Source organism: Canis lupus, chromosome 34 (assembly GCF_011100685.1).
Source record: "Canis lupus familiaris isolate Mischka breed German Shepherd chromosome 34, alternate assembly UU_Cfam_GSD_1.0, whole genome shotgun sequence".
NCBI classification, from domain to species: Eukaryota; Metazoa; Chordata; class Mammalia; order Carnivora; family Canidae; genus Canis; species Canis lupus.
In genome coordinates, this window is record NC_049255.1 from 15,860,928 (window position 1) to 16,132,063 (window position 271,136).

The 271,136-nt window shown below is 36.3% G+C and overlaps 1 protein-coding gene, 2 long non-coding RNA genes and 1 other non-coding gene across 8 annotated transcripts; 2 read left to right on the forward strand and 2 right to left on the reverse strand.

Annotated features, from left to right (window-relative positions):
• Positions 1 to 74,676: 74,676 nt before the first annotated feature.
• LOC106558227 lies at positions 74,677 to 100,347 on the forward strand. The gene is made up of 3 exons (XR_005383785.1): positions 74,677 to 74,763; positions 92,770 to 92,834; positions 99,105 to 100,347. It is a non-coding gene; the product is annotated as an uncharacterized LOC106558227 (long non-coding RNA).
• Positions 100,348 to 114,893: 14,546 nt separating this feature from the next.
• Positions 114,894 to 229,865, forward strand: ATP11B (ATPase phospholipid transporting 11B (putative)). 5 transcript variants are annotated; one of them, XM_038583475.1, is made up of 31 exons: positions 114,959 to 115,151; positions 141,143 to 141,259; positions 146,978 to 147,067; positions 148,708 to 148,788; positions 153,269 to 153,376; positions 153,568 to 153,696; positions 154,300 to 154,403; positions 157,759 to 157,806; positions 159,837 to 159,901; positions 162,739 to 162,820; positions 170,051 to 170,201; positions 171,296 to 171,493; positions 177,155 to 177,394; positions 177,979 to 178,154; positions 179,567 to 179,635; positions 180,967 to 181,040; positions 181,170 to 181,273; positions 183,655 to 183,836; positions 184,984 to 185,187; positions 189,028 to 189,181; positions 190,473 to 190,575; positions 194,076 to 194,221; positions 195,393 to 195,452; positions 196,720 to 196,847; positions 198,002 to 198,140; positions 207,609 to 207,674; positions 208,219 to 208,322; positions 208,526 to 208,691; positions 211,115 to 211,200; positions 214,087 to 214,212; positions 221,952 to 222,088. In XM_038583475.1, the coding sequence occupies exons 1-30, from the start codon at positions 115,125 to 115,127 to the stop codon at positions 214,169 to 214,171; spliced, it is 3,486 nt and encodes a 1,161-aa protein (XP_038439403.1). In that variant the 5' UTR covers positions 114,959 to 115,124; the 3' UTR covers positions 214,172 to 214,212; positions 221,952 to 222,088. The 5 variants fall into 5 exon arrangements, 4 of the variants coding, with proteins under 4 accessions (XP_038439405.1, XP_038439403.1, XP_038439402.1 ...); XM_038583474.1 differs by lacking the exon at positions 214,087 to 214,212 and adding an exon at positions 226,219 to 229,865 and having other exon boundaries at positions 114,960 to 115,151; positions 221,952 to 222,085; XM_038583477.1 differs by lacking the exons at positions 211,115 to 211,200; positions 214,087 to 214,212 and adding an exon at positions 226,219 to 229,865 and having other exon boundaries at positions 114,894 to 115,151; positions 221,952 to 222,085.
• LOC119867496 lies at positions 168,451 to 186,527 on the reverse strand. The gene is made up of 3 exons (XR_005383787.1): positions 186,466 to 186,527; positions 168,717 to 168,828; positions 168,451 to 168,603 (listed from the first exon to the last, which is right to left on the reverse strand). It is a non-coding gene; the product is annotated as an uncharacterized LOC119867496 (long non-coding RNA).
• Positions 229,866 to 242,702: 12,837 nt separating the features above from the next.
• LOC119867550 lies at positions 242,703 to 242,808 on the reverse strand. Its single transcript, XR_005384068.1, has one exon. It is a non-coding gene; the product is annotated as a U6 spliceosomal RNA (small nuclear RNA).
• Positions 242,809 to 271,136: the final 28,328 nt, after the last annotated feature.

A 271,136-nucleotide genomic window follows, 5' to 3' on the forward strand; every position in this document is an offset into this window, starting at 1 on the left:
ATTAGAGAAAGGAAAAAAAATACCTATAATCCATCTATAATACACAACCATCATTACTGTATGGGTATTTTATTCCCACTCTTTTTCTAATTCACACACTACACACACACATGAAGCAACATAGCTCCTTCTCAGGGGTCCATGCCCCACTCACACAGATGTTCCCAGATGCTCTTCAGCATCCCACTTCAGTCTTTGCTCTTTCCTTTCTGTCTGAGATGTCCTATCCTTGTCCCATTTCATTGTGACTGCATTCCTCCTACTTGTCAAGGGTCAGCTTGACTGTTGCATGGGGATAAGTTAAATTGTCTCATGTTCTTTTAGGAGAGATGCTTCTCTTTGTGAGTGGGAATCAGCTGCACCCTCAGAAAGAGTCAGTGAGGTATAATGTCTCTGTTCTAGGCTTTGGAGTCTGAAATTTCAGGGTTCAAACTGGCAAAAATCATATGGCTACAATATCAGGTGCACCATCCATTCAGTTTCTTTCCTGGCATTAACTCAGAGATCAAATAAATTGTCACATTTGATTGGAGGTAAGTTTGAGTTCTTCAAAGGTAAGAGGTAGGTTTCTGTGACACTGCTCTTGGTTACCATCTTCTAGTGGACTGGATATAGCAGCTGGTTCTTTTACAATTGTAAGTTCAGCATTTTCTATACAACACTCCTCATACCCTATGCAAGGTTGCCGAGACAGATCACCAGGACACAGGTGGAAATCTGGTCTTGCTGGTTCAAACAATGCTCCATTTGAAGGCAACAAAAGTTGAGAACAAATTCTAGTGGTCACCGTCTACCTGAAAGGCCCCAAATTTGTCCTCCAGCTTCTTTGTATATATACACTAGGGGAGGAGTCAGGCATACTTCTGTTCTCAGACGGTGTTCTGAAGCTCCCAGGGCTAGAGAGCATGCCTCAGGGCTTGGCTTTGGCAGGCCAGTAAGCATCCTGAAGGTCCATAAAATATATCAGAAACTGGCTAACTGTGGGGCCCTGATGACACTGCAGGAATAGTGTGGAGGTGCCCAGAGGGAGCATAGGTAGATGCCATAATTATCCCAGACTAAGATGTTCTAAAAGTTCAGTTCTTATTTGGTGAGAATTTCCTTATGTATGACTTGCCCTGTGGCAAGGTAGGTCTGCAGAGGTATATCAGGGTGGATTCTCTTAGAACTCCTAGTGAAAGTTTTATTCAATTGTCAGTGTCAATTATACAAAATAGAAAGATTGTGAGGGTCTGGACCAATGAAAGTCATGTCACACGTTAGGATTCTGGGTGATCCATGAAGCAGACTTGTCATGATAACAATGATGATAGCATGATAGCAATATCTAATATTTCTAGGCTCTCCATATTTCACATACTGCTTTATCCCTTTTAGTACCTGATGTTATTGCTACTGTTTTATAGATGTAGAAACTGGGGAGGTAGGACTTGAATCTATTCAGCCTGAATCTAGAACCTGCTGTCTAAACTAGGCTGGACAAAGATGGGAACTGGGCCTGGGCCACATAGGGAATTGAAAGCAATCTTGGAGAGAAGATCCCCTACCTCACAGAGTTCAGTCAACATGGAGGGTTGGTCAGAGATTAGAATAAGGGAAGAAGGACTCATTACAGATTATATTTAAAAAAAAAAAAAATTCCCCTTAGTTCTTCCTACAACTAAGTCCTAAGACTTGATCATTCCATTCTGAAACAACTCAGTATAGCAGACATTTTCAAACTTATTATTTTTTAAAAATAATTTTATTTATTCATTAAAGACAGAGAGAGAGAGAGTGGCAGAGACACAGGCAGAGAGAGAAGCAGGCTCCATGCAAGAAACCTGATGTGGGACTCGATCCCAGGACTCCAGGATCAGGCCCTGGGCCAAAGGCAGGCGCTAAACCGTTGAGCCACCCAGGCTGCCCCCATTTTCCCATCTCTAGGCAAAACCATCATAGTGTTAAGGCCAACTTACACCAAGTACAGCCCCAAATTTATGCTTTAATGATGCTACAAGGTTCAAGAAGTCCTTTAATGGAGGCTTACTCATCTGGAAGAAAAGTTCTATATAACTTTCAGCTTTTTTCACCAAATACAAGGCAAACCATATAACCTCCATGGGACCATATGGGACCACATACGTCTATATGTTCCATTTGTCCTGATATAATTGCACCTGCAAGATGAAGCAGTGTCTTTAAGCTGCAGATAAATTGCTTCCAGTGCAGCTGTTAGAGGACAGGGGCAGTAGGAATGCCAATATGGCCAAGCGTCTCAGACTATAGAATATGAACTTTCTTGGTTCATCATGATTAAGAGGCATAGGACCCACTGCCAGCATGGTATGTCCCCCTGTGGCTTTTAGAGGGTTCTGAGCCCTAGAGCTGAGATACTTGGTCTTGAGAACCCAGGCACTGAGCCTCAGGTATACCTTCTGGAGCCACCCAAGAAGGGATCCTTGATCCCTCCAAATCTGCTGGCAGTAGAGGACAGAGTAGGTCCTTGGAAATATCAGGGTTTCTGGAAATGACTGCCTGACATTGTTCTGTGGCTGCAGCCCAGGAGAAGACAGATCTGGAAGGCAAAGCAGATACAAAGAGCCAGGTCCAGGTAAATGGGTTCAGAACAGAATAGAATCTGCAGTGCAAAATTAACAATAAACAACAAGACTGCAGAGGAAAAGTTTCCAAAGGTGGAGCCCAGGTAGAGCCCAAGAGCTGATACAAGAATCCAAGCTGTTGATAGAGTGACTTTGGCTGAGCCCATGGGCAGGGAAGCCCAGGTAAGAGCATTGAGTCTATTTGGACAAGCATTTATAAACTCCAATTCATCCTCATACTATTTCTGATAAAACTAGTATTGTCTTCTATAAAAGGTAGATAAAGTGGGCAGCCCGGGTGGCTCAGTGGTTTAGCGCCACCTTCAGCCCAGGGCGTGTGTGGTCCTGGAGACCAGGGATGGAGTCCAACCTCGGGCTCCCTGCATGGAGCCTGCTTCTCTCTCTGCCTGTGTCTCTGCCTCTCTCCTTCTGTGTCCCTCATGAATAAGTAAATAAAATCTAAAAAAAAAAAAAAAAAAAGAGTTGGGAGCCTATAAACCCGGCTTAAAAAAAAAAAGGTAGAGAAAGTAATTTATGTTTGCCCATTCAATGACAGATTAAGTTGAAAGTTTCCTTTTTACTTGGGCATTGTAAGTATTTAGAATATATATATATCCCCTACATTCTACATGTCTTAGGTATATTACATAGTCCACTGTACATTATGAGGAACGTACATACAATATCTAGGAAATATATACATAACACATCTGTAAGTTTAAATATTTAACTGATGGAAACACAAGAAGAGACAAAGACAAAGAGACTGACAGCAACAAGGTCAGAAAAAGCATTAGAGATTGAGAAAGAGAGAGACATAGATCTAGAGTTCTTTGCAGGAAGAAACCAGTCTTGTTTGTTTTCCGAGAGGACTGGTGCACTTTGGAATCGTAACACTATGTCACAGGAACAATGTCCACATGTCTGGATTATGTTTGGGTTATCTGCAGCCTCCGATCTTAGTGCAACAGGATTTGCCAGTGGACCATATCCATTGGAACAAAGACGTAAAAAGGATGTACATTCCTTCACACACACCATCACACAGTGACCTCCAGGGTCTGAGGGCCACTTCTGTCTACAACGTGTCCATCTCCTGTCATTAGGCCTTCATGCCTTCAACCATGAAGAGTTTACTAACAAGGAGAAGGAAAAGAAGCTTGACACCTTTAGCAATTTAGTAAAAGCCCCCTTTACAGGTATGTTTTCTTTAGCATTGCTGTTTTCCATCTTTATTACCCAAGGCTACACTTGACTACAGGTGAGGTGGGGGCTACCATGGTCATAGTCATTATGCTTCAGGATGTTATTGTTTGTTGATGGGTATGGAGTACTGGTAACTATCTCCTTTGCTATATGCAATGCATTTGAGTAAAGGGTCCTAACTGCTAGCTGATATCCCCATTGAGTGTCAGAGTACAAGGGTATGCATGCTGCTCTTTAGCGTGGGTCACTTGAAATGATAAATGTTGGAGGATGTTAGAATAGATTTTCCTGAAATTCTAGCTTTCATTTCTATAAGTAAATGTCATCTGATGCTTAGCAAAAGCATGTAACTGAAATGAATAAGAATCTTGGGTTTCAGACAAAAATGATCAGTGGAGATAACTCATGTCAGTGGATAAAGGTTGCTAGAGTTCTTCCATTTTAATTCCTTTCAGAAGTCTAAAGCATGGCAAATAGTACCTATATACCAATGTAAAAGTGACTAGTCAAAGAAAGGCCAGTGCACTGCAAGAAAACTGAATTTTCATTTTAATAATTTTAAGGAAATTAATTCATGAGGAAATTAGTTTAAACTACAAATGAGTTGATTTCCACAAGCTGTCCCAAATCATAAAAATCCATCACTTTTTAATTCATGAGAGTATGCAAAAGTAATCCGATAAAAAGTGTCTATCCTTTATCCCTACAGATATTTCTCTCTGCCCTGATTTTCTCCTCCTATTTATCTTTTCTAACTCACAAAAGTATATAATTATTCATATAGAGAGAGGCTTTGTGACCCAAAGCTGTCTTCTGAGAAACCCCACAGGAATACATAGTGGAACCGAATGCTTTTACTTATTAAAGCTACTTCTTTGATCCAGGATCAATCTATTTATTCTTTCACTCATTCAGAAAATATTTATTGACCAACTACTATGTGCCAGACATTGTCTGTGCTGAGAATACAGTGAAGAGTAATATAAACAGGGTTTCCAATCTTCATGAAACATGTAATCTGCTGGTGGAGGAGGTAACTAATCAAAAATCACACAAATAAATATGGAGTTACAATTATGGTGCTATGAGTGAGAGAATTACACAAGCCAATGAAAGCTTATAGTCAACAGATTTGATCTAGAGATATTAAAGAATACTTCTTTAAGTTAACAATAATTACTATCAGTATAAAGAGAGCAGAAGGTAGAGCCAAATAAAAGATGAAGGATTAGGGGAAAGAGAATCATACATGCAAAGATGCTGTGGCAATAAGAAATATGATGCATTTCAAAAATTAAAAGTAAACTAGAAACTGCATTAATCACTAGGGAAATGCAAATCAAACCTACAACGAGATACTACTTCATAACTATTAATATGGCTTTAATAAAAAAAGATGGACAATAGCAAGTTAGCAAAGGTAACTTGAACCTTCCAAGTGAAGAAACTAGAACCTTCATACCTTGCTGGGGGGAGGATGTAAAATGGTACAGCCACTTTGAAAAACAATTTGGCAGATCCTAAAATATTAAACATAGAATTACCACATGACCAAGCTATTGGTGACCTAGGTGTATGCCCAAAAGAATATGTTCACACAAATCTTTGTACATAAGTGTTCATGGAAGCATTATTCCTAATAGCCAAAAAGTGGGAACAACCCAAATGTCCACCAACTGATGAATGAATAAACAAAATGTGCTATATCCTTGCAATTTGGCAATAAAAGGGAATAAAGTACTAATACTAGCTACAACATGCATGAACCCTGAAAACAGTATGCCAAGTTAAAGAAAACCAGACACAAAAGACCACATTCCATTTGCATGATTCCACTTATACAAAATGTCCAGAGTAGGCAAAGTCATAGAGGAAGAATATGATTAGTGGTTGCCAGGGACTGGGGGATCAGGAAATGAACAGTGACCACTAATGGATTTCTTTAGGGGTGATAAAAATAGTCTGGAACTAGATAGTGGTGATGGTTGCACAACCTTGAAAATATACTAAAATGACTAAACTCTACACTTTAAAAGAGCAAATTTTATTGTATAACATACCATAAAAAGTAAATATCAAAAAGAGTGAATGATATCTCAGTTTTTTTAAGTAATTCAGAACCACAGAAACAAAGAGAGTTACAGGTAGTATAGTGCAAAATGAGGCTGAAACAAGAGACAGGAGCCTGATCTCATAGCCTTTTTGACTTGAGGATTTGATCTTTATTTTAAGAGTAATGGGGCTGTATTGTGGAAAATAGATTAGAGAAGGTAAGAATGGATGATGCTACAAGCCTACATAAGCCTTTGTAGGATCCCAGGTGTGAAAAGTTCATAACATGGACCAAAATGGAGATGGAGGGAAGTAGATGGATTTAAGGTTCTTAGGAAATAACATCTATACAACTCAACCAGTGTGATATAGTATAGTGTCAAAGATGACTCCAGCTTCCTGATTTGCATAACAGAATGTATTGCAATGCCATTTGCTGAAAAAAAGGAATAGAGCTAGAAAATGGGACAAAGGCAGGAAGATAATGATCTGGATTTAATAAGAGTTGGACATCCAAATAGAGATGTCAGTCTCTTCAATAAATGGTGCTGGGAAAATTGGACATCCACATGCAGAAGAATGAATCTAGACCTCTCTCTTTCACCATACACAAAGATAAACTCAAAATGGATGAAAGATCTAAATGTGAGACAAGATTCCATCAAAATCCTAGAGAAGAACACAGGCAACACCCTTTTTGAACTCGGCCATAGTAACTTCTTGCAAGATACATCCACGAAGGCAAAAGAAACAAAAGCAAAAATGAACTATTGGGACTTCATCAAGATAAGAAGCTTTTGCACAGCAAAGGATACAGTCAACAAAACTAAAAGACAACCTACAGAATGCGAGAAGATATTTGCAAATGACATATCATATAAAGGGCTAGTTTCCAAGATCTACAAAGAACTTATTAAACTCAACACCAAAGAAACAAACAATCCAATCATGAAATGGGCAAAAGACATGAAGAGAAATCTCACAGAGGAAGACATAGACATGGCCAACATGCATATGAGAAAATGCTCTGCATCACTTGCCATCAGGGAAATACAAATCAAAACCACAATGAGATACCACCTCACACCAGCGAGAATGGGGCAAATTAACAAGGCAGGAAACAACAAATGTTGGAGAGGATGCGGAGAAAAGGGAACCCTCTTACACTGTTGGTGGGAATGTGAACTGGTACAGCTACTCTGGAAAACTGTGTGGAGGTTCCTCAAAGAGCTAAAAATAGACCTGCCCTACGACCCAGCAATTGCACTGTTGGGGATTTACCCCAAAGATACAAATGCAATGAAACGCCGGGACACCTGCACCCCGATGTTTCTAGCAGCAATGGCCACGATAGCCAAACTGTGGAAGGAGCCTCGGTGTCCAACGAAAGATGAATGGATAAAGAAGATGTGGTTTATGTACACAATGGAATATTACTCAGCTATTAGAAATGACAAATACCCACCATTTGCTTCAACGTGGATGGAACTGGAGGGTATTATGCTGAGTGAAGTAAGTCAATCGGAGAAGGACAAACAGTGTATGTTCTCATTCATTTGGGGAATATAAATAATAGTGAAAGGGAATATAAGGGAAGGGAGAAGAAATGTGTGGGAATTATCAGAAAGGGAGACAGAACGTAAAGACTGCTAACTCTGGGAAACGAACTAGGGGTGGTAGAAGGGGAGAAGAGTGGGGGGTGGAAGTGAATGGGTGACGGGCACTGGGGGTTATTCTGTATGTTAGTAAATTGAACACCAATAAAAAATAAATTAAAAAAAATAGAGATGTCAAATAAACTGGTGGATATACAGGGCTGAGGCCCAGAGAAGAGGTCTGGATTGGAGCTACACATCTGTAGACATCTCCATGAAACTCACTAAGGCTATGGGTATGGTGAGAGAAAAGGATAAGGAGTGAAAAAAGAAGAAAGCTTAGGGCCAAACCTTGAGGAAATCTAATATCTAATGACCAAGCAGAAAACAATGAGCCAGCAAAGGAGGCAGAAAGTGCTCAATAAGATATGAGGAAAATCAAGAGTATGATGTCATATGAGTAAAGGAAGAAATCGTTTCAAGAAAGAAGACATAATACTGTTGTCCGTATGTCAATCTCATTTTATTAAAAAGTATGTTCTGTGAAAAAAAATGTGTCTATTGTCCAGTCCATTGCAAAATACTGGATTAAACAAAGTTAAATAATTGTCTTTACTATAGGACTCCTCAGACTTTCTTAACCTGTTAATGTATCTTGTGGATTTCCGTGGTATACAACATATCTCAAATTTATGTGGCCATAAAACACTTCGTTGGGGTAGAACAAGTATTAATATGGTTTGAGACACTGTTTGAGGAACACTGTAGGAAGCAAAGTGTAGATGAAGCTCAACTGTCATCCATCCTCCTTGAAGTAAACATCCTCCTCCTCCACAACTAATAGACTTGAAATGAAGATCATTCGTCCTTTTGCTTTACCTTTCTTTGTCCCTCATAACACCAACACACAACCCTATTCAAATACGTCAAACTTAACTAAATGGTTGAGATAACTTAATAAAACATAGAGGAGTGGAGTGGGCAGAAGGTTGATTGATGGACACAAAATTTTGTATGACTTTTCTCACATTTATGGGTAGACCATTCAAGAAAACACTTTAGGGTGGAAGGAAGACTCTCATAGTTACATGTATCCTAGCTCCTAACCCTGCTCCTGTATACTTACAACCATGCCTCTGTCATAGAACATCTCTGTAATGTGAACCTCCTCCCATCCTTGGCAAATCCTTTCTTGCATACTTTTTACCTTCGAGAGAGGATCTCACCTCAAGTATCTTTTCTCTTTTCCCCAGCAATACCATTCCCTGAACCAGAGGTCTTCAATCTAGTGAAGAACATTCCGAGGACTCCAGGAAGCAGACTGGGGAGCATTTGACATATCTGGCCCTAAAAGAACACTGTGGAGTTGGAGTGGGGGTGCACATACAGCTTTCATGCTCAAAATTCACAAAGCAGTTCAGAGTGGGCCTAAGCATTCTAAGCAGCTCTCTTTTGATATCACATATCCAATCCATTGAGTAGGTAGCTGTTGGAACACACACACACACACACACACACTTCCCAGAGACCAAACATTAATTCTCAGAAGCAGTATAACTTGTAAGGAGGGACACCTGAGTGGCTCAGTGGTGACTCAGGGCATGATCTTGGGGTCCTGGGATCGAGTCCTACATCCGGTTCCCTGCAAGGAGCCTGCTTCTCCCTCAGCCTGTTTCTGCCTCTCTCTGTGTCTCTCATGAATAAATAAAATCTTTAAAAAAACTTGTAAGGAGAAAAACATATTTTCCTAACTTCCTCCACATCTTGCAATATCAACCACATCACAATGCAACCGGTAGTTCACATTTTTATGAAGAACACTTCTTTTTAGTTAGTTTCTTTTGCTCCTTGCACCCCAGCCTATTTTAAATTGTGCTCCCTCGGGTCTGCCAAGAATAATAAATGGTACCACTATTGAGCCATACATCTTTTGATAATTACCAAAAGACTCAGCTCATAAGGAAATCATCAAATTTTTCTTGCAATGGAAGAGAGGATTTTCTTGCTTCTGCTAAGAAAATATAGCCTTGTTCTTCACATTCTCAGAAAAGCATTTGGAACAAGGAGTTGCAATAAAAACGTCTTCAACTTTAAGTTCATCAAAGACAACTAAATTCACATATATAACTTTTATGCATCATTGAATTTCCTCATAATAGATCTCTGAAACTCTAGAACTTCCTAAAAAGCAGCAATGGGTTTCATGTGCCATTCTCAAGATCTTTAATTGTCTAAAGGAAATCACATGCTTGGTCATTATAAGGGAGTCTGAGATATCTCTAAGAAATTGGTTTGGTTTGGGTGGAAATGATAGCAATTCGGTGTTGAATATCCATTATTTAACATTTGTCACAATAATTAACTGGTGGCTCTACTTGTCTCTGCTTTTTAAAATAGAAACATTTGTAATTAATAAAAACAATTGGATAAGGAAAAAATCTTCCAAAATTTGCAGACATGGGGCAAGTGGATAATAAGACTTTACTACTAACACCATTGGAAACCACTACTTCTGTGGTTTCACTTCAGTCCTATGTCCCCTGGTACAATGCATTAAATAAAACAGCTGTTTTTTTGGCTTAGTAGTCATATAAGCAGGTGGTCTTTTGCTGACAAATTTGTATTTTTTTTTCTGTGTTTGTGTTTACACTTGAAAACATGTCTTCCCTTGCATCTACAAAGTTGTAATTATTAGGTGCTCCGATTAAAGCCATGTAAGAGCTCATCTATTGTTGCATGATTTTGAAAACACGCTATCTCTTTTGATGACTATATTATTAATGAGCTAATTATCATCATTGGAAAAAATAAGGGTTTCTAAAACACCTTCTGAAAACTAAGTTCTTTAAACTTTTAAAATGTGTATGTTATTTGAAGATAAGATGCATTTGTGTGTGTAATTGCTCAGCTCCAAGCAATGGGAAAAATAAGTATAGGACCCCACAAGAGACCATGTCACCTTGTTGACTTCTGATGTTTTTGTGACATTCCCTCCAAGCTCAGCACAAGGTATTTGTCTGTCAGCAATGGTCAACTAAATGATTAGCTGACACAGCTCTTCACTCTATGGGTCACTGGCAGAACAGACAGGTTCAAATATACAAGATGTTGGCTCTAGCTCTTCCTGAATGCCTTTCCTACTTCATTAAGCTTTAAGCATAGCTGTTTGTTTAAGCATAGGAAAATAACACACATTGGCACTCAAAAATATAAACCCATTCCTAAATGCAATAGATCTCTCTACATAAGAACAATCTAACAAACTGATTCTAAAGAAAAGTTTTTTCAACCATTTTATTTTGAGCAACATTTTATCCATACAACCTTATAAGTATGACACAGCAGTAAAACCCCAAAGTGGTCATAGTTATCTGTCCTCCCTCCCTAAATCCCATGAATGCAGGTGGTATCAACCACAGTTCAGCAAAACAAATTCTGACCAATAAAATATATTTGACATTTTCTCAATACATCTTATAAGACAAGTGTTTTATTTAGTGCCATGGAATTGTATTTCTCCAGGAATGATTGAGGAAGACCAACAAGTAAAAAAAGGACAAAAGAAGCACAAATTGAAATAAGACTGGACAACCCAATAGCTAATATTAAGCTGAAATCCTTATTAAATATAACTGGCAATCTTCCTTCCATAGACAGTCTATTAAATATGAAACTACCCCTGAGTTCTGGAATACTGGAGACTCCATCTCTCTGGTTCATCACTTCATCCCTAGTGCCTGGAACTTAGTGGGTGCTCACAAATACTTGTTGACAAATAAGTGGAGCTTGAAAGAATCTTAGAAAATTTCTACACAAACACTTCATTTCACTTAGTGGGAAACTGAAAGCCAGAGGAGCGAAACGATTTCCCAAAGTCACAAATATCTGGCAATCTAACCACAGGGCTTCCACAATATCTTGCTGGTGTTTCTTGGAGGATGGCCTGATTCTCCACCCTTATAGGAAGATCCTTACCCTTTATTCCAGGATTCTATTCCCATAGAAATTAAAAGAATTAACTTATATGGAGTTAAAAGTGGCTACTCCTAATCTGAGACATGCTTTAATCTTATTCCACATTCCTGTGGCACCAGGATAGCTTCTCGGAGAGACTCCTTTGTATTCAGATTGCCCCAATTTATGCTCCTCTTGAAGTGATAATACTTGCTGATGAAAGCTGAAGGATGGGCTCAAGGTGATCCTGCCAATCCAAAATAAAGGAAAATGGTGCGAACATGGAGGAATTTTAAAAGCCATTTTGGTGAAATAGAAAATATAATTGAAAGCCAAGGATATATTTAGACAGAAAAGATCCTATCATAGTGTCTAGTTTCCATGGTGTTGAAATGTAAGCTAAAATCCTTATTTTATAAAGAGAAACATTTCCTTTCTCATTTTGAATATGCTTGAGTGGCAATGGTGGCAGATTTTGTCATCAGAAAGAACAGAAGAATATTACCATTTGCACAAGGTTTTATAGTGGAATGATACCATTTTACAAACCCAAAATTGAATGTTAGATACATAAGCCAATGTATAAATTCTATAGACTGTAGAAAGGGATTTGATAACCAGCTATTGTGTTGGACCAAAATAGATTTGTCCACAAATCTATGGGGCTGGACTCCAGCCTTTTAGGACAATGCAAGTCAGATCCAAAGGCAAAATATTCTTCCTCCCATCATTATAAAGCACCCAGCTGCTTATAGCCCTAGATGAGCAATATTCAGGCCAAGTAGAACACACATCCTGAACTCCATGCCCTTACGGTCAAAGACAACTCTGACATAATTAAACCAAGTGACACAGAAACAATTAAACACACATAAACCAAAGAAATTAACACCTATGTCCCCATTAATTTAATTTACACACAACATAAGTATATTTCACCACGAAGTGGTGGAAAATGGAGAAAAGTCATGGGTTTATTTATACAGACAAGCTGGAGCCTCTAAGACCCTGTGACTTGTTGATGGTATATTTGGGATGATACTGTGACAGTACTGGGCATTCCAGAAGACCCTGATTAGGATGATTTGATGAGTAGTATAAACAGGAAACTGCAGCTAGGAGATCTCTCAAGGATGAGATTGAGATGATTTGACAGGTTACTGGATAAATTTGCTGTAGAGGCCTGAGGGTATGAGGCTATGAGGAAGCAAGGGGAGCTAGGGAAAAACAGAGCACACCATACATGGAAAGGAGGAGACTCCAATGTGAAGAGATTAGTCCTGACCTTACAGAGAACATATACTAGACTCCTACTTTACCTATTTGAGGATTTAAGGATATTTCTTACTTTGATAGGTTTCATCCACACTGAAGTTTTAAGGACTTTCAAGTAAGAACAGTAATTTCTCATTTCACTTGTATTCATACATATTGGAGGAAAATGGAAAATAAGAAACTTTGTCACCTGACTAGACTAGCTTCCTGAGAACCTAGGAAAATTAAGCCACCAGGTTCAGGGAGTTAAAATATCTGAATTGGAAGATCAGATCTAAGGAAGCTCTAGTAGTCAGATTATTTTTTTCTTTTCTTTAAAGTTTTTATTTAAATTCCATTTAGTTAACATACTGCATAACATTAGTTTCAATTGAGTGATTCAACACTTACATACAATACCTAGCACTCATCACAGGAGTCCCTAGTCCCTTAACCTACTATTTAGTTACAGAGTTGTAATCAAATATATATCTAAAGAAATCTTTACTTTCCCCAATAATATTTGCAAAATACTCACCACAAAGATACTTGTCATCCCTGAAATGGCCAGTATGCATGCTCTGAAAATGCCTGTTTGGGCTCACATGGCTCTCATGATTTCCCCAGTGTGTGCCCTGCCATACTGTTGCAGAAGAGGGTATCACAGATCTCCCTCCCCAACTCCCATCCTTACCCACCCTCCATCACCCTATGGCTATAGAGTCCATGGTACTTCCTCCACATGACCTGCAGTTCCACCACTAACAACCCAAGTGCTCTGTTAAGGCTCATTAGTTTGTAAGTACATTTTTCCTTAAGTGTGATAATACATGTTTATACATATGAGAACTAGATTTTGATGAAAAAAATTCAATGGTTGAATTATCTTCTTTCCCCTCAGTTTACCACTAGTGAAAGAATATGTTTCCATTAAAAGCCATCTGGATAGCTTAAGGTTACTCTACCTTAAGCAAAGGAAAATTAATTCAGAAACTAATAAACAGGACAAAAATGAATTTTTTAAATAAATTCAGAAATAAAACTAGTATAGGATATTTAAGATTCTAGATGTAAAACTCTATTTTTTCCAGCCTCAAATTTATTTTCTAGAACCAAATTTTACAAAAGGAAGGATTGACTGTGCATCTTTTCTTCATTGGGGCCTATTTATTTCACAGCACTCTGTGTACTGGTGTATTTGAGTCCATATTAAATTTTTAAAAATCATGATAATTATTTCTGCACAGGAAGGTTAGATGTGAATAATCTGGTACCAGTCCACATTCCACTTAGATAATTTACTCACAATTTTTGCCTTGACCCTCTCACTTGACTTAATATACATACTAACTTTTAATTTCAAGAAAAACAAATTAACATGAAGATTAGCCTAAATACTGGGGTAATGTTCAATGTAGATTAAAATATAAAATTATGAAATATAGTACTACCCATTGAATAGTTTATTTTCTTTTTGAGTTTTGCCATTCTTGATGTCCTAGTTAATTAACTGGTTGCCACTACAAAGAAAATTTTCCTATCTTCTTAATTAAATTGAATATTGAAAAATCTCTTGAATTAGGGCTATGGCTCTCAAACTTGACTAAGCAGCAGAATAAGCTGGCCGATTTGTTAAAAACACAGATTTCTGGGCCCTGCCACCCAGCATATCTAATTGAAGAGGTCTAGGGTAGGACCAGACAATTTGTATTTCTAACAAGTTCTCAGTTGATGTTGATGCTGCTGGTCCAGGAATGATACTTTGGAAGCCACTAGATTAGAGGACATTACTGTTGACTATTAGCCAAAAGACCAGATCTGAACTATACCTAACTCTTAATAACCTGAAATGCCTGACTCTGTCAAGATACAGATTGGAAGTACAGGGTACAATGAGACAGTGGAGAATGAAAATCAAGTTACAGAGATATTTCCTAGAGAACAAGGTGGAAATAGTGTGACTACCAATCCCAGGCCAGATTGTTCCAAGAATTCCACTAGAATGAGCAAAGAAAGGCAGCTTCTCCATGTATTGTAGGTGGCTATGATGTGATGTTAGAAGGAGATGGGAAATTCTGAATTACAAATGTATCTATACTATATTTACTGGGCCACTTTTCAAAAATACCACTATCCAGGACCCATCTAGACCTTAAATAGAATCCCTAGGGGTGGAGACTGGATATTAATATTTTTTAAAATCTCCCAAGTGATTCTAATTGATAGAGGTTTTGGATAGAATAACATTGGATAAAATAACAATATTGCATACATAGGAGAGCACAAAGGACCAAAACAGGAAAACAGAAGCAAAAGAAAGACAGAAACAAATCCAAATATATCAATAATTTTTTAAAAATCAGTAGACCAAACTTACCAACTTAAAGATTTTTTTTTTTAATTCATGAGAGACAGAGAGAGAGAGAGAGAGAGAGGCAGAGACACAGACAGAGGGAGAAGCGGGCTCCATGCAGGGAGCCCAACGCAGGACTCGATCCCGGGTCTCCAGGATCACGCCCTGGGCTGAAGGCGGCGCTAAACCATTGAGCCACCCGGGCTGCCCCAACTTATAAACAAGAAACAGACATTGACACATTGGATGAAAATACAAAGATCCAGATATATTCTGTTCACAAAGAGTCACAACTAAAAACAAAGTAGAAATCTATTCTCCCTTGAAAATAGAAACCTGGGGTTGCTATATGATTAACCACAATAGAATTTAAGAAGAATGGTTAGATATTAGAGCTTGCTAAGTAATATTAAAATGCTCAAGTATTCAGAAGAATAAAATAATTTAAAACTTATACACACCCAATAAAATAGCCTCAAAATATATAGAACAAATATTAATAGAACTACATGGAGAAATTAGCAAACCCATGGAATATTCAGAAGTACAACGACTCTTGAACAACACATATTTGAGCTGCACAGGTCCATATATATGTGGATTTTTTTTATAGTGCAATCCTATAAATATATTTTCCCTATGACTTTCTTAATAACATTTTCTTTTCTCTCCTTTCTTCTCTCCTTTTCTTTCTTTATTGTAAGAATGCAATATATAATACATATAACATATAAAATATGTGTTAGTCAACTGTTCATGCTATTGGTAAGGCTTTCAGGCAACAGTAGGAAATTAGTAGTTAAATTTGGGGTAAGTCGAGTTTATACATGGATTTTTGACTAAGCAGAGTACCTCAACCTTCATGTTGTTCAAGGGTCAACTATAATTGCCAATTCAAGAGATTCTGTTTTTAAAAACTGCCCTATACAAAGAGTCAATACAATTAGTTACTCTGGAGAGGGCAAACACACTGGCTCATTATTATACAGTGGCATAATATGTCAGAGAAGTGGTACACATTTTTCCAATATGGATACAGACTTCCAAAAATATCCAAAATTGAAAATGAATGGGGATCCCTGGGTGGTTCAATGATTTGGCCCCTGCCTTCGGCCCAGGGAGTGATCCTGGAATCCCGGAATCAAGTCCCACATCATGCTCCCTGCATGGAGCCTGCTTCTCCCTCTCCCTGTCTCTGCCTCTCTCTATGTCTCTCATGAATAAATAAAGTCTTAAAAAAAATTGAAAATGGAAATAACCTACTCCATCTTGTATACAAATACTTTGTATGAAAGATAATTTTCAACAGCAGTTAAAACTAGTAACCTAGAATGCTGCCATCCCATCTTAACTGTATTCCCTATGTCTCTTACTCTTGAGCTGACCATCATTTAGGGCATCAGATAGCACCCTATTTTCTTTCATAACACTATTTATAATTGCATGTTGGTTTCTATACTCCTTCTTTTACCTTCTCTCTGTCCCATAAATTATAAGCTCTATGAAGACCAGGACCAAATCTGGTTTGTTTTTGTTTTTGTTTTTGTTTTTTCAATGCCACATGCCTAGCACTTAACAGAGTGTCTGGCACGTGGAAGGCATCCAATAAATGTTTCTTAATGGATACATTAGAGCATTCAGAGCAAGTGAGAGACAAGAAGCTCAGCCCCTGATAGCTACCAAAATTTAGCACCGCACCAGAAAACAATCACCATTTCAAACAATGTTGTTTCAAATCCATGAAGAAAAATGACTGTACCATCAATTCAGTAATGGACAAAGGAAACAAATTCATTTTTAAAACAATTCTCTGCCAGATTAAATACACTTTTGAAACACATTAGAATGAAAACACTAAGACATCTTCAATTGGCACAGCAGGTGAAAGCTCTGGAGAGGATAGAGATCATGTATTTTAGCAAAGCTATCATCCACTCTTTGACAAACTTAGTCCTTCAAAAGGAACAGGTCTTAGTGAGTAGGCAAATCTATTTATAAGCTTTGTCGTGGCAACCAAACAATCATAGTAACAACACCACTGTGATTCAGAAAGGTGATTCTATATGCTATAAGATACCACTGGGAACATTTTAAATTTTTCTTCTTTCTTTCTTCTGGAGAAAACATTTATTTTCTATTTTAAAAAAAAGTACAAGGGGTAAAAAGAAAGAAAAAGTCAGACAGTCTTACATAAGATGGAGTCAGCTGAGTTACATAAAGACAGAGTAAGCTGAAGTTTGCCTCAGTTCACTGGGGAATCTTTGGAACACATGGACCAGTTTCATAAATCTTTTCTTGGTTGGGAAAAGTTTTCCTAACTGGATACATCATATGGAAAAAGATAGTTATGGGGCACCTGAGTGGGTCAGTTGGTCGGGCACCTGACACTTAACCTTGACAGGGGTCTTCATCTAGGGGTTGTGAATTCGAGCCCGGAGTTGGGCTCCATGCTGGGCCCATTTTTATATATAAAAATATATAAATAAATAAATACAAAGAAGAATATAGTTATTCTTCCATTCATAAACAAAAATGGATCACACTGATATATGTTCCTTAAGTAATGATTAAGTAATGATTGCATATAAAGAGGGCTAAACAATAAGATGAGCATAAAATTGTAAGGGAGTTGAAATCTCAACTTGATATTTCTTCGATTTTTCTGCTGAGAGCTATTTACAAAAATACTATTTTAGTGTGGAAATATCTAAATACCTGGATATCTCTATATTGTTCTTATAATTTTGGTTAATATACTATAAAAAGATATAAAATGTCAATAATGACTATATGAACTTCTTGAAACAACTTCTATCCTCATTTTCACTTTCATTTATATATGTTTATTTATTCAGTGAGGTGGCAAAGAACTGACAAGTGGAGCAAAAAGTGGGAGAGAGTTTATTCACTCTTCAAGGGAGTAGAGAGACCAGACATCTAGAGAAATGTCGCCCCAAGTTTCTCTCAGGCTGCGCTTTTTAAGGAGTTTTAAAGGAGAGGGATGCCTGGGTGGCTCAGCGTTTTAGTGCCTGCCTTCGGCCCACGGCATGATCCTGGAGTTCTGGGATCGAGTCCCAGGACGTGATTTCAGGGTCCAGGATGGAGTCCCACATCAGGCTCCTGCAGGGAGCCTTCTGCCTCTCTCTCTCTCTCTTTGTCTCTCATGAATAAATAAATAAAATCCTTTTTTAAAAAGGGGGGGTTTAAAAGTATGTGAGAGGGTTGCAGTTACACCCATGGCAGGGGGAGTCAAAAGGGGGTGGTCCCTTGGCCAGGTAAAGCAGAAGGTGGCAGAGCTCATCTGAATCAGGTGAGAGAGAGAAGAGTATGTTTTGTGGTTGAGGTCTACTTTCCGAGAATGGAGGGCACCGTGACCTAAAAAAACAAAGAGTTAGGGCCAATTGCAGACACCTATGAATGTCTGTAAAGGAGGCTGGGTGAGGGGCTTTGAATAGATTCCTTTCATTCAATTTGTGTTCAAAACTGAACTTGTCAACTATCATCCAAAATCAGCTATTTGGAATTTCTATGTCAGGAGTTCATTCTTGAAATTTAGAAACATAAGGACCATTTTGTATATATATCCTAGTTGTGTGTGTGTGTGTGTGTGTGTGTGTGTAATGAATCTTGTTAGTGATGCTTGAAAATGCTTGTTTATCTAAAATGTATCTACACAATTTACTCAATAATTCCTTTCTGCTAGAGGAAAATCAGATATAAAGCCAACAATATGGAAAAAGATATTTATAGCAGCATTATACATAATAACAAAAATTCATAGAAAATCTCTGGCCCATATATATCCATCAATAGCAAATAAATAAGTAGATCATTATATATATGAAAGGAAGGGCTTAAAAAAAGAAAGGAAGGGCTTTTGTTTTTACAAAGAATATTTAATATGTGAAAATGCTTCTTAAGTATATTGATTGACATATTGAAAAAGATATAAAATATACATTTCTACATTTGACAAATATTCTATGATATATATTTTTAATAAATGGAGAAAACACATTTTAGGAAGGAAAGAAATGAGGAAGAGAAGGAAGGAAAGAAGAGAAAAAAAGGAGGGAGAGTAACTTGGATTGATTTCTTGCTCTATTCTCGCTTGGATGACTGAAGTGTGGTAGCTACTCATGGCACCTCTGAGTTGATTCAGGGCTCCAGCATCCCCTCCTCCCATCCCACCACCTACTGCTGCCAGATTGCTCTTCCTCTGATTAAGAACCAACTGAGTCCAAATTTCTCTGCCAAGAATAGAATAAAATCCACGCTCTCATACTCTACCAGTGAAAATATATATTGGCATAAGCTTTCATTAAAGTAATTTAACAAAATATATCAATAACATTAAAATATTCATATATGTTTTACCAAGATATGTCCCTTGTAGTAATTCCTCCTATGGAAAAGAAATCAGAGTATTTTTTAAAGATTTATTTATTTTTTTTTAGAAAGAGAGAGAGCAGGAGAAGGGTCAGAGGTAGACAATCTTTCAAGTAGTTGCCCTGCTGAGCAGACTCAACCCCATGACCCATGAGATCATGACCTGTGCCAAAACCAAAAGCCAGAGCCCCAACAGACTGAGGCACCCCAGGGAATTTTTTTAAGTCATGTTAGGTACTATTATGTATTAGAAGAGAACTAAATACTCCAAACTACAAGTCTAACAATAAAAGACTAACTTACAGCAAGATCACAAAATGTGATATTATTTGGCCATCAGAAATCGTGCTTCAGGGATCCCTGGGTGGCGCAGCAGTTTGGTGCCTGCCTTTGGCCCAGGGCGCGATCCTGGAGACCCGGGATCGAATCCCACGTCGGGCTCCCAGTGTATGGAGCCTGCTTCTCCCTCTGCCTATGTCTCTGCCTCTCTCTCTCTCTGTGTGACTATCATAAATAAATAAAAAATTAAAAAAAAAAAGAAATCGTGCTTCAAAGAATATGTAATGGCATGCAAAAATGCAGAAAATGTAATGTTAAAACTGAGTTACACCACCCCAAGATTGCTAGAACTCATACAGCAATTCAGCAATGTGGCAGGATAGAAAATCAATGCCCAGAAATCAGTGGCATTTCTATACACTAACAATGAGACTGAAGAAAGAGAAATTAAGGAGTCAATCCCATTTACAATTGCACCCAAAAGCATAAGATACCTAGGAATAAACCTAACCAAAGAGGTAAAGGATCTATACCCTAAAAACTACAGAACACTTCTGAAAGAAATTGAGGAAGACACAAAGAAATGGAAAAACATTCCATGCTCCTGGATTGGAATAATTAATATTGTGAAAATGTCTATGCTACCCAGTGCAGTTTACATGTTCAATGCAATCCCCACCAAAATACCATGGACTTTCTTCAGAGAGTTGGAACAAATAATATTAAGATTTGTATGGAATCAGAAAAGACTCTGAATAGCCAGAGAAATGTTGAAAAAGAAAACCAATGCTGGGGCATCACAATGTTGGATTTCAAGATGTATTACAGAGCTGTGATCATCAACACCGTATGGTACTGGCACAAAAACAGACACATAGATCAATGGAACAGAGTGGAGAATCCAGAAATGGGCCCTCAACTCTATGGTCAACTAATACTTGACTAAGCAGGAAAGACTATCCACTGGAAAAAGGACAATCTCTTCAACAAATGGTGCTGGGAATATTGGACAGCCATGTGCAGAAGAATGAAACTAGACCATTCTCTTACACCAGACACAAAGATAAACTCAAAATGGATGAAAGATCTAAATGTGAGACAAGAATCCATCAAAATCCTAGAGGAGAACACAGGCTACACCTTTTTTGAACTTGGCCACAGCAACTTCTTGCAAGATACATCTATTAAGGCAAGGGAAACAAAAGCAAAAATGAACTATTAGGACTTAATGAGGATAAAAAGCTTCTGCACAGCAAAAAAAAAAAGTCAACAAAAATAAAAGACAACTTAGAAAATGGGAGAAGATATTTGCAAATGACGTATCAGATAAAGGACTAGTAGCCAAGATCTATAAAGAACTTAATAAACTCAATGCCCGGGATCCCTGGGTGGCGCAGCAGTTTAGCGCCTGCCTTTGTCCCAGGGCGCGATCCTGGAGACCCGGGATCAAATCCCACGTCGGGCTCCCGGTGCATGGAGCCTGCTTCTTCCTCTGCCTATGTCTCTGCCTCTCTCTCTCTCTCTCTCTGTGACTATCATAAATAAACAAAAATTGAAAAAAAAATTGAAAAAATAAAAAAATAAACTCAATGCCCAAGAAACAAACAATCCAATCATGAAATGGGCAGAAGACATGAACAGAAATTTCTCCATACACACAGCCAATAGGCACATGAGAAAATGCTCTGCGTCACTTGCCATCAGGGAAATACAAATCAAAACCACAATGAGATACCACCTCACACCAGTGAGAATGGGGAAAATTAACAAGACAGGAAACAACAAATGTTGGAGACGATATGGAGAAAGGGGAACCCTCTTGCACTGTTGGTGGGAATGTGAACTGGTGCAGCCACTCTGGAAAACTATGTGGAGGTTCCTCAAAAAATTAAAAATAGAGCTGCCCTACAACCCAGCAATGGCACTACTGGGGATTTACCCCAAAGATACTGATGTGGTGAAATGCCGGGACACCTGCACCCCAAAGTTTATAGCAGGAATAATGTCCACAATAGCCAAACTGTGGAAGGAGCCTCAATGTCCCTCTACAGATGAATGGATAAAGAAGATGTGGTCTATATATACAATGGAATATTACTCAGCCATCAGAAAGGATGAATACCCACCATTTGCTTTGACATGGTGGACCTGGAGGGTATTATGCTAAGTGAAGTAAGTCAATCGGAATATAAGAAATAGTAGAAGGGAGTATAAGGGAAAGGAGGGGAACTGAGTGGGAAAAATTAGGGAGACGAACCATGAGAGACTTCTAACTCTGACAAACAAACAAAGGGTTGTGGAAGGGGAGTTGGGCGGGGGGTTGGGGTAACTGGGTGATGGGCACTGAGGGGGGCACTTGACGGGATCAGTACTGGGTGTTATATGTTGGCAAATCAAACCACAATAAAAACAAGTGAAAATAAATAAAGTTACAAAAGTGTATCTATAGCTTTAAATGTTTTAATTGTAAAAGGAAATTTTTGCATAGGGAATACAATTAGAAGGGAGTGTTGCAAGGTAGTTATACTTGAGAGTAGAATCATAAGGAATATTGTTACTTTCCTCTGTATATGCCTATTTTTCTTTTTGAAGAAGCATATATACCTAGATAACCTTGCCTTTTATGACCCATATCTTCAGTCAGATGGTCTCTTCATTGTCCCTCCAAAATACCATGATCTTTCCCTCCTCCACATCCTTGCTGATGCTGATCCTCCTGTTTAGAATTCTCATCTCCTTTTCCTCCAAGAGCAAACCCCAATCTCTCCATCTCTATTAAGGCTTCCCTGACAGTGTTGATCTTTAGCCATCACATCTTGCTGTGGTCAGTCCTCAGTGAGTGGCATTCTATGCCACTTATCAAGGGTGTGAATTATCTCCTTTAATCTTCAAACCTCCCTGGGAGACTTACATTATTATATCCACTTCATTGATGAGTATACTGTGTGATCCAGAGAGATTATATAACTTGTACAAGAGCTCTGTTTCATTACTCTTTAATTATTTCCTGTCTCTACATGCTTTGTCTCTTCACCAAGATTATAAGCATTCTATGTTCAAGGATTTCATTTTATGCAATAGTAACAGGAATTAGCTTTTGCCATAATTGCATTTTCCAAACAATTGTTTGCTTTAATTATCAAACAGTATTTTGTGTTAACTGTGTTTAGTTATTTTAACAATTCCCTGCCTTTTAAATTGAGTATTACAAGCATAATTAACTTTTGCTCTAATATGTATTGTCAGTCTGTCTGAATATCAGGTATGATGCAGGTATGATGCAGGGCCGTAACATAGTCATGTTCTCAGAGAACATTGTTCTCAGAGAATGTGCCTTTAAACCAAATGTCAGCCACAGAATCTTAGTGTGTCTTACATGAAGTATTACCAGTGAGACTCATGTATGTAATTTTTCGCTCCTCCCCCATATTAAAATAGACAGGTGAGCTCATTTTAGTAAGTATGAGTATCATGTCTATGCACTTCCAGCTGTATCTGTTGATGACAGGAACTGAGTACTGAAACACTACCACTGGGCTAACTGTAGTCAAAACTGTAATGAAAAATGAGTAATTTAAAGAATGGGCCAGATAACAAAAATGTGTTCTATTTCAAGAATCCTTATATAGGATTTATACTGATAATTTCCGGTTAACTTTCAGGTAGGGATGGATAGATGATAGATAGATAGATAGATAGATAGATAGATAGATAGATAGATACATACATACATACATACATACATAATGCATTGTATTTTATATACTCTCAGACACATATACTGCAAAGTTTACTGCTACTAAAAGTCTTTTCACATTCATTTGTTGTAATATAAGACTCCCTGAGTTTTCCAAATTTTCCTATGATAATAATTACATTAAGCCCTTCAGAAATATTTTATTTATTAGTTTGAAATATTCAGATTCTAGATCTTTCCCCCAGGATATCATGATTCTGTTGATGTGGGTTGGGGCCTGAGAACCTACTCTTTTTTAACAAGCATTCTGGATAATTTCAAGGTCTCTCTCAAGAATTGGTGTTCGCTGATAATCTTGTCTGAGTTCTTGCATATCAACAAATGTCTTTTTTTTCTTCATGAAGGAGAATATCTTGGCGGGGTACAGGACCCTTTGCCTTCATTGGACAAATGGAGAGAGTTTATAAAGGCCTAGTCTAGGTGATAACAAAGGCATACAAATCCTCTCTCCTCATGGTGCTCATATTCTACTGGGAGAAAAGATACAATAAACAAATACATAGAAAGCAGATAATGAATGAATGCTAAGTAGGAAGCAAAGCAGAGTAAGGAAGACAAAGAAAAATGGGGGAAGGGTTCTATTTTATTAAAATATAAGAATTAGGGCAGCCTGGGTGGCTCAGCGGTTAAGCACTGCCTTCAGCCCAGGGTGTGATCCTGGATACCCGGGATCGAGTCCCACATCAGGCTCCCTGCATTGCGCCTGCTTCTCCCTCTGCCTGTGTCTATGCCTCTGTGTGTGTGTGTGTGTCTCATGAATAAATAAATAAAATCTTTATATATATATATATATATATGTAAATTAGAAACAGTGTCCTCTATAAGACAATAATTGAACAAAGACCTGAAGGAAGAGAGGGAGACATGTGGGAGTCCAGGAAAGTGAATCCCAGGCCAACTGCAAGAAAGTCATTGTGACTGGGGAGGTGTGGGCAAAGGGCAGGGGTCACAGATGAAGTGAGAAGAAAAGAGAGGGCTGCAGAAATGGGAACCGTAAGGAGTTCGAACACAGAAGTGATGCAATCTGACAAATCTTTTTAAAAGGATCATTCTGGCCATTGTGTGGAGAACAGACTCTTTGGTAGACTGTCAGCAATAATTCAGGTGAGAGACCTGGGTGACTCCAACCAGCTGCTTGGAACAAAGATTCACAGGTTTGTTTCTTTTTTCTCTCATATCAATTAGATTATAATAATTTTGTCTACATCTTCTGTAAATGCTATATTCCACTGTCTTTTAGCTTTCATGTTTCAAAGGGAAAGAATGAAGCCAGAAGGAGTGTTTACTTTTTTACATAAATTGTTCTGTTTGGAAGTTCATTGGACTTTTCTGTTTATTCTTGAACTAAGATTTCCAATCAAGCAGACAAAAGACATTAAGTGGTTGATCAAAAGATAGAGTTGGATTTTCAAATCAAGGTTAGAAAAACACAAAGCTGGGAATCAGGAAACTGTTGGAAGCCCTGGGTCTTGGCACATAGGCAAATGGGTTAAGGGCAGAAAGTCAGCTTTCCAAAAAAGCCCTTCCTGGGTCCTTCCTTACCTGGCTGCAGGGTGACAGCTCTTCTCCCACTGGCCTCAGACCAATTAACCTTACATTACAGGGGGCCAAGCTGAACTGACTTCCATTCCCAAGCTTTTACTATCACTTTCCTTTGCCAAAAGAAAAAACATGGTCAGAATTAAATTTGGAAATATTTCATTGGCCACATATGTTACCAACATTTAATTTCTGTATGTCTACTTTCATCTCTATTCATAAGCATCTGTTCTAGATACTTACTTCGTACTTAGATAGATCTAAGTATCTATTCACACATATCTGTGGCCTTAAAAGAACTGGGATATTTATTCAAATGTATAAGTAGAAATTCTGCTTTATTTAGATGCATTTCTTGATTTTTTTTAATTTCATATTTGGCTAAAAGCTGAGTTCATAGCTATAAAAAGCTAGTCTCATTTTGGATGTAGGCAGGGAAGAGCCTTGAAGAAAGTATTTATGCCTTCGGCTATTTGGTGGGAGGAGTGGAGCGGATGAGCAGGGAAACCTGATTGAATACAGGGTGAGACAAGGCTCCTCCATCTATTGTGCATGATGAGTTAGAGCACTGGTTTTAGGAATGCTGTCAAGAAATGAGCAAGCACCTGATGGGAGATCACTGCAGAGAAACAAATAACATTTGATAATCATTTATAGAAAAATAAAAAGTGTCTACAGAGACAGATAACTTCTGAATTTACTTTTTTTTTTTTTGTTTACTTAAAGATATATTTAAGACTTGATTTTTTTAGAGCACTTTTAGATTCACAGCCAAATACACAAAGATAGAGCAATTTCCCATATACCTTCTGCTCCACTATACGCAGTTTGGGGGGAGCTCCCCATTTCAACTTCTGAATTTACTTCTGTGTGTACTTCCCTCCTCTGTTTCCTCAGCTATCAAGCTCTGTCTTGCTCCCACTCCTCCCATCACCCACAATCACCACATGTTCCCTCTCATTCGTTTGATGAACATCTTCGTCTGCTATTCCTGTGTTTTTCAGTTGAAGAAACACTTCAGTGCATGTAATGTGTAGCCTAGAAGATGTGTGTGCAATCGTGGGTGAAGCTAACTGACCGAGAGTCACCAGGAGGGACACGAAGACCTAGAAACCTAAGTGGGCAGGATGCCCAGGCAGCGGACAGAAGATGAACATGAACAAAATCCAAAAAGCCACCTGGAGAACAGATGGGGACTGGGGACCGGAATGCTCTTCCCATATCAAACGGAAAACAGTGCTCGCTTCGGCAGCACATATACAAACGGAAAACAGGAAGGCTGTCCAAGGATTTCGGGGGCAGGGAGAGCAAACAATGCAAAGGGAATCAGGACCAATGAGCTCCTTTCCTAGAGAATGTATCTAAAGCAAGTTCAAGTACAAAGGGGTGGGGGTGGGGGTTCCCATTAAATGGCTATGGTAGGCTCAACCAGCTCCAGTGGGGAAATCTCAAAGGAAGCCACAATTTTCAACCTAAAAATGCCCCTTTTTCTTCAATGGGTGTATTTGTTTTAAGAAGCCAAGTACAATAAAATATTCATTGTGGAGAGTTTTTCATGGTAAAAGGGTATCCCAGGGGATATCTTCTGGTGCTGCGTTGTCACTTTGTGTCAAACTTTCTCTCTCTCACTTCATTCTTCATTAGGTTGGAATTGGGATAAAAGAGCAGAATGGGTCATAAGGTCCTGTTCCAAGTAATTAGAGAGTTTCTTCTTTTATCTAAATGTGCCTTGTTAAAGTATATCAGTGTCAGCCAGGTTAATTGGAACTTTAATACATAATTGATGTTAATTTATGGCCCTTTTTGTTCCAGGATGCTACTGCAGACCTTAAAGTCAGGATACAGTTTTCTTGTTATTAATTATATACAGAAAGCCAATATCCCCTTTGAGAAGAGACCCATGTCATCTGTAGCTTATTAAAGATACAGTGTGTCAGCCATAGGTCACCTTTACTGTGGAAGTCCTCCCTGAATTCCATATTACTCCATAATAACATCATGCACTAAGCACAGGAAGTGAAAATTAAAATTTTAAGCAAAGGCTCATGCATACTGTATGCTAAACCATCTAACATACAATGTTAAGATGTATTCTATTTCTATGGAGTCACTGTATTCCACAGGGCCAGTTTCATTTTGAAATCAGTGCACCATCTTGGAACCAGAAATGTCTCCAAAATATAAAGTGCTAATATTGCCATGACTGAGGCTGCCATGAATAAAGAATGCCAAGTGAGGATTATGAAATTTTGATTTTCCTGCAGTTTCCATTTCAATTCTAATTCATGTTAATCAGTTTCTTCAAGAAAGAGGAGGAAAAATAATGTGTCCCAAATCAAATCAAAAGTTCTGTGTTCTACATGTCTTCCTTTGTGAAAACTAATTCTGACTTAAGAATTTGGGAGACAAAAGTACAAGGATTATGCAAGAACTGTAAACTACATAAGCCCACATGTTGTCCAAAATGCCTTAAACCAAAATCTCAAGGCAAAATTGAGGGAAGGGCTAAGTCCAATGTATGAACTTACTTAATGAATAGAATCCTAAATTTGTTGATGGTTAAAATATGCTGTATTTGCCAGCTTTGCCCAGTGACTATACCATTTTGAAAGAGTGAAGATTGTATGGCTTTATATAAATCTAATGTACTGGATCTTTTTCCTGATTTGTCAACATGTTTTGTTCAACTTATTACCACCATGTGATCAGATATGACATAATGTGATAAACAGCAGTGGAGTCTCACAATGGAACATGACACAACATGATGTGTCGAATTTCTTTTGAACCTTTCTTGGGATCCAATATCAGCCAAAAGGAGGTCATTTTAATTATCAGATGATTAATTAATTAGATAGTTAATTGTCAGAGGTAGATGAATCCAAAGACAATGTGCTTCTATACATGCATGTTTGTACAGAGGCAAATGTGATATTTAAAAATGTACCTACTAAATGAGAAGAAACTAAAGTTCAAGAATTTCAATTATTTTTTTTATTCAAGTAACATTCATGAATAGCTACTATGTATTATATTGTGTGAAGCATGTTCAAAAGTAGAGAATCTATCTTGCCCTCAAAGGGCTGACACTCGTTGCAAACACAAAGCCTTCCTAGAAACAATCTGGACATTTAGAAAGTGTTTAATTTGAAGTTAACAATGAAAGAACAAGCGCTAAGACAATGAATACAAAAATAGGAACTATACTATACCATAGTACTTTGCTACCATTTGAGTTTTAAGGGAAACTACTATATTTCAGAACGATGGTGATTGGCATAGCAAAAAAAAAAAAATTTAAGCATCATAATGAAACTCCCATATTAAATACACTTACACATAAGCCAAAAAACAAAAACAAAAATAAAATCCTATGTAAAACTTTAATAAATCAAGGTTTTAAAGTTCTTGCCTACTTTTTCTTTTTCTGATAAAGGTGGAGATTCAGGACATGACAAATATTCAGTTTCACATTTTAATCTAATGAAGAATATTTTACCCATACGACCTAAATTCTCTTGCTTCCAGAAGAGCTAGAGTATCATAACCCTAATGTAAGAGGCTGCCGATATTATGAGTTCCTTTATACATATTTAGAAGGGTTTTTTAGGCAATTGATAGCAATTAATGCATTCTGCAGAATCATTGTCAAATACATATTTTAAGCATTTATTTGCATGAGATTCTGTCCAAGGCATTATACAAAACTAAACAAGCATGTTGTTAATGATCTGCAATCTAAGATGTAAAGTACTTCTCATTATTCTAAATTAATAAAGAGGTTTTTGTTTGGTTTCCCCCCTAATATTTGTAATTACCTCCATTGACCTTTCTGGGCCTTGGTTTCTTCATCTGCAAAATAAAGATATACGACCCACCCACAGACAGAGCCCAGTGATTGCCAAAAACTTCTCTAAATCATGTGTGCTGTTTTTTAACCATACTTTGTTAAAAACCAAAGATTGCCAGAATGTTAGGACCAGTTTTTAGCAGGAAAAGAGTTCTGTTGTACTCCAGTTGTGTGAACCAAAATAGTAAGAGCTCTCAGGCCTTCATTTCCATATAGCTGAAGCCATCATAATTTATTGCCTTTTCGGGACCTTTTCAAAGCAATAGTATGTTTGGTCCCTCCTCGTTTTCCCTCACACCTACTCCCAATCAATGTTTGGTCCCTCCTCGTTTTCCCTCACACCTACTCCCAATCAACAGCAAATTCTGAATGCCCTATCTCCGAAACATATGTGATATTTATGCGTTCTCTCCATATTTAGTACCACCGCCCTATCTAGGTGCCCAGTAGCTTTTGCTGAGAATGACTGCAGTGGTCCTCTTCAAGTAAACCTTGCCCCATCCAGCCCATCCCCCACATTGCCACAAGAATGATTTCATTAAATACACTACAGTAAGTCTATCCAAGACCCTTCATTCTAAGTTGATAAACTCACTTCTTATTTCACTGAGAAAAGAGAAGCAAATTAAAGAGAACCTCTTCAAAGTTCTGTCACCACATCTAGCCACATACCTGTGCCCACACTCACCCATTCTGGCTTTTTATTGTTGTTCCAGATGAATTGTTTCTGTGCCTATCTAAAGGCAACCCTCCCACTTGTCTTCTAGATCCCATTCCTTCTTACCTCATTGATGACATTGTTCATATGATTCTTTCCTCTCCAGCATCACCAGTTTTTCCTTCTCTACTCACCTACTCATCCTCACCAACAAATACACTACAATCTATTATACAATAAAAAGAAAACTCTCTTTAAACCTCACCCACCCACCATTCCCTCCAGGACTCTTTCCACACTGAACTTCTCCCTAAACTTCAAATTCATGTATTCAACAGCCCATGTAACACTTCTACATAGATGTCTGAAAGCCATCTCAACCTGAGCTCCTAATCTTCCCCAAACCAGTCCTTTGTGAAGTCTTCCTCATCTTGGTGAATGACAACTCCATCCTTCCAGCTCCTCAGATCAAAAACCTTGATTCCTCCTTTTTTTCTCATCAGCAAATTCTGTTATTTCACTGCACCTACTTTTGGACTTCTTTTCATCAACTGTACTGCTGGTTTAAGCTACCATCCCCCATCTTCCAAATTATTGCAATAGCCTCCCAATCAGCCTCCCTACTCTTTCTGCCCTTGCCTCCCTTCAATCTATTCTCAACACAGCAGCTGGAGCAATCCTTTTAAATGTGAGTTAGATGATGCCTCTCCTCTGCTCAAAACCTTGCATGACTCCCCATCTCATGCAGAGTGAGTGTCGAAATCCTTAGAATAGTGTAATATTCCCTACATGATCTGAGCCCATTTATCTCTTGGACCTCATTGCCCTCTGTACTTCTCTATATGTATCTCACTCCAGTTGTACTGGTCTCCTTGCTATTTCTTAAAAATATCAGGAATGCTTCTGCCTCAGGATCTTTGCACTTGCAAAGTGCATGGAAATTTTACCCCTAGACATCTTCAAGGATCACTTTCTCACTTCTTAAGGTCTTTGCCAAAATGTACCCTCTCAATGGGACCTCCCCTGATACCCTATATGAAATTGCAACTTCTCCCAACCCTGCAAACCAGACACCCTGTATTTTCCTGTCCTGTTTCATTTTCCTCTGTAGCAACTGCATCATCTAACATACAGCATTTTAGCTTTATGAGCAGGGAAATTTTTATCTGTTTTGTTCAGGGTTATACCCTTATGCCTAGAATAGTGCCTGATCTACAGGGTGCACTCAAAACGTTTTAGGGGAATGAGTAAAAAAAAAAAAATTCAAAACCTTCTGTCTGGTGTCAGTGAGGGTAAAGGGAAAAAGTTACTGTCATATTCTGCTGATTAAAATACAAATGTTAACAACTTTCTGGTTGCTAATTGGGCAGTAAGGATCCAAAACGCTAAAAATGTTGCTATTACTCAACCCAGTAACTATAGTTTTATACTGGGCCAAAGAAAACATTTGCATAAAAATGTTTATTGCAGCACTCACTGCAGTAACAAAAATATTGGAAACAATAATAAATGTAAAACAAGAAAGATAAGAAAGGAGGATAAACTATAGAACAGTATACCTATATAATGGAATTTTATTCATCCAGTCATGATAATATTTTAGAAGCATATATAATGACATACAAAGCTGTTAATAGACATTATATAATAAAATTAAGTTTTGTAAGATTATAATATATGCAGAGAAAATGATTAGAAGTAGATATCTCTGTCTCTGGGTGAAGGAATTATGCATGATTTTATTTCCTTTTGCTTGACCATATTTTCTTAATTAGCTATAATGAAAAGGTATCACTACTATAGTAAGAAAGTGTTGCCAATGATAATAGTTAACATCTACTGAGCATTTACACTATGCCAAACACTTCACATGCACCATCTCATTCAGTTCTCAAAGAGGCACTGTAAGTTATTGTTTTAGTTAGTTTGGGTTGCTACAACAAAAATACATAGACGGGATGGCTTATAAACAACAGAAATTTATTTCTCACAGGTCTGCTGGCTGGAAAGTCTAAGATTAAGGTGAGAACAGATCTGATGTCTGATGAGAGCCATCACATTGGAGGTCAGGTTTCAACACATGTTTTTGGAGGGAACACAAACATTCAGTCCATGGTAGGTATGATCTATGATTATTCCCATATTGCTGCTTTGGACTTTGAGGCTTAATGAGCTTAAGAATTTGTTCAAGGTTCCACAATAAATGGCAAAGCCCTAACTGGAACCCAGTTATCTCTGAGAACAAAATCTGTGCTCTTAGTTATTCTAACAGTAGGATAGATAAGAAGTGAAATATTCTCCTTTCTTTTATGACCCAAAGCAGACACACCTTCAAAGCCAACCAGAAAAGGGATCAGAAATTTCTAATTCTGATTTCCATGCAACTGCTCCCCCTTCAACTCTTTTAGTAGCTACTACAAGCCCTTAAACTCCCTCTTTCCTCACCTTCCAAAGAAGCAGCTTCTTCCAACACTCCAGGCCTTCATTTAGAGTTAGCTAGAGTCAATATCATAAGCAATTACTGTGAACATCTCAGGATCTACCAAGCACCTCTGTGTTAAGGATAATGAATTAGGAGACTGCAGAATTACAACCATATAAATAGAATATTCCAAAAATTAAGGTTATTTATAGTGTACCAACTAAAGATACACTTTCTTTATGGAGACCTCTGTCATCACTCAGTAGAAACTTAGCAAAAGTGGGTAATTGGTTTGAGTAAGCAAACCTACTGAAGAGTGAAGAAAAGTTCACAAGATGAAATGACTAATCTGTTTTTATATAACTACAAAAGGTCTCCAACATTTCAATTACTATATTAAGTAAGCAACAATGACTAGTTTCAAAAAGGACAAAATATTCATTGTAGTGAATTCATGTTAAGAAAACACCACTTTGAGGGAGGAACCAAGATAGTGACATAGGAAGCTTCTGAACTTCCCTCTTCCCACAGACACTCTTAATGTACAGTTATACACAGACCACTTCTCTCTGAGAGTATTCCAGAAACTGACTTCTACACACCATGTGAATAAAAGAATGGCTACCTCAAAATAAGTAAGAGGGGCACCTGGGTGGCTCAGTGGTTGAGCATCTTCCTTTGGCTTGGGTCATGATTCCAGGCTCCTGGGACCAGTCCCACATCAGGGTCCCTACAGGGAGCCTGCTTCTCCCTCTGCCTATGTCTCTGCCTCTCTCTGTGTGTCTCATGAATAAAAAAAAAAATCTAAAAACAAAAACCAGAGAGACTGAGATAAACTCTTATCATCAATCCCACCCCTAGCATGGTACCATACACTCAGGAAGGAACCCCCAACTCCCAGCTTGTCCCTGAGGAGCAAAGGGATTGGGCTGCACATCTAGCACCCTATCTTTTAAGGATTCCATCTGAGATATGGGCTGTCAAATGTCTAGCTCTGAAAGCTAACAGGGCTTAGCTCCCCAAGATCTACAGGACTATGGCAAACAAATAAATAGTTCTTAACAAGATCACAAGCACTCACCATATGTACACCACCTACATACAGAGAGAGAGAGAGAGAGAGAGAGAGATATCCCAGGCCTCAGTGCACAGGGAGCAGGTAAAAATGCTTTTTTCCAGTTTTTCCTGGAAGTTTTCCCCTGGCTTAAATACATTTTACCAGCTACTATTTGAGAGTCTGGCTCTAATCAGACTGCTTCTAATCCTCTCCTTTGGGACACTGATAGATCTTGGCACACTCTCAAATATTGGGTGTCACGAAGAACAGAGATGGTGGCTAAGCAATCACAAAAGTTTGAGAAACAATGAGGAGCTCAGGCTGGGCTAATTGACAAGGCTTATCTTCTGCATGACACCAGTCTGATAAGAATGGGAGAAGTGAGAGGCACCCACATGGTGTAGTCTGTTAAGCATAGGACTCTTGGTTTCAGCTCAGGTCGTGACCTCAGGGTACTACCTCAGGGTAGTGAGATCGAGCCCACATCAGGCTCTGTGCTTGGTGTAGAGACTACCTGAGATTCTCTCCCTCTTCCTTTGCCCTTCCCTCTGCTCATAACTCTTTCTCTCTTTCTGAAATAAATAAATCTTTAAAAAAAAAAAAAAGGAATGGGAGAGGTAACTATTTTATATAATACAGAGAAACCAAGACAGAGAGCCAAGGAAAATAAAGAAACATAGGAATGTGTTTCAAACAGAGGAACAAGATAAATCTTTAGAACTGGTCTTAATGAAATGAAGGTAAGTGACTTACCCAATACAGACTTCAAATAATGGTCATAAAGATGTTCACCAAGATCAGAAGAGCAATGCATGAACAAGGCAAGAATTTCAACAAATAGATAGAAAATACTCTAAAGTACCAAACAGAAATCACAGAGCTAAAGAAAATAATAACTAAATTATAAAATTCAATCAAGGGGTTCAATAGCAGACTAGATCGGTTGGAAGAAATCTGTGATCAGCGAACTCAAAGACAGGGCAATGGAATTCATCAAATCAGAAAAACAAGAAAAATAATGAAAAAGAGTGGAGACAGTATAAAGGACCTATAAGAAAACATCAAGCAGACCTGTAGATTCATTATAGAGGTCCCAGAAAAAGAAAAGAGAGAGAGAAAGGGACAGAAAGTTTATCTGAAACAATAATACCCTAAAAAAAATTCCCTAATGTGAGCAAAGAAACAGACAGCCAGATTCAGGAAGCATACTTTTCTCTACTGAAAATCTGCTCAAAGAGCAGTAGAGACTTTGCAGACAAGAAGGGGGTGGGATGATATATTTAAAGTAATGAAATAAAACAAGCTACCAACCAAGAAAACCTTACCTGGTAAAGTTGTTCTTCACTTCAGAATTGAAGGAGAGAGAAAGAATTTTTCAGAAAGCAAAACTTGAAGGAGTTCATCAACACTAGATCATCTTTACAGGAAATGTAAAAGGGAGTTATCTCTTCAAGCTGAAATGAAAGCACGTTAATTAGTAGAATGAAAAGATGTGAAAGTATAAAACTAATTGGTGAAAGTAAATACAAACTAAATCCACAATAGACTCATATTATAATGGTGGTAGGTAAGTTACCTATAATTCTAGTATAAACTTTAAAAGACAAAAGCATTAAAAATAACTATAACTACAATAATTGGTTAATGGATACATAGTATTAAAAGATGCAAATTATAACACCAAAAACAAAATAGTGGGATGCCTGGATGGCTCAGTGGTTGAGCATCTTTGGCTCAGGGCGTGATCCCAGCGAGTCCCACATCAGTCTCCGTGCATGGAGCCTGCTTCCCCTATGTCTGCCTCTCTCTCTGCCTCTCTCTGTGTCTCTTATGAATAAATAAATAAAATATTTTTTTAAAAATACATAAAATAGGGATCCACGGGAGGGTGTAAAAATCTAGAGCTTTCATATGCACTTGAAGTTAAGTTGTTATTAGTTTAAGATAGACTGTTTACAACTATAAAATGCTTTGTGTGGGGATCCCTGGGTGGCTCAGTGTTTTAGTGCCTGCCTTTGGTCCAGTATGTGATCTTGGAGTCCCGGGATCAAGTCCCACATTAGGTTCTCTGCATGGACCCTGCTTCTCCCTCTGGCTATGTCTCTGCCTGTCTCTCTCTGTATCTCTCATGAATAAATAATAAAATCTTTTAAAAAAATGTTTTGTGTAAGCCTTATGATAACCACAAAGCAAAAAACTATAGCCAAAATACAAAATAAAGAGAAGGAATAAAAACATACCACTACAAAAATACACTAAATCACAAAGGAAGAGAGCAAGAGAAGGAAAAAAAAAAAAACAAAGGAATTACAAACAACTAGGAAACAATTTACTTATTTGAACATAGTATTGGAAGTCCTAACCAGAGCAGTCAGGTAAGAAAAAGAAATAAAAAGTATCCAAAACAGAAAGGAATAAGTAAAATTATCTCATGTTTGTAATATCAAGGAGACATGATATTACATGCAGAAAATTCTGAAGATTCCACCAGAAAACTGTTAGAACTAATAAACAAATTGAGCAAAGTTACAGGATACACACCCAATATGCAAAAATCAGTTATATTTTTATACACTAACAACAAACTATCTGAAAGAGAAATTAAGAAAATAATTTCATTAATTATTGCATCAAAAGGAATAAAACACTTGGGAATAAATTTAACCAAGGAGATGAAAGACACTGAAATCTATAAGACATGAAAGTCATTAATGAAATAATTTGAAGACAATGCAAATAAATGGATATACCCTGATAATAGACAGGAAGAATTAATATTGCTAAAATGTCAATGCTACCTGAAGTAATCTACATATTTGATACAATCTCTATCAAAACTCCAATGACATTTTTCACCGAAATAGAACAAATAATCCTAACATTTGCATGGAACCAACCACAAAAGCCCACAAATAGCTAAAGCAATCTTAAGAAGAACAAAGTTGGACACATCACATTTCCCATTTTCAAATGATATTACGAAGCTATAGTGATTAAAATAGTATGGTATTGGCTTAAAAACAGGCACATAGATCAATGTAATAGAGAACCAGATATAAATTCATGCATATATGGCCAATTAGTTTTTTATAAAGGAAACATGAGTACACAATGGGGGAAAGATAGTCTCTTCAATAAATTATGCTGAGAAAACTGGATATCTTCATACAAAAGAATAAAACCGGATCCTATCTTATACCACACACACAAGAAAATCAACTGAAAATATATTAAATACTTGAACATAAGACCTGAAACCATAAAACTCCTAAAAGGAAATATAGGGAATAATATCCTTAACATCAGCCTTAGCAATGATTTTTTGGATTTGACACCAAAAACAAAGGCAATAATAAACAAGTGGGTCTACCTCAGACTAAAAAGCTTCTGTGCAGTGAAGGAAACGATCAACAAAACGAAAAGGCAACCTATGGAGTGGGAGACAATATTTTTAAACTATGTACCCTACATGACTACATATTCTACAATATTTTCATTACTACTATAGATTTCATATTTTATTAATTTACAAAATACAGAAGGAACTGATACAACTCAATAGCAAAAAAACAAATGACTCAATTTAAAAATGGTCAAAGACCTGAATAGGCATTTTTCCACAGAAGAGTCACAAATGGCCGACAGATACAGGATTCAGCACTTCCCTACAATACACATGTTCAACACCACTAATGATCAGAGAAATGTAAATCAAAACCACAATGAGATATCATCTCACACTTCTTAGGATATCTGTTATCCAAAAGACAAGGTAACAAATGCTGGTGAGGATGTGCAGAAAAGAAAACTTTTGTACACTGCTGGTAATGTAAACTGGTTCAGCCACTATCTAAAGCAAATGGAGTTTCCTCAGGAAGCTAAAAATACAACTGCTGTATGATCCAGGAATCCTATATCTGGGTATATAGCCAAAGGAAATAAAATTATTAGCTGGAAAAGATGTCTGTTCATTGCAGCATTATTGGCAATAGCCAAGATATGGAAACAACTTAAGTGTTCATCGACAAATGAATGGATAAAGAAAACATCATACACACACACACACACACACAAACGGTGTTTTGTTCAGCCTTAAAAAAAAAGAAGAAAATTGTACTATCTGTGACAACACAGATGAACTTGGGGGCATTATGCTAAGTCAAGGAAGCCAGACAGAGAAAGACAAATAGTGAATGATATCACTTATATGTGGTATTAAAAATAAGTTGAAGGGCAGCCCAGGTGGCCCAGCAGTTTAGCACCACCTTCAGTCCAAGGCATGATCCTGGAGACCTGGGATCGACTCCCATGTCAGGCTCCCTGCATGGAGCCTGCTTCTCCCTCTGCCTGTGTCTCTGCCTCTCTCTCTCTCTCTCTCTGTGTGTGTCTCTCATGAATAAATAAATAAAATATTTTTAAAAAATAAAAATAAAAATAAGTTGAATTCATAGAAACAGAGAGTAGAATGGTGGTTGCCAGGAGTTGGGAAGTGGGAAATAGGGAGAGACTGGTAAAAGGGTACAAACTTTCAGTTATAAGATGAAAAGTTCTAAGAATCTAATGTATTACATGATAACTATAGTTGTTAATATTGTATCATATAATGGAAATCTGCAAAGAGAGTAGAATTTAAGTGTTTTCACCAAAAAAAAAAAAAGTAATATGTGAGGTAGATATCCTTTTACAGTGCATGCCTATAACAAATCAGCATGTCATATACTTCTAAAATATTACAATTTGGTCAGTTATACCTCTATAAAACTGAAGAAAAATAATAAAAGACCACTTCTTCATTATGCAGTAACCTTCCAAGGAGCTGAAATCACTAAAGGAATTTGATTCCACACATTCAAAGCAAATGGCAAATATCCTGACTAATTCTACATCCAAAAATTGGCAGAGTCCTCGAAGTCGCCATAAGTTGTGATTGAGCCCATTATGATGCTAACACTGTGAGAGCCTATAGGAGTATAAAAGAAAAAAAGAAAGAGAGGAAAGAGAGTAGAAAATAGAGGAGAAGACAGCATGTTCCTGTCCTACAGGTGCTTGTAACCGGTCCTGGGGAACCCTCAGAGCCTTAGTCTAGAAATGAGCAAGTGTTAAGGTCTCAACTGGTCCCTGTGCCTCCAGCCCTCACTATTCTCTGTCCATTCTTCATACAACTATCTGAGTGATTGCTTATAAACACAATTCAGAGCCCGTGCTGAGAAACGTGAAATCTTTCCATGACTTCTTGTTTCACTTACCAAGGGGCGGGGGGAGGGGGTCCACACTCCTCATCAAAATGCCACAGAGGCTTACATGTCCTGGGCCCTGCTGACTTCTGAGACCCCATCTCCTAGCACACATCTCCACCCTCAGCAGCATCAGATGCACTGTCAAGCTCTGACTTCTGTCCTGGCCAGTCCTTCTTCTGATACAGCTATTTGCTTTCAGTAAGATCTTGGGCCCTGTGTTAACCCCTGAGAAAGGTCTTTTTCTAACTGTCCAGCATCAGCCAGCACCTCACCCCACCTGCAACACTCTCTGGCCTGCATGCATTTTCTTCACAGCACTTTTCACCACCTGAAATTGCCATACTGACTTATGCCCTTACTTATTATCCGTTTCCTCCTACTAGAAAGTCAATTCCACGAAAGCACAGCCTATACCTGTGTTGTCCACTACATGTACGTGGCTTCAATAAATAGTTATGGAATAAGTGAATGAACGAAAGGTAGGCAGAGGGAGCATATCAGTGTTGACTAGAGTTATCTAAGAAGACTCCAGAAAGTCAATGGGCCTTGAAAGACAGAGTGGGAATCTACTCAAAATCTGAATGGGCTAACTCTCCTTCACTCTTTTTCTCACTGGTAATGCCCACCTCCCTCAGCATCTGCAAAAGTCAAGCAATTAATGCAGAAAACAATGCTACATGTTTATTGAACTGAATGGCTTTATTTTTAAACAATTCCACGTGATGTGTTTTACTTCTGGGCAGAAGCAATAAGGGTCAGAGTAGGGTTCACAGAGGCTTTTCTAGTGTAGACCAGGAGTGCCTCAGATAGAGGCTACTCTATGTCTAGAGTAAAGACAAAATGAAGCAGGGCTACAGGTAAACCAAACTGTGTGGAGGTAAGAAGAAGAAAATAATCTCCTCCACACGAGCGACTTTCCCGTCTCTGAGCCTCAAGCCTAACCCAACAAAAATATATGGAATGTGTGATTTTAGCTTTTGTGACTTAAATGCTGTAGTGTTTGCCCCAGACAAGTTTTTGGCTTCTGTATCATGCTTTTGTTTCTGGGAATACTTACACAAAGAAAAGAAATTTAAGGCTTAATCTCTCTCTCCATTAGATATCCAGACTCCCAAAGTTTGAAACCATTACTACTTCAAATAATGGCACTCCGTTTCCATCCCATGGTCCCTAACACTATGTCATTTCAACCACAACCAGGTGGGATACCAAAAGGGATTATGTGTGCAGTAAGGATGAGATATGTGCAGAAAACCCCTTAAGAAGCAAAGATCCTCTTTCTATTCATTTCCTTAATAATAATGAACAAGACAAGAAAAAGGCAAATGGAAGAGCGGCAAGAAGCATTTGCTGGATAGTTTGGGAACTAAGGTGTTGACAGATCCCTAGTATAACAACAGGTCTTGATCCTGGTGTTTGTCAGTCTAACACTAAGGTTGTGATACATTTTTACCTGACATACTATGTCCTGAAAAAAAAAAAAAAAAACTTCAAGGCCAAGGAAAACCTTGGTAAATAAGAAGGAAAAAGAGCTGTCTAAAAATAGTAAAACTGGGGTGCCTGGATGGCTCAGTCAGATAAGCCTCTGTCTTCAGCTCAGGTCATGATCCAGGGGTCCTGGGATCGAGCCCCACAGCTGGGTCTCTGCTCAGCGGGGAGCCTGCTTCTCTCTCCCTCTGCTGCTCTTCTCCCTCTCCATCTGCCTGCTTGTGCTCTCTCTCTCTGTCAAATAAATAAAATCTTTTAAAAAATAAAAGTAAAACTGCCTCAACTCTTAGATTACAGAGTATTCACTATAACAAATTTGTGTGTGTGCTAGAGACACAAATGCATTCAAAGTATGCATTTTTTTTAACTTCTGAAAATCAAAAAGTACTCACACACACACACATAAACACACGCATTTGCACTTCATAAAGGGAAAGGAGATTTGCCACACATGTGAAAAAAGTTTTATTTTTTAAAAATATTTTTTATTTATTTATTCATGAGAGTCACAGAGAGAGAGAGAGGCAGAGACACAGGCAGAGGGAGAAGCAGGCTCCAGGCAGGGAGCCCGATGTGGGACTTGATCCTAGGACCTTGGGATCATGACCTGAGCCAAAGGCAGACGCTCAACCGCTGAGCCACCCAGGCATCCCCTTTTTTTATTTTTTAATACTTTTTATTATGAAAAAAGTTTAAACCCTGATTGTATAAAGCAGTTGATGAAATAATAGGAAAGACAACCGTCACAATAATAGATAAATGAACAACACCAAAAAGCAATCGACAAAACAAGAAATTCAACTATCTTACATTTATTCACTCAATCAGCAAATATATTTATTGAGTGCCAAGCATGTGCCTGGCGTTACACAAGACACCAGGTCTATATGGTGATGAGCAAAAAAAACCGCCCTACTCTGAAAGAGCTCTTAGTATAACATTAAACCTGACTCATAATCAGAGAAATTCAAAATAAAATAATGTTTTATCTATTGAATGTCTTCGATTTACATCCTATAAATTTGGCAAGATGCACTACGAAGCTTAAAATTTTTCGTGCGCTTTGTGCTGGTAATTCCATACCTGGGTATTTTGCATCAGAAAGATGCAAAAAGATTTTTGAACAAGTATGTTAATTGTGCTGTTTACAATGGTGGAAGCTGAAAATCACCTCAACGCTCCACAACTGAGAATTCTTTCTGAAATATTTAATATCATTGGAAAATCCTCAGCAAAAAAAAAAAAAAAAATGTGGTTGAAAAAAATCATGCTACAGAACTGGAGACAGAGCAGGATATGGATGCGTGGGTGGACATCTATACACACACACACACACATATATATGTATGTATGTTTTCTACATTTCCTACAGTTAAACTATCTAATAATTAAGAATAAAAAGCTTTTAAAATAACCAACATGAATGCTTCTGACAGCCGTGCCATCAACGTAATTTAATTGCCAAACAAGCCGTCTGAATAGGCTCCTTTGAATGCTCACAGTCTGGATACATTTTGGAGCGCACTTGGCCCAAGAAAATCTGCCGAAAGTTGGAAGCAGCGCACCCCCGTCTCCACTACTTGAGCAATAAAATGCCTTTTCAAAGGGAGGCTCCCAGTTGAGCTTGACATTCACCTCGGCCTTTATAAGGTGACACGGGCCGTGAACTCACTTAAGACTCCGGCCGGGGACCTCCTGGGGGGCCGGGACTCGCCCCCCCGCCCCCCGCGGCCCGCAGACGGCAGCGCCCGGGAGAAGCCCCGCAGCTCGGCGTCCTGCCTGCGGGCGGCCCCGCGGCCCCGGGCTCTCGGCACCCGCGAGGCGGGCCTGTGCCGGCCGAGGGTCCCGACCACGTAAGCGCTCGGCGGTCGCTGGGGCTCGGGGCGAACCACTGGCCCTCGCCGAGGGCCGTCCGCGGCGCCTCCACGTGCGGCGCGAGGCAGCCCGCGGCTCCCGCCCGGCCCGCCGCCCCCAGGGAGCCGGAGCCCAGCGGGAAGGCCGCCCCGCCGCCCCGGCCCCTCCCGCGCCCGGCCCCCTCCCCGCCGCGCTCCCTTGGGCTTCGGCGCTCGGCCGCGAAGCCACCTTCCTCCCGCGCCGCCCGGCGAGCGGCGGACAGAGGCCGGGCCCGGGCGCGCATCGGCCGCGGGGCGCGGGGGCTCCTGGCCTGGGCCTGGGCCTGGGCCTGGGCCTGGGCCTGGGCTGGCGGGTCGGGGCCCGCGCTGGGAGCCGTCTGCGCGGCGTTCCCGGCTCGGCTCGGCTCGGCTCGGCTCGGTCTCCTTCTCTTCTCTTTTCTTTTTTTCCCCTTTCCTTTCCTTTCCTTTCCTTTCCTTTCCTTTCTTTTCTTTTCTTTCTTTTTCTTTCTTTCTGCTCTTCAGTGTTTTTTCTTTTTTCTTTTCTTTTCTTTCTTTCCTTTTCTTTTTCTTTTCTTTTTCTTTCTGCTCTTCAGTGTTTTTTCTTTTTTCTTTCTTTTCTTTCTTTTTCTTTTTTCCTTTTCTTTTCTTTCCTTTTTCTTTTCTTTCTTTTCTTTTTCTTTCTGTTCTTCAGTGTTTTTTCTTTTTTCTTTTCTTTCTTTGCTTTCCTTTTTCTTTTCTTTCTTTTTCTTTCTTTCTGCTCTTCAGTGTTTTTTTTTTCTTTTCTTTCTTTTTCTTTCCTTCTTTTCTTTTCTTTCCTTTTTCCTTTCTTTCTTTTCTTTTTCTTTCTTTCTTCAGTGTTTTTCTTTTTTCTTTTCTTTTTTTTTGCGAACTTAAGTTACTTTAATTCATTTTCTTTTCTTTTCTTTCCTTTTCTTTCTGCTCTTCAGTTTCTTCTCTTCTTTTCTTTTTCTTTCTTTCTGCTCCTCCGTGTTTCTTTCTTTTCTTTCTTTTTTCTTTTTCTTTCTGCTTGTCAGTGTTTATTTTCTTTTTCTTTCTTTCTGCTCTTCAGTGTCTTTCTTTTCTTTCTTTCTTTCTTTCTTTCTTTCTTTCTCTTTCTTTCTTTCACTAGAAAAGGTGAGCGTGGCCCCTTTGAAGGTTTCCTTTAAGAAGGTGAAAAACAAATTCTAACCCCCCCCCCCCCCCCCCCCCCCGCCCCCCATCCTTGTATCTGCGGCCCCGCGGCACTGCTGATTTGGAAACAGCTCCCGGGCTTTCGGGAACGTTCAAAGATTTCCGTCCCGACCCAGGGATAAAGAGTGCCTACGTGTTGGGACTTAACGTTATACCTGAAATTCTGTTTATCCAAGAAGCAATGCGAATTCTGTGTCGCCCATTCCGACGAAGGCCTGGGCGTTTGCGGTAGAGCTGCCTACAGGTCCCCGAACCCCCGACGCTGGAGCTCTAACTGCGAACCCTGTTGCCCCCAACTTAGCCCATCTTTTGTTTAATTACTTCATTTTGTAGCTTGGAGACCAGAACGAGATCTTAAGTGAAACTCAGCACATTTCTGTTCCGTTTTTAAGTGTGGGTTAATCTCGAGTGGGTTGCAGCCACCGTAGGGACGGGCGGACGGCTTCGGCCCTGCGCGCCCTTGGGCCCGCGACCCCCGTCCCCGTCCCCGTCCCCGTCCCCGTCCCGGTCCCCAGGGCCGAGGGCAGCGTGCCCGCGCTGCTTCGCCGCTCTCCGCCGCCACAGCGCCGCGGGCCTTTCAGCGACGAGCTTGGAGCGCCCCCGCGTGGGACACGGTGAGCACTGCAGTGGCCGTCGCACAGGTGAGCCCGCCCTGCGGCGGGATCTGGGGCGCCCCGTGGCTCTCGGCCTCCGCACGCCAGGAGGTCGGATGTTACTTTTCCGTTAACAAACACCTGTGCGTGGAATCTCGCTCCTTTTCCTCCATGGAGACAAATATTGGTTGGGAAGAGTGAATGCATGAATCCTTTTGTTTCCTCACAAAGCCTTCCAGCTGGTAAAACGCGAGAACATTGGTTTTCTCACCAAACCCTTAGCTGTGTTAGTCCCCTTTCTGACACTTTGGAACAGATAGACCGAAGTGACAAGCACGCACAGGTGTTATCTCACGGACCAGCCCTCAGCGGTTGGCAGTGGCTGAAGGAAGAGTTGATGTGATGAGTGAGCAAGCTGCAGAAAGGAATTTAATTACTCAGTGCCCGAGGAGCAGAAGGCTTCTTAGTGACCTATAATAGTGCTGGGCCCTGGCGAGTTGTCACTGAGTTTGTGGAATTTATTTCAGCCTTTGTTTTCATCTCAAAAGTCGAAACGGTGTGTACTCATCATATTTCTTTCACTGTCCCTAACAATAAATCCCACTCTTATTTATGTGATAATACATTATTGCTGCAGCCTCTACCCTGTTTCTCTAAATGCTGACCCAGTCCATCCTTATGCTATCCTATTCCTCAAACTTACTTTTGATCTGTGCACCTCTGCATGCTAGTGCTCCCCCCAATCATGCAGCTTCTAAGTAAGAACGAACAGAAGGGGGTAATTAAGAATTATGGTGGCATAAACTGGAGCTCTCCTGGGCCAACTGGGACATGTGGTCGCCCTACTTGTAAACCCTAAAGTTTAAGGTCACTGTGCGCTCCTGGAATATAGTGAGCCGCTGAGTAACTGCAAACCTACTAATCTCACATCTTCATGAATTCCCCTCGATAAATGTTCTTTACAAACAGTGTGTGTTCAATTCACTCTTGTTTGCTCAACCGCCACTGATATGTCTAACTACAAATCCCAGATTCTTCAAGCTTCCCACTAACTCCTGGAGGAAACTTAGGTAACAGCCATAGAAGGTTGCCCACTGCTATACCCTCTGAAGTTGAGCCCAGAGAAGACATTTAAATACCAAGGAGCCCAGAACAGGTGTGCCTCCTTTTATGCAAATGGTATGTCCCTGAAAAAGTATACATCCGCAGAACCACATTTTTTATACACTGTAGAAACTGGGCTAAGTAATGAAACCTTGTAGTAAAGTTGCATAAAATTGTTTAAAGTCCTTTTAAAATGCAAATAATGTATTATTTCCAAATCTGGATTTTTTTACTTTTTTTTTTTTGTAGAATTGATTCTCTTTAAATTTTTTTATTATTATTATTCATGATAGTCACACACACAGAGAGAGAGAGAGAGAGGCAGAGACACAGGCAGAGGGAGAAGCAGGCTCCATGCACCGGGAGCCCGACGTGGGATTCGATCCCGGGTCTCCAGGATCGCACCCTGGGCCAAAGGCAGGCGCTAAACCTCTGCACCACCCAGGGATCCCCAGAATTGATTCTCTTAAAGCAGAAAGTGTAACCTAGAACTTTGCTTTCCCTCAAGTTATACTGTAGATGGAGATATTTTCATTAGGATGCTTTTAACTGCAAGGAACCAAACTATCATATCTGTCTTATATAGATAGTCTCCAACTTATGATGGTTCGATTTATGACTTTCTGACTTTACAATGGTGTGAATGCAATTCACATTCAATAGAAACCACACTTCAGATTTTGAATTTTGATCTTTTCCTGGGCTAGTAATATGTGGTACAGTACTCTCTCATGATGCTGGGCAATGGCAGCGAGCCACAGCTCTCAGCCACACAGTTATGAAGATGAACAGCTGATACACTGACAACCACTCTGTACCCATACAACTTTCTGTTTTTCACTCTCAGTACAGTATATTTATTGAGTATAAATTGCATGAGATATTCAACCCTTTATTATAAAATAGTTAGATGATTTTGCCCAACTGTTGGCTAGTGTAACTGTTCTGGGCACATTCTAGACAGTTGAGGCCAAGTTATAATGTTTGGTAGGTTGGGTGTATTAAATGCATTTTCAAGTTATGATATTTTCAACTTTCAGCGGTTTATCAGGATGTAACACCACTGTAAATCAAGGAAGGTCTTTACAATGAAGATAATGCATTGCCTTTTATAAATGAAGATTCCAGCTAGTTTCAAGCAAGGTTTGATCTAGAGGCTCCAATAGTGTCACCAAAAGTGTTAGATTCTTCCTATTTCCCATTTCTCTACTCCATCTTTCCAGGTTTGGCTTCACCCTTAGGGTGAATGAATTAAATCATCAAGTTTATCATAGCTGTATGAAGGTGGTAACTGAATGTTCTCTAGGAAGGAATAAAAGATGAAAATGGCTGAGTCATTCGAATTAAGATATTTTTTCATGAAATAATCTGTAGATTAAACAATATTTAAAGAAAAAAAATTGTCTTTGTTGTGAGCCTGTTGAGGATCACAGTAGAGGAAGCTGTTCTCTCTTTGGGTATGTTACAATATTTAGTGTGGTAGGAAGAGGAAGCTGTGGTGAATGCCAACACATCCCCCAGGCCTCACACATTACAGGAGACCAATGTGCTAGGAGAACCCTTAAAGAACAATCGGTCCTGCCTCTGTGATGTACTGGGAAATAACTAAGACCCAGAGATGGGAGTGAACATGAACTTCGTAAAGACTAAAAAGACACTTCAAAATGTAAATGAGGATCAAGCCTATGCATGCCCAGTCTTGTTTATTTGTCAAAAAACAGCACTTGCAAATCAGTCTTACACAGAACTTCAACCATTCCAGACCAACTAGGCCACCCAATAAAGACTCTGTGGTGCAATTTCAGAAAGCTCACTTTGTTCTGTTACTCACAGCTTCTGAATATGGTGTTTTCTGAACTGAGATACACCTATGGCAAAGGACACATTGTATATTGTAGGAAAATATAACTGGTATATCAAGCTCATGATTTTACAAGGATTATTGTTTAGGATGAGATTGCAGTTGATGTATTGGTGGTATTTCTCCTTACACTGTTTTTAACTTTAAGTATAGGATTCAGAAAGGCCTATTAATCTTTACACAGTCAGCCTTACCCTTAAAAGCGAATCTATACACTGTTACATTCACGAAAAATCTTTGAATACACTGGACATGTATCATGGGCAAAGAGAAAATTTTTATGAATTTTTAAAGACTGTCAACCTTTATTAATGTCAAGCCATTGAATTGTTAAAAAAAAAAAAAAAGAAAAGTTTTATTTAACTTTTTAAAGAGATGGAGCTCATTGGCTTTCACTCAGTAATGTTCTCACTCCTCTATTTGTTTTGCAAGAAACTTCAAGTCTCTTCTGTATGTAATCTTCAATCTGCCAAATTGTATGCATGACTTGTGTTGGTGTTAAAAGATAATTGCTCATTTGAACATTCTAAATCTAGCCTTCCATGGCAAGTTTACATTCCACATGCAAGATAAAGTAAATGGGAAGATCATAAAACTGGAGCTATAAGGAACACTGCTTGATCATGATGATTAAGATAGGTTTTGTTGTCTGAATTACCTTTTTAAAACCCAGCCGAAGGACTAGTTGTAAATATTTCAAGCCTTATTAAAGAGGCACTTGAACAAAAAAGGCCTCAGATTTCCACATCCGGCAGTAAAAAGAACTAAATATTCTGAAAAGTCTTCTGACCATAAAGCAAGTAGATCCTGGATAAACCATCCTTTATTGCATTTCTGAATTTGTAAGAAAGAGGAAGAATCTTCAGGATACTCTTTCCAAAAGTAAATTTTTAAAATGCACGTAAGCAGTAATGGAAAGAGAAAGGTGGACTGTCCTGAAGGCAAAAGCCAGTATCAGAGTTGTGAAAGCTGGATTAAGTCTTGGGCTAGAAGCAACCACAAGGGTTGAACTTGAGAGCCCACATGAAGCTGATATTCTTAAACAGAACTAAAATGTTGCAGGTCAGTAGTCTCCCTGTTTTCTAGACAAAGCAAAAATAAATATTTCCTGGAGAAAGCCCCACTGCATTCCCAATCCCTACAGATTCAGAGCAAGCAAATACAAGTTTAAAACCAAGATCGGAAAATACGCATAGAAGACAGCACTATTGCAAATCATCAGTAATGATAAACAGATTTAACCAAGGAAGTCACACTCTGGATTTGTCAGATACAGAATATAAAATTGCTATATATAAACTGTTTAAATAAAGATATTCAAAAAATGAGTAATTGTTAAGAGACTGTCAAAACTATCTGCAGATTTGAAAAATATAAAAGAAAAAACTTTTAGAAATAAAAAATATGATTGTTGAAAACTTAAACGGATGGGTTAGATTGCAGATTAGATGTTAATAAAGGAAGAATTCGTAAATTGGACAATATATCTGAAAGAAATAGCCAGGGTCCGGTGTAAAGAAAAAAAGATGATAAACATTAAAATAGATATGGAAAGATTCAGAGGATAAAATAAAAGATTTTACTATACATCCAGTCAGAGTCCTAGAAAAGAGAATAGAGAGAATGGAGGAGCTATAGTATCTGAGGAGAAAATGACCAAGATCTTTCCAGAATTGATGAGATACATTAAATCACAAATAAAGGAAGTCAATACATAATAAGCAAGATAAATTTTAAAAATCCACAAAGATACACATTCCAGTGAAATTACAAGCCACAAAAGACAAAAAAAAAAAAATTTAAAGCAACATGAGAGAAAAGGAATGACGTTTAGACTCTCAACACTGAAAACAGAGCAAAAGGGAATATTAACTTCAAAATGTCAAGAGAAATTAACCATCAATTTAAAATTATATATTCATCAAAACTATCTTTTCAGAAATAATGAGAATATAAAGACATTTTTAGTTGAGCAAAAACCTAGAGAGTTTGCCACCAACAGATCTTCACCATAGGAACTTCTAAAGAATATGCTTCAGTAAAAAAGAAAATTATTGCTAAGGGAAAGTCTGAAATGCAAAAAGAATAGTGAATAAATTGGTTAAGATGTGGATACATTTAAAATGATATCATATGTGTGAAAAAGAAAGAAAAGGACAAAAGAGAAAGAGGAGAAAGGGGGAAAGGAGGAGGAGAAGTAATTTACCATATTTAGAAAATAGAGTATATGGGGCTTCTGGGTGACTCAGTTGATTAAGTGTCTGCCTCTTGATTTTGGCTCAGGTCATGCATGATCTCAGGGTCATGGGGTTCCTCACTCAGCAGGGAGTCTGCTGGAGATTCTCTCTTTCTCCCTCTGCACTTCCCCCCTGCTCACTTGCTTGCTCTTTCTCTCTTTCTCTCTCTCAAATAAATCTTAAAAAAAAAAAAATTGACCATAGAACTAAAATTCTAGCCTCTAGTAACATCTAAATCAAAAGTGAGTAGCTAATGGAAAGTGTTCTAAGATCTTTGTATTTTTCAGGAGCACCTGTATTATCTTAATTGAAACTTAATTAAATTGAATACATTTGATAAAATTTCAGTGTTAGTTACTAAAATAAAATAATGTATTATTTAACTAGTAGGGAGAGTAAATTTGTTTTAAAAAATTAACTAAAAAACTGAATTAATTTTAAAAAGGCAAGGGGACGATAGAAGCAAGAGTGAAACAGGAAAATTTACATTGATAGAAACAAGTAGTCCAAATGTAACAATAATAACAGTAAATGTAAATGAATTAAGCACAAGGTAAAAGAAAAATATTGTTATACTGTTTATGATAGTCATACCTAGAATATAAAGATATAGAAAGTAAAGAAAGTAATATAGAGAATAATATGTAAAGATTAAAAAATAAGTACCAAACAAATACCAATATAATGCAGAGATCGCTACATTAATATTAGTTAAAGCAGAATGTAAGACAAAGAGCATTACTGGGAATAGAGAAGGTCACTATGTAACAAGAAAAGTTTTCCTTTTTTTTTTAAGATTTTATTTATTCATGAGAGACACACACAGAGAGAGAGAGGCAGAGACACAGGCAGAGGGAGAAGCAGGCTCTATGCAGGGAGCCCGACGTGGGACTCGATCCCGGGTCTCCAGGATCACTCCCTGGACCAAAGGCACATGCTAAACTGCTGAGTCACCCAGAGATCCCTAAAATCTTTTAAAAACAAATTATCATAGGATATTATAGCACACCTCTAGTAATTATTGGTGGTCTAGAAAAAAATTAATACAGATAAAGAATATTTAAAGAATATATATCACAAAATTGTTATAATTAACATATTTTAAATTATGAGTCTGACAACTAGAGAATACACGCTCTTCTCAAGTCACAAGCAATATTTCCAAAACACAACTACTTAGCCATAAATCAAGTATCAATACATCTCAAAAAATCAGTATCATTAAGACCATATTCTGTGACAATATAGTTGAAAGTCAAAGAACAATAATATAAACTTGATGGAAGACGTCAAGCCATACATTCAGGAAGTCCCATGACTCTTAATCAGAATAACTACAAAGAAAATATAACCAGCATATCAGAGTAAAAGAGCTGAAAACCAAAGACAAAGAGCAAATCTTAAAAGTTGCTGAAAAGAAAAAACATTACCTTCAAAGGGACAACAGTAATATGAATAGCCATCTTCTCAACAGAAATTATGAAAGTCAAAAGATAACATGCTAAAAGAGAATAACAGAAACGTAGAGTTTCATATTCACCAAAAATAGTCCTCAAAGATAAAAGTAAAATAAAGATAGATTCAGATACAAAAATTGGGTGAATTTATCCCTAGCAGACATTCATTAAAGGAAATGCTGAAGGGTGTTCTGTAGGCAGAAAGCTAGATAATCCCAAATAGAAGATCAAAGATGGGAAAAAAAAAAAAAAAAGAAAGGAAGAACAATAGAGAGGATAATATATGGGTAAATATAAACGAATATTTATTATATAAAACAGGAAGACTATTGCATCATGGAGTATTAATTACATATATTATAGTGATAACACAGAAATCAAAAGAGATGTAAGTAGAGTCAGTGTCCTAAAGGCTTTGTATCTAACACAGTCGCTGCTCTCAAAGTGTAGTCTCCATCACGTAATAAATTGTTAGAAATGCAGATTCTCAGGCCTCACCCCCAAACTCCTAAATCAGAAACCCAGGGCCTAGCAATCTGTGTTTCAACAAATTTAAACCCTAAAGGCAATTGCATACTTAAGTTTGAGAATCACGAGCCTAGGAAATAGCAAAAATCCTCATTTACATAGAAATTTAATGATTCAAGTAACACACTGTTACCGCTTGGGCAAGCACTGTAAGCTTGGTACTTACATCCTCTTTTTCATGCCTGACAGTTGTTAACTTATGTCATCTCTTTTCTTCTCAGTTTAACTGGAGATTTATACATTTTACTAATCTCTTCAAATAACGAGTTTTTCATTTCAATAGTTTTTCTCTATTGCTTTCTGTTTCCTATTTCATTGATTTCTGCTATCTTTATTTTTTCCCCTTATTCTGTTTATTTGGGGCTTGATTTTTTTCTTCTTTTTCTAGTTTCTTAAGTTAAAAATCAATAAAGGGCATCTACAAAAATAATGTTATATTTAATATCATACTTCATGATAAAAGACTGATTGCTGGGGATCCCTGGGTGGCGCAGCGGTTTGGCGCCTGCCTTTGGCCCAGGGCGCGATCCTGGAGTCCCGGGACCGAGTCCCACGTCGGGCTCCCGGCATGGAGCCTGCTTCTCCCTCTGCCTGTGTCTCTGCCTCTCTCTCTCTTTCTCTCTCTATCATAAATAAATAAATAAATAAATAAATAAATAAATAAATAAATATTTAAATTTTTTGTTTTTAATTTATGATAGTCACACAGAGAGAGAGAGAGAGAGGCAGAGACACAGGCAGAGGGAGAAGCAGGCTCCATGCACCGGGAGCCCGACGTGGGACTCGATCCCGGGTCTCCAGGATCGTGCCCTGGGCCAAAGGCAGGCGCCAAACCGCTGCGCCACCCAGGGATCCCCAATAAATAAATCCTAAAAAAAAAAAAAAAAAGACTGATTGCTTTCCCTCTAAGATTAGGAACAAGATAAGGATGTCCACCTCAGTGCCATTCTCCATCATAATGAGATCCAATGGAATAAAATAAAGAGGGGCACGTTGGTGGCTTAGTTGGTTAAGCGGCTTCCTTCAGCCCAGGTCATGATCCCAGGGCCCTGGTATAGAGCCACATGTCACACTCCCTGCTGAGCAGGGAGCCTGCTTCTTCCTCTCCCTCTGCCTGCCACTCTGCCTACTGTGCTCTCTCTCTTGCTCACTCTCGCTCTCTCTCGCTCTTGCTCTCGCTCTCTGTCAAATAAATAAAATTGTTAAAAATAAATAAAATAAAATAAAATAAGAAAAATGTATTTATGTTGACCATTGCTCTTAATAACATGTGATTATACATGGTTTAAAGAATGTATGGCTGTTCAGTGTGCAACAGATATAGCAATGAGTGTATAGGACAAACATGTAGTTAGGGAAAACTCTAAACCATAAGATAGTATGAAACTTGGGTATAGGGATTCTGTTGGTAGAAATAGGTTGATGATATCTTCACAATATTGAGTATTCTGATTCTGTGAAATTCAGTACATTTTCTTAGTTCTTTAATTTTTCTTAACATTGCTTTTTACTTTTCAGTGTACAGCGTTTGCACTATTTTGCTAGATTTATCACTGAGCATTTCATTTTTTTGATGCTATTGTAAATAATTCCACTTTTAAATTTTGATGTCTAATTATTCACTAATAGTATATAGAATTATAATTGATTTTTTATATTGACTGTATATCCTGCAATCTTTTAAACTTATAGTTTAGTCTTTTTAAAAATATATTCTTTGGGGGACACCTGGGTGGCTCAGTGGTTGAGCATCTGCCTTCAGCTCAGGTCATGATCCTGGGGCCCTGGGATTGAGTACCACCACATCAGGCTCCCTCTGCCTATGTCTCTGCCTTTTTCTCTGTGTCTCTCATGAATAAATAAATAAAATCTTTAAAAAAATATTCTTCGGGATTTTCTACATAGAAAATTAGGCCTACTACAAATAGAGGCAGGCTTATTTATTTCTAATATGTATGCCTTTTATTGGTTTATAAAAATTTTCCCATCTTGATTGATTTGTTGGAAGGAGTCAAGAAATTCACATATCAATGTGCGAATTTACCATATAACCCTTTTTCTAGAAAATGAAAACATGAATCTATACTTTCTCACTCATAAGCAATGGAAGTATATTCTTTTCCATACTTTTCACAAGAGCTTCTATCACTAACATCTTCTGCTTTTCATATGATGTTTATGTAAAGATATATACATCAGTTATTGTATATATATATTGTATTCTTACTATCAGAAAGTAAGATAGGGGGACACCTGGGTGGCTCAGCGGTTGAGCATCTGCCTTTGGTTCAGGGCATGATCCTGGGGTCCCTGGATCGAGTCCGCATCAGGTTCCCCATAGGAAACCTGCTTCTCCCTCTGCCTGTGTCTCTGCCCCTCTCTCCATGTTTCTCATGAATAAATAAATAAATTTTTATTTTTAAAAAAGGGAAGATAGGTAGAGCATGTGTAAACAAAAACCTTAAAATGTGAATAGTGAGACCTTATTTTTAAAGCACTACCTATGTCATTTTCTGTTATGGACTTAACTGTATTCCCCCAAAATTCATATGTGGAAACCTTAGCCTCAGTTTGACTATATTTGGAAATAGGTGGTTAAGGTTAAATTTAAGTGTTTTCATAAAGTGGGTTCCAAATGTAATGTGACTCATGTCATAAGAAGAAAAAACATCAGAGGGTCTAGTGAGGAAAGTCCATGTAAGAACTGAGTGAGAAAGTGTCCATCTGTGAACCAAGCAGAGAGGCCTCAGGAGAAACCAGACTTGATGACACCTTGATCTTGGACTTCAAACCTCCAGAACTGTGGGGAAATAAACTTCTGTTGCTTACACCCATCTAGTCTGTGCTATTTTGTTATGGCAGCCTTGACGGAGTGAGACATTGCCTGTCACGCATTTGCCTCTAGTTCCTGCTTCCTCTATTTCTATGGATGTTTCTGTAAAATAATTAGCCAAAATTCATGCCGTTTGGCCTCTTGGCCCCTTACATTCTACCACCATTTGTTTGACAAAGTCATGTCTCCACCTCCTGTGTATGGCATGTCTCCAAAGCATCCTAGAAACTCAAGGTTGGTTTCTGCTGCACCTATTCGATTAGCTCGTTTTACAAGTTTCTGGGTCGATGCAGACTATCACAAAGCCTGCTTGGCCAAGGGACAGAAATCAGTAAGGAAGGAGACAGCAGGAACAACAGGGGTTGGGTTCAGAAACCTTGCCACACAGTGCGCTGGCTTTGTTGAGCTTCATGGCACAGGCCCATGTTCTGTAAACTTTCCATCTGCACACAAATTGCATTTCACAGCAATACTAAAAGGGTGGGTTACTGATGCTGCATGTGGGAGGTATGTGCACAAATCCTGTTATCAGATAATAGGATTACCATGCATGCCTCCTGAGCATGCTTTGAAAATTTACTCCTAACTGTACATATATAGCCACAGGCCAGCCATTTTATTGTACAACAAATAAAATTGCTGCCAAATCATTTTTAAAGCTGCTATTATTTTCCTCATTATTTCTACCATCATTTCTGAGTTGAGCTACAGCAACAGCCATATCAAGGTGGGCGTTTTCTTCTTCACCCTCACATCTATGCCATCCACCACCATCCACCCACCCAAGTAACACTTGTTTTGAAGCCCACAGGAAATTATGGGCCTTGAGGAATCTAAGGAGAAAAATCAACAGGGAAAAAATGCCAGTTATTTTAGCAATAACAGATGAGATATCTTCTACAAAACATACAACCAAAAAGTTCTTTGAAATAGTCATTTACCATATGGGTTGTCACTGGCTTCAGTTTAACTCTTCCACTTTGTCTTAAGTTATAAACAGCACAGTTGCACTTCCCAAAATTCCACATGCATGAACTTCTAACCCCTTGTGACTGGAAGACCCCCTGCTGTACCCCAACTTCACCACTCAAGCTGAGGTGTATGAGGAGACCAGAGTCTCGATTCTCAGCACTATGGTGACAGTTGGTCAAAGTCCCTGAACCAACAATCAGAATGCCTGCTTTCTTAAAAAATTTCCTCTCAAGTGTGAATTGATTTATTTGGAAATTATTTAAGGGTTTTATGGATACATTTAATGAATCGTTTTTACTATAAATTATATGAAGAGAAATACAAAATATATAAAAAGAAATAATAGTTGAAATTTGAATAACAAGAGCATTAGGGGTGCCAAGGCACCCCCTGCAGGGCAGTTAAAATTCCTTTATAACTTTTGACTGCTCCAAAAAACCTAACTACTAATAGCCTACTGTTGACCAGAAGCCTTACCAATCAATAACACATACAGTTGATGTGAAATAACACATACTTTGTGTGCTGTATGTTTTATATACTGTATTCTTACAGTGAAGTAAGCTAGAGACAATTAAATGCAATTAAGAAAATCTTCAGAGAAAATATATTTACAGCACTGTACTGTATTTATAAAAAAGAAAATCCATGCATAAGTGGATCCATTCAGTGCAAACTCAAGTTGTCAAGGGTCAGAGTTGTCAAGGATCAACTGTGCATAATTCAGTGAACAATAGATCTGTTTCAGGTAACATATGATCACTTGGAATCTAGAGTATCCTGGAATATCTAGGTTGTACAATTAATTCCTATGCAAGATAAGTCTAAGGACAAATTGTGAAATGTGTAATGTATTCAGTACCAACACTGTGACTCCTATTCTTGTATCCACTCAAGACCTTCATGAGACTCTTTGACTGGACAGAGCCTCTTCTCCAGCTGCCCTCTGCCCTTCCAAAAGGGATCCTGTCTGTTCCAGATTATTCCCACTCATCCTTCTTGCCTCAGGGTTTTATTTCAAATCTGCATAGTAAAAGAGAATTCCATCCCATACCCTTCAGAGTGTTATATTGTTTAAATTCACTTAAACTTTGCAGCTCACTACCCTCCTGACCCTGGGAAAATCCTAAGAAAGCCCTGACCCAGACAATTCTCTTGAATTTTTTTTTAGATTTTATTTATTTATTCATGAGTGACACAGACAGAGGCAGAGACACAGGCAGAGGGAGAAGCAGGTTCCTCACAGGGAGCCAAATGTGGAACTCAATGCCAGGACCCCAGGATCACGACATGAGCCAAAGGCAGATGCTCATGAGCCACGTAGGTGCCCCAATTCTCTTGAATTTTATAGTGATTATCTCTTTGCATTACTTTATAGTTTACTATCCAAGTACAAGTTCCTAACTAATATAATCTAGTTTGGGCCATTTTTGAAATCTGTTTAAACATAATATTTATAAAGTATGTACTTTTTTGCATCCAGTTTTGTTTTGTTTTTTTTTTTAGTTTTTCTTTACTCAAAATTAGGTACATAAAACTCATCCATGCACTTGTATGTCATTGTTCCTTCATGTTTTTCTTACTGTATAGTATTTCATTTCATGATACTATAATTTATTTAACCCCTCTGTTGTTAATGGGTTTTGAGTTGTTTCTAGTTCAGGGCTATTTTGATTAATGCTTTATAAACACTCCTATGTACATATCCTGAAAACCATTATCACACATTTCTTTAGAGTATATCCTAAGGAGAGGAATCTCTAAGTTATAGGCTATGCATATCTACAACTTTATAGGATGCTGTCAGTTTTCTGGAATGGTTAAATCAGTGTACTACCCTCCACAACACCAACACTGTCTGAAAGTAGCTATTGTTCCACATTTTTGCCAACACTTCTCAGGGTTAGAATTTTAATTTCACACAATCTGATGGGCATGTAATTGTACCTCACTATAGTTTTAACTTCCATGACCTCATTTATGAGTCTAAATGCCCTTACATATATTTACTGGCCATTTGGACATCCTCTTTTGTGAATTGTCTGTTTAAATCTGTTACATTTTTCTGTTGAGTTATTTGGTATTTTCCTTAAAGGAAATTGAAGGAATTACAGATGATTTTTATATATAGACGTGAGCCCTCTGTTAGATGTGTTGCAAGTGTTTTCTCCATTTGGTGACTTTCCTTTTCCTTCCCTTAATGCGTCTTAAATGTGTCTTCTGACACATGTAGTAAAATTTAGCAATCTTTTTCCATGCCTTATTTAAAAATATCTTTTCCTAGCCCATAAGCATGAAGATATCATCCTAGATTATCCTCAAAATACTGTGTTTTGCATTTGACATTGAGATCTACTTTCCACCTAAAATTTACTTTCCTCATGATGTTAATTGTGAATCCAATTTCTTTCTTTTCTCTTTCTCCTTTTTGCATTTATGGCTCATGAGTACCAACACTTTTTACTGAAAATATAGTCCTTTCGCTACTATTCTGTATTGCCTTCCTTGAAATAAATAATATAACCAACCCATAAATATATGTATGGGTTTTAAACTATTATGTTCGTTTATAGTTATTTGTCTATTTGTCTATCCTTGAACCAAAATGACGCTTAATTACTAATAGTTTTAAGTCTTAATATCAAGTAAAGCAAGTCTTCCCGTGTTTGTCTTCTTCCTCTAGATTACCCTGGCTATTTTTGACCCTATGCATTTCCATATCAGTTTTGGAATTAGCTTGTCAAGTTTTACACACACACACACACACACACACATGCACGCACACACACGCACAGAGAGGAAGAGAAGGAGAAACAGAAAACAATGTTGCTATTTTGGTTGGGAGTACATTCAATCTGTAGATTAATTTGAAAAAATTAACTTTTTTAAATGTTGAGTCATCAAATTCATAAATATGGTACATTTGTGGTACATTTATTTAAGTTGCTTTTATTTCATTAAGTTTTGTAGTTTTCTTCACAAAAGTCTTGCACATTTTTTTTTCAGAGTTACACCTAGGCACCTGACTTCTTATGCAATTTTGAAGACTATCTTTTATTTCCTTTCTAAATGTTGATTACTGGTATATAGAAATGCAACTAATGTTTATATTGATTTTGTCCACACCACTCAATTTGGTAATAATTTTAATAATGTGTAATTGTCTTTAACAATAATTTATAGCTTTAAATAATTATAATTTTAGTAATGTATTAATAGGTCCTTTATATGATATAACTTTCTATGTTATAATCATATCATCTTTGAAAAATGACAATTTGTTTCTCCCTTTCCAATCTATATAATTCTTATTTTATTTTCTTACCTACCTGCTCTGATTGGGTCTGACCTAAAATTCTAGATAGAAATACTAATAGTTGGGCAGCCAGGGTGGCTCAGCGGTTTAGCGCCGCCTACAGCCCAGGGCCTGATCCTGGAGTCCTGGGATCGAGTCCCGCATCGGGCTTCCTGCATGGAGCCTGCTTCTCCCTCTGCCTGTGTCTCTGCCTGTGTCTCTGCCTCTCTGTGTGTCTCTCATGAATAAATAAATAAAATCTTTTTAAAAATACTTAGAGTGGGCATCTTTGTACTTTTCCTAATTCTCTCATTTGTACCTACAGGATATTAATTTATGGAGGTGACCAGGTGATGACACAGAGAAGTTAATGCCATCAAAGAAGAACTTAGTACTTATATTTCCAAAAAGAAAAGGCCGTACAACATCATATAGGACCACATGGGGACCTGGTGTGGTCCAGAGGCATATAGAAGGGAGGGAAAAGCCTAGGCCCTGAACTTTTATTGGAGTTTCCATGAAAAAGGACAGAATAAGCAGTTTAGGATTGGCTAGTTTGAACAGTAAAAGATGGACCTTGGAATACAGGGGTGGTCTCTAGCTTCCTGGTATTTTCCCAGGGATGATTTCAGCCAGGAGAAATATTGGTTAAGTGTGTGAGAGTTAGATAAAGGAGGTGGTTAGCTTGCACGTGAGTGGCTGGCTCCCAAGTAAATTATTTACTAATTTGAGGAATTAGCTGGCCTTGGGAGGTCACTCACTCTTTCATGAGCAAAATATTTAAGATGTCAAAACATCATAAGATAGAGAAAATTTTGAACATGATCAATACACTGATTTTAAAGAGAAAGAGAAAGATTCCAACATTCAATTAGTTCTCTGTTTTTGTTTTAGATATTCTTTATCCTTTATATTTAAAAATTTCTTTTCTATTCCTAGTTTACCAACACTATTTTTTTCCAAATTATGAATAGATGTTGAATTTTTCAAATGTGTTTCCTGAATCAGTTGAGATGGTTATATAACTTTCCTCATATAATCTGTCAATGTAAACATTTACATTTATTGAACTTTTTTGTATATTTTTTATTGGAGCTCGATTCGCCAACATATAGTATAACACCCAGTGCTCATCCCATCAAGTGTCCCTCTCAGTACCTGTCACCCAGTCACCCCATTCCCCTGCCCACCTCCCCTTCCACTACCCCTTGTTCGTTTCCCAGAGTTAGGGGTCTCTCATATTCTGTCTCCCTCTCTGATATTTCTCACTCATTTTCTCTCCTTTCCCCTATAATTCCTTTCACTATTTTTTATATTCCCCATATGAATAAAACCATAAAATGATTGTCCTTCTCCGATTGACTTACTTCACTCAGCATAATACCCTCCAGTTCTATCCACGTTGAAGCAAATGGTGGGTATTCATTGTTTCTAATGGCTGAATAATATTCCATTGTATATATAGACCATGTCTTCTTTATCCATTCATCTGTTGAAGGACACCGAGGCTCCTTCCACAGTTTGGCTATTGTGGACATTCCTGCTATAAATTTCAGGGTGCAGGTGTCTCGGTCTTCCACTGCATCTGTATCTTTGGAGTAAAACCCCAGTAGTGCAATTGCTGAGTTGTAGGGCAGATCTATTTTTAACTCTTTGAGGAACCTCCACAAAGTTTTCCAGAGTGGCTGCTCCAGTTCACATTCCCACCAACAGTGTAAGAGGGTTCCCCTTTCTCCACATCCTCTCCAACATTTGTTGTTTCCTGTCTTGTTAATTTTCCCCATTCTCACTGGTGGGAGGTGGTATCTCATTGTGGTTTTGATTTGTATTTCCCTGATGGCAAGTGATGGGGAGCATTTTGTCATGTGCTTGTTGGCCATGTCTATGTCTTCCTCTGTGAGATTTCTGTTCATGTCTTCTGCCCATTCCATGATTAGATTGTTTGTTTCTTGGGTATTGAGTTTAATAAGTTCTTTATAGATCTTGGCTATTAGTCCTTTAACTGATATGTCATTTGCAAATATCTTCTCCCATTCTGTATGTTGTCTTTTAGTTTTGTTGACTGTTTCTTTTGCTGTGCAAAAGCTTTTTATCCTCATTAAGTCCCAATAGTTCATTTTTGCTTTTCTTTCCCTTGCCTTCATAGATGTATCTTGCAAGAAATTGCTGTGGCCAAGTTCAAAAAGGGTGTTGCCTGTGCTCTCCTCTAGGATTTTGATGGACTCTTGTCTCACATTTAGATCATTCATCCATTTTGAGTTTATCTTTGTGTATCGTGTAAGACAACAGTCTAGTTTTATTCTTCTGCACGTGGCTGTCCAATTTTCCCAGCACCATTTATTGAAGAGGCTGTCCTTTTTCCAGTGGATAGTCTTTCCTGCTTTGTCAAATATTAGTTGACCACAGAGTTGAGGGCCCATTTCTGGATTCTCCATTCTGTTCCATTGATCTGTGTGTCTGTTTTTGTGCCAGTACCACACTGTCTTGATGATCACAGCTTTGTAATACAGCTTGAAATCCAGCATTGTGATGCCCCCATCTCTGGTTTTCTTTTTCAATATTCCCCTGGCTATTCAGGGTCTTTTCTGATTCCACACAAATCTTTAGATTATTTGTTCCAACTCTCTTGAAGAAAGTCCATGGTTTTTGATAGGGACTGCATTTTGATAGGGATTGCAATATATAAATCGCCCTGGGTAGCATTGACATTTTCACAATATGTATTCTTCCAATCCATGAGCATGGAATATTTTTCCATCTCTTTGTGTCTTCCTCAATTTCTTTCAGAAGTGTTCTGTAGTTTTTAGGGTATAGATCCTTTACCTCTTTGGTTAGGTTTATTCCTAGGTATCTTCTGCTTTTGGGTGCAATTGTAAATGGGATTGACTCCTTAATTTCTTTTTCTTCAGTCTCATTGTTAGTGTATAGAAATTCCACTGATTTCTTGACATTGATTTTGTATCCTGCCACACTGCCTAATTACTGTATGAGTTCTAGCAATCTTGGGGTGGAGTCTTTTGGGTTTTCTATGTACAGTATCACATCATCTGCGAAGAGGGCGAGTTTGACTTCTTCTTTGCCAATTTGAATGCCTTTTATTTCTTTTTGTCGTCTGATTGCTGAGGCTAGGACTTCTAGTACTATGTTGAATAGCAGTGGTGAGAGTGGACATCCCTGTCGTGTTCCTGATCTTAGGGGAAAGGCGCTCAGCGTTTCCCCTCTGAGAATGATATTTGCTGTGGGCTTTTCATAGATGGCTTTTAAGATGCTGAGGAATGTTCCCTCTATCACTACACTCTGAAGAGTTTTGATCAGGAATGGATGCTGTATTTTGTCAAATGCTTTCTCTGCATCTATTGAGAGGATCATATGGTTCTTGTTTTTTCTCTTGATGATATGATCTATCACGTTGATTGCTTTATGAGTGTTGAACCAGCCTTGCATCCCAGGGATAAATCCCACTTGGTCAAGGTGAATAATCTTCTTAATGTACTGTCGGATCCTATTGGCTAGTATCTTGTTGAGAATTTTTGCATCAGGGATATTGGTCTATAATTCTTCTTTTTGGTGGGGTCTTTGTCTGGTTTTGGAATTAAGGTGATGCTGGCCTCATAGAACGAGTTTGGAAGTATTCCATCCCATTCTATTTTTTGGAACAGCTTTAGTAGAATAGGTATTGTTTCTTCTTTAAACATTTGATAGAATTCCCCTGGGAAACCATCTGGCCCTGGACATTTGTGTCTTGGGAGTTTTTTGATGACTGCTTCAATTTCCTCCCTGGTTATTGGCCTGTTCATGTTTTCTATTTCTTCCGGTTCCAGTTTTGGTAATTTCTGGTTTTCCAGAAATGCATCCATTTCTTCTAGATTGCCTAATTTATTGGCATATAGCTGTTCATAATACATTTTTAAAATAATTTGTATTTGCTTGGTATTGGTTGCGAACTCTCCTCTTTCATTCATGATTTTATTAATTAGAGTCTTTTCTCTTTTGTTTTTAATAAGGCTGGCTAATGGTTTATCTATCCTATTAATTCTTTCAAAGAACCAACTCCTAGTTTTGTTGATCTGTTCTACAGTTCTTACGGTCTTTATTTTATTGAGTTCTGCCTGGATCTTTATTAACTCTCTTCTTCTGCTGGGTGTAGGTTTTATTTGCTGTTCTTTCTCCAGTTCCTTTAGGTGCAAGGTTAGCTTGTATATTTGAGTTTTTTCCAGTTTTTTGAGGGATGCTTGTATTGCGATGTATTTCCCTCTCAGGACTGCTTTTGCTGTATCCCAAAGATTTTGAACGGTTGTATCTTCATTCCCATTAGTTTCCATGAATCTTTTTAATTCTTCTCTAATTTCCTGGTTGACCCTTTCATCTTTTAGCAGGATGGTCTTTAACCTCCATGTGTTTGAGTTTTTTCCAAATTTCTTCTTGTGATTGAGTTCTAGTTTCAAAGCATTTTAGTATGAAAATATGCAGGGGACAATCCCAATCTTTTGGTATCGGTTGAGACCTGATTTGTGACCCAGTATGTGGTCTATTCTGGAGAAAGTTTCATGTGCACTTGAGAAGAATGTGTATTCAGTTGTGTCCAGATAGAAACTTCTGTATATATCTGTGAAATCCATGTGGTCCAATGTATCATTTAAAGCTCTTGTTTCTTTGGTGATGTTGTGCTTAGAATATCTGTCATTTGCAGAAAGTGCCATGTTGAAGTCTCCTCTTATTAGTGTATTATTGTCTGTCTTTACTTTGGTTATTAATTGATTGATATACTTGGCAGCTCCCACATTAGGGACATAAATATTCACGATTGTTAGGTCTTCTTGTTGGATAGACCCTTTAAGTATGATATAGTGTCCCTCTTCATCTCTTACTAGTCTTTGGGATAAACTTTTATTTATCTGATATGAGGATTGCTACCCCAGCTTTCTTTTGAGGACCATTTGAATGGTAAATGGTTCTCCAACCTTTCATTTTCAGGCTGGCGGTGTCCTTAGGTCTAAAATGAGTCTCTTGTAGACAGCAAATGGATGGGTCTTGCTTTCTTATCCAATCCGAAACCCTGCGTCTTTTGATGGGATCATTTAGCCCATTCATGTCCAGAGTAACTATTGAAAGATATGAATTTAGTGTCATTACAATACCTATTCACTCCTTGTTTTTGTGGATTATTTCTTTGGGCTTCCTCTTTCTTTTACAGGGTCCCTCTTAATATTTCTTGCAGAGCTGGTTTGGTGGTCACATATTCTTTCAGTTTCTGCCTATCTTGGAAGCTCTTTATCTCTCCTTCTTTTCTTTTTGAATGAGAGCCTTACTGGATAAAGTATTCTTGGCTGCATTTTCTTCTCATTTAAGACCCTGAATATATCCTGCCAGCCCTTTCTGGCCTGCCAGGTCTCTACGGAGAGGTCTGCTATTAATTTAATATTTCTCCCCATATAAGTTAGGGATCTCTTGTCTCTTGCTGCTTTAAGGATTTTCTCTTTATCTTTGGAATTTGCAAGTTTCACTATTAAATGTCAAGGTGTTGAACAGTTTTTATATGACTTTGATAGGGAGGGGAACCTCTCTATCTCCTGGATCTGAATGCCTGTTTCCCTCCCCAAATTAGGGAAGTTCTCAGCTATGATTTGTTCAAATATGCTTTCTGGCCCTCTGTCCATCTTGGCGCCCTCTGGAGCCTCAAGTATACATAGATTTTTCTTTCTGAGGCTATCATTTATTTCCCTTAACCTCTCCTCATGGTCTTTTAGTTGTTTTTCTCTTTTTTCCTCAGTTTCCTTCCTTGCCATCAACTTGTCTTCTATGTTGCTCACTCATTCTTCTACCTCATTAACCCTCGTTGTTAGGACCTCCAGTTTGGATTGCATCTCATTTAATTGGTTTTTAATTTCGGCCTGATTAGATCTAAATTCTGCAGTCTTGAAGTCTCTTGATTCCTTTATGCTTTTTTCCAGAGCCACCAGTAGCTTTATAATTGTGCTTCTGAATTGGCTTTCTGACATCAAATTGTAATCAAAATTCTGTAACTCTGTGGCAGAGAGTTCTGTTTCTGATACTTTCTTTTGTGGTGAGTTATTCCTTCTAGTCATTTTGCTCAGTGCAGAGTGGCTGTATGAGTGGGCTGAGTCAAGAATATCAACCACTACCTAAGTACATTTCACCCTAGATGATTCTGATGAGGTCAGATACCAGAAATTCAAAAAAGAATTTCATCAGAATGAAATAAAACAAAAGGGCCACTAAAGTGAAAAACAAATTTTAAAACAAAGTAGTAAAAAATAAAAGGCCAAGAATCCCAAAGAAGAAGAAAAAAAAGAAAAGAGGAAAAAAGCGAAAGTAAAGAGGAAAAAAAAAGGAGAAGAAAAAGGGGGTGCTGGGAGATGGTGGTGGTGACAAAGTTGTAGTAAAGGGAGAATGTAGTCTATCTGAGGGGTCCTAGAGGGCGATCCTCTTGGTCCTGAGTGTATTAAGTTCTGTATGTTAGAAGATGCTCAGTCCCAAATTTATATAAACCAGAAATGCTTGTAGAGAGCGCCCCCCCTTGACCACCAAAACATAAATGAGATAAAAGAAGGGGGCAGAATGGGAAGGAAGAGAGAATAAAATCTTACAGAATGAACCAGCACAGTATACTACTTGGTTTTGGGTGCATGCTGGTCATGTTTTAGAAGGTATTAATTTCCATCATTGTAGAGCAAACTGAGGCAGAGGAAACAAAAAACAAACCATATCTTGTATATCTCCCAAAAATAAGTTGAGTATGTTGAAGGGAATCTAGAAGTGGAAAATATATCTGTAATTGTAGAAGTATGCAAATCAAAAAGGAAGAAACTTAAAAATGAAGAGGTGGTAAAATACTGTAGTTAAGGTGGAAAAAGAGAAAAAATATTGGAAATTTATAGTCTGATATAAAAACGAGTTGTACTGGAAAAAGAAAAGAAAAGGAGGGGTATCCTCTGGTTCTATATAGTGTAAGTCCCTCGACTTCCCCTGGAGCTCTCCAGCGCTGCTCCGCTAAGAACTTGCTTTCCCCTGTCCTTCCAGCTGGTCTGGGGCGGGGCGGGGCGGGGGGCGGGCAGAGAGGGCGGTGCTGACTCTCGGGTGTGTGCACCTGGGGGAGCTGCCCCGCCCTTGCCAGGTGCACGGCTCAGTGGGAGCTGTTGATCCTGTGAGGCCCCTGCTCCCTTGGCGCCCCGCTCCATCCCAGGCACGGGGTGACACAGGAACAACCCCACTGGCGGCGGCCAGCTCTCCAGCCCTGGAGTCAGCTCCCCGCGTAACTCCCGGCTCCCAGTCCGCAGGGGCCTGGATGCTCGGGGGGCGGGGGCGCCGATCTGCACAGCTCAGGGCCGCCCGGGCCTCCGCCTGTCCCGGGGGAGCGCAGGATCCCGGCTGTGTCCCCCGCGCCCTGGGCTCCGGGGCCTGCGCCACTGGGATCGCTCCGGGGCCGCAGCCCCCTCCCGCGGAGCCGCCGCCTGAGCCGCCCCCGAGCTGCTCCCGGGCCCCACCAGGCGCGCTCCAGCCCTTTACCCGCTCAGCCCCGGGTGTGGGCGCTCTCCCCCGGGCGCCCCTCCTCTGTTAGTGACCCCGGGACCCTGGGGGCTCCACCGCCCCCCCTGGGATCCTGCCCGAGTTCCCTGCCAGCGCCTTTCCCTCGGGGAAGAACCTGGTGCGGATTTTTAAAGTTCCAGCTTCTCGGGGGGGGGGGGGGGGCTCTCCTGTCCCGAGGCTCCCGCCGCCCCCTTAGCCCGGCTCCTCGCGGGCCCCTCCCCCACTGGATGCTTTTTTATCTTTCCCGCCTTCCTATCTTGTTAGAGGTGAAAACCCTTCTCTGTAGCGATCCGGCTGTTCTCTCTTGACATCTCAGGTCAAGGGGATCCCCGGGGTGGTTCAGTGGTTTGGCACTGCCTTCAGCCCAGGGCGGGATCTTGGAGTCCTGGGTTCGAGTCCCACATTGGGCTCCCTGCAGGGAGCCTGCTTCTCCCTCTGCCTGTGTCTCTGCCTCTCTCTATGTGTGTCTCTCATGAATAAATAAATTAAATCTTTAAAAAAAAAAATCTCAGGTCGAATTCAGGACGGTTCAGGATGGTTTGAACGTTACCTAGGTAGGTTGGTGGGGCCGCGTGAGCTGAGGACCCTACTCCTCCACCTTCCCCTGCCTCTCATTTATTGAACTTTTGATGTTAAGCTACATTTTATTTCCTAGAATAAACTCAATTTGGTCGTGATGTATTCTTTTTCATGTATTTTTGTATTCGGTTTGTTAACAACTTTGCCAAAATTTTTGCAACTATATTCGTAAGTGAAATTGGTCTTTATTGGCTACCAGTACAGGATCATGCTAGCTAGCTTCCTGAAATTAACTGGACACTGTATCTTTTTCTTCCAAGAAACCATCCATGGAATGTTGGCATTTTTTCCCATTAGGTAGAACTCTCCAGTTAAGCCAATCAGGCATAGGATCTTCTATTCAGGATGAGCTTTAACTAGGGGCTTTTTTTCTGTATAGTTCCTTCTATAGTTATAGAAGTATTTAGGTTTTCTATGTTTTCTTGTGTCAGTTTTAGTAAGTTGGTAAGCTTGTGTCAGTTTTGTTAAATTTGCTATTTTTCTAGGAATCTGATGATTTTATTTAAATTTTCAACTTTTTTGGCATAAGGTTGTTCACATCCTCTTATAATCTTTTTATATATTAATAATTATTGATTATTTGTTCCTTCTTTCCTTCTCTCTTTCTTTTTTGATAAGTCCCACCAGAAGTTAATAGATTTTATTAGACTTTTCAAATGACTGCTTTTTGACCTTGTTTATTTTTTTCTATTGAATGTTTATTTTTTATTTCCTTAGTTCATGTTCTCAACTGTTTTATTTTCTGCCTTCTAATTTCTGTGGATTCACTTTTCTGTTATTTTCTAACTTTGAGATTGATGTATGGCTAAGTAGTTTTCAGCCTTTTTTTACTTCTTAATATATACAATTTTTAAAAAGATTTACTTATTTATTTGATAGAGAAGGAGCGTGTGCATGCAAGTTGGGGGTGGGGGGACAGAAGAAGGAGAGTGAGAATCTCAAGCAGACTTCCCACTGAGTACAGAGCCCACAGTGGGGCACCATCCCAGGACCTTGAGATAATGACCTGAGCCAAAATCAAGAGTTGGCTACTCAACTGACTGAGCCACCTAGGTGCCCCTTAATACACATTTAAGGCAATTTTCTGCTAAGTACTGATCTAACCCTATCTTAAAATACTGAATTTGTAGCACTTTCACTATTGTTCAGGTAAAAATATGCTCTAATCTCCATTGTGATTTCTTTTTAGACCTATGGATGGTTTAGGTACATAATGATGAAATTCTAAGCATATGGGTATTTTTATTTGTTTGTTATTTCTAGAATAAATACACTGTATTCAAGAATATGTTTTGTATGATTTCAGTTATTTTAAATTTGTTAAGATTTTCTTTACAACTCAGTATAGTGTCAATTTTTTTTTTAAGAGAGAGAGAGAGGACAGGCAGTGGGGAGGGGAGAGGAAGAGGAAGAGAGAGAAATTTAAGCAGGCTCCATCCCCAGCATAGAGCCTAACATGGGGCTCAATCTCATGACCCTGAGATCATGACCTGAGCTGAAATTAAGAGTCAGACGCTTAACCAACTGAGCCACCCAGGTACTCTAGTGTCAATTTTTGTAAATATTCTGTATGACTTTGGAAAATGTACAGTATTCAGCTAACTGTATATGTTTGGTCAAGTGTGAATCATATTGTTCAGGTCATTTTATTCGTTCCTAATTTTTAAAAATCTCCTTGCTTTATCAATGAGTAAAAACAAGATGCATTCAAATCTTTGCTGTGATGGTGAATTTGTTTCTCCTTATCCCTGAGTTTGTTCTGTATATGTTGATGTTGTTTTATTCAGAGCATGCAAATATAGAATTGCCATATCTCCCTGGTGAATTGGACCTTTCATCATTATGAAGTAAAGCCCCTTAATTCTAGTAATGTTTTTTCCCTAAATTCTGTTTTGTCTGATACTAATGTAGCTGTTCTAGTTTTTATTTAAATAAACTTGGCAAGGGGATTTGATATTTGACTTCCTGTCTTTCTTTATCTTTATTATCTTTATCATTCAGTTATATTGCTTGAAAAAATGTATATGTATCCAGTCATACACATAATTCTTTAACTGGAGCATATAATCAATTTAAATTCAATGTAATTATTGTTGTCTTTGAGGTTATATTTACTATTTCACTGTGTGCATTCCATTTGTCTACCAACTCTATGTTCCTTTTCTCGGTTCTCTTGTCTTCTTGTGCAGTGATTTTTTTTCTGTGTGTTCTATTCCCTATTAGTTTGAAATATCTACACTCATTTTGCTTTTGTTTTTTAGTGATTCCCCTAGAAGTTATAAAATGGATTAAACTTATAAAGTCAGATGTATGAAAAATCATCTGTAGGAGCTCCTCAGTGGCTCAGCTGGTTAGGTGTCTGCCTTCAGCTCAGCTTATGATCTCCAGGTCCTGGGATTGAACCCCACATCAGGTTCCCAATTCAGCAGGGAATCTGCTTCTCCCTCTGCTTCTCCCCTTGCTTTTTGCTCTCTTTCTCTTTCTCTCTCTCAAATGAATAAATTAAAAAATCTTAAAAAAAAAAAAGAAAAATTATCTGTAGAAATAATTTAAGGCCAAGAGTAGGATTATAATCTCCCAGGTGTTGTTATTATTTGATACATTCAGGTACCTGAAGGTGTTAGGGTCACCTTGCCCAGGATCATCTGAGCTGCCTATGTGACTGGAAGGTAGACTGCACAAGATCTGACTTTCTTCCAGCTCATTTTTACTACTATCTTTCCAGTCCAAAGAGTGGGGGTAGGATGTTGTTTATCAGGGCACACACTCTTTGCATACCCCGGGTTATAGTTCTACCATCCATAGCTCAGTAATGCCTTAGCTCAGCCTCATGACAGCAAAAGTGATCAAGTAATGTATTCACATTCTGAGCTCCCATCCTCTACCAAATCTCAGTCCAGTAATAGTTCATTATATTGTTTGCTCTTCCATACTTTTTAGAAAAAAAGTTTAGTGTATTCCATTCAGCTCTTTCTTTCCTGTGCCTTAGAAATTACCCCTCAGCTCCTGCCACTGAGGTTCCTGGAGCTACTTATAGCCTGGTTACCCATTTAACCAGTACTTATTGAGAGCCTACTATGTGCCTGGATCAGAAGTAAAGCCTTGTTCCCATAAAGTTGACATTCTAGTTGAAGAAAGAAATGATAAACAAGTAAACATAATTGAATGTAGCAAAGGAGTATCTATATAAAATCCTGGGGGAGTTTCTTCAGCAGTTGAAACAAGTCCAAAGGCTCTGAAACAGGAGAGAGCTTGGTACTTAGAATAACAGCAGCAGGGAGGGCTGGGTACCTGCGGCAGATTGAGTAAAATGAGGCTAGCAGAGATGATGTCATGGTAGCCAAAGCAAGACGGCCAAAGGGCCTGGTAAAGTTTTATTCTAGGTGTAATGAAAAGCTCTTGGTATGTTTTGAGCAAGAGAGAAACTTGAAATGACTTGTATTTGCATTAAATTGCTCTGGTAGCATTATGGAAAATAGCCTGTAGATCTTTTCTCTGATTCTGATTTAACACATTCCAATAAATCCCTTTTCCCTATGAAATTTGCTACATTTGTAAAACAAAACAAATCCTAGGTAACATAACTAGACAAGTGACTGCAGAGTAATGTGAGCTATTTCATTAGACTTGGTGAAAGACCGTGAAGACCCTTGTTCAGTTCCAGGCTGCAAAACTAGGTACCCTTGGCATGTAGGACTCAAGCCTCGCTCTCCTGGGTCTGGCTTCCCATGGGGGCTGCTTCTTATTTGATATAGCAAGAGAGCTGAGGAAAGTACTGCAGCCCCAGCCCCACGCTGTTCTAGGAACCAGCCACTCCCCTGAAACAATCAAAGGCCTGTTTTCAGATCTCCAGTCCTGATTTCTTCCTCCTTCATCCCCAGATGAGACTGCCACCCACTGCTTCAGTTGAGGTCACCTCTGTCACTCGAGGTGTTCTCAGAATGGAAAGAGATCAAGCAAAGATAAAACAGTTACAGAATGCACAAAGTAGATAACTACCGAGTAGGAACTGGACATCCATCAATCCTACTGCCAAGGAGACAGCAAACTAATAGATGGCACAAACTTCACGGAGTAGTTTTCTGACCACTCTTGGAAAATGAAGTAGCAGTAAAGCAATTATTGCACAAGTAAGAAAGCAAATGCTCATGGCAAAAACTCTAAAGAAAATGGTGTCAAAAAAAAAAAAGAAAAGAAAGAAAGAAAATGGTGTCCCATTCCTAGATTATGTGTGTGAACAGGCCTTAACTATGGCATAGCCAAGATGGGCTGTGAAGTCAAAATAGCCATTTTATTATCATGTATGGTAACATTTCATCTCTTCAGAATCTAGCTATCTAGATAAGTCAGCTACCCAGCATGCAGAGGAGAAAGGTAGTAGACAAAAATGACCCAAAGAACTCAAATCGATTTAACATGGTTTATTCATACAGACACATATCTTTTCTTCATGGGTGAGCCCCAGGACTCTCTATTAGTGTTTCTTCTCTCCTAGTTTGTTCACGTTTTTCTTGGTTCTCTTTTCTCTTTATTCTTTTTATCTCACAGCACATTGATATTAAAGATGAGAAATAGGCTACTGTAGGAAATACATAGGAAATAACCAGAAACAACAGTTTGACATCATGAGACTAGAGTAAAAATTTGAAAATTCAGATGTAAATCTCAAAAAAATATGGAGGTTTTGTTTCATTGTGTTTATGGGAAAATGGGGCTACAATTTTGAATTATGGCTTTACAGCATCATACCACCGCTGAAGTGCATAATGACTTCCCTTACAGATGAAGAAAAGTTCTGTTGTTTTCTTAAAAAGGGTAAGAAATGTGTATTACACTATAAAAAGAGTCCCACTAAAACATAGTCAAGATTTAGTTTGAAAACCAAGGGCACAAGGGAGTGTAATCACCTATTCCAAACCACTATTTTACTGTAGTAATTTTTTCACTTCCTCTCTGCACACAGTGATTAGGTATCACTCTCAAAAGCCATATGGCTGTGCAGTTAAGAGCTGGAGCTCTAAAATCACATGGGTCTGGACTCAGCCATTAAAGAGCTGGATGATTTTAGGCAAGTTACACAACTACCTAAGCCTAGGTCCCCTATCTCTAAAGGAGATCAGTAATAGCTCATGGGATTAGCACTAGGATGAAATAAGATCAAGCATGTGAGGCACTTAGCCACCGTAATTGTTCAGGAAATGGAAACTATTACTTCTATTATCTTAATGCTGGAGACAGTTTTACCTAATGACTATGGCCTCTGCAGCCAAAATGTGTATGTTCAAACTTCAAATCTTGGTTTGGCTACTTACTGTGGGTGAGTTAACTTGAATCTCCCTGTGCTCCCATTTCCTGGTCCTTAAGATTTTATTTACTTATTTGAGAAAGGAGGGGGAGCAGAGAAGGGAGAGGAAGGGAAGGGAGGGGGAGGAATCTCAAGCAGACTCCACATACTGAGCCCTATCCCTTCACCCAAGATCGTGATCTGAGCCAAAACCAAGAGTCAGATGCTAAACCAACTGAGCCACCTAGGTGCACCCCCTCTATTTCCTAGTCTTTAAAATGGAGATAATGGGGTGCCTGGGTGGCACAATGAGTTAAGCAATTGATGCTTGGTTTTGGCCCAGGTCTGATCTCAGGGTTCTTAGATGGAGCCCCGCATCAGGCTCCACACTCCAGGCATGCAGTCTGCTTAAAACTCTCCCTCTGTCCCCCCTCACCCCTCCCCATACTCATGCATGCTTTCTCTCTCTCAAATAAATAAATCTTTTTAAAAAATAAAAAATAAAATGGAAATAGTGATTTTACCTCCCTCACTCACAGGTGTTGAGGGATTAAATGAGTTAATGCATAAAAAATGCTTATATCAGGCCTGGCACATAGCACCATATAAGTGTCAACTCTCATTATTATTGATTAGTCATATCATTATTATTAAGCACTTTCCTCCTTCAATTTATCCATGACTCCCTCACTCTGTCCTCTCCTAGCAATCATGTCATATATAAAGTGTTTTCATTGGGTCATCCTAAGCAAGCCTTAGGACATCCTTATGATACAAAAAGAAGAACCTGATACAAATGTATATAAATTCCACACAAATATTTGTCAAAAAAATTTACATATCACATTATGTAATAGAAAATTTTTTAAAAGGAAAGAAATTAACAGCATATTATTAAAAAAATAGTTTATTTATCTCTCTAATTCATGGAGAATTAGAACTACGGAATCTAGTATAGTGAAACTGCTCTAAGTGGGTGCAATCCATTCAATTAGCATAAGGTGGCGCCAAAGAATGTTTTAATCTGTGGTTCTATGCACAGAACAAGGTGTTCAGCCTAGCTAGAAAGTATAGGCAAACAAAATGCTTCCAAGTTAATTTGGGCATCTCTCAAGGAGCCTCAGCTGTCAGCGGCATCCTTGAACCATCTGTGCCCAAACTTTTGAAATTGCTTCATCTTGGGTAAAACCAGGAAAGTTCCTCTACAAAAGTTTGCCTAAAAAGCAATCTTTGGGCATGCATGTTTGGCACCTGCTAGGAAGCTGTACTATTTTCCCTTTTTTCGTTTCATTTCTAGTAAACAAAAGTAACACATACACAGTGTAGGAAAGTTATCAAATTTTAAATAACTAAAAGATGATAATCATGCATGGTACCACAACCCAGAGATAACCACTAACCCCTCTCCAATATGTCAACCTCCTAACTCCCTCTTTCTGTCAGAAGTACCAATATTATCTAGTTGGCTAAATTCACACTTAAGATATTTTATTCTCTCCTAACAAAAACAATGATAACCACCTGGAGCTTTATTTGTTTAAACAGTGTTTAAATATTGGAGATCTGTTGCACAATTTGTCAATATGCGTAGCACTACTAAACTGTACATTTAAAAAATGGTTAAGATGGTAAATCTTATGTGTATTTTTATTACAATTCAATTTTTTTAATTTGTAAAAAGGAAAAGAAAATAAACCAAAAACGCATTTACCCATTAACATTTTGGTGCATTTAGTTCAAGTTAATTTAAGCAGTCTTGTCCATTCTATAGAGGGGTGGTGCAAAATGGACCAATAAGGGATGCCTGGGTGGCTCAGCAGTTGAGCATCTGCCTTTGCCTCCAGGGATGCTGGATTGGATCCTGCATCGGGCTCCTTCATGGAGGCCTGCTTCTTCTCCCTCTGCCTGTGTCTCTGCCTCTCTCTGTGTCTCTCATGAATAAATAAATAAAATCTTTTTTAAAAAGGGCCAATAAGCAAGCTCATGTTAAGAAAATAAATAAAAGACTTGTGACTTGAGAACTCACTGGGCATGTGTTCCAAGGAACATATACTGTGCCTAACACTATGCATAACAAGAGGACAAGATAGATGTAGAGGTTAAGAGTAGACCTTCAACTTCAATGTCAACCTCTCCAATGACTCGGCCACAAAGTCCAAGTGACCCTTAATACTTCTTTTGGAAGTCAGATGGTGAGCAAAAAAAATATATATATATCCCCAATTTGTCTTTGGACCTACATGAATTATTGGATATCTAAGACGTAGATAAGTAATGAGAGAAAAACTGAGCTTTTTGTGATTCCTCTGGATTTTAGGCTAGAGCAAAGGTGATGGAGGATGTTGTATGATGGGCTTTAACATTTAACAGGTAGAAGTCATACCAAGGTGAGGTTATGGAACCTGCAAAGTACTAGAGGCAGACTTCATGGGTTCAAACCCTGGCTCTGCCACTCACTAGGTATGTGGCTAGCTGTGCAAATTACTTTATGTCCCCTCCATCCCTTTTGTAAGGTGGGAATGATCATAGTAATAGCAGTATGTATAAAATTGTTAAGTATATTAAATGAATATGTATAAAGCTTTTGCTATGACACTTGGCATACAGAGAACAGCTGCTAAATGATAGCTTATTAGTACAGATTTTGGAGGGTTTGAAAGTAAGTCCCAAAAGCTTGAATAGTAAGCAGCAAGGAGACATTGTCTGGAAGGGAGGATAAAGACAAAAGCATGATAGAAGACCAATGTATGGGGACTCTGGGTGACTCAGTGGTTAAGCCTCTGCCTTTGGCTCATGGTGTAATCCTGGGGTCCTAGGATCTAGTCCCTCATTGGGCTCCAGGTGGAGAGCCTGCTTCTCTCTCTGCCTATGCCTCTGTCTCTCTCTGTCTCTCATGAATAAATAAATAAAACTCTTTAAAAAAATAAAAAAAATCAATCTGTGGACTGGGGTAAAACGGGAGAAATAGACTCTCTCAGTAACTTGGGCTTAAGGTTTCAAGGGTCTGGCCTGCAGTAGTGCAGCAGGGAATAATGTGTATGAGAAATTAATTCATTATCATGAGGAACAGATGTCAGGGGGCTTAGAAGTGGAAAGAGCACCCTACTAGGAGCTGTGGTGCTCTAAAAGGAATTTTAATGTTTTCTTTACATATTCAAATAGGTCAGCTTGCATCATTTCTGTAGGAACTCAAGTCCACCTAGAAAACTGTTATGCACAATTACTATGGAGATACAAACCCACTACTATAGGCCAAGACTTATTCATTGACTTCTAAGAAACCACAGCAATGGTTAAAAAAGCCTTAAGGTAGTAAAAGACTACTACTTCTGTAGCCGGAAATCTCAGGTGACTCTATGGCATCTTCCACGTGGCTACATAGAAGCCATATCCCTTCACGCTCAAGCCACTCTCTGTTCCTGGGGCACATTTGCCTAGATCCTCCCTAAATGTTCTGATTTCCATGGTTAATATATGCAAAAAAAGATCCTGAAATGAGGAATGAACCATAGAAATTCAGACTTTTGTTTAAACTTTGGTCATGAAGAATGCGCCCTGAAGTTGGAGAGGGGAGTAGATCAAATCTTAATTTCTATATTGTAGAAAATGATTCAGTCACGGAAGAACATCTACCCTCTACCCTCATTGAGTCTAATTTCTGTTTTCTGTCAGGAACAAGCAACTCCTGGGTTTGTGTGGCCTTTGGGACGTCCAAAGCCCTCCTCCCTGAGTGAGAAGGCTCTCTGTGATGTCTCTGTAAGTAACCCCTTTTCCACGGCTTGTCTGAGCTAAGGAGAGAGGCTGACCGGGCAGCGTGGCCCCACTAATAGGGATTTCTTTCTCCTGGACCACAGAGGAGTCTGAGGTTGCAACAACCAAGAAACTTATAAAGACTTGGAAACAAAAGAGAAGCAATGAGTTAATAGTGAACACACTGTTGTGAACTGATTTAACTGCCCACATGACTATGATATTGGCATTCCTACTAATGCAATAATTTGCTTCCATACTTTGTGCTAGCTTTTGCTGAAATATTTGTTTGACTATATGTGCTGTGACTCCCTATATAGAAATTCATTCAAGTGTATGTTATGATGTTACTTGCTTTGTGTCCATTTTTATTTTTTATTTTTTTATTTTTTAAAGATTTTATTTATTTATTCATAGAGACACAGAGAGAGAGAGAGAGAGAGGCAGAGACACAGGCAGAGGGAGAAGCAGGCCCCACGCAGGGACCCCAACATGGGATTCAACCCCGGGTCTCCAGGATCATGCCCTGGGCCGAAGGCAGCACTAAACCGCTGAGCCAGGGCTGCCCTGTGTCCATTTTTATTGATATATGTATAGACTATGAAGAAATTTATGTAGACTATAGACTATGCATAAATTTATTCTAATGTATTTTGTATTATAACTCGCTTTTTAGTACTAGGACTTAATAAAATATAATCTTATTATCTGCTTTTACAATATGACATGTAGGGTAGGGGACTTAATTTACCAGTCAATTTGTGATGTTTTATTCTCTTCCAAGTACCAATATTCAATGGTAATTAATATATTTCTTTAGAACTATTTATTTTCTGTTTTTGCAAGGTTCGTAGAATATTATATATTGTATATTGTTATATTTAAACAAACTATTTCCCCTATATTTTATATTTACAGAAGCCACTTTTAAATCACTTTCTTTTTAATTTTGTGTATACTTCCACACAATATTACATTAGTTTCAGGTCTACAACATAGTGATTTGACAAATTTATACATTGTGCTCACCACATGTGTAGCTACCATTTGTCACCATACAAAGTTATTACAGTATCATTGACCACATTCCTTATGCTGTGCCTTTTATTCCTATGACTTAGTCATTTTATCACAGGAATCCTGTATCTATAACTCCCATTCACCCATTTTGCCCATCCTCCCATCTCATTCCCCTCTGGCAACTCAGAGTTTGTTCTCTGTATTTACAGATCTGGTTCTGATTTTTGTTTATTCATTTTTTTTTAGATTCCACATATGAGTAGAATTATATATTTGCCTTTCTTAGTCTTACTTATTTCATTTAGCATTAGATCCTCCATCAATATTGTCACAAATGATGACCTCATTTTTATGGCTATATAATATTCCAGTGTGTGTACACTTCCTTATCCATTCATCTATTAATGGATATTCGGGTCACCTCCAAACCTTGGCTATTATAAATAAAGGTGCAACAAACATAGGGGTGTATATATTCAAATCACTTTTAATATAAATTTGGAAATCTTTTATTTCCTATGTTGCAGACTATTTTATGTGGGTTATTTTATTTAATTTTTATGGCAACTTAAAAGGTAAGTACTATTATCATCCCCACATTCTAGGTGTTAGAACTAAGATTCAGTGAGAAGAAGTGACTAGCCTAAGTTATAAAGCCAGTAATGGACTGTGGAGGCCACCAGAATGCCTCAGGCTCTGTCCCTATTTGCCACGAGGGAACCTCCTGACTTCTGTTGTGTGCTTTGGCCCAAGAAAGGAGCACGTGGAAATCTGAGATTTACATGCCTGGTGATGTCAGCAGTGACTAGAAAGAGTCACAAACTAAAGTCAGTCCATTTAGGTTCCATTTCCATCTCTAATCCCACCTCTACTGGCCAACGGAACCCAGGCAAGTCATCACTTTCTCTGGTCTTGAGTTCCTGGAAGTACAAATTAAATAGTTTAACTGAATGATCATTGAGAGCTTATCAGTTTTAAGCAGTAGGGATTAACATCTTCTCCATGTCTATAGGTGGAGGAAAGAGGTGTTGGAAAGCTAAATTGCTTGTAAGCCTGTTCAATCCTATCTTCATAACATCCTCACACCATACCCTTTATTCAGTACTTACTACATAACAAACATCAGACATTCTCTCATTTAAAACCCTAAAGCATTTTAAAAGATCAGTGGTGTTAGTCCCACTTCCCAAGAAAGGAGATGAAGTCTCAGAAGGGATAACTGATTTGTCTAAAGACACAGCTGATATGTGATAGAAACAGGAGTGGAACTCAAGTTTACCTCCCTCCAAAGCTGCTGCTGTGAACCACCATGCTCTCCTGCCTCCTCCAGCCAGGTTATGCATGGGTTCAGTATGGGGATGGGAGAGATGGAACATGCTCGCAGGGAGTCCTCTCACTTTTTTACCTGTGGTTATAAGTTTATAATTAGGAATATACATTTAGTATGACCTATAATCTCTCCAAGTGCCCACTTCCTCCCTCTTCTACCCTCTAAAATGACTAGGATTAACTGTTCATAGACTACCAGAATGAATACAGCATAGAGGACTCAGAAGACCTGGGCTCTACCCTAGCTCCACCACTGATGCGACCTTGGCAAGGGCAGATACTCTGTAGAATACACTCATGAAATAAGAGAGTAATTTCTTCTGCCTGCCTTATAAGACTGTTATGAAAATTTATTCAGCCATTTATTCATCCACTGAACAAATATTTGTGGAATGTCTAACATGTGAAAGGTAGTGTTCTGAATGCTAGTAATGAAATGGTGAATAGCAGAGGTAAGACTTTATTCGGTACTTACTACATAACAAACATCAGACATTCTCTCATCTAATCTCATTTAACCTAAAAAGCTTACATTCTAATAGAGGAAAACAAACAATAAAATGTGAACAAATAAACAGGATAATTTCAGACTGAGGTAAGTGTTGAAAGTGCAATAAACAGAGTGACTAGAAGGAGGGAGGTTATTTTAGATGAGGATGGGGAGGAGAACCAGGAAGGAATCTGGAAAAGGCAACATTCAATTAGAGACCAGAAGTATGAGAAACAGCCATTTAAGCCTTTCAGGCAAAAGGGAACAGTAAGTATAAAGGTCCCAAGGTAGAAATGACCTGAGCATGTCCAAGGAAGTGAAGGCAGACCAATGCAGCTGGAGCACAGTGGGCAAATGTTAAGAGGTAGAAAGGAGGAAGGACAGAGGCGTGTAAAGTGGTTTTTACTTTGAATGCAAAGGAGAGGGAGATTAGAGGGTCTCAAGCCAAGGAGTGATGTGATCTGAGTAACTGTTAAAAGAGATCTTTATGGCTGGTTTGTAGAGAATGGATGAGGGTAGAGGAAAGAGGCAGCAGGGATCCAGGAAACTAGATTGAAGGTTATTGTTGAAGTCAACAGACAGATGATGATGGCTTAACCTTGGGTGAGCCTTGATGACAGAGGGGACGTGATGCACAAAGGGAAGGAAGGAATCAAGGATGGCAAATGAGACAATGTAAGTGCAAAGGATTGCTCAACTATAACGCACTGTACGAAGCTAAGGAATCATGGCTAAGGAGTTACAGCAGAGAAGATTCCTGATGGGAAAGACGTAGATGCTCAGGACCCTAACAGCAAACTTCTACTCCTTGACTTGCCTATGTTTCACCCTGCTTTATGGAAGTTCTGTTTCAAAGGTTTAAAATGAGGAGTCTGATCAATTTCCAAGCCATTTTTGTCTTTTTTCCCAATTAGTTTGCTGATGTTCTTTCTTGTGGTTAAAAAGAAACCAAAACATTGAGTTTACCATCTTAACTTTTTTTAAGTGTATAGTTCAACAGTGTTGAGTATGTTCACACACCGTTATGCCACAGATCTCTAGAACTTTTTCATATTGCAAAATTGAACTATATACCCATGAAACACTAATTTCCTCCCTCTCTTTCCTTTTATATCTTATTTCAAACATCCAAATGACTTTATTCATTCTCCTAAGGGGCCGTCCCTTGGTACCATTCTTTCATATTTGAAAATGGCACTGAAATTAATCAGTGTCTGAAACACCCAACTTACTTGGATTCCATTTTCAAAAAATCTGATTCATTAAATTAAAAGCCATGAAGTCTAATGCCATGATTGAGCATTCCCTGGTATCTATGACTCAGTGTTTCAACAAGGTGATATTGGCTTGTTTGGTGAGATCATTCTTTGTGCCGTCTGCACAGTCAGTGCAGGACATTCAGCATCCCTGCCCCTCATGCTCACTAAACACCCGTGACCCACCCAATCATTGTGACAACCAAAAACCCTCTTTCACATTTCCAAACACCCATTTGGGAATGTTATATCATCCCACCAGAGATCCACAAGTTGTACATTTATTAGGTTCCCTTGACTTTGGGGAATCTCGTCTATCATAGTCCTATGATCCAACTCCATTACATCATCAATAGTCCGTGATACTGATGCAGTTCTAGCTACTTATTTTGCAATAAAAAATTATGTTTTCCCACACTCTTGCCCTACAAGCATCAGCTTAGACTTTGCAGCAAATTTCCTGGAGTTCACACTTCTTTGAAGTAACTGTCATTAAGTAAGCAAGTCTTAAATAAGAGAGCCCTGCCCTGCTTTGCTCACCTGCCCGCCCAGTCCTGCCACCACTTGTGCTCTCTCTTTTTCTTACATAGATGCAAGGAGGGGTGTGTCCAGGAGCACAGCAGGTGCCAGGAAGGGACAGTGTTAGAGGGGCTTGCGTGACAAATGACTGCCTCTAAAAAGGAGGACTTGGGTATGGGCTATCACCACCATCACTTGATTGGCACAGGTACCTTTTCAGGGCAGAAGGCAATGCCTTGAAGAATAACCTGATTTTGTCAGAGGGAGATGAGGGGAGGGGCTGGGAGGGATGGGAGCATGGCAACTTTTATCAGACAAGACACAATGACTGGCTCCTGCCCAGCAGGTTTTACCGGTTCTTCTGGTATTAAGTAGTTTGATCTGATAGTAAGAGTCAAGGATAGACCTCCTGGCTCTGCCTCTGATTCATAGCAGGTCTTCTCGATGTCAAGGATTATTATTCACCAAATTAAACAACAGCCACCAAACATGAAAATTGACTTCTCTGGGATCCTCCCAGAGAAAGGAGATATTCCACAGCACACAGTTGTGAAATGTATGTCACCTCCAATTACATCTGTACTTTTACTTCGTATAAGTGATGACAAATGGTATGTATGTCATGATGAGATTGCATCATCTATCTCTTGTCATGACAAGACAGACAATTGTCCCATTTTCACTGAAAGCTTGTGGCAGACTGTGTGTCCTTTTACTTATTTTTTTCCTAGCTCAAACATCAGCTTACAGTTACATAATATTTTGTGAAGTCTCGTGAGGAGAGAAACAATTTGGATATTCCCACTGTAACTGGATTCCCAGACCCTGTTGAATGCAGCAGACACCTCATGTTACTGTCTTATCGATCCTGGAAACACATGATAGAGGCCTCACCTCCTCTCCATTCTGTCTGCAATCATCTCTCTTTACACCCTTTCTCTCATCCTCTCCACCTGTGTCAGACAGGGAATGTATTGCTTCCTTTCCCATCTGCTCTCTGTGTCACTGTCGATCTTACCTTCTCCTTCATTCAGTTGAACCCTCTCTCTCTCTGGCATCTTCACTCCCTTCTCATTCCCTGGCCCTTCTCTTCTGTCTACCCTCTGAAATAAGCCTCCTCTGTCCTAGTCCTAAAACAAAGTAAACAAAAAGCCTTGGCTAAGCTACTCCATTCGTAAACTACCCTGCTCCTGACCTTCTTTTCCCTGCCAGATTTCTGGTCTCCAGCCACTGCTTCCACTTTTGTATCACCTACTCACTTTAATCTAGTTCTGCCTCCAGAGCTCCCGCGAATCTACATTCTCCAGTGATGATCACCTTGTCTCTGCAGTTCTCCACTGCTGACTATCCCCTTTTACAGAGGTTCTCTTTGAATCCAAAGACTGTTTTCTAATCAGTCCTCTTGTCTCTATTTCCCTTGTTCTTTCCCACTTTCATCCCTTGAACCACACCCCCAGAAATCTCACCCATACCCTCCAGTCTTCAACTGCTCAATTCTGGCTTTGCAGGGCACTTGTAAACCTAAGTGGCATGCCCCCCCTTCACAAACTTCACTTCCTGAACTGCCACAGGTGGAGACAAGATGTCTGGCAGGGGAGAAAGGCCTGATTTGTTCCTAGCCCTGTTCCTCTCGACATCGCTGTCTGCCAGCCCATTGTTCATTCTTAGACTTACCTCCCTCCTGCAGCTTATCCATTTGGGCAGCACATTTACTTCTTAAATCTTGGATCCTGAGTTTTCTCCTGAGGTTTAATTTAATCCTACATTTTAACTACCTCCTAAATATTTCCACTTGATTTTCCTATCATCAGCTCAAACTCAAAGCCTAGGAATAAATGTATTTACCCCTAAGGGAGTTGAGGGAATATGGTCTTCTTTCTGACTCACAAATTTCTGGCTATGGTATCATCATTCACTTCATCTCAAATGTCCAGTCATTTTTGCTTCCTCTTCCTGTTCTAGTTACCAAACCCTCTTAATTATTCCTCCATACCTCTCTTTCCTTTCCTTTCTAATTCCACTGCCAGCACCTTTGATTTCTGCAACCCATCTGCTACTAGACAAATCTTCATACCCTGTTCACAAACATTTGTTACCTTTCAGTTGCAAGTAACAAACCAAGTTCAAACTGACAAATTAAAAGAGAAATGTATTGGCGCACATCTAACCAAAAAGGCTGAGGGTCTCTACTTTTAAGTATGGTTAAATCTAGGTAGTCAAGCATTGTCATTAGGAATCTTTCTACCTTCATCTCTTGGCTATGGGTTGGCTGCACACTCTTTCTAAGTGTGACAAAACAGCCACCACCTCCTGCAGGCTTCTACTGAAGTAATGTAGCATCATAATCAGAAAGGGAGTACACCTTCTCAATTCTCTGACAGAAGTCCTAACATTGACCACAGCCTCAGATTAGAGCCCAGGGTGATGTCAAGCCACCTACCCTACATAGATTCAGTGGGGGGAAAGCATGGTTCTTGTAGAATATAAGGATGCTAATGGGGTACCTGGGTGACTCAGTCAGTTGAGCATCCAACTCTTGATTTTGACTCAGGTCATGATCTCAGAGTTATGAGATTGAGCCTGGCATCAGGTTCTGGGCTGAGCTGGAGATATCTGTCTGCTTGGGATTCTTTCTTTCCCTCTCCTTTTGCTCCTCCCCCCACTCTCTAAAAGTTTTTTTAAAAGAAAGAAAAAGAAGGGTGCTATTGCAAGATGAGGGGATGGGTTTTCAGTTGGCAAAGGCATCAGTTGTCCAATACACTCTCATGACTATATAATAAAGTAAAATTCCCTTAATCTGACATTTTAGATTCTTATCCCTTAATGTGGCCTAAAATTTCCAATTTCTTCAATCCTTATTCACAAGCCTTTCCCTTGAGCCAATCTTCTTTTCCAGATTTGTTGAGATATAATTGACATATCACACTACATAATTTTAAGGTAAACAACATAGCGATTTTATACACATATATATTGCAAAATGATTACCACACTAAGGTTAGTTAACATATCCATTACTTCACATAGTTACAATTTTTTTGAACCGATCTTAACTATTTGTTAATCTCTGTATCTCCATAGTCTTCCTATCTCTACATTTTTTTAAATTTATTTTTTATTGGTGTTCAATTTACCAACATACAGAATAACCCCCAGTGCCCGTCTCCCATTCACTCCCGCCCCCCGCCCTCCTCCCCTTCCACCACCCCTAGTTCGTTTCCCAGATTTAGCAGTCTTTACGTTCTGTCTCCCTTTCTGATATTTCCCACACATTTCTTCTCCCTTCCCTTATATTCCCTTTCACTATTATTTATATTCCCCAAATGAATGAGAACATATAATGTTTGTCCTTCTCCGACTGACTTACTTCACTCAGCATAATACCCTCCAGTTCCATCCACGTTGAAGCAAATGGTGGGTATTTGTCATTTCTAATGGCTGAGTAATATTCCATTGTATACATAGACCACATCTTCTTTATCCATTCATCTTTCGATGGACACCGAGGCTCCTTCCACAGTTTGGCTATTGTGGCCATTGCTGCTACAAACATCTCTACATTTTTGCTAATGCCACTACCCCATCATCTCTTCAAATTCTACCCAAGATTAGGCCTCCCGTTTTTTGATTCACCTAACCATCCAGATTGCAGTGATTTATTATTTTACTCAACATCCACTGGCTACCAGCCTGACCAAATCAAGTATCATTAAAAAATCAGAAGTAGAAGTCAATGTCTATTGTCAGATTATGGACATTTAACCAAAAGATTGGTAAAGATGGAAAAAAAAAACAGGTATAAATATAAATATTTATTTAGAATGTGAAGATAAATTATAACTAATTACAAATTTTGAAGAGTTGACATGTAACAAAATCACAAGATCCAAAAAGCAACAATATATTAATTAATGAGCTGCCTGGCACTGCTCTATAATACTAACTTGTATGATACATTTTTGGCTATGTACTCTTCAATCAGCTCTTCATTTAATAATTATTTTGTGATATTTCCTATTTAAAAAAATAGAATGACAATTCAGTATTTCCTCTAGCCTTGCTGAGTCTTTTTGCTTTTAATCATTGATACATTGTAACACTTATTTCAGCGTTGCAGCTCCTATTTGGTAATGTCATGTAAATATTTCAGATGCTGTTAAATTTGGAGAAAGTCAGATCATAAAATATTTTTCTATTTATGATGTATAATATTTGGGAAATTGCTTTCACAGACTCGCTTCTGGCTCTTCATATTTTAAAACTTGTTGCTCCTCCACAACACACTACCTATGGTATTGGTGCCTGTGGAGCACACACATCTCATGACAAGAATCTGGCCCTGTACTTTCAGGTGGAGAGTTCTTTTGGGTGTGAGTCAGCACAGACGTTGAAAGGAATATGCTTAGAAGCTTCTTCATTTCCTACACTGGAAGGGCTAGCAGTAAATTTACTCATGGAAGTGACAGTGAACCACTTAAATATATCTTAAAATCTTCACGACATATATTTCCAGCTCTGTTTCTGGCTCTGACATTTTGTGAATAGGAGTGAACTTGTGTGCTTTAGAAAGTCGCTTAACCCACTCTATGTCAGGCTGAAGTTATAAGGTAGAAGCCAAAGAGAAAAACAGGAGTTGGGAAAATGATCCACTCATGTTCGGGGTAACAAAAACTTCCAACTCCACCTGAGATTGCAGGGGGTGGGGCATTTAGCACCCAGAAATCAAATCCCAGCTCTCCTTCCAGCAGATTTCTTCTCATACTCCCTAAATCTGACAGGCACTCTTCATTGCAGAGCACCTCCTTTCCCAAAGGGGAGAATTCTAAATCAACCACCACAAGTGTCCCATTGCCAAGGCTTGTCTAACCACCTAGACTTGTTCTGTGAGCCCTCTTCAGTTCAAAGAAGTGTGAGCCCAAAGAGATTTCCAGATATCTGAGCTGTTGCTTGTAGGGACAAAAGGGTAACGCTGTGTTAAATATGCCTACATCAACCAGTTCTCAGGCTGCAGTGGCAGCTGACACCAGCCACCCTACACCTGATCACCAAAGGCATCAACTCTCCTTCCCTTTCACTGAGCTGAATGAAAAAGTGTGGGCTTCTTTCCAAAATGAATTTTAATGTATGAAAAGCAAAGTAGAGCTGTGTTTTTAGTGTTCTCCTATTAGAGGTGAAACTCAACTTTTAGGTGCCATTCTCTTTGTGTGGGATAATGCTTCTTCCACAAAATAGACCTCAAAACTGTGCAAAGGAAGGCCTAGCCTACAATAACCTGAAGTTTTTGAAAACTGCAGGCTTCCATCCTTGATCCCTGATCATCCTTTTGAATGACTTTAAGGACCAAAATATGTTGCTAATACAAAGCTGGGAGAAATAGTGAACTAATAAAAGGAGCCAAATGTTGCCTCTTTCATTCTTTTAGGTTTAAATGCAAAAAAACCAACCAAACAAAAACAAAACAAAACAACAACAACAAAAAAAAACCCAACAACAGAAAAATGTGGAATACTGTAGGTGAGCCAAAAATTCTCCAGGTGCCTACAGAAGTACAAGAAGATAGAAACAGATAACATTTATTGAATGTTACTATGTGTCAACCACTATGATAAAGATTGTACTTGGGTCCACCATATCTAGATGAGTTGATGGTAAAGCCTGTGCGCATATTAGCTATCATTAACTCACCTGACAAGGTTGTAAGGATTAGAAATACATTGTACCTGGCACATAATAGGCACTCAATAAATTTTAGCTAATACTGGTTTCTAAAGAATGCTTGAATGGATCTATCCACTTTAATATAAAGTGATTCTTTAATCATCAGTGGAGGGATGTGAATAAAGGTAATAATTGTCTCTAGTTAGTTGTAAGACTATCAGTCTGAAGAGGAGATGGATTTGTTTTGTGCGGCCTGAAGGAAGGATAAAAAACAATGAGTGAATGTCATAGGCTCTGGTGAAAAGAGGGAAGAAGTGAGGAGGAAAGGGAGAAAGGGAAGAACAGAGGAAGGAGTTAGGGGCTGCCTTGAAAAATAATGAGCACTCACATGTCTGTGGGGCTATTCTAGAAAGGAAGGATAGCCATATAGACCTCTGACAAGGATAATTACAAAGGAAACTCAAGCACCAAATCGATGTTTTTACCATCTCGAATTTATACAGATGGCCTGAGATACCAAAGTGAGCCCATGGAGACTTTTCATCAGGCTTCAGCTTCACAGAACAAAGTTTCCACCAAAAAGAGTTCTAATTAATGAAGCATTGGATAAGACTCAATCCTATATAAATCAATAAGTAACATCCACACCATTTGTTTTTAAAAAGCTCCTTGAAATTAACAGAATAGGGCAGCCCCGGTGGTGCAGCGGTTTGGCGCCGCCTGCAGCCAGGGGTGTGATCCTGGAGACTCGGGATCGAGTCCCGTATCAGGCTTCCTGCAGGGAGCCTGCTTCTCCCTCTGCCTGTGTCTCTGCCTCTCTCTTTGCTCTCTCTGAATGAATAAATAAATAAATCTTTTTAAAAAAAATTAACAGAATAAACTTATCCCTATCGATCCAACATTCCTGAGGGCAGTAACTCAGGGACATATTTTTTTTCCCTTTCTGCTGCCTAAGGAGAGTGGATAATTTTTGCAAAACTTTAGGGAATTCATTAGTTAAATGAATGTGATAATGTAATTCTTAAAAAATGCTGGATCTTTTTTGCAAAGTAAAAAATTGCTCCTCCTGTAAGAGCAAATTCAACACTTGTAAACATTTTTAAAATAAACACTAGACAAATATAAGGTGCCATTTTTATTATTTTCACAGTCTCATTCAACACCTTCCTTGACAAAGTGAACTTCCTTATAGAACTTTTTTTTCATTTTAAAGAACCAACTTAGAGCTTAAAGAACAAAATCTATGTTAACTGGATAAAGTACACTGCTATATAAAATATTTTATAAAAATGTTATAAAAGTTCATTGTAACATAGTCTCAGAGTCACACTTCAGATTTTTACTTGATTTAAAATCAACTCCATGGCAAATACAAATCCTATTCTGGCATTTTGTAGAATGTTATACATTTAACTCACAGATACATATCTTAGTGTATAATATGGTACAATAGTAAAATAAGTGCTAGAGCCAACTGTCTGGTTCAAATCCTGGATCCACCACTCACTAGCTATTAAACTTTATGCAAATTACTCAAACTTTTGTGCCTTACCTCTAAAACGGGAATGATGAGTATCCAGCTCATAGGGTTGTTGCCAGTTAAAACCAAGAAAGCACAGGCATGTGATAGTAGGTTAAATAGTACTTAATTAGTAATTAGGTACCACTGTTACTAGTACAAATATCAAAGAAGGAAGAAAATTCATCACAAAGATTAACTGACAATGAATTAAAATACAGTACTTCCAGAAACCAATTGTAAAATTCTAATGCCTCCCTACCAAACAATGTTCCTCCCCAAACTAAATAACCTATGTTGGCATGAAAAGTTGACATTCTATTTCAGAGACATAGATTTCTTGTTTGTTCTTGCATGTAAACATTGAGGCAAGCAATACCTTTTGCTAGATATATGTGAGTGTGTAGGTGTTTAGGGGGTGGATGTGTATTGGAGAGTCTCCTAGAAGAGTTCCATGTGGTTCTATAGTAAGGCTTTTCCATTCTGATGATGGAGATCACACTTAATAGCTCTTCAAGGCAATCACACTGGATAACACATGGTGAATTTTCTGCAGCTTCAGTATTATAAGAAGCAAATATGTCAAAAATGTCATATACAGTACTTTTTAACAAAAGAATAAGTAATAGTTATCCATAAATAATTGGTAGGATGGATTACATGCCATAATCATTTACAGTGGTACCACTTTCTATAAAAAATAGTAATAGCTAATGTTTACTGAGTACTAAATATGTCAGGCATAGTTCTAAGTACTTTACATGTATTTTTTCATTCTATGCCTGCAAAAACCCTGTGAAGTTGATTATTATTATTATTATTATTATTATCCTCATTTTATGGAGGTTCTGAGAGATTAAGTTCAAAATCCCACAGAAGTTGTAAAGGCAGGTTTCAAACACCATGGTATGATTTCTAAGCCCATTTTATTAAGCATCTCATCACAGAGTAAAGAGAGAAATTCTCAGCCAACTCTTCACTTTCCAATACAAGTTTCCAAGAATGGCTTTACCAGCATATCCTAATAATTTAAAAATATAATTTATAAAATTCTGTATGACACATCTTAGGAGCACATTATTTGCATAAAATTGTTTTTCATTAGTTCACTCTGGAAAAATAACATATTATTCCCCTTTTAAAATGATTTTTCACCAGGGCACCTGGCTGGCCTCAGTTGGTTAAATATCTGCCTTCATCTCAGGTCATGATCCTAGGGGCCTGAGTTCAAGCCCAGCATAGGGCTCCCTGCTAAACAGAGAGCCTCCTTTTCCCTCTACCTCTCCCTCTCCCATTCCCCCTGCTTGTGCTCTCTGGCTCTATCTCTCTGTCAAATAAATAAATAAAATCTTTTTAAAAGATGATTTCTTACCTTCAAGTTATCTAGTTAAATACCTTTAAATCAATCTATACATTGATATTTATTTAACATGCTTAAAATACAAACCTAAAATAAAATGTAAAATACAAACCCCAAAATTTAATCATCTATTTGGATATGCATATATTTTAAACACAGTTTCCTATGCTAGAGAATACTGCAGGGTAGAAACAAATTTCAAAAATACTATGATCAGTACCTTTAAAGTCAAGAGATAAAATATTGAATCATGAAACAAAAACAAGATGACATATGTATGTATATGTGTGTGCGTGAAATTTGAAATGCCTCCATGAGCTGAAGTGAAAGAGAAAATGCCACAAAGGAACACAGAGCAGACTTAAACCTGGTCTACAAGTTCTTCCCAACTCCACAATTTATACCACAATTGTATATTTATCATTTATGTAGTTTAAGGTAAAGTATTTAGAACTTTCATTCCAGAGTAGATTTAATAAAACATAAATGCCTTTTTTGTCTTCATGAAATTCCCAAGGCAAAAATGTCTTTGAGGGACTGGTATAGATCTGTGTCATGATAATTTTTTTTTAATATAATTTCCCCACTGCTCCTATTCTCTCCTCTTTCAGTTTCAAGTAGGATGGAAAGTTCTCTGTAACTTACTGCTTCAGAAATTTTTACCAAGCTGAAAACACGTACAAAGAAAGATAGAAGCTATTCTGGTCTTTTGAAAAACCTAAGTCCATAGAAAACATAACCCTGGATGTCTTGAAGGGGAAGGAGAGAAAGAAAAGCATTTTTCTTTAATTTTTATTTTTTTAAGATTTTATTTATTTATTCATGAGAGACCCAGAGAGAGGGGCAGAGACATGGGCAGAGGGAGAAGCAGGCTCTATGAAGGGAGCCTGATGCAGGACTAGATCCCGGGACCCCAGGATCATGACCTGAGCCAAAGGCAGGCACTCAACCACTGAGGCACTGAGCTCCAAGAAAAGCTTTTTTTTTTTTTTTTTTTTTAATCAGAAAAGAGAGAGCAAGCTGAGATCTCAGTCAGGAGACAAAAGTCAGTGGGTTCTGTGGAGTTCCTGAGACCTGTCACACAGCCAAGCAATAGAGTGAAGGACAAGGCAAGACCTCCAAGAGAAAGATTTATAGTGCTCCTAAGGAGGATAGACCCCATGCACAGGGGCCTGAAGAGTCCCCCAAGATTCTGCTTCCCCAGGCATGGTCCAGAAGCAGGTAAGCCCTCCGACTATGCTTGATGAGACACAGGCATGCCAGCAGCAACCAGGATGGGCCACCAGTCACAGATCAGACCAGAATCTTAGCACAGTCCTGTGGCCTGAGCCAAACAAGACAGTGAGCGAATTCTGTGCCTGTTCTGCGGGACATGGGCAAAGAGTTATATATCAGTTGGTTTAGGGGAAAATAAAGAAATATGAAAAAAAAAAAGAAATATATTTCCTGCACAGCTATTTGTGACCTGAAATTCACTCCTATAACAGACAGGTATCTGGAATGGACAGATAGCATCACCTGACTTTCACAGACACAGTTTTGGTGACCAGAAGAAATAAATTCAGGGGCAGCTGGGTGTCTCAGTCAGTTAAGCGTCTGCCTTCCGCTCAGGTCATGATCTCAGGGTCCTGGGATGGAGCCCCTCGTTGGGCTCCCTGCTCAGCGGGGAGTCTGCTTCTCCCTTTGCCTCTGCCCCTCCCCAGGTTCCTACTCTCTCTCTCTTTCTCTCAAAATAAAAAAATAAAATCTTTTTTTAAAAAGAAAAAAATTGGGATCCCTGGGTGGCGCAGCGGTTTGGCGCCTGCCTTTGGCCCAGGGCGCGATCCTGGAGACCCGGGATCGAATCCCACATCAGGCTCCCGGTGCATGGAGCCTGCTTCTCCCTCTGCCTATGTCTCTGCCTCTCTCTCTCTCTGTGACTATCATAAATAAATAAAAAAAAAATTAAAAAAAAAATAAAAAAAAAATAAAAAGAAAAAAATTCAGATAATCATCCCCTCTTACAGAATTAAATCTTAACAAGTTTATTTATTTAAAGATTTTATTTATTTATTCATGAGATAACAGAGAGAGAGAGAGAGAGAGGCTGAGACACAGGCAGAGGGAGAAGCAGGCTCCATGCAGGGAGCCCAGCGTGGGACTCGATCCCGGGACTGCGGAATCACGCCCTGGGCGAAGGCAGCGCTAAACCTCTGAGCCACCCAGGCTGTCCCAACAAGTTTAAATAAATAAGTGGAGTAGAGAGGATTTTAAAAATTATTGGGAGCAGTTATCATTCCACTTCTGACTGGTTGGGGAATATTAGCTAGTGAATTAAACTTCAAAGATAGAAAAATTGTTAAATTGATACAGTTTATTAACTTTGATAGCTCAAATATTGAATACATTTATATTTATAGTATATATTATGGGCTTTTCAAGAGACTTATTTAAGAATGTTATAAAGGTAAAATACTGGCTTATAATAAGATCCTTCCAAAAGAGTAAAAATCCAGTTTCTGTTTCCAACATACCCCTTATTGCTTAATAACACTACAGAAGAATGTAAGGTATATTCTACATGGGCCAATTTTTACATTTTATTTATTTTGACCCATTTGGAATCATTGGTGTAATTATTAAAATCCACATTGGAAAATCAAACATTTCAGTTAGTTAATGTTTTCATGCCTTTTTAGATTTCATAAGTCATAGTTATGGAGTTTATTAACATAACAAGAAATTTAAGACATCGAGATTAGCAAAGACCAGATATGAGATACTATCTCTTGATCTAAAATGGTATTGATCAGCACGGATTCCTTGCTCAAATCAAAAGAAGCATTAATAATCATAATAATGATTATTATGCACAATAAGCATAATAATTAATAATCTGTTAATTGCAGATAAACTAAAATTATTAAATGACCTGATATTAAATTTCATCTCTCATCCCAGAAACATAAATACTATGGTATTGTTGCCATTAAGAAGGAAGAAAGGAAAGAAGGACAGATGGAAGAAAGAGAGGGAGGAAGGGAAGGAGGAAGGAAGGTGCAGGTTGTTTTACCCTAACAATCTTATAATCTAGTCAAGAGAAAAATTAAAACTCACGAACACAATTACATGCTGGGTTTGATGCCACAATCAGCTGATATATTATTTCATTAAACAGGCTGAAACCTGTTCATGTTTGTGGAATATTTTATCAGCTTTTATCAGATGCCAAAATGTATGCCAATATCAAACCAAGGGCAAGGAACCTGGAAAAGAATTGAGGACAGCTGGAATGGGTCATTAAGGAAGTGGTTCTCTACCAATCGCATCAAAACTCAAAGTTACCTTTAATGTTTTCATGTCTCTTGTTTTGTATTGTTTTCATTTCTACTTTTTTCCCCTCACTTTTGTCTTCTCCAGCAATAAAAGTCAGTAGGCTTGTGTGGTTTTGAAGTAGTGCAAAATGGGCAAAGAGACTTGAGTTTGAGTCTCACCTGTGCCATTCCTCATTGCTCTTGGGCTGGGCATTTAACTTCCCTTCATCTTTATTTCCTCACAGTTCAGGGGACTCTGTGCCAACCTCACAGAGTGACGATAAGGGAAATAGTAAAAAAAACCCAGCACCTGACACAGGGTAGACATGAAACTAGTCGTGCCCATTATTCTTTCCCCCTTGGAAAAAGGACAAAAAGAGAAGTCTTTGTTTTACAGCAGTGCTTCTCAAACTTTAACATGTATATGAAACATCTAAGGATGTCAAAATGCAGTCTGATTCAGTAGGTCGGGGGTGCGGCTTAAGATTTGGCATTTCTAATATTGCTGGTTCACATTTTGAGAAGTAAATTTTAGAGATAAAAAGAACATGGCAAGGGTCAAAGGAGAAATATTAATATGTAGGGAAATAAACCAGCTTTTACAAAAATCCTACTATGTGCTTCGAAATGTATGCAGTAGATGCATCTTTTTTTAACCCTCAAAATAACTCTGAGAAGCAAGTTTTATTACCATTTGACAGAGCAGGAAATTGAGAATCAGGTACACTGGTTCATAAGAGATCTTTGTAATTCCAAAGCTCATATTGACCATACCCCTTGAAAGACAGATCAACAGAAGGAAGTAAGGACACATGAGTCTAAGTAGCAGAGTACATCCAAACAGGTGGGCGCCAGGGACCTGTAGAGGGAAAAGTGAATCCGCTGGGATTTGGAAGTGCACTTAAAGGGGAGAGCAGAGATAAGAGTGCAGGTACAGTAAGCACTTCACTTCCCTTCTGTCTCCCTTCCTCCTCCCAAAGCCAGAAGAGCTGCTGTCCAAGATTCAACCCTTCACTTTTTCTGTCAAATCATCATTGACCAAGCACTGTGCAACTATTGCCTTCTATGCAAAACAGGCGTGGATCTGGACCAACTTTATCTCTCCTAATTATTTCTATGGTTACTAAGATATGAAAGAAAATGCAAAGAGAAGGTCAAAAGAAGGACAATCAAATACTGCATTTCTGAAGGGACTTTTTCAACCACCCACTTTAATGAAGAGTTCGTATCTAATCTAAAGTTCAACATTGCCCTAGCAAACAAGAGCTGGAGCCAAAGAATAAATCTAAGATTATAATGAGATCTAACAGGTGACAGTCATATGACCAGAAAAACATGCTGCCATAAATGTCTTATCAGAAGGCAGCAAGTATTGAAGTGTTTAGGTTCCATAAACTGTGGACCTCATTTAGTACAGACACAAAAAGTTGGAACTTTTTTTATAAACTCTAACCCAAATAGACTGAAATTGGTAAATTTCTTTAAAAGTTTTAATGAAACCTATATCTGTTAAATGCCAAGAATTTAAATGATGTGTTTTATTATAGTACCAACTCTCTTTCTTGAAGGTATAGGACCTGAGAAGAACTGCATTGGATGAGTCTGTTTCCTTGTCTTCATGGATAAGATCTGGGTAAGAAAATCCCCCAGGCCAATCTTGATCAAGGAACCAAAATAATACCAGGAAAGTGGTAAAGGGAGATGGTCAAGAGAAAAGCAAAATCAGCTTTATGACAAGGGAAATGGACATGTATTTAGTACCATCTATATATGTTAATTTTATTTTATTGTCACAAATTCATGAACAAGGTAGTGATATGCCCATTTTATAGATACCAGGACTGAGATTTAGATAAATTCATTAACTTATTTTTTTTTTAATTTTTATTTATTTATGATAATCACACAGAGAGAGAGAGAGAGAGGCAGAGACACAGGCAGAGGGAGAAGCAGGCTCCATGCACCGGGAGTCCGACATGGGACTCGATCCCGGGTCTCCAGGATTGCGCCCTGGGCCAAAGGCAGGCGCTAAACCGCTGCGCCACCCAGGGATCCCTCATTAACTTATTATTGCTCATACCACTGGCAAGTGGCAGAGTCTAGATTTTAAAAGAAAAAGACAATGATTCTTACAGAGGATGTGGGGATTATTGTAGAAAGTGGTGATTGCCTCCTTGTATCAATTCTCTTCTTCCTTAACAGAATCTCAATTTTTACCGGGGAGCACTGTTACTCCCCGATAAAAATGGAATAAAAGATTGTTTCCCAACCTTTTGCAGCTAATTGTGGCCATGTGCCTAAATTCTGGACAATGAGAGGTAAGTGGAAAGGTTATGTGGGACTTTGGGAAGCATTAATGGCCATCTCTCCAGTGTGGTCATCCCGACTCATTGGCCTTCCTTCTGAGTTCCTGGTTCTTAGTTGTCAGGCTACCCCCAGAAGGGCTGGACTCCAGCTGTAAACTCCATCACAACTAGCTGAAACATTTGCCTTTCCCCAGCCCCATCTAAACTCCTACCTATTCCTTCCCTGGTGATAATGCTCATCTGCTCCTCTGAGCTCCCCTCAATGAAAGTGAATCCTGGACACCACGTGAGCACCAAGGTCCCTCTATTCCTATCTAGCTTCCCCAAAGCCAACCAGGTTCATGGCTGTTCCTTGGTGGCTGATCACACTTCCCTCCTGAACCTCTGTGGGACTGGAGGCCTGTCCTTGACCTCAGCAAGCTGTCTGGGGAGTTCACTATCTCCTGGCTGCTGCAGGCTTTGCTTCCAGGCCTAGCCTATGGTATGCCTCCCCTCATCACAAACATACCTCTCTGCTTTACAGTCTGAGGCCCCAGGACATCTAGAACTACTGCTTCAAGTTCTTTCCCTTCAAATCAGATCCCCTTCGGCCACTGGTGCCTGCATGAAACAAACTGAACTTTGTTTCATGTCACCACTCCACCCTTAACAAGATATTATCAAGTCCTTAGCCTTCCACTGAGCAAAATACCACATATGCGTCCTAGTTGGTATTTTCCTGGCCAGGAAGTCACAAATCTGCCTCAGCTCAAAATGTTTCCTCCTTTCTTAGTGTTATCATTCAGAATGCCATTCTATGAGGGAAGGAGAGGGAGCAAGGGGGCAGAAACCCTTCCATGATAATGAAATATACCTAACCTAACCTCTCTAGATATATATATATATATATACACATATAAAATTAGGTCAGTTTTAAATCAGAAGTATGCCTAAAATCTGACCATTATTTTCCACTCTCTTGTCATTAGATGTGAAAATGTATTCTAATATAAAGATTCTAATTAGATAAGAAAGGCACTAGGAGACACAAGTTGGCAAAGGGTCTAATTTAAGAGCATTGTCTAAGTTGCAGCATGCAATGCCATAATTAAATTTATTTTTGATTGAATAAGCATAAAGGGCTGCTTATAAAGTAATATTTGTCTCATTAATGTCAACGAAGATCTAGCTCTTAAGTATGAATTCCCAGGAATGGCTCACAAGGAAAACTAATCCAGCGAAGGAAGAAAAGTAAGAGAGTTTATTGTTAATTATTTTAAACAATTTCAAAATCCTTAATTGCATCTGAGAGTAGAAAAACCAATGGGGAAATGAATCATTCTTTCTGCTAGTGAAGTCAGAGAATCACATTATTGACCTGAAATATGTGAGAGAAAAAGTGTTGCAACTCCATTTTGGACATGCATAATTTCATTTAGCATAATGTTGCTCTGAAACCCACCTTCCAGGATTCTCTAGAAGACAGAAAGAAGGAAAAATGAAATTGAGTAGGAAGACATGACTTGCTTGGGGGTATTAAGGTAGATTCCTTAATAATTGTAGAATTAGGTGCAGAAGGACATTTAGCAAGAAAAAAGTTGATAAGGAGTCCTTTTATGTTGATATTATGTGAATCTTCCCTTAAATGAAGACCTGAAAAGAGGATCAGTCTGCAATGACCTAACAAAACACATTTTTAATTATTAAAATATCATTCTGGGATGTTTTCTTGAATCTCTTCAATATTTAGGTACTGCTTAGCCACTGCTGTTGGGACATACCTCCAACATAGCAGGTATCATCATAGTGTAATGATTTAGTTTACTAAAACTGGCTCCTTACTAAGATTATAAACAACTTGAGATGAGGGACTATTTTATCTGTGGTTTTCAGTGCCTGGCATGGGGGCTGCCAATGTGTATTGAATTACTTAATAACCTTATTCCATAAATCAGCAGTATAAGATCAATATAAGGTCAACATTTCTACCAATAAAGTGATTTGGGAAAAAATGGTGATGACAAAACTAAAACTTGTTTCCTTTAGTCTTTTCTACAAGAAGGAATCAAATATAGCAAGTGGGATCACCTGTTCATAACTTTTAGAAGCACATTTTCAGGAACATAATTCACTGGAAGAAAAGACGAGTTTCATATAAAATCATGGTGTCAGTGTCACAAAATCTGGTGGTAACTTGAACACTGCTTCTTTCTATTTGGGTTTTCTCTTTGGGTTTTTTTGTATTCATCAGGATTCTCCAGAGGGAAAGATACTTACTAGGAATTGGCTCATATGCTTACTGAGACTGGTGAGTCTAAATCTACAATGTGGGCTGACAGGCTGAGACCCAGGAGAGCTGATTGTGAAGATGAGGTCCGAAGGCAGTCTACCAAAGAATTCCCTCTATTTGGGGAGGGGTAGTCTTTTTGTTCTATTCAGGCCTTCAACAAATTGGATGAGGCCCACTCACATTATAGAGAACAGTCTTCTTTACTGATTAAAAATGTTAATCTTATCTAAAAGCACCCTCCTTTAAACATCCAAAATAATCTTTGACCAAATATCTGGTCATCCCATGACTCGGTCAAGTTGTACATAATATTAACCATCATACCATTAAAGTGGCAGTGTCTATAAGGGCACTGTTCACTATACATTACTCTGCACAGTGAAGGTTCAGAGTAAATTTCATGGAATAGACTACTGCTAGTTTTGTGTAACTGTGTATAATATGGGCTTCTACTTCACAGGGAACTGGGTTTCAGGTTTCTTTATGCTAATCTGTCTGGGTGACACTGAGTATGTTATCTTGAGTTTGCACACTTCAGTTTCCTCATTTGTATTTTAGAAATAAAAGAAGAAAGAAAGAATAATAATAGTATCTACTTTGTAAAATCATTATAAGGATTAAAATTAAATGCATGTAAAGCACTTAGCTCAGTACTGGGCACAGAGTAAGAAGTTAATAAATGTTCATGATTATTTTAGAGGTTTCCACATGATGCTCTCCCCTAATTGAATGATCAACTTCTCAAGACAGAGAATTCATTTTTAATCTCTCTCAATCACATTCCATGCTTAATCCATTCATATACATCTGATAAGTATTAATGGGTTTAATGGGTCTCAGATTCTATGACAATAATGCCAAGGGCAGGACTACATTTTAGTAACAGAATTTGTGCTCACGGTTTTGTTTTGTTTTGTTTTGTTTTGTTTTGTTTTGTTTTAAGAAACAAATGTGGAAAATAGTTCATGTGCTATTAAAGTAGTAGGGGAAGCTAGACAAAATCCCTGAAGCAGAAATAAGCTCTCTATAGGCTCTGGTGAGAAAAGATAAGGTTCTTCAAAGGAATAAATATATTTATAAATGGAAAGGTCTGGAGCACATGTGCAGCATTCCATAGGCTTCAGGCACATAACTAAATTGATGTGAGTTCTATTTGAAGAAACTGCAGATTATTTTGAAGCAAATCCAAGATATCCTATCATTTCTTCTATATATATTTCACTATGCATCTTTAACAAAAAGGGGGCTTCCCTTTTAAAACACCCTCAGTATTATCAGTCCCTCCCAAAGCAGAAAAAAAATTCCTTAATATTATTAATATCCAGTGTTCACATTTTCCTTCTTTCAAAAAAGATTATTTATTTAGTTAGTTATTTTAAAAGTTTGTTCATTTGACAGAGCACAAAAGCAGGGGGAGCAGCAGGCATAAGGAGAAGCAGGCTCCCCACTGAGCAGGGAGCCTGATTTGGGGCTTGATTCCCAGGACCCCAGGATCATTACTTGAGCCAAAGGCAGATGCTTATCTGATTGAACCACCCATGCGCCCCGCATATTTTCCTTTTTAAAGCTTTTTTTAAAAACAATTTGTTCAAATCCAGATACAAACAAGTTGATAAGTTGTTGTTATCAACTGATATATATTTTGAGGACTTTTTCTTTCATCTATAAATTTCTTCCTGGATCTTTTATTTTCTTGCATTTTATTGTTGAAGATAAGTCACAGTCCCACAAATGGCCTCATTGTCTAGATTTTACTGATTGAATATCCATGGATTCATTAAACACATTCCTCTAGCCTGTGTAGTTTCTATAAATTAAAATCTATGGCAATCATTTTTTAGATTTTTTTACTTTATTTATTTGTTTCTATTTGGCAGAGGACAAAACTACCTCCTAGGTATTTGTATAGTTCCATCAGAAAGTACATGTCTGATTGTCTCCCTCAGATGCAAGTAGCCATTATTAAGCAATGCCTCTATAGTAATTTTCTAATTCTACCATTTCTTCCTAGTTTATTGGCTACAATATTATAAAGAGAAACCTTCCCTCATTACTATTGGTCATTCTGAGGTATACAGGTCATAATAGGACCACCGGTTAAGGAAACTATACTTTCATTAAAATTTTAATAATTAAATTTTGTTTGACATTATATTGCAGAATTAGTGATTTCTTACCACTGTCAGCTGTGGATTGTGTCTGTAATCTGTGTACTACAGAAAATATCATGAAATAGATGTTTGTTTTCAATTAAGGTTGATGAAAAACTGTGGTACCTAGTTTTTAAAGATTATCATCAGAATTTTAACCTCTGCCCCTAATATTGATTATTTACTTTGTAACAGTGTCTTTTTGTGAATAAAGAGATAATGAATGTACTCATCTTTTTATTTCCTTTATTTTCCTGGGATAAATTCCTCAATGGAACAAAGGGCTTAATTATGTCAGTTGTTCCTTATAGCCACATTCCTTTACTAAAAGGATTGTAGTCACATACAGTGCCATCAAGAATCAGTACATAATTTCACTTCAACATTAATAATTGTTATAAGAAAAAGCTATACTTTTCGGCTACTTTAGTAGATGTAAAATACTATTTTAAAGTTGTTCTCACTGGCATTTTTTAAATTACTATCAAGCATAATATTATTTCCTATGTATTTGTTCACTAACTATAGTTCCTCGGGTTGAAGAGATAGTTTTCTTGAACTATTAAAAGGCATGTCTGAACAATATAACTATACAATAGGAGCAAGGAGTTTTAGAATCTGGTGAATTCTCACTTTTCACAGTTTGGCTTGCTAGGAGTAGATAAAAATATTTCTGATTTTAACTTACTTTTTGTAAAGTTAGGCTGATTATACTTTAACCACAACAGAAGATTGTTCAGAAAATTCAGTGAGCTTACATACCTTAAATCATATGAAAAAAAAAGAGTATCCAATCATTATTTTAAGTATTTTTAAAAGTATGACTTTAAAATATGAATTTAACACTACAAAAAGAAATGTTAATCCAAGAATAGTTCTGAATCTTATTACACTTAATTCTATCCCTGAACTTGGGATCAGGAATTTGCTTTGAATAACGAAACTATTTGCCTCTATACATTCTTACTTAGGAAAAAAAAATAGAGTAGATATAAGTTAAAAGTTCTTTGAAAACCAGTTCTCCTAAAAAAAATCTATTTAGTTAGCCAATAGTATTTAATACACTGGGTTTTCTTGAGTATGGGAATAAAGAGTACTGTTTTGAGAAAAAGTTTCCCTGAGGGTTTGAATATATGATGACATCCCCCCTGGTTTTTTGTTTTTGTTTTTTCCATCAGAAAACCTGAAGGATTTAACAACCAATCATGTGGACATCCAGAAACAAGTCAGGATAGGGCCTGCTTTCCTGAGAAACCGACTTTTCAAGCTAAATTGTGGTTCTGGCCTGGTCCAGAAACGCAAGAAGAGGAGGAGGCTCTGAAGAAGGCATTCACAGAGTAGCTGGCTGGATCTGGTGCTAGACCTCATGTACTCAACAGGATTCTCGGTTTTAAGCAACCAAATTGACTAGAGTTGATTTAAAACTGACAGGGATTTTGCTTATGCATTTTGAGTGCTTTAGCAATCTTCTTGTACCAGAGACACACAGTGAGAGAATGCCTGGGTGACAATGGTTTTACAAAATATTTTGTATCTCCCATGGATTTTACTTCTAAGAAATTTACATCAATTGTTTTCCCTACTTTATGATAGACTTTTCTTCTTTTAATTGGCACCTCAGTGCCCAATTAAATAAGCATACTAATTAGAATAGCAATAACATATAATTAACTTTTGAAAACTCTTGAATTTATCAGCATTAGGAAATCCTAATTTTAAACCTAGTTTGTTAATGATATGCTCTACCTCCATGCTTTCTATTTCTTCCATTTCTGAAACTAATGGAAAACTGGAAATGATGTCAAAATAAATAATAACTGGAAGTTCCATAATCATTCTTATTAGCACATGTGTAAGGAGATATTCTCGAAGAATAGGAAATAAGATTGCCCTCCAGGTGTTAAGCCAAAAATCAACACTGAGATGCACCTTGCAGAAATGAAATAGCCTGCCACCTAATTAAATACTGAAGATGAGAAAAGTAGAGAGACACGATCTGCCACAAAATATAGGAAAACGAGATTCACAGTGTAGTATTTGCAGAGCCCAGTTGTGTCTTAAGGAAAGTAGAACCAAGCTTCTACTAAGTATCTTCTTTGCCTAATAGGTATTTCCTTAGAGCAGAAATGCATGTTTGGGCTCTCTTAAAATAATGTCATTAAATATAAATCTTTCTTAAGTACCTCCTCTTCTAAGCTTACACCCCTCAAGATATGAGCTATTAGTTTAGATTCTTCTGGGGTTTCAGTTCAGAGAATGAGTGGAAGATAAATTGAACAGGAGGTTCCCTGATCCCTAAAGATTTTCTCATTGTAAATTAATAAAATAGCTGTCTGGTTTCATATGTCAGTCCTTTGGGGGGTTTGCTAAATTGAACATCCCGTTTGATCAATTTCAAAATCTTGATGAAACATTTTCTAATCTGTGATATTTGGACTAGACTCTATGGAACAGTCATTTCTCCAAGTCTTCCCAGGTAATCCCTTTCTCATCAATGAATGTCAAGCAAACCTTTTCTATTTCAAAATGTCTACACCCCTCTAGTGGAGCATGGTCCCTCGAAGCCATACTTCAGCCACAGAATGTTAACATAATATTGGATACACAGGAATGATATCCAGAGGTTAACTTTTCTGTTTCTTTCAGGTGAAACAGACCTCAATTGCCCCATCTCCTTTGAACTATATAGTGGCAAGTATAGCTCCTAGCACATAGTAGGGCCTCAATAACATGTGCTGAAACGATGGCTGCTCTTGTACATGTTTGATGCTCTCACAAAAAGATAAGGAAGCTTGCCATTCTTGGAGTGTTTTCACTACTATGTATGAATGGAACATTTAGTCTCAGAGTGTGACCTTAAAGAGAATGGAAGTGACCACAACCTGGGTGATTTTTTTTTTTTTTTTTTTTTTTAATAAACACTCCTCAGGTTCCAGGAGAAAAAAAAAAAAAAAAACAGTTGAAAGAAATGAAGATAACACCATCATCACCAGTTCAGGTCCTCTCCAGAGTACTCCCTAAAGATTAGGCCCTCCCTTTCCAGGTCCCCTCTCTCTTTCATCAGCATCCCAGGGGATTCCCATACCCTCTTTGCTCCAGTGCTTCTCAATCACAATAGCTTCCCTCAACTGCTCACAGGCCTTGGCTGCTTCCCACTGATCCCAATCTTCCTGAGTGCTGAAGAATAGCCCCAGCTTCAGGTATGTTCTTACAACTCTCTGAGCTCAGATCCTGGCTGTGGCCATCTTGATCCTGTGAAAAGGTGACCATGTGGCAGGCTGCATCCTTTCCTAAATGCTATCGAAAGTCCCAGAATTAACCATTGCCAGAGAGCTGTGTGGTCATAGCCTTAGGGTCCCAGGTGTTGCTCAGGGCCCAGGAGAGAAAACAGGTATCTCATTTCTGCTGCTGCTTTGGGGTGAGGTTGCCTGGTGCAGCTGCAGGCTACTTCTCCAGTGGTCCCAGGGGGTTCAAATAGAGCCAAAAGCCTGACTGTAAATGGGAACAGGAAAGAAAGGATAGGCCCAGGCTACTGTCTTGGAAAAAAAGCCAGACTGAGGCCTCCATTAAGGAAACTTCTGGGTTCTGCCCCTGATACCACACATACCTGCCAAAGTTTTTCTTGTTTATTCCCTCTCCAAATGCTGCATATGGACAAAACATACTACTTCTCCAACAACGTCCAGAGTATTTCCGCTTTCTGCTAGTCAAATTTTCATTTTGGTGTGTGGATGTGGTATATCCAAATCTGGAAGGCTTATCACATTCTGTTAAATGAAAGTAAACTTTGTAATTGACAGATTTATTGCTTAATGTGCAGGTGCTGAGTAACTGCCTTTAAAAGACACATAGCAGTGTAACAATAGCATTCAAATTTCCTCTAATACTAAGGATGGGGTTGTATAAGTGATGTAGACATTTATGTATGCTAAATTGGAGGCTAACTTTTTATCAGAAATGGAGAAATATGATAGATGAGACACGAAGTAGAAAAGCAAAGTAAAATGTCAAAGATTTTCAGCCTTTAGTATTAGGACTTTGGACACTAATATAAAAGTACATAGTTTGAAAAGCATATTCAAATATCATTTTTGTAACTTTTAGTTCTTGGTTAGGCTGAATGCCAAGGTCGCTGTTTTGGGGAACCAGTAATAAAATAAATCAAAGAATTTCCACCTACAGAGAGATTATTGCCAACACAACATTGGCTAAATCAGTGAATATGGGCTTGTGGGCAGAATGATGCAAAGTAATACCCATCATCCTATACTTACATTCTCATTATTATGGCTGGGAATCAGGAGAACAACATTCTCACACCTTTAAAGTAAATATTTTTAAAATTATGAGATTTAAAATTCACTATACCAGTAGTTAGACACAGAGTACAGAGTTCTAAAGCTATTCACACTGGAAAGTCAATATCAAAAGTCAGCTGGATTTATCCATCTTTCAGTACACTGTAGTAAATAAGGGCTTTTAGCTTGAGGAGGATCTGGGTTTGAATTCCGACTCTGTTACTCCCTAGATGGGTGATCTTGGCCAGTTGCTTAACTTTTATGGATTTATGTTAATTTTCCACCCTGCAAAATGGGAATGATATGTACATCCCTGCTAACAGTCAAAATATTTAACAACTGGTATAGCTTGGGCACCAACCGGTCAGAAGACACTCTGACCTTGGCACTGGAGCAAGGTCCTGAAGGGTTCCTGTGCCCAGTGTTACCTCTTCAGTTTCTAGATTTGAGAAGGAGAAAGTTGAGTGGCCCAGAAGAGCTGGGCAACCAAAGAACCAGAACTGAGAGGGTACTCAGGGGATTGAGGGCAGCAACTCTTCACTGCCCACTATGAAAGTATTTCAGGGTTTTAACAACAGGGTTTGGCCATATAGCTGTGTGACTTCATTATGCAGTTAATGTGAGGATTAAATGATATAATACAGGCAAAGTACTCAGCACATATTCAATAAATGGTAGCTATAATAATAGTAATAATAATAGTGTGATAATAGGAATAAAGTAATATCAAACTCAGGAGCACATGAAGATTAAATAAGAAAACATATTATTTAGTCCAAGGCATGGCTCCTAGTCAGTGCTTAACACATAGTAGGCATTATTATTGTTATTCTTACTATTACTATTATTATTATGTAATGCCTGGTGTGAGGATTAAATTGGATGCAGTGGGTTAAAAGACCAATTAAATATTACCCACATAAAAGCTCTTCTAGCTAGTAAATAGATGACTACACTCATATTGTAAGATTGTGGGAAATAATATGAAAAACTGGTGAATAATTTTAAGAAAAAAAGAGTAACTCCTACAAAATATCTTAGGAGAATATGCCTAGTTTGTCAAATAAGGCAAAGGAAAATTAAATTCATAAACATAAACATTGATTCATTGCATCTGACAAATTATTGACCCAGAGAAGGCACCATATAAAGAAAGTGACAAAATGACCAAATCAATTTTAGCATACTTGAAGCAACTTGAATCTTGATTGTTATCAATAATTTTTTTAAAGACTTTATTTATTTATTCATAAGAGACACAGAGAGAAAGAGGCAGAGACATAAGCAGAAGGAGAAGAAGGCTCTCCCTGGGAAGCCTGATGCGGAACTTGATCCCAGGACCCCAGGATCATGCCTTGAGCCAAATGCAGACACTCAACCACTGAGCCATATGGGTGCCCCATGTTATTGATAATTTAAAATTCAATGCTATATTGTTTTTATTTCTGGAAGTTTATATTAGAAATAAATCATATTTTTAGCTAAATTGGCAAGCAGGTAATGATTTTTCCTTAATGAAATACATCAGCTCAAATCTTGAGAGCCTTCTGAAAGCTTTCTCAGACTATGTGATTTAACAGTTCCTCAGACTGCAGTTATGCAAAAATGAAATAGCTACTTTAAAATTATCTGCTTCTTCTTCCTAAATAGACATTGAAAACAGGATAATTTAATAGATTTGGGGTTTGTGGGTTTTGAGCCTCAATTGTGTCTTGGCACTCAATATTAAATCAATTAATTACCAAATTGCTATCTCATTTTACAATGACCTTAGAGACTCCAGTGAACAGTTAGTGGTCTAGCGGTTTGAAAACTGTGGGTGAGAGGAAGTGAAACTCTATTGAACCCACCTACAAGTGAAATGAGCAGTATTTTCTCCTTAGTGACTTTATTTCAGTATGATATAAAGGTCAACAAATTATTTTTTTACTCCATAAAGTAACAATCTTTACTGCTGTTCTGAAGGAGCTTTGAGAATGTCAATGACCTAAAGAAACCCAGAGTCACAACTGAGGGTCTTAACTCTCAATTTTGATTCAAATTAACTTTTTCACATTTTGATGGTAAGTTCAAAGCTAATTCACACTACTGATTATTCAATATTGTATCACGAGTTCTGCTATAACCTTAAAGGGATTTTTCCATTCAAGTAATCCTAAGAGAACAGAGGTTGCCATCACATAAACTCTGTTTAAGCAGAAAATTCTTTTTTAAATTGTACTCAGAGTAATCAGATTGCGCACCATTATTAAACATACATGGGGATCCCTGGGTGGCGCAGCGGTTTGGTGCCCGCCTTTGGCCCAGGGCACGATCCTGGAGACCCGGGATCGAATCCCACGTCGGGCTCCCGGTGCATGGAGCCTGCTTCTCCCTCTGCCTGTGTCTCTGCCTCTTTCTCTCTCTCTCTCTGTGTGACTATCATAAATAAATAAAAATTAAAAAAAATAAACATACATGGTGCATGTATAATTTTTGGGCTTCTGTTGATTCACTAGCTTTCAAAAAGCTCCCTCTATGTGAATGATGAAATAAAGACAATTGCTTGCAGAGCAGGATGCTGAAACCAATTGGGGATACAGAGAAAAACGATAGGTAAAAGCAAGATATTGAAGATCTAATATTATCCACAGAGATGATATCATTGGAGAGAAAAGTATAGAGAAGTAACACTGACTTTGAATCTCTCTGCATTGTATATCCACAAAAGATATCTTTCATTCCGCAATTATTTTCTCTGAGCACCATATTGGAGAGATTCCCCCTTTTCATTAATAATCAAATTGGTTCTGAAGAAACCTTGTGTATTAGTTACAAGATTGTATAGCGTTTAATAGTGTGATTATGGCATCACAGTTAAATTGCAAATTTCTGGAAGTAGCCAAATGTAATTTAATTCAATGTACTTTTATTCTAACATTCAATCAATAAATTGAAGCTGAATAAAGAGGAATTAAAGAACAGGTTACATTTGCTCACCTCTGAACATTATTATTAATAATATTAAATAAAATATTAATATTTAAAAATCATCAAAGTTCCATTAAGACAGGTGATTAACAGCAGCAAATGCCCCCCTTTGAAGAATGCTAATACTTTCCATCATTCTCCCACATTGGATTCAGTGATGCATCTTCTCGGACTCTGATTCAAGAGCCAGGGAGCAGCTGGGAACTAGGATTCTGAGGAAAGTCTGAAGGGACAAGAGGAAGACAGGAAATCCAGGAAGAAGAGAATTTCAGGTTTTAACTGGAGACAAATTCCATCTATGGGTTTTACAAAGAGCCACAGTGAGACACTTGTGTGTCCTTGATCTGGTGTCAAATAACGATGGGTTCTTGCTGGTCCTGGATCAGCACACCCGCTCTGCTGCTGAGAAGCAGAAGAGCATGGTCAGGGGTGAGTAATGAAGTAATCATTTTAGGGAAGCTATGGGACAGTATTAAAACTACACACTAAGTACTGTATCAGAGTTTTAATCAGCAACTTGATAAAACATAACACACATAACTAAAAAAAATTAAAATAAAATAAAAATTAAAAAATAAAAAATAAAAACACACAGAACTAAACTGATGGATACAACCTAAAAACTGGAATCTTTCCTGACACACTAATTACTTAACACGGAAAAAAGATTGCATTTTCTGGTCTGACACACCAAAACAATTCAATAAAGTACAAATAAGATGCCATTCAGAATTCTAATGTACCCTTCAGGAGCTCTTCCATTCATTGACGTCGTCATTAATTACTGAGTTGGACTAAGGACTCTTAGAATTCACACTCATGTTTTTTAAGATCAAGTTATATTTGCATCTTTCTGTACAGGTACATAAATAAAAGCAACATGTAAAATAATACTGAGTGAAATATGCATATATATGTGTGTTTGAAAAGTTATCATTCCTATTACGATTGTGAGGGGTTTTTTTCCTCTTTTTTTCCCCACAGAACAGTGGAAAGTTAGAGTGATGCATCTAACAGTAATCTCCTCCTCTTTAATTGCAATGATAATATTGATCCACCATTATATGTTTGAACTGAATTTCTGGGCATGTCATGCTCATGATTCCACTGAGTTACCTGCTCTTTCTTGTCCTATTTTGGAGCTGGAAGTGCAAGCTATGATCATGGGATGAGTTTTCCTCTGTGTAAAGCTAACAATTTTGCATTCATTAATAATTCTGGATTAAAATCATACACACATCACCTCTCCATGTCTTCATATCCATGCATAAATACACACATACACACTGACAACACCATCACTCCTGCTTCGTGTAGATGAGATACAATCTCCTCTTCTACAGACAGGATGTTTCTTCATGAAAGTCACACTGAGTGTGAATATGCTGATTGGCAAGAAATGTTATCAGGTCTCAGAGAATTATTGAGGATCTATCTGGTCAGTGAATAAGCAGGTCTTAAGCTGCAGGTGACAGAATAAGAAATTTCTAAACTTTATCTTCCTATGGAGCTTCTTTACTTTATGTACCTGTAATTTCCTAGACAGGTACAGTTTGTACATTTCGGAACACTTCCACGTATATGATCATTATATTCAAGATGACAAACATAAAATTGTGCTTTTAATAACTTAATTCTAGGACAGTACCCCAGGTAATAAACTATGAACACCTTGAGAACAATGTCTGTGGAACTGTAAGCCCAGGCACCTGGCACAATGGCTGGTATTTGCTGAATAACTGAGTGATGACAGAAGAGGTGAGAATGGAGGAGGAGAGCCAGGATCCAGCATCTGGATCCTAGATAGGAAAGCCCTTAGTATAATTCTGTGAATGGGTCTTATAAAACTGTCAGCAAGAGACTGCTTGTAATGACAGATTTATATTTGTCTAGGAATTATCAAGAGGAAATCAATCTACTTCACTAGAATAGCAATAATAGTCTGTGAAGTCATTGATTAAATCAATATTGTGCAGAATACCTCTTATTTCATTTGTCCTTCTCATCTCGTATTTTATCCTCCTTCTACTCATACAAGTCCAAATGACCATTCTAGAAGATTCTAGAAGAGTCCCTGATTTCTTCACTGGTCACTTAAAAGTTGTTAACATTTTACCAACTAAGTGGTCAAGCAAGTTTATATTTGAATTCTTGAACTTCACCAACTGAGTCCCTGCCCTCCAGAAGAATACAGTGTCATAGGGAAGACAGAATTAAGCAGTCTGCAGCAAAACACTACACAATGACCAGTGTGCAAAGTGTTTGCAGAGGTATGGGACACCATGGGAGTACTTAACGGGAAGTGTGCAGAATTACCTGGACAGCTGACTCAGTCCTTGTTTGAAGCACCAGCAAAAGCTCAAGAAAGAGTGAAAGAGAGGGAGAAAAAGAGTGAGAGCATGAGTACATATAGGACAGCATCTGTGAGAGAAAGAGGGAGATAATTTGAATCAGAAGAAAATCTAGAAAGAAGTTCTTCTGAATATGCATGCATTTTTTGTATATCATTTCCAAAAAAAAGTAAATGTTTCACATTTGTTTGTGTTTGGATTCATATTTAGGTGTATGGTGGGAGGAGCCAACAAAATCTTATATGTGTTTAGAGTTTATGTAAATGTTCCTAGCTCTACAAGGGGATATAACCTCTGAAGGGTAACTTGTACATTAAGATTTAAATGATGAAGAAGAATTAGCTGAATAAGAAGAAAGTAGAGGATATCAGAAGAAATTTCCAGAAGGTATATGCAGCATGTGAAATGACCCACAGTGGCTGAGACCACAGTCTTGACCTCATTCATTTATTTCCTCTTCTGTCTAGGGAGTCATTTCTTAAGGCAGACTTATCCAGATGCTGTCATATGTGCACAAGGGAAGGCCTTCTTGCCGTGAGAGCCATGTTGGGACATTAACCACAGACAAATGGTCAATCACAATGACATAGATGCAGCACTCAATTTGGTTCAGGTTTATTTATACGACAAAAAAATTTTGAATACATACTATGTGCCAGGCCTTAGGTTCAGCACTGGAGATACCCAAGGACTTCTTTTGCTCTAGATTATTGTGGATCACTGCCAGATCTCAGCTCTCTCCAGCTCAGATCTTCCTCTCATCTGACTCTTCGAGAAGTGTGGCTTCTTCAGGTAACATTTTGTTTCTGCTCCCATATCCATCTCCCATAATCGCAAACCACCAACCCAGCCCGTTTTCAGTCCATCCCCAGAGCCCTTCTGCTCAGGCAACCTGAGTACTAAGAAACAACAGGATTTTTGCCATTACGTGAATATCTCTTATAACCTTCCTTAGTGGTGAGCTATTGCCAAAGTCAGATGTTCAAGCCAGTCCTTTCGGCAAGTAGCCACCTTCATCCTGTCTCCTATACAGAAGTCTCTTTGAATTACCATTTCTCAATGTTCAATTTCCAACCCATTCTACTCGGTGCAATCTTAACGAACATCGTTCTTGATTTCACTTTGACTCAGCATGTTTTCTTCTCGCTCACATTCTTTTTCTCCTTTCCATACTGCCTTACCTAGCTGCAGCTTCTACTCATTGAATGTTTACTCATTTTTTCCAGTCAATCTGCTACTCACACAAATTAGCATTTATAGTCACTATAAAGTAGTGAAAATACATATGTAATTGTTGTGGAGGTAAAGGAAATCACATAATCTTCAGATTAAATTATTTGAGATTCATTGTTGTCTCATTTAAAACTTATCTTTATGGGGAAAACAAACAAACAGGAGTGTTTGGGTGGTGCAGTCAATTGAGTCAGTCAGTTGTGGTATCAAGGTCATGAGATGAAACCTGCACTGCACTGCCCTGGGCTCTGTGCTCAGCTCAGAATCCACTTAGGACTCTCTCTCCCTCTCTACCCCTACCCACCCCTCCAAAATAAACAAGTAAAAACAAACAAACAAAAATCTAATCTTTATGACTTACAGTAATGAGTACTTTTCCTTTATTCCCTTTATTTAGGAAAGATTGAAGATGTCTTACAAAATACATACAGTCCAATAAGATGTTAAGGAAGTATAGTAACTAACCAAAGGGAAACTAAGAGTAAACAAGTAAGAACTCAGGGTAAAAGTAATTCACAAAATGTACAGTGTAGAGTCTGGGGACTGGCCATGAGCAAGCCTCCAAATTTTTAAAGTACCAACACATGCTGGAAGGAAGTACATTTCAATCTGTAATTCAAAATGCTCAGATTATAAAACTAGTTGCTCAAGAGAAGCACAGTCATCTGTGGTAATCAGTTTCTGCAGTCTCTTGTTAAGAGAACACGATGAGCAGCCTTCTTATCGGCACCTCTGCAGTAAAAATAGTTGTGGGATTCCCAGGCTGCTTCCCTATGGTCCCTAGACTCCAGCTGTTCTTATGGCCCTAAACTGCAGTTCAAACAGTAAAAGCAAGCACGGGAAGATCCAAAACGAGACTTTCCAAAGACAGATTTCTGATCACTTTCCAAGACTAAATTTAGATCACCCAAAAAGAGTGAATGGTCTTCAGGAAATCCTTCATTAACACTACTTCTCTCAACTGAGCATTTCTGATAATATCTGCAAAGCAGACAGACACGTTGGCAATTTAGGGCATACTCATTTCCACTAGCACTCAGCAGAATTGGGGATAGGGCTAATGATGTTTTATACAAGTTCAAGGAAAGAGAGAGGAACTGAGGAAATATTTGTGGACTAAGCCAAGATTTTCCTCAGAAAACAAATGCGGATCTATTCTAAGCCTCATGTCAAGAGTCTGCCATTAAACACAACTGTGATGGGTTAGCCTCTAAAATCTGTGAAGCGGCGGTTAGCAAACACCTACCACCTATGCAGTCCATTTTCCCCATTTTTTTTACGGTGGTAAAATAAACATATAAAATGTATCATCTTAACCATTTTAAGTGTATAGTTAGGTGGTATTAAATATATTCATAATATAATATTCATAATGTTGTGCAACCATCACCAACAGCCACCTTCATAACTCTTTTCATCTTAAAATTTTTTTTACTATTTTCATCTTGTAACAGTAAACCTCTGCACCCATTAAATGAGACCTCCCCTTGCCCCGATCTCCCCAGCCCCTGAACTGCCATCCTACCCTCTCTGAATTTGACTTAGAGCAATCATTTTACTCACAAAGAAAAACACTCGTAAAATACCTAATATCAAGCAGTGAAACTTCCTTGTGATGTCCACAAGTTAAAACACTACAAAACTAATGCCTCTAGATGGCTAAGTAATTTGATCTATTGTGTAGCACAAGTGACCAAAAGTTGGTTAGGTTTGGAGACTGTCAGTTAACAGCAGCAGCTTTGGTTTTGCGGCAGCTGATCTGAGGCCATCACTTTTCCTGTCAGTAATTCAGTTACAGGCACTTGTCTATCTGAGCGCCTCCCCTTTTATGACAAGTAAAAGTCAAAAAAGTACACAAGTTCAGTTTTTATTTCTTTTTACAAGAGAAGCGATAGAACACTGCATCTAGTTCACACAAAAGTAGTATTGAGTCGTTAAATGGGAAACTTAAAATAAGGAAGAAAGGGGGTGCCTGGGTGGCTCTGAAGGTTATGTGGCTGCTCCTGAATTTGGGTCAGGTCATGATCTCAGGGTCCTAGGATCTAGCCCCATGCTCAGCTGGGTGTCTGCTCCAGAATCCCTCTCTCCCTCTCCCTCTGCCCCACTCGCGCACCTGCCCTCTCTCTCTCTCAAAATAAAAAAAAAATTTTAATAAGGAAGATGGAAGGTGCAGAACATATTTCTGTTCTGCATACTTGAGCTTTTCATGAAAGACGTCATTTTTATGGATCCTAACTCTCACCATGGTTTTGAGTTTCAGTTCTAGATAAGCATATATAGCCAGAAATAAAAACTGTCTTTATGTAACTTAGTCTACAGCCAATACCTGTTTGGAGGAATTTTCAAAAAAAAGTTGCAAATATGTAATGTGATATGGTTCCTAATGAATTTCTTCATAAGGTGATAAATATACAATCGTATTCAGTACTGGAAAAGCTTGCCAGAAGTCTGTTTTCTTTCTGCCTGAAGCCTAGTCTAGAAATTCTTGAATGATAATTAATCAGATAATTATCAGAAGTGATAACCACCTTTTAAGTGGAATGATACATAATCTACTAGACTAATGATTTTGAGAAAAGTAGAAATTTGCTTTTTAAAAAATGAGATAGAGCAGATTCCAGGGCCCATTGGATGGCTCCCACTGCCAATGAAACCATTAAGGCAAAGGACGGGCAAGGCTCAGTGTCCTCCAGTCAGACTGACTTTTGAAGAGTTCTGAGAGGCACGCTACAGAGTACCCTGAGACCAAGGGATGGTGACCACTGGACTTACAGCATAGCCTGAGATCTACTGAAATCATTCATTATACTCTGCTTTACATTACTTTGATATACCTGAAGTAGGTATTTTTTCCTTAACTAGTCACTTGCTGATATTACTTACTTATTTAACAAATATTTGAGTACCAAACACCACAGGTACCAAAATGAATGAGCCAGGAATTTTTACCTTAACAAGCTCATAGCCTGGGCTTTCTACTGATAGTCCAAGATGTTCTAATCAAGAAAAATACCCTCCTTTGTTTTGTCTCTGTTATACCTATTACATCAAACCAGGAGATGTATTTTTTTTCCCCTGGGATTAAACACACCTCGCAAGTGTAACTAGCACAGAATTATATTAAGTTTACTCAAGAAAAGGAATCATACTTACCATTAATTCAGTGGCTGGTAAACTTACTCTCTGGACGGTCTGTCACCTCAGTTGGAATGGCTTAAATCTCAGGTTTCCTTGTCTGTCACCAGAGCACAACTTCCTACAACGTGCTTTATTTACTTTTGGCTCTTTGCCAGCCCAACACTTTTGCTCTCAATGCTTCACGCAGGCAATGATTTCCTATCTGACCTTTCTTCTCTCTCCTACCTACCACATAGAGTATCTATGGAATAGCATTCTGATTTCACCCTATCATTTCCTTGTTCAAAAAATTCCAGGAATTGCCAATCTCCTGTAAACTCCTGTGACTAATCGGAAACTCTCCCAGTGCTATGCCTGCCCTTACTCACCCAACCCACCTCTTATTACTCCCTATTACTCTTATTAGTTGTACCTCAAACACCTTGAGCTTTCTCCACTCTTGAAGTATTTGCTCCTGCAATTACTTAACTGATTGCTCTCTGTAACTCCTCTTTCCAGCTAGGTTGTAAACTCCATCCAGAGAGAAAAGGTCACCCTAAATTTCCATTTGTGTCTTCTCCTACTTTTAGGCAGTTGTTATGCATACATTTGGTGCTCAATACTTAAGAAATGCATACGTTTGGTGCTCAATACTTAAGAAATGAATAAATTCTGAAATGAATAAATTACCACTGACTCCAAACACATTTTCTTTTCTTTTCTTTTTTTTCTTTTTCTTTCTTTTTTTTTTTTTTTTACAGCTGGTACCTGCCTTAAATCCTGTGTATTCCCATGTCAATGCTTTTTAAACCTTTCCGACTGCATGCAACCAATAGGAAGAAATTCTTCTTATACTGTGACCTGGTATGCATGTGTGTGTGTGTGTCTGTACAAAAGTTTCACCAAACAATACATATTACACTGTGCAATACATTCTGATGTTTTCTGTTCTATTTTTAAAATATTGATTATGACATCCTAAATTGATTTCATTACTACTAATGGGTTATAATCTATAGTATAAAAATACTCTATGCTCCTTGGATTAATTAACATGAGGTATATCATATTGCTCTTGACAGGTGCTTTGAGAACAAAACACTGTTTTGAGTGTTCATTCTGTTCCTGACAGCCTCAGCTACAATTATGACCTTTACAATTATCTTGGGATCACTTCTTACCACATCCTACCATAGCATTTAGAATCAAGTTCTCTTCCCACTTCTATCTTTTGCAATTTAGGACACAGTTAAATAATAATGCACAAAGTATCCTCTAGATTTCTACTTCCTATGTTGTCTTGATAAATGTTGGTGGCATATAAATAACAATTTTGAGGCCTAATTTTAACCAGGCCACTTGCACATAAAAAGTAGTCATGCTACGTAGATATGGTCGTATTTTTTTTCTTTATATATCTTAAGAGCATGAGCTTTATTGCTTGACCATCTAGAATTCAAATCCCAGCGTTGCCACATTACTTGGGCTGAGCAAGTTATTTAACCTGAGCCTCCATTTCTGCATCCATACATTGGAAATAGTAATTTCAACTTCAGATGGTTGAGGGGGGTTAAATTAGACCATGCAAGTAGAGATTAGTACAGAGCCTGGGACACACAAGTGCTCCATGAATCATAGTAATATTTTATTACTATTAACAGTAAGTATACGTATCACAAACTTCCTTTTAGGGTCATAAAGCAAGGTTCAATCACAAGAGCAAAAGTGACACCACTTTGTTCTTTAAATATCTAGCTAATTTCTATAGTTGGGATTATTCATAATACAAATTCCAGTGCTGGTTTTACAGATCATAAATATCCCTAAGGAAAGGCCCTACTTGTGACACTAGATAATCATTAAATAATATGTAATGTTTATCGAAACTAAAAGATTATGTATATATGCAATAACTAGCCTGGTCATTTCCTCTCATTTGTTTTCTCTTAATTAAAAAAAAAATTGTTTTAACCACAAACACCTGTATGTCGGTGAAGTGTTCTTTAATTCAGCAAACATACTGCTGCACCCTATATATATATATTTATATATATCACTCAAGATGTATGTGGAGTTGCTTTTGATCAAATTAAGATCTGGCGCTTCATTTCAGCCTTCCAAGTCAAAGACTTGTTCTAGTTGCTTTTAGATTCCTCCTTTATTTATCCGCACCCTTATCTTACCTAGGTCTTGCTACTTCTAGGGTGTTTTTGATTGCAGGAGTTTGACAGTTAACCGTAAACAATTACCCTTCCATACAAAATATTGCCCCCCGCTTCTCTCCAGCCCCTCGCAACCTGTTCGATTTAACGCAGCAAACAGAGCATCTCGTGCATTCTCCTGGAAACGGAGGTCCAGACTGCACCAGGCACAGGGCAGTTGCAACCCTTCTCAAAATTAAAGGCAATGATTACGATTCCCCTAGTTCCAGCTCAGTGGTTTGCTTAAGAAGAGGGCTGCGTTATGCATCGAGAAAAAAAAAAAAAAAAAAAAAAAAAGACTTTGACAATCTAATTGAACCCGAACTGGAGACCTCTGGAAATTAACTTTCTATCACTACGGGCTCGAGGTTGTGCGTTTGGCGTATGCGTGTTGGAGGAAGCGGATACCAAAGAAGGCAGACAGCCACAGACCTGCAACAGGAGGTGGAAACGGAGGAGCCGGCCAGAAGCTGCAGACTCCGGCGACGCCCGATGTCACCCCTACCCCTAGAAGGAGGGGCCGGGGGAACCGCAGGCGGCAGCCGCTTCCCAGAAGCCGCACCTGGCCCAGCTCGCTGCCGGCCCCGCCCCCCCCTCCCTCCGGCTGCGCCCAGCCCCCGACCGCTGCCGCGCGCGCCAGGCCCCTCGGCCCGCGCCGCCCCCTTTCGTCACGTCCGGGGGCGGGGCCGGGCGCCGGGGGGCGGGCCCGGGTGGGGCCGGGGGCCGGCCCGGGCGGGGGGTGGGGTGGTGGCGGTGCTCCGGGTGACAACGGTCAATAATGAAGGTGGTTGCGGCGCGGCGGCAGGCTCAGCTGCGCCGGGCGGGGGCGGCGCCGGGGCCGCGCCTGTAGGACCTCGGGGCCGGCGCGGCGAGATGGGGACCCGGCGCGGGGAGTGAGGCGACGGCGGCGGCGGCGAGCGGAACTTCAGCCAGAGGGGCATTCCGGCTTCCCCCTCTGGCTCGTCGGCCTCCACCTGCAGCCCGTCGGCCCCCGCGTCCCGCGGGACCGGGACGGCGCCGGCGGGGGCATGTGGCGCTGGGTCCGGCAGCAGCTGGTAAGTGCCTCCTCTCCTCCCGGCCGTCCGCCGCCGCGCGGCCTCTCAGGCCCGGGCTGCGGGGAAGGGCCGGCGGCGCGGAGCCGCGAGGCCGGGGCGCGGGGAAGGGCGCGGGCGCCGGCTAGGCCGCGGCGGAGGCGGGCGCGGCGCCCGAGCCGGAGCCCGAGCGCCCCGCGCGCTCCCTCACGAGTCTCGGCGGCAGGCGGCTGCTTCCCGGCCCGCGCTTCTGCCTCTCGCGGCTCTCGCGGCTCTCGCGGCTCCTGGGCGCCGCGGCCGCCAGCGGGGTTCCGGAGCGGGCTCCGCGTCAGCCCTGAGGGAGCGGCGAGACCGGAGGCTCCTGCTTCCTGCCCCCAACAATTTGGGACACGTTGAGGGGAGGGGAGCGGAGGGGAGCGGAGGGGAGGGAGAGGACTTATCTCAGCTCCCACTTGTCACTGTTTTCTGTTAGGACGTCACGATTCGGTGTTGCGTTAGCTATCGAGGAGGGAGGAGACCGTATCGAGGGTACCTACTGGCCTCGAAAGAAATCTTACTCAAGACCTAGGTGAGGGGGGAGAGAAAATATTCCAACACCCCGTCTGCTTTCGGAAAAGCCGTGTACGAAAGTTATGAAAGACTTTGTATTTTTTTTTTTTCATACCTCGTCCTTACCCCACCCCCAAGTCAAACTTTAGGATCGTGAACCTCATTCCCACCACCACCAACCACCCCCCGCCGATCTCTCAAAGCAGTTTGAACCACACAGGTTTGGAACCGGTGGTTAACTTCTCAGTTTTCCTGGGACGTCTGGGAGAAAAAAAAAAAAAAACTTAGATTGACTGAAGGCATATTTAAAAAGCTCCACCTTTCTCAGAATTAATTCAGAGAGAGGAAAAAAAAAAATCTTTCCTGCCTCCTGGCAACTACAGCCCAGAAAATACAGCACCCAGGCGACAGTGACAGTAAGGACAGAAATTGTTCCTAGCTGAAGAAGCCTAACCTTATCTCTGTGATGAGGTCTTTTGCTGGTTGCTGCTTAATTTCTAAATTGCATCAACGCTTCTACAATTCAGTGTTTTCATGTGCTGCTTTAAAAGGCAATGCAGCAAAAAACGATTTTCGTGACACTGTGAAGATTTTGTGGCACTAAAGCAGATACCTCTTTTTTCCTGCTCTAGAACAGCACTTTAATGTTAAATCTGTTTCAGAGCCTTCTGTTAATTCATTTTTGCAAAGGGCACCACTCAAATAAAATAAAACAAATAAAACTGGAATTGTCTGCCACTCAAACCAGTTAGCTTCCTGTTTTTAGCTAATTGTAAATTCAGGTATCCCTTATATATGCCTTATTAGGAAACTAAGCTAATGATGTCATTATAACACCATGGCCTTGTTGCAATAAGCCATAGCACAACTTGGCTCTGGAAGTTAATCATTACAGGCCTGATCTCACGCCAGTCTTCATGTATAGAAGATTTATTCATCTGACGCTGTTTTTGTGTGGTAGGAACATCATTCTAAAGTGGTTTTCCTAAAGCTTTTCCTAGTAGATCAAGATACTGCTTCTGAGTGTTAGGTGTTTGTATTTCTGTTAACCTGAATAAAATCTCAGTTGTATAACCACTCTCATCTTCAAGACAGGCAACCTGGTAATGTTTTTAAAAATGGCTTCGAATGAACACAACTAAAAGCAAGGGCAGGAAGTTGTATGGTTAATTTACAAGACAACTGCCTTACTGTGTGATTAACAAGTTGAACAAGTTGCTGTGCATAAAAAATGCTATCTCTCACCTCACTGGTTTTACTTTTAAGTTATCAGATCTTCTAAGTATGTAATCAGATCTGTGCCAATGTAGGACTTTGTATCTCTGTTTAAGTTTGTACAGTCACTTAAATTATACATTATGGATACTGGATACACAGAGTGATGAAAGTATATTTTATTATCCCAGGCATAAACATCTATTTTAGTTACTACACCAGGAATTATTCAACTCAAAAGTCTAGTTTAGATTATACTTCCATTGGCTCAATGGATTGAATCACCATGTCTTTTAGCAATAAGTTCATTTTTAAAATTCAGGTAAGTGGGACAAATTTTGGGAAATTGTGAGGACAGGTTTGTTTTTTTTTTTTTTTAATTATAAACACTTTATTCATTATATGAATCCTGATTTTCAACAACTTAGGTTGTCTTGCCAGAAAGGTTTCTTGTCATTTTATTACAAAAATTATTCCTATGCTTTAGTAATTTCTAATTTAGGAAATCTTGGACTCCTTATCTCCACAAAGTATTTTCACTTCCTGACACACCGAGAAAACTCAGAAGGTTGATGTTTTCCCTTGGGGAAGTAGAGTGAATAGATTAGCATATCTTTTTCTTTCTTTCTTTCTTTTTTTTTTTGGTTCATCCTTTCTTTGTTTCGCTCATAGTGCTGGAGTTATTTTACACTAAAAAAATCCTAAGCAAAATTTCTTATGGTATTTTTCTGGTACAATTAGTATTTATAGTGTACTCATTTCTGACAGCATATTATGTATTAATCTCTTAGAGATGACAGCACCTTGATTATAATAGTGGTAATGCTATTAGCTACTCAGTGTATTCTAATATTTGGATTTGTAGGGTAACCGTTAACCACATTAGCTATTAAAATTAAAATTCAATTAATTAAAAATTTATGTTTATTATTAGCTACCATATTGGAAAGTTCGGAATAGAACATTTTCATTATCACAGAAAATTCTATTGGATAGTACTTCTTTAGATTTTTTTTTTTTTTTTTTTTTTTTACATTAGGCTCTGTAGTAGTTATGGGCTTGAACTCATGACCTGGAGATCAAGACCTGAGCTGACATCGAGTCGAATGTTTGGGATCCCTGGGTGGCTCAGCAGTTTAGCTCTTGCCTTTGTCCCAGGGCGTGATCCTGGAGTCCCTGGATCGATTCCCACATCAGGCTCCCAGCATGGAGCCTGCTTCTCCCTCCTCCTGTGTCTCTGCCTCTCTCTCTCTGTGTCTATCTCTATCATAAATAAATAAATAAATCTTTAAAAAAAAAAAAAAAGAGTCGGATGTTTAACCAACTAAGTCACCCAGGCACCATACTTCGTTAGACTTTTATTTATTTATTTTTTTAAAGATTTTATTTATTTATTCATGAGAGACACAGAGAGAGAGAGAGAGAGAGAGGTAGAGACAGAGGCAGAGAGAGAAGCAGGCTCCAGGCAGGGAGCCCGATGTGGGACTTGATCCTGGGACTCCAGGATCATGCCCTGGGCCAAAGGCAGGGGCCAAACCACTGAGCCCCCGGGATCCCTTCTTTAGAATTTTATTTTATTTTATTTTATTTTATTTTATTTTATTTTATTTTATTTTATTTTATTTTATTTTATTTTTAAAGATTTTATTTATTCACGATATACATCTATATAGAGAGAGAAAAAGAGAGGTAGAGACACAGGCAGAGGGAGAAGCAGGCTTCATGCAGGGAGCCTGATGTGGGACTCGATCCTAGGTCTTCAGGATCAGGCCCTGGGCCAAAGGCAGGCACTGAACCACTGAGCCACCCAGGGATCCCCTTCTTTAGACTTTTATTTTTATTTTATTTTTTTTTTCTTTAGACTTTTAAATGAAAGTTTTCACTGATACATATTTTAGTTGATGTGTAATATTTCCTTACAGGACAATGTAATGCTGTGCTTTTAAAGCACTGTGTGCAGACATTATAATGCTAAACACTGGGGATACAAATGTAAACCTTATTCATCTCTGTATGTTCAGTGTCTCACTGTGCTTGACATGGAGTAGACATTGAGTACACGTATGCTGAATAAATGAATAGGTAAGGAAAGAAAGAATGAATCTGTATTATTGCTTCTGTGTTTAGAGATAAAATAACAAAATTCAAGATTGACCACTCCAGATGAAAGCTACACAAGTACTGTGATTGTACAAAAATACAACTTGATCTTGTCGTACCAGGGTATTTCTTAAATTGTTTCGTAAAGTAATGCCTTCAGATTTGTATTGGCAGTAGAGAAAGGGCCGGTGAGATTGTCTTCTGATTCACTGAGAAAAATGGCAAGCTCTTAAACTAAACTTATTCAACTTTCTGTTCTCTCACACTTTTAATTCTTCCCTTTCTCCCTGTCACAAAGAAAGGTGTGACTGTCCTCTTTTCCAAACTAACCAGTCCACTTGTGCTCTTAACCCTGTTCTTTCATCCTGCTCTCCACATTCTCTTTAATTATCTATAGTGTGTTTACTTTTTCCTTCAACATGTGAACATGTTCATGCCTTCCTCTACTATTTTACTTTGTCCTGTACTTGTAACTTTCAAATTCTTTTCAGTTTTCTAGAAAATAGATCTGTCCTGTCTAGTACACTTGAAATGTGGCTAGTTTGAATCAAGATATTCACACAGGACTTCAACAATACAAAAAATAGTAAAATATCTCAATTTTTAATATTGATTACATGTTAAAATAATATTTAGGATATATTGGGTCAAGTAAAAGATTGCAATTAATTTTTCCTGTTTCTTTTTACTTTTTTTCTGTTTTTTAAAGATTTTATTTATTTGTTCATAAGAGACACAGCAAGAGAGAGGCAGGGACACAGGCAGAGGGAGAAGCAGGCTCCCTAAAAGCAGCCTGATGTGGGACTCGATCCCGGATCCCAGGATCATACCCTGAGCCGAAGGCAGAAGCTCAACCACTGAGCCACCCAGGCGACCCTCTTTTTACTTTTCTAATGTGATTACTAGAAATTTTAAGATTGTATATGTGGCTTGCATTTGTGACACATTATATATATTAGTACTGCTGTATAATATTAAAAGTGTGTTCGTGTTTCTGTATAGCATACAATATAAGCCTAGGTATCTCACTCGCTAGACTGTGAATATTCTAGGGCAGAGACATATCTTGTTCATCTTTATATCCCTTTTACTCAAGACAGCAGCTGACCCATTCATTGTATGTACCCACCCACCAAATGTTGGTTGAATAAATGAATGAGTATCCTATTTATTTCAGTGTCAGTTTAGAAGTACCTGTATTCTTTGTCTTTCTCTCAAGAGTAGGAAAAGGAGGCACAGGCCTGTGGTATTCTTATTTTGGTATAGCTAAGTAAGTTTTAATATCAGGAATTCATGTTTAAGAACCTAGATCTTTGCTTCTTTTATCTCTATCTTTAGATAAATATTTTTAGATACCCAGTTTTTCTTTTAATAGGGAAGTCAAGCATTAGAGGAACCCAAGTTTCACAGCAGCACAGAAGTAGGGAGGGACCTTGCTTCTTAGATTTTCCAAAAGAACCTTATGATTGCTATTATTGTCATTAAATATCCCTTCAATTCCTGCAGTCTGTTTTCAACATATCAGCCACAGTGATCTTGTTAAAAACACAAGTTAGATCATGTAATTCTTGCACTTAAAACCTTCTAAGGATTTGCATTCTTGCTCAGAGTAAAAACGTCTGTGCTTGAGCTGTATGGCTCTGTGCACCTTCCCCTCCTCCCCCCAAAACCACTTCTAATCTCCCATCACTCTTCTCTCACTTCACTTTATCCACCCTGGCAGCCTTGCAATTCATCAGAAGTGTTAGGGATACTTCAGTCTAAGGATCTTTGCCCTGGCTGTTACATCTGCGTGGAATGCCACTCTCCCCAACTCTCCCCATTCCCTTACCTGCTGGTTCCTTTACTCCCTTCAAGTCTTTATTCAATTGTTACTTATCCATGCATGAGGCCTTTTCTGGACATTTAGTGTAAAACAGTAACTTTTTCTCAGTACTTCCCTATCCACCTCCCCTGCTTTTTATTTCTCTAAAAGCACTTACTACTATTTAACATATTCTGTAATTTACTTGTGTCCTTTATCTCATGAAGGCAAAGATTTTTGTCTAGTTTTAGTTCCCCATATAACAAATTTTCTCTAAATTTTTCATTTATTTATTCATTCACTCGAATATTTTCTGAACATCTAATCTGTGATAACATGTTCCTAGGCTCTCAAACTACAAAATAAAGCAACCTTGCCCTACTCGGTCTTCTAGGAGTCTCTTCCTAAATGGATATTTGGATTGTTGTCATTTTTTCCTCTTACAAAAACTGTTGCAGTGGCCATTCTTATTTATAGTTTTTTTTTTTTTTTTTTTTTTAGGATTTTATTTATTTATTCATGAGAGACACAGAAAGGCAGAGACACAGGCAGAGGGAGATGCAGGCTTCATGCAGGGAGCCCGACGTGGGACTTGATCCCTGGTCTCCAGGATCAGGCCCTGGGCCAAAGACGGCGCTAAACTGCTGAGCCCCCCAGGCTGCCCAGTTTTTTTAATTGAAATACTTAGAAGTGGAATTGCTGGGTAATGGGGTGTGTACTTTACGATGATTACATGTATTGCCAAATTAGTTTCCAAAACGTGAGAGTTCCCCTTTCCCTACCTCCTTGGTCAACACTTTGTACTGTCAGACTTGAAGAAATTTACCAATCTGATGGATGTGAATTGTATTTTATTTTGTTCTAATTTAGTTTCCTGATTGCTAGTGAGAGTCAAGTGTCCTGTATTTCATTCATATGATTAGATTGCTCATTTTTCTTTGGATAGTTTGTCTTTTCCCTGTTAGTTCTTTCAGTAGTCTGTATTCTAATTCTTTGTTGTGGTTGTTGTAAATATTTTCTTCCAGTTTGTCCCTTGTATATATTTAAATTTGTTGATAGTATCTTTTTTGATAGAGAAATTTTAAATTTGTAGGTAAATTTGTTAGGACTAATGATTTTGTTTTTTATTAGTTATTTAGATATTCTTTTCATATACCAGGATCATAGAGCTTTTTTCCTAGTGTTTTCTTCAAATTGTCTTAAAACTTAGTTTTTTAACATTTAGGACTTTAGTATATCTGGAATTGATTTTTTTTCTATAGAATAAGGAATTTACTATATTCTCTCCCATATGGAAAGTTATTTGTCCTAGTGCTTTTTATTGAATGAGCTATCTTTTCACCACTAATGGATATTGTTTACTTTCTCTGTGATATTACCAGCATTCTCTCTCACATAGCGTGTTCTTTTCCTAGGTTCTGTATTCAGTTTCATTCACCTGTTGATCTGGTGCACCAATAATGCACTTTTTTATTAAGTTTTTAATTTTAATTTCCATTGTAGTTAACATACAGTGTTATTACTAGTTTCAGGTGTACAATATAGGGATTCAGCAATTTTATACATACTCAGTGCTCATCATGATAAGTATACTCTTAATCCCCTTCACTTATTTTACCCATCCTCCTACTCCACTCCCTCTGGTAACCATCAGTGTATTCTCTATAGTTAAGACTGTTTCTTAGTTAGGCTCTTTCTCATTATTTTCCCTTTGTTCATTTGTTTTGTTTCTTAAGTGAGATCATATGGTATTTGTCTTTCTATGACTGGCTTACTTTGCTTAACTTTATACTTGCTGATATTATACTTGCATTATACTTGTTGCAAATGCCAAGATTGCATTCTTTGTTAATGGTTGAGTGATTATTTTCCATTGTCTATATATAACACATCATCTTTTTAAAAATTTTTTAATTGGAGTTCAATTATAACACATCATCTTTACCCATTTATTTATCAACAGACACTTGGGCTGCTCCCATAATTTGCCTATTGTAAATAATGCTACTATAAACATAAGGGTGCATGTATCCCTATGAATTAGAGTTTTTGTATTTTTGGTGTGAATACCCAATAGTACAATTACTGGATCATAGGATAGTTCTATTTTTAATTTTTTGAGGAACCTCCATAATGTTTTCCATAGTGGGTGCACCAGTTGGCACTCCCACCAACAGTGCACAAGGGTTCCCATTTCTCCACATCCTCTGCAACACCTTTTGTTTCTTGTGTTTTTTATTTTAGTCATTCTGATAGGTGTGAGTTGATATCGCATTGTAGTTTTGATTTGCATTACCCTGACGACGAGTGATGTTAAGCATCTTTTCATGTATCTATTGACCATCTGTATTTCTTCTTTGGAGAAATATCTATTCATGTCTTCTGCCCATTTTTAATTGGATCATTAGTTTTATGGATGTTGAGTTATATAAGTTCTTTATATACTATAACCCTTTACCAGATAAGTCATTTGCAAATATCTTCTTCCATTCAGTAGGTGTCTTATTTTTGTTGATTGTTTCCTTCGCTGTGCAGAAGCTTTTCATTTTGATGTCTCAATGTTTATTTTTACTTTTATTTCCTCTACCTTTGGAGACATACCTAGAAAAAAGTTGTTACATCCCATGTTGGAGAAATTACTGCCTTTTCTGTCTTCTAGAATGTTTATAGTTTCAGGTGTCACAGTTAGGTCCTTAATCCATTTTGAACTTATCTCTGTATATGTTATAAGCCAGTGGTCCAGTTTCATTCTTTTGCACGTAGCCATCCAGTTTTCCCAACACCATTTGTTGAAGATGCTGTCTTTTCTCCATTGCAAATTTTTACTCCTTTGTTAAAAATTAATTGATCATATAAACATGGGTTTATTTCTGAGCTTTCTATTCCATTGATCTATGAGCCTATTTTTGTGCCAGTACAATATTTTTTTGATTACTACAGCTTTGTAGTGTAACTTGAAATCTGGAATTCAGATACCTCCAGCTTTGTTTTTCTTTTTTAAGATCGTTTTGGCTGTTGGAGTCTTCTGTGGATCCATACAAATTTTAGGATTATTTGTTCTAGTTTTGTGAAAAATGTTGTTGGTATTTTGATGGGAGTGTATTAAATCTGTAGATTGCTTTGGGTAGTATGGACATTTTGAGAATATTTGTCAAGTCCATTTGTCTTCCAGTCCTTGAGCATGGAGTATTTTTCTACTTCTTTGTGTTGTCTTAATATCTTTTATCAGTCTTTTACAGTTTTCAAAGTAGACTTTCACCTCTTTCCAAGGTAATTTATTATCTTCAACACAGTTGTGAATGGGATTACTTCCTTAATTTCTCTTCATTATTAGTGCATAAAAATGCCACGAATTTCTATACGTTGATTTTGTGTCCTGTGACCTTAGTTAAGAATTCATTTATCAGTTCTAGTACTCTTTTGGTGGACTCTTTAGGGTTTTCCTTATATAATATAATGTCTTCTGCAAATAGTGAAAGTTTTACTTTCTCTTTACCAATTTGGATGCCTTTTATTCCTTCCTCTTGTCTGATTGCTGTGGCTTGGACTTCCAGTACTATCTGAAATTCAATACTATGTTAAATAACAGGGCTGAGTGTAGACATCCTGTCTTGTTCCTGATTCTAGGGAAAACATTCTCATTTTTTCCCCACTGAATATGATGTTAGCTGTGGGGTTTATATATATATACTTTGTCGTGTTCAAGTATGTTCCCTTTAATCTTACTTTGTTACGGGTTTTTACCGGGAATGGATGTTGTACTTTGTCAAATGCTTTTTCTGTATCTCTTGAAATGATCATATGATTTTTTTCCCTTCTTTGATTGATGTGATATAGCACATTGATTTTTGAATTTTGGATCACACTTGCATCCCAGGGATAAGTTCCACTGATTTTGATGAATAATTTTTTAATGTATCATCGGATTTGGTTTGCTAATAGTTTGTTGAGGATTTTTGCATCTATGTTCATCAGAGATATTGGCCTGTAGTTCTCTCTTTCTGTACTGTCTTTATCTGGTTTTGGTATCAGAGTAATGCTGGCTTCATAGAATGAATTAGGAACTTTTTCTTCTTCTGTTTTTTGGACTAGTTTGAGAATAGGTGTTATCTCCTCCTTAAATATTTGTTGGAATTCACCTGTGAAACCATCTGCTCCATCTGTTTATTGGGAGTTTTTTTTATTATTGATTCAATTTCACTGCTGGTAATAGGTCTGTTCAAATTTTCTCTCTCTTCCTGATTCAATTTTATGAGGTTATATGTTTCTAGGGGATTTATCCATTTCTTCTATGTTGTCCAATTTGTTGGCATATAATTTTTTAAAATATTCTGTTATAAAATCTTGTATTTGTATTTCTATGGTGTCAGTTGTTATTTCTCCCCTTTCCTTTCTATGTATTGTGTTCTCTCTCTCTCTCTCTCTCCTCTCTCTCTTTTTGATGAGTCTGGTTAAAGGTTTATCAATGTTTTGATCCTTTCAGAGAACTAGCTCCTGATTTTGTTGATCTGTTTTATTTTTATTATTATTTTTTTTAAGTTTTAATTTCATTTATTTCTGCTTTAATCTTTATTATTTCTTTCCTTCTGGTAGTTTTGGGTTTTGTTTGTTTTGGAATCTTTAGGTGTAAAGTTAGGTTATATATTTGGGATTTTTCTTGCTTCTTTATGTAGGCCTGTTATTGCTAGAAACTTCTCTCTTAGATAGCTTTTGCTGCATCCCAAAGATTTTGGGCCATTGTGTTTTTATTTTCATTTGTCTCCATGTATTTTTTTATTTCCTCTGACTTCTTGGTTGACCCATTCATTGTTTAGTAGCATGTTATTTAACCTCCATTTATTTGTGTGCTTTCTAGGTTTTTTCTTCTGGTTGATTTCTAGTTTCATAGCATTATGGTCAGAAAAGATGTATGGTATGGCTTTGATCTTTTTAAATTTGTTTAGACTTGTTCTGTGGCCTAATATGTGATCTATTCTGGAGAATGTTCCATGTGCACTTGAAAAGAATGTGTATTCAGAACAACATATTGTTCTGAATATATCTGTTAGATCCATCTGATATAATGTGTCATTCAAAGCCAACAAGTTTCCTGGTTGATTTTGTTTTGATCATCTATCCATTTATGTAAGTGGGGTGTTACGCAGTGTCTTAATTATAATATTTTTATAAGTCTTGACATCTGGCTGAGCAGTCCTTTTTTTTCTTTCAGAATTGCATTAATCTTTACTCTTCCATATGCTATTTATAATCAGATTGTCCAATTCTGTGGAGAATCTGTCTAGGATTTTGACTGGCTTTGTATTGAATTTGATAAATTCCTTTTCATATTTTTCTTCTAGATGAAGTAGAAGCTATGGATTGTATTTTATTATTTTCTACCTATGCCTGTATATTGAGTATCTCTATCCACCTACAAATAATATAGGGATTTGAGTTTTAACTCCAGTATTTCTTCTCTCACCTTCCACAATACTATTATGTAATAGTTTAATTCTCTTTTTTTCCCTTTTACCAGCTTTGTTAAAACTTAACTCACATACCATACAGTTTACCCATTTAAGTATTCAGTTTTTTTTAGTATACTCATAGAATTGTGCAGCCACCACCACATTTCATTGTTAGAACATTTTTATACCCCCTAAAAGAAACTCTCTGCCAACCAACTTACACTTTCCATTCCCCTAGACTTCTAGTCTCCAGCCCTAATCAATCACTAATCTACTTTCCACCTCTTATCAGTTTGCCTACTGTGGACATTTCATGGAAATGGCATCATATAGTATTTGGCATCATATAGTATTTGGTATTTTGTGACTGTTTTCTAGCATAATATTTCACCTAGCATAATGTTTTCAAGGTTCAACCATGTCATAGCATGTATCAGTAGTTCATTCCTTTTTATTGTCAAATAATAATCCATTATATGGATATACTACGTTTTGTTTATATGTTCATCAGTTAGTGAACATTTAGTTTGTTTCCATCTTTTGACTATTGCATAGAACACTGCTTTGACCACTGATGTACAAGTCTTTGTGTCCATGTATATTTTCATTTCTCTTGACTGTATACCTAAAGAGTAGAATTATTGGGTCATATGGTAACTCCGTCTTTAACTTTGTGAAGAATTGCCAAACTGTTTTTCAGAGTGGCTGCACCATTTTACGTTCCTACCAGCAATGTATAAGGGTTCCAGTGTCTTATATCCTTGTCAACACTTAGTTTTGTCTGTCTTTTTAATTATAGTTATCCTGGTGGGAATGAACATCATTGTGGTTTGGTTTAAATTTTGCTAATAACTAATGATCTCAAACATCTTTACATGTCCATATTAGCCTTTTCTGGAAAAATGCCTATTCAGATCTTTTTGTCCACTAAAAAAATTTTTTTAATGAGTTGTAAGAATTTTTTGTATTATGGATACATGATCCTTTGTAGATATATGACTTGCAAATATTTTTTTTCCCATAATGTATGTCCTAGTTCTTCTTCTCAAAACATTTTCTAAATTTTTGGCAGTTACTCATTTTTCTACAAAGATTTAGTGATTTCTTTTACTCACCATTGTTTATTGCATAGTACCTCATCTCCCTGTGTTTACTTTTATTTTTAATAAGATAGATCTTTTAGTAATTTTTTTTCTTTTAGTAATTTTTAAGCAAGGGTTTAGAAGGGTGATCTGTTTTAGTTTTAATGTCTTTATTTTGTAGTCACTATTGAACACTAATTAGGTAGATAAGAATTCTAGATTTACATGTACTTTCACTCAACATATTGAAGATACTACTTATTCCATTCCTTTCGACATTTATAAATGCTGGTACAATATATGTTTTTAACCTAATTGTCATTACTGTTGGTAATCAGTGTCACATTGATTTTAAGATTCTCTCTTTGTCCTTGATATTTTGCAATTTTATTTTGCTATATCTATCATTTTTTTTTCATGCTTTTCCTGCTCTGCACTTGTGTCTACTTTCAGTCTCAAGGCTTATATTACTATGACTCAGAAAAATTTTCAGCCTGTTTTCTTCCTTTAACTATTGCTTCTCAACCTGAGTTTTTCTCAGTCTAAGAACTCTTACTTGATACTAACCTGTCTTCTGTGTCTTTTAACTTCTTTTTCATATTTTTCATGTATTTTCTCTGTGCTGCTTTCACTTTAAATTCCTTAGTTCTAGCTTCCAGTTCACTAATTCTCTCGCCTGTGTCCCGTCGAGAGTTCATCCTGTCCTCAGATATTTAATCTAAATGATTGGTTTTTATTTCCAGAATTTATTGGACCTCTTTCAATTTCATCTGTTCTTGATGCATATCTGCTTGATTTTTCTCAGAATATTTTCTTTTTTTTTAAAAAAAATAGATATTATCTCTTTGGAGGTTTTATACATATTTAAAGGTACAAAGCTCTTTTCAACTTCCTTTCAATTGAACCTGACTCTAGGACCCAGGTACAAAGGGGTGCTATTAATCCATATCATGCCATAGGAGCTGAACTTCAAGCTGCCTATTTCCAGATACAGAATCCCAAAGGCTCAGCCCCTGAGTATAGAAATGGTTGTCTTATTTTAACCCTAGCTACATCTTCTTAATTAAAGAAAAGAAAAGTATTTTATCCATGTTTACTTTGTGAGGAAAAGGGAAGAGCTCAAAGTGTGGACTTTCCCAAGGTCAATAGCTAATAAATACCAGCGGCAAGACCTGAACCCAGAGAGTTTTTCCAGGGTGTTTAGCAGTGTAGAAGAATGTTAACAACAGCAGCAGTTTTCTCTGTATTTCTCATTCCCAATCCTGCCATCTTAAATCTGTTCAATGGTGAGGCAAGGCTAGAAAAGGAGTTAAGGGAAGGTGGCTGGGGTACTCTGGAGTGACACGTTGTAGAGGAAAAGGAGAGATGTGATCAAGAGTTCCTGTAGTCATTCAGCAATGGCCATTCATAAGTTGACTTAATATTTTAAGTACCATAAAAAGTTAGGATTTGCATGTACCTGAATGTATAGCTTCTCCTGAAAATGTTATCTACCATAAATGCAATACCTATAAATCGGTTTTGAGCAACATGGCAAATTTTTTTGAGAGTTTTTCAAGTTTTTAATTTCCTTTTTGTCTTGAACCTTAGGAACTCAAAAAATTATTTTGAAGTTTGACAAATTTGTTGTGTTAAAACAGAAATTGGAATTGCTGAAAAAATATGTTATCCGTTTTAATAAAAGTTAATAAACTTTTATTACATCTGTAATGGAATTGTGCTATATACATTTAACTCTTCAGAAGGATGTATTTGATCATTTTCTATAGAGAAAAAAGTGAGTCAGTCATCTAATGAGTTAACTGCTATTTCAGTCAAAATTTTACTCATTTTACTTGATATTTTGTTTCTCTTTTTTTGTGCTTATTAAGAGGCCTTAGTTTTTCTAAATGAAATTTTATCCAGAACAGAGGCCCTGACTTCTATTTTGGTGTTTCACTATACCAAGCATAGTACCTAGTATATAGTCAATGCTCGTAATATTTATAAATTGAATTTTTAAAAATTAAATTACAGGATAATATAATAATGATATGCTAAGTAGTTTGGTATCTCAGAATATTCGGATATTTTACCAAAATTTGGTTCAGTGCCTCATATAGTATCAAGCACATTTTTCCCAATGAAAACATGTATAATATATTGGTATTCTAAGATTTTGCTTTGAAGAATTCTTTGTGATAAGTGCAGTTGGCAGATAACGTTTAAGTAGTATATAGTCAGTTCAGATCTTAATCATCTGTTACCTAGGAAATTGTTTCTTTGCTCTTGCACCTCCCGGACTACAAAGGAAATATAGATATTGTTGCTTATCTCAGTTCTCCACTGTGCTCTTTAATATACAAATTTGAAAAATGCTAACAAAGATGTGAAGGTGTACTTGACTCTTTACTACTGAAATACAGGGAAGTGATTCTCTAACGTGTGTTTTCCTATTGAAATTTAAACGTAAAGGCATTGGCCTCAAAGTAGATATGCAGGAGACCCTCTGACTTTGTGGCTCTCTTTATGTAACCTTTTTTTTTAGAAAAATATTTATTTATTTATTTATTTATTTATTTATTTATTTATTTTTTAATTTTTATTTATTTATTTATGATAGTCACAGAGAGAGAGAGAGAGGCAGAGACATAGGCAGAGGGAGAAGCAGGCTCCATGCACCGGGAGCCCGACGTGGGATTCGATCCCGGGTCTCCAGGATCACGCCCTGGGCCAAAGGCAGGCGCCAAACCACTGCGCCACCCAGGGATCCCAGAAAAATATTTATTTATTCATGAGAATACACAAAGAGGAGAGAGAGAGAGAGGCAGAGACACAGGCAGAGAGAGAAGCAGGCCCCATGCAGGGAGCCGGATGTGGGACTCGATTCCGGGTCTCCAGGATCACGCCCTAGGCTGTAGGCGGCGCTAAACCGCTGAGCCACCGGGGCTGCCCTATTTATGTAACTTTAAAGGAAATTGGTGCAGTACCCACCTGCCAGTGTTGATCAGCTCTTTTTCCAGCACATATTTGCAGAATTTGAAAAAAAATAAACTTAGGAATTTATTAGGAGGAGTCAGTGAAAGTAAAAATTCTTAAGTAATCAAAGATGCTTTTAACAATCTTGAAATGTCTCCTAGGTCATGCGTTTCCTAATGATGATGTTTCCTGTAAATTGAGATAAAATTGCCAATGATCTATGCAAAATGAGAAAAACTAGGCCAGTGTTGTGTATCTATGGCTGTGGTGTGTGTGTGTGTGTGTGTGTTTGCTTGCTTGCTAAAATTTATAGATGTACTTGTTTTTGAAGACTTGTATTTTTCTTTTAAAAAATAAATCTTTTAATCTTAGAATAGTTTCAGATTTACAGAAAAGTTGCAAAGGTAATACTGAGAATTCCTGTAGATTTCCTTCACCCAGTTTCTCTCTCTTTTTTTACAGTAAGATTTTATTTATTTCAGAGACAAACACACATACACACACCATGTGCGAGAGCCTGTGAGCCCAGGCAGGGGCAGAGAAGCCGACTCCCCGCTGAATATCAAATCAAGCCTGACAGACACAGGGCTTGATCTCAAGGAGTCTGAGATCATGACCTGAGCCAAAATCAAGAGCAGGATGCCCAACTGATTGAGCTTCATAAGTGCCCCACACTTAATTTCTCTTACTGTTAACATCTTATATTACTAGGCTACAGTTATACTAATGAGCCAATACATTACTATTAAACTCCATACTTTATTCAGATGTTGTTAGTTTTTCTTTCTTTTATTTTAAAAGATTTTATTTATTCATGTGAGACATAAAGAGGCAGAGGGAGAAGCAGTCTCCCGCAGGGAGCCTGATACTGGACCCTGGGATCACTACCTGAGCTGGAGGTAGACGCTCAACCACTGAACCACCCGGTCGTCCCAGATATTGTTAGTTTGTCACTAATATTCTTTTTTTTTTGCTTCAAAATCCCATCTGGGATAACCTATTACACTTACCAATTCCTTGATCCTTCAGTAATTTTTTCTATAACTTTTCTGCCTCTTTATCAAATCTTTCATTTCAACCCTGAATGAATATATGATTCTTTTAAACTAAAAAAGTTTTTTTTCATTTGATCCAGCTATCGTTAATTACTATCCCCCACTTCCCCACTCTTCTCTTCACCCCCATTCAATCAATCCATTGTAGCCCTTTTAACTTTATTCAAACTATGTTGACAGAAGCCACCAATGATTTCCTAATTATTAAATTCAGCATTCTTTTTTTTTCCTGTTCTCATCTCTCTTTACAGCATATGAAATAATACCTTTTTGCAACTTCTTCCTGTGTTTCTGCCATACCAGTTCTCTGTTTTCCTTCCTGCCTGGTGCTCTTTCTCCTTTGCTTATTCCTTCTCTCCCACGTGTATCTTAAGTAATAGCCTTAAGAATTCCATCTCTTGTCCTTATTCTCTTCTTCCTCTGTACACTCATAATAGGCAGTCTTATACATTTTTTTAAATTTTAACTGTCATTATTATGCTTGTTGGGTTCCAATCTCAAGTCCAACTCTCTTTCCTGATATCTAAACAAAAATATCCAATTGCTTTCTACATATTTATGTAGGGTGTCCCACATTGAAATCAGAAAATAATTGTATTCTGATGTTAAATACGAGTGTGGAAATAGGAAATTAGGTGATATCTAAGGTAAATAAGGCCTAAATCACTAACATTTTATCAGCTCCAAGTGGGTGGGGACTTAGTCATCTATTTTTATCATCAGTGGTCCTTAACTTATTGCAGAGCACATAGAAAGTGTTCAGTAAATACTCTGAATGCTAAAGTAAATTCTTTTCATTACATGTAGAAGTCAAGAATTGCAGATCAGTACAATTTTAATATGCAGGGTAAATGAACTGCTTGCTTCCTTGAAGAACAGAAAATAGGCTAAAATAGTCTATACTGTTTTTTCAAAAATACGTTCTTAGAATTATGTCATTTTGACCCAGTGTTGCTAAATAATAATTTCTCTGCTTAAAGTTTAATTTTTAAATTTTTGGAGCAATAGTTTTAAAATTTGCTGGGTCCTATTTGTTTAACCTTGTATAGACATGTTTTATTTTCTTCGGAAACGGGTTTCTTAGGTTCTCAGCATATAAGATTAACAAGACAATTACCATTTTTCCACCCTGCTGTTTTCTTTTTATTTCAATTCTTGTCTAAATAGCTAAATAGGATTCACTTAGCATCTCTATTTCTTAACTTCAATATATTTTTGTTATTGTTTATAATTTTTTACTTAATACGTTATCCTGTTAAAATCTGTACTTGGTAATCTTTGTTGTGGCTTCCTGGTATGAATACTGGCTATACTGTACTGCTCTGGTGAAAGTTGCAGCTTCTAACTTGAGGGATTCTGTTATAGACTCAAAACAGCGAATACTTGTAACTTATATTTTGGTCTTCCTAGTACCTAGTTGCTTTTCTACCCTATCAGACCCTAACAGGTATTTTATAAATGCTTCATCCCTTCTTCTCCTGTGATAAAATTTAAATATATAACCTGACTACACTAATAACTTCTTTTAAAAATCAACATCAAAACTGAAGTTGTTATATGAAGGAAAAACAAAGAAATACTTATATTAAATAATATCTATTTCAGCATGTAAATGTGCAGTCATCATTTCAGTAGACATAATAATCAGTTGTTATAATCATTGTGAATCCATGGCCACTAATGCAGACTGCTGAAAATATAGTGTAAAGACATTACCTTGGAGATACTGTGGATTCAGTTCTAGAGCACCACACACAAGTGATATATCACAATAGAGTCAAATGAAGTTTTTGGTTTTGTAGTGCATATAAGGTAAAACTTACGTTTGTACTAGACTGTATTCTATCAAGTGTACAACAGTTTTATATCTATAAGAGCTATGTATCTCAACTTAAAAATAGTTTATTGCTAAAAATGCTAAACATTATCTCAGCTTTCAGCAAGTCATACTCTTTTTGCTGGTGGAAGGTCTTACCTGAATGTTAATGGATACTGACTATGAAGGTGATGGTTTGTTAAAAGTTAGGGTGGCTGCACCAATTCTTGCCTAAATAACTAAGTAGGATTCACCCTGTGTCTCTATTCTTTGACTTTGTTATGCTTTTTCATGTTGTTTAGAATTTTGTGGCTGTGCTTGATAATTTTTAAATATTAAACTTTAGATATACTGTGTAAAAAAATAATGTTTTTTGATTGACTACACGTCTCCAGCCTAAGAGTTATAACTCCTTGCTTTTGATATTCTAAGGATCTATAAGCCATCTTCATTGCTCCTGCTGTGTATGATTGTGATGGGAGGAGGAGAAGGCTCAGAAGTATTTGAGAAACTTGGGTAGAAATTTCTTTTTAGGGGCACCTGGATGGCTCTGTTGGTTAAGTGTCTGACTCTTGATATCTGCCCAGATCATGATCTCAGGGTATTAAGATTCTCTCTCTCCCCCTCTGCCCCTCCCTGACCCCCGCTTGCGTGTGTTCATGTGTGCACATGTGTGCACGTGCGCAGGCTCTTTCTCTTCACTTAAAAAAAAAAAAAAAGTAATTTATTTTTACCCATCTGTCTCTAATTTGAATATCACAGAAGATTTACCAGTTTCACTCTTTGTGCAGTGTTCAACCTGATAAAACAACAACAAAAAATCAAATTTAGGGTTTTTAGTCTATGATTTTAAAATTTGTTTGAAACTAAGACAGCCTCACACATTTATTTTTTATCATGACCCTGTTGCCATACATAGAAATCACCAGTCTAACAAAAGACATTCAAAATTATAATGGTTGAATTATATCCAAATAGGATTCTTCAAATCCATCAGAGAATTTCAAATGGATGAAATTGAATTTTTTTTGAAATTGGTATTTTTAATTGTGGTTTTATATATATATATGTGTATATATATATATATATATATATTTTTTTTTACCATTAAACCCATTTTTAAGTCCACAGTTTTGTAGCATTAAGTACATTCACATTATTATGCAGCCATCATCACCATCCATGTCCTGAACTTTTTCATCTTCCCAGACTGAAACTCCATAACCATTGAACACATACTCCCTATTCCTCCAGTCACTAAACACCTGGCAAACTGAATTTGGCTATTTCTTATAAAAGACGAATCATATGGGGTCCCTGGGTGTCTCAGTAGGTTAAGTGACTCTTGATTTTGACTCGAGTGATGGGATTGAGCCCTGCTTTGGGCTCCCTGCTAAGCAGGGATCTCTTTCCTCTCTCTCTCTCTCTCTCTGCCCTTTTCCCTACTTGTGCATGTGCTTGCACTCTCTCTTTCTCTCAAATGTATGGTGAAAAAAATAAATAAAGGAATCGTACAATATTTTTCTTTCATGACAGGCTTATTTCACTTAGCATAATGTCTTTCAGGTATATCCGTGTTGTACATTGTGCCAGAATTTCCTTTTTTAAGGCTGAATGATAGCTCATTGCATGTATATGCCATATTTTTATCCATTCATCTGTTGATGAATGCTTGTGTTGCTTTCATCTTTTGGCTATTGTGAATAATACTGCCTTGAACATAGGTGTATAAATATCTGTTCAAGTCTTCGCTTTCGTGTCTTTTGAGTATGTACCCAGAAGTGGAATTTATGGATCATATGATTATTCTGTGTTTACTCTTTTTGAAGAGTCTCCATATTTCCACAGAGGCTCTACCACTTTACATTTCTACTGCATTGGCGGTGCATAAGGATTCCAATTTCTCCACATCCTTGCAGTACTACTTGTTTTCTGTTTTTGTTTTGTTTTTTTATGTTTTTCTGATAATAGCCATTCTAATGGGTGATAGGTGAATCTCATTGTGGTTGTGATTTGCATTTCCCTAGTAGAAGTTGGTTTCTTTGACATCCAGAAATTAACCCCAGCCAACTGTAAAGCTATAATAAATGGCTTTGATGAAAGCAATATAAATCTAGGAACAGCAGAGTGAAAAGCTTATTAGCCTCTCTTTTACTAGTAATGGTGGATTTCACTCTACAAAATCACTTTTAAAGTTTTTCATTTTTCATTTAAATTCAATTTGGTAGAAAAGTTATTGTTAAAGATATTTAAAAATTAAACTTGGAACCTCAAAACTAGAGAATTTCGCTCATTCAATAAATATTTGTTAATTAATTGGCACATTCTGCTTTTAAGAATCTTTTGGTCTGGAGGAGGAGATTGATATAAAGGCAAACAATTACTAGTCCATGTAATAAAATCCATAATGAGACTGTGTAAAAGGTTTGGTGGGCATAATAAATAACAAGTGTCTCCCTTTGTTCCTGGGGAAAAAGGAGTGCCAGGTAAAGCTCCACTGAGAAGGAAACTCTTAAGCTGAAACTTGAAGGATAAATAGGGTTTTTCTGGAGATGTATGTTGGAATGGAAATCAAGTTTGGGAAGGAATATCCTAACCTCTCAAAGAGGAGCTTCCTGTAGTAAAGCATTGACAGATGATTTAAGAATTTTAGACTCCAGGATTACTCCAAATTTTATATTTTATAGTTAGAAAGCCAGTCCTAACCACCCTTACAGTAAGCCAAAGTTCCTAGAAGCCCAGACTGGTATGATAATGGCAGACAACCTTAAGCCCTAAAATGAAAATTATTCAACATGAAACAAAAATGTTTAATTTTTTTGTTTGTTTACATCACAAGCATTTTAAGTTATTCTCTATCACTTTCCTTTGTTCTATTAACAGTGTAAAATTATCTTGCCCTTACAGTATCTTCATATTGTATCTTTTATTTTTTTTAAGATTTTATTTATATATTCATGAGAGACACAGAGAGTGAGAGAGGCAGAGACAAAGGCAGAAGGAGAAGAAGGCTCCACGCAGGGAGCCTGATGTGGGACTCGATCCCTGGACCCCAGGATCATGCCTTGGGCCGAAGGCAGGCGCTAAACCGCTGAGCCACCCAGGTATCCCCTAGATATCTTTTATTTAAAGTCTATGTCCAGTAAACAGTAATTCACAATTAAATTTATAGATTTGGTAAAATACATTAAGTCATTCTTCATATCATTCTGTCATATTTTTTGCTAGGCCATTTTCATGTGCCTTTATACATTGGAGCATACATCCAACAAAAATTAGTTTCTGTCATACAATAAAGTGTGTGATGTAAATAAAGCTTTTATTCATTTATTTTAAAAACTGTGGTATTGCAATTTTGACTGAACTTTTTTTTAGTTTTGGTGGGGTTTTTGGTGTGTGGTTTGTTTTGAAACCTTTTCTTTATATTTTAAAAGAAATAGATCACATAAGAGTAAGAAGCACAAATTTACATTGATCATTGTGAACTCTAAAGATGTTTTGTTAGTTACGTTAAGAAAGTGTAGCAATTTTAATTATAAGACTATGGTTTTAGTCCCTTGCTAGTGCTTTTATTCATAATGTTTGTATTTTTCATAAAATCTTTGAGATTCTAAGATTATGGAGAGGCTGGTATATTTGGTATGAAAACGTATAATGTTGTGATTCATTCCAAGTACTGCGATGTGCCAAAGACTAACTTCTAAAAATTACAAAGCTGTTTGCTAGATTGATTTCCCTAGGTCTCAACAATTTGTGGTTACAAAAGGAGTCTCTTTGGAATCCCTGGGTGGCTCAGTGGTTTAGCGCCTGCCTTTGGCCCAGGCCATGATCCTGGAGTCCCGGGATCGAGTCCCACATTGGGCTCGCTGCATGGAGCCTGCTTCTCTCTCTGCCTGTGTCTCTGCCTCCCTCTCTCTGTGTCTCTCATGAATAAATAAATAAAATCTTTTTTTTTTTTTTGAAGGAGTCTCTTTGAAACCAATCCCATGTGTTGTCAGTTCTTCCCCAAGAAGCCATCCTGAGATTTTTTCCACCTTACCCACTTTTTTTTTATACCTGTGACTTTAACATATACTCACAAATCCAGACTGAAAAGAGGTTTTGAATTTCATACTTTTATAGAACATGAGAGTTTTTTATTTTTAAATAGTTTAAATTTGTGTGCTTCCAAAGCGTAGATGCTATTTTTTAGTAGGAATTAAAATAGAATCAGGGTGATTAGAAAAGCATTAATCTATCTCAGTTTCTTTGCTCAGGGCAAGATGAAATCAGAGGAAAATGGAGCAGGCTAGCATTAAGGGATGGAAGGTGTGAATGGGTAGTCTGAGATGACAACAGAAAATGTAATGTGTGCCAACCCTGGCATGTAGCCTTGACCTAGTGATTAGGAAGTTCAGACTGTACTTCTTTCTCAGTGCTATGAATTGTGGTGAAATGCTTGCTAGAAAAGTGTGGAACTGTACTTTAACCTCATACTAACAGTATAGTTATACAGTTAATTTTGATAACATGTTTGTTTTGACTCCTTTTTAAAAAGAGTAGAGATGTTATTGAAACATAAAGATTCTCTTGTGTTTTTAAAATCTGCAATATTGAGATGGAGAACTGATTATAGAGCAAGACTTTAGGTAAGTGGTTTTAAGCTTCTTTTTTTATTTAAATTCAATTAGTCAACATATAGTACATCATTAGTTTCAGATGTAGTTTTCAGTAATTCATCAGTTTTGTATAACACTCAGTGCTCATCACATCACGTGTCCTTCTTAATGTCCATCACCCAGTTACCCCATCCCCCACCCACCTTCCTCCCCTTCAGCAACCCTCAGTTTGTGTCCCAGAGTTAAGAGTCTCTCATGGTTTGTCTCCCTCTCTGATTTTTTCCCATTCAGTTTCCCCTCCTTCCGTTACAGTCCTCTGCACTATTTCATAAATTCTGTATATGAATGAAAGTATATGATAATTGTCTTTCTCCGATTGACTTATTTTACTTAGCATAGTACCCTCCAGTTCCATGCATATCAATGTAAATGGTAGGTATTCATCCTTTCTGTTGGCTGAGTAATCTCACTCTCACCAGAAAAATGCACGTTTTGCAAATTTGCATACATTTTCAGAGATTCATAGACCTGAAACCCATTTATAGATCCTTCTATAAGTCACTCTCTTTATTTTGGGGAAGTTTTGTTCTTATATTTTTATTGTTTGTGGTTGGCTTAATTTGTTGCAGAGAAGGTGATGCTAATGAACTGAAGTGTTAGAGGTTTTTTCCATAAAGGACATCTAGCTGTCCCTATACAACTAATATAAAATTTATACAGTCATAAATATAAGTATAAAATTTATTTTGTGTAGAAAAAATACACATATAGGCATACCATTGATTATAAAATGATTGAATGAGATCAGGTGAATTAATTAACACCTGAAAAAACTGAAAATGTTTAAGTGGACATTATAGCATCTTTGGAAATAAGGGAAACTTTGTCATTCTCCTTTTGGAATTATGTTAAATTATGATATTTTGGAATATAGTTATTCTGCATTTAAAATTCAGCTTAATTTAAAATTGATTTTATTTTTGAAATATCTCAATATATCCCCTTGAAATAATTGTAGAAATCTAAGAAGTTTCAAAACTTTAGTATGTGATTACTGGTATAGCCAATAGAGATGAATAGAGAAGGATGAGTATTTGCTTCCTAGAAGGCCATGAATGAGATGTTGTAATAGTAATGTATATAAATAACATATATAACTTGGTGAAGTCTCTGTTTTGCTTTTTGTTTCTTAACTTTAGATGTAGTAGTAATACATTCCGGTCTTGGTAGAATTTAGCAAAAAATAAAATTCTGCATCAGTGGTTCTCAGTCTCAATTGTCTTGACATCTTAAAGATTTACATATTGTTAGAGTGCTTAGGTGGATCGGTCATCTGACTCTTGGTTTTGGCTCAGGTTGTGATCTCCCAGTCATGAGATCAAGCTTTGTATTGGGCTCCACACAGAGCATGGAGCCTGTTTAAGATTCTCTTTGTCTCTCTCCCTCTGCGCCCCCTTCATGTGCACACAGATGCATGTGTGCTCTGTCTCTCTTCAAAGAAAAAAAAGATTTACATATTCTTTCAGAACCACAAATTTCTTTTTTCTTCTTTAATTTATCCCAAAAACTTACATACATGGTATGTAACTTACTGTTCTTTTTACATGGTTACAGAGTGAATGTGGAATAAATATGCTTCGTGCGGTCTAATGTTCCAGTTACCTGTGTGTCTGTCCCTCTTGTAACTTTATGACTTTATGACCTTTATTGGCAAACTTCCGATGAACCCCTTTGAGAAATACAGCCATAGATTATAGCAGTAGCATGCAAACTCTTTGTCTATTCATTTATTTATGGAGTTGGAGCATATTATGATTTACTTGAGTAATTAACAAGTCGCATGATTCTGCATGGATCAACATGGTACTTAAACTCAATAAAGATTTGTTGAATGGATAAATGGTATATATCTTTAAGATGATTGCAATATTCTAGATAAAGCAGTAAGTTCCACCTCCAATTTTGAGGCCTGCCTTTATCCCCCCATGAATAATTATAAGGAACAATTGTGAAATGTTTAAAGGAGAATTTATGAGGAAGATAAATATGCATGCCACATTTTATCTTTGAAGAAACTGATTTTGAAATCAGACACATAATGGCACATTCACATCCACAAAATGTGGTCATCACTATAAATAGCATAAACAAATAAAATGAAACTTCATGGTTTTTTTATGGAGCATACAAATGCATTTAATTTTCACAGTCTTGTACTAGCTGTTTTAAAACCACAAATAAGAGCAGTTAAAACCTAAACATAGCACTGTTAATATTCTGATGTACTAAACAAAATATACCTATAGGTAATATGGGAATTTCCACTGTCGGTATGTATGTGCTTAATGGAAATTTTACAGGGATGCTAAGCATTGAATGGCAGTCACATCACTTAGTAGATTACTAAAGTAGAGTCCTTAATATCTACAAGTGGATCATTATATTAAGAATACCAACTTTAGTTAACTTTTTAATAATATAGTAGCCATAGTAAATAGCTATTGACCACAATGAAAAAAATGAAAATCTGAGAAATTTCAAATCATTACCAGATAGAAGCCCCCCAAAAGGCCTTGCTTTTGGTGGTTACTTTCAGCCTGTCAAAGTATCTCCAAGATCTGCCAAAGGAGTATTGAAGATTCACTTGCCATCTGAAAAGTGGAAAATACTGTGGGAATGGAGTAACAGTATTCTTGTTCCAGTGAAAACTTTTACACTGGATATCATTACTAAATGTACCTTGAGAGATGGTTTCCCAATTATCAGGCCAGAATTCTATATCCATAGTTCAGGTTGATAGTATGACTAGCACAAAGAGATGATTGTATGGAATGAATCTTTTTTTTTTTTTTTTTTTTTTTGTACGGAATGAATCTTAGCGAGACCCTATCCAATGATTGTGAGTCCTGTGGGATCAAAGCTCTTTGAAACCCAAGTTGATCTGGGTGTGGAAGAAATAAAATAATAAACTTTTGTCATCAAATATGGTAGGTGCTGACTAGGCCATTGCTACACAGGATTTCCACATCACTTAGTAGGAATCCATCTTAAGAAAGACATGGAACCCACGAGAATTAAATTTTGGCCTCAAATGCTTCTGTAGATCCTCTGCATGATTTTTTCCCCCTTTTGATAGCATTTCTAATAGAGTATAGATTATTTTTCGTTACCAGATGTATTATCTAGTTAATTTATACTTGAAGATAATACACTAGTTTACCTGAGAAAGAAAAATATATATGGCTTAACTCTGCTAAGAATTAGATAGATTGAGCCTATATGTAGTTCAAGTCCAGTAATAATATGTACAATCTGATTAGTTAAATAAAACCACCAGTAAAGAATCATAACTAACCTTGTTGATCAATATTTTTCTTTCGCTTGGTCTTAGGGTTTTGACCCACCACATCAAAGTGACACAAGAACTATTTACATAGCCAACAGGTTTCCTCAGAATGGCCTTTACACACCTCAGAAATTTATAGATAACCGGATCATTTCATCTAAGGTAAGCATGAACACAACATTAAAACTATAGGTATGTTCCATTTTGTTTTGAAAAGTGATTTGTGTATTCTAGTATACATTTATATCCTTAAAAATTCAAGGGAATTGTGGTTGGCAAATTTATCTTAACCAAAATTGTGAACTGTAGAATAAAAGGAGTTGCCAATTGCTAATACCAGATAACTAGCATGCCAAAAATTATCCTTAGTTGCAATTAAACTGAGGAACTAGTATTTATACTGTGTTCCAGGTGCTGTATTAGGTACATCATCTCATATTACTTAATTCTTAGAACTCTGAGGTAGCTTTTATAAAGTGTTATGATTATTTTATATTTGCTTCTTCAATTAAAGCATTGGGAAATAATTTACCTAGGGTTGCATATTAGTAAGTCACAAGATTGGAGTTTGAACTCAGTTCTGTGTGACTTTAAAGCCTGACTTCCTCCAATTTTACTACTTCTCTGTAAACATTTTATAGTACCAAGGTACTGCTTCACTCACGTATTTTTCCTCATTTCATTTTTTTCTCTATGATATTTTAAGATGTCTTAGTTTATTTTGAAATTGAAAATTACGGAGTAATACTGTCCCAATAGAATTAATTTTCTCTCCTGCTAGAGGAAACATTTTCTATGCTGTCTGCTATGATAGCCAGTAACTATATAGGGCTAGTTAGACCTTGAAATGTGGCTAATGCAACTGAAGAACCTAATTTTTTTTTTTTTTTTTTTTTTTAGATTTTATTTATTTATTCATGAGAGACACAGAGCGAGAGAGAGAAAGGCAGAGGCACAGGCAGAGGGAGATAGACTTCATGCAGGGAGCCCGACGCCGGACTCAATTCTGGGTCTCCAGGATCACGCCCTGGGCTGGATCTCCAGGATCACGCCCTGGGCTAAACCACTGAGCCACCTGGGCTGCCCAAGAACCTAATTTTTAATGAAATTTTAATTTACTTTAATTTAAATGTTAGCCATATGCAATTAGTGGTTACCTGTTGGACAGTGCAGTTAGAGAGAATATGAATCAAAGAGACTAAGGGTAAAGTTCTCCTTAGATCATTGCTCTTGCTTAAGAAGCATCTTTGTATTGTCCTCCTCTCCCTTCCAGAATGGCTAATTTTTACTCTGAAGTCCTAATCTCATCTTTCCAAGGATATTGTCTTAGGCCAAGCTTTCTTTGTTCTGCCCTTTTTTCATCTTTCACATTATTTACATATGCAACATACCTATTAGTGACATCTGTCATTTTGGACAGTGGTTGTAAAGCAGAGGGCAGGAAGTAGATTTATTAGAATCTAGGGTAATAGAAGAGCTTTAGATTAATGACACAGTTCTTAGTAAATTATGCAAGAAATAAAAGTCCTTCTTGAGGGGTGCCTGGGTGGCTCAGTTGGTTGAGTGTCTGACTCTTAGTTTCGGCTCAGGTCAGGGTCTTGGGGTCATGGGATGGAGCCCTGCATTGGACTCAGCACCTGGTGCAGAATCTGCTTGATATTCTTCCCCTTTTCCTCTCCCTCTCCCTCCACCCCTCTTCACACTAACACACACACACGTCATGTATACACACACACACTCTCAAAAAATAATAAAAATAAAATCTTTTTTTAAAAAGTCCTTGAAAATTTTTTTAAACTTTGAGTATAATTTAAATATAGTAAAATTCACCAATTTTAAGTGTATAATTTGATGAGTTTTGACAAGTGTATAACAACATGTGACCACCACAAATCAAGATATAGAATATATCCATTACTAAAAAGTTAGCAGCCAGTCCCCTTCCTCCATGCCTCTAGCACTAGCAACCACTGATCTGCTTTCTATAACAATAGTTTTGTCGTTTCTAGAATTTCATATAAATACAGTCATATAGTGTGAGTCTTCTTTGTCTGGTTTCTTTGCACATAACAGTTATCCTGAGATTCATCTTTGTTGTTGCACATATCAGTAGTTCACTCCCTTTTGCTGCAGAGTTTAGCTGTCAGCCTGGGATTGGATAGTTTGCATTCTGAATTTGGGTCATTTCCCTTGCATGGTTCTTTCACTACAGTATTTTCCCTTTAAATTTCCATCTATTTTTCCATCCCTGAACTCAAATCTCTGTCATATTTTGTGGTAAGAGTGTAGTTTTCCCTTATGGTTTGCTGTCACAAACCGTGAGAGCTGAATAGTGTCTGCAGGGTAAGAAGCCATAGTTCACAATTCATATTCCTTCCATTTTTTCTGTCCATTTTTTAAATTAAACTCTTTTCCAGTTTCTATCTGTATTTCGGATACTTTCTAGGACCCATTTTTAAAATCTGGTTTTTGTAACTTTTCTGCTGGGAGTTATAAGACCACTTTAGTCCTCTGCCAGTATTGAAAGCTGAGTGTCCTGGAAAACTTTTTTGGGATTAAATATTTTTATATGATTGTATTCTTAAGCAGCAGTATTGTTTATGATCACAGTTTCAAAAATGTAGATATTTACATAACCATGCCCCCCCCCTTTTTTTTTAGCGTCTGAAGACTTTCTCTCTCATTACTCCCTTATTGTTCCACTACTGCTTTCTCACACTTTCTCATGTATCCTTCCAAACCAGATTACCTGCTATTGCATAAGCCCATGTTGAACTTCTCAACTACTTTGACTTTGCTGTGATGTTATGTTGATAACCATGTTTTTATTTTTATTTTTTTTATTTTTTAAAGATTTTATGTGTTTGTTCATGAGAGACACAGGAGAGAGAGAGAGAGAGAGAGAGAGAGAGGCAGAGACACAGGCAGAGGGAGAAGCAGGCTCCATGCAGGGAAACTGACATGGTACTTGATCCCGGGTCTTCAGGATCAGGCCCCGGGCCGAAGGCACCACTAAACCGCTGAGCCATCCAGACTGCCTGATAACCATGTTTTTAAATGTAGATTTTATGTTTCTGCAGAGATTGTAGATTTCATGTTTTTATGGAAATGTAAAATTCATGTTTTTGACCACAGATTCAGGAATGTGGGTATTTATATAGACAGTGTCCATTTTTTTTTAAGACTGTATTCATTTATGAGAGAGGCAGAGACATAGGCAGAGGGAGAAGCAGGCTCCTCTGGGGAGCCTGATGTGGGACTTGATCTCCAGACCCAGGATCACGACCTGAGCCAAAAGGCAGATGCTCAGGTGCCCGTCACTGACTGCTTTTCATTTTAATTCTTTATGTATTTCTTCATTTACTTTATTTATGAATATAGCTATTGATATTTTATTCTTAATTTCCCTAATATTAAAATTTTTATTCCTCTTATAGTACAAGTGTCTTGCACATTGTAAGTACAATCTCCTTGCTTAACTTACCATAGTAACTAACTTATCTTAAATTTCAACTTGTTTGAAAAGATTTAGTTTCATAACTATGTTTTGGTTTTCTTACTAATGTCAGAACTTGAGGGAAAAAGGGCCTATTGTATAGTCATATACATAGCTCTAAAGAAGTTACACTTCTATTTTTATTGACCATATTACATAATAACTGAAATAATTTTAAAGCATAATCATTATTTTTCCTTAGAATATTTTTATATTGTTTAATGTTTATTCTACTGTAGTTCCTCATCTACATAAGATAGGGTAAGCACAGAATTTAGACTTGTTCGGTCTGTTAATATATTTGTATTTTAGAAAACCTGGAAACAACAATTCCTAATATTTGTAAGCTGATTTTTATAAGAAATTTTTATTTACTCTGAGTTTTTCCATGTATTGTTGAACTAGCCAAAGAAAATATCCTGAAACCAATTACCTTACTTTTAATTTATGTAATTGTTCTTTTTGAGATTCTAGAAGACAAAACATGTTGTTATTGTTACAATTTAAATAGATTGATATAAACCTAGGACATTGCCAACTTGACTCCCATGAAGTTTTGTGTATTTGATTTGGTGACCAAGGGAGTTACCTGGAATACTCTGACCCCTGTAGGGACAAATGTGTTTTTATTCTAGTTAAGGTCAGCTGGAGATGATATGACCCAAAGTTACCATCTCATGTGCACATTGAGCAGTGACTAGAAGGCATCTACCTCTCTTCTCTCCAGAGCCCTGAACGTAATCCCCAACCCCAGATTCTGGAGTCACTGGTGGTACCACTACCAAAGGAAAATATGTTTCAGATATTTCAGATTAGAACTGAAAATATAATTTCACCTGAAAGAAATTTTGTTAGGTATTATACTGTTCTTTATATATCCGTGGGTCAAACTGGCCTTTGTGGGCTCTTCTGGGAACCTAACCCTACTTATAAAATTCTTCATATGGGAAAAGATATTTCAGGTCTCAAACAACTGATTAAGAAGTGAATTTTTCAACTAAGAAAATTCAGATGTTAGAACCATCTTACTTTGCACCAGAGAAAATTAGGTAAATTGCCTCTTGAGAAACTTTTAAATAGTCAATAACCATTAAGGCTTCATTGCCTGACATCAGTATCTAAAAAAAATTTATTTCAACCTTAAGTATGTATATATGTATACATACATATACAAATACATTTGTATTTGTATATTCTCCTTAAGTTTTGATCTTCAACTATGTATGGAGTAGTAGGGATAAGTGCTAAAGATAGAGCAGTAAATAAAACAATGTTCCTAGCCTGGAGGATCTTACATTCTACTGAGAGAATGTGTATAGGATAAGGTAACAGTGCTACAAAGTGTTTTCCTGTTTCATGTATGAAGTTGTGTAGTGAGCAGTTAGTGACACAAGTAAAGTTTCCACTGTTTTTCCCTACTTATGTGCTGATTAATAATATAACAACAGACACATAAAGGTTAGTATGAGTGAGTTTCTGTCCTAGATGCTTCATAAATATATTAGCTCATGTAAACTTTCTGATAACCCTATATGATACGGTTTTATTATCCTCATTTCATAGAGGCACAAAGTAGGGTACAGAGAGATTACTCTAAGGTCATTTAGTGACTGTCTTACTTTAATAATTGACATTGTGACAAATTTTCATGCCTTTATGAAATATTCTTGGTCATTATACCAGTGATCACTTATGTATTTTTAAATCTTTTTCACACACTAGGTTATTTTTCCATATTCTGTACTTAACAAAGAATAATGAATTATACCATTTCCTTTATTTCTGAGACTGAGCTAAATAAAATAGGAAACAAATTGTATCTAGTGTCAGCATTTTTATCAGCTCTTATTTATTTTTAACATTAGTTCAGTTTTGTGTAACCAAAGTCCAAAATAAATTATTAAATGTTTTAGATCTGCCATCTCCAACTTCTAAAAACTCAAGAATTTAATAGTAGCAAAATGGATAGGTTCCAGTTTATCTTATCTTTTTTAATTATATTAAAATTGCCTATAAATTCATGACCTGGACATTTCCTTCCCTAAATAGGGCTCCTAACCATATGCTGTCCCTCCCACTTGCCAGGGAACTTTTTTTTGATTGGCTGGCTCCTTCATCTTTTTCTACTCTTTTGACGTATATCCTTGATAGGTGGTTAATTCAGAATAAAGCTGAATCTGGATAAATTAAACAAATAAAAAAAGAAAGAAAAAAAGAATAGAATAAAGGTTCTGGAACTCTTAAAAGCTAGGTAATATTTGTAGCATCAAGAGTTACATAATTTGTCTAAGAACTTAGTCTGATTTTACTTTTCTTACTATTACATCAATACAATGTATCTTATTTTAAATATTAATTTATCCATCTCTCTCTCTTTTTTTTAGTATACTGTATGGAATTTTGTTCCAAAAAATTTATTTGAACAATTCAGAAGAGTGGCAAACTTTTATTTTCTTATTATATTTTTGGTTCAGGTAAGATTTATCATTCAATAGATTAAATTTATAGAATGATTTCTAGAAATATATCTTTAGGGAAAAGTTACATTGCATTCTAAATTATTTGACTTTGAGACCATTTTTTTTTTCTGCAGAGCTTCCCCATTGTAATCAGTGAATGTCATGATTTAAACCACATGCAGATTCCTGAAAAATAGCCTCTGAATTTTAAGATTAATTTTATTTTGTTTCATCACTGATATGCTGTGGTGCTAATAACCATAAAACCAATTTTATATTTCAGTTGCTCTGCCTCAAGACATAAATATTTTGGCTTTTAATATACAGCACATGTTTTTGGCACATCTTTGCCTATGGAACCGTCTTGTCCAAGAAAAATCTTTCTTTGGCTTTTCCTTTGTTTTCAGTTGAAATTTTATTTTTATTTTACTTTTTTTATTGTAATTTTTAAGAATCCCCATGAGTATAGATTTTTATTCTGGGGACTATTTTCTTAAATCTGTATTCATTATAAACTCTTTTACAGTTTCTTAATTTTCACATTGTGCTTTTTTTCCTCTAATATCAAGGTATCAAGAGAAGAGCTTATAAAACTTGAGTATAAGTCAAGATTTAAAAATAATGATTTTTATAATGTTTTCTTTTAAAGGGGTTATTCTTTGACGATGATGCATTAGCAGTCTCTTTTAGTGTGGCATTGAATTTTTGTGTAAATTCTGAACTTTTTCTCATAAAACCTGGAATTTTAGAAGAAGAAAAAACTTGCCAACTGATTACTTTAAAGCTTAAGGAAACATTTATTTACTTTTTAAAAAAATTGCTTTCCTTCATGAACAGAGAAGGAACTTTTGATTTTCTGTCAATAGAACATCAGCTTGGTTTTCTTGGAAAAGTGAGAATTTAAACTAAACATGTCCACATAACCCATGCATTTGTGAAATTACTACCTAAGATCAGAAATTCAGCTTGTCTGTGGAATAGAACTAATTTAATTGGCCTATTCAGAGTAAAGGAGCATTAATAAGCCATTAGATCCATTTTTTTAAACTAACCAAACATAATTACTGCAAAAATTTCTCCCGCAATTTATTAAAACCTCAGTTGTATGATATAGATCATAATTATGGCATCATTTTCCGAGCTCTACCCCTCTGGCTCTGTATATGTAACAGAATCACTGTAGAAAAAAATCCTTTTCCTCGTGCCATCCCTTGTTCTCTCTTAAGTGGTAAATTTGTTCTGAATTCCAGGGTAAAATTGCTGACAGACTTTTCAGCATTTACTAGGAGGGGCAAAGCAATGTAAAATGAGGCTCTGAGCAGCTATAGCTCTGCTTCTAGGCAAATACTGAGGAGGAAGACCTTAAGTACTCTGTTTAAAAGGCAGAGTGATTGAGTCCATTCTAGCAATTTTTGTGGGTATGAAAGATACTCTACTAACTTCATATAATAGCCAACAAAGTGAATTTGGTGAAACTGTAAACTAAACTCTGAGCATGATATCCTTCTCCTATTATTTTTTACTTTGGACAATGATATACACTTTATATAGTGTTCTCAGAATTCCCAGTATGAGATTTTAGATGTTAATAGTGTGGCGTGTACAATATGAAAATAATAATATTCTGCATTTTTTTGTTGTTGTTTAAAATCTAGCTTATGATTGATACACCTACCAGTCCAATCACCAGTGGACTTCCATTATTCTTTGTGATAACAGTAACTGCCATAAAGCAGGTATGAAAATACTTTCTATTCCCCCCCAAGTCATTTAGAAGTTGCTAGATATTTCCACTTCAAACTAACATTTATTGTTGTGAAAATAATTCCCATAAGAAAGCAACAAATTTGTTTGGTATTGCATATGGTAAAATTAAACTGAGTTAAACCACTTTTATATTCCGTCTACTAGGTACTCATGGAATAATTACCATTGTGAAAATATGTTGTTCCCTGGACACACCTAGGAAGCACCCAAAACAAACATTTTATGTGTACAAGGCAATTTATATATGAAACAGATTAAAAAAAAAACAGATTGATTATTATAATCATCTTTGTAGGTTTGGCAATATTTAAAGGAAGTACAATTCAAAAGATATATTTCTAGGTAGTGGTGCATGTACTTTTGGCATGACCATTTTTAATAAAAATTATATAGTGTTTCTCTACGTTCTACAGCTTTCCCTGGTGATGTTGATTTTTATATAAAGTAATACCCTAGGGGAAATAGCTTCAACCAAATCTCGAACTAATACTAAAATGTAGGTATAGAAAAGCAAGATTATTAGATACAAAGGCTGAGTAAGAAATAAAGACATTCATAGAAATTTCATTTGTATATAGTCACTCTAACTTCTCAAAAAATCATGTCAGGGGCCCAGTTAAATAAATGATCCTTCCACTTGAAAGAAAGTTAATTGAATTTTCTGTTGTAAATATGATAACTTTCCATTTTATAAGATTTAGGGATAAGATTTAAATTGGCATAGAAATAAAATTGACAAAAATTCTATAATTCTGGGATGTAGTATGTTGTTTATTACTTACATAGAATGTTAAGAGGAATCTATAGATTAACAGTTATGTTATATATCTAGTGTGTCAGAATATCATGCTACTACTTTCATGAAGTTTGATTTCCTTTCACTGTTCTGTTGGAAGCTAGAATTTGTGCAACTCAATAAGCATTGAAATCACTTCATACAGTTACATATTTACTTGGTTTTGTAGGTGTCATTTATTTCATTGAAGTAACATATATTTGTCTCTGGACCTCTTTTCTATATATACTTTACTTTTTAGGTGATTTCATTTAGTCTAGTGGGTTATAGTAGCATTTATATGTTGATGGTTCTCAAAACAATATGTATCCTGAAACTATTCCCTGAATTCCAGACACATATACAAATGTTTGTGCAGCATCTTCATATTGATATCTTAGGTTTTTCCTGACCACCATTTCCCTCTCTCATTCCATGATCTGGTCTTTTTTCTTCATATCATTTGTCACTACCTATTCTATTAAATAAATATTTATAGGTTATCTGTTACCTTCATTTGAATGTTTAGCTCTATGAGTCATGTACATGTTGGGCCTTCAATAAACATATGTTTGATAGATGAATGAGTGAATGAATAAACCTATTGAGTATTTTCTAAAGCAATGTAAAATGTGAACCTTCTTGCCCTGATTTCCAAATATATTTGGCCAAATATAGACTGAGTTTAATTGAAATATGATGCCATTAATTGAGTTGATAAATAGTGGTAAATTTATATCTGCAAAATGAGAGAATTTAATATGACAATAACAATTGACAACCTGTTATCTTTCAAAATGAGTTAAGTACAACATGTAAAATCTAAAGATAGGAAATAGGAAGATTATACCTCAAACCTGTACTGGTATGGCTGTTGCAGTTGAGTACTAAATTTACTTGAGAGCTTTTTGATAACTAAGACAAAAGTAGAAATATGAAAGGTCACAATTTTCTTTTTTTTTTTTAATTTTTTATTTATTTATGATAGTCACAGAATGAGAGAGAGAGAGGCAGAGACATAGGCAGAGGGAGAAGCAGGCTCCATGCACCGGGAGCCCGATGTGGAATTCGATCCCGGGTCTCCAGAATCACGCCCTGGGCCAAAGGCAGGTGCCAAACCACTGCGCCACCCAGGGATCCGAAAGGTCATAATTTTCAAAGAGAAAATTTGATCTATAAGGATTTTCTCCCTTTTTCAGAAAGAGTTTCAGAACTCAGACTTTCCTCTTGTGCAGTAACCGTTCCCAAGTTTTGTTCATTCAGTAAACATCCAGTGTTTACTGTTCAGGTTTATATATATATATATTACTACAGATTAGTGGAATGAATTTTGGAAAAATTATGAAAGTGAAAGTTGCTGTGTTCCAATCTTCCTTCCTTCTCTTTGCACTTTTTAAAAAGCCTTTGTGCTTTTATCAAAATAGGAAAAGCTTTATTATCAATTACTTACACTTTAATATGAACGAAGATGTTATTTTGTTTTTTAGCTTCTTCCATTCATACATATTAAGTCTTCTCTCTAGTTGTAAGATAGTGTTCTGGTAAGTATCAGTCTTTACCGTCTGTGAACCTAAAACTTGTGAAGTAGGAAAGGTAAGACCAAATACAATAATAATTACAGTTTAAATAAAGTACTAGTAAAAACCAATGAGCTGTAGGTGTTCAGAGAAAGGATGGAACACTTCATCTAGATAATCAGGGAGGTTTTGTGAAATAAATAATTAAAAGGAACCTTGGAATATTGGTAAATGACAGTTGGTGAAGAAGACGAGATAGAAACAAACAACTCAGGCAAAGGCTAAATGCAAGAAAAGCCAAGGCCTGTTTTGGGGAATGACATGTCTGACTAAATGTTTGACCCTCTAGAGGGAAGTATTTAAAGATAATACTGGAAATGTAGATTGGTACTAAATTAAAGAGGCTGGAAGATTCTTTGCTGTAAGCATTGAGAGTTTTCAGGGATTTTGAAAACGATAGTGAATTAAAACGATATTTTGGAAACATTAATCTGGCAATCAGTAATATGTAGGGTAGATTAGAATTTGTGAATTTGTATTTAAAAGATGATGTTTTTATCATTGTTGCTCAGCTGTTAATGTCATCTGACTATGGAAAGAATTGTACTTCTTGACAGTTTCAGAAGATATTTTGGCTCTCAAATTTCTCTAAAATTGACATGCCACATCTTAAATGAGGTCAGTGTAAGTTAAGTATCTTAAGAGTGCTTCCTCAAAAGGTTTCCCCCTGAAAAAAAAAATAGACCTTCAAAGCAATCCTTATATTTGCTTTGTATTTTATAGCGTTATATTTTTAGGTAATAGATACACATAGTTTTCAAAAACTGAAACAGTACAAAATAGCATATAATATTGACCCTCCAGTCCCCTGTTTTCTTCTCCTGATATATTTGTACATTAGTCCTGATATTTATGCAGAATATTCACATAGGCAGGCATATTTTTTTCCTATATGATACGATAGAACACAAAGGTACACATTGTGTACCTTTATTTTTATCACTTAATGCTATCTCTTGAATATCATTCCGTTGTCTATACATATGCTACACCCCTAAATTCTTGAATTTTGTCTAAAATAGCACAAGAAGTCTTTTTTACTTTAAAAAAAATTGCCAGTCCTTAAACATTTAATCAAAGTATTCTTTCTGAAATTCTTTTGTCTGTGCCCCCTTTTTAATGATGATGCATATAGCCCTACCATATTTTTTCAAAGTACATACTATAATTACTTCTGTTGGTCTGTTGTTTAAGAAAGTAAAAGAACTTGACCTCATTTCAAAATCTGTTCATTTTGCGGCACCTGGGTGGTTCAGTAGATTAAATGTCTACCTTCCATTAAAGTCCAGGTCGTTGTGCTCTCTGCTCAGCGGGGAGCCTGCTTCTCCCGCTTCTCCCAGTTCTTCCTGTTCTTGCTGCCTCTCACTATCTCTTGTCACGATTTCTGTCTCTCTCTCAAATAAATAAATAAAACCTTAAAAAAAATCTATTCATTTCTTTCTCTGTCGTCTATGCTTTGTGAATTTATATTTTATGATGAAAATGTCCTTTTTACATAGAAGGAGTAGAAGTTACCAAAAGATTGAATAGGTGTTAGGAAAAGGTAAGAATTAAGAATGACTCCTCAGATTTCTGCTAAGAGCAATTCAGTAGATGTTGATGTCATTTGTCAAGATGGGAAACATTGGAAATGCAACAGATTCGGAGGGATAACATGATCAATTTAGTTTTGAAGTGTTTACTATGACACATCAAAATGGAGATATTAAGAATGCAGTTGAATATTCAGATTTAGAGTCTGGAAGAGAGAGGTGGGCTAAAGATACAAATTTCAGGGTTTTTTGAAGACACGGGGATAGTTAGAAATCCTAGTGAGAAAGTGAAGGGTGAAGAAAAGGGCCCATGAGGGTGACATAGTAGGATCCTTCTGTAAGGCCTAGAGAAGTACTATGAAAACCAGGAACGTTTTCCCAGAAGAGAGTGTTTCTTATAGGAATGAATGTCAAATACCTATGAGTATGTGCATCAAACTAGCCTAATATAATTCTGGTGAATGAAATGTTTTGAGGAAGTTTTTATGTTTCTTCTTCTCATGTGATAAAAATATCTTCTAATTATATTTAATAAGGTATTTTTTTGTTCTTTTGATATTTACAGGGATATGAAGATTGGTTACGACATAACTCAGATAATGAAGTAAATGGAGCTCCTGTTTATGTTGTTCGAAGTGGTGGCCTTGTAAAAACTAGATCAAAAAACATACGGGTATGTGTTCAGTAAATAATGGATATCAATTATATTTTGGTATCACAAATTCTAATCTGATTCTATTTTAGTTAAAACCCTATTTTCCTACCTTGAAATATTGTGATAGGCCATCTGTTTAGAACTCAGTAAAAATAAGTCTCTGCCTTGTAAAATCTATATATTTACTTTTCCCCCATAATTCCTCATAGGTGGGTGATATTGTTCGAATAGCCAAAGATGAAATTTTCCCTGCAGATTTGGTGCTTCTGTCCTCAGATCGACTTGATGGTTCTTGTCACGTTACGACTGCTAGTTTGGATGGAGAAACTAACTTGAAGGTTTGTACATGCATATGTATAATGTTGCTCTGGGTAAGCAAATGTTTTTGGGTTGTAGTGACATTTTCCTTTGATCAGCGAAGGAAGAAATTTGTTAAATCACTAAAACTTTTAAAAATTATAAACTTTTTAAAAGAAATAATGTTATGTATTTATTTCAAGTGTAGCCTCGTGATTTAATCAAGTTAAAGAAAAATGGAAGGTGTTTTTAGGAAAAATCCTTTAATATTTTGGTGCTTTTTTGGATAAGAGACACCTTTAAATTGTTCTGAGTTTTCAGAATATGAAAGTGAAAATTAATATTTTTCCTATTAAATAGCTTTATAATAAACTTTGAGCAAATAGTGACTGTTAATACAGACTTAATTTTTTTATATGCAAATAGCCCATATAGACAGGTAATCATAGTATCTCCTTTTGCTGTTTTTTATTTACCAGTCTTCTTTCTTCTCTGCTATCTAGCTAAGTGATCTCAAGTACAATGTACAATGATTTAATCTGAAAAGAGATTTGAAATAGATGTTATCTGAGGTCCCATTTGGATCCTGAAACTGCAATGTAATCCTTTTTTTTTTTCTTTTTTCTTTTTTTAAATTTTCCCAGACCCACGTGGCAGTTCCAGAAACAGCAGTATTACAAACAGTTGCCAGTTTGGACACCCTCATAGCTGTGATAGAATGTCAGCAACCAGAAGCAGACTTGTATAGGTAGGGTATATAGTACTGGATTATTTCCTAAGAAAAGACAGAGCTACAGAAGTAGAATTGTTGGATTAAAATTAATCTATTTGGTCTTTGACACATTACAGAAACATTGGACTAATTTTTATTGCCATGAGCAAAAAATGTTTAGGATGGAATCACTCTTACACCACACACAAAAATAAACTCAAAATGGATTAAAGACCTAAATGTGAGACCTGAAACCATAAAATTCCTAAAAGAAAATATAAACCGTAATCTCATGGACATCATATCTATCAGTGTATTTATAGATATGTCTCCTTAGGCATGGGAAACAAAAGCAAAAATAAACTGTTGGGACTACACCAAATAAAGAACTTTTGCACAACAAAAGAAACCATCAACAAAACAAAAAGGGAGCCTAGTGAATGGGAGAAGATATTTGTAAATGATATGCCCTGTAAATGGTTAATATCCAAATATATAAAGAATTTAATTCATCTCAACACCAAAAAAAAAAAAAATTTCAATTGAAAACAGGTAGAGGAGGGGCACCTGGGTGGCTCAATCAGTTGAGCATGTGACTCATGATTTCAGCTCAAGTCATGATCTCATGGGTTGTGGGATGAAGCCCTATGTGTGGCTCCTTACTCACCTGGGGTGGGGCGAGGTGGCAGGGTCATCTACTTGATATTCTCTCTCTCTCCCTCTGCTCCTCCCTCCACTTGAGTGTGTGCATGCGTTCTCTCTCTCTCTCTCTCTCTTTCAAATAAATAAATATTTAAAGAAAAAACAAAATGGGTAGAGGACCTGAATAGACATTTTTCCAAAGAAGACATACAGATGGCCAACAGACACATGAAAAAAATGCTCAACCTCACTAATTATGAGGGAAATGCAAATCAAAACCACAGTGAGGTATCACCTCACACCAGGCCGAATGGCTGGTATCAAAAAAGTAAGACATAACAAATGTTGGCAAGGATATAAAGTGAAGGGAACCCCCTAGTGCACTGTTGGTAGAAATGTACTTGGTGCAACCACTGTGGAAAACTATATGGTAATTCCTTAAAAAATTGAAAATAGAAATATTGTATGATCCAGTAATTCCAATCCTGAATATTTAAAGAAATGAAAACACAGATTTGAAAAATATATGCACCCCTAAGCTTATGGCAGCTTTATTTACAATAGCCAAGATGTGGAAGCAACCCAAGCATTTACTGGTAGATGAATAGATAAAGAATTGGGGGTAGAATATCACTCTACCATACAGAGAATGAGATCATTCCATTTGCAACAACATAGATGGACCTCTAGAGGCATTATACCAAACGAAATATGCCAGAGAAAAACAACTACCATATGATTTTACTTACATGTAGGATATAACAAAACATGCAAACAAAACCAGATTTTTAGAATCCAAGAACAAATTGGTGGTTGTCAGAGGTGAGTTGGGAGGGAGATGAGCTCCTTTGCTCCTTTAGTTCTACTTTTCCACCCCTTAATTTTTAAAACTCTGATCAGCACCTGCACTTCTAGGAATTTCCTCTAAGGAAGTAATGAAATTCTCCTAGGAATGCATCCTAATGAAAATATGAAAAGATATATACACAAGGTTGTTCAGGGCCACATTGTTTAGACTATCTGTAAGGTTGAAAAACCTACACTTCCATTGGCAGTGAATTAATAAATTATGGGGTAACCCCAAAATGCAGCGCTGTATGTGGCCATTAAAAATAATGATGTAGGGCAGCCCCGGTGGCTCAGCAGTTTAGCGCCGCCTGCAGCCCAGGGTGTGATCCTGGAGACCCTGGATCGAGTCCCACGTCAGGCTCTCTGCATGGAGCCTGCTTCTCCCTCTGCCTGTGTCTCTGCCTCTCTCTGTGTGACTCTATGAATAAATAAATAAAATCTTAAAAAAAAAATAATGATGTAGATCTATGTTTTTGACAGGACATGTTAAGTGAGGGAAAATGTTACCAATAGTCTGAATGGCATGATTCCATTTTGTTTTTAAGATATATACATGAAAAAAGTCTGGAAAAGATAAATCCAAAGTATTAACAATGTTTATATTTGAGTAGTTGAATTAGCAGTGATTCTTATTTCCCTCTTGATGTATTTTAAAACTGTCTGAATCATTTTATAAAATGTGTGTGTTTCAGTGTAGGTAGTCTTTATAATCAGAAAAGAGAATAATGAAACCATTTCCACTTTGAATCCAGTTAAAGTGTGAATTTGGAGAAATGGCCAGGGAAGTGCAAGATAAGTTAATCCAGTATGGAACTGGCATAAATAGGGCGATGTTAGAATGAAGGGTAATAGGACAGATGAAGGCAAATAGGTCTCTTGTTGGAATTTAGCTCAGGGAAATTGGACATCATCTCCAAAAGATACTCAGGGAAATAGTAGCTAAATTGGTTCTTTGAATCTAAATCCAAAGTTGAGGCTGGAATCAGGACTATCTGAAATTCCATTAAGTGGAGAGAATAAAAAAAACCTTCAGTGCTGTTCCCTGATAAAGGGAGCTGAACTAAGTAGAGGTAGGAGATTAGCAAGAAACAATGAAACCAAAGTCTACAAGCATCTATGACCTGGAAATGGGATAGTAGGAGCATTTAGAAAGGAATGCTTATTTCTTTGCTTAGTGAAATGATTAACATGTAAGTTCTGTCTGTACTTTGCTTCACTATGGAATTCACTTCACTATTGAAGAAAGTGATTGCACACTTGAATTGACTGTGTGCTATGAAGCTGTTCTGGTTGTAGAAGTTGGAACTGAAAGGCTGGGCTGTGAAACTCTATTATGATAACAGTCCACTTACTTTAAATTTCAGGCAACCAAAAATTTAAAAAGCTCTCGAGTTCACTGACAGGTTTCTGCTTTTTACTTTATTCTCACCACTTAACTCACACATGGTCGTTGTTCAGTGAATATTTATGAATGTGTGCATGAGTCAATTAATGAGTGAATGAAAGATTCTAGTCAGGAGACCTAATAAACTAGTATGAAATATATGAGCATTCATTGTTGGCTAAATAATATATGCATGTGATGACCAAACTGATAATAATATATGACATTTTCATTGCCATTTTGAAAACAGTTTTTCATTTATTACCTCATTCATAATTAGAGTGGAGATGGCAACAATATCAGTTTTTTAAAGCTTAATGACTGGTAAGTATTTACTTATATAATTTCTAACAAAAAATGGACCATTCCAAATACAAAAGGTCAGTTTTGTTTCATGTATAAGAATAGTGCCAAAACTATCAAAAAATTTTCACCAACTGATGTCCTAAGTAAATATTATTGGGTGTTTTTGTTTTTTGTTTTTTGTTTATGGTAACATGGTGAATTCTTTGATAGATTCATGGGACGAATGATAATAACTCAACAAATGGAAGAGATTGTAAGGTAAGAATAAATTTGCGTTATCCAGTTACTATTATATGAAAATTGTATTATTGTATTGGAGAGGGACTAAAGTGAAGTTAAAGGGAGATTAGGTAAGCAGCATATCATGGGAAAGGGTTAATTTAAAAACATTTAACATCTGATCTTCTAAGTGAGTAAGGACAAAAAAAAAATCCCATGAAATGATGTCAAAATAGTTTAGTAAGATTATATGTGTACTTGTATTTCTTACTCTGGTAGTATTAGGTAATAACATAAAAGTGAACAGCCATTCTTATTCAAGTGTGTACACATTTAAACCCACCACACTTAAAGTCTAGAATACAAAAAATGTTTTATGTAATGTGTGACAGATATAAATATCATAATTAGTGGCCAATCTAGAACCTCTTATTTACTGTTTTGATTGGTTTTTTGTTTAGTTGGTTGTTGTAGTGTGTTTGCCCTTAATATTCAGGTTAATTTCTAACTCCTGCCCGAAAGGCTTTGAGTTTCAGAAATGTGCTGGTATGAGATTACATTGTTACTCATGACCACAAAGCCATATTGAGAATAAATCTTGGAATTAGCCCTTGAACTTCCAATCCAATTAGATTTCACCAATTTTCTGGAGATGTGTTCAGTTAGTATTGGCTGCATAAAATAAATCACTAACATGAAGAGTTGAGCATTTTTTTAAATGAAGTTACCAAAACAAGCTACCTAAAAAACGTTACTTCAGCCAATTCACATTTTTAATAAACATTAACATAGGAGTACATTCAATAAACTCTTCAACAAAGTCTTTGTAGGTGTAGGACCTCTTCCTGAGTAACTATGACTAGATGTTATTTTGATTTCTAGACTGACATAGTGGGATATATATGTGGATACATAATCTGAATTTTGTTAAGATGTTGTGGCTAGTAAAACAAAAGATCAGTTATGTTACCTAGCCTCTAAAATGGTTAAAAAGATTAGCCATATTCTTTGCTAAAGCAACCTGAGTGAACTGATGAATTCTTTTAATTTGAAGCTTTCTGTCATTATATCCCAATTTTATATATCAATGTGAGCTCAAAGTTTTTCTGTTCATCGTTGGAACCAACACCATGTGAAAAAGAACTATGTTATCCACGGAGTGTGCTCTAAATATGACTATCTAAATATGCTCTATCATACTTGTTAACAATGTCACAAATACCTGATCCTCCTTGGTTCCATTGGATTTTTTAGACTATTTGGATTTGCAGACATCTTCAGATTTGGTTCAGATTCTGTTTGATTTGGGTAACTGTATATGTATGCTTCAGAAAAACATAAGGAATATCAACAAAATTAAGGCTTTTTTACTTATCCATAACAGAGTCTTATCATTTTGCTATCACTAAGAAAATACAATTTCCTTTCTCATTATTCCTTCTCATTTTATATCTCCTTTATGGAGAGAAATTCAAACAGCAAGAAGATCTGTGCTCCAAGGATGTGCAATGCAAGTAGTCAAGTTGTTATGTCAATCTTGCATAGAGGAAATACTAACTCATTACATTATGTTTTATTATCTAGTGTAATTTTAATTATCCAGAATTGATGTATTTATATACAAATCATACTACAATTCATGTTTACGTTGCATTTTAATTCTGTATTTTCCGTTTAAAAACTTTAATCGTGTTCAAAATTTTTAAGTTTCATCATGTTAAATATTGTTAAATATTTTTTTTTTGTTAAATATTTTTAAACCCTTGGTAAATCTTTTATTGTGTTTTATGTTTAAAAATCTTGAAACTGATGGCTTTGTGAATTTATAGGTGTAATCTTATTTCTGAACCATTGATATTAAAGTGACTGAAATACTAAAGCAGGTATTTGTTGTTAAGATCACTAACATCATAATTGACCTAAACAGCTTTACAGTACCTGAGATTTCACTTTTATATGGAAGCAGTGTTGTAACTGTAGCTCAGGGATTTTCTACTGAAAATGCCATGTTAGAATTTAATTGAATTTTCAATATATTCAGTGCTTTTTCTTTCCCCCCCCCCCTCTAGACCTCTGGGGCCAGAGAGTCTCTTGCTTCGTGGAGCCAGGTTAAAAAATACAAAAGAAATTTTTGGTTTGTATATATTTAAAATTTTTAATTATAGATTCACGTTATGCTTTATATATTTTTTCTTTAGAGAGAGTGCATGTGAGTTGGGGTGGGTGGGTGGAGGGAGAGGGGGAGAGAGAATCTTCAACAGGCTCCATGCCCCACGCAGAGCCTGATACAGGGCTTGATCTCACAACCCCGCGATCATGACCTGAGCTGAAACCAAGAGTTGGACATTCAACTGACTGAGCCACCCAAGTGCCCCTCTATAAAGTATTTTTTAAAACATAGCATTTATGGTCTTTTGGTTAGAAAATTTACTTAGTCAAATATTGTCTATAATAATTTTCTTACAAAGATTTGTGTTACTAAAATTCTGTGTTGTGTTTTTTAGTTGTTAATCCCTATTTACTAGAATCCCTATAGACTAGAACCTTGCCTTTCTGTCTGTGGATACTTGTGAAACACTGCTAAGAAGCTAATTTTGGCAGTACTTTTAATGGTGGTTGAGAACCATATAATCTGGCAACATGATTCAATAAACCACCTATATAATTCCATTATGATTATTCTTAGATTGGATTAATAAAACCACTGACTCATTCTTTCATCTATTCATTCAACCATCCATTCATTGCCTAGAATAGGCAAATTCATAGAGACTATATGGCAGATATGATTGGAATTTATACTGACTGGATCAAAAAGATGAATAAATGGTATGCAAGTGATGAAGATCTAAATTAATTCACATGTTCAGAGTCAAATCTAAGCAAATTGTAAGGTCTTGATAACCTTTAGCTGTCAGCCAGATCCTCCCATTTTAGGAATGGCCTTTCATATACTGCCCAGCCTGTGTTATTCACTGAACATTTAAGCTTTTCAGATTCTCTTCTTCATTTTCTTCTTTCGGATTAACTGTGCTGTATGTTATCTCTCAGTATGAAGCTCTGTGATAAAGAAATGCATATCCTTTAAAAAAAAAATAGCAAGTGTCGATACGGTTGTAGAGAACTTGGAACCCTTATACAATGCTGGTGGGAGTATAAAATGTCACAGCCACTGTGAACAATAGTGTGGCAGTTCCTTAAAAAGTTAAACCTAGAATTGTTTTATGACCTAGCAGTTCTACATAATGATCCAGCAGTTTTATTCCTAGATATATACCCAAAAGAATTGGGAAGTAAGTGTTCAAACAAAGACTTGTACAAGGTGTTCATAGCAGCACTGTTCTAGCCAAAGGGTAGGAACTGCCCAAATATCCATCAACTAATGAATGGATACACAAAGTGGATAAAGAAATATTATTCATCGCTTCTCGGCCTTTTGGCTAAGATCAAGTGAAGAAATATTATTCACCCATTAAAATAAAGTGCTGATGCATGCTATAACATGGATAAACATTGAAAACATGCTAAATGAAAGAAGCCAGACACAAAAAACTACATATTGTATGATTCCATTTACTTGAAATACCTAGAATAGGCAAATTCATAGAAACCAGTAGATTTGTGGTTCACAGGGCTGGGGAGTGGACGAGAATGGGAAATGATTGCTTAATGGGTACAGGGTTTTCTTTAGGGTGATGAAAATGTTCTCAAGTTAGTGAGCGTTGTACAACATTGCAATTGTACTGTCACCAGATTGTACACTTTAAGATGACTAAAATGGTAAACTGTATGTTATGTATATTGTAGTTAAAAAAAAGAAAACCATAGTCCTGTCCTGAATGCCAAAGCCAGAGAATACTTCCCGAGGTTTTAGACCCTCTCATGTAATGCTATATTTTAATACATGTCTCTAGCAGGAACACCTTTCACATTCTTAAAATAAAATGTATATTTTTGAATGCCTTTAGCTGGGTTCTACTGTAGTCTGCCTCAGCACCATCTCTCTCTGGCATATCATTCTGGCTGATTTCTCACATTTCTGTAGTTTCAGTGGTTTTTGTCATCTGAGTTATAATCCCTGCCTCTAAAGAATACTAGTGAAAATTCCAGGACAATTTTTTAGAAAGAGCATCATGAATCCTACACTACTTCTCAAATTTCACTAAGGATGGATGTGAATATTTATTGATCAATCATTTCTCTGTTTCTAGACATTTTGCTATTTTGTCATACAAATCTCACAACAATTCTGAGGTATTTTTTCCTATTTAAAGGTGGGAAAAATGAGACTTAGATTAAATAACTTGCCCGAGGATACAGAACTAATTAAGTGGCAGAGGTAGGACTCAAACTAAGGTCAGACTCCAAAGTTTTTTATAAATCTGGTCTTACCTAATTTCATTCACTCCTCAATTTTAGACTGTTATTACTGTCATTCTTGCTCATCTCAGTCATTCACATAGGTACTCATGTTTAAAATAGCACTTTCCTTATGTTTACTTCATTTATTCTAACAGGTTTCCATATTATCTCTCCAGCGGTAGAAAATTATGTCTCAACCCCAGATTCTGGCATTTAGAGCCTTTCAAACTCTGACTGCATTCCATTGTTCAAAGTGCTTTTCCATTTCTGTCATTGTTAACAGTGTTTGCTCTATCTTTAATGGCCTTCCCTGCTATCTTTGCCTTTCCAAATCCTTTTCCTCCAACACTTTCAACTCTAATAATATCTCTTTCATTCAGGTATAGTAATTATAACTCAGAAACAGAGCCTTAATGCCTTCCCCATCCAGCAGGTTGAGTGACTGGAGTTCCCCAAAATTGGACTTGGAAGACCTTTTAAAACATCCTAAAAGACTTAAAGGCAAATTGTAAGAATAACCAGACAGTACATTTCCTTTCATGCTAGTGAGGAAATCTGCCTTTTGAAATATGCCAGAGGATTATTTTAAAAGACTGTTTTGTTTTGCAGGAGTTGCTATCTACACGGGAATGGAAACTAAGATGGCATTAAATTACAAGAGCAAGTCACAGAAACGATCTGCGGTAGAAAAGTAAGAAAACTATTTTCATTTATTTACTCATGAATATGTGCATTATTTATATATGTATAAAGTATGTATGTAAAAATATATGTTAGTCAACAAAAGATGGTATCCTTGAAGATAGGGATGTATGCATGTAGCATTTTGCACAATGTTTGGCATATAGTAGGTGCTAAATTATTACTTTAAAATAAATACTGTTGGATTTAATGGAATCACTTGATCAAACTAACCCTCCTGCAGAAAGAAATTACAAAATCTGGACATATTTTTTTTTTTTTTTTTTTACATAAACAAGTCTTTGAAAATACAGGAGAGTGACACAAAACAGAAGAAAATGGCAGTCTACTCCTGAAAGGCAGCAACAAGGGGAAAGATTTAAGAATGCAGATTTTTGCCTGAAGGCATTCCCCAATTCATGTGCTGCATAGGGCATCAGAGAACTTGAGCGTTACAAGATTTAGAGGTGTTAGAGGACAAGTTTAAAGCTGGAAGAACAGGCTAGACAGAGGAAAACCAGGTAAGAGGGAGCCACAGAAGGGAATGAACTCCAAAACCTGCACATAAATTATGCCCAAATCGTTGGCTGACTGTTAGAACTGTGCATGTGCAAAGGAGACCCCCAGTAGGCTTGGCAGAAGAACAGTACCAGGAAGCTGAAAAAACAGAGCAGATAATTTTGCTGTTGCCTGTTGCAGTGGAGACAGTTTGATATTTGAGCCTAGCCAAGTTATCTTCCTGCTAGAATGAAAATCTGTACTCTCTGAGGAACGTATGAGTACAGAGTCTATACAACCAATTATTTATAAAATCCAATAATGTAATAAAAAGTAAGTAGACATGTAAAGAAAATGTAGCATGTATTTAAGAGAAAAAGTATTCATTAGAAACTGTCTCCATAATGTTCCATATCTTGCAGTTAGCAGGCAAGATCTTTAGAGCAGATCTTTTAAGTATTTTCAGGGGTCTAAAGAAAGATGTAAATACACATGTAAAATATCAGCAAAAAAATGGAAACTATAGAAAACAGTATGGAGGTTCCTCAAAAAGTTAAAAATAGAACTGTCCTATGATCCAGTAATTACACTATTAGGTATTTACCCAAAGGATAAAAAAATGGCAGTTTGAAGGGATACATACACTCCAGTGTTTAATAGCAGCATTATCAACAGTAAGCCAAATTATGGGAAGAGCCCAGGTGTCCATCGACTGATGAGTAAATAAAGAAGTGGTATATATACACAATGGAATATTACTCAGCCATAAAAAAGAATGAAATCTTGCCATTTGCAACAATGTGGATGGAGCTAGAGAGTATGATGCTAAGTGAAATAACAGAAAGACAAATACCATATGATTTCACTCATGTGGAATTTATTTTTTAAGATTTTATTTATTTATTCATGAGAGAGAGAGAGGCAGAGACACAGGCAGAGGAAGAAGCAGGCTCCATGCAGGGAGCCCGATGTGGGACTCGACCCCGGGTCTCCAGGATCAGGCCCCGAGCTAAAGGCAGCGCTAAACTGCTGAGCCACCTGGGCTGCCCCTCATATGTGGAATTTAAGAAGCAAAACAAATGAACACGGTGGCGACAGGGAGAGGCAAACCAAGAAACAGACTTTAAATCTATAGAGAACAAACTAATGGTTACCAGAGGGGAGGAGGGTAAGGGGTAGGTTAAATAGGTGATAAAGATTAGGAGGGCACTTGTGGTGAGCACTGGGTGTTGTTGGTGGGTAATGAGTCACTAAATTCTACACCTGAAGCTAGTGTTACACTGTATGTTAACTAACTAGAATTTCAATAAAAACTTGGCGGCGTGGGGGGGGGGAATGGAACTATAAAAAAGAATTCGGTGGATATTCTTGAGTTGAAAATATAATTACTGAAATGTAAGTCCCATTAGATAGGCCCAACACTATATGGAGGAAAGCAGAAGAAATTATTGGTGAACTTAAAAAAGTAATAGAAATTATTTAGTTGGAAGAATAGGAAGAAAAATGATAGAAGAAAAATGAACAGAGTTTCAGAGCCATGTCAGACAATATTAAGCTATCTAACATAAGTCTAATTGAGTCCAGAAGAAGAGAAAGCAAAAGGGGCAGAATAAAAATATTTAAAAATAAATTTAAAAAATAATAATAGAATTGAGAAAAAACAGAGTGGCAGTTAAATCCAACACATCAAAGTTTGTGGACTCAAGGCAAAGCCTAAATTGAAGAGAAATTTCTAGCTATAAATGTTTATATAAGAAAAGAAGAAAAGCTTATAATCAATCATCTAAGTTCCTACCTTAGGAACCTAGAGAAAGGAGCAATTAGACCCAATCAGAGAAGAAAGGAATAAATATTAAAGATGTGAGCTAAAACCAATAGAACAGAAAACAAATAATAGACAAAATTAACAAAAGCAAAGCTTGGTTCTTTGTAAATATTAACAAAATTGACAAATCTCTAGCTGGATTAAGGAATTAAGGGGAAAAAGAAGTGGTAGGAAAGAGAAAGCTACAAAATAACCAACATCAGGGATGAAAGATGGTATCAGTACAGATCTTACCTTCTGTGGTCACTTTTGTCCCCAGATAAAGAAATTTTATGAACAACTTTATATAACTGCATTTTCCAACTTAGATGAAATAGATAAATTCTTTGAAAATACAATTAACAAAAATTGACACAGGATGAAACAAAGTCTAGATAGCCCCATTATCCATCAAAGAGATTTAATTTATTATAAAAAAATAATAAATCTGCACAAAAGGATGGTCTTCCAGCACTGTGTGTTGAAACAATTGGACATCCATATGTCCAGAACCCAAGCTTTAACCCGTATCTCCCACCATATGCAAAAATTAACTCAGGGCACCTGGGTGTCACAGTGGGTTAAATGTCCCACTCTTGGTTTTGGCTCAGGTAGTGATTTCAGGATTGTGAGATCAAGCCCTGTGTGCTGAGTGCAGAGCCCACTTGAGACTCTTTCTCCCTCTGTCACTGCTCTCTCTTTCTCTCTCTTAATCTCAAATAAATAAATAAATCTTAAAACAAAAAACTAACTCAAATGTAAAACCTAAATATAAGAACTTAATCTATAAAACATGGGAGAAAATATTTTGTGACCTAGTTAAAGAACAGTTTCTTAGATGTGAAACATACAAAAAAGGAATCAAAAACAAAACCAAAACTTGATAAATGAAACTTCATCAAAATTAAAAACTTTACAGGGCACCTGGGTGGCTCAGTTGGTTAAGCCTGTGCTTTCGGCTTGGGTCTTGATCTTAGGGTCCTGGAATTGAGCCCTACATCAGGCTCCCTGCCCAGTAGGGAGCCTGCTTTTCCCTATCCTTCAGCTGCTACCCCTGCTTGTGTTCCCTTTCTGTCAAATAAATAAAATATTTTTTAAAAATTAAAAACTTCACACCTGAAGCTAATACAGCACTATGTGTAACTTAAAAAATAAATAAAACTTCTTTATTTCAAACGACACTGCTAAAAAAAAAAAATGAAAAGACAAGCCACAGACTAGGAAAAATATTTACAAAGCACATATTTTTTGTAAAAGACTCATGTCCAAAATATGCATTTTCACCACTTCTTTTAAATGTTATTCTAGAAGCTTTTTTCAGTACCACAAAGAAATACATAAATACTAGAAAGTAAGAAGTAAAATGATGCTTACCAGAGGACATATGATTTTTCACGTGGCAGTTGTACGCATTCAGCAATAAACTATTAGGGCTAATAAGTGAGTTTTAGCAAGGCCAAATCTACAAAACATGGTGAGAGTTGCTTATTTAATGGAGAAATCACATTAAGAGGTTGGCAGGGTCAGTACTGTTAAGCTCTCAGTTGATGTGTAGTTCTTTCAATAATGATTAAAATCCCAGCAAGCTTTTTTGTAGTAATTGACAAGATGATTCCAAAATGCATATTGGAAGGGCCTAGGTGGCTCAGTCGGTTTAGACATCTGACTCTTGATTTCAGCTTGAGTCATGGTCTCAGGGTCATGGGATTGAGTCCTGCCTCGGGCTCTGCACTTGGCTCATAGTCTCCTTGGTATTTTCTCTCCCTCATCCCCTGCCCCTCCTGCTTGTACTCTCTCTCTCCCTCTCAAATAAATAAAAATGCATACTGAAATATTGTAGCCAAAATGCACATATAGAATGCTTAAAGAGAACAGTTGCTTAAGAAATCTGGAGAATTTATATTATCTGACTTTAAGACTTTAATATATAAAGTGATGGGTCTCAGTGGAATAAAATAGAGTTGAGAAATAGACCCATTTATATATTGTCAATTGAGCGTTAAGTAAATTCAAAGAAGAAAATTATAGTCTTTTCAATAAATGATGCAACAACAATTGGATATCCATGTGGGGAAAAAATAATAAACCTTAATTCCTACCTCATATCATATACCAAAAAGTTTTTGAAGATGGGTCATATACCTAACTGTAAAGGCTAAAACTAGAAAACTTTTAGAAGAAAACTTATGGAGATATCTTCACAACCTGGGGATAGGTAAATATTTCTTGGGACACAAAACTAATAACCACAAAAGAAAAAACTGGTTAACTGTACTTCCTCAAAATTAAAAACTTCTTACACTACACAGTTAACAAAATGAATAAGAAAGCCACAGACTGAGAGACTATATCCATAAAACGTATCTGACAACTTGTACCCAGAATATATAATGATATGTTGAAAAGCTCATATGTCTGTAATAAAAAGAAAAACAATGCAATGGGGAAAAAAATGGATATAAGACCGGAGCAGAGAAATTTTCACAAAGAAAATATACAAATGGCAAACATACAAAAAAGTATACAACATCATTAGTCTTGAGAGAGTTACAAATTAAAACTACAAAGAGATACATACATACATACACTTAGTGGAATGGCAAAAATTAAAGTCTAAAAGTTCCAAGTATTGGCAAGGACATGGAGCAACTGGAACTCTTAATTCTAAATAATCAATGGATCAAAGAGGAAATATCAAAGAACATTTTTTAAAATATCCAGAACTTAATGAAAATACAGTATCACGGGCAACTGGGAGGCTCAGTTGGTTAAGCCTCTACCTTCGGCTCAGGTCATGATTCCAGAGTCCTGAGATGGAGCCCTGCATCAGTCTCACTGCTCAGTGTAGAGCCTGCTTCTACCTCTCCCTCTATTCCTCTTCCTCCTGCTTATACTCTCACACATGCGTGCATGTGCTTACTCTCAAATAAATAACATCTTTTAAAAAAATACAGCATCAGATTTTTTTGTTTCTTTTTTTTTTTATTGGAGTTCAATTTGCCTACATATAGTATAACACCCAGTGCTCATCCCGCCAAGCGCCCCCCTCAGTGCCCATCACCCAGTCACCCCAACGCCCCGCCCACCTCCTTCTCCACTACCCCTTGTTCATTTCCCAGAGTTAGGTGTCTCTCATGTTTTGTCCCCCTCACTGATATTTTCACTCATTGTCTCTCCTTTCCCCTTTATTCCCTTTCACTATTTTTTATATTCCCCAAATGAATGAGACCATATAATGTTTGTCCTTCTCTGATTGACTTATTTCACTCAGCATAATACCCTCCAGTTCCATCCATGTCGAAGCAAACGGTGGGTATTTATTGTTTCTAATGGCTGAATAATATTCCATTGTTTACATAGACCACATCTTCTTTATCCTTTCATCTTTCGATGGACACCGAGGCTCCTTCCACAGTTTGGCTGTTGTGGACGTTGCTGCTATAAACATTGGGGTACAGCATCAAATTTTATAGGATGAAGCTAAAGCAGTGCTGAAAAGGAAATTTATAGCACTTGTATTAGTTAGGATCCTCCAGAGAAACAGACCAGTAGAATATATATATGGGTATATATAGGAGGAGATTTACTATAAGAGTTGGCTCACGTGGTTGTGGAGGCTGTGAAGTCCCACAGTCTGCCATCTGCAAGATGAACTTGGAAAGCTGATCGTATAATGCAGTCAGCATCTAAAGGCCTGAGAACCGGGTAGCTGGCCACTGTTTAAAAAAAACTGGAGCTTTGTCTGATAGCTCAAGAAAAGAGAGAAAAACTATCCGTTGCCTTTTTTATTTCATTCAGGTTCTCAGTAGTGATACCCACCTACATTGGTGAGGGCCTATCTCTCTAAGTCTGCTAAGTCTATTGAATCAAATACTAATCTCTTTCAGAAACATCCTCACAGACACACCCAAAAATAATATTTTACCAGCTATCTGGGCATTGCTTAGCTCAGTCAAGCGGACACAGAAGATTAACTGTCAGAACAAATACATTAGAAAAGAAACACCAGGGGCACCTGGGTGGCTCAGTCAGTTGAGCAGATATCTGACTCTTGACTTCAGATCTCAGAGTTCTGGGATCAAGCCCTATTTCAGGCTCTGCGCTCAGCAGGGAGTCTACTTGAGGATTCTCTCCCTCTCCTGCTCTCACCACTCACTCTTGTTCTCTAAAATAAATCTTTAAAAAAAAAGAAAAACACCAATGACAGAAACTGAAATTAGAAACAATACCATTTGCAATCATTCTCAAAAAAGGAAATGACTAGTTGTATACCTAACAAAATATATACAGAATCTGTATGCTGAAAATTCTAAAGTACTGATGAAAAAATCAGAGATGTAATGTTAAGCTTGCCTAGTGAAATATTTTAATACCAAGCTTGCCTGGTGAAAAGAACAGGGATTCCAAAGTTAATTCTTGACTTGTGTGATTTTTTGTAAATTTATAGAAAGATTTTTGGACTTTGATCTTCATCATTAAAAAGGATGTGATCTCCTTACAGAGGTTTTACAAAAATTAGACAAGTTAGTGGATGTGACAAAGTTTTATAAAATCTTAATCCTACACAAATGTTAGTTATATTTACACTTAAAATTATATAGACCCTGAAAATGTAAAAATAATAATAATAATAATAATCTTAGAATAATTACTTATGGTGAGAATAACTGGCCAAAGCTGTCATTTACTGTAAACATTTTGAACAGTAATACAACTGATTCAAATAGGCATATAATCTTATGTATTGGTTATTTTATTGCTGGCAAATAGGTTCTATTGAATGGTCATTTCTTAAAATATGAAGACTGTTTCCTTTAAATAGCTACTGTGATGTCTTAAATATTTTTATATCTTATTTAATACCAGCATAAAACTTCCAAGCAGATGAATATAGCAACACATAATTGACATGTTTTATATTATTTTTTTCTCTTTCAGGTCAATGAATACATTTTTGATAATTTATCTAATAATCCTCATTTCGGAAGCCATCATCAGTACTATCTTGAAATATACATGGGAAGCTGAAGAAAAATGGGATGAACCTTGGTATAACCAAAAAACAGAACATCAAAGAAATAGTAGTAAGGTATTTTATGGTGTTCTTGACTCTGCTGTAAAGGAAACTTTATTCTTTGGCACAGCTACTGGTTTGGTAGTGACTTCTGATAGGAGTGACCACTCTGATCTCCTAACACCATTACTGAAAGTAACAAAAAGACACTGTAAGTGAAAAATGACCAGCATGTTTATAAAATGCTTTTTGCATTTTAGGACATAAGCAATTGTATTACCTATGGCATGACTTGAATAGTTACAAGAGATCACAAAATTTTAAATCATCTATAATGGCATTTCCCTTCAATACTACAAATTCAGTTTTTTATTCCATTTACTGTACATTGTAAGTGAATGAAAGAGTAAGTTGATTTTCAATTCTGTCCAAATAATTCAAGGAGTCTTACTGTCAGCCTATTGATGGTATGAAGTAATAACACAAAATATGTCATAGAAAGTTTTAAACTGAATAAATATGACTACCAAGAAAATTTAACCTGCAATATTAGTAAATATTCTCCAGATTTCACATTAGATTAAAATACAAATATTGGAAGACAGATGTGCATCTCAAGAAACCACAAGGCAGATCACAGAATATATTTTCCATATCATTCATAATTAGGTATTTTACCTTTCACAGAATGCATGTTAAAATGTGATACTGCTATGCTATTGAAGTAGGCTATTACTACATAACCTATAAGTAAGAGTTTTAATTTCCAGCAGTTCTGGTCTAGCAATTCTTAAATAATTTTTTTAAATTGCAGTCAATTTTTATTTATCTGTGATTTTGAAGGGTGGAGGTGGAATGGTAAGTATACTCCAGGGATTACAATTATAATTTTGCTAAAGGTTGTTTTCAGTCACACCAGGCTTTTGATAGCTTCTGAAAAGTAACAAGTAGTTTGAGTTTAACCTTTTCTTTTTACTATGTTCAAGATTCTAATGAACAGTAAGAGAAATGTATTAAAAATACAATTCAATAAATGAACTTCAGCTCATGAGACTTCTTCAGAATATAGCTGATGATCTGTTTAGACATGAAACTTTCTGATAATTTTCTTAAGTAATAATAAGAAAATTCTCAATAGGTTTTCTCTTATCAATCATTTTTCTCCCTAGATTCTGAGGTTCATTTCAGACTTCCTTGCTTTTTTGGTACTCTACAATTTCATCATTCCAATTTCATTATATGTAACAGTTGAAATGCAGAAATTTCTTGGATCATTTTTTATTGGCTGGGATCTTGATCTGTATCATGAAGAATCAGGCCAGAAAGCTCAAGTCAATACTTCTGATCTGAATGAAGAGCTTGGACAGGTAAAATAGAGATACTTTTATTGTGTTTTTTCTAATATATTATTTTCATTGAAACAATACATGTACAAAGACTAACATTATGTACAAAGAAAACTATTATGAGGCTTTTACCAAAAAATAGCTCTACTTTGCTCTATGCCTCTTGTTTCCTGTTTTTAAACCTGAAATCATTTCTTCCATTATTTAGCACTATATATTATTTTTTCTTGATTTTTAAATTTTAGACATTTATTATGGAATTTAAAGATATAATCTTATGCTACTGTTTTATGTATTTACCAGATACATACTCACTTTGCCTCCTCACTGGCCCCCTAGCAATTTTATATCACAATATTTATTTATTGACATTATTTTGACTCTGTTAGTATTGCTCACTAATTTCTAGTTCCATAAGTGTGCTGTACGATACTATAATTACATTTTCTTTTTGATGTTTTTTCTCTAGAGTTAATTGCTCTGTTTTTTCATTTGCTTAATTTCTGTATACCACAAATAAGTTTTTGATGAATATATGAAACACATCTCTACATATTCAAACACAACAGGTAATCTAGGATTTCCTTTTTCTTTATCTCTTTTTTTGGTGACAGCTTTTTGGGGACTTTTATCTTTCTGCTTAGTATGGACTTATATCTGGGCCTGCTTCTCAGCTGTCACCCGATGACCTCCCTTTACCATCACCCTAGAAATTTCTTTACCTCTCTCCTATTTTGGATCTCCTGGATCCTGCGCCAGCTCACCTGTGGCTTATTCTCTCATTTTGATTGGACATATCTTCTAATAATTTCCTGGAAAAGGATGTGTGAGATGAAAATAATTGGAGACTTTGCATATCTAAAAATATGTTTATTCCCCCTTTTTTTTCTTTATTCCTTTTTTTGTATTTGATTAATAATTTAGCTGTAGAATGCATCCCAGTTTGGAAATTATTTTTCCTCCAAATTTTAAAAGCATTTCTTCATTTTTTTTCCAGCTTCCAATGTTGCTATTGAGAAATCGGTCCCATTCTGATTCCCAGTTCTTTGTGTGTGGTCAGCTATCTTATTTCTGGAAGTATTTAGGATCTTCTCTTTATGTGATAATTCTGAAATTTCATGATGATATACCTTGGTGTGAGTGTTTGTTTGTTTGTTTCTTTCTTTCATTGGACAGTGAGCTCTCTGAGCCTTTTCAGTCTAGAAATAAATGTACTTCAAGTCTAGGAATTTTTCTTTTATTACTTCTTTGATAACCTGTCTTTTTTTTTAATCTATATTTGGATATCAGACCATTTATCTTGATTCTTTAAAGTTTCATTTACTTGTTTGTTTTTATAATTCTGGGAGACTTTGTCAACTTTATCTTTCCATCTATCTTTTGGTTTCTTTTATTTCTGTTATTTTTAATTTCTAATATTCCAGTATATCTGAATAGTCTTCTTTCTTGAATATAATTTATCCTTTTAACTCTCTAAGGATATTAATGATTGTTATTTAAAGTCTTCTGCTCCCTGCGTTTTCTGTTTGCTCCTAGTTCCCTTTTCAATAGTTAGTTCTGGTGCAATATCACAAAGCATTCCTAAAAATTACTCTGCTGTCTAAAATTACTTAGTAAAAAACACAAGACTAACGGGATTAGGAGGACAACAAAAATTTTGTCAGTAACACATTTTAAATAAATTGTTAAGAAATACATAAATACTGGGGCACGAGTGGCTCGTCAGTGGGGCACCCAACTCTTGATTTTGCCTTCAGTCATGATCTCAGGGTCCAGGGATCAGGCCCAGAGTTGGGCTCCACGCTGGTGGTAAGTCAGCTTGAGGATTCTCTCTCTCTGACCTACCTGTCCCATTCACACACGCACACTTGCACTCTCTCATATGAACGCATGCACTCTCTCTAAATAAATAAATCTTTAAAACCATAAATACGGGGATCCCTGAGTGGCTTAGCGGTTAAGCGCCTGCCTTTGGCCCAGGGCATGATCCTGGAGTCACGGGATCGAGTCCCGCATCGGGCTCCCTGCATGGAGCCTGCTTCTCCTTCCGCCTGTGTCTCTGCCCCTCTCTCTCTGTTTCTATGTCTATCATAAATAAATAAGTAAATAAAAATCTTTTTTTAAAAATACATAAATACTATATGTAGCATTTTGTCTTGAAAGGACCAGAAGGTTAATTGTGGAAGTTACCATCAGAGACATGTTACAACTTGTGTGTCATTGTGAAGTATTGAAAGGAAGGTTATCTGAAAATAGAAGTAGATGGGTATGGCTTATAACACCCAGGCGACCTAAGGTGGCTGTGAGATATGTACATTTCACATGTTCGTTGTATGCAGTTTGCTGGTGTTTCTCACAGACAAAGTTGTGCATAACCAAATGTAAAGTCCACATTATGCTCAAATTGTCTTAATAGATCAGTCACATTATTATAGATTCATGTTTTCAAGACAGTGTTATAGCAGAACTGACTGTAATTTGTTTTAGACTCTACCTTTCTTTTCAGGGATGATCCTCAAATGAATGCTAATCTTTAGTTTTCTTTACAAGTTTAAAAGTTTTCCCTAGAAAAGCCTAGCAGCCCAGCTGTTTTTTGACATATTCCCTAGTGTCAGTACTGGTCTTTTCTCAGTTTCCCCAAAAATAATTACTACAGTTAGTCTTCCGGCTGCTTGTGGTTGTTAGAGCCATCCAGTAGACTCCCTGTTTTTAGCATGTTGCGCTCCTGTTTTCAGCTGTCTCACACCTGTTTTCAGCTTTCTATGGGGTTCACATTCTCCCTGGCTCAGTCCCCTATAGATGAAGGGCAGTCTCAGGTTTGTTTGCAAGTTACGAGGAGATTTCAGGTTTCAAACTGTTCCTGGTACCTCCATTTTCAGCCTCATCCCATACTTTCACATTCGGTAGTACATCTACTTCCTGCGAGTTTTGGGGAAAGGGTTCCCCCCATTGCTTAGGTTTCCTGTTCTAAGTTTTGTTAAGTCACTTATCTCTCATTCATTTCCTTTCCATCTTCCAAACTTTTTATATCTCCCTTCTCATATTGTCTCATCTACCATTATTTTTGTTCTTCTTTTATTCCTGTACTCTTATTTTAGTAAAGTTTCAAGAGGAACAGAGGTAATTGTATTTGCTCAACCTACCATTTTTAACCAGAAGCTAATCCATTTATTTTTAGCATTTAAGAAGCTTTAGTAATTTATGCTACTTATTATTCGTGTCACATTTCTTTATGTATCACATATTTAAGACCTAAAAACACAACCTGTTTTTACTGCTTCTTTGAACACACTTTTTTCCCATTTTCTTCTTTCCTTTGACCTTTTCTATCCCAATTTTCTCCTCTTCCTCTTTCCTTCATGTTAGAATATTTTTTTTCTGGAACCTCACACTGTTTATGCATATCCCTACTTGCTTTCTCTTTAAGAAGCTTTAAGTGATAACTTCTTTAAATTTCTAATTCATCTAAGTTCTCTTTTTACTTTTATGCCTCAAAGTATTGTATGTATGTTTATACATAGTATAAACATAGTATGTTTATTGCCTCTATTTCTTTATTTTATACCAATGAAATCTACTTTATGTCATATTCTATGTTCTTTCATTTCCATATCAAAGAAAGTGCTCTTATGATGGTGTGCAGTGCCCACTCTATCACAAAGTCAAAACTTCTTGATTTTATATATATTTTTAAAAATCAAAGTTAATTTCTTTTATTCATCTGTATCATCTAAATTGTAGAGCCCTCCATGACTGCTAGTCTGTGTCTATGCTAATCATCTTTGGAGTATATCTGTTTGATTAGTGATATATTTTATATCATAATTTTGTGGACCTTATTATTCTTCCTGACCTAAAAGTTTTTTATTAACTTGTTAGGTAAGTGGCATATCTCCATATCCATCTTGATAATACAGTGTCTACTGTAGATAGTGGGCAATCTTTAATATCATATAGCAAAGATAAAATATTTTATCTTTTATTTATGATTTCATCATTTGCTAACCCTATGACTGAGTTATTTAACCTAACTCTTCCTTTGTTTCTATTTCTCTAAAATTTACATAATAATAGTACCTACCTCATGAAGTTGTTGAGAGGATTAAATGAGTTAGAATAGTTAGCAGTGCTGGCAATATAGTGATAGCTGTACAATTATTAGCTTTTATTATTATTACTTTACTTAGCAGAATTCCTACATCTCATGTGTTGTATTTGTCTTTACTATTTATAAGAAAATGAACTTTGTATTTGCTCATTTTATTTCTTGGTTCACACAATTTTTTTCTGGCTTTAACTCTGCCTCCTTTTTTTTATGTTGATCTTTTTATTCTGCAGTCTTGCTGAACTCATTTATTAGTTTTGGTAGTGTTTTAGTGAATTCCTTAGGATTTTCTATATACAAGGTCATGTCATCTACAAATGGCTTACCTATTTTCCAATCTGAATACCTTTTCTTTTTTGTTGCCTGATTACCCAGGCTAGAACCTTCAGTACAATGTTGAATAAAAGTGGCAAAAAGAGACATCTTTGCTTTATTCTTGAACTTAATTTAGGGGACAGCATTCAGTCTTTCTTCATTAAACAGGATGCTAATTATGGCATTTTGTAGATACGTTTATCAGGTTGAAGAAATAGCCTTCTGTCCCTAATTTGTTGAATGTTTTTATCATGAAACAGTATTGGATTTTGTTAAATGCTTTTCTTGCATCTGTCAAGGTGATCATTTTAATGACAAAAAAAGAATAAGTACCAATTTATTATTGTGGTGAGTTTCATTGATTTATGTTGAACCAGTCTTGCATTTCAGGGATAAACCCTACATATTTATGTTGTATATCTTTTTTAAATGTTTCTACATTTGGTTTGTGTTTATTTTCATAAGGGATACTGGTCTATAGTTGTTTTTCTTTGTGATGCGTTGCTCCCTTTTTAAATGACAACTTTTTCAAATCATTGCATTAATCAAATCCTTACTTTATTCCTAGTTGTATCAAGATTTGACTATTTCATCCTTCTCTTTTTGGACCTACTTTCTTTTGGGTTAATTTTCTAGAATTAGTCTCAAAGAGTAATAAAATTATTTATCTTATCTACTTTTTAAAACATTTTCATTCGGGGACACCTGGGTGGCTCAGTAGTTGAGCATCTGCCTTTGTTTCAGGTTGTAATCCCGGGGTCCTGGAATCGAGTCCTACCCTTGGTTTCAATTTCCTCCATCTATCTAATACTTTAGACAACCTTCCATCTCTGACTTATTGTGTTGCTATGACTTTGTGTTCCTGTTCCTAGTTCTGTACCATTTCTTCTAGACCACATACCCTTTCACATTCTAGGTTATTAAACATCCCTTCCACCCTTGCTCAAAGGTCATTCTTAGTTTTACTACTTCAAAACTCCTTACCCAGGAGAGGGAAAATGAGTATTAATCCTACATTATCAGTCAACTCTAAAGATGACCATGTACCTAAAAATGCTACAAACTTCAAAGTTTACATAGACTTGAAATATTTTATCTTACCCTGTTTTGTTTCTGTGTATCTTTATTTGTGCTTAGATTGTAAAAATCTCAGTATTAGTATACTAATGTTAATAGGTAAGCTTAACTTTAGGAGAGGAGGACAAGGTTTTTTGTTTAACCATAAACACAAAAGTTTGTTTTCTTTTCTCTTCCATCTCTAGGTGGAGTATGTGTTTACAGATAAAACTGGTACACTGACAGAAAATGAGATGCAGTTTCGGGAATGTTCAATTAATGGCATAAAATACCAAGAAATCAATGGTAGACTTGTATCTGAAGGACCAACACCAGACTCTTCAGAAGGAAGCTTATCTTATCTCAACAGTTTATCCCATCTTAACAACTTATCCCATCTTACAACCAGTTCTTTTAGAACCAGTCCTGAAAATGAAACTGAACTCGTAAGCAACTTTTAAGTTAATAAATTGAAATTTCATTTGAAATAATTCTCTTTGGTAGTTGCTCGATTGTAGCAGAAAAAGTTTAATTGTCAGTGGGTCAAGGAATATGTATTTGGAATGAATATCCTTTGATTCAGCACTGAGACGTTGTAGTAACAATCCATTTTAACTTGCAAATTAATAGATGTCTACCTTACTTCTCTAAGTATTTAAATGAGACTCAGTGGAGAACCCGTACTGCCCTGAAATAAAGAAGATGACTTTGCTAAGAAGTAGAGCTTAAATATATTTAATACTTTTTTAAACCTCATTTTTCCACAAAAGAGTTTTCATCTTTATTTGCAACTTGTCTGTTTCTTAAAAAGATACTTTTATTTTGAAGAGTCATAAGCAAATGTGACGTTTTACTCTTTGGAGTCAGAAGCAACCAGCTATTACTCAGTCAGTTCAAGATTGTAGCACTCCTGTTGTAGATCTAAGATAACCAAATTATTGAGTGTTTATTGACTTTTTTTTAGAATTCTGCTTACAGTTTTCTGTTACTTGGGAATGGTATTTTTATTGAGAATATTATCTTTCTACAGATTAAGGAACACAATCTCTTCTTTAAAGCAGTCAGTCTCTGTCACACTGTCCAGATTAGCAATGTTCAGACTGATGGCATTGGTGATGGTCCTTGGCAGTCCAACTTTGCACCCTCCCAGTTGGAGTACTATGCATCTTCTCCAGATGAAAAGGCTCTAGTGGAAGCTGCTGCAAGGTAGTTTGATCCAAATTCCAATTCTTCAGAAAAACACCTTTTAAAATGTGCAAGTACTAGAAAATTATTTTAAATTGTCATACAAAATTCATGAACACATAAAGGTAGAAGTGTACTTTAAATTGTAAATGAGACGGCACCTGGGTGGCTCAGAAGGTTAAGCATCTTCCTTCAGCTCAAGTCATGATCTCAGGGTCCTGGGATTGAGTTCCATATCAGGCTCCCAGCTCTGTGGGGAGTCTGCTTCTCCCTCTCCCTCTACCCTTTCCCCTCTGCTGATGATCTCTCACTTTCTCTCTCTCTCAAATAAATAAATCTTTTTATTTATTTTTTATTTTATTTATTTATGATAGCCATACAGTGAGAGAGAGAGAGAGGCAGAGACATAGTCAGAGGGAGAAGCAGGCTCCATGCACCGGGAGCCCAACGTGGGATTCGATCCCGGGTCTCCAGGATCACGCCCTGGGCCAAAGGCAGGCGCTAAACCGCTGCACCACCCAGGGATCCCAATAAATCTTTTTAAAAATAAAATAATGGGGATCCCTGGGTGGCTCAGCGGTTTGGCGCCTGCCTTTGGCCCAGGGCCCGATCCTGGAGTCCCAGGATTGAGTCCCACGTCAGGCTTCCGGCATGGAGCCTGCTTCTCCCTCTGCCTGTGTCTCTGCCTCTCTCTCTCTCTCTCTTTTTTCATGTCTATCATAAATAAATAAATTTTAAAAAATAAATAAATAAATAAAAATAAAATAAATTGGGCAGCCCCAGTGGCTCAGCGGTTTAGCGCCACCTTCAGCCTAGGGTGGGATCCTGGAGACCCAGGATCGAGTCCCACGTCGGGCTCCCTGCATGGAGCCTGCTTCTCCCTCTGCCTGTGTCTCTGCCTCTCTCTCTCTCTATGTCTCTCATGCATAAATAAATAAAATCTTTAAAAAAAATAAAACAAATTTGTAAATGAGAGTTTTATATGTATCATTAATTTTGTTGTCAAGTTCGCATTGAATCATATTTTGAAGAGATCTTTAAAAAATCTGGCTACTGTGAAGTATGAATAGTGTAATTTGTGAGAAATACTTATGTATGTATTGTTTTGGACCTACTCTGATTCTTCACATTCTTAAAATAGCATCATATTCACATGATGGGATGTGTACTGAGTGTTATATGCAACTGATGAATTATTGAAAACTACATGTGAAACTAATGATTATAGTATATAATGATTATATACTATATATATATATTCTATATATCAGCTAATTGAATTTAAATTAAATAATGCTGTATTATTAAATATTTTTAAATACATCTTAAATGTATACTTTAAATGTTTTTATTCATGCTAGGTTATAATGACATATTATGAAACATGAAATATCATCCTTAAATCTTATATTTCTTTCTCTTTTAATCCCTAGAATCGGCATCGTATTTGTTGGCAATTCTGAAGAAACTATGGAAGTTAAAACACTTGGAAAACTGGAACGGTAATTTTTTTCTGTGTATTTAGTGTAGGACAGGAATCTGTAAACTGTGGCCGGTAGGTCTCTGGCCTACAAGCTGGCTTATACAGCCTGCAAACTACATTACATTATTTAAGGGGTTTTGTTTTTTGGGTTTTTGTTTTGTTTTGTTTTAAAATGCAACAGAGACCATATATGGTCTGCAAAGTCTAAAATATTTACTATCTCAACCTTTACAGAAAAAGTTTACTGACCCCTGCTCTAGAATGATGTTAATACCATGTTGTACAACATCACAGTAATCACAATAACTTACTCTGACTCTTTCATTTGTATTTTAGTTTGTTTCTTAAATTTACTCATGTTTATTTTTATATACTGCTGGGGTAATGAGTTTCATAAATTCTCACTAAATAAAGAAAAACTTCCTTATAGTCCTTTGATTTTATCTTTCAAACATTAAGGAACAACTGCCTATTTCCAATATTTAAACTGCTTGATATATTAGTCCCATTCCTGTTCTATTCATACCTTTCATGGTTTTACCAATTCCAGTCATATCTCAACTCCAACTGTCCCTTTTTAGCTTTTACAAAGTAAAATAGAGCCCATTCTTTGGTGTTTTCATGTAGAAGCCTGTCTAGCTCATTTCGTTAACTATGAATCATCCCACTCTGTTGTTGCTTTTTTTTTTTTTTTTTGAGATGTACAAAGCATTCCATATATACATCATTATATAAATCCATCCGGAAAACTTGAAGCCACACCTGACCTATCCACACAAATTCCTTTACTACTCCTTATAAAGGCATTTGTTCCCCAACCTATGCATATGTCTACTTGTATCAGGTTCAGAATCACTGCTGTAATGATCCTCTGTTACTAATGTGAGTGTGTTATATTTCTCAGGTGTTTTTGGGCAGAAAAGAGGGTTGAGAATCAATTACCTTTTTTAGTGAGAAAAACGTGAAGCTGGGCAGATCTGGATTCCAATCCTTGCTGTGCCACTCACAAGCTTATTTGACTTTAGGAAAATTACTTAATCTTTCTGAGTTTAATAGTCCTCATCTGTAAAATGAGATAAGATCTACCTTCTTTGATTCTCATGGGTATTAAATGACATAAGGTATGTAAAGTACATGGCATTTGGTAAGTACTCAATAAATGTTAGTTTCTTCTATTTCTATCTTGTGTTGTTCTTAATGATTCATAACCCATTATCTTGAAAATGTAGTTGAGATTAATTTCTTCTTCTAAATCTACCATTTTATCTTTTATAGGGGTACTTTTCAAATATTCACTTAATATTATTTTTAAAAAGTTAAACTTTAGGTCTTTATTTTTTTTTTCCTTAGGTACAAACTGCTTCATATTCTCGAATTTGATTCAGATCGTAGAAGGATGAGTGTAATTGTTCAGGCACCTTCAGGTAACCTACCTAAACTTTCATGAATTTTTATTTATCTAATATTATGAGTTTGATAATTGGTTTTTCCTTTTAGGTAAGAATTTTAATTTATCAAATATTAGGAGTTTGATAACTGTTTTTTCCTTTTAGGTGAGAAGCTTTTATTTGCTAAAGGAGCTGAATCATCAATTCTTCCTAAATGTGTAGGTGGAGAAATAGAAAAAACCAGAATTCATGTGGATGAATTTGCTTTGGTGAGTATAAATTTCTAAGATTTATAAAACTCTAAAAGGTATACATATGAAAGATTTAAGGCTTCATTTTTGCATTAGTAATTTATCAAATATTATAGAAATTCTTCAGTTCTTTTTTAATTATGTGTTGCTTCTACATTCTTTGATCAAAAATTGACTTTTAACCTAAAATAAAAGTCTTTTCTTTGTTTTCTTTGAACTTGTTACAGTCAGGGCTTTTTTGGCTGCAAAGACCATTCAATTAAAATGTTTAAAAAAAAAAAATGTTTAAAAAAGAGGAGTTTACTTAAAGAATATAGGGGAATCCCAAGGATATGGAGAAACTGGAACCTTCATACATTGCTGTGGGATTATAAATGATACAAACACTTCAGAAAAAATAAATTAAAAAAAAAACTTTAGAAACTACTTTAATAGTAGTTCCTCATAGAACATAGAATAATATAGTTACTGTATAACCCAGAAGTTCACTACTAATTATACACCCAAGAGAACTAAAAACATGTTCGCATAAAAACTTAGCAGCATTATTCTTAAATAGCCAAAATGTGGAAACATCTGAAAGTCCATTAGTTGATGCATGCATTAAACTGTGTAATACCCATTACATGGAATGTTATTTGGCCATTAAAAGAAATGAAGTACTTATATGCTATAACATGGGTGAATGTTGAAAAGCTCCTGTGCCTAGTGAAAGAAGCTAGTCACAAAAGGTCATGTGTTCCATTTATATGAAGTGTCCAGAATAATGGAATTTATTGAGACAAAAAGCACATTAGTAGTTGCCAGGGGCTAGAAGAAGGGGTGAAATAGAAGTGTCTGCTAATGGATACCTTTTGGGGTGATGAAAATATTCTGGAATTCAATAGTAATAATCATGTACAACTTTGAATTCATTAAAAACCACTGAGCTGTACTCTTTAAAGAACTGAATTTTATGATTTGTGAATTAAGTCTCTCTTACTAGAAGAACATAGGAGAATCTCATGAAAACAAAGTGCTACAATTCATGTGAAGAGGAAAATTTTTAAGCAGCTCTCAAAGTTTTAAGAACTTACGATCTCTCATTTCTGCATTTCTATAAAAGATTGCTTTATGCTCATCTGTGTTCACCTGCCTCCTTTACTTACATACGGTTTATTTTCTCTCATTACTTGTTTCTTAATTGTTTATGATCTGGTTCATCTATCATACTGTAACATCCATGAGAAGAAAGATATTGTTCTACCTTACATTCATTTTAATCCAGAACAATACTGGCACATAGTTGGCATTCAGCAAATATTTGTTGTAAAATGAATTTGTTTCATGTAAAATAACTGTGATCATTAACATGATCCCTTAACTGTATAAGAAAAACAGTTATTTATAGGGGTGGGTCATTTGTGAATCAAGGAACATCAATATTTAGAAATCATTGAATAGTGTCATGTAGTATTTTAAAATGTACTGTTTCCAAGTTCTGTTATTAGAATATTTATTTTGAGTTTTTCTGAGGGGAATGTGCAGCAAGAAAAGGAACTTTTATAGCTTTCAGATGTAGAAACTGTCAAATAGTAAGAGAAATAAGAGAAAGTTGTGCCCAGGAAAATCAGATAATCAAATATATATTCATAAGTATTGTATAATTCCATTTCACCAGTGAAGTTATATAATGATACAGTTTAAAATCATTCAATGGCTATAGAAAGTATTGTTTATTTGATAAGGGCCACCTTACAGACTTTGTTATTTGACCTGTAAATTCATCATACCATGGATTCTCAGGAAATTATGGTCCCCTTTAGTTAAAAAAATTTCTTCCTGTAAATTCATCATACCATGGATTCTCAGGAAATTATGGTCCCCTTTAGTTAAAAAAATTTCTTATAAAGTACATAAAAGTGGATTTGTAAATGTTAAAACAAGAGAGTACAACCTGGGGCTGCCTCTCTTTTTGACAACCTAAAGGTATCCTTATAGAACTTTCTGACTTTCCAGGTAAAACAGCTTTTAAATCCAGGCAAAATAGTTTTTTTGTTTTGTTTTGTTTTTTTGAAGATTTTATTTATTTATTTATGAGACAGAGAGAGAGAGGCAGAGACACCGGCAGAGGGAGAAGCAGGCTCCATGCAGGGAGCCTGATGTGAGACTCGATCCCGGGACTCCAGGATCACACCCTGGACCGAAGGCAGGGGCTAAACCGCTGAGCCACCCAGGGATCCCTCAAAACAGTTTTTAAGTCATGGTTTTTAAAACAGTTTTTAAATTATAAGATAATCTTTATGATCCTGTCTAGGCTCTAATATTCTACAATTTAAAAACTTTAATTATCTTGAGCAACTGTTTTTTAATTTTCCATTAGTTATTTTTAATTTTTGTCTTTAATTTTTCTGTTTTAGAAAGGACTAAGAACTCTGTGTATGGCCTATAAACAGTTGACATCTAAAGAGTATGAGGAAATAGACAGACGTCTGTTTGAAGCCAGGACTGCCCTACAACAACGGGAAGAGAAATTGGCAGATGTCTTCCAGTTCATAGAGAAAGACCTGATATTACTTGGAGCTACAGCAGTGGAAGACAGGTAAGCATCGGACAAATAAGTAAAATCCTTTTAGTCTCATAAGAATTTTCCTAGCCAAGTGTTTCTAATTTATGGCATAAATTCCATTTATTAATATCCTATAATAAGATATTTTAAGTCAAAATAGAGAGTTAAAGCCTTAATTTTTCCCAGTCAGTGTATACAATTTTTATTCTAGCCAGATATTTGAAATAGATGAAAGAATTCCATTATGTATAGTTTTGCTTATAGGCTTGAATTTTTAGAATACTCTTCAGTGTGCTATACAAAGAGTTTAAGATTAATTCTTCCCACCACTACCTGTTTGCACTTTTTGCTTCAACAGTACCAAATTATCTGTATATAGTTTTCTGAGCAACTGCTATAGTTCAAACTATTTTATTTTGTGCCTTTGTTCCTTGGCAAGAGTGTCCCTTCTGCCTGGATACTTTTTCCTTTATTCATTTATGAGTATCTTTATAAAGTATAGCTCAGATTCCCCCACTCCAGTAAAATCTTTCCTTACCCCTAGACCTAATAGGATTAAAAACTCTCTCCTTTATGAAGTATTTGTTTTGTAGGTAGTTTTATGTTGTTTTTGTGGCAATATATTATACTCATTTCTCCAAAGACTTCTTCCTCTCAGTTTGTGAATTCCTTGAGGTCCATTTAGCCTTTGTTCCCCGCCATCTGTCTCTAAGAGTGTTAGCATTTTTTAAAATTTAGGTTTTCATTTACCTTTCAGGTCTCCTGAGATTTCTGAGACTCACCTGAGGTTACATCATCCTTTATTAACCAGTTTGATTTTTAAACTACTGATATGAGAAATTTTCTTACAAGAAAAGAGAAAAATCTTCTAATTTCAAATTTAAAGACTTCCTAATAAAATAGGAGTTTAGGAAGACCATATATTTAGTTTGGTTCTATAAAAATCAACTTTGAAGATACATTCTTAAAATATAAAGTTGTAGGTATTATGTTAACCAGATGAGCACTAATTTGATTATTCCTGTTTCTTCCCTAATGAGAAAAAATTCGATTATATCACTATACTGTAACATCTTTAAGTCAGGGAGTCTAGGATTTACCTTACATGTACTATGTGGTTTATATATATAATAGTCAAAGAAGTATTCTCTACTGCTAATATTGTTTCTTTTATTTTCAGGCTACAAGATAGAGTTCGAGAAACTATTGAAGCATTGAGAATGGCTGGTATCAAAGTATGGGTACTAACTGGTGATAAACATGAAACAGCTGTTAGTGTGAGTTTATCATGCGGACATTTTCACAGAACCATGAATATTCTTGAACTTATAAATCAGAAATCAGACAGCGAGTGTGCTGAACAATTGAGGCAGCTTGCCAGAAGGTAAGAATGTAATTATCTCATGAGTTTAGGGATCAACAAACTATGGCTCATGGGTCAAAGATGACCTATTGCCTGTTTCTGATAGCCCGTGTGCACAAAATAATTTTTACATTTTTTAGTGGTAAGAAAGAATCCAAAGAAGAGTAATATTTTGTGATGTGAAAACTTACAAAGTTCACATTTAAGCGTCTGTAAATAAAGTTTTATTGGAACACAGTCACATTCATTCATTTACATATCATCAATAAGACTTTGCACTACAGTACCACAGTTGGATAGTTGTGACAGAGACTTTATGAAGTACTTTTATCATTTCTCACTGCTACTTGATTTACTACAGATCACAGTGACACCATTCTAAACAGTAGTGTTTTGAGTGCCACATATATTGCCCTATGACATTATACTACATTTTTATTATCAGTATTTACCCATCATGTCCAAACAAGAAAAGAAAAATGGACTTTTAATATCATACTTTTAATGCACAGTGGAGTGTTGATTATTTTATTATCAAATTAGATGGCATTGTGTTTATTAATCAGTGACACTTTAATATGCTACCTGTTTGAAAAGACATATTCAAAGAGGAAATAGAAAATCTTGTTAAAGATAGTCCTGTTGTATTAAAATGTGAAATCTCATTATAGGTATCATTAGACAAGTAGATATTTGCAATTGATTTTGATGATAGGGAACATTAACTTTAAACCCCAATTAAGCAAAATGTTATCCCCTACCAAAGAAAAGATTTCAAGTCTTCTCATTGGTAGGTTTATATTACTTAAAAAATTGTGCTCAATTACTATTATTACATTATTTACTTAGTTAATAAAAATTTTTGTCAAAATCAGTTTCCTTTATTTTAATATTAGTACCTATAGTATATCCTCAATTTAGTCTCTTGGCCCACAAAACCAGAAGTGTCCATTTAAAAAAATGCTGACAATGATAAGATGATGGAACATAATACAGCCCTCTAAAGATATTTATTGTATTTTAGAATATTTTTAAAATCGTCTTCTATATGTCAACTTTTAGTGGATCTGTAAAGGTTATGGATATTATTTATTTCCCTTTCTGTACAAAAGCTATATTGTAAAGTGAAGACCACAGTCCTTTTTAGGCTTGCTATATGAAGTATATTATATTTTAGAGATACTATCTTTTTGGTGGAACATGTTTCCTGAAATAACCAGAGAAGTCAATAAGATTTGATTTAAGACTTCCAGGAAATGTCTGTTCTAAAAATCTTGGGTAGAACAAAGAATTCCATACCTTTATAAGTTTTAGTTTATATTCCTTCACAAGCATATATTGTTGGTCTGCTAACTAGAATTTGGAACACAGAGTCATATAAAGCATATTGTTTACCCTCAGAATATTTACAATGTGTAGAAAAAAATGAAGTAAATAGACTGTCATAGACCTATCACAACTGGATTGTAACAGGCAAGAATGGAAAGCTCTGGATGGATAGACGAGATGTCTATAGATTGTGTTGTCTCCTAAAAGAAATGTTCACTGGTTAGAGAATAACACCAAAAAGCAAAAGGGGCAGCATATGCAAATTTGCAGAGCTGAGAGAGAGGGAGGGGCTCATTCAAGGTGATGGTAGTTCAGTATGGCCAGAGAATGCAATAGATGGGAAGAGAGTATGGGAAGAGGTATTGAGACGTGAAGCCACAGAGATAAACCGATGATACCTACTATGTGCCAGAACTGTGAGGTACTTTCCTATATTTCATAAATATTATCTCATGGATTGTGAAATACTATGATAACTTATAAAGCCTGTCCAGAAGAAAACCTAATTTAGTGTGCCTTGGGAAGGTTCCAGAGGAAAACTGATCTGATCTCTCCCACTCTTGGCTGCTCGCTATATCCCTTCTTCTGAGGCATGTGCTCACGCAGTGCTTAGACTGAACACAACATGTTGAAGGCAGCACAGGTTGCTAAGTAAAGTTTAGCCAGTAGGGAAGAAAAACAGTCAATGTGGTAGTGCTTTCAGATACTAGAAAATTAATAAAAGAAAAATACATTTTTTAGAATTTTACATTGTAAAAGGTAATTGTTGACCACTTATTAGTTACTGTGCAACACAGTAGTGATTAGGCATACTGTAAAAGACATCATTTTAGCTCAAGTTTTTTTATAAGACTAAAATCTGTTGATACATATTTAGTTTTTATAGCTTGTTGCTCAGTTGATAGTGTTCTCCTCATTTAAAAATTGAGGATATAGCCACTATGGAAAACAATATGGAAGTTTCTCAGAAAACTAAAAATAGAACTACTATGTGATTCCAACAGTCCTACCTCTGGATATATATCCAAGGAAAATGCAATCACCATCCCAAAGAATATTTGCACTCCCTGCCATGTTCATTGCAGCATTCACAATAGCCAAGAATGGAAACAACTAAAGTATCTGTTGTTGGATGAATGGATAAAGAAAAGTGTGGTGTGTGTGTGTACGTACATACACAGGAGTATTACTCAACTATAAAATAGGAGATTTTTTGTGACAGGATGGACCTTGAGGGCAGTATGCTAAGTGAAGTAAGTCAGAGAAAAACACATACATGTGGAATCTAAAAAAGGTGAACTCAAAGAAACAGAGTGGTAGTTTCTGAGGCCAGAGTGTGGGGGAAAAGGAGAGATAATGGTCAAAGGGGTACAAACTTCTAGCTTATATATAAGATGAATAAGTTCTGCAATTCTAATGTACAGTATGATAACTGTAATTAACAGCACTGTATTATATATTTAAAAATTGTTAATAGAGTAGATCTGAAGTTTATCACTACACCAAAAAATGGTAATTAGATGAGAGGATGGAGGTGTTAACTAACCTAATTGTGGTCATCATTTTGCAATATATACGTGTAGCAAATCATCATGTTGCATACCTTAATTTTATATGTCAACTGTATCTCAACAAAGCTGGGGAAAATGAAATAAAAATGAAGGGACATTTCTGACTAGCAGTCAGTTATACTTGTGAACCCAGTGGTGAACTATATAGTATTTTCCTTATGGATGTAGCACAGTGCTACTTTGAGTGCTGACCTTCAACTATATATAGGAGTTTGCAGCAGAATATAAATCTACACTGTTTCTTTTATCAATAACATCTTATTACTAAGAGAGAAAGGGGAGAAACAATTGAACAGAATAGTTTGCCAGTCCTATAGTTGATTTACATACTAATGCAAAGTTCTTATCTCTGCCTGGCAACAGTTTGCCCAGCTGCCGGTAATCAGATCATACTTAGAGTGGTACTCATATAGCATATGCCCACAGAGAGGTATTATCCATGGCCACCATAATAATATCTAGCATTACATAGAGTCCAATATAGGGGTTAAGATCAAAAGACAGTTTTGATTCTTTCATTCCTTCCTGCCCACATGGTGAATCTAGCTCATGAATTTTCCTGACCATTGTTGATTGCATTTAATTTTTTTAATTAGAGTTTCTGAAATGTATAATTAATGTTTTTATTTTTGGAAGATTTTTCATACTATAATTTGGGAAAATATTCTGATTATGTGTTCTAATTCATATTTTAGAAAATATAGTTACTGTATCTGTATCAATTCATTGTAAAACTGAGTATCATTTGTTTTACTCATCACATCAGTTATTCTCAGTTCTGCTTAATCTCAGCTTTCAGGTAATCATAGTTTAGTTTCTTCCCTGGCATATCAGTTTTATAACAATAAAGCCTCGGTAAATGGTACATCTTTTTGTAAGAATTTTTTGTTTACTAAATGAGTATAAATAATATGGCTTCACTGTATCTAACAGGATATAATTATCAATTATCTTCTCTTAGAATTACAGAGGATCATGTGATTCAGCACGGGCTGGTGGTGGATGGGACCAGCCTGTCTCTTGCACTCAGGGAACATGAAAAACTGTTCATGGAAGTTTGTAGGAATTGTTCCGCTGTATTGTGCTGTCGTATGGCACCACTGCAAAAAGCAAAGGTATGGTTGTTGTAAAATGTTCCATAAACATATTTAGATCTAAAAGTATTCTTAGGGGCAACTGGGTGGCTCACTTGGTTGGGCTTCTGACTCTTGATCTCTGCTCGGGTCTTTATCTCAGGGTTGTGAGTTCAAGAAAAAAAAAAGTATTCTTTAAGGTTAATGCCTTATCTAGTTCTGTTTGGTAGTATGTAGTATATGAATCTTATTACTCTCAAACACTTCTCACATTCTGAATTTTAACCAATTACATTAGGCCATGGAATTTTCAGAGGGAATATTAGTTTCAACTATTCATAATGACCTACAAAGTCTTTGATGGGTAGCAGTTTGTGATTTTGCTGAGACATATATTGAACTATGATAACTATAGTTTCATAAGTTACTTAACTAGTGAGGCAGGCTGTAAGACTTCAGTTCTGCAACTTTGGGTGGCTCTGTGGATCTCTGCTTATTCTTGCAGAGAATAACTTAACTTCTTTGTGGTTATTAAGTGATGAAACTTTAGTAAAATTTGAGAAGCCAATTATCTTGTGATTTGAAACTATATATAAGAAATATTTAAATTTCAGTTGTGATTCAAGTGAAAGCCTATCCAAATGGTTTTTATAACTCTTGACTTAAAATTTGGGTCTCATACTGTATCTTTCACAAATACCTTTGAAATCCACATCTGCACACTATTTCTCATAGGGGTCTAATAAATTAGACATCCAACATTTTTTTTAACTTAATGGAATTTTGTTAAAATGCCTGTAATGTTATAATATATGTACTCCAGTCTGTGGAGATTAAAACCAGAGACCAGATTTAATGCCTAGGTTCTTTATGTATGTTCAAGAATTCCAAAGAAACCTTTCTTTTGATTTTATTGAATTTAATCAGCTGCTTTTTAAAATTTCTTAAATTTTATGACAAGAAAATAATTATCTTCTCTCTACTTAAAATTAAAAGAATAATTTCCTGAGAAAGAGAAAATTTTTCCTGACAGAGTTCAATTATGTATTTTTTAACACAATTATTTTTGAGCTTTTTACACATTTAGGCTGCATATAAGATTCTTGCCTCCCATTGTAAAATCCAAACGTACTCTCTTTTGCTGTGACATATCTGAAAGGCATTCCTAACATCTCCTCAGAAAATGAACTCCAGTGCATATTATTGTCTGATGCAAAATTAATTTTTTTCATTATTCACCTGTTCTTATTGCAGTCATTTCAGATAAATGACTATATAGTACAAGAAAATTGAAATGTTATAATAAATAACTAATTAGTTGTATGTCTTTCAGGTGATAAGACTGATAAAAATCTCACCTGAGAAACCTATAACACTGGCTGTTGGTGATGGTGCTAATGATGTAAGCATGATACAAGAAGCACATGTTGGCATAGGTGATTGATTTTTTTTTTCCTGAGTTTTTAAAGTTATAATTATTTGGTGATTTTGAAATTTTTTTTGTGGACTAAAGTGCAGTATCAGATAAATAATGCAGTGTAGTAATATATCAGTGTGTATCCCCCCCAGGAGCCCATTATAATTAAGCCCAATATTTAGAGTATTTTAATTACAGATTTTCAAGGACATAAATACCATGTTAGTGAAATTGCCATTGCCAATTCTCCTTCATAATAAGGTAATTTTGTATTTTTACTTGCCATTTTGTACCTTTTAAAGTACTTTCTCACATTACTTTATCATTTTTAAACTCTAAATTTGTGATTTACATAGATGCCTTAATGGTTTCAATTTTTTTTTAATTTTTTTTAAAGATTTTATTTATTTATTCATGAGAGACACAGAGAGAGAGAGGCAGAGACATAGACAGAAAGAGAAGCAGGCTCCATGCAGGGAGTCCCAGGTGGGACTCAATCCTGGGACTCCAGTATCATGCCCTGAGCCACAGGCAGACACTTAACTGCTCAGCCACCCAGGCGTCCCTTTTTTTTTTTTAAGATTTTATTTATTTTTCTCTCTCTGTGTCTCATGAATAAATAAATAAAACCTTTAAAAAAAAGATTTTATTTATTCATGAGACACACAGAGAGAGGCAGAGAATTTTTTTATTGTTATTATTTACTCTGTTTTTCAATCTAAAGATTCTGCAACTCATTCTAATGACAATTTTGGAAACAAGAAGTTATACCATGGGCAGTCCCGGTGGCTCAGAGGTTTAGCACCACCTTCAGCCTAGGGCGGGATCCTGGAGACCTGGGATCGAGTCCCACGTTGGGCTCCCTGCGTGGAGCCTGCTTCTCCCTCTGCCTGTGTCTCTGCCTCTCTCTCTCTCTCTCTCTCTCTCTCTCTCTGTCTTTCATGAATAAATAAATAAAATATTTTTTTTAAAAGTTATACCAAACTATAATAATAAATATAAAATTTCAAGTAATTATCTAATTTAATAATCTTTATTCTAATCTCTTCTATTTTTGTCTAAAATTTTTGTTGGATTTAGAATATTAATATCATTTTATTATGTTTATCAGTCATTTCATATTTAAACCATAGTCTGACCTATCTTCCTAAATAACTTTATTATACAAATACAGAAGCAAAGGTGAAAATTAGGAGGTTTTTAAATGAAGGATAAAGTTTTAGTGTTAGAAAAGAAGCTAATTCCTGTCTGGATTCACCTCTATAACGTCCTGTGATAAGAAGTTCTCAAGTCTGATATTTTCGGAGTAGCTCTCAAATCAATTCCTTTCTGAGCTAATTAACTCTTCATTATGATAACTTAAGTTTCTTTCTAGTTTATATACTGTTGTTTCTCATAAATCTCCATAACAATTTGATGATAGCTTCCTATGCCATACATGAAAACATAAAAAGCTACAGTATTTATAACAGTTTGGTTCTAGTATGGTAACAGACAGACCAGAGAAGAGAATAGATTCAAACATCTGGAAATTTAGCTTATAACAAAGTTTTCCAAATAAGTAGGGACACAAATTACTTGATAGATAGATAAATAAATAAATAAATAAACAAACAAACAAACACACACACATACATATATGTGTATATATATATATATATAACTGATTTGGTTTTTCAGGGAAAAAAAGTTGGAATCCTTTCCATTGCTTATAGCAAAACAAATTCCAGATGGACTAAAGATTTAAAATAACTTTAAAGAGCAGTGGTTGGGTAGCTCAGTTAGTTGAACATCCAGGTCTTGGTTTCGGCTCAGGTCACAGTCTCAGGGTCTGTGAGATCAAGCCCTGCACTGGTGTATAAAAGAAAGCAAGCCATTATAAAGGAAACAAGAATCTAATAAAGAGTATATGCAAAATAAATGACAAAGTCTTATATTTCTAGTATGTAAGGTCTTAACAAATTAAAGAGAATAAGAAAAACACTTTGGTAAAGTATGTGGAAGGATGTGAATCATCATTTGTCAGAAAATGAGATATCTAAAATGAAGTGCATGAAAAAAAGTGTTCAGTCTCAATAAGCAAAAAATGCAAGGTAAAATTGCCTGTCAGATTAGCAAACATTACAAAGGACCATAAAACCTGGAATTGGCAAAGGTATAGAATTAGCAGATCCTTGTATACGGTATTGGGGGAAGTGTGAATTGGTAGACACTGCATTATTAAATGTGTTCCTATTGACCTGGCAATGATTCATCCAGGAATTTTTTTAAGAGAGTAAATGAATAAGTTGACAAAAACATGTTATGAACAATGTCCATAATATATTAAATGACAATAGCAGATTACAAAACAAATAATCTCATTTTGTACACTTGTTTGTATATATATTATATACATACAAAAAAATGCAGAAGGAAAGTTCTAAAAGGATATAGACCGAAAATAGTGGTCTTCTCTAGGTGTTATAATTATCTTTATGTATACATTTGGAAAATTTTATGACAATATAAAAATTATAATTTTGATAAATAATTTTTCCAAGCTGTTTCCAAATTGAAAAAACAGAATTGGCAATAGCTCTTTTTAAACTGAAAGGATTACTGTATCCTTAAAAATGTAGTCATATTTATCAGATAAAATTATGTATTGATTTCAAGTGATATTTTACACTTTTAAAAAGCACATTTTGTGCAGCCTCAATTAGATAAAATAACAAATAGCACTCAGTATTGTCACATTAAGCATTTAAAATATTTATATACTCAGCATTTGTTCAAAGTGTGTGCATAGACATTCTATATGATGAATTGCTATTTCATGTGTAACTTAATTTAGGTACAGTTGTGGAAAGATAAAAAGTTATGAGTGTGATAGCTCTTCTCACTATTAATTATGCAAGAATTTTTAGCAGTGTGTACAGTTTTTGTAAGTCTTTTTTTCTCTGTATAATGTTTGTTCTATTTATTGAAATATTTCATTTCTGTTGAATCCAATAACAAAATTAGGACTTCCTTTTTAAATAATTAAGTTCAATAAATAGCACATTTTGTTTGACTTATATGGGAAAGTTTTAAAACCTTTAAACATGTTCATTTTTGCTAGGTTCAAATCATTCAGTTTGGGTATATTCATTGGAAATAACAAAGCTCAAGCTGTTTTATAGCATTTTATTCCTTAGAAATCTATTAAGTAGTACTTTGCATCTATTGGTATAAAATTGGGTGTTATTATTAGATCTTGAACTTTCAGTATTATTTTTATATTAATTGTATTTTATTATAACCTGAGTTTTTGAAACTTGATGTTACATGCCTGGTATATATGTTGTGTTTTGTATTAATTATGTATTTGATTTAAGTTGAACAATCTTTTGGGAATCTACTATCTGCTATATATTAGGATATAGCGATCCTAAGTTCAGGTTCAACTGCTACAGATAATTAAGGTATTTGCAGATAAATCATGAAAATCACACTTAACAGTTATCAATGAACTTTGCCATTTTGTCTTCATTGCAGGAATCATGGGTAAAGAAGGAAGACAAGCTGCAAGAAACAGTGACTATGCAATAGCTAGATTTAAATTCCTCTCCAAATTGCTTTTTGTTCATGGTCATTATTATTATATTAGAATAGCTACCCTTGTACAGTATTTTTTTTATAAGGTAAGTTTCATGGGGATATTTTACAATCATTTACTGACATAGTAATTATAGATTTCAATTTAAGATTTGCAATTACCATTCAAATTATACTTTTAAAAGTTGTTTCTGTAATTAAAATAAGTTTCTGGACTATATCTAGATTTTTGTCATAAATCTAATGTTTACTGACAGCAAATCAGTGGTTGCCTGAGGCCAAGGGTTCAGGTGAAAGCACCAACTGGAAAGAGATGTAAGAGAACTTTGCATGATAGAGAAGTTCTCTGATTTGATTGTGGGGGTGGTTACAGGTATATGTCAGCATCAAAATTCATACTTAAAATTAATACATTTTATTTTATATGAATTAAAATGTAACTAATTTTATTTCTTTCATGTTATTTTGTCCTGAACCAGCACTAAGTTTTAATTTACGTCTAATACAGTGGTTTTAAGCAAAGGTTCTTCATCTTTTTGTGCCATGAATGACCTTTTGGTAGTGTAGTGAGATGTATTCTCATTGAGGGAGCTTTAAATGCATGAAGTAAAATACATAGGATTACAAGGAAACTAATTATATTAAAATACTGTTTTACCTCTTAATTCTTTTGGGGAAGGTGAACTTCAGCAGAACCCATGATAGGATCTCTTAAATACCAAGACATTTAATACACTAGAGTATCCTATAATTGCATATATTCTATAAATAATAGCTACAAGCCAATGAAAGAACACAGGTAGATTGCATATTGCTATTAAATGATGGTGGCAGTTTTTCTCCACCTTATTATTACAGCTTTTGCTGTGTTATAAGTACATTGAAATGAAAAGGCGTTTTTCTAGCTCCATTTATTTTAAATAACTTTTATTTTAAAGCTATTATAGCCCTAAAGTTTAAATAAATTATACTTATTGTATATGAAAAGAATTGAATAATAACTGGAAGGCTATAAAATCAAAATTACAACATTGCTTAGCAATGAAGGTCCAAGGTATTTTCATTCTGACATTTGTGATCCTGCTTAGAGTTCTTTCAGATATTTTTAAATAATGGGACAAGTTCTTATGAGCAGATCTTCTACTTACCACATCAACTGAGATTGTGTTTCTGGACTCTTTTAATAGCCATTTTTAGAAATTATTTCTCTTTTAGACACAAGTATTTTAATTATTTCCATTTTATCTTGTTTTTCAGAATGTGTGCTTTATCACACCCCAATTTTTATATCAGTTCTACTGTTTGTTTTCTCAACAAGTAAGTAAATAGAAGCTTTTGATTTATCCTTTTAGAATAAAGGGTGTATATATTCAGTTTCTGATAGATACTTGGATGGATTTTTTTTTACATTTTTCCTACTCCTGCAGATAAGTAGACAAAACTTTCCTAGTGTATTTGATCAATATAATATTGACAGTATTTATTCTGATTTTCAGTTTAAAGTGAATGTTAATACCAAAATATATTTTAATTCTGGTTACTTTCTAAAAAATAGATATTTACTCTAAACAGCTTATGAGAGAATATGGGTAACTTTTTTCAACTTATATCTAATATTTCTGTAAACTCTATATCATGCCGTGTCAGGGTAACTAGTAGGGAGATTACCTCATTTATTTTTTGACAGAATTTTTTTGGATTGGGAAGAAAGCTTAGTGACTTAGTCTAGGAATGACATACATACAGGCTTTATCTCAGAAGCTAACTCTAAATAATTGATAGAGGACACCAGGAATGCTACATTGAAAAGAGTTCTAAAGCTATAAGCTCAGAAAACCCAATAATTGGTTAATAGTAGCTATAATGAGCACATATGGGTCTGTGGTTGTATATACTGTCATGTATTTGTCATTCCCAATCTACCTTATTTTATAGAAAATGAAATTAAAATCCACAGAAATTAAATAACTTGTCCAGAATCACATAGCTAACCGTAGTAGAACTTACAGCTTTTGACTAATTGAGCACACTTTTCACATACCACACTATATATCTAATTGATTGAGACATTTGTTCTAATTAATTGAAATAACAAGAGCTTGGGGCATCAGTGTGGCGCAGTCTGTTAAGCGTCTACCTCTGCCTTCAGCTTGGGTCATGATCCCAGGGTCCTGGGATCGAGCCCCTGTGGGGCTCCCTGCTCACTCAGGAGTCTGCTTCTCCCTCTCCCTCTGCCTCTGCCCCTTACCCTGTTCATCATGCTCTCTCTTGCTCTCTCTCTCTCAAATAAAAATCTTTAAAAAAAAAAAAAAAAGGAATAAGAAGAGCTTAATTATGTTAGATTTCTCTTGAGTTGTCTCTATCTTTAATCACTCTTTTCTGTTTACAACTCGTAATTCTAAATTCAAAATATCTGCTTGGGCATTGGATCATGCTTTAAAGGAAATGTAGGACTTAGGAAGACAGAGCCATAAAAGTAAAACTATATAATTCTTATGCTTATTTTTAATATACTTCTTTGTCATCATATACCTAACAGTAATACATATTAGAATCTCAAAATTTCTACCATTTTTCTTTCTAGACACTGTATGACAGCGTGTACCTGACTTTATACAATATTTGTTTTACTTCCCTACCTATTCTGATATATAGTCTATTGGAACAGCATATAGATCCTCATGTACTACAGAGCAAGCCCACCCTCTATCGGTAAGTATTTTCCAGTATTAAATTTCCATAATGCCTTTGATTGCAAATTATATATTACATAGTTAACAGTGTTTGAAAGCACCTTATAAAGAAGCAAATATATTAGGTAGTTTCTTAGTTATTAATGCTTTACTGAGGAAAGTACTTTAGTTTATGGCTTATAATTGTTGAACATCAAAGAAAAAATTTGAATAATTTTTCTAGTGTTTTTAGGAATGAACACTTTTATACTAGGAATGCATTCGGCAGTTGTGTAATTTGCATTTATTGTTGTAAACCAGTAATAATCCATTTTGTGTGCACAAAAGAAGTTATCCAGTAATTGGTTATCTCTCTTGAGTTTCTAAAAAAATGTTCATGTTCTAGCATTGACAAATTAATGAGTCATAATCAATGCAAAATGTGGAGTTGAGGATATTAATTCCCGTTCCAGATCTTCTGGGTTATCCCTCCCTGCTTCTCCAGAACCAAGTAAATAATCAGAGTTGTGGAACTATTCCTAGGACCAGCTAGCTTATGGTCCTCATTAACCTGACGTCCACTCTTACAGATACTCAGTCATTCAGAAATGACAGTAACTCACCTTCATTTCCCAAGATGCCTAAGACTGGGCTTGACCTAAGATTAGTACAGGCTGTTTTCCCATAGCTGCTGATGGATATGAAATTGATTAGGAGCCTCAGTGCTAAACCAAACTTAAAAGAGCCCACTAAAAAGAGAGTCATAGCAGAGTGAGTGAATGTTTACAACAGAATATAATACAGATAGATCAACTTTGCACAACTGAATTATAATGCCTATATCTGAATTATAATGAATTATAATGAACTGAATTATAATGCCTATATCTGAATTATAATGAATTATAATGAACTGAATTATAATGCCTATATCATGTTCCTTTCTTAAATGAGAAAATGTATTTGAATACATTATGTGAATTGTAAGCTGTTACATCAATATATATTATTATAAACAGTGATTTGTAAATTCAAGTTTATTCTTGCTGTAATATTTTTAAGCAATTTTAAATTAAAACTCCATCTTGTTTTATAATTATCAAATTGTAATAATCATTTAGTAGGTTCATAAGTATGAATCCTAATATGTTCCTTTTTTTCTCTCTCTCTCTCTTTTTTTTTTTAAATATTCAGAGACATTAGTAAAAACCGTCAACTAAGCATTAAGACATTTCTTTATTGGACCATCCTGGGTTTCAGTCATGCCTTTATTTTCTTTTTTGGATCCTATTTCCTAATAGGAAAAGATATATCTCTGCTTGGAAATGGCCAGGTAAAATATATCATTTTTTTTAAATATATCATTTTTTAAATGAATACTTGTTAATAACTTGATTTAATTTGATTTTTTATGACTTTCATAAAAAAGTAAAATTCAATTCAAATTATAAAATTGTAGATACTAAATTGAAAAGCAATTATAAAAAGATTTCAAGTAAAAGCTAAGATAAAGGCAATACAATGTAATATTAATATGAAACTCAAGTTACCACGCAGTTTTGCTATTCAGAAATAAATTCATATTCCTGGGTGGGCACCTGGGTGGCTCAGGTAAGCATCTGAATCAGTTTCAGCTCAGGTCATGATCTCAGGATTGTGAGATTACTCCCTATGTCAGGTTCTGCACTCAGTGGGGAATCTGCTTAAAGATTCTCTCCCTCTGCTCCTCCCTCCACACATGTGCTTTCTCTCTGTCTCTCTCAAATAAATAAATCTTTAAAAAAAAATTCACAGAAAGGATATACCCCTCCATGCTGTTCCCTTCAAGATTGTTTTAATAATAATTATTGTCTATGCAGTGCTTACTATTGTGCTAAGTGTTAACATGCTCCATCTCCATTATTATTCAGAATAATCCTGTTCAAGAGATTATGATCCTCATTTTTCATATGAGAACAAAGACTTCATGTTTAGTTTTTGGTTTTAATTATGTGATTTTTTTTTTTTTTTTTTTTTTTTTTTGGTATGCTTAGGAAGTGTGCTACCTTACTCTTCAGTACGCACTAGCAATTCTGAGAATGTTGTTACTATTTAGAATGACCACTTTTCTCTCATGTGAAATTGAGAAAGAGTGCCACACAGTACATTGTTACACTGTCCTGATTGTGGAGAGCTCAGGATGACTCCTGGCTGAGTTAGGCCTCTTTCTAAGGCTTAGCTGCATGACTTAGGAGGAAAGAGATAGCAGTGGTACTATTATAGATTGTTAATGCTTGTCACCTTTAGTTTCCCTTTTTCACTGTGTAGTATTACAAAATATGTTTTGAGACAGGAGATACAAGATTTGCAATTGGGAGAATATGAAGTTTTATCTTTTGACATTTATTTAGGACCAGTCATACTTGTGTATTTTACTAGGCTCTGGATATATCATATTAACTAACATAGTCATTCATGGAGCTTAGAGTCTTGTGTGAGTTACAAAAAAATAAGCACATGAAATGATAACAAAATATAGCAAGCACAATGAAGGAAATGGATTTCAATTGATATTTTAACCATGCAAATCCTTTTAAGATGCAGTCAGGAACATATACATAGTACTGCCACTTCACATTTGAGGATATATTTAGCCTGTTTTGAACAAAAATTATCCTAATTTGTGCAGCATAGAGATTATAGCACTTCTCAAATACTACTTCTTACTGAGTTGTTGCTTTGTGTCAAGTGTACGTATTGGCTTATTAAATTATAATAATCCTCTGTAAGGAAAATATTATCTATTACTTCTTGCGTATTAGAAAATTAACCCCAGAGAGTTTAAGAAACTTGCCTCAGGTTACACAGTAAGAAAATTACAGGAATGGAATTCCAACTCCGATCTGTATGACTTCAAAGCCTGTGTGCTTAGCCATGATCCTAAGTTCCTTTGAGAAAAAAGTTATTAGCCCGGTGCTTTTCTGCGCAATAGTGCCACCTGTGCAAGGACCAGCAAACTCACAAATAGATGAGTAAGTATGCCCATTTCTACCTGAAATACTGGAGTGAAAACTGGACAGAAGGAAAAAGAGGAAGAAGGAACATGTTATTGTGAAAGGAAATTAAATTTCTTGTTGCTAGTTACTACTTCTTTCCTGATTTTAAAAGTAGTACATGTCCATTATGATAAATTTGAAATATATAAGAAAGACCATAAAGAAAATTAAATCACCTTTACTCCTTCTACCTAAACATAATTACCTCTAGGATTTTAACATGTTTCACCCATTCTTTTTTATTTTTTGCTATTTTCTATTAATGTCATAATTTATTTCCCCCATTTCTCAATGATAGCTTTATAATTATCCCCATTATAGCCTAAATGATTTTCCATGTATTAAAAATGCTTTTAAAATACTTTCCATGGCTATATAATATTCTATTACATAATTTAAGTATTCCCTTAATTTGAAAATTAAATTTGTTTCTTGTGTTTAGTGACTCTTCTAAAATCGAGCATACTATATACAAACAATAATTTTTTTAATTAGCACATGCACATAGGGTAAGGTGTGGGGAAAGATGAGAGAGAAAGAGAATCTCAAGCAGGCTCCACACCCAGTGCAGAGCCCAACTCGGGGCTTGATCTCAAGATCCTGAGATCATGACCTGAGCTGAAATCAAGAGTCAGATGCTTAACTGACTGAGCCACCCAGGCACCGAAAAGATAAAATCTTAAGATAAATTGTTTGGTCTCTCATACAAAAGTTTTTTCTCTTTACCACATATTGTTGGTTTCCTTTTTAAAAAAAAAAAAAAAACCTCAAATTGTAAATCATTAACTTCTTTTCCCCTTTTAGCCTACCAGTTCTACCACTCTGATATATACCATTAGAAATTAATCTAGGATACCCTACCACCAATACTAGGTACAGTGGAAAAGAAGCCCACATTGGAATCAGGTGAATTGGATCCACATCCTGACACTTGAAGTGATTTGAGACAAGTTGTTTGAGATGAGTTAGTTAACCACTCTTAAACTCCCATTTCCTCACCTGAAAAATTATAGGAGCATAATCCTTATTGTAGGTTTGCTATGAGGATTAACTGATATATGTAGAGCATTGGGCATAGTGGCTAGCATATAGAAGTACTCAATAAGTCTTGGCAATGTTAGTTGTTATTTTTACCATCCAGTCATTATCTTGAAGACCCTCTCATTCTTGGTCCCTTCTGATCTACTTCTCCCAGAATCTCTCTCCTCTTTAAGTAAGTTAAACTGTTCCTGCTGGCTCTATCAGAACATACTGTGCTCCTTTCTAGTTCCAAGCCATTGTTATGTTTCCTCTAGAGTCTTGTCTCTTTTTCCCAAAGTCTCTCTTAGGACCATCTATTCTTCAGGCTCTGTGAACCCATAGACCTCTGTCTTTTTGCTCCCTCTACAATTTCCTGTACTGAAAATCCTTTTAGACATCTAGCCCATGTCGCATTCAACACTGGATGTGTTGAATGCTTTCTGTTTTCCAGTAATTATTCTTGTATGCCCAAGAAGTCTACAAACAGTTGAAAACTTGAAGTAGAAAACATTATTGGGGGAAGTACTGGGAAAGGAGTGGCTGGAGGTGAAGATGAAGTTGATGCAAATAAGTGATCCTGAAAGAGGAGCAGGAAAAAAAAGTTAAAATAGTTTGAAGTCCAGATACAGTAGGACAGTTATGGGAAAGTTAAGATTCTACTCCCCCATTTTTTTGTATGAGTGTCTAGCAGTATCATAAATATTATAGGTGTGAATTTTCAAGTATTTTTGAAGTATTCACTCATTCTTAATTTCTGTTTAACTAGGAAAGAACTATTCATTCCTCATATATTCTCAGATCTTTTTTAATAGATCTTCCTTTCTGTTAGTAAAATAAAAGAATCCTGATAAATTTTCTCTTAGATTTGGAAAGACTGGAAGAATGTATATGACATGACTGAGTACTTGTTTGTGTTTCTAAAAACTGCTTTCCTATGGGCAGATCTTTACCTTCAGAGCACCATTTTAAAAAGACATGGTGACTAATTTTGAATTGTTTTTCTTCGGAATAGTAGAAGAATTAAATTCATGTAAAATTTTCCTAGCCTTATGCAGGCTTAAGATACTCATAATGTTTGAAATAGGAATTAAAACCTGAGGCTTCTCTTACAATGCAGTAGTGTCATCACAAACATTTGTCCAAAAGTCACAGATTAGTAATTTGGTGAATATATTGCTTGGGTAATATTCTCATTTTATTTTCAGAGCTAAAAATGAGCTGAGCATAAAGCTTTAAATTAGTTCTATAATCCAAGAGGATCACCTTTTTTGGTGATTTTAAATATGCTTTACAGAAAAGTACAATCACCATTTCTTTTTTATTTAAAGAATTTTTCACAAAAAGTAAAATTATTATAGCATATTTGTTAGAGATCTTGATGTTACTTTGTTTTTGAGAAAAACTTTTTTTTTAAGTTTTTATTCTGATTCCAGTTAATTAACATACAGTGTTATGTTAGTTTCCGGTGTGCAATGTAGTGATTCAATACTTCATGTATTATCCGGGGCTCATCATGACAAGTGGACTCCTTAATCTCCCCATCACCTATTTAACCCATCCTCTCACTCCCCCCTCCCCCTTTCTGGTAAGCATCAGTTTGTGTTCTCTATTTAAGAGTCTGTTTCTTAAAAAAAAAAAAGAGAGAGAGAGTCTGTTTCTTGGTTTGTCTCCCTCTCTTTTCTCCCCATTGCTCATTTGTTTTGTTTCTTAAATTGTACAAGTGAGTGAAATCATAATGCTAAGTGAAATAAGTCACTCAGATCTTGATGTAACTTTAAAAATGTTTAAGTTCTCCTGGGGCCCTTGTCTGGCCCAGTCAGTAGGACATGTGACTCTCAATCTCAGTGTCATAAGTTCAAGCCCCCCAGTGGGTGTAGAGATTACTTAAAAATATTTTTTAAAATTTTTTTTAATTTAAGTTCTCAAAAAATAATAGAAAAACTGAATTCCATGAAATCATTGTTTAAAAAAAAAAGACATAAAGTCATTGTTTAAAAATCATTGTTTAAAAAATTGAGTTGTATTTTATATACAGTAAACTGTACATATTTAAAAATATATAATTTGAGGGGCTACTAGGTGGCTCAGTTGGTTAAGTGTCCAACTCTTGATTTCAGCTGAGGTCATGATCTCAGGGTCATGAGATTGAGCCTCGTGCCTGGCTCCATGCTGGTCATGGAGCCTGCTTGATTCTCTCTCTCCTTCTCTCCCTCTCTACCTTCTCCCCCAGCCGTGCCCCATGCACTTGAGTGTCCACCCATGTGCTCTCTCTCTCTCTCTCTAAAAAAAAATGTGTGTGTGTACATATATATATATATGTACACACACTTATATTTATATATATGTAATTTGACACTTTTTAAAAGGTTTTTAATTCCAGTTAACATACAGTGTTATATTAGTTTCAGGTGTACAATATACTATTCAGCAATTCCATATGAAACAGATGTACTCCATAATCCCCACTACCTATTTCACCCATCCTCCCACCCACCTCCCCTCTGGTAACCATCAGTTCTCTATAATTAAGTGTCTGTTTTTTGGTTATCTCTCTTTTTTTTCCCTTTACATATTTGTTTTGTTTCTTAAATTCCACATGAGTGAAATCATATGGTATTTGTCTGCCTCTGACTAACTTATTTCACTTTCACTTAGCATTATACTCTCTAGTTCAACTCACCCATGTTGGTGCAAATGGCAAGATCTCATTCTTTTCTATGGCTCAATAATATTTCATTGTATATATATGCCTCCTCATCTTTGTCCATTCATCAATCACTGGACACTTAGGCTACTTCTGTAATTTGGCTATTGTAAATAAGGTTGCTATAAACATAAGGATGCATGTATCTCTTTGAATTAGTGTTTTTGTACTCTTTGTAAATACCTAATAGTGCAAATTGCTGAATCATAGGGTAGTTCTATTTTTAACTTTTTGAGGAATCTCCATACTGTTTCCCACAGTGGCTGTGTCAGTTTGCATTCTCACCAACAGTATAAGAGGGTTCCTTTTTCTCCACATCCTCGCCAATGCCTGTTGTTTCTTCTGTTGTTGACTTTAGCCATTCCGATAAGTGTGAGGTGATACCTCATTGTAGTTTTGATTTGTATTTCCCTGATAGTAAGTGATGATGAGGATCTTCATGTGTCTCTTGCCCCTTTGGATGTCTTCTTTGGAGAAATATCTATCCATATCTTCTGCTTATTTTTATCTGGATTATTTTGTGTGTGTGTGTGTGTGTTGAGTTTTTTAAGTTCTTTATATATTTTAGATACTAACCTTTTATTGGCTTTGTTATTTGAAGATATTTTCTTCCATTCCATAGGTTGTCTTTTAGTTTTGCTGATTATTTCCTTCACTGTGTGGGAGCTTTTTATTTTGATGTAATCCCAATAGTTTATTTTTGCATTTGTTTCCCATGCCTCAGGAGACCTATGTAAAAAAAGTTGCTAAGACTAGTGTCAAAGAAGTTACTGCCTGTGTTCTCTTCTAGGATTTTTATGGCTTCACGTCTCATATCTAGGCTTTCTATCCATTTTAAATTTATGTTTGTATGTGGTATAAGAAAGTGGTCCAGTTTGTTTATTTTGCATGTTGCTGCCCAAATTTTTCCAATACCAGCTGTTGAAGAGACAGTCTTTTTCCCACTGGATATTCTTCCCTGTTTTGTAGAAGAATCTGGTACTTTTTTTTTTTTTAATTTTTTATTTTTGGTACTTTTTTTTAAACCATCCTAACATTTTTTAGAGTACAGTTCAGTAATGTTAAGTATATTCATATCGTTGTGCAACAGATCTTCAAAACTCTTTCTTCTTGAAAAACTGTAACTGTAAACAACCACCCATTTTCCCCTCTTCCCGGCCCTTGGAAATCACTATTCTTTCTGTTTCTGTGAATTTGACTACTTAGGAAATCACTTTTTTAAAAAAGCTAAATAACTGGGAGGTAAACACGAATGAAGAATGTTTAAGTAAATTAAGAGGGACTAAAAACAAATGACTATGGGATTTTTTTAAAAGAAAAATTTATTTTTCCTCCTTTGTTGATCTCTGCAGAGTAAGTCATCTCATCTTGGGACACACTTGTTCTGTCAGTGTTGCTATTCAGAATATTTTTGGAAATAGTTTATATTGTCTTTCTGTGATCTCAGCAAGGTAACTTTCTCAGGGAAAAAGCTATTTAAAATTACAGATGGGGAAGATGCTACTTAAGATGAGAGATAAGAAAGAAGGTGGAGGAACAATTCAGATTCAAAGAGTTCAGAGAGCTCACCTCCAGTTAAAGTAGACTTCTGTAGGATCCACAAGCAAAGCATATCAGTTTGGGTAAGGGTATATTAGAAGACTAAAACACTACAATGAAGGAAACAGAAACAAGGGAATTGTAGTCTGATGAAAGTGGAAAACTGTGATGTAGGGAAGAAAATATCAGAAGAGTTTCAGAGGTAGCTGAGTTCCCATCCCAACCGTACACAACATTCTGCTTCTCTAGTGGTTTCAACCAAAGACTTCATAAGGAGGATTAAAGCCTGTTACCTCAGGAACTCAAAATTCTATTATCTACTCCACTCATTATCAGTGGTCTGGTATAAAAATTATGAACTAGGTAACTACTATTTAAAATGATATCTGGCCCAAGTAAGGGTTTTTTTAATTTGCTTGTTCATTTTGTTTTTGTTCTGCTAAAGTGTACAGGAACTCAAAGGAAAATGTCTACCCTTAGTGACTTTTGCTCTTTATGAAATTATACCCAATTTGAAAAACTAAAATAATTGAAATTACAAAAATGAAGGATTGAGAGAAAAGAGAAAAGCTATTAGAGTATTCTAATTCCCGTTAGATTTCTCCAGTGGAGACATTGGAATTGTCAGAGCCTTAGTACCCTTCTAAAATATATATTGTACACTATTCCACCACATTAAATATTTAATGAGATAGAAAGGATTAAGGAAGAAAAAGTAATTCACCCCTTCATCAAGTCTTCTAGGTCTGGACCATTTGCCAGATTAATTAGCAATACAAGGTAGACTGAGCAAATGAAATTTCAGGTTGTAATTTTGAGATAAAGAGAAAATAAACCTTTTTATACCATTCACTATTTTTTTTCTTGAAACTATAATGATTTCTCCCCTTATATCCTGTCCTTAAGTAATTTTTTTCATGCTATACATGTCATTGGCTGTTGAAACTTGACCATCAAATGGTAAGAGTTCTCTGTTAAGACTAGAAATATACTGTTTTGTATCTATATTCCCTAGAGAATACAGTATCTTATTTTAGTGTAAATGATTTAACTATAATTACCGATCAGATCATTGAAGAACCAATTTAATCCCTACAAGTAAATACAAATTTCTTTGAATAAAAGTTTATACGATTAATATAACTTCGATTATCTAGTTCATAATAGAATTCCCCTGTATGTTAATTTACTCGTGAGGAAAATATTTAAAGGACTAGTAATATTCCAGGCAGTTGATAGAAAATGAGATGTGTAGTGCACGTTAGAGGAAGTGAGACCAATTGATTTTTAATATTTCCAGGTCATTTCTAGAGATAATAAAAGCAGGAAAGTGAAGGGTTTAATACGACTTTTCCATTCCTTCACTCATGAAAAATCAGTTCCCAAAATACCTATAAATTATTCATTGATGTTTTATTTTTGATGATAGTAACTATTATTTATTTGAATGCTTATGATATACCAGGCACCCTGTCATTTTTACATATCCTAATTCTTATAGAAACCTTCTTCCCTCATTTTACAAGTGAAAAAAGTCAGATATAGAGAGGTTGAGTAATTTTTCAAGTAAATGCTAATTGTTAGACATTGGTAATGAAAATTCAAAAAAAGCAGAGCCTTTTTCTTTTTTAAGATTTTATTTATTTATTCATGAGAGACACAGAGAGAGGCAGAGACATAGGCAAAGGGAGAAGCAGACTCCCCACAGGGAGCTCTGTGGGACTCAGTCCCGGGACCCCGGGATCAGGACTCAAGCCGGCAGACACTCAACCTCTGAACCACCCAGGTGCCCCCAAAGCAGAACCTTTTAAATAATTTTTTAAACGTGTAGCAAAAACTGACTACTTTGTACACTTAATTAACACAGACTTCTGGTTCTGTTCTTATTTGTGGAAATTAAATCCTGACATTCTTTGGGGATTCAGCATTTTTAATAAACCTTATTAAGTTTTGGCTATAAATCCCAGCAGAATACTTTGACATTAACTGCATTTTTACATAGACTCCTTTGAGGAATAATTCCATTGGCCATTATCTCTCCTTTCAGATATTGTTTTTGTAGGTAAATTTCTTTTCTCTTACTCTGTCTATGCTGTGCCCAGAAATACAGTGTCAAGTGATCTGTCATAACTTCTGGTTGGAATGATTTCAGAAAATAATTGTGATTAAACAGTTATTTTTATTGTGTGACTGGAACAAAGGAGTCACTAACAACTATATCATTCTAACTAAAAACATTCTGTGTCACACAGTCTCAAAACTGTCTTTGGGTTTCCAATCTGATAATATTATCCAAAGGATCCTTTTACATGATAATAATGAACATAATAATGCTTTTAGGATGTTTTTTTTTCATACTGCTTTAACTTTAATGTCACAGATTTCAAATGTAACTGGCTTAAATAATACAAGCGATTTTTAGTACTTTTTGTCTTACATCTAATTTAGCATCATGTTAACACATAATGCAGTAATGGGTTTGGTTTGTTTTTTTTCTGTTTAGATGTTTGGAAACTGGACATTTGGCACTTTGGTTTTCACAGTCATGGTTATTACAGTCACAGTAAAGGTATGGTGCAAAAGTTAGAAACATGAACTCATTTTACATCTGTATAATGCATAGTTAATTTTCTTTGTTTCTTTAACTATAGGTAGGTATCTTTTTTTAATTTTCCCTTTTTAGTCATGAGTAATTTCACTGATTGCTATTTTAATTTTTGTAAAAAAAAAAAAAAAAAAAACTTTAAGTTCATTATTTTGGAAAGCCTTAGCTGATGGTCAAATAAAGGTTAACCCCACAATACTCATCTCTGAAATTTTACTTCTTTCTATATGATGCTAGACAACACAGATTGTTTTAGGCTATTGAGTAGAGAATAAAGTACTCATGAAAATTTCAGTGCTGCTTCCTCATAGAAGAAAAACATTATAAACTTTAAATTGTTCAATTTCATATGAGACCCTTTGATTAATATATACCTTCTGAGGGACTTTGCCATAGAACCTTAGGCATTTGGAGATACTACATTTTGTTCTTGAATTTTATCTGAGAGGTTTAACTTAGGCAAATATTTATTATTCTGTATTAAGGATTTAAAACAAATTTTTTTTAGATGGCTTTGGAAACTCATTTTTGGACCTGGATCAACCATCTTGTTACCTGGGGATCTATTGTATTCTATTTTATATTTTCTTTGTTTTATGGAGGGATTCTATGGTGAGTGACTATATTATATTTTAATTATATTGATTTAACTCTGTTTATTGTGATAGATTATATTATGAACAAATTCTACTCAGAATAATTTTGAAACCTTATCTGATAATAAATTTGCTTCTTTCAGTGGATCTTACTGATAGGGAGAAGAAAAATTGACAGTTACTGAATATCTTACTATGTTCTACCTTCTTTCTTTGCAGGCCATTTTTAGGCTCCCAGAATATGTACTTTGTATTTATTCAGCTCCTATCAAGTGGTTCTGCTTGGTTTGCCATAATAATCATGGTTGTTACATGTCTATTTCTTGATATTGTGAAGAAAGTATTTGACCGACAGCTCCATCCTACAAATACTGAGAAGGCTCAGGTAACCATTTTTTATATACAATACCTTTTTAAATTAAAAGTCTGTAACAGTGAATAGCTATCATTGTAATTTGCTTATATCACAGAATAGGTAATTATCCATTCTTTTGTCAAGTATTTTGTGAAACAAATATTGTTAAATATGATATTTTTGTCTGTTATATCTATTAATTTTGAATACTGACGAATTAAAAAAATTTTGAATTATATTATCTTAATGGAACTCTAGATTTTTAAATATAAGACTATCAAGTTATATCTAAATAATAGTAAATATGTTTTCACCAGCGTCTGTCAGATATATAATTGTCTTTGGAAACATTAGGATTCTAGTTACACTTTTTCAGGTTACACTGTTTTTAACAAGAGTATGAAATAAGTTCTTTAACCCTAAATAATTTTTACAGAATGGATTTTTGTAAAAATGTATTTTCTTACTAAACATTTATCAGTAAATACTCAACTACAGCAAATATTAACAGTATGTTACATAGAGTGTGAGAATACAGGCATTAGAGCCTGATAATTCTTAGTTCAAAACCTAGTTCTACCACTTGGTAGCTCTGTAACTTTAAGTCTCAGTTTCCTCATGAGTAGTGAAGTAAAAATAGAAATATTTATTTCATTACTCTTGTAAACAGGATTAAATGAAATAATGTTCAATAACATAGTAGGTCCTCAAGAAATGGTAACTATTTAGTTGAATGTGCCATTTTGTATATTTGACTTGAACATGGTTGAGATTTTTTTGACTTGTATTAGGTTGAGATTTATTCTGCATATTTGCTACATACCAAGCAAATTTTGTTTAAATTTTGACAATTTAGCTGTGTATTTAAAATAGAAAACTGTTTCCTAAGTATTTAATGATCTGAGTTAGGCTTCCTAAACGTTGTTTTAGCTTTAATTTCAGTTGATCATGTTAACATTTCTTTACATTTATTTGCCTTCATAACTCAGTACTAGCCAATATACATTTTAATACCATTGAAGCAGCATAGGCCTCTTAGAGCCTGAAAAACTTAATTCAAATACTATTTTAACCATTTGTAAAATGTATGTCCCTAATAGGGTCACATCCTTCAGCCTCAGTTTCCTGTTCTGTAAAATCAGAATAGTAATTACTACCTTACATGATTGTTGAGATAATGAATATAAAGCACCCAACACTGGGCCTGTATGTAGTGAGTCCTCAGTAAAAACATCATAACTATAAGGACAATGAGGATTTTACTCTCTGATACTGATCTCCAAAGGCTGGAGAAATTTGCATAGTTGATTACTCTGCCTATGCATATATTTATATCGGTATGGACTAACTTTTCTACTTTGCTATATATTGCCTCAATATATATCAAAGAGTTTTGCCTTTTTTCTAACTTTCAGACATAAATATTTACAGTAAGAGAGTATTATTCTTAATATTTTATCTCTTATATTTTTTTAGACCTTTAGGGATAACACATTTGTCTCCCACTCTTGGTCTATATAAAGTTATATTTCACCAAAATATATTAACAAAATCATTTTTAAAAGTTCTTTATAAAAGTAAGTAATCAGATTTATTTACATTTATCTTTAAAAATCTACATTAGAACATTTGCAAACGTGTGTTTATAGAGATTTCTTAATGATAATAAAAAGTGATATTAGTCCTTGCTGCCCTTTCTATAGCTTTTTAAAGGATTACATAGGAAATATTTATTACCTTAATGTGGATCTTTAGACAAGAAAAAGTTAAAAGTACTTTATTTATATTTTGGCTATTTTACCATATGTTAAAAATGCTTAAAAATGAAATGTGTGGTAAACTAATTATTTTTCTGGGTGTGAAAGCTAATGTAATCTCCCATTTGCCCCCACTAAACACACTTTTAAATGATTGACCCACGTGTTCTAATGTGGTCTGATCCAAGGAGGAAATCTCTACTTCCACTCAGAGCTCTTCTAGCCTGCTAGAAGGGTCTTTTGGGTTTTTTTCCTTTTTTGCTGAAACAGTATATGGTCATTCACATCCTATGTGTGACATTATTCCTTTGCTACATGCAGTAATCTTTATTATTTCAGACTTATACTATTACTACTGATTTCAAATGATGAAGAAGTGGTTAGAAAGTTCTCAGATACTTCATTGTTAACCAAAAGTAGCAAGAAAAAAACATCAAAAAAAGAGTTGTCAACATTTATTTCGAACTTTGTCTTTCTCCAGAATAACCATGTGGTATTAAGAGTGAAGAATAAATTATTTTGATAACAAAGCCAACAGCCCTACAAATGTCAGTCATGTATGTGTACCATGTATGATATTTCCTATTCTTGGAGGAACAGATGTCTTTACAAAGTTTGTCCTGTGTCTGTCTCTGAGGTGATGAATACAGCTCACTGACTTGTTGTATGTACCATCCCTTTTCTGTCCACTTATAGATGTACTCCAACACAGTTGCTTTAAGTGACGAGTTCATCGCACTGCAGCCATTGTCGAGGGCAAGGAATCAGCTGAGCAAACTTAGGTAGAGTAGGAGGAGTAGAACCTTGTTAACTCTTCTGCATGCTAAAGATCAATGAAACAATATTCAAAAGATGGGCAGAGGCATGAATTAAGAGTGGGGCATTTTTGTTCGCACAGCTCTGTCTCTAATCTGACCTTTACTAATATGTATATTAAAACTTAAAAATATATATCCATTTCTTCTTTGAGAAGAAAATTCAGATGAAAATTTAGCATAACAGGACAGAGATCTGTATCTTATTTTATATATATATATATATCACCTTAACTACCTTTTATAGTACAATTCTAATGCTTCTGCTTGTCATTATTTTCATAATTAAGGATGCTCCTGCATGTTGAGTAACTTAAGCTACAGAAATTCATCATAAAGTTTAAAGTTTTAAGTTTCAGTTACTTGGAAGTGAGAGTTGCCCATATTTTATCTTGCCTTAGTCTGTGCTATAAATACACGTGTGTATTTGTCTTTGTACACTGTAATGGCTGCTGAAGCATTTCATATCCTTGCTACTGTTTAGTGCATCTATAAATTGCACAATCTATACTGTATCTCTTAAATTTATATCTTTATCTCTACAGACAGATCCATTCTGTCAGTTTCCACAAAAATAATCAATAGTATAGACATGTCTTTTGATGAAAGAGCATGAAAGCTTAAATCCTGAAACATTTGATATTAAGATACCAGAACTATTTATTAACTTTAACTATAGTCTAATTTGAAAAGGAAAAGTTAATATAACTAAAAAAAATTTTTTTGGCACTCTTCAACTTCTCACCCTGTCAGTATCTTGTGTATTCTTAATTATATTTTTTATTTACTTTTTATTCTCAAAGAGGTTTCTAATCTATCTGTGTTCATTTGATCAAGCAAATGGCTTTGATGAAGCATTGCTTAAATAATGTCTTATGTAATCCTATGAGTTCCCAATTTTGAGCTGCTCTCAAGTTTTATCAAACTTTTCGATTTTATTCTTATCATCTTCCAGATTTTTGAAATATTCTATTTTGAATTACAAAGGTATAATAATGGTACATGAATATAAAAATGAGTGTTTAAGTGGTAGTCAACTAAAATTTATGTTTAATATAAGAACTAAAATCAAACCAAACTTGAAGATTTGCCTTCACCTTTGCTTTGGTTGAGTCAAATATGTATAACACATTTTATCCATATGTGCCTTTGAATATCCAATTATTTAACTCTAAAACAATAGGAGACCTTGTTATTTAAAAGAACACTCTTGCAAACTCTTTGGTCAAGTGAAGATAACTTTTGCATTGTGAATAATCTTGCTGTTTTATGAAATATATGTTCACATATGATGTTGACTTAAATCAAGCCATGTGGTTTTTGTTTTGAGCAATGATAAACTAAAAAAAAAAAAAATGAGGTAAGGATATCATAAATTAGAGAGATCCCAGTTTCTGAAACAGTGTGATAAGCTTAACATTCATTTGTGAACAAAACACAATGAGAGCAGACTATACTAGTCAGGTAGCCTTTGCTGCAAGCCGCTCTCCAATCAGGTAGTAAGGCAAAAGAAGAGCCCTATTGGGGAGACAGCAGACCTGGCTGTTAATAATGCCCTTGGTACTTCAGCTTGTGTGTCCTAACCAAATCAGTTCACCTGTCTGAGCTTCCAGGTTTTTCACCTATCCGGTGATCATTTTACATTCTGTGGTCTGTTTACTTATTGTCAGCATCAGAGAACAAAAAGAAAAAATACTGTGTTCAACCAAAGGCCAGGGAGAAATACCAGTTGTTTAAATGAGCAGTGAGTGACCTCTGGGTGGGCATTTGCTCATAGATGCATGAAGAACAAGTGCTCACATACATCTATCTGCTATCTGCTGATGCATCCTGTGAATTTTGAATACATCTTGTTTTTGAGTTGCATTGAACAGTATTCTTGGGGTGTGATCCATTGTAGCTTTACTGTTGGGACAAAGAGGAAAACTGCAGATATAAAATATCTTTAAGAGTTTTTCAAATCCTTAATCAGGTTAGTACTTCTTAAGAACCATTCATAGAAAACTTAACTTTTTTAATGAAAGAAAACTCATTTTAAGTACTTTCCATCTCCTGTATTATAGGCAAAGCTGTAGTAAAAATAAGCTATCTTTACATAAGCTTATTGCACTCTTGAAACCAAGGACTTTTACTACTTTATTTTTTATACATGTAAGACATTCACCTTAGCATCTTTTTTTGATAGAAATAATTGTTGGTCAGTCCTAAGACTGAGAAAACATATAGAAATGAGGAAAAATTTGTTTTTTTATTCATTGAGGACATTTTCTTACCATTTAAAAAAGGTTCAAATTAGCATGTCTATGGGCACATACTACTTAGAAAAAGTAAAGAATAAAAATGTGTGTAAATTAGCACTACTTAAAAGATATATTTCAAATTAAGGATTAAATTAATTTTGTTAAACAAGTCAAGCCCCAACCTTACCCACATATCTAGCATTTGAAAGGCCATGTAAGTGACCCTTCTATTATGTTGAAGATCACTTAGAGAAGTCTTTTGAGAAGGGAGCATAAGAGTCGTGAAAAGGGGAGTACATACCTTTGCAATAAGAACCCTAAATCTTGATGGCAAGGAATTTAATAGAAAAAAATGAATTTTATTGATGGAAATCTGGTTTAATTTAACTTTGTGCACTGGAAAATCATGGCTTAATTTGTGTGCTTTGTTGTATTCCCCTTAAGAAGCTGCTGTTAGCTCTCTTCTGTGACAGTAAATGAATGTTGTGTTGTGTGAACATTCATTTGTGCCTCGCAGATTGTGGACCCCAACTTGCTGTTTTGATTCTAAACCTATTTTACAGTGAGAGTAATGTTCTGTAATATGAGACTTACTGCTTTTCTGTCCTTCCAGATGGAAGAAGATAAGGGTTCAGTCAGCTCAGCATATGAATTTGCTGAAAGCAAGCACAGAGGGGAGGACAGTAGGCACCTGCTAGCTGAGGCTTGCAGCCAGCAGGACAGTTCTTGCGTGCACTAGGTAGTACTGCGCTGGACCTTCCTGGGGACATATCCGCTAAGTTCTCATGGTTGGGGCATGCTATGGGAGAACTGGCCTGACTTTCAGTTTTCACTTTACTAATCCTTCATTGTTTCTCATATGTTTGCTGTTTTTGTTTACTTGTCTTCCTTTTTTGTTATCTTTACATTTTTTATATGTCCATCCTTTGGAGTTAAATCATACTTCACCTCAAATTCTAACCTAGTAAGATATTCCCACAACCTACTGTTTATATTCAAGAAGTTATTACTTTTCACTTCTTTTGAAAATATGTCATGCTATTTCTGTTATTTCTGAAATCAGTTTTCCCATTTAAAATGGTATTTGTATACATTTTATACATTTAAATGGGTTAGACATCTGATTACTTATCTGAGTCTAGCTCTTGAGTTGAATGATAGAATGAATGAGTACTGGGTACTGAATAATTTTCTTTTGACTGATATTCATCAGACTCTCACTTCTTAGTTTTCATAAACTTTTATAGTTATATCTTCACAACAAAAAAGTATGAATTGATAAGGACTTGATTCACTCACCTCTTGAGTAAACCCTAACAACCACTTCTTGGGAATTGCAAAATATTTTGATAGTAATTATGGAGGATAAAAATTCTTACTACTAATAATTACATTTTTACTTCGATTACCTGTATATTATAATTACTGGTCAGTAAGGTGCTATTGTCTCATTTGAGATAAAACCTCATAAATGGTGAAACTTTCAAACAAATCTACTTGAAAATTATAAATATTAACTCTACCATTGAATCAGACCATAGAACATGTACAGTAATTTGAAAAACCTGAATTATTCTGGAAGACATATTTTTAAATTAGATTCCTTTAGTGAACTGCTCTAAATGAAAATTGTTGAAGATCAACTCTTACTATTAACTGAAAAGAAATTCAAAACAATTCTGGACTTTTTTTTTGAGGTGCTCCGTATGATTATTTTTACTGTATATTAATCTTGTATATTGCTTTGATAAATATAGAAACATTTTTTGTTTTAAAAATATACCCTGACTGGGCTGGGAAGAAGACTCAGCTGAAGAGCTCACTGGGTAAAGAGGGGAAGCTGGTCTGGATTTATGTTATGCCCTGGATAATCCACAAAGCAGATAATCCATTTGGGACCTGATAAGACTAAAGCTATAAAATTATGTCCCCAAAAGTTCCCAAAGGTTCAATTTCAAGTGGATATTTCATAAGACATGGATCTGGTACCACTTTGCTTTAAAATGTCCATTAAAATGTATAATGTAGTTGAGAATTAGGTTATTAGAATGCTCCTAATAACAGGGGCCTGTAAAAGGGGTGATGAGTGAATTTTCTCATCATCCTGTGATAGTTGGTCTTTCTTCCTATAAACAAGAAGCTAGAAGAACCATGAAACCATGAATATGACTTTAGTAAAATTGCTCTGACCTACAGGTTTTTTTTTTGCTTATCACTGAATTTTCATTGGTTGAGTGAAGTATATCTTGAATATTTTTCGTATATATTTCTGCTGGTAGCATATATTTTGAAATAAAAATCATTTCAAAAAAATAAGTGGTATATAATACCCCTTTTCTATTTTGGTTTTTCTGTAATTGAAATGTGGCCAGCCTTGCCAAATCAGGCAGACAATGATGCTGAGCCCTAGTGTCACAGCTAGAGCCTTCTAGTCATCTCCCTCCACTATGACCTGCCTCTTTGGCCTCCATTGTTTTGTCATTTATGTGTCCCTAGATTCCTGGCCTGCTCTGGATGCTCTCTATTCAGCTGTACCTAGCAACTATAGGAATAGCAATAGGATGTTAGGGCTGTTGACCTTTCTCATTGTGGATCTGGATACTAAGCCCCAGACCTGAAAGCTGCCACTACTTACAACAACAACAAAGGAAATATTTTAGATAGTTTCAACCAAATACAAGTCACCTTCCTCTTGTGTGACAAAGATACTTACAGCTCCTGTCTCATTTAACAAAGCAGTGAACTATGAAAGGAACAGAAAACCATAATGGTCTCTATTCAGTTGTTTGCAGCTAAAAGCAGTACTTTTCTAAGTAAAATTTTATAAGCAAATAGAATTGGATATTTTTTTTAAATAATAATAATAATAAGGCTGCCATGAGAAGCAAGACCTACATGCATACCTGATAAATACAACACTTTACAAAACTAATGTTATTTTAAAATCTGTGCTTATTTGAGCAGCTTTTTCATATGGAAGTTGAAATGAAGAAAAATATTAGTGTTGACATTATTTCTATAAAAAAAATTAACCTCTGACATTCTGTGTATGGTTGATACTTAGAAAACTGAATTCTTAACATCAGCTGTACCATGCTTTAATTAGTGCTATTCTGATTTACCCCTTCCATTAAAATGAATGATTTTATCATTTTTTATAGATAGTGATATTCTTCTTCACCTAAACTTCAAATTCCTAGTTAGATATTATTATTTATGTAACCACATCATTAAAATAAAGGGACCTCAGTCTTTCTGAAACTAGAATCAACCAAATTATTAAAATAACATACCTGATAAATGTTCTTGTATGTTTATTTTCATAGTTAAATTTAGGCAACATGTACAGAAATCTCCTCTCTGGAGATCCCTAAAAGACAATATGGAGATATTTATAACTATCTTCCAAAGTTGTTTATTTTACTTGAGGAAAAAAAAAGAGGAAAGATAATGTAGAAGAGTGAATGAATGTGAGCTTTTGAGGCATGTTTTGAAGAAATGGGCCTTGAGTGAGAGAGACAGCAGTCTTCTAAAAGCCATGGCTGAACAGCTGCTTCTGGCAATTCTGAATAAGAAGTTGAAGCCATTACTTGTTTTAAGGAGTTTATTATTCTTAACCAAATTTGGAAATCAATACTATTTGATGACTTTTGAATTTACATTAAAAAGAAAAACACTTCCTGGAACACAACTTTTTTTTTTTCATAATTACAGTTTCCAAATATCTCCTTTAAGACTACAGGACTCTCACTTTGATTGTATATTTATTATAAAACTGTTTTAAAGACAAAAGAACAGGGACATCTGGGTGGCTCAGCTGCCTTTGGTTCAGGGTGTGATGATCCCAGAGTCTGGGGATTAAGTCCCACATCAGGCTCCCTGCGAGGGGCCTGCTTCTCCCTCTGCCTATGTCTCTGCCTCTCTCTCTCTGTCTGTCATGACTAAATAAATAAAATCTTGTAAAAAATAAAGACAAAAGAACAAATATAATTAATAGTTTGATAATTCTTATCTAGACTTAAGATTTGATTTGATAGGTAAGATGTCATAGGAATGACTAAATAATTTAGAGATCTATGACAATTTTCTAACATTTAGAAGATTCAAGGAAGGTAGAAGAAGGTAGAAGACTAGGAGAAACTTCTAAATGTTTTCTATCATTGATATAAAATAGTGAAAATAAGAGCAGTGAGTCAATTTATTTCAAAAGGTAAGTTCTATAAAGATGAAAATTTTTATTAGCCATACATAGTCATGTTGAATCTCCATAGTTTTGCTTGACAGCCCTTTTAGCTCTACGATATGTGGTTGTTCCTGGGAAGCAAGTATGATAGTGAAAGAGTCTTACCAATAAATCAAAATTTCTGGTAAATTTAAGTGCCACCAGGTGGGGTCTCACTCCCATTACTTTGCTTTTTTTTTTTTTTTTTCTTGTCTGGTATTTATAAGCAGTCCAAAACACATACACACATGCACACACACATAAAAGGAGATTCTCCTTAACTTTGAATGAAATGAGATTTAAATGCTCCACCCTTTTCCTACTCCCACTTATTGGCAGCTGTGGCTACATGTACTTTGGCTGAGCTCCTAGTTCCTGAATATGTGATCAAAGATATGTATATGAGAAAGTGGTAGAGCTTGGACGTTTGTTAGAGAATGGTGTAGTTTTTTATATATATAGCAGCTTTACAGAAACACAGTTAACCAGCATTCAGCATTTTTAAAGCAGCTGGGTATTTTTTTTTTTTTTTTAGAGAAAAAAAGGAAATATATTTTTGCCTAGTTCAAAAGGTGATCTAAAGAAGTCATTTATTTATAATATTTTTGATATCTTGAGATGTTTACTCTCTCTGGGGTTATCCATGTGTAAATACCTGTCCTTAGATTTTAAAGTGAAAGGTAATGAATGCAAAGCAACATAATTACCTAAAGTCAGATCCAGACCTAAGCGGTATGCTGTGCATATGTGGTCACTCAAATGCTGCTGACTTAATGGATGTCATCTTTAATGAATCCTTGAAAGTTGAGCACCAGCTATATAAGCAAAGCACAAGTTGTTAAATTAAGAAGTACGGGGCAAACTCCTTGCTCTCTATAGGCTCTGGTCTAGTTTAGTGTTCTCTAGACAAATGTGAAAGACCAGTTTGTTGTTTTTAATTTCCAGACCATCATGGACCAATACTTTGGTAAAATACAATAAATGAGTTACAGTAACCTTTGAACAATGTGTGGGTTAGGGATGCTGGCCCTTCATGCAGTAAAAAATCCAGGTATAAGTTTTGACTCCTCAAAAACATCACCAATAGCCTACGGTTGACTGAGACCCTTATCGATAACATAAAGTGCCAATTAACACATAATTTGTATGTTATAGATATTATTACTGTATTTTCACAATAAAGTAAACCACAGGAAAAAATCAAATGGAAGAGAGAATATATTTATAGTACTGTATATGTATTTATTAAGAAAAATGTATGTGTAAGTGGACCTGTGCAGTCCAAAGCCATCTTGTTTAAGGATCAAACTGTGTACTAGGAATTGAAATTTAAAAGGTATATAAAATGAGCCCACTTTAAAATTATGAGATTCAACAGTTATAAAAGTATTCTGTCAAATTACTATAAAATTTTCTAACCTCTTATTCATACAGACCAGAAACACTTAACCTACCCACAGGCCAGTAACAAATGTTTTCAGACCAACACTGATCCATGGATCACACTTGTCTTTTTTGGAAGGGGGCAGGTGTAACAACTACTTCCTTACACTTAGGCTAAACATGTGCTGAATACACATCATACTTTTCTACCCACACATAATTACTCATTCTCTTCGCTTAGCCTAGAGTGCTCTTTCTCTCCCATCTCCAGCTACTGAGATCCCACCCAGTCTTTAAAATGTGTTTCAGATGCTATCTTTTTCATCAACTCTTTCATGCCCTCCCCAGTACCAACAACAACATCTGGAGTTGAGCCTTCCCTCCTGTTTTTTAATATTTGTAGTCAGCCTCATTACCATAATTATAAGCAGGAAGTATAATGGCATGATAAAGGAGTTTGAGCTCTGGAATTAAACCAAGACTCAAGCCTCAGCAGGGTGATCTTGAACAAATTCTTAACTTCTCTGTCTCCTCATCTGTAAAATGTCTCTGAATATGGTTCTTTCCCCAAAAGTTTGTTATAAGTTTTAAATGAGAATAATCTTACACAAGAATAATCTTACACAAGAAGCATCTTACATAGGAACTGGCACATACATAGTAAGCATTCCTCCATTAATGTAACTGCCATTATTTGTTCCTGATTTATCTACCACCCTTTCTTTACAATTATTAACTCATTAGATTGCTATCCCCTCTAGGAACCAGCACAGTGCCTTGCTCAATAAATACAAGTTGAATTTAATTGCTTGTGCCATATTAGTTACTCAAACAAGCAGTGGAATAGAATCCAGAGAGAGATTACTGATATTTGGAGAGGTGAAGGAAATTTCATGGAGATGATGGTATTTAAACTGAACTAGGTATAGGGATCAGCATTCTGATCCCAGTTGCTGACAGGCCCTAACATACCACCCAAAAGCAAGGAACATTGTATTGGTTGGCTGTGTGAAGACTTTACAAGAGCATTGGGAAGTTGAGCAAGAAAGGTAGCCCAAGGTCAAGTTATAAAGGGCCTTAAAACCTCCTTGCAGTATTGTACTTTACCTTTGAGCATGTGGTAGCTTTCGAGTCTTGCTACCTATTGAGGGTGATTTTGAGATGGGGGAAACTGGAGCTCAAGGACTCAAGGAGGAGACTGGGAGACTGATAAAATCCTTTTACTTAAACCAGCATTTCCTAAACTATTCCTCTGAATATCAGTGTTCTTCCTAGGGTTGATTGATCCCCAAGGGCAGTGGGGGTAGGAGGAAAAGATTTTACTGAAGAAAAAAAAAAAAGTTTGAGAATTGCACTGTGTCTCTTTCTCTGAAGACTGACCATGCATCCTGACTTAGAATCCTTTACCCAGAAAGTCTGTGTAAACCATCATTGAATTCGTGTTTCCCAAACTTACTTAATCAGCCGCAGAACTTTTTATCATGAGACATCTGTAAACATCTCTCAAAACACAGTGTAAGTAGCAGTACCATAAACAGTCCTAAACCAAAAGTATTGTATTGAAAGAACAACTAAAATTTGGCTATTTCTCAGTGCTTAGCAGACTCTAGAACATTGATGCAGTTAGGTAATTGCCAGACAGGAACCATGTTGTCTCTCACTGCTTGGTATTTGGCAAGTTGTACTCTGAGCAGGGATTTTGCAGAACCTCACCTGTTACATTCAGAGCACCAGGTTATTTATGTTCCATCATATTGTCTTCTGTCCATTGTGAGCATCTCCACAAATGTCCCATGTTGCCATGCCTACTACTCAGCACTTGGTGATTCCCAACCTTTGTGAATTGCAACACTCGAATGAATCTATTTTTGTTCTTCCTCTATGCTTTCCAAAGATTTGTTACACAGTATATGTAAAGGAAAGTGAATGAATATAAGTTTGTTTAAAATGATATCCCTAAGAAATTAAGGCGTACACTTGACTGAGTCAAAACCAGGGTTGGGATTCATTGGGCTATGTGATCATACCATTTCTTTCCCTCATCTTAACAGGATTAAAATTATTGGTAGTAATGGCTTTATTTTGCTGGGTTATCTGTTCCTGAATCAGTATAAATCTTGTATATCTTCAGAAATTATTAAAAATAGTAAGTCATTTGTTTAGTAGATTTTAATACAGTAAGTTAATAAATTTTTAAAAAGCAAAATAAGCTGATCATGGGCATGATTGGCACTTAATAGTTGCTTAGCAAATTTAAGGTAAATGATGCTTTTTTCTCCAGGGTAATTTTTCAAGGATTATAAAATAATTTTTCAAGGATAATTTCAGTGAATATATGTAGAATGCTTAGAACCTGGCACATAGTAAACACTACATAAAGAATTTGCTGCTGCCTCTGTTGTTGAAGATTGGGGATAGGGCCTGCCTGGTTATTATTTCCCAGTCTTCAGAATGGTTCACACACTGTATTTCTCAGTTGCTAAACATTTTTAATTGAAATTGCAAGAGCATTTCACCTAAGCAAAAACTCAAGAATTAAATTCATTCAATTTGAGTGGTTGATGTAAATCATTTTGGCTATAATAAATTGTTAAAATAAGGTATTAAAATCCAAAATCTTTGCAGATTTTAATAATATCCAGCTACTTATTTTTATATAATTATTTTATTCAACTTCTAATTTAGGACACAGTGCCTTTTAAATTTTTTTGTATATTAGTCTTAAAGCCTTCCATACATTTCCATATTATAGAGAATTTATATTTATATACATTACTTTTGGTTTTAAAGTGGTTATTGTAGGTTTTTTTTTAATGCTTTTTGGAAATCCAGATCTATAAATAACTAATTTTTTTCTGCTTCATCTCCTCCAGCTTACTGAAACAAATTCAAGTATCAAGTGCTTGGACTCCATGTGCTGTTTCTCAGAAGGAGAAACAGCGTGCGCATCTGTTGGAAGAATGCTGGAACGAGTAGTAGGAAGATGTAGTCCAACTCATGTCAGCAGGTGTGAAATTTCTCTAAGTAGCCTTTGCTGCAGATGAGTGTCCTATAAACTGGAACAGAATGAACCTGCATCTCTAGATACCTAATAAATCAGCAGCTGATTTGACCAACTAAAGCAGGAGGTGTGCTATTTATTAGCACTCTTTGGTAGATTTCACTTTGTGGCTTTGGGGTGGGGGGCTCTTTCTCTAATAAAGGAAGAGAAGCATCTTTGAAGAGACTTCATCTAATGAACAAAAAAAATTTGCTTTACAATCTTTCTAAAATGTGATAGGAGTGTGTATATGGTACTTGGTTTTTATACTTTCTTTTTTTTTTACTATACTTTATATTACTGTTTTATTTTCTGTATTTTTTGCTTTTTGTATTTGCAGAATAGTCTACACATAATAGCAAAGTCAAAGGATTTTGCTTTCTTACTTTTCATGTCTACTTTCGGGTCAGTCATTTGAGACTTTGAGATATTTATAAACACAAAAGGCTATACTTCTCTCCTAAACCATTTTATCTCTGTAATGAGGTTTTTAAAATGAGTTCTTTTTTTTTACTTGTTTTCATGGTTTAATAAAAAGTGTATAAGTTAGAACAGGCATCTTAAATTATGGTTTAGAAGAATCTTAGCATTTCTGTCCCCTCCCAGATCTGTTTCTTGAATTAGATTTATCAGTGCTTTTTCTTGTGGGTCATAACAAAAATACCGTGTTTTGGTAAATGCCACTTAAATTTATTTAAAAGTAAAATGCGTTCATCTCTTCATGTATTTCCCCAAGAGACATATTATTATTCAGGGAACAATAAGAGGTAGAAATAGCTTAAGGTGAATTTTATCATATCATAAAGTGAGAGCAGCAATACACTGGTGTGCATGAAGAGTTATAGATGGGCAGGATAGATAGATGGTGATCTCCATTGTTTACCATGTACCACATGAATAATCACTTTCTACATGTGCCATGGCACGGAAAAGTTTAGAAAGTACCCCACGGGCAGGGAACAGAGCGTGGAAGAGACACTATTATCTGCTGATAAAATAATTTTTAATAGTTGCTTAGCTTTTTATTCTAAAAATGATGAGTAATTCTCATTCATGTGTCATAGAATTCAGGTAATATTTACTAACAAACTTATTAGTTTCCACCTTGCCTTTAGTTATGGCCATGTCTTTATTGTACAGTCGCATTTTTAAATAGCATTCTTAAATGTAATGTCTGTGGTTTCAGTCTCCATTTATTGAATATGTGATCAGAAATATTTCCATAATGCTGTGGTATCATTTTGTAGTAATTTTATTCTACATAGAAAGAATTACTATGAGCAGTTAAATTTATTGGGACTTATGTATTATGACTTACACAATTGTATTATAAAATACATTAGAAGAAAGCAGCTCTTTCGTGTCCTCAGGCCACCAGATTTTCCAAAAGAAGTTCCAGAAGGACCTACTTTATAGTATTTTATTTATTAAGACAGCTTTACTGTACAGAACTAAGGTGAAAGTTAGACTGAGACTACTATAGAACTTCCACAGAATTTTTTAAATTTCTACTTCAACAGGAAGTTCTCTTTAATGACAGTATACATATTCACTAACTATTAAAAAACTATAATTAATTTTAAATAAGCCAAAAATATTTACTTAAATATATTCTTATTTTTTTGATATCAGTTATTCAGGTGATGCCCCCATTTTTCTTTACATAGCCACTTTTATACTGCTTTATACCCTTGAACTTGCCCTTGGAAATGTGGAATTTATTTCAGCATGTTCCCTTGAAGGTGGCTGTTATCATCTGTATTTTATTTCACTTAAAATTGTATCATAGTATTTTCATTTGTAAGACTTTATTTTTTTATTTTCCTAGTAAAATGTTTAATAGTAATATCTTCCTTGACAGACTATAAATATCTTACCAATTTTATCCAGCATCTCAGGTTATGTTCTTGTAACCAAGAACATTATTCTCCTTTTTTCTTTAAATGAGTAATATAAAAAGGCTTTTGAGATCTGTTCAGTTTTTTTCTAGTGGATAAAAATCATACAATATGAAAAATCACTTGGTGCTTTCCAAAGGGCTGTATGAAAATTATCATAGATCCATTAACATTATATTTAAACTTTGAAAGTAATTTTGATACGTGGAGTTTGGTTTTTGTTTTTTCCATATAATTGTATTAGTGAAATATGTTTGGCATTTCTGTTTTGATTTTGGAACAGCATCTATTCTACATTTCTATTTTATGTCTAACTTAAAAGGTGAAACAGAGCTAATACTTCTCTTACGGGATGTAGAAGCCTTGGATATTTGTTATCTTAACATATTAAACATAAGAGGTAATGAGCATCACTTGAGAAGTACAACTAGTGCTTTCATATGCACATTATTCTGATTAAACTTTTACTATCCAGGCACAAAAAATCTTACATTTTATTAATTGATGTTTTTAAAGGAATATGCCATATTGCAAACTTGGTTTCAAATGTAGCATCATGGTGCTGTGTAAAGGATATGCCGTGTTGTACACTAAAGGGCTATACTTCAGCAATAAATGATTTTCTTTATGCATTTTACCAACAGTTACTTCATCCTAATCAAACCTATTTTCTAAATAGAAAGGAATTAATAAATAATATGTAGTTCCAGTATTTAATGTTCTGTCAAATATGATATTTAACATGTGAATGCACATGTGTGCTTTGAAAAGATCAAAAACAAAGGAAACCTTACCTAATAAAATTCTTCTATGTAAGCAATGGTGGGAAAAGAGGAAAAACTAATATAAAATATTGGCAGTTTGGGAATGAAACTGGACTCCCAGTAATTAGGGTGTTGGCAATTATGTTTTGTCATATGTGTCTAAGCATACTTTATCTTGGATAAATACTTTTAAGAAATGTTTATAGTCTCATTCATTCATTTTACACATACTGACTGCAGTGTACCAGATGCAGTTCTAGGTACTAGAGAGAGACGGTAGTAAACAAGCCCTTCCTTAAACTAGTTTTTCTGGAAACAACTAAATTAGAAACTAATGAAATTAGAGAATCTATGAACTATACCAGCATGGTTGTAGCTTATTTATGTTCCTCTTTACCAACTTTGTAAAATTTCTAGGTTCCAAAGTTCATTATGACTGTTTGCTTAATTGATTTAAACTTAAACCACATACAGAATCTCAAGGAAACTGGATATTTGATAAGAGTGAATTTATTTATTTTTTTTAAAGATTTTATTGATAAGAGTGAATTTAAAAGCCGTTTTAAAAGCTAGTCTCTTCCTCTAACCTCTTTAAAAAGTGGGAACCCTGGAAAAAGTTATATAAAATGTATTTATTGTTTAGTGCTTCTAATCTTCTAAGAAAAAACTACCTTTAACTTGGTAATCCTGATACTGTCCTTGAAATGGGTTAGGCTGTTTTAAGCATGGAAGACTATTTCTGGTCTTGAGTTATTTCAGCTTAAATTAATAGAGCTACAAATAAAGCAGTATAGAATTAATTGCTTATAGGCCTTATTATTCAGACAGTAGTTAACTTTTCCAGACCATTAGAGGTTTATTTGTTCTCAATTAAGTGAAAACCATACTAAACTACAGCTGTCTTTGATACCTATTGAATAAACAATTCACTGCAGTCAAGCTAATTATGCTAAAATCTTTAGAATAGAATTTATAGCTGAAAAGAAATAGTATAATATATTAACATAGTACTATTTCATTCCAAAGTTTTTGGTAAGTGGGATGTTTTTTGCTTCTGTGATGTCAAAATACAGCCTAGTTGCTTTTCAGTAAAACTGTGCATAACTCTTAGTAACATATTAATTTCTTATTGAATTGTTAAGATCTTAAAAGCATCTCATTTAATATTTATAGAAATTGTGTCAATGCTAATGAATGCCTGAATTTTGGCTAATATTTTATAAACTGACTAGAGCATTATTTTTTTCAAGTTTTTATATTATATAGACTGATCATTCAAGGCTAGTATGAAGAACTTCTCTTTAGCATTTAAAAAAAATCAGTAAGTGATTATTTTAATATTCAAATTGCATTTTGATCCTAAGTTTTAGGGTAAATTTTTGTCTCACTTAAAACATAGGTCCTGGTGAGCCAAACTTTTCTCTTATTGTTACTTTAGATCTTGGAGTGCATCGGATCCTTTCTATACCAACGACAGGAGCATCTTGACTCTCTCCACAATGGACTCATCTACTTGTTAAAGGGGCAGTAGTACTTTGTGGGAACCATTTCAACTCCTTTCCTAAAATTCAGTGTGATCATCCTGTAATGGCCACACTAGTTCTGCAGAATTACTTTCTGAAATTTCTGAAGTATTTCATACCCACTCAGAGTTACAATGGCAAACAAATAAAAAGCATTAACATAAACCCCTTTCAACCCATTTAATTTAAATCCAAACATGTTAGAATTTGTGAAAGAGACGTTTTCCACCTCTGGGTTGTCCCTCATGCTTATGTGGGACTCCTAATGGCATTTCAGCCTCTTCCTAAGGCCATTGTATTTTAATATCAAGGTAGAAAAGGGAGGTAATTCCTAGTTAATTGTATTTTTTAGTGTTAGCTTGGTTATTCAGTCTTCTATTCAAATCTGCTTCTGTAAAGTATGCTAAAAAGTTTGCCTTGAAAAAACTCTATTTTTTTATTAGAGTTATATTTGAAGCTTTTCATGCGAAAAGTTAATGTGAATAGAAAGGAATTTTGGTCCCTCATGACCCATGTTGTTAATTCTTCAGTGCTTTCTAAGTTCACAGAGCAAATTAGGAGAATGCATTTCCTATCATTATTTACTGCATTGTGGGTAGTAAATATAAACCAGTACCAAACTTCTCTAAATACTGTAACACAACCAGTAAAATTAACCATATACATACAAAGGGTGTATTATATATATAAATCAGGAATCAAGTCCATTCACCAAATTTCAAATTGATGTTTACTAATATTTTTGTGACAGAATATAAAGAACCTATTGTGGGTAAATTACATACCATTAGCATATTATTATTTAATGTGTTTATCATTGGATCTTTTGCATGCTTTAATCTGGTTAATATATTTAAATTTGTTTTTTTTTCCTCTATCTGAAGGCTCTGTTTATAGTATTTTATGACACTGTTGTAAAGTTCAACTATATCAATAAAAAGTTTGGACAGTATTTAAGTATTGCAAATATTTTTAATTATACAAAATCAGAATATTAGGGTAATTAAATCAAAAAGATAAGAGCCTCTTTCTGTAGCTAATTTAGACTTGCTCTTGCCTTTCAGTAAGCTAGAATTTAGAATAAAGGATTTTAGATAAGAATCCTATTATTTTTAGGTTAGTATATTTCATCTAAGTTATAGTAGACTACCACAATAAAGTGAAACCTATCCAGTGTCCCATTAAAAGGAATATTTTAAGGCGTGGCTACAGGATGTAAATGACACAAAGTTTAAAATGCTAAATCATAGGGGGTAATGGCAGCAATAAATTAAACTGCTAAGAATGATTAATCAGGTACATATTGCTGATTGGCTCATTGTACTTCAGTACTTAATTTCAATCTTGAGTTTATCATCTGATCAGTGTTGTCATTTGTTTTGATAAAAAGTAATATTTTAAATTGGCAATGATTATTGGTTATTAAAGAACTTATCCAGCTCTAAGTATATGATTGTGTACATATTTGTTTAAGATTGTATGGAAATGGCTAAATAAGTTTTTCCAAAATTTTCTCTCAAGAATATAATTCCTTTCTGTGGATTTATTTGGCATCTTTCCACTCCTTTCCCATCTCATGAATATAAGACTTCTAGAATTGGGCTGGTAGGGAAAGAATGTAAAGTCAAGAATTAAGACTTTGCTGGTAAACTTTTTTTTTTAAGTTTTTATTTTCTTGCTACTGTGTTTCAATAATGCAAGGATATTAGGTTATGAATTTCAGCTTTTAAGTGTTCATTTTCATTAATAGCCTTTTTTTTTTTTTAACTGAAATATTCCAAAGTTGAGTTTAGGAATATACTGTGATTCTGGCAATACATTAAAGGGATACTACAATGTAAAATGTACACACCAATTCATATTCTGGAAGAGGAAATACTGTAGAAAATACTCAATTAGGGTAGTTTAGTGGAAGTTAACTCAGAGTTTATTTTTTCTGAGAATGTCTTGTAAAATATTTATATAACAAAATAACATGTCGTAGTCCTGCTTACAGGACTTACATCTACCTTACAGCTTACAGTGTGTGTTTACCATAAACCAAACTCACCACTGGCACTAGAGAAGGACTACAAAGCCATCAAGCAGTCTCTGACCAGCTGCAGCAATGGAGGTCAACTAGCCTATATGGTGCTGAAGGTGTGATTGATATAATTGTCTGCATTCACTCTTTGAAGTTATTTAAGAACTTTATGTCCAAAAAAAAAAAAAAAAAAAAGTGACATCCACTGATAGGCTCATCCTACTCTGTTGAAAATCTCTTTTTTAAAGGAAAATTATAAGGAAAGAGCTTTTTTCATTTTACTTAAGAAAGTAACTTGTCTGTGAGCTTTAAATAGTTTTCTAGTGCTAATGCTCATATTTTTAAGGCTTTATTACATATCCAGTAATCCAAAAAATTCCCTTTTGCATATTTCTTTAGTTTTTTGGAAAGTATGACGTCAGCAATTAACTTACTCTTAAACCTGCCAAAACCAGAGTAAGATGCTTCATGTGTTTTTACTAATTAATGGTCTCAAATCTATTTGCCTCACTTTCTTATGTTTACCTACCTAGTCTGAAGGCTATAGCCCTAAAGATAGTAGCAAGCACCAAGATGGTTTTCAAAATCGTTCATCAGCTGCTTTAAAAGATAACTCAGCACCCTGCCTCAGCTTTAGCAAGCAGTAATCTCATGATAGGAGGATTACAGTACGGGCCAGGAGAACGACAGCTACAAAGCTTGCCTTGGAGTTGAGAAGAAAGAAGGGGAGAATTTACAATTTGAATTTCTCTTAACTACCCACCTCCTTGGGTCTCAATCTCCATGATATCCAGAGGCTTTCCAGACCCAATCCAAACTCTGGCACTGTCCCGAGTAGGAAATTAAATACCGAGGCAAATCACATTAGGAGACTCCTTTACTCAGACAGGTTGTTTCTGCTGTAAGATTGTGAATTGTGAAATTGGGCTTGGGAGAAGCTTGAGACTCCTGTCTGATAGGCAGAAGTCAAAGCCACTAAAAAAAAATTTACAATTAATATGAAAAAAATTTTAAATATGCTACTCTGAAAAATTATTGAGGGCAGGGGGAAAGGGAAAATCATCCATGTTTGTGTTTTCCTGTAAAGATCATGTTTGGGGTATGATATAAGCAGATATTCATAAAAAAAAAACACCAAAGAGTTATGTAAAACATGGTTTATTAATTTTGGTCCTGCTTCTGAAACACTTTTATTTCTAACTTGAAATGAGTCATCTATTTTCATAAAAATAGAACATTATTAAAGTGCTGTTTATGTGAGAACATTTGAGTGATTTTCATACAAAAAAATAGATCATAACTAGTGATATGTTTGTAGTAATGGTGATTGTTAGATTTTTATGGGAAATAAGTAGTTGGAAGTACTGTAGCAACACTTAGTTTAAAAGTTTAAAATCGAGGACCTCAGACACTGTGGCTGTCTAATAAAATCCTTTAAAATTTCTTTGCATTGTCAGTAAATGTAGTTATTGTATAGCTCTCAGTAATTTTTTAAAGTTTATGAAATTATATTTATTGAATAAAAATTTTCCTACATAATTCAAAGTGGTTTTTTTCATTATTTAAGCATTTTAAGCTTTTCTCTGTGTATCACAACTAACACTGCCAAAATTTTTTTTGATGAAATTTTATTACATTTACCCTCCATATGGTACAGGAATGCTATTATGCCATTCACTGACTCCAGTTTTCAAAAATCTAGAAGTTTTTGGTTTGCCAAGATTTTATAAATCAGTACAGCTCTTGACAAGGGGCCTGATAAAAATGTCCCAGCTGTAAAGACCAACACACTTCAACTAGAAATCTTATCACTCATGATAGGTCAGCCATTAATAACTGGGAAATGAAAATACGTGCTTTTTTAACAATATAACTGATAAAATGTCTGTTTATATATGAAATATTCTAACCTGATGACAATCATTATTCCTTACGTTTCCTCAGTTGCCTTTTAAAGCATACCTATTTAATATGTATTTATTTAAAAGGTAAGCTGTTGTATTTCCATCCTCAGAAAGTTCCCTTATGCCACTTTCCAATTAATTTACTCCTCCCTTTCTTCCTGGCAACTATTTTTCTATTTTCTATTGCCATTGGTTTTTTTTAAGATTTTATTTATTCATGAGAGACAGAGATAGAGAGGCAGAGACCTAGGCCGAGGGAGAAGGAAAGCTCCCTGCAGGAAGCCCAATGTGGGAATCCATCCCAGGACCCCAGGATCATGCCATGAGCCAAAGGGAGACACTCAACCACTGAGCCACCCAGGTGCCCCATCATAGAGTAGTTTTACCTGTTCTTGAATTTCATATAAGTAGAATTATACATGTTAACTTTTACATCTGGCTTCATTGCTCAAAATAAGATTCATCAATGTTATTGCATATATACTTGGTTTATTTTTGCTTAGTTTGTTTCTTTCTGTAAATATTGCATATATACTCAGTGTTCCATTTCATGAACATCCCACAATCTATCCATTCTCTGATTTATGGGCCTTTGACTTATTTATGATTTGGTGTGATTATAAATAAAGTTATCATGAGTATTCTTTCTGAACATATTTTCATTTCTCTTTTGAAATAACTGGAATTGCTGGGTCACAAGATAGGTTTATGTTTAATTTTATAAGAAACTGCTGCAAAGTTTTCCAGAGTTACTGTATATGCCATTTTATGTACATTTGTATGCAATTATGAGAACTCAGTTCTATCTCATTTTAATTTGCTTGATGACTAATGATGTTTAACTCCTTTTCATGTGCTTATTGGCAGTCGTTTTGGTTTTATTTTTTTCTGAAATATCTGTTCAAGTCTCTGGCTGTTTTTTTCATTAGATTGCTTGACTCATTACAGAAGAGTTGGAATCCTTTATATAAGAAGTAATTCCTTTGCCAGATGAATGTATTGCTAACATTTTCCTTCTAGTCTGTGGCTTGCCTGTATACAATGACCCTTGAAAAACATGGGTTTGAACTGCATACGTTGACTTATGTGAATATTTTCACAGTACTGTAAATGTATTTTCTTTTATGATTTTCTTAACACTGTAAGAATACATTACATAATACATATAACCTACAAAATATATGTTAATTGACTTTATCAGTAAAGCTGTCCAGTCCAACAGGCTGTTAGTAGTTAAGTTTTGGGAAGTCAGAAGTAATAAATGAATATTCAATTGCACAGGGTGTCAGTGCCCTTGAACCCTGTGTTGTTCATGGGGCATTTTCTTAATGGTGACTTTGGGTTGCAGAAGGGCTATAGTTTGAAGTCCAATTTTTTTTTTCTTTTTACGGTTACATGTTTTTTGTGTCTTGTTTAAAATATACTTGTTAAACCCAAAGTAATGAAGATATTTTCCTATGTTTTCTTCTGAAAGCATTGTAGTTTTCACTTTTTATGCTTAGATATGTGATCCATCTCCAATTCATTATGTGTACAGAGTGAGGGAAGGATTAAGGATCTTCCTCCTAACCCCATGAGGCTGTTTGGTTTAGCTCCATTTGTTGAAAATATTCTCTGTCTCCATTTATTTCATTTGGTGCCTGTTTTTAAAACTAACTGATTTTAGAGGTACCTGGGTGGTTCAGTCAGTTAAGCATCCAAATCTTGGTTTCCTCTAAGGTCATGACCTCAGAGTTGTGAGCTTGAGTCCCTTGTGGGGCTCTGTGCTTAGCACGGAGTCTTCTTGAGATTCTTTCCGTCTCCTTCTCCCTTCCCCTCTCACTTCCCCCCTGCTTTTGCATGCTCTCGCTCTCTAAAATAAATAAATAAAATCTTTAAAATTAACTGAATACATAAACGTGGATTACTTCTGGACTCTGTTCTCTTCATTCAGCCTTATGCCAATAACCACTATCTTGATTATTGTAGTTCTTTTTTAAAAGATCTTATTTATTTGAGAGAGAACACAAGCAAGGTAAAGGGGCAGAGTGAGAGAGAGAAGCAGACTCCTCGCTGAGCAAGGGCTCCTTTCCAGGATGTTGGGACCTAAGCCAAAGGTAGACATTTAACTAACTGAGCCACCCAGGCGCCCCTTGATTACTATAGCTTTATACTGAACTTTGAAATCAGGTAATCAAAGTTCTCCAACTTTGTTGTCAAGATTATTATGGCTATCATAGTCCTTTAATCTCCATATAAATTTTGAAATCCGCTGATCAGTTTCTAAAAACAAAAAGATCACATGATTTTTTATTTGGATCGTTCTGAACCTATAAATCAATTTGAAAACAAGTGACATCTTAACAATATTGAGTCTTCTAATCCCTAAACATGATGTATCTACATTTATTTTTGGTCTTCTCTAATTTCTCTCAGGAATGTTTTATAGTCTTGAATGTAGACATCTGACAAACCTTTGTTAAACTAAAATTTGTATGTTTTTAGATGCTATAGTAAGTGGAATTGTTTTCTCATTTATTTTCAAATTATTCATTATTAGAATACAGAAATGCAATTCACTTTTGTAGTTTCGAGTCCAACCTACAACCTTGCTCAATTCATTCAGTCCGAGATTTTTTTTAATTTTGTGTAGAATCTTCAGTTTGCACATACAGTCATGTCATTTGAGAATAGCAACAGTTTCAATATTTTTTTTCCAATCTTCATGCTCTTTGTCTCTTTTTATTGCCTTGTTGCTCTGGCTAGAACTTCCTGTGAAATAAATAGACATGGTGGAAACAGTGACTAGGTGTTGAATTTTTTTTTAATGCGTTTTTTCCAGTTAGCAAGGTGATCATATTTTTTTGTTTGTTTTAGTTTGGTGATACGGTAAATTACCTCAGTTTATTTTCAAATGTTAAGCCAACTATACATCCCTGAAATAAATTTCACTTCATTATGAAATGTTATTCTTTTATATATTTGTTTGGTATGGTAATATTGTGTTGAGAACTTTTGTATCTGTGCTTATGAAGGAAAATAAGGTCTATAATTTCATTTTCTTATAATGTCTTTATCAGGTTTTGACATTAGCGTTATGCTAATTTAGGAAGTATTACCTCCTCCCCTCTTTTTTGAAAGAGTTTATATAAGGTTGGTATTATTTCTTTCAATATTTTGAATTCACCATTGAAGTCATGTGGACCTAGAATTTTTTATTTGTGGGAATATTTTTTAGGAGGTATTTTTATTGCTGCTGCAACAGATTACCACAAATTTAGTAGCTTAAAACAACACAAATTTATTAGCCCAAATTCTGTAGGTTAGAAGTCTGACACAAGTCTCACTGGAATAAAATTTAGATGTGAGAGTAGAACCATATTTGTCTTCTGAGGCTTACAAATTTTTTTTTTCTTTTTGGTGTAGTTGACAGACAGTGGTACATTTTTTTTCAGGTGTACAGCTTACTGATTTGACAAGTTTATACATGATGCTGTTCACAAGTGTAGCTGCCAGTTGTCCCATTACATCATATTCCTTATGCTCTTTCATTCCCATAACTTATTAATTACATATTTGGAAGCCTGTTTATCCCACTCCCCTTCATCCATTTTTGTCCACACTTCCCATCCCCCTCCCTTCTAGCATCCATCAGTTGTATTTATTGGTCTGATTGTGCTTTTTCTTTATTCCTTTTTTTTTTTTAAGATTTTATTTATTCATGAGAGACACAGAGAGAGAGGCAGAGACACAGGCAGAGGGAGAAGCAGGCTCCATGCAGGGAGCCTGATGTGGGACTCGATCCCAGGTCTCCAGAATGACACCCTGGGCTGCAGATGGCACTAAACCGCTGTGCCACCAGGGCTGCCCTGTTTATTCCTTTTTTTAAGTAGGTTCCACTTATGGAGTAAAATCATGGTATTTGTCTTTCTCTGACTTACTTAGCATAACTAACACCCTCTCGGTCCATCCATGTTGTCTCAAATGACACTATCTTTTTTTATGGCTCCATAATATTCCTTGTGTGTGTGTGCATGTACATTTTTCCTTATCTACCTATTAAATGACACCTAGGTTGCTTCTGTATCTTTGCTATTTTGTAAATAATGCTGCAATAAACATAGGGGTGCATGTATCCTTTCAAATTACTGTTTTTGTTTTCTTTGGGTAAATACCCAGTAGTGGAATTATTGGATCATGTGGCATTTCTGGTTTTAATTTTTTGAGGAACATCTATCCTGTTTTCCAGAGTGACTGCACCAGTTTGCATTCCCACCCACAGTGCAAGAGCTCTCCCTCCATATCCTTGCCATCCTCAGCTCTTCCCTGTGTTGTTAATTTTAGCCATTCTGACAGGTGTGAAGTGATATCTCATTGTAGTTTTGATTTGCGTTTCCCTGCTGATGAGTGATGTTGAACATCTTTTCATGTTCTGTTGGCCCTCCGTATGTCTTCTTTGGAGAAACGTCTGTTCGTGTCTTCTGCCCATTTCTTAACTGGATTATTTGGGGTTTTTGGGTGTTGAGTTTGATAGGTTCTTTATAGAACCTGAATACTAGCCCTTTATCAGACATGTCATCTGCAGATATCTTCTATCATTCCAAAGATTGCCTTTTAGTTTTGTTAGTTGTTTCCTTCACTGTGCAGAAGCTTTTTATCTTGATGAATGCAGTTCCAGTAGTTCATTTTTGTTTTGTTTCCCTTGCCTCTGGAGATGTTATCTACTAAGAAGTTGCTATGGCCAATATAAAAATGGTTGCTGTCTGTGGTCTCTATGGTTTTGATGGATTCCTGTCTCACATTTAGGTCTTTCATCCATTTTGAGTTTATGTTTGTGTATGGTATATGGTGTAAGAAAGTGGTCCAGTTTCATTCTTCTGCATGTTGCTATCCAGGTTTCCCAACGCCCATTTGTTGACGAGACTGTGTTTTTTCCATTGGATATTTTTCTCCTGCTTTGTTGAAATTAGTTGACCATATAGTTGTGGGTTCTGAGTTTTCTGTTCCGTTCCATTGATCTGTGTGTCTGTTTTTGTGCCAGCACCATACTGTCTTGACTGCAGCTTTGTAATATTGCTTAAGTCCAGAATTGTGATGCCTCCAGCCTTACTTTACTTTTTCAAGGTTGCTTTGGCTATTCAGTCTGTTGTGGTTCCATACAAATTTTAGGCTTGTTGTAGCTCTGTGAAAAATGCTGGTGGTGGGTGCCTGGGTGGCTCAGTGGTTGAGCATCTGCCTTTGTCTCAGGTCATGATCCCAGGTTCCTGGGATCAAGTCCCAAATCAGGCTTCCTGTGGGGGAGCCTGCTTCTCCCTCTGCCTGTGTCTCTACCTTTCTTCGTGGCTCTCATAAATAAATAAATAAAATATTTTTTAAAAAGGAAAGAAAAATGCTGGTGGTATTTTGATAGGGATTGCATTGAATCTGTAGATTGTTTTGGGTAATATAGACATTTTAACAATATTCTTTTAATCCATAAGCATGGAATATCTTTCCATTTGTCATATTTAATTTCTTTTATCAGTGTTTTATAGTTTTTGAAGTACAGGTCTTTCACCTCTCTGATTATGTTTATTCTTAAATATTTTAATCTTTTTGTTGCAGTTATAAATGGTATTTTTTTAAGTTTCTGTTTCTGCTACTTCATTAATAGTCAATGGAAACATTACCAATTTCTGGGTATTGATTTTGTATATTGTCACCCTACTGAATATGTTTATTACTTCTAGTAGTTTTTTGGGAGTCTTTAGAATTTTCTATGTATAGTATTATGTTGTCAGCAAATAGTGACAGTTTAACTTCTTCTTTACCAATATAGATTCCTCTTATTTCTTCTTATCTAATTGCTATGGTTAGGACTTCAAGTACTATGTTGAATAAAAATGATGAGGGTAGACATCTTTGTCTTGTTCCTGACCTTAGAGGAAAGGTTTCAGTTTTTCCGCATTGAGTCTCCAAACACAACTACAATTCCACCCATGATTCTGGCTTTAGGTAGCCCAGTTTTCCACAATGAGGAAAGAAAACCTGACACAAGAACAATTCATCTCTTTTTTTCTTAAATTTTTATTTATTTATGATAGTCACAGAGAGAGAGAGAGAGGCAGAGACACAGGCAGAGGGAGAAGCAGGCTCCATGCACTGGGAGCCCGACGTGGGATTCGATCCCGGGTCTCCAGGATCGCGCCCTGGGCCAAAGGCAGGCGCCAAACCACTGCGCCACCCAGGGATCCCAGAACAATTCATCTCATTCATACACCTTCTCTTTCCTGCCTTGACCACATTTCAGTTTCACAACTCCTTTTCATCATGACTCCCTGGGTCCTAGGCCAGGAAAGTAAGCAGCTAAGAATGTGCCACTAAGGGATTATTGGCTTCTTGCTTGACTCTAATCAGGAGCATTTTGTATTTATTTTAAGGAAGGGTCCAGGGAGAGGGTAAATGGTTGGTCCAAAGAAATGACTCCCTCATGATACCATTCCAACACCCAAAGGAGGTATTCTCAGAGTGAAGTAGACCTCCTTGCCCAGGCCATGGGCACCTGCCTGCTCCACTACAGCTGTGTCTTCATGACTACAGAGCAAACACACTTATATCCCTTCGAGTATGTTCTCTGTGGGTTTTGCTTCCATGCTCTTTATTGTGTTAAGGTATGTTCCCTCTCATCCCACTTTGGTGAGTGTTTTTATCATGAATGGATGTTGAATCTTGTCAGATGCTTCTCTATCTATTTACATGATCATATGATTTTTGTCCTTAATTTTGTTGATGTGTATGATGTTCATTGATTTGCAAATATTGAGCCATCTTTGCATCCTCAGAATAAATCCCACTGGACTGTGGTGAATGATCTTTAATGTATTGTTGGATTCAGTTTGCTAATATTTTGTTGATTTTTGCATCTATGTTCTCAGTGATACTGGCCTATAGATCTCTTTTGTGATGTCTTTTATCTGGTTTGGCATAACAGTAATGCTGGCCTTGTACAATGTATTTGAAGCTTTCATTCCTCTTCTATTTTTTGGAATAGTTTGAGAATAGGTATTAACTCTTCTTTGAACATCTAGTAGAATCCCCCCTATGAATCCATGTGGTCCTGGACTTTGATTTTTTCAGAGTTTTTCGATTACCAATTCAAATTCATTACTTATAATCTGTTCATATTTTCTATTTCTTTCCATTTGACAAGATTGTATGTTTGTAGGAATTCATGCATTTCTTCTAGGTTGTCCAGTTTGTTGTGGCTCAGCGACTCTTTCCTTCAGTCCAGTTGTCTGCAGTGACTGTTGTGGGCAGGGTTTGGTTCCTCCGTTGTTAGTGGGCCAGTCTAGGACCACCTGGGGCTTCACTTGGGTCAGACCAGGCATTTGTCAGAGATGCAGTAGCACTGCACTGCAGGGCACTTGCCGTGTTTGTCCTCTGGGAAGCTTTTGTTGGTGGGCAGAGCCTGCATTCAGAGCAACCATCTGCCCTCAGTGCTGGGGCCAGTCTGGCGTGTGCGGTTACCTTTCCCTCTCCCTGGGGCAGGAGTCGCTTTGGAGTGGCACTGGCCCCCTCAGGGCCGCTCACACACTGCCAGGCTTGTGGCACTGCCCTGGGCGGGCTCCAGACTGGAGGGCAGATCCGAGTGGGCACAGCGCGAGGTGTGGCAGCATCAGCACTTTGTGGGTGTGCGCTGGGAGGGGACCTGGAGCAGAGGCGTCTGCAGGTGGCGTTTCCGGAGGAGAGAGCGGTAGCAAGTTAGGTAGGGAATGTTGGCCGTGGCCGTGCTCGGTTCCCACCGACGGCTGTGTGGTTTGCAGGTAGGTGGCTGGGGGGAGGCGGGGGGACTAGGCATGGTGCCTGCCAGCTCCTTTGTTCTGGAGAAGTCTCCCAATGATCCCTGCCCTCCTAGCACGGGCTCTGAAGTTAGTAAACAAATCTCCCCCCAGTTACACACTGACTTCTGTGCTGCTGTGCTGCTCCTTAAGGGCAGGGATTCCGTTCCCTTCTGCCCGCCTGGCTCTCAGCGCCGAGCATGCTGATTTTTAAAGCTCCAGATTTAAGTCCCACTGATGGCAAGAACTTATGAAGGTGACGCTCTCAGGTTTTCAAAGCCAGACGTCAAGGGGATTCATCTCTCCCATGTGGGCCTTCTGGTGTTTCACTCCCCACTGAGGCCACAGCATCCCGCCCCCCTCCTGGCGGCAGTCCCACAGGTCCCCTTAGCTGCCATCTCCAGCTCTGCCCATCCTACCACCCTCATGGGGCCTCTTTCCTGTATTTAGATTGAAGAGTTTATTCTCCAGTCTTCAGCCATTTTCTGGGTTATTTACATTGATGGGAATATTATCTGTGGGACAAGGTGAGCTTAGGGTCCTCTTACTCTGCCATCTACCCCAGAAGTCAGTGTTTTGTTTTCTCCTAATAAATACCCTGAAGTGGACTTGCTGAATCATGTGATAGTTCTGGGTTTTTTTATTATTTTTTGAGGAACGTCTCTACTGTTTTCCACAGCATCTGCACCAATTTATATTTTCACCAGCAAAGCATAAGTGTTCCCTTTCCTACACATCCTTACCAACACTTGTTTTTTCTTGTCCTTTTGATAATAGCCATTCTAACAGGTGTGAGGTGACATCTCAGTATGGTTTTGTGTTTCCGGGGTTTTTAAAAAGATTTTATTCATGAGTGACACAGAGAGAGAGGCAGAGACACAGGCAGAGGGAGAAGCAGGCTCCATGCTGGGAGCCTGATGCAGAACTCAATCCCAGGACCCCAGGATCAAGCCCTGAGCCAAAGGCAAACACACAAGCCCTGAGCCACCCAGGCGTCCTTCATTATGGTTCTGATATGCATTTCCCTGATAGTGATATTGAGCACTTTTTAATGTGTCTGTTGGCCTTATGTATTTCTTCTTTGGAAAAATGTCTTACAGATCCTCTGCTCCTTTTTTAATCATATTGTTTTATTTATTTGCTGTTGAGTTGTAGGATTCCTTTTATATTTTGGATATTAACCCTTTATCATATATATGATTTGCAAATATTTTCTCCCATTCAGTAGGTTGCCTTTTATTTTGTTGATTTCCTTTGCTGTGCAGAAGCTTTTTAGTTTGATGTAGTCCCATTTACTTTTGCTTTTGCTGCCTTTGATTTGAGGGTCAAATCCAAAAATTCAATGCTAAAACTGATGTCAGGGAGCTGAACTGCCTTTTTTTTCCTTCTAGGAGTTTTACATTGATTTCAGGTTTTACATTCAAGATTTTATCCATTTTGAGTCAGTTTTGTGTATGGTATAACATAGTGGTTCAATTTTCTCAACATCATTTAAGAGACTGTCCTTCCCTCATTGTATGTTCATGGCTCCTTTGGTGTAAATTAATTGACCGTATATATGCATGTATTTATTTCTGGTTGCTCTACTGTATCCCATTAATACCATACTGTTTTGATTACTATAGCTTTGTAACATAGCTTAAAGTCAGGAATTGTGATGCCTCCAGCTTTTTTCTTTCTTTTTTTTTTTTTAAGATTTTATTTATTTATTCATGAAAGACAGAGAGAGAGAGAGAAGCAGAGACACAGGCAGAGGGAGAAGCAGGCTTCATGCAGGGAGCCCAACATGGGACTCAATCCCGGGTCTCCAGGATCACGCCCTGGGCCGAAGGCGGCACTAAACCGCTGAGCCACCTGGGCTGCCCCAGCTTTTTTCTTTCTCAAGATTGCTTTGTTATTCAGGGTCTTTTGTGGTTCCATACAAATTCTAAGATTATGCTACTTCTGTGAAAAATGTCATTGGAATTTGGTTGGATGGAACTAGAGGGTATTATAAGTGAAGTAAGTCAATCAGAAAAAGACAGTAATGATCTCACTCATGTGGAATTTAAGAAACAAAAAAAAAAAAAAAAAGAAACAGAGGAGCTTAGAGGAAAGGAAGGAAAAATAAAACAAGATATAATAAGAGAGGGCAACAAACCATAAGAGACACTTAACCATAGGAAACCAACTGCAGGTTGCTGGAGGGGAGGGGCATGGGGGGATGGGGTAATTGGGTGATGGGCATTAAGGAGGGCACTTAATGTCATGAGCACTGTGTGTTGTACGAAACCATGAATCAATGAACTCTGCCTCTGAAACTAATACACTATATGTTAATTGAATTTAAATTTTAAAAAATGTCATTGGAATTTGAATAGTGATAGCATTTAAACTGTAGATTGCTTTGGGTAGTATGGACACTTTAACAATATTAATTCTTCTACTCCATGAACATGCAATATCTTCCGTGTATTTGTGTCTTCAATCTCTTTCATCAATATCATAATTTTCAGTTTTTGACCTTCCTGGTTCAATTTACTTCTAAATATTCTTTCTGATGTAGCTGTAAATAGGATAGGTTTAAGTTCCCTTTCTGATGGTCTGTTATTAGTTTATAGAATTGCAACAGATTTTTTTATATTGATTTTTGTCTCCTGTGGTTTTACTGAATATATTAGTTGTAACAGTTTTTGGATGACGTCTTTAGGACTTTAAATATATGTCATTTGCAGATAGTCATTTTACTTCTTTCTTCTGGTTTGGATGCTTTTATTTTTTTTGTGCCTAATTGTTATAATGAGGACTTCTAATATTGTGTTGAATAGAAGTGATGAGAGTGGACATCCTTGCCTTGTTCCTGATTTTAGAGGAAAGTCTTCCAGAATTCAGTATTGCATAGGATATTAGCTATGGGGTTGTCATATATGGCCTATATTATATTGAAGTACATTCCCCTATACTCACTTTGTTGAGAGTTTTTATTGTAAAAGGATGGTAGAATTTTGTCAAATATTTTTTCTGTATTTATTGATATGATTTTTATCCTTAATTTTGTTACTGTGGTTTATCATGTTTGACTTGTAAATGTTGAACTATCTTTGCATTTGATCATGGTGTGTGATCCTTTTAATGTATTCTTGAATTTAATTTGGTAATATTTTGTTAAGGATTTTTGCATATATTTTCATCAAGGATATTGGCCTGTAATTATTTTCCTGTGGTGGCCTTGTATGGTTTTGGTATCAGGGTAATGCTGGCCTCATAAAAATGGTTTGAGAGTATTACCTCCTCTTCTATTTTTTTGGAAGAGTTTGAGAAGTATTAATTCTTTGGCAGAGTTTACCAGGGAAGCTGTCTGGTCTTGGATTTTTTATTTTTGGGGAGGTATTTGATTACTGATTCAATATCCTTAGTCGTAAATGGTCTATTTAGATTTTCTATTTCTTCCTGACTCAGTCTTGCTTTGTTTCAAGGAATTTATCCATTTCTTCTAGGTTGTCCAATTTGTTGGCATATAATTGTTCAGAGTATCTTATGATCCTTGTGTTATCAATTGTAACATCTTTCATTTCTTGGGAGAGTGGTTCTTGTTCTTTGGTGAGTTTAGCTGAAAGTTTGTCAATTTTATCTTCTCATAGAAACTGCTCTTAGTTTCATTGATCTTTTATCTTTTCTACTGTCTTTTTAGTCTCTGTTTCATTTATTTCTACTCTGATCTTTGTTATTTCCTTCTTTCTAACTTGGGGCTTCATTTTTTTCTATTGGAGGTGTAATGTTGGGCTGCATATTTGAGGTTCTTCTTTATTTAAAAAGATTTTATTTATTCATAAGAAAGACAGAGGCAGAGGGAAAAACGCTGGTTCCCCGCGGGGAGCCTGGTGCGGGACTTGATCCCAGGACCCCAGGATCACAACTGAGCTAAAGGCAGACACTCAACCAATGAGCCATCTAGGCGCCCCCTTCTTGTTTCTTAACATAGTTGATTATCCCGATGAACTTCCATCTTACAGCTGGTTTTGCTGTAATGCATAGATTTGTTCTGTTGTATTTCCATTTCCATCCATCTCAAAGTATTTTTGTTTTCTCGAGTTCTTCTTTGACCCTGTGGTTGTTCAGTAGCATGTTGTCTAATCTCCACATATTTATGATTTTCCCAGTTATCTTTTTGTAATTGATTTTTAGTTTCATACTATTGTAGTTGAAAAAGATGCTCAATATGACTTCAGTCTTCTTAAATTTATTAAGACCTGTTGTCTAGCCTGACATATGATCCATCCTGGAGAATGTTCCATGAGCACTTAAGAAGGATGTATATTCTCTTGGTTTGGATAAAATGTTCAGTATATCTCTACTTTCGTTTTATTTTGTTTGAGATATTTTTACATATAATAAAATGCACACATTTTAAGGGCATAGTTTGGAGAGTTTTAAACAAATACATTGTGTCACTACTACCTGAATCAATTACCATTAGCCTAGAAAGTTACTTTATGCCAATTTCCCCCCTTCTCTCCTGCAAGCAATCACCCATCTAATTTCTATCACCATAGTTTAGTTTCCCTATTACAGAACCTCATCTAAATGGAATTAGGCACTATACTCTTCTGTGTCTGGCTTCTTTTGCTCAAAAGCTATGGATATTTTATTATTGAAAGTTGGCAAAATATCAAAGATGACTGAATTTAATGGTGTTCAAAAATATGGAATGCTTCACGAATTTGCACGTCATCCTGCACAGAGACAATGCTAATCTTCTCTGTATATTTCCAATTTTAGTGTATGTGCTCCCAAAGCAAGCACTGTATATCTATCTCTATTAAGTCCATCAAGTCTAAAGTGTCACTTAAGGCCAATGTTTCTTTATTTTGTTTAGATAATCTATCCCTTAATGAAAGTGGAATACTAAAGTCCCCTAATGTGCTATTTGTAAATCACTCCCTTTAAATGTTAATATTTGATTTATATATTTAAGTGTACCTATATTGGGTGCATATTTACAAATATTTACAAATGTTCTATCCTGCTATTGGATTGGCCCATTTATTGTTATGTAATGTTCTTTGTTTCTTACTAGTCTTTGTCTTAAAGCCTATTTTGTCTAATATAGTAAATGTAGCTACCCTGGCTTTCCTTTGGTTACCATTTGCATGGAATAGCTTTTTCCATCCCTTCACTTTCAGTCTGTGTTCTTATATCCGAAGTGAGTTTCTTGTAGGTCTTGTTCTTTTAATCCATTTAGTCACTGTGTCTTGATTGAGGAAATTAGTCCATTTACATTAAAAGTAATTGTTTTTATATTTATATATATAATTATATATATAATCGCCTTATGGTCATTTTTTGAATTGTTTTCTGTTTTGTAATTACTTTATTCCTTTCTTTTTTGTTCATTTGTGATTTGATGATTCTGTGTGTATGTGGTATACTGAGATTCCTTTCTCTTTTAACTACTAGGCTTTTGTGGTTACTATGAGGTTTACATATAACAAGTTTGAATGCATTTTTTTAAGTAATTTTCTAAGAAAGATTTGTGAGAGACAGCACAAGCAGGAGGAGGTACAGAGGGGAGCAGCAGACTCCCGCTGAACAGGGAGCCCAACATGAGGCTCTATCCCAGGACCCTGAGATTATGACCCAAGCCAAAGGCAGACACTTAACTTACTGAGCCTCCCAGGCACCCTTGAACACATTCTTAAGCTATATATTTTTACTCTCTTCCCACCATATTGTTTTCTGATGTCAAATTTTATATCTTTTTGTGTATCCCTTTTTACCTACTTTTGTCTTTTAACCTTCGTACTAGTTTTATAAGTATTAATTTTTATCCTAATTAAGCTTTATCAGTGTTTTAGTGATTATAATTGATTTTTAAATATTTGGAGAATTTTTTTTTACCTGTTATAATTCTTTTATAGGCAGGGAACATCTGTGTATGATTCAATCCTTAGGAATATATAAAAACTCAGCATTTAATCTTTCTTGGTGAGTATTCCAAGTGCACTGTAGAGTTTATTTCTGGTTCCACATTTATTTGAAGACCTTAGGATTGAAAGCAAAAATGCAGGAGCAGAAACCAACACAGGTACAACCAACACACAGTAGGAAGACCTGAATTGTGATCGGCAAATTGCCAGAGGCTCAGCATGGACAAATCTGAGAATTAAGCTCTAAGGAACCCAGTCATAGTGGGGTTCCGTAAACATTGTAAGATTTACCTTCAGGAATAGGTTCCCACAGTAAATATAAGAGGAGAACCCATTGTGTTTCCAACATTTGGGGTGTATGTGTTGGGAGAAGGGTGGATGGAACAATTTTGAAATGTATCAGAGTATTCATTTTTAAGAAAGCCTGCCCTCCAAAGAAACTAGTTAACCAGAACCTAGGAGGGCACATGATGAGACGTGCACTGGCTGTTATATGTTGGCAATTTGAATTTAAATTTAAAAAAAAAAAACCCAACTCTAACCTTCTCTAGCCATCCTGTCCCACCTAGGCAAGGAGGAAGGCACTGAGAAACACTTGTTAAGTGTTTGACAGTCTTGTATACAGGCTCACTGATACCTGATCATATGACTATAGAACACTTGTCCCTCTACACATTACTAAAGGCCTATTTATAGCTGTTTCTTTTGTCCAGTACATCATGTCCAGCTATCAAAAAATTACAAGCCATACTAAAAGGCAAAAAATACACAATTTGAAGAGACAGAGCATCCATCAGAACCAGACATCGCAGGGGTATTAGAATTATCAGACTAGGAATTTTAAACTATAATTAATATGGTAAGGGCTCTAATGGATGCATGAAGCATGCAAGAAAATGTAGGCAGTAAAAGAGAAAAATCCTAGGAAAGAAAAATTCTAGAATTAAACACTAACAGAAATGAATGTCTTTGATCAGCTTATTAGACTGGACACAGCTGAGGAAACTGATAATTTATTGAACACTACATCTGAAACTAATGATGTACTATATGTTGGCTAATTGAATTAAAAAAAAATCCCTGAGCCAGAGGGTATATCAATAGAATGCTCAAAAGCAAAGAGAACAAAGACTTAAAAATAACAATATCCTATGGCTGTGGGACAACTGCAAAAGGTATTAGAATACCAAAAGCAGGAAGAGAAATTTAAAACAATAATAACTAAGATTTTCTCCCAAGTTAGTGCCAGATAGCAAATCACAGATTCAGGAAATTCAGAATACCAAAAAAGATAAAGGCCAGAAAAACTATACCTTAGGTATATCATTTTCAAGTTACAGAAAATCAAAGATAAAATCCTAAAAGAAGCGAGGGGGAAAACATCTCACCTACAGAAGAACAAAGGTAAAGATCACATTCAACTGCTCAGAAACCATGTTAACAAGAAGAAAATGAACTATTTTGTGTTGAAAAAGTCACCAACCTAGAATTCTACTCTGCAAAACTATCCTTCAAAAGTGAGGGAGAACTACTTTTTCAGACAAACACAAATTAATGGAATTTGTTGCCAGTAGACCTGCCTTGCAAGAAGTGTTAAAATTTTCTCTTTAGAGAGAAGGAAAATTATACAAGTCAGAAACTCAGACCTACGTTAAGTAAGGAAGAGCAATGAAGAAGGAGTAAGTAAAAACAAAACTTCTAACTGATCTAACAGATAACAGTTTGTTCAGAATTCCAACAATGTGCTTGGTTATGTATGCCATATATAAACATACATAAGTGCAATGAATGACAGCAATGATAAAAGGGACTGGAGGGAGGATTATTTTGTTATTATAAGGTCCTTGTACTACCTGTGAAGTGTTATTTGAAAGTTGACTTGGATTAGCTGCAAATATGTATTGCAAATTCTGGGGCACCCACGTTTTAAAAAAAAGTTTTTAAAAGAAGTATAACCAATATGTAAGGAAGGAGAAAAAATGGACTCAGAGAAAATGCTCAATTAAAACACAAAACCAGAGAAAGAATGGAAGACAGAAATAGGAAAAAAGAACAAGTGCAACAAATAGGAAACAGTAAAAAAATTGATATATATTAATACAACTATATCAATAGTCACTCTGAATATCATTGGTCTAAATATACCAATTAAAAGAGATGGATCAAAAAACTGTTCAAGAAACCCACCTTAAATATAAAGACACATATAGATTAAGAGCAAATGGATAGAGAAAAATATACCATCTTAAGAGAAAACATGAGGGGCAGCCTCTGTGGCGCAGCGGTTTAGCGCTGCCTGCAGCCCAGGGCGTGATCCTGGAGACCCTGGATCGAGTCCCACGTCGGGCTCTCTGTATGATGCCTGCTTCTCCCTCTGCCTGTCTCTGCCTCTCTCTCTCTCTCTCTGTCTCTGTCTCTGTCTCTGAATAAATAAGAATAAAATTAAAAAAAAAAAAGAAAACATGAGCAGCTATCTAATTTTCAAAAGGAACAGATTTCAAAGCATGAAAAGTTATCAGGGATAAAGGACATTACATAATGACAAAGGGGTCGATTTGGGTCAATCCTCCAAGAAAATATAACAGTCTAACAGAGCATCAAATTATGTGATGCAAAAAGAAACAAATGAATCCAACTATAAAATGGACAGATCCAGCAGGCTGAAAATCAGCAAGGATATAATAACTAAACAACTAAACTAACAAATATATAACTAAACAACAAATCAGCTGAATATAGTGGACATACATGTACTGCTTTATCCAACAGGAGTAGGATACAAATTCTTTTCAAGGTCACATGGAACATTCACCCAGATAGGCAACATGCTGGGCCCTAAAACACACCTTAACAAATTTTAAAAATAGAAATCATACAAGTCCATTCTTGAACCACAATGTATCTAAACTAGAAATAAATAACAGGTAAACGAAAAATCCTAAAATACATGGAGATTAAACACTTTTAATAACACATGGGTTAAGAAGAAATCCCAAGAGAAATTTTAAAATATTTTGAGCTAAATGAAAAACAGCTTATCAAATTTGTGGGATGCAACAAAAGTGCTTAGAAGGAAATTTATAGCATTGAATGTATATTAGAAAAGAAATATCTAAAAACCAATAATCTAAGTTTCTACTTTAGAAAACTAGAAAAGGGGATCCCTGGGTGGCGCAGTGGTTTGGCGCCTGCCTTTGGCCCAGGGCGCGATCCTGGAGATACGGGATCGAATCCCACATCGGGCTCCCGGTGCATGGAGCCTGCTTCTCCCTCTGCCTGTGTCTCTGCCTCTCTCTCTCTCTCTCTCTATCATAAATAAAAAAATTAAAAAAAAAAAAAAGAAAACTAGAAAAGAGCAAATTAAATCCAAAGTAAGCAGAAGAAATAAGAATTAGAGCACAAATCAATGAAATGAAAAACAGGAAATCAATAGAGAAAATCAATGAAGCCAAAATTTGGCACTTTGAAAAGATCAATGAAATTGGTAAGCTTCTAGCCTGGCTAAGAAAAAAAAAAAAGAGAGAACACAAATTACTAATATCAGAAATGAAAGAGGAGATATCACTATGGATCCCAAGAACATTAGAAATATTATCAACAACTTTGATAGACTTTATGTATGGACCAATTTCATGAAAGACACAATATTCCAAACTCCTACAAGAAATCGATAGGGATACCTGGGTGGCTCGGCAACTGAGCGTCTGTCGGCCTTCGGCTCAGGGCGTGATTCCAGTCCAGGGATCAAGTCCCACATTGGGGTCCCTGGGAGGAGCCTGCTTCTCCCCCTCCCTAGGTCTCTGCCTCTCTGTCTCTCATGAATAAATGAGTAAAATCTTTAAATAGATAGGTAGACAGTTAAATAGACTTATATGAATTAAAGAAATTGAGTCAATCAATAACCTTCCAAAACAGAAAGCAATAGGCCCAGCTGACTGAATTCTAAGAAACATTATGGAAGAAATTATACCAATTCTTTACAATCTTTCAGAGGATAGAAGTAGAAGGAATACTTCCTAACTTACACTATGAACTTAGCATTACCCAAATACCACACCAAAGATATAGACATTATAGAAAGAAAAAAAAACCTACAGAACAATATTATGAACATACATATAAAAATCAAAATCTTAGCAAATCAGGAGAGATGATGTCAACAATCATAGCAGCGTGTGTCTTTTTCCCCCCTTCAATTTACAATTAATCACACATCTATAATCCCCCAAAAAGGGCCTTCACTCACAAAAAGGGGACAGCCAGAGGAGATCCATCAACCTGTGTACCTCAGAGGAGGCCAAGGATCCAAGGGAGCAGTAAGCAGCCAGACCAGCAAACCTTTCTGGCAGTAGATGTGGAGGATGAATGTGGTGAATGGCTATACATGCTACTGGAGAAACTTGTTGCTCTGAAGAGAAATTACAAGGACTGAGGTGGGAAGGGGTAGGGAAAAGGAAGAAGGCAAAGAGAACTGAAGGAATACATTTCCTGCTATCTGCCCTGGGATTATGGCAAGAGGACTGCCTGTGAACTTCTGAAAATCCCCATTACTGGAGGGTCCCCCTATGGGGCTGTAGGCATACACAAAGCCCCAAGCATCGAAAACACACCTAACTCCCTTGACTCCTCTGCTACCCTTTTAGGATTTGGGAGGTTGTGTTTTGTTTTTGCTGCTCCCAACCTCAGCAACAAGTCAGCTCTGGTAAAAGAAACTGAAAACTTGTGTTATCATGCCACCTTCTGGAAAACAAAAGGAAGGCTCTAATTGCCAACCTATTGAACTGTAAGGTCAAAGTAAACAAAGCCTTACCTAAATATGAATTGTGTTTGCTACTTCAAATGTGGCAGCAGAGGCGCTCTTCATCAAACACCATGAAAAATCACAGAAATAGTGTATCACAAAAAGAAAACAGTTTGGGATGCCTAGGTGGCTCAGCAGTTTAGCGTCTGCCTTTGTCTCAGGGCATGATCCCAGGGTTCTGGGATTGAGTCCCACCCACATCGGGCTCCCAGCATGGAGCCTGCTTCTCCTTCTGCCTATGTCTCTGCCTCTCCCTACCCACCCCTCTCTCATAAATAAATAAATAAATAAATAAATAAATAAATATTTTTTTAGAAAGAAAGAAAATGACAGTTTTTCAGCAACTGAACCCAAAGACATAGAATACTGTGATGTAATAAAGAATTTAAAATAGCTGTTATCGAGAAATTCAATAACATTCAAGAAAATTCAGAAGGCAGTACAATGATCTCAGGAATAAAAGTAATGTACAGAAGGAGTACTTTATCAAAGAGATTTAAATTCTAAAAACAAATTCTGGAGCTAAAGAACTCAATACATGAGATGAAGAATGCATTAGAAAGCATTGGAAATAGAGTAGATCAATTGGACAAGAGAATAAGTGAGCTCAAAGATAGGAATACAGAAATGTTTTGGGTGGAAGAGGAGAAAGATTTTTTTTTTAAATGAAGAAGCCCTAGGAACTCTTTCAAACTCTATTAGAAAAAGCCAACAAAAGATTAATAGGTATCAGAAGGAGAAAAGAGGGAAAAGGGAGCAGAGAGCATATTGAGAGAAATAATAGCTGAAAACTTTCCAAACCTAGGGATAGAACTAGATATACAAGCCCACGAAGCTAATAGGACAGCTTACTCAACACAAAAAGACCTCTAAGACACATTAAGTTAAAATTGTTAAAAGCCCATGATAAAGAATTTTTTAAAAAGTCAGAATTTTCAAAGAAGTCCTACAAAGGAACCATTGAGCAATCAGCAGATTTCTCAGCAGAAACTCTAGAGGCCAAGTGGGGGTAGAATGATATATTCAAAGTACCGAAAAATAAAATTTCCAGCCAAGAATACTCTATCTGGTAAGTTATCCTTCATATCTGAAGGAGACAAAGATTTTCCCAGACAAAAGGTGAAGGGGCTCACAATGACTAGACTTGTTTTAAAGAAATGTTAAAAGGTGCTCTTCAAGCCAAAATGAAAAAAAGGTACATAAAATGCTGATTAAGTGATAGAAAGCCAGTCCCTTTTTAGAATAACATATTAAACAATTATAACACAGGACACCTGGGTGGCTCAGCGGTTAAGCATCTGGCCTCTGGCTCAGGGCATGATCCTGGAGTCCCAGGATCAAGTCCCACATTGGGTGGGCTCCCTGCATGGAACCTGCTTCTCCCTCTGCCTATATCTCTGCCTCTCTCTCTATCTGTGTCTCTCATAATAAATAAATAAAATCTTAAAAAAAACAATTACAACACAAAGGTAAAAAGAAAAGAGCATAAAAAATATCACTACTATAACTTGGTAATAAAATCACAGCATAGGGATGTCTGGGTGGCTCAGTGGTTGAGTGTCTGCCTTTGGCTCAGGATGTAATCCTGGAGTCCTGGGATAAAGTCCCACATCAGGATCCCTGCAGGGAGCCTTTCCCTCTGCCTATGTCTCTGCCTGTCTCTCTGTGTCTCTTATAAATAAATAAATAAATAAATAAATAAATAAATAAATAAATAAATAATCACAGCATAAAAAAGATAATTTGCGGCATCAAAATAAAAGGGAAAGAGTTAAAGGATGAAAAAGGCAAATAAAGATAAATTGCTACCAGCCAAAAAAGGGTTATTGTATATGTAAGTTTTAAGTAAACTTCATGATAACCACAAAGCAAAATTCTAGAGCAAAAACACAAAACAAAAAAAGGGGAGCCTGAACAAATTACATAGAAAGGCACAAGTTTAAGAAAGGGAGAAACAAGGGGGAGAAAATAATGGAGACATAACCAGATCACAAAGATAAAATGGCAATAGTAAATCCTTGCCAATCAATAATCCCCTAAATGTAAATGGATTGAACTCACCAATCAAAAGGAACCAAATGGCTACATGGATTTAAAAAAGAAAAAAGAAAAAAAAGATTCAACTATATGCTGTCAAATGGAGACTCATTTTAACTCTAAAACCACACATAGACCCAAAATGAAAGGATTAAAGATGATATTCCCAAAAAATGTAAACCAAAAGAAGGTGGGCAAAATCTTACTTATATTTGACAAAATAGACTTCCAGCCAAAATGGGTAACAAAAAACAAAGGAAGTCATTATATAATGACAAAGGAGTCAATACATATCAAGAAGATATAACAATCACAAATATATACATTCCCAATACCCAAGCACCAAAATATATTGAGCAAATACTAAGAGGCCTTAAGAGAGAACTATACAATGTTACAATAATGGTAAGGGACTTCAATACCCCACTATCATCAATGGATGGATTAAGCAGACAAAATCATCAAGGAAATGTTAGAATTGATCCACACATTAAAACAAATGGATCTAACAGACCTATACATAACATTACATCCAACAGCAGAAGACTGCACATTCTTCTCAAGTGGACCTGGAATATTTTCCAGAATAGATAGGACACAAAACATTTCTTAACAAATTTAAGAAGATTGAAACCATAGCAACTCTTTACTGACCACAATGGTATAAAAGAAGAAATTAAGAAAACTGAGATCTACAAATAAGTACAAATGAAACAACACACTTTTAAGTAGCCAATGAATCAAAGAAGGAATCAAAAGGGAAGTAAGGGGCACCTGGCTCGCCCTGTTGGTCAAGCATGTGACTCTTGATCGCAGAATAGTTGAGTTCAAGCCCCACATTGGGTATGAAGCCTACTAAAAAAAAGGTTAAAATATAAATAAATAAATAAATAAATAAATAAATAAATAAATCAAACAAACAAACTATAACTAAATAAATGAAATTAGAAATACAACATATCAAATATGGGACACAGTAAAAATAGTTCTAAAATTTCAGAGCAATAAACACCTATATCAAGAAATTAGAAAGATCTCAACATAACTTTACATCTCAAAGGAACTATAAAAGGAACAAATTAAGTTCAAAGTTAACAGAAGGAAGGAAATACTAAAGACCAGAGTAGAAATAAATGAAATAGAGACTAGAAAAACAATAAAAAGGATCAATGAAACTAAGAGCTGGTATTTTGAAAAGATAGATAAAATTGACAAACCTTTAGCTAGACTAAGAAAAAAAGAAAGAGAGTCAACATTAGAAATTACAACCAGTACTACAAAAATACAAAGGATCGTAAGAGACTAGACTATAATGAACAATTACATGTGAACAAATTACATAACCTAGAAGAAATTGATATAGTTTTACAAACATACAACTGACCAAGATTGAATCAAGAAGAAATTGAAAACCCAAACAGACCAGTAGTAAAGAAGTTAGATCTGTAATCAGAAAATTCCAGGACCAGATGATTTCACTGGAGAATTCTACAAAACATTTGAAGAAATAACACCAATGCTCCTTGAACTCTTCCAAAATATCAAGGAAGAGGGAATACTTCCAAACTCATTCTAGCATTATATTGATACCAAAATCAGATAAAGATGCCACAAAAAAAGTGCATACCAATATTCCTGATGAATATAGATGTAAAATTTTTCAACAAAATAGTACCAAATCAAAGTCAAGAACATATTAAAAGGATTATATACCACAACCAAGTGGGATTTATCCCTGGGATGCAAGGATGGTCCAAGATACACAAATCAATAAGTATAATGTATCACATATATAAAATGAAAGATAAAAATCCCATAATCATTTCCATAGGTACAAAAAAGAGCATTTGTCAATATATTAACATATTTTCATGATTAAAAACTCATAAAGCAGATTGAGAATAGAGGGGACTTGCCTCAACAAAGTCCAAGGTATAACAATTCCAGATTTCCAACCTTACTACAAAGCCATACTAATAAAAGTAGTATGGAATTGGCATAAAAACAGAGACACATTGACTAGTGGAGCAGAATAGAGTCTTCCCACTAAGACCGGGTACAAGACAAAACTGTCTCCCTCACTACCCCATTCAACTTGATACTGAAGCTCCAGCTAATGCGTTAAGAAAAGGAAGAAATAAAACTGTCTTTGTTCACAGATGACATGATTGTTTTATGAAGAAAATCCAAAAGAATCAACCAAAATCTCCCGGGAACTAATAAGTGACTATAATAAACTTGCAGGATACAAAGTTAATATGCAAAAGTCAATTCTTTTCTTACTTAACAGCAATAAAAAAGTGGAATTTGAAACTAAAAACAATACCATTTACATTAGGACAAATGGAGTACTTAGGTATAAATCTAACAAAATATATACAAGATCTAAATGAAACTATAAAGCTCTAATGAAAAAAAAACAAGGACTAAATACATTGGAGACATATTCCATGTTTATGAATAGGAATAATAAATACTGTCAAGGTGTCAGTTCCTTCCAAACTTATGTACAGATTCAGTGCAATCCCAATCAAAATCCCACCTAGTACCCTATAGAATGTGTAGAGTGTACCAGTTATAGAATGTGTATTTTACAGGTGTTGAATGTAATGTTTTATAAACATTGATTATGTTATCAATAATCACTCTGAATATAAGTGGATAAATGATCCAATCAAAAGACATAGAGTATCAGAATGGATTAAAAAAAAAAATTTTTTTTAATTTTTAAATTTTTTTTAAAAACCACCCATCTATGAGCTGTCTACAAGAGACTCATTTTAGACCTAAAGACCTGCAGACTGAAAATGGAGGGATAGAGAACCATTTATCATGCTAATGGACATCAAAAGAAAGCTGATAAAAGTAGCCATACTTATATCAGACAAACTAGATTTTAAACCAAAGACTGTATCAAGAGCTAAGAAGGGCACTATATCATAATAAAGGGATCTATCCAACAAGAAGATCTAACAATTATAAATATTTATGCCCCCAACTAGGGAGCACCCAAATATATAAATAAATTAATTAAAAAAAACATAAAAAACTCATTGATAACAATACAATAATAGTAGGGGACTTTAACCACCTCTCTTACAACAATGGACAGATCATCTAAGCAGAAAATCAACAAGCAATCAATGGCTTTGAATGACACACTGGACCGGATGGACTTAACAGATATATTCAGAACATTTCATCCTAAAGCAGTAGAATACATTCTTTTTTAGGGCACATGGAACATTTTCCAGAATAGATCACATACTAGGTCACAAATCAGGCCTCAACAAATACAAAAAGACTAAAATCATACCATGCATATTTTCAGACCACAACACTGAAACTTGAAGTCAACCATAAGGAAAAATCTAGAAAGACCACAAATACATGGGGGTTAAAGAACAATGTACTAAGAGTGAACGGGTGAACCAGAAAATTGAAGAAGTTAAAGAACACATGGAAACAAATGAAAATAAAAACACAACACTCCAAAACTTTTGAGATGCACCAAAAGCAGTCATAAGAGGGAAGTATATAGCAATACAGGCCTACCTCGAGCTAGAAAAGGAACAGCAAATAAAGCCTAAAGTCAGCAGAAGAATGGAGATAATAAAGATTAGAGCAGAAATAAATGATAGAGAAACAACAATGACAACAACAACAAAACAGAACAGATCAATGAAAATAGGAGCTGGTTCTTTGAAAGACTTAATAAAATTGATAAACCTCTAGCAGACTTATCAAAAAGAAAAAAAGACCTAAGTAAATAAAACCATGAATGAAAGAGGAGAGAACACAACCAACATGAGAGAAATACAAAAATTTATAAGAATATTATGAAAAATTATATGCCAACCAATCAAGCAATCTGGAAGAAGGAAATAAATTCCTAGAAACATATAAACTACCAAAACTGAAAGAAGAGGAATAGAAGATTCGAACAGACCCATAACCAGCAAAGAAATTGAATCAGTAATCAAAAATCTCTCAACAAACAAAAGTCCAGGATCAGATGGCTTCCCAGGGGAATTCTATCAAATATTTTTTTAAAGATTTATTTATTTATTCATGAGAGACACAGAGAGAGAGAAGCAGAGACTTCAGCAGAAGGAAAAGCAGGCTCCCTGTGGGAAGCCCAATGCGGGACTCAATCCCAAATCCCAGGATCACACCCTGAGCAGAAGGCAGATGCTCAACTGCTGAGCCACCCAGGCGTCCCTCCACCAAACATTTAAAGAAGAGTTAAAATCTATTCTTCTGAAATTTTTCCAAAAAATAGAAATGGCAAGAAAATATCCAAACTCATTCTATGAGGCCACCATTACCTTGATTCCAAAAGAGACAAAGACCCCACTAAAAAAGAGAATTTCAAACCACTATCCCTGATGAACATGAATGCAAAACTTCTCAAAAAATACTGGCAAATTAAATCCAACAGTACACAGTACAACAGTACAACAGCATGATCAAGTGGGATTCATTACTAGACTAAAAGAGTGGTTCAATATTCAAAAATCTACCAACATGGTACACATTAAGTAAAGGGTAAGAAAATATGAACCTCTTAATAGATGCAGAAAAAGCACTTGACAAATTATACAGCATCCATTCTTAATAAAAACTCTCAACAGGGATCCCTGGGTGGCGCAGCGGTTTGGCGCCTGTCTTTGGCCCAGGGCGCGATCCTGGAGACCCGGGATCGAGTCCCACATCGGGCTCCTGGCATGGAGCCTGCTTCTCCCTCTGCCTGTGTCTCTGCCTCTCTCTCTCTCTCTGCGACTATCATAAAAAAAAAAAATTAAAAAAAAAAAAAACTCTCAACATAGTAGGGACAGAGGGAATATACCTCAATATCATAAAGGCCATATACGAAAGACCACAGCTAATATCATTCTCAATGGAAAAAAAGGAGGACTTTTCCTCTATAGTCAGGAAAAAGACAGGAATGTCCATTCTCACCATTGTTACTCAACATAGCACTGGAAGTCCTAGCCTCAGCAATCAGGCAACAAAGGAAATAAAAGGCATTCAAATAGGCAAGGAAGAAGTCAAATTTTCACTATTCACGGACAACATGATATTCTATCTAGAAAACCCAAAAGACTCCACCAAAAAAATTGCTAGAACTGATATGCAAATTCAGTAAAGTTGCAGGATACAAAATCAATGTACAGAAATCTGTTGCATTTATATACACCAAAAATGAGCAACAGAAAGAGAAATCAAGGAATCAATCCCATTTACAGTTGCACTGAGAACCATATCTAGGAATAAACCTAACCAAAGAGGTAAAAGATTCGTATTCTGACAACTATAGAACACTTATGAAAGAAGTTAAAGATGGGCAACGTGGGTGGCACAGTGGCTTAGCGCCACCTTCAGCCTGGGCCATGATTCTGGAGACCCAGGGTCGAGTCCCACGTTGGGCTCCCTGCATGGAGCCTGCTTCTCCCTCTGCCTGTGTCTCTACCTCTCTGTCTCTCTGTTTCTCATGAATAAATAAATAAATAATCTTTATTAAAAAAAAAAAAAGAAAGAAGTTAAAGATAACACAAAGAAATGGAAAGACATACCATGCTCATGGCTTGGAAGAACAAATATCATTAAAATGTCTGTACTACCCAAAGAAATCTACAGATTCAATGCAATCCCTCCCTTTTTCACAGAACTACAACAAGCCTAAAATTTGTATGGAACCACAACAGACTCTGAATAGCCAAAGCAACCTTGAAAAAGAAAAGTAAGCCTGGAGGCATCACAATTCCGGACTTCAAGCAATATTACAAAGCTGTAGTCATCAAGACAGTATGGTGCTGGCACAAAAAGAGATACATAGATCAATGGAATAGAACAGAAAACTCAGAAATGGACCCACAACTATATGGTCAGCTAATTTCAACAAAGCAGGAGAAAAATATCCAATGGAAAAACAGTCTCGTCAACAAATGGTGTTGGGAAACCTAGACAGCAACATGCAGAAGAATGAAACCGGACCACTTTCTTACACCATACACAAACATAAACTCAAAATGGTGCGATGCCTGGGTGGTTCAGTGGTTGAGAGTCTGCCTTCAGCTCAGGGCATCATCACAGAGTCCTGGGATCGAGTCCTACATCAGGCTCCCTGCATGAAGAAGCTCCCTGCTTCTCCCTCTGCCTCTCTCACTCTGCCTCTCTCTCTCTGCCTCTCTCTCTCTGCCTCTCTCATGAATAAACAAATAAAATCTTAAAAAAAAAGAAACACTCAAAATGGATGAAAGACCAAAATGTGAGACAAGAATCCATCAAAACCATAGAGACCACAGACAGCAACCTCTTTGATATTGGCCATAGCAACTTCTTAGTAGATAACATCTCCAGAGGCAAGGGAAACAAAACAAAAATGAACTACTGGAACTGCATTCATCAAGATAAAAAGCTTCTGCACAGTGAAGGAAACAATTAACAAAACTAAAAGGCAATCTTTGAAATGATAGAAGATATCTGCAGATGACATGTCTAATAGAGGGTTAGTATCCAAGTTCTATAAAGAACCTATCAAACTCAACACCCAAAAAAAAAAACAAATAGCCCAGGTAAGAAATGGGCAGAAGACACAAACAGACATTTCTCCAAAGAAGACATACAGATAGCCAACAGACACATGAAAAGATGCTCAACATCGCTCATCATCAGGGAAACGCAAATCAAAACTACAATGAGATATCACCTCACACCTAGAATGGCTAAAATTAACAACACAGGAAAGAGCAGAGGTTGGCAAGGATATGGAAGGAGAGCTCTTGCACTGTGGGTGGGAATGCAAACTGGTGCAGTCACTCTGGAAAACAGTGTGGAGGGTTCTCAAGAAGCTAAACATAGAGCTACCCTATGACTCCACAACTGCACGACTAGGGATTCACCCAAAGGATATACAAAAATACTGATTCCAAGGGGCACCTGCACCCCAATGTTTACAGCAGCATTATCAACAGTAGCCAAATTGTGGAAAGAGCTCAAATGTCCATCTACTGATGAATGGATAAAGAAGAAGTGGTATATATATAAACAATGAAATATTACTCAGACATAGAAAAGGATGAAATCTTGCCATTTGCAATGATGTGGATGGAGCTAGAGTTTAGTGTGCTAAGCAAAGCAAGTCAGATAAATACCATATGGTTTCACTCATATGTGGAATTTAAGAACAAAACATGAATATAAGGAGAAAAAAAAGAGAGAGAAGGAGACAAACCATAAAACAGACTTTTAACTATAGAGAACAAACTAAGGGTTGCAGGAGGGAAGCTGGAGGTGGGGATGGGCTGAGTGATGTGCATTAAGTGAGTGATGAGCACTGGGTGTATATGTATCACTAAATTCCACTTCTGAAACTAATATTACACTATATGTTAACTAACTAGAATTTAAATAAAAACTTGAAACATTAAAAAAAATTGATTGTGCTGAACAACCGTGATTTTTCAGTTCTATATTATACTAGTTTTGTGTTATCTAGTTGTTATATTTTTCTGATTTGCTTTTGGTCAATTTTATCAATTGCTGAATGATGAATGGTAAAATCTCCAGCTGTTATTGTGGATTTGCTCATTTCATTCTGTCAGTTTCTGCTTCATACATTTTGAAGCTCTGTTATTAGGTACATATACATTTAGGATTGTTACATTTTGATGAACTGTTCCTTTTGTCATTATGAAATGTCCTTTTCTTGCTTTATTAATTAGTGATATTAATATAGCCACACTACTTTTCTTATGTTTATCCTTTACATGGTACATCTTTTTCTGTCCTTTTAACCCATTTGTGTCTTTATATTTAAAGTATGCCTCTCATATACAAGCATCTACATGGGGTCTTACTTTTTATCTACCTCAACAATCTCTTTCAGTTAGAGTGGCTAGCGCATTGATATTCACTATAAATATTGATATATTGGCCTTTAAACTTTCCATCTTGCTCCTTATTTTCTATTTGTTCCATCTCTACTTTGGGCCTTTCTTATTCCTTTCCTACCTTCATTTGGATTTCTTAGTTTGTAGCATTCAGTCTCTTCTTTTGCCTTTTTTTTTTTAATTTTTATTTATTTATGATAGTCACACACACAGAGAAAGAGAGGCAGAGGCACAGGCAGAGGGAGAAGCAGGCTCCATGCACCGGGAGCCCGATGTGGGATTCGATCCTGGGTCTCCAGGATCACGTCCCGGGCCAAAGGCAGGCGCTAAACCGCTGCGCCACCCAGGGATCCCCTCTTTTGCCTTTTTGGTTATACTTCTATTTTCAGAGGTTGCTCCTAGGATTCAAATATATTATCCTTACTTTGAATCAGTCTAACTTGATTTATTACACCACTTCGTCTATAATGTAAGAATTTTACAACAGCATAATTCCATTTACCCCTCTTCTAATCCTTTGTACTACTGTCATATATATTTACTTAAACATTTTATAAACCCAACAAAACATTTTTTGCTTTTAATCAATTTAAACAATTAATATTTTAAGAAGTCTTTTATATTTATCTACATTTAACCATTTCCAACAGTCTTCATTTTTTCCAGATTATACTTTCAAAAAAAACTAACAGATGTTACTAGATTGTGATTTTTACATGGTTCCTTTTCTAATACTTTAAATTTCTTGTTAGTAAAAATGAACAATTAATTGTGTTGGCATAAGACAGATAAATAAGAATGAGAATAATAGAATGAATTGGCCTGGAGAATGAACTGTCCTGAGCAAAGTGCCCATATGGATAATGTAAAAAAATTAATGTAAAAAAATTACAGAATTTATGGCATAAGTGGTACTTTTAGTATTCGTTGCTTGAGAAGACACATATATAAGAACAAAGATCCTTTGCACTAGCAAAGGCACACTACAGGTACAACCTAGAATAGAAGTACCCTGCAAATGCATTTCAAAATGTGTGCATTTTGTGATGCACCTGGTTGGCTTCATCAGTATAGCATGGGACTCTTAATCTCAGTGTTGTGAGTTCCAGCCCCACACTGGGCTTAGAACTTAACTGATAGGATAGGATAGGATAGGATAGGATAGGATAGGATAGGATAGGATAGGATAGGATAGGATAGGATGGAATGGAATGGAATGGAATGGAATGGAATGGAATGGAATGGAATGGAATGGAATGGAAAGAATAGAATAGAATAGAATAGAATAGAATAGAATAGAATAGAATAGAATAGAATAGAATAGAATAGAATAGAATAGAATAGGTACATTTTGGATTGTCACAGTGGGGAAGAAGGAATCTGCCAGTAATTCATTTCCTAGGATAAAATGTACAAGACTCAGATCCAGTGCAGAATTGTCCTGCCCAGAAGTGCTCAGAGCATCCAGACAAGAAACATTAAAAAGATCTGGCTATACTTTGGGGCATTACTTATTTTGACTTAAGTGTTTTGAGAGAAGAATAAGAAATATTCATGTTTAACCCTAACAGAATTCTTGATTTTTTTTCCCATTTCTAATCCAGTCTTCTCCCATCACAGTAAATGACACCATCATCGACACAACCATTCCAATTAAAAATTCTTTTCCTTCTCTCCCAACATACAATCCATCATTATACTCTTCGATCCTACCCTTAAAATATATCCCTAATCTGCCACTTCTCTTCTGCCATTGTCACCAGTTCAAACTAGCATCGCCTCTAGTCTAGACACCAATCTCTTTACCTGGGAACCATTCTCCACACAGCAGAGTCCTCTTTTCTTTTTACTTAAGTATGCTCTATATCCAACGTGAAGCTTGAACTCATGACCCTAAGATCAAGAGTTTCACATTCTAGGGGAGTCATCTGCCTGTCATCTTTTAAAAGTAAAACTCAAATTTTTGCTTTCTTATTTTAAGATCTTGAAAGCTATCCCAGTGCATTTAGAAATTCAGACTCCTTGGCTCACAAAATCATAATCTGTGATGAGGCAGGCTCCTGCCTGCCCCTCTGATTCATCTCATGCCATGCTCTCTCATTCACTGAGCCACCACCTCACTGTCGTCCCTTCTGTTCCTCAAACTTACCAATCCATTCATGCCTTAGGGATTTTCCAGTCCTGTTCCTTCTTCCTGAAATATCCTCTGCTAGATCTTCATGTGGCTGGGTCCTTTCTTTTGCAACTCCAATTCTGCTGAACCAATTCAGAATCTCTAGAAGTAGGACTGGTTACATTAAAAATACGTAAACTAAAAACACTCAAATATACTGAATTTTGTGAACAAGTGAGCTAAATATTCTTTTCTTCATGTCTGTAAGCAAGTTACAGACTTTTTAATAAATCTGGAAATACAAAGCATCTGAGTATCCAATTCAAATATTTCTTATTTCCTTTAGAAAATTTTCACATTCAGTGTATGTAGTGGTTATGTAAGGCCATATTGCTGCAACAGACACCCGATAACAATGAGGAGGATTAACGAGAAGAGGTATAACATTCTGTGATTACAATCTGTGGAGACTTCCAGCCAGCAGCCAGACCTGTTCCATGAAGTCATTCATGTTTTTCATCCCGATGATCTGCCATCCTAGGGTGTCACCACCTGTATGGGTGAAGTTGAGTTGACATGGGTTCTAATTGATAGGAAGAGAATATGTGGAAAAATAATGATGGTTAAGGCACTAACCCAGAACTAAGACACATCAAATCTGATTATTCCATTGGTGAGAATTTAGTCATGTAACTACACCTAACTGCAGACAGGAACAAGCAATTTTCCAGACAGATAACCACATACCAGCTATAAGTTACCGTGGACGTAGGGAAGAACAGATTTTGATGGACTTGGTCACAGTGTTTGTGGATCTAGGTTTTGTTTAACACTTTAGATTGCTCAATTATATATGTTCCACCAGAGAATGATCCAACAGATTGGAGACAGTTTGTTGCATGTGTCTCACATGAAGGCATTATGGAATCAGAGATTATTGATAGGGAGGGAACCCTCATTTGACAGATGTAAAAAGAGATTCAGTTGAAACATACTTACCCTCAAGTTCACAACAATCAGTAGTGGAATCAAGGCCATATCTGTTTTTCTGATACTTGCCAGGTTGTATCAGACAAGACAACCACATGCTCAACAGTCACCATCTCTGCTAAAGCTAATATTCAAAAGTACACAGTAAAGAACTGGCTATTTGTATAACCACTTTTAAAGCTGCTTATGGTACATAGTTGAAATCATCCCATGGTGTCTCTATTCCATATATCAAAAGCAGTATGTTCTCAGTATGTTGAATTCATAAAAATCCTGATGATAAAAAGTAAAATCCATCCATTTCTTTAAAAGAAAGAGTACTGAGGATTTAATAGTTCAAAAATAAAAATAAGATATAAAATGCAACATGAAATAGCTATTTGTAATAGAGTTCCAGTTCCTTCAATATTTTTAAGACTTTTCATTCATGGGTTGATCATAAAGGTAGAAATCAGGTTCTACAAACTGGAAAACTTTAACAATGTTTAAAGGCTTTGGAATTAAGCCCAGGTTTGGATCCTGGCTCTACCATTTAATAGCTAATTATCAGTTACTTAACCTTCTAGAGCCTCTTTTTTCTCCTTGTAAAGTGGGGGAAAGGATACCTGCACTTCATGGTGCAGTGAAAGTCAGACAATATAGTGTCAGTAAAGTGCTTGGCACAATGTGAGTGCTCAAAAAATGGAGGCAAAACACAAAAGAAGAGGGGCACTTCACAAAAAAAGCTACATTTTTAATGCTGGGAATGTTTTTCAAAATCTCAATGGTAATACTAATTCTCTTTTTATTATGAAAATAACTACCAATGTCATTCACTCATCAAGCATGTAATGACTCCAAATTTCTAGAATCTGGGAAGCCAAATATAACTGGTCCCTGGGCAACTTTTACTGGGAACATCTTAGACTCTCATGTCTGACCTACCTGTAGTAAAAAAAAAACTTCATGGCTACCTCACACAGCTCCGAGATACTAGATTTCCATGGAATTACTGCATGCTGAGTGGGGTAGCTTCAGGCCAGATTTTCATAATAGGAAGTTATGAATGAAAAGTCATTTGATTAGGGTTAATTCACAAATGACTTTCTACTATGACTGAAGCCAATAACACACTATATGTTAATTAATTGAATTTAAATTTTTTTTAAAAAGACTATCTAAACTCACCTATTTCCTATCTGTAGGGAGCAGTGGGAAGAATCTGACCAGCAACTTCAGAATGAGGCCAAACTAGTCCATTCTCATTCACAGTAGTTTTATCATAATTTGCTGCAAATACAGAACCATTGCTCCTAGAGAAAACAGGGTTAGGTTCCTACAAGCCTCTGGTCACATTTTCAGCAACCAATCAATACATAAACTTACTTTGTATTTCTCTTTAAAGACATTTTAATATATGTTGTATCTGTGAATGTGGGTTTTTTTTTAAAAGATTTATTTATTCATGAGAGACAGAGAGAGAGAGGCAGAGACACAGGCAAAGGGAGAAGCAGGCTCCATGCAGGGAGCCTGATGTGGGACTTGATCCCGGGTCTCCAGGATCAGGCCCTGGCCTGAAGGCAGGCGCTCAACCGCTGAGCCACCCAGACCTCCCATGTGCATGTGTTTTAATGTAAGTTCTGTGTCTGATGTGGCGCTTGAACTCACAACCCTGAGATCAAGAGTTGTATGCTGTTTCGACTGAGCCAATCAGGTGGCCCATTTATTTTTAATGTATATTATTCATTCATTAACATTGACCTCACAACCAACAGAATTATATAACTCCCGCCTGAATGAAGCTTAGCCAATACATATATTTCCTCCGTGAGGCATATCACAGCCTTCTTGCACTAGGAACACTAGACAGCACTATAGCACTACACTTGTGGCCATTGTAAACAGCAAAATCATCCCCCTCAAAAAAAAATTTTGAGGGATCCCTGGGTGGCGCAGCGGTTTGGCGCCTGCCTTTGGCCCAGGGCGCAATCCTGGAGACCCAGGATCGAATCCCACTTCCGGCTCCCGGTGCATGGAGCCTGCTTCTCCCTCTGCCTATGTCTCTGCCTCTCTCTCTCTCTGTGACTATCATAAATAAATAAAAATTAAAAATTTTTTTGAAAAACATGGCATTGTATATATCAAGAAAAGGACATTTGTTTACTGTATGAGAGCTAAAACATGAAAGCAGAGCATCGCCTTGTTTGACCTCAACTAGGAATGTGCACAACAGACAACACAAAATATTTGCCACTCTGTCCATGGCTGCAAATGACTGATTTGGGGGTTACAGAGTTTAGCGAATAGACAAATTAGCAAATACAAAATCCACAGACAATAACAACAATTATATATTTTCTCCTTAAATGATTAATATCATTTTCAAATCTAAAGTCAAATGTATTTCATCGCTAGAGCTTTTATCTACCATGGGAACTGAAGAAACTTAGAAGTTTCTTGAATTTCTTCTTTCAAATTTTTAATGTATATTTGCTATGTGTGAAGCACTATGATATGTGCTAAAGATTCAGAATCAAATAAGCTGTGGTCCGTGTTGCCCTTATGGTCTAATCGAAGGTACGGGAGTAGTATCAGTGTACTGTGGTAAGTGCTATAAAAAGAATTAATACAGAAAAAGGGTACAGGACCACAGAAGAAACCCATCTAAATTAGATTGAGGCATCAGAGAAAACCTCCAGGATGATGACACTCAAGCTGTGTTATTTTAAAAATTAATTCGAATCATTTAAAGGAAAAAGTATGGAAAGTGGAAACTGCATACCGGGAAAAGAACGTGAAATGCCTCCAAGGTGCAAAAACCCAACTACACCTAAGGGCACACATGAGTGCAAGGCAGGCAGAGAGTAGCGTGCAGAGGGTGTTGGATGTTAACAGTCTGAACTTCCTCTTGCTTACTCTAGGACAACTCACCAGCAAAATTCTCTCCTATAGCATCCATCTTTCTGCCGAGTGCATCTTTCTCATACAACCATTTTGTTATTTTTCCCATCTTTACAAAATCTACTCCTCCCCTTCCAGCTACCACACTTTGCTCCTCTCTGCTGTAAAACTACTTGAGAGTTGTCTGTACTCGTTATCCCAACTCCTCTTCTCCAATTGTCTCTTGAACCCACTCCAATCAGGCATTCTCTTTCCATTACTACACTGAAGCTATTTATCAAGGTCAAGAATGGCTTTCATGTTCCAAATCCAAAATTCAATTTGCAATTCTTATTTTTCTTGAGCTATCTGCAGCCTTTGACATAGTTTATCACTCCCTCCTCAGAATTCTCTCTTCACTTGGCTCCTACATCACTTTTCTGCTTTTCCTCTTACCTGACTAGTAGCTCATCCATTTTCTTTGCTATTTCCTCCACATTCACCTGATCTTTTTTTATTATTATTATTTGAGAGAGAGAGAGTACGAGCATATGGTGGGGAGGGGCAGAGAGAGGGAGAGAATCTCAAGAGCAGACTTTCTGCTGAGTATGGAGCTGGATGCAGGGTGAACCCTCATGACCCTCAAATCATGACCTGGGTGGAAATCAAAAGGCAGTCTCTTAGTAACTGAGCCACCCAGACACCCTTCATCCAATCTCTTAATATTGGAGTGCCTCAGGGCTCAGTCCTTGAACTTCTTCTCTTTTCTGTCCACATTGATTGTTGGAGATCTCATCTGTCTACTCAGAATTTCATTGGCTCATATAGGCATCATAAACATATCCCCTGAACTGAGCTCGTGATCTTTTCCTACAAAACCTGTTTGTCCCATATCTTCTAAATCTTGATTAATAGCAATTCCATCCCTCATCAGGCCAAAAACCTTAGAATAATCTTTGTTCTTTATTGCTACACGGTGACAACCTCTCCTCCTCTCACTGTCACATCACTCCTTCCTTCACTTACACCTAGGTCCTCAGAAAATCCAGTTAGATCTACTTTTAAGATATATCTAGAATTTAACTACTTTTTGTCAGCTCCACTGTTATCACCCTGCCCTTGGTCACCATCATCTCTCCTCAGGATAACTGCATTCTTAGTTGACATATTCATTATCTATTGGTGTGTAACAAATTATCCCAAAACTTTAGCATCTTAAAACAACATGCATTACCCAGAGTTTTTGTGCATCCAGAATCTGAGTGTGGATCCAATGTGGGTCCCTCACATTCAAAGTCCCTCACAAGGCTGCAGTCAAGCTGTTAGAATCTGAAAGCTCAATTGAGAGAAAATCAGCTTCCAGGCTTATTGACATGGTTGTTAGCAAGATTTAGTTCTCTGTGGGTTGTTGAACCAAGAGCCTTGGGTCCTCACACTGGCTGTTAACCAAAGGCCACCTTCAGTTTCTTGCCACATAGGCCTCTCTCAAAGGCAGGTCACAAAACAGCAGCTGGCTTCCAACAGTGAGCAAGTTAGTGAGCAAGAGAGAACATGCAAAATGGAGACTATAACCTAATCTCAGAAATGATATCCCATCACCTTGCCATCCTCTGTTCATTAGAAGAAAATCATGAGGTCCAGCCTATACTCAAGTGGAAGGGATTACACATGATTGTGAATCTCATGAGGCAGGGATCATTGCGAATGTTTTAGAGGCTCCCCACCGGAGCTGGTCCCCTGCTTTCACCTTATCTCTCCCACACACACAAATACAGTCTTTTTCCAACAAACCAACTAAGGCTCTTTTGTTAAATCTCAAGTACTGACCTGTTATCACTCTGCTTAAACCCCCCAGTGACTTCCCACCTCACTGTAAAAGCCACAGCACTAACAATGGCCCATAAGGCTGCACACAATATGCTACCTGTTAACTTTAAGATCTTTTTTTTACATAATCTCTACACCCAACATAGGGCTTGAATTTACAACCCCGAGATCAAGAACTGCATGTTCTACTGACTGTATCTTTTATCTCATTTCCTATTACTCTCACTTCCTCCTCTCCAGCCTGCTAGCCTCCTTGATGTTCCTCAAACACGCTGCCAACTCAGTCTTTATAGTTGCTATTTGCTATGCCTGCAAGCTTTCATCAGATATGTGCCTGGCTTATTAACCTTCATTCCTTTAGGTATTCAGCTATCTCAGTGAAGCTCTCCCTGACTACCCTATTTAAAATTACATAGTTCACAGTCCCCCTCCCTGCTTTTTCCCCTCTCCATAGCACTTCTCACTATATATCACAATATATATATTTTTTATACTAGAATATAAGCTCCATGAGGGCAATTATTTTTCTTTTGTTCACTGCTGTGTTCCTAGGATAATGCTTGACACATTAAGGGATTAGAGACATTTATTTGAATGAGTGAATATGTTCTGAAAGCTCTGAGGGGTCACCAGAAGATCTTAATTAAGCCTTTTGGATAAGCCATGCTGAAAACAATAAGTGATTGGAAGAAAAACGACAGACAGTATATAGGAAGCCACAGGCACTTAGGCAATACATGATGAAAACTTAAAGGCAGTGATACTAAAAATCAAGAATATTAAAGAGACACATGAAATAGTGACACAAAACTTATAAATGCTCCAAAACTGATCTACAAATTCTACACAATCAAAATCCCAGTTGCATTTTCTGGCAGAAATTGACAAGTTGATGTTAATATTTGTATTGAAATGCAACAGACCCAAAATAGCCAAAAATTTTTTTTGAAAAACAAATTAGAGGAGTCATACTTCCTGATTTCAAAACTTAGCTATAAAGTTACAGGAATCGGGATCCCTGGGTGGCACAGTGGTTTAGTGCCTGCCTTTGGCCCAGGGCGTGATCCTGGAGACCCGGGATCGAATCCCACGTCAGGCTCCCGGTGCATGGAGCCTGCTTCTCCCTCTGCCTATGTCTCTGCTTCTCTCTCTGTGTGTGTGACTATCATAAATAAATAAAAAATTTTTTAAAATAATAAAAAATAAAGTTACAGGAATCAAGACTATGTAGTTCTGTCATAAGAAGGACATATAGACTGATGGGAATTAAGAATCCAGAAATACGATCACACATTAATGGACAATTGGTTTTCAACAAGGGTGCCAAGACCATTTGACAGGGAAAGAATAGTCTTCAACAAGTGGTAAGGAACAGCTGGATATTCACAAGGCAAAAGAATTAATTTTCTCCCCTACCTCATGCAATATACAAAAAGTAACTCAAAATAGGTCAGACACAAAGGTAAGAGCTAAAACTATAAAACTCTTATAAGAAAACATAAGTATAGATTTTCTGACATTGGATTAGGCAATGGTTTCTTAGATGTGATATCTAAGTGCAAGCAACCAAAGGAAAAAAAATAAATTGGACTTTATTAAACTTTTGTGCCACAAGGCACTATCAAGGAAGTGAAAAGACAATCCACAGAATAGGAAATATTTGTAATCATATATCTGGTAAAGATCTAGTATTTTGAATATATAGAGAACATTTACAAGTCAATAATATAATATGCAACTCATTTTAAGAATGGGCATACAACCTAACTACACTGAATACTAAAGAAATGGAAAAACTGAGCAGACCAATAACTGGTAAGAAAATTCAATCCATCCTCAAAACTTCCCACCAAAAAAAAAAAGCCAGGACCAGATGGCTTCACTGGAAAATTATACCAAACATTTAAAGAACAATAATCCTCCTCAATTTCTTCCCAAAAATTGAAAAAAAGAGAATCCTTCCCAACTCATTCTGTGAGGCCAGCAATATCGATATTAAGCCAGACAGGGAAACACAACGACAAACCAACATCCCTGAATATTGATACAGAATTTCTCAACAAAATATTAGTAAACCAAATTCAACAGCATATTAAGGAATTATACATCACAAGTGGGAGTTATTCCTGGAAAGCAAAGATAGTTCAACATATGAAATTCAATCATTCTAATACACCACATTAACTGAATGAGCCACATGATCATCTAATTGATGAAGAAAAGCAGTTGACAAGACTCAACACTCTTTCTTGATTAAAAAAAAAAAAAAAAAAACTTCAACAAACTAGAAATAGAAGGAAACTCTCTCAACATAATAAAGACCATATACGAAAAGCCCACAGCTAATAAGCCCACATATTTGATGGTGAAAGATTTAAAACATTTCCTCTAAAAAAAGGAACAAGGATGCCCATTCTTGCCACGTCTATAAACATGCCATTGGAAGTCCTAGCCAAAGCAATTGGACAAGAAAGAGAGATCTCAATAAAAGGTATCTAAATTGAAAAGTCATGTTTTGCAGAGAACAAATTTTTATGTAGAAAACCCTAAAGATTCCACACCAAAAAACCCCCAAAAACCTCAGGTTTTTTTTTTTTTTTTTAAGTAAATATTAACAGACTTAGAGGGAGAAATGGACAGCAATACAGTGATAGTAGGGAACTTCAATAACCCACTTTCATCAGTGGATAGATCACCCAGGCAGGAAATCAGTAAGGAAACATTGGACTTAACATGTTAGACCAGATGGTTAGTATCTTACATATCAAGAGAACTCCTACAGCTCAACCATAAAAAAATCAAATAACCCAATTCAAAAATGGGCAAAGAACTTGAGTAGGGGCACATGGGTGGCTCAGTCAGTTAAGCATCTGCCTTCAGCTCAGGTCATTATCTCAGGGTTCTGGGATCCAGCCCTGCATTGGGCTCCCTGCTCAGTGGGGAGCCTTCTTTTCCCACTCCCTCCGCCCCTCTTCCCCCAATCATGCTCATGCTGTCTCTATCTCAAATAATTAATATCTTTTAAAAAAGAACTCCAAAGATATACAAATGGCCAACAAGTATATAAAAAGATGTTCAACATCACTGATCATCAGAGACATGCAAAACAAAACCATAGATATCACCTCACACCCATTAGGATGGCAATATAAAAAAAAGTGTTGGTAAGGATGTGGGGAAATTGGAACCCTTGTCCACCGTTGGTAGGATTGTAAAATAGTATAATTGCTATGGAAAACAGTATGGGGGGGCATCCTCAAAAAATTAAAAATAAAACTACCATATGATCCAGCAATCCCACTTTTGTGCATATATCCCTAAGAATTGAAAGTAGGGTCTCGCCAAATGTCTACTGACAAAAATGTTGTATATACCTATGACAAAATAAAAGGGAATTCCTGTCACATGCTACAACATGGATGACACTGGAAGACATGCTAAGTAAAACAAGCCAATCACAAAAAGACAAATATTGTGATTCCCTTATATGAGGTATCTGAAATAATCAAATTCATAGACACACAAGGTAGACGGTGTTTATCAGGGGCTGGAGTGTGACTACCTATTTTCAATTCTTTTATATTCTTAGGAGTGGAATTGTGGAATCATATGCTAACTCTATGTTTAACTTTTGAGTAATAGCCAAACTGTGTTCCAAACCAACTGCACCACTTTACCTTCCCATCAATGTACAAGGGTTCCAATTTGTCCACCTCTGCATCAACACTTGCTATTATCTTTATTTTTTAAAGATTTTTTAATTTACTTATTCATGAGAGACACAGAGGGAGGCAGAGACATAGGCAGAGGGAGAAGCAGGCTCCATGCAAGAGCCCAATGTGGGACTCGATCCCAGAACTCCAGGATCATGTCCCGAACCAAAGGCAGATGCCCAACCACTGAGCCACCCAGGAGTCCCTATCTTTTTGATTAAAGCAATCCTAGTGGGTGTGAGGTGATAGGTCATTGTAGTTTTGATTTGCATTTCCCTAATGACTAAAAATATTGAGAGCATCTTTTCACGTGCATAATGGCCATTTGTCTTTTTTGAGAAACGTCTATTCAGATTTTCTCATTTGTAAAATGAGTTTATTATTAAATTATTAACTGGTTTTCATATATTCTAGAGACAAGGTCCATTATTTTTTTAAGTTAAGGAAATACCTGTTGATTTATTATATATTTTATATCACATTTCATTAACTTTCAAAATATTTTCAAGTTAGAATACATTCTTTTAAACACATGAAATGTCACCTTAAATATAAATTGCATATTTAAAAATCTAAAGCAACCACTGCTTTTTCAAACAAATATAGTCCAAGCCAAGGAGTGGGGGTATATGAGAATCCAAAGGTGAAAAGATTTACAAAAATAAATGCGAAATATGGACCTTATTTGAATTCTGACTAGAAACAAAACAAGGCAATTTAAAATACTGACTGGATAATTGCTAAGAATTAACATTTAAGTGGGTAACTGCATTGTGGTTATATTTGAGTCCTTATCTTTAAGATATAAATTAACTATGTGGGATAGTTGCAACTATTTTGAAGCTATGTGAGATTTGCTTCAAAATAAGTCAGGGTTGCAAATCAAGATTGGTCATAAATTGATCATGTTGAAGTAGGCTTATTATACTATTGTACTTTGTGTGTGTCTAAAATCTTTTTTTTATTGAA

What these genes read in the sequence shown, in the direction of transcription:
- ATP11B (XM_038583477.1), top strand. Translation starts at nt 115,125, where the DNA reads ATGTGGCGCTGGGTCCGGCAGCAGCTG. An exon ending in CCAGAAGCAGACTTGTATAG is followed by an intron (nt 154,404 to 157,758) that starts GTAGGGTATATA and finishes ATTCTTTGATAG; the next exon opens with ATTCATGGGACGAATGATAA. An exon ending in GCTACAGCAGTGGAAGACAG is followed by an intron (nt 183,837 to 184,983) that starts GTAAGCATCGGA and finishes TTTTATTTTCAG; the next exon opens with GCTACAAGATAGAGTTCGAG.